Below are 279,467 nucleotides of genomic sequence, written 5' to 3'. Positions count from 1 at the left end.
GAGGAGAGGCAGGGGTCACACCTCAGCCACCACTGCTTGGAGCAAAGCTTTCCCTCCTGGTGCCGCTGGAAAACGCACGGGAACATGAGTCTTTGGCTGGGGGCTCGTCTGCCAGCCCGTGAGGCCAGCCTTCCTATCCCCATGTCCAGTGACCTACTTTAGGTATTTCGCCTTGTCCTCTGCCGCACAAAAGCCGGCTGAGAGCCGCAGGAAGGGGAGGCACAGGTCAGGCCTCATTCAAGGTCCTGCGTAGCCCAGAGGAAGCATAACCTAATTTTCACAGTCAGCCCTCAGTCTGCTGGGGAGAGAGGCTTCTCTGGCAGCTTTCAATCTATTTTAAAACAAATGGGAAATCACAAGAAGGGCAGCCTCCTCCTGTTGTTTGTCTTGGTAGCGGAGTTCTGCTGTTGTGCTGTTCAGATTTTCTAATTTCCTCCCAGGTTTTGCAGTGAAAGCAAGCCTTGCCGCCAGGGGACAGAGGGTTTGGCAGGGGGACAGGGAGCCGCTGGCCCTAATAGCACTCTGCAAAGCAACAGGAGTGAGGGTTTGTTGCTTGGAGAAAAGTATATTCACGGGACAGAAAATGAGCAGCAGTGGAAGTGGTGCACTGAGCTCACCAGGTCACCCCTGAAAACGCCTGCTTCAGGCCACTTGCAGCTCCAGGACTCAAAACTCCTGCTCAGCCAGCCCCAGGAAAACTCAGAATAACTTGAAAGCCTGGCACCCTGTCCCAGTTCTCCTCGCAGAGATGTGGAGTTTGTTCCTTCGTGGCCCCGCACAGGAGGAGCCACAGCTGGGCTGGTGAAGTCCCCGCTGCCCAGAGGGACGAGCCCTCACTTTGTCTAGGTGGCAGGGCTCCACAGAGAGCAGCTGGGACCAGACCCAGCATTAACTAGCAACACTGCAGGAAAGCGCCGTCCTTCTTGGTAGGAGCATCACACCTTCCACGAAATGACAAAGAAACGTTGACTTTGCCTAGGTTAAAAATGCCAGGGCATGAATGCAGGCGCCCAGGGGGCAGCTGGCAGGCGGGTTTCCACCCTGCGCTGGGGCGAGCACCCGGCGGCCCAGCAGGACCAGCAGCAGCTGCCTCTCGGCCTGGGGGCCGTGCCTGGCTGGTTTTCAATTAACAACCCGTAGAAGCAAAATAACAGTGGGAAGTGCAAGGTGAAGCAAACTGGGCTGTAAAACATGAAGATGGAAAATCCGTGCTCCACAGAGGAGGCTGCAGACTTGTGGGACTGGAATCGGCAGTGGCGGCGCTCAAGATGGCAGCACGGCTCCACCAGGCCCAGTGCGGCCTGCTCGTACTGCCAGGGGGCACGCTCATCTGCCCAGTGCCTGCCACCTGCATTGTCTGCACTGGAAGCTGTAAGCACTGGCCCAACAACGCAAAAAGGTGATTTACATTTATTTGAATGAATTACTGTCCAGGAGAGCCAAATCACTGAGACCTGCTCTGCTCTACAAGGGAGCAAAATAGGCATTGAAAGAGTCATTTTTCTAACAATGGCTTTTTGATTGCAGTGAAACATTAACAAGGAGACTGTCAGGAGAGTCATGAAGTGTACATTTAAAGTGTGCCAAAGGTGGAAAATGTCTGAAATCCTTCACAGCCTTGACCAAGAAATGCTGAGTGCTGCGAGCCAACTGCACTGGTCAGTGTAACGCATCCGATAGGGTCTCACCTTTTTCTTCCTGACTACAATGTCTACAGAGATACCCGCTATGATCATACACCAATCTTCCTGACTACAATGTCTACAGAGATACCCGCTATGATCATACACCAATGGCACCGTGACCAGGAGGTGAACACAACAGCGTTCCTGGCAGTACTCTCACGTGAAGCTGAACTTCGCTGCAACATTTCTCTCAGCTCTTTGGATGTTTTTTCTTCAGCACTACTCCAAGAGCGTGTCAAAAATAATTTCAGACCTATCATCCAGACTATTTTTTTAAATTGTTATGTACACCAAAAAGCTAATTTTATGGTTAAATCCCATTTGTCATGAACAAAATCCGTTTATACACAAGATTACAATCAGGAATTGAAACATGGCTAATCTGGGGCTGGCAATTCACAGAGTTGATTCCAAATTCTCCTTTATTCTCCTTCAGAAACAACAATAACAACACCAAAACACATATATGCACACATCATCACTCAGCAGCAAAGAGATGGGTACATTCTGAAATTCCTGCTCCATTTTTTACTTTTTACCCTGTTTCATTTCAGGGTGAGAAAATAAGGCGATGCGGTCAGCCCTGCCTGCCCTGCACATCCTGCCAGGTGAGAGGAGCACGTCGGTGGGCAGCAGTGCGGGGTCACCCCCCACCCACAGGACCACCCCACCCTCGTGCCCAGCTTTCTCCAGCCAGACATGGTCTCACCTGCAGCCCCGTGAGCGAGGGTGCTGCTGAAGCCACCAGAGGGCTGCTCCTCTGCTGCTGCTGGACCTGGAACAGCAGCCGCCACACCGCTGGAAATCAGGAGCATGACTGGGGTTTTGCTTCTCTTCTTGTGTCCAGGTACCTGGAGGAGTCCAGAAGAAACCCAAGGTCAGGCACAAGGAGCAACACTGGGCATTGAAACTTTCCTGGCTCTGCTTGGTTGGGGTTTGAGAAAGCTGCAGGCAGCGACCCGGAAGCCAGGAGGAACAAAAGCCTGCCAATGACAGGGCTTTATTTTCTTGCCCCTAACATAGATCAACAAAATGAGGAACTTTCAGAAGAGACCAAACAGAAGTTCAGGTGAAAAGCCCCGGTGCAACATGAGTAATGGGCCTGAACAATGTTTGCTTTGATTCCGCCCTTACACCTTGGCCCTTCAAAATGCTCTGAGCATCAAAAAAGAACTTACTTTTCCAGAAACCAGAAGTCTAGGAAAAAATATATTTCTTACATATGGTAGGCCTAAATGCCTTTCGTATCTGTACAAATCCATGAAGTAAGTGCCTTCATGAAAATGTGTATGTTCAGGGAAGCCGCAGCCACTTTTTTACAAGCTTTTTTACAGAAGCCTAAGCTTATTTTTTTTTTCTGTATTTTGTGTTTGCATTGCAACATCAGGCCTCAGTGTTGACCCCTACAGAAGTAACTTGATTTTCTGTTTACAAGTCAGCAGTGTCAGTGTTTGCTATTTCACTATTTTTACCTTTTCTTATTTTAGAGGTGTTCCAGCAGGCTCAAGTATTCAAATAGAATTTTTGTGCATGTTTCGGTGCCATCTCCATTATCAGACACATCCATTGTTACGCTGAACTAACCATAATTCTCCCAGAAACCTAACCATGGAATGACTCTGCTAATCTCTTTTTCTCTTAGTTAAATTAAATACATTTCCACTATTTTCATGAAGAAATTAAAAAAAAAAAAAAAAAAAAAAGGCCATCCCAGACCCTACAGTGTTCCCAGCAGCTGTCCCTGGTCCCCAGCCACTGGCCAAGAACCAAACCTGCCCGAGCAGCTGTGTGCTGGGGATGGCACAGCTCAGGCCAGGGTGGCTCCAGGCACCAAGATCTCCATCCAGTGCTCACCTGGAGTTGTTCAAACTGGAGAAGAGAAGGCTCCGGAGAAACCTCAGCACCGCCTGCCAGTATATAGAGGGAGCCATAAGGAAGAGGGGGAGAGAGTTTTCACAAGGGCATGTAGCAATAGGGGCAATGGTTTTAAACTGGAAGAGGGTGGATTTAGAATAGATACAAGGATGACATTTTTCGCTATCAGCATGGTGACACATATTTGAATATGTCACTCAAACAAGCTGTGGAAGCCCCATCCCTGTAAGTGTTCAAGGCCAGGCTGGGTGTGGCTTTGGGCGTCTAGCGGAAGGTGTCACTGGAAAGGGATTGGAACTAAATGGTATTTAAGGTCCCTTCCAACCCAAACCATTCTGTGTACACTGAATCCCAACTGATATGGTCCAAGGTACAGCAGCATCCGAATGCTGCAGGAGTCAGACCACACCTTGCTAGTTCAGCAAAGGACTGGATTCAGTTCCTAATAGCTGTCCATGGTTCATGTGGATATTCTGTAGGGTTTACCTGGTAAAGAGAGCTGGATATCACACATTTCATGGCAACAGCACTGGCCTTTGGCCACCACAGGGTTTTGTGTGTCCTGAGCAGAAGGGAAACCTCATATCCAGCCCAAGCAGCAAGCAAGTTAACCTGTGTGGAAATGTAGGGCATAGTCCATTGGCTTGTGCTCTAAAATACACCATTTAGCTTTTGATAAAGCAGAAACACTCCAAAAGGCCTGCAACAAAGCAGCCAATAACCCCTGACTAGATTCTGCTAAATTCTGCCTGGTTATTTCACAAGTGACTCCCTCTATTCTAGACTCAAACACCAAGCCAGCCAGTTGGTCCCATGGTCCTTCAGGAGACTCAAAAACTGCAATTGCATCCCTCATTCTATGTATTAGATATTAACTCTACATTGCATCTTTATGAATGCTTTTTGTATGTAAAATCTAAATGAAAGAAGGCTGGACTGTGAAGTTATCGTATCACAAATAAGTTGAAGCAATGAAAAGGTCAACCACAAACTGAGAAAGAAAACATTTCTTGCACAGCTGAACACCTCGTTAATACAGGACCTAAAACAAAGCATTAAGAAATGCAGAGTTACAAAGCCGCCTTGTAACAGACTTTCCCCTTTCACAGCAAATTGTACAAACCAAAATATGTTTTCCATAATAATAATAAAAAAATGGACAAAAGACTCTCTGCCACTTCTCCATGAACTAAACTTTTGAACTTTGTCTTATTGCATTGTTTTGCTATAATTCTTTCATACTTTCGTATGTATGATACATGTATTTCATTGCAAAAAAGTATTTAAAATACAGCTGTTTAAGCAGAACACTCTTTCTCTGCTCTTCCTAGAATGAAATATTCAGGGAACATTATGGATTTCATCAGGTGGTGTCTCCTGGTGGGACAGCATTGCACAGGAACATGGCTGGTCACTTCTAGCAGAGAGGCTCTGGGGGGGGTCTCAGAATCACAGAGGTTGGGAAAGACCTTCAGGATCACTAAGTCTAATGGTCAACCTATGGAGTCTCAGCACTAAACTGTGTCCTTTAGCACCCCATAGACATGTCTGTTAAATAGATCAAGGGATTTCAGCACTTCCCTGGGCAGCCTGTTCCAACACTTGACCACCATCTCCATAAAGAAATTGTTCGTAATGCTCAACCTAATCCTCCCGTGATGTGATCTGAGACCATTTCCTTGTGTCCTATCCCTTCTCACCTGAGAAAAGAGACTGACACCCTCCTTGCTGCAACCTCCCTGCAGGTAGTTGTAGACAGCAATTTTCACAACAGTTACTGTTTCAGTACCACTTTCTTTAAATGAATCTGTAAACATCAAGTTTCCTTTGGTGAGCTTGTAGAGCATTTTATAGAGTAATAACCCCTATATTTTAGCTGCCACTTGATTAAATTGCTGCTACATCATTTTTCACTTCTCCTATCTGCAGCACAATCACTTGCTTTCGAATCCCTGCAAGGATAAGAACAGCAGCTGTGCCAGGTCTCTGATACAGATGCACACGCACACAAACTGGTTTCACACCTCTACCCCAAACCTGGAGAACAGACTCTTCCCTGCTCACAAGGCTTTAGGGAAGTTCCCTAACTTCTTTCCTTAATAACAGGCCCACACAGCTGGGATAACACTTCCTCAGTGTTTCATTTGCATTTATTTACATATTTAAAAAGATTGAATGTGAAAATGCTGCAAGCTGAAATCCCCTTGGATGCAGAGCATGTCTCCCACCACCAGAACCACTCACCCAGTTACCTTCACACGGGTGCAGAGTTCTCCTCCTTCCTGGGCTCTGCCATCATTTGATGAAGCAGCACCCTGCAGTGTGCTCACAGCAGAGCATCAAGAGTACATCCTGTGATGCTTGACTTGAACTTGAAGTGACCTGAGATCACAGAGGGAAAAAGATTGGGCCACAATCCCAATTCGCTTCGGTACTTCTTTGTAGCGTACTGCAATGTCTCGTTACGCTTCTTGCCACGTAGAGTCAGTGATGTAGATATCAGAGGAGCTTCGCTGCTGTTATAAAATTGACTCTACTAGTAACTGTAATAGTTTGTTGAACATCTTAGAAAAATCTCCAGGGTGAACATTCACTCATCAGAGCTTGCTCTTAAAATATTTTCAGCAATCTCCTAAAACTTCTTTCTAGCAAGAGAACAAGTTTCTGAACAAATATTGTTCCTGTAAATAAACACTTTCCCAAAAGATCAAGTTTTTTACTGTATCTACTGGAGTTAGTCTGACATCCCTAAACGCTCTCAGTGCTTGTAAATCACAAATTTAATCATTAGCAGGTTTCTGTGTTCTCTAATCCTGTGTGCAACCTCAGCAGCAAGAAGTGACTGCCACAACTTCGAGCAGTATCCTTCCTCTCAGTGAGCTTTCAAGTTTTTCAGCAGCTGAACACAGTTAAATCTACCTCTCTCGAGGTATGGTGGCAGATACTGTGTCAGATCAGTCTGTCTCTGGAGAAGGGAGAGAGCACTCAAGAAGTCCGGGCACAAATCTCCTAATCTGTACCAGCGTAACTCCAGAGATATCCATGATTTCAACAGCCAGTTTTCTTTTATCATCTGAAAGACTGATAAGGTCAGAGAGAACACTGTGTTATGAGATTTCTCGAAGTGACTTGCCAAGAATTGCTGACAACAACACACCTGAAGAACAATAGTGCAGATTACCAACCTTCACTCACCGGCATTACCTGACCCGGAACCCAGCTGAATTTACATCACTGTTTATGCCTGAGTAAATCTAAATAAAGGTCCTGGAAAGTCTTTCATACTTCATTTGTTTGTGGTTACACTGTGGCCCCAACACAAGCAGACTGAGCAGGGAACAGCTGGGGAAGCTCTGAATGGCTTCCAGGGCTGATGCAACACCTGAAGAGCAAGGCGGGCACTGCAGAGGTGTCCCTCCTTGTGTTGGTGAGACAACCCAAGCAGGCTCTGTGTGTAAGGCCGGCACTTGAAAGTACACAAGTAAGTAAAAGCACAGGATGTTTTGTATGAAAAGAAATGAACAATAAGAAGATGAGATGACATGGCAGAAGTGTTGCATCTGCAAGATCTTTATTGAGGTGGAGCAACATTTTCCCAGTATTTTACACAGCTTTGTGTAAAAATCAAGGCTCTATGAAGCCTGTGTTAAGAAGTCAACCAAGAAAGGCTGCATCATCTTTAGCTACAGGTGCATGTAGCTCTGTACCTCAGCCCTAGCAGGGACCTCTGGAGATAACCAGTACGTTTGGAAAAACAGGGCCAGCACATGGTGGTATCTTGTTGCTTCCCCACAGCTTTCAGCCAAGAGTTTACCTCACCCAGAAGCTGCATTTTTGTGCTTGAATTGGTACGTGGGTACCATATGGTCTCACGAACTCCTGACAACTTATTTTCTTAGGTCAATGAGTTTGACTTCACTTACAGGAGAAATTATAAAGCTATGGACAAAGGAAAAACAAACAAACAAACAAAAAACCTATTTGTATTTTCGAGGAACTACAACAAGCTCCCCAGTGTGTGTCACCAATGAGAGCTTCTCACTTGAGCTGTGTGCTGAAGCACATGGTATTCAGGGGTTTATAAAGCAAAAAGGACTTAAAAATGCAACTGTGATTACAAAGATTTAGGAGTGCCAGGCATAACAAGATTCCCACCCAGCACTGCTCAGGTCCAAACACCAACCCCAACACATCCCTGAGCCAATACCCGTCTTATGCTTCCTGGCAATGAACAGCGTTCTGCTGGCACACCCAAGACTTATCTGCTAAAAAGCACAGAGCAAAATAAAATATTGAAGACATTTATGAAGTATCACTGATAAATTGTACACCTAAAATTCAGGTTTTCCAATTCCCAGACTCCCTGGTGCCTGCAAATAACAGTTTCTGAAAGAAGCCTATACCCCTTGCCATGAAACACTAATACTATCTTCAGGCTTCACTTTGAGGTGTATGGCTTAGCAGAGAAACGTAAGTGCAATGAAGGGTTTAGGGATATTTGGAAGTAGACCATGAGCAGAATGTTTTATTTTCTTAAAGATAAGCATCATCTTGAGTCAAGGTGAACATGAAAATTTTATCCTTCCAAAACCAGCTGGATATTCTCTGCACTCCAGGAATCTAGTTTCTTGCACAACTCAAAAAACGCAGCTGATTGATAGGTACTCTCTCTGCTTTTATATGGGCAAAATAGGACTTTCATCAGCTCTCCTAGGGAAAAGACCACTGAAAACAATATAATTTACATACAGTGTACTTGTCCTGTTGATGACCTATATATATTTATATATACAAAGCCACGAGGGGGAACTGGTGCAAAGCTTATGAGTAAGGGAGGAAGATTGCATATTGCTCTTAATGCCTGAAAAAGAAATCGCAGGCAATTTAAATAAAACAGCAACAAACAGGTGCATTTCCAAGACAGAACATATACTATTCTGTGCTAAAAGAGAATATCTGAAGCAAACTTCAGCTCAGCTCCAAATTATTTTTTCAAATGGGCACCTAAAGTCCTATTAAACTGTATCATGTGCAGATACAGATGTGAAGAGCAGGCACAAGATTAAAGAAATGCCTGGAAACAGCCTCACTAGCAGAAGTATATTTTATTAACACACCTTACATAGTAGTGCACATCATTATGTTAGGTTTAGCAACTTATGGCTTACCAGAGGCATTCTTAGCTTTCTAAATGTGAAATAAAAACCTAGCATTGGGATGAGAAAAAATGAGCATATGGGAAGGATATTCACTGTCTGCAGTGCGTGCAAACATTTCTACCAAGGAAGAAGACGTGGGGTGAATGGTCAAGGTCAGAGACCCCCAAAACTATGTACATCACCCTTCTGGAGGAAGATGACAAAAAATTCCACTCCATCACCATGACAACTCGTGCTACATCATTGCCATGGTAACCAGATGAATATCATTAGTTTTTAACCACACGCATGGCGAGCAGGTGTCCAGTGCACCAATGAGGAGGAGCCACTACTGCAGCCACCACTGCCACCGTGGCCACCACCACAGCGAGCACTTGGCTCTGCCAGTCGTGCTCAACACATCTTTGTGCTTTCACCTGACCTCTTCTGCACTTCCCAGCCACTGTCCAAGCTCCCCACCACTCACTTCCAGCTCTCAAAGCTAAGTTCATCTTGTTGCTGGAGTGCTAGAGTGCTTTTATTTTTTTATATATATATATTTTTTTCCTCCCCAGTGATTTATCAGGCTAAAATTAAATGCCACTAGAAAATTTTCATCTTCATGATGAGTCATTCAAAATCTGCTCTATTAAACCAGCGCACCATGGGGTAGCTTTACACTCTGCATTTGCGTCCCACACACACAGTTGCAATATCAGTTCAAAGGCACTGTCCTGTCCCCTGAAGAGCTGCGATTTCAACACAGTCATGACGAAAGAATGTGTTTACTGCACACCACCAAAATCCACATTATCATCTTCTAGTGCTGGTTCAGCCAGGGCCGCAGCCTCCCCGGCAGGGTTGTCATCGTGTGTGGTGATGTACGACAGCAGCAGGAGAAACACAAACTGACACTCTTCAGATGACATCAAAGCCCAATAATTCGCTGCTGGGTAGTGTTTTTCATCCAGCTATCTTCCAGCATGGAAAAAAAAGGAAGAATAAGTACAACTGCTAATGGGTTTTGACTCAGACTGGGGATGGGAGGTGAAACATGGGTGATGGATGAGTTTGGCCATCAGCACAGACTTCTGTAGCAGGTCTGGGAGGGCTTTGTGGCAGGGCTTCACTTCCCATGGACACAGCTCTGTGCAAGGTAGACTACCAAAACATTCCAATGTTCATTGCGCTTAATCCCTAGCCTGATGCTGCCTTTGCCTCCCAGCATGGCCTCCTTGAATGCCTTTCCCTCACAAAACAAATCCTGCTTGGGGAGCACACACTGACAAAGACGAGAAGTGATTGAGAGAAGCCTCCTTGGGAGCCTTTGCATGGAAAGCTGGCACATGCTCACCTTTGATAGACAACTAGTCAAATTGAAAAGAAACAGATAATACCCCCTCCCACCCCCCCCACCCCCCCCACCCCCCCCCAAGGGAAAAAAAAAAATCTTCCTAGAAGCATATGTCAAAAGATGTAGGTTTGAATAGATTTGCCTCACTCCAGGATCACATCTTCACATCCTGACCAGCTCTGGAGCTGAGCTTGGAGCAAGAGAGCTGACAAAGAGACATTATCAAACTCCCTAAATGGACTTCAACAGTCATTAGATCATATTGCACTGTCTTGGCAAAAGATAATTTTGTTCTTCTGTTGTGTAGGAAGAAGAATGAGGAAAAGAAATATTCTAGACAAAGCAATGCAATTTTAAGTGAATGGGTAGTTTCCAACAGAAAACCATAAAAGCCTTTTTACATTTTTCTTTCAATTCATTGAAAAAGTCCCTCACAAAGAAGATGAAACAAAATAATTTTAGCATTCATATATATATTAAGGTATGAAACTAGATACTTGTTATTGCTGTTTACAGTTGAAATAGAGCTGCATAAATAACTCGATAGGAAAAAAAGCCAACGATACTAAAACAAACCTGACTAGAGCAGTAAAATCTACTGCATGTTTATAAACGTGCAGGAGAGTTTAAATTATTTTATCCTGGATACAGATTTATTCCAAAAATACTTTTTTTTTTTTTTTTTTTTGTCTTAACACTACCCTCTAGTGGCAGATTTTGTTTCACTGAAGCAAAAATTGCAAACAGATATTTGCTTACCTGAGTTGAATTTAACACCTACACTCTGCAGTCTTGAAGAAAGGTCAGCTTTGAAAAAAAAGCTGTATCTGGATTGTCTCTAAATATAACTTATAAAAGAAGTGTCTAAGAAAATCCCATCATGAAAAGCACAAAATAATTAAATCTATATAAAGCATGGCTGCAGAATAACCTTCCAGATGGATAAGTTCTTTAGTGCTTGGTGAGCAAATTATACTCTGAAGCATGAAGCTTATGTTTTTAATATACTATTACCTTATCAACTCCCTGAAGACATTTCAGCTGACAGCTCTGAAGATGAGTACAGCAAGAACTTGAAACCATTCAGTTTCGGACTTTGCACCTTTTTCTTGACTAGTTGGATATACTATAAGATCAGTGGTAAGCGTATTTTTGTTTGTTTGTTTCTTTGTTTTAAATGCTCTCTTCCCTGGGAACTACTTAGCAGTGTTCCCTAAGAATCTGCTCTAGAGCATTTAGAGGTCCATGAAAGCTGGTTGTTTTTCAAGAACCACCTTTAAAAGCCTGGGAGCAGGCAATCCTGCAAGTCTAGCAAACAGGACATAAGACTCGCCTGGCTGAACAGGGATGTCCTCCTGGAACTAGCATGGAAAAAGAAAATCTGAGACCTCTGGAAGCAAGCTCTAGCTTCATAGGCAGATTACAGAGCTGCAGTTCTCATCTACAGGGAGAAAACAAGAAAAGCCAAAGACCAACTTGAGTTGTCACTGGCCACTGTGGTGTCAGACAACAAAAAAAGTTTTTTTTAAGTATGAATACAGCAAGATGTCAAAAGAAACCACTGAAATGATACTGGGAGTGGATGGCCACCTAAAAATAAGGAGAAAAAGGTGGAGGCCTTCATAGACAGCACCACCCCACCACCTTGTCTGCCCTGCCTGTCCCTCCTGAGGAGCTTGTAACCATCTATTGCAGCACACCAGCCACAGGACACATCCCACCGGGTTTCACTTACGCCAATGATGTCGTAGCTCTGGGACTGGGCCAAGACTTCTACCTCGTCCGTTTTATTCCTCATACTGCGTGCGTTTGCATAGAAGCACTTCAAATGTGCCTCATTGTACACAGCACCTGATGGAGCACACCGAAGGACCTCACTAGCACACCACGCCTCTGATTCTAGTACACCACCCCTTAACTTATCACTGGTGGGTCTGGTTTTATCCCTTTCCCACTTTGGCTCTAGTTTAAAGCCCTATCTATCAGCTCTGCTAATTCCTGGGCAAAAATCCTTTTCTCCCTCTGAGAGAGGCACATCCCATCTGGTGCCAGCAGGCCTGGCGTCATGTAGACCTTCCTATGATCAACAAACCCAAAGTTTTGCTGGCTGCACCAGTCTCGAAGCCATGTATTGATGAGCTGAGTCTAATGGTCAACATTGATCCCTCCTGTCGGAAGGACAGAGGCAAACACAGCCTGTGCCCCTGAATCTTTAACCAGTCGCCCCAAAGCCCTAAAGTCCCTTTTGATTGCTCTTGGACTTCTCCTTGCTACTTCATCATTACCAGCCAGAAAAACCAGTAGCAGGTAGTAGTCGGTGGGCCGTACCAGGTGAGTGCCTTTCCTGGCAATGTCTCTCACCCGAGCCCCAGGGAGGCAGCAGACTTCCCTGGGGGTTGGGTCCTGTCAGCATATCGGGCCCTCTGTCCCTTTCAGAAGGGACATATATATGACAATAACCCTTCTCTCTTTCTTGGCAGAAGATGTGGGAATGCGGGGGATAGGTTGTTATTAATACTGCTAGTAGGGGAGTGGTTGGACCAGATGGTAGTAACATCCAGATTAACAGTAGCAGCACATTGACTTGCAGAAAACGGGCTGCACAGTCAGTCAGATTGTACCGTAGGTCTGTTTATTCAGCGCTGGGCAGCACGGGGGGATGGTCCCACCAACGTCGTGCGCACCTGACGCAGCAACTTGCCTTGGTTTTCTGCCTTGCTTGGTTTTCTGCCTTGGCTCTTGTCCATCCACAGGAGCAGTTTCTACCAGTTTCTTGAGATAGGCTCACCCTCTTTTTAGGAGACTGACCTTGGTAAGGGGCCCAAGGCTTCTTGCTTTAGTTAATTTGCACAATGCAGCATAGTTAGCAAAGACACGAAGTAGCATCCTAATTTAATGCTGCCAGCGCTCTCTCGCTACTTGGTAAGATTCTCCTAACTCCCTCTCTCAACATCTTGGGCTGCCTGGACCTCCGAGTTGGGGGACCATGACAAGGGAGCAATGACTTCCTTTCTGTGGTCACCAAAATTGTAAGGGAACAGCTGTATCAGCTCAGCATTCATAGGTCCATGGGGCCAGGCAGGATTCACCCCAGAGTGCTGAAGGAATAAGCAGGTGTTACAGCTGGACCCCTCTCAACAATTTACCAAAGGTCATGGGAGTCTGGGGAGGTCCCTGCTTGATTGGTGCAGAACGTCCTGTGCTCCATTTTGTGGCCATTGCCCCTTGTCCTGTCCCCACAAACCACTGAAAAGAGGTTGGCCGAATCCCACTGTCTCCCACACTTAAGGTATTTGTAAACGTTGATCAGATTCCTTCTCGGTCTTCTCTTTTCCAGGCTGAACAGAACCAGGTCTCTCAGAGGTTGAACAAGAGGTTGAAGAGGTTGAACAAGACCGGACCCAGCACCAGCCCCTGGGGAACACTACTAGTCACGGGTCTCCAGCTAGACTCTACACCACCGATCACCACCCTCTCAGCTCGGCCAGTCAGCCACTTCTCAACCCACCTTACTGTCCACTCGTCTATCCCACACTTTCTCAGCTTTGCTAGCAGGATGTGGTGGGAGGCAGTATCCTGCTAAAGTCAAGTATCCTTGCTAAAGTCCAGGTAGATGACATCCGCTGCTCTCCCCCCGTCTACCCAGCTGGTGATGCCACAGAAGGCTACACGGTTGGTCGAACAAGATTTCCCCTTGGTGAATCCATGCTGACTACTCCTCATAACCTTCTTCTCTTCCAATTGCTTGGAGATGGTATCCAGAACAAGCTGTTCCAACACCTTTCCAGGGACGGAGGTGAGACTGACTGGCCTGTAGTTTCCCGGATCCTCCTTCTTGAAGACTGGAGTGACATTGGCTATCCTCAAGTCTTCAGGCACCTCTCCTGTTCTCCAAGACCTTTCAAAGATGATAGAGAGCAGTTTGGCAATCACTTCTGCTAACTCCCTCAGCACACGGGGATGCATCCCATCGGGGCCCCTGGATCTGTGTGCGTTGAGCCCACTCAGACGCTCCCAAACCACCAAGAGAATGACCCTGTGTGTGTGTCCTGGTGTTTAGTATAAACCCCTGCTGTCCAGCTGAGGCTGTGGCACCCTCCAGCCCAACTCGGAAGTCACGGGACCAAAGGAAGAAAGCTTAATGCTCAGCTCAGATGGCAAGGGAGCACCTAGAGCCTCTGCTTCAAGGAGCCAAGCCACTCTGTGAACACCAAGCCACTTTCAAGAATTGACCAGCAGTCCTGGCTAACTGGGGAGGTCCTAGTTGACTGGAGGTTAACAAATGCGACTTCAGTCTACAAAAAGGGCAGGAAGGAAGATTCAGGGAATTAGAGGCCTGTCAGTTTGGCTGTGGTACCAGGGGAAGTCACATAGCAGATCATCCCGATTACATCCCAAGGCATGTACGGGACAACCGAGTGGTCAGAAGCAGCCAGCATAGGTTTACAAAGGGCAGGGTCTTTTGACACTCTCACCCACAGCATTCTCCTAGAGAAATTGGCAGCACTGAGGAGAAGGACCTGGGACCGTCCTTCCGGAAGAACTTCCCTACCAATGGGGCTTCGTAGGTTGGATTGACCAGGGCACTTGATGGTCTTGCAAGTCTTTTCCAAACTTAGTGAATCTGACCGTGTATGACGACAAAGACGCAGACTAGCTGGCAAAGTTTATTGAACAGCAAGGTGGAGCAGCACGTGTGGAACAAAATGCCGGGGGGGAGCTGCACGAGGTGGAGTCAGAGTTTTCCAGGCTCGTGTCTTCAGATCTGCTCTTTGCTTTCTGGAATTGGCTCTTCCTTGGCTCCAGCATCATCTCATCACTGCCGACTGACAGTTTGGCGGTGACTGGGGAGGGGCAGGGAAAGAAAACGCTGTTAGTTTTACAGTGGCCTGGACCACAGAAATCCCTGGGAAGAACATGGCGGTAACCAAACCGAGCTTAAAAGAGATTTGAAAACTATGGGAAATGACGCATAAACACATCCTTTCTATTGTGCCAGACCGATGAACAAGAGGAATGAACGTGCGGTGTTTTTTCTTTCTTTTTCTACTCTCCCCCTTCAAACGTGCTTTATTCCTAAAGGTGTGTTTACTCCAAACTTCACCCAGGTCCCCTTCTCTCCTGCTACTCATCGAGACAGGCTGACAGAAAAGGGCAGGGAGGAAGGGAATGAAGTCAAGGTGCGGTCACAAGTGGTTACGTGCGGTTGCCTAGACAGGGCATGCCTGTGGCAGATAAGGGAATTTGCCTTTACCAAAGAGGTCCTGAAAGCAGCATGGACTTTCGGACCACCCCTAGCAATGAGTGATGCAGAGCAGCTACACTTGGTCAGAGAGCGTGAGCTCTCAGCCTCACGACCGGCCTAAAGCACAAAGGGCTTGAGCCAGCATGTTACTGTCAGGGCCTTGCCTAAGAGGGCGTTAAGAAGCACTTGCTGTGGTATTGTGGGACGGCTCTCATAACCAGAAAGCTGGGGAAGGGCAGGATTTCCCCATGTGATTATGTAACTAGGCTCAAGAGCTCACGAAGAGGGAAGTCTGTGGCTAGCTTACTGAGGCAGAGGCTTGCAGCTCTTTCTGGAGGGCCTCGATGATCATGGCTTGTTGCTGGGCCGTGGCTTCCAGTCTGGCATTTTGAGCTTCGAGCCTAAGAAAGACATACAAGCAATTACAGTCGTGTGGATACAGCAGGCCTCAAGAGTATTAAGCCGGGAAGAAGAGCGTGAAGTAGCAGAGCCCCAAGCAAAAGCATCTTTCAGAAGCCTGCACGAACTTGCTGTGCGGCAAGAAGGCAACCCTCTGGCTTTCACACAGTCCCCGAAAGTGAAGCCTTGCTCCCCCTCTCGTACTCCCTTACCGTTGCACGCGCTCCTCCAGATGTTTGATAACCGCAGCTGCAGCAGATGCTACCAGAACGCTTTGCTGTTTCACACAAGAAGCTGTTACTTCCCTCTCCATCTTCTCTATAGCAATCTGCAGGCCAACTCCGTAATTCAAGCGCTCGATATACTGTTGTTGCGATCGCAGCAGCTGTCAAGTCGCAACAGGGATTCACACAAGTGAGCTTAGGCTTGACAAAAAGGAGTCGACAGATTCGACTCTCCAGGCACCTCTCAAAAGCCACGTTACATGTACTTCAGCATCTTTTGTACTGGCCCCTCTCCAACGTCTACCTTCGTTCCCTACCAGCCGGGCTTACACAAAACCCCGCGACAGGAGCAGATCCCTATTTGGGTTTGCCACGAAAAAGGCCTGGGCCCCTGCAGAGGCGGCAGCAGACTGCCTTGCCATACCTTGGCTTTATACTTGTACAATTCCTTCTGCAAACGCCTCTTCTCTTCCTTCAGGCGCCCGTGGTGGTGCATCGGGTCTTCAAGAGGAGCTTTGGATTTGGGCTGCTCTTCAGGAGCACCGGGAAGCTCCTGCGGCAGCTGTCTGACCACACCCTGAAGAAACGGCATTACACGAGAATGCACAAGTCAGTAAGGACGCGACAAGACGAGAGACGCGTTTACTCATTCGATGCTGTCAGTAGATCGGTCTGCTGCTGCAGTTTGAACCTAAGAAATCGTGCCCGCCACCAGCAGGCATCTGCACAACTGATCTGCGTCACTCAGTCACCTGTGTATTGTCCCGAAAATGCAGCCGAGTTTCAGGATCCTGTCGTTGTGGAAGGTTTTCTTCCTCCTTCGCAGACCCCTGAGTGAGCAAGAACACAGACAGTCAGGCAGCGTGGAAGGGTTGCCCAGAAAGAACGCACCACTGTCAGTAGATCGGTCTGCTGCTGCAGTTTGAACCTAAGAAATCGTGCCCGCCACCAGCAGGCATCTGCACAACTGATCTGCGTCACTCAGTCACCTGTGTATTGTCCCGAAAATGCAGCCGAGTTTCAGGATCCTGTCGTTGTGGAAGGTTTTCTTCCTCCTTCGCAGACCCCTGAGTGAGCAAGAACACAGACAGTCAGGCAGCGTGGAAGGGTTGCCCAGAAAGAACGCACCACTGTCAGTAGATCGGTCTGCTGCTGCAGTTTGAACCTAAGAAATCGTGCCCGCCACCAGCAGGCATCTGCACAACTGATCTGCGTCACTCAGTCACCTGTGTATTGTCCCGAAAATGCAGCCGAGTTTCAGGATCCTGTCGTTGTGGAAGGTTTTCTTCCTCCTTCGCAGACCCCTGAGTGAGCAAGAACACAGACAGTCAGGCAGCGTGGAAGGGTTGCCCAGAAAGAACGCACCACTGCCCCGTCTTTCAGCACTTGGGATGCAGAAGCACAACGTCTGCCACAGCTTCGTCATCCTCAGAATCATACCTCAGCATTGAAACCTCCATCTTCACCTTCATCTCCAAATTCATCGTACTCTGTTGACAGCAGCAGCATGTAATCTGCAAAGGAAGTCAGAAACGAGGCGCTCTGAGTGTCCGTTGCTCTCTGCTTTTCCCCAGCCCTCAAGCCCTGCATCAAGTGCCACAGAGCGGTTCAACTCCGCAGTACAAATGCAGGTAGGAAGTGTTTTCCCGGGGTGCCTTCGCACCCAGCCGCAGCACGGTATTCTCTTGGCTTCACCACCTCTTGCTGCCTCCTTTCCAGCAGGAGGTGCCTAAGCATGACAGCGCACGTGGCTCTCAGCAGCACCCCACAAGTGGCTGGGGGCATCGAGGAAGAGACTCTGGCGAGCAGGATTCGCGGAGCATGGACAGTTTGGGCCGTCTGGTCTCTGGACAACACCTCCAGACCCTGGTGTTTCGGGGCACGTTGCACTGGCCAGGAGGCATTCTAGAAGCACTGTGCAAAGGAAGCATCCTCGTGCTGACGGGAAGTCGACAAGAAAGAGCGCTCTTTCCGTAGCGCTAGCAGAAAAGATCGCCCTTCTCTCAGATGCACTGCCCAAAACCTTCCCAGGAGCCAGACCCCTAGGTGTTGCCACTTAGTGATTGGTGAGAAACCAATCACTGTGTTTCCTTCACTCTCTTTCTCCCCATCACTCCAGCCCTGCGTCCCAGAAGTGGGTTATTACTCTGCTACAGGCCAGATTGATGCTTTCCGCATCATCTCGTCCACTTTTAAGGATCCCGCCTACTCCGCTCAGCGCGAGTGTGCCTAATCGGTACCCACCAGTTGTCACCGGGCAGGAGCCTTCGGGCACTGCTGTGCCTTTTGCAGCATCTGCAGGAGACTCTCCCGGGATTACTGAGCTTGCGGCTTCCTCCAGTATCTCATTCAAACTACAGACAGAAAGAAAGGGAATTCATTTGGGGAATAGTAACCACAGCCTCGGCTACAGTCCTCGCTAGAAAAGCAGCAGCCGTTCATTGTCCAGCCCGTACAGCTTCAGAGCCAGCCGATAAAGGGTTACACACACACTGCTGCTTGCGCTCCTCTTGCAGATTTCCTACTCATTCCAGGCACCTTCAGTCAGTCCCTAGATGCCTCTTCCCCTCTCTAGGGTAACTCCCCGCTGCTGGGCAGCTGTTACATCCTCTGTCCAGCCTGGCAGAGGGGAACTTGGGGCTCTGGAAGAGACCACTTGCAGGTTTGCTTCTTAGCTAAACCTTGGAAGATAAATAAATACAAAGTTGCTGCAGACCCGGGCTACTATTGAAAAGGATGCAGGAAGGAGATGCATCCGCAGATGCCACTGAGCCCAGCTGACACAAAGGTCTCAACGCCTCCTTAAACTCCGGTGCCTCTGCAAGCGGTCCATAAGACAGCACGGACATTTGGACAACCCCCTGCAATGAGCGACGCACAACATAGAATCATAGAATCATAGAATATCCTGAGTTGGAAGGGACCCTTAAGGATCATCAAGTCCAACTCTTGACACCGCACAGGTCTACCCAAGTTCAGACCATGTGACTAAGTGCACAGTCCAATCTCTTCTTAAATTCAGTCAGGCTCGGTGCAGTGACCACTTCCCTGGGGAGCCTGTTCCAGTGTGCAACCACTCTCTCTGTGAAGAACCCCCTCCTGATGTCCAGCCTAAACTTCCCCTGCCTCAGCTTAACTCCGTTCCCGCGGGTCCTGTCGCTGGTGTTAATGGAGAAAAGGTCTCCTGCCTCTTACGAGGAAGTTGTAGACTGCGATGAGGTCTCCCCTCAGCCTCCTCTTCTCCAGGCTGAACAGGCCCAGTGCCCTCAGCCGTTCCTCGTATGTCTTCCCCTCCAGGCCTTTCACCATCTTCGTAGCCCTCCTCTGGACACTCTCCAACAGTTTCATGTCCTTTTTATACTGTGGTGCCCAGAACTGCACACAGTACTCGAGGTGAGGCCGCACCAGCGCAGAGTAGAGCGGGACAATCACCTCCCTCGACCTACTAGCGATGCCGTGCTTGATGCACCCCAGGACACGGTTGGCCCTCCTGGCTGCCAGGGCACACTGCTGGCTCATATTCAACTTGTTGTCTACCACGACCCCCAGATCCCTCTCTTCTAGGCTGCTCTCCAGCGTCTCATCGCCCAGTCTGTACGTGCAGCCAGGGTTTCCCCGTCCCAGGTGCACTTACTCTTTGAAGTAATCCTTGGCTGACTTGCCGGAGAAGTCTTTCTGAAAAGGATCGGCACCATGCCGAAGAAGAAGTCGAATCATGTCCGTATCCCCCGCAACAGCAGCAATCGCAGCAATCGCACAAATACTCCTAGAGCATCCAAAACCAGGTGGAAAAGACATCAGCTTCGCCTTGCTGTTGTTTTAGTCCCCTCCCCGTTTGCCTGCCAGGCAACTGATTCCCCCCTTTCCTACAGGGACAGCGAAAGCAAAGGCAAAGCGCGAGCGACCTCCTGTTGGCCGGGACCTCAGGAGGTCTCCAGGCAGGTCTCCAGCTATCAGGTCAGACTGGGCTGCTCGGGGCTTCTCCCATTCTGCCCTTCAAAGCCTCCTTCAGAGGCTGGAGGCTGCACAAACTTGTGTGCTGGGAGCACCGCAGACAATGCTTTCCTGCAGCCCTCAGAGTGGAAAACTGCCCCTGCAGGAAGACCGCAGTCACCGCAGATCTGCTTTCACAAGGCATGCAGAAGGAACGCCTCCTGTGCGGCTCCAGCTTCTTTTGCAAAGCTCGTTCCTGTGCCTCTGATCAATTTCACTTGAGCAATGCTAAGGAAACCCAGGCAAACTTTTGAAAAACCCTTCACCTTCCAGAGCAATCTCTCGCATTCACGTTGGCTCCTTTTTCCAGAAGGAACTCTACCATCTCTTTGCGACTGAAGGAGACTGCGAGAGCAAGCGGCGTGTATCCCATCTGCAAGGAGAGAGAATCTGCCTTAGCATAGGAGAGAAAAGTGACGTCGCTTGTTTTTTTTGTAAGGACAGCCTTGCCCGAGCTACCAGGTTACCTTATTCTGAGCATCAATCCGGGCGTTGTGCTGGAGTAAGATCCCCGCCACAGACACGCTAGCAGCGTGGACAGCGAGGTGAAGGGCGGTGTTGCCACTATGATTTGCGACGTTTGGGTCAGCGCCGTGCTCTAGCAGAAGAGCCACGCAGCCTTCTTGCTTGCGCACTGCCGCCTGGAGAGCAGAGACAGGAAGGGAATGACTCGCAAGGCCTATGCTGCTCTCCGCCAGAGAGAGCTCCCCAACGCGCGAGGGTCTCCAACGGGCAGGGAACACGTGCCCGTCCTGCGCTGACCGCAGCGCCCCTACGTCAAGAATGCCGCCGGGAAGCCGTCGTCCCTCCGAGCGGAGCCGACAAGCCCCATCTACAGCAACGGCGTCGTGTTTTCACATACCTTCATCAGGGGCGTGTTCTTCAGGTTGTCCCGTGGGTTCAGCTTGCACTTCTTCCTCAGCAGAAACTGAACGACATCCACGTGGCCATTGGCGCAAGCAAAATGCAGAGGAGTCCTGCAAATTCCAGATACGCCATGAAGGCAGACAGCCCACGACGGGCCGGCCCAGGGCCCAGAGCGCTTCCGCCTGGGCTGGGCGTTTCCAGGCAGGGCCAGGGCCTGGCTGTGGGCACTGGCTGCCCCTTACCGCCCCTCCGCATCCCCCCAGTTGATGCACAGCTTCCTCAGCCACCGGCGCCGCTGCAGCAGGGCCAGGTCGCCGCAGGCGGCCGCGACATGCAGCACAAGACCCCCTGCATGCTGCATCGCGGACGAGGCCATGGCCCACCTCAGGGCAGTGGCACCAGGAGGCACAGGGAGACGGGAGTCGGGACGGCTGGGAGCCCCGCAGCAGGGCAGAGGCACCACGCGAGGGCAGAGCCGCAGCCACGCTCCCGGCCACACACGCGCTGTCGCTTCCCCAGTGGCGGCGACAGCACTGAGCTCTGCCTGCTGCAGGCAGCACTCGGCTTTGCTGCCAGGACACGGGCAGGGGGTCACAAAGGGTGTCACAAAGGGTGTCACCAGGGGCGTCCAGCCTGGGGGCACCGCCCTCCGGGGGCAGGGGGCGCCTGCCCAGTGCTGTGGAGGAATGGTTGAGTGAAGTAGGACATGTGGATGTTGAGCAGTTAGGAGGCAATGGGCTGGTGAAGCACCATACTCAACTCACATGAGCCTGGGCACGCACGCAGCTGGCTGAGAGCCAATCAGGCTCAAGGACACGATGCCCTTGGGCGATCGGGAAAGTCCCTAAGGTGGGACAGGGAGCTAAAAGAAGGAGAAACTGACTGAAAAGCCTGGGAAGTGTTAGCCAATCCTGAGCTTAGTTTCTGCAATATGTATGAGTTGATTATGTTCGAACTCGATAAAAGGCGACTGAGCTATCCATTAAAGTTGAAGTCCACTGTTCACTCATATTGAGCGTCTGGGTCTTCCTTCCGTCGACAACACAGTGCCTCCACTGCAGGGTGGCCTCGCGGGCGTGAGGCACAGGGCGGCCCGGGTCTTCGCGTGCCAGTGGGTGCCGGCCTGTGAAACTCTCTCCGGTGAGGAGGGACAGCACGTGAGGAGGTGTTGCGCCGTGGGAGGTTTGGGTTGGCCATTAGGAGCTCATGTTGCTTTTCAGTCCTTAAAAACGGCGACGGTCTGTGCATTGTGCAGACATTGCAGCCACTTTCCTGGCAATGGGGCTCGGGGGCTCAGCTTGACCAGTGCGCTTGATGGTCTTGAAGGTCTTTTTCATCCTCAAGAATTCTGTCCTTCTACAACAGGCTAGATGCCAAGTTTATTGAATAGCAAGGTGGAGCAGCACGTGTGGAACGAAATGCCGGGGGGGAGCTGCATGAGGTGGGAGCCAGAGTTTTCCAGGCTTCCCTCATGTCTTCAGATCTGCTCTTTGCTTTCTGGAATTGGCTCTTCCTTGGCTCCAGCATCATCTCATCACTGCTGACTTTGACAGTTCAGCGGTGAGTGGGGAAGGACAGGAAGAGAAAATGCTGCATGTTAATTTTGTAGAAGCCTGGGCCACAGAAATACCCGGAAAGAACCAAAGTGAGCTTCAGAGGGCAGAACCTAGATGATTCTGTGATTCTGTAAAGTGGCCTGTGGTCAAATAAAAAACAAAATACCTGTTTTGGCACCAGCCTCTGCGCCATGTGTTTATCAGGTGGGCTTTTCATGTCCTCTCTGTACCCCTTCCTGCCACTGCAGGGATGGAGGAAAGCACGATCTGTACTCCCCCATCCATCTACTCGTCGTCCCGGTCCCCTAAAGCCCCGTTTGATACCCTTCAGGCCTCTCTCTTCAATCTCATCACTGCCAGCCTGGACTATCAACAGAGGGTATTATTAATCAGAGGGGCGAAGCAGGCTGGGAAGCTTCCTGGCAATGTCCCTGACCCTGGCCCCAGGGAGGCAGCAGACTTCCCCACAGGTAGGGTCAGGCTGACACATAATAGGGCCCTCTGTTCCCCTGAGAAGGGAGTCACCCACAACGATCACCGATCACCTTTCTGTCCTGGTGGAGGCAGTCCTGAGGTGTGGAGTCGACTTCCTCGCCCTAGGCATCCTCCTGGGTAGACTTTTCACCTCACCCTCACCCACCGGTCTCTCAAGCTCCAGGGCCTCAAACCTGTTGTGTAAGGGCACCAGGGCCGGTGGGGGGGTGTTGCCTGCGATGCCAAGCAGGGACCTGCTTCCATTCCTCTGCATCTCCTAGGTCCCCTCGCTCTGCCCCACAGGGCAGGGGGCCCACCACTGTTTGGGGTGTCTCACCCCGGTGCCTTTCCTTCAGGCGCGGCAGCGAGTTGCCCCACAGGTCTATCTCCCGCTCACACTCCCTGGTAGCCCTCAACCTCTCCACCTCCTCCTTGAGCTCCACCACCAGGCTGCCCAGGCCATCCACCCGCCCACACCTCACACACGATGCCTCTGCCGCCCTCAGAGGGCAGCAACAGGGGAGGGGGCGCCGCTGCCCTCTGTAAATTAACTCATTCACAAAGAGTATTTCCTACTGCATTTTTTTTTAAACATAGCCAGACCAAAGCACAACCTGAAATAGCTGCGCTGCTATTCCCATGGCACTTCTTCATGGTTCCTTCTAAAATACCTGCTCAACCTCAGCTTATCTCCTTGAGTTTAAATCTGAATTACGACTGATACCGTACACACAATGTCACAACACTCCAGTGGAATCTACTTCCCACCCAGACTTCAGCTTCATTTGCACAAGCGTGCATTCTGAAACAACGTCTGTTCAGAACAGAGACAGCTCTTTAATGCTTTATGTCAGAGACCTCCATTCTAAGCCATTTGAAAACTCAGAGTTCAGAGTATTTTTAAGATGCACGTATTTTTATTTAGAATGTGTTCTTGCAGGTTCACACATTTTAACATTCCCTTCTACCAGCGTGCAGTTCCCCGAAATAATTCCTGCCAGGCAACACGGTTTTCTGAAGATAGTATTTTCCACCTTCATAGCATTTTCAATAAATTCTATAGATCAGATTACAATAAAGTGCACATATTCCTCTGTGATACAGGCAACAAAGCTGTGGACTGAAAAAATAAGTCACACTGCAAGTTGAAAACCACACACACACACGAAAAAAAAACTTGCTGTGGCCATTTAGCACCCCACAATTAAGTTGTCCCACTAAGTACAACCAGAAATATATTTTCTTTAATGTCTGTTAGCTTAAAAAAAAAAAACAAAAAAAAACATATATTTAAAAATAATGGTTCCTTTTTAATTAGACTCCGAAAAAAAAAAAAAATCATTAATTCATGTAAGTCTTGAAGCCTACAGCTTTCCCCAAGGCTGGCAGTCTGCCTTGACAACTTGTATTACGTATTTTACCCTTTGGATCCAGGCTTCAAGCTTGCAAAAGCTTTGGAGTTCTTCAGGGAATGTGAAATTTCATTGAGAAAAGAAATAAAATGAGAGTCCCTTTCTGACTTCTTAGACTCAAAAATGACTACGATGGTAAAATGAGGTTCGGGGCGAGTCAGAAAGTATGTGCTTTGGACTTTGTCGTCGTAGAAGTGAACAACCTTCTCCAAGCTGTTGAGGTCAGAGGTTCTGTCAGTCATAATCATGATTACGTTGGGCCAGTGCATCACAGGCCTGTCGCTGGGCAGAGACACCACTGCGGGGTACTGATCCACTCCTTTGGGGGCTTCCCTGTAAGAATGGGGGTGATGATAACCGTGTCCCTGAAAACTCTCCGATCCACGATTGTCAAAAATCAAGGAAACGTTGACAGCATCGTATTTCCGAATGAAACTGGAAATTTTCCCAAAGTAATCAGGATTTGTCTTTGCAGTCAACGTTTTCATTTCAGATGCTGTTGTTTGTCGACTAAGGGCCTCGTGAAAGTAAAAGCTAAACTTGGCAAGGAGAATGTTTTTGAGTTTCATCAGCCAGAGGAAGAGGTGTGGAGGTTGTACTGCTTTTTGAGACTGCCCTCCAAACAGATGCTTCTTGGTCTCTCGCTGTTTCTCAAAAATTTGGCCCCATGTCTGTAGTTTTGTGTGAGCGCTGTGCAAGTTGACCAGGGATGGCAGGAACTTCCACTCTGAGATCTGAGCCTGAGCCTTTAAGAGATGTGCAAGCACATCTACTTCCAGCTGGAAACTGCTTTCAAGAGGACTGAGGATTGGATGATGAAATCTAGAAAACACAACGGTATTCAAAACATGAGAACTGCTGTAAAATTAGCAGTGAAATTACCAGCTAATGTTTGTCAATTCACATACAGAACACCACACAATGGAGGCTACAGTGTAACACACAAAAAAAATCACCTTGTAAGTTTAAAGACTCCTCTTTTAATCAACTAGGACAAACATTTTAATGAACAGACAGCACTTCATATTTAACAAAAGCACCCATCAGGCCTTTATCAACGCAAGGGAATCCTCTTTGACCAGCCCAAGAAAAGGCACCGGTTATCTTGATCCACAAGCTACCATAGTGCCACTCCTCTTTAAATTCAGATCTAAGAATTTCTTAAGAAAGAATTCAGATATTATTTTTTTTAATTTTTCTTCCAATTTGAAATCCCTTCTAGTGGCAGTATGTCTTGATAGTCATAGAATAGTGCTGAGATATTAAGTTAAAACAAAAAGCTATCTCACGTTATAAATTCCATGTGTATGTAGAGAAGCTATGAGGAAACCAAACTGACTTTTATTCTTTTCTTTTTAATTCACAATAAAAATGTGATGGGAAATTAGTCCATAGAATCACAATTGACTGTGTTTACCAATGAACCCGGTCCCAAATTTTGAATGTTAGTGTGCTAAGAGCAATAAAGGGGAAAAAACATGTGGCAGGACTTCGTAATATCACAACAAAGATGCTCTACCAATCATTTTTTTCCTCTCTAAAATCCAGGACAAGATCAGCTCTGAATTTCACAGAAAAAAATCTCATCTACAAGGTAGAAGTGTCACTGCACATCTTGTTCACTGGAGTGACCCTACCATTCGAACAAGTCTCAGTGGAATTTGAATAGATCCATTCTGTAGCTTTCTTTCCCACCTTGTTTTCTTCACATTTTATCCAAAAACAGTGTGATCTTAAAAATATTTTCAAGTGTCCCTTTTTTTCTCAACAGTCACAACACATATGTTGAAAGGATTTGCTTTTAAGATGCAAGTCCAGGTTTATTGGAAGGAAGTGAAATGCTGGATGTGGTGGAACAACTGACACAGCGTGTTCTGCAAAAAGGCTCGGCTGGGGGACCTGCCACCTTCTGTACACAATGTATGTCAGCAGCCAACACGTCCTTCTGCTGTAGCAGTGATCCAGTGTTTACCAACTACTTTGGTGGGTTGAAAAGTCCAGAGCATGTTTGAATTTCTTTAAACAAATAAGGGCCAATTAGAAATAATATTCCCGTAATAGCCAACACTATATTTTTTTCAATGGTTTAGGTATTCAGCAGGAAAAAAAAAAAAAAAGTTTTGTCATGTATTAGAAGGGAGGAGAAGCACTATGCAACATTATTTATTCCAGATATTCCCACAGTCAGACTAAGCTTATTCTTCAACCTTAAAAGCAATTAAAAAACTCGCTGCCATGTCTCCTGGATTAATGTTTTGATGTACGGCTTCCCACTTCCACTTTCCTTCATGGCTCATTGCTATTTCCATGTTTCGCTGCATGGCAGGAGTTGCTAAACTGTTTTAATCCAAAAATATGCTTCTCAGCCACAGCTGAGAAGCCTGATATGGTTGCAGTGAAACAGGAAAGTTAACTACAGCAGATAGTCTGAGTACATAACCTAATACAGAAGCACCTGACTGAGCTCGGTATCACTTATAACAGACAGGCTTTTGCGCTATTTCGGTAAGCCAGAGTGTTAAGAACTTAACTGCACATTGGAAATTTGATTCTTCCCCCAATGGTTCTTGAAAGCGGAGGGATGATAGATTTGTTTTGCAGACCATAAACAAGTCACATCATTCTTCATTTCCTTCTAGAGAACACTGATACATACAGATCTGCAAAAAGCTGACTAGATGAAGAGCATTTAACACTTCAGAATAATTACATCAAGATAATTTACTATTTACTTACTCACTCCACACTAGGCGTTTAAAGGATCCTGCTTCTGATGCTGTTTTAGTTACTGCAGTTAAATTATCCCTTTCTTTCAGAAATACTCTGTACATTATTGGGGAGAGCCAAATGACTGAAATAGCTCTAGCAGCCTCTTAGGGTATCTTTATCTTAAAGATTGCTCCTTATCCCCAAGCAAGATCATCACTATTTCCCAAGGAGACATTTCTTATTTCCTATTATTTCTTCCTTATTTCTTATTATTAATAGTGCATTAGAAGCACAAACTCATCTCTGAGACTCAAGTTTTTCCAGATTTTTAAACAGTGCTGTTGACTAAGCACACGCTCAGAACAAATGATAATAACCAGCGTACATTGTAAAGCAACTTTGCAACAAGCATACCTTCCTTTACTCTTCTACTGTCTGTCTTACCAAGGAAAAAAAATGCAGTTTCATTTTTTCTTGGATGGACTGCTCTGATATTGTGAATGCTTACAAGCTGAGAATCACCAAAAAGGACTAGTAAGATGACAGACTAGCTCTGACTTTCACATAGCAAAACTACACTACAATTCCCTTAAATTATTCCTAAAATTAAGGGAGCCAGCCGCAGTGCTTAGATTTTGAATGTCAGAAAACAGCATCAAGTTATCTTTATTTTTTTACACTTACTTTAAAAATCCTAGCTGTAAAAATAAAACCTCAGAACATTCCCCTGAAACATCCTCTTCGATATTATTTCACTAACAGACATTTAAAACAATCCAGCTCCATTTGGAAACTGTTTTCTAACCACAGATACCTTGTTTTACTTTTAAAATCAAGAATTGGCCTTTTAGTCTGTTGTTGGGTCATTCAAGACTTCTCTTGTTTTTAAACTGAATCACTTGCAAGGATCACAATTTAGATCTGCTCATTAGAGTTCAGATCACATTTAGATCTACTCATTTACTCATCCCAGTGATTTAAAGACATCCTGGGGTTCTTGTAAAAGGAAGTATTAAATCTTCAAGAAACCACGAATGCAGGGACCAAAGACTCAAAAGTGCTCTTTCTGCTAGCTCCAATAGCTCAAGAGAAGGGATAACAGAATGCCATCTAACTCTTCCATCTAGGCCAAAAAAAATAATCTGTGGAATTAATTTGAAAATTTCCTAGAGACAGGCATATGGAGTCTAATACATGGCTTTTAGAATAAAACAGACGTATTCACGACTAAAACTGGCACAGAAATATCTGTTATATTTCTACACTAATTTTGCTGAAGCCCATATGAAATTAAGTCTTGTTTCCCCTCCACACACTCCTAATAAAAAAAAAAAGAATTCTTGTACTTTTTCCATGCGGAAAATGATTCTCCCTTTCTGCTGAGCGTGAATTAGGAATTGGTAAGATCATTTCTATAACATGCTGCATAGATTAGGGTTTGGGGCATCTAATTGTCTTATTTTAAGCCCTCAGCTCATGTTTGGACACCGCTCCCCAACTGCTCAGCAATCAAAGGAGAGCAAAACCTTCAGGCTTGCTTTGAACCTCAACACCATTTATTACAAAACATGGCTGAGTACTTACTGTCAGCAAACAAGCACTGACCTTGAGCTGTATTTCTTTAAGATGGATTCCAAAATGTTTACCAGTTCCTCAGAGTTAATGAACTTTTGGGTGCTGAGCGTGTACATTTTTTCATAGAAGTCAGCAATTTCCATCCGAGCCTGAACAAAAAAACAGAGCTGTTCAGACAGGTGAGAAAGCAGCTCTTCCAAGTGAGGAGCTGTTCCTCCTAGTGCATTGCGACCCGTCGCCACCACCTTCTTCAGCTCATTGTGCAGGGATGTGTAGATGGTTCGGATGGAGTCCTTTCGGCTGAAGAATGACTGACCACCTGTTCAGATAAATAGGGAGGTATTACCAAAATCCAGGGACAGCAGAGATAGACAGCAGTACTGGAAAAAATAAAACCATGCTTGTTTTTCCCCAGGTGTTCCCAAGCCTTATTTGATCACACCATTTTTCATCAAGAAATAAATTTCAGCGTGTTGTTTTGCGAGTGACTGAGCTGCATGTAGCAGAAAGTCAGAAGCACTCTACCTGATTTGATGCAAGTCACGCTTGTCCTTACTCCTTATTTCAGCAGCCAGCGACTGCTGCAAGATTTCTTTAACCCCTTCACATTGGCCGTAACTACGGTGTGACCTTTTTGATAACAAGGGGTTCGGTAATTTTGGTCCTATGCTACATAACCTGGAATTGGTGTTACCTGTGCAAGTAAGGAGAATCAAGTCATTGAGAAACGTTAATAGGCTCCACTGCTGTTAACAGCTCTAGATCTCTTGAAGAGAATTCCCCCAACGATACCACTTGAAACGTCAAACACTCAGACTTACAAAACCAGACGTTTCCAGTCCCTACACCATCTAATATAAGCCAGAATTCACAGGCAAAACAATCATAGCTTATCTCAGCAGGACCACAGCACAGGTTAATGCGTAACTAAAACTGAGAAAAAAAAAGGTCAGGGCTTCTTTCTACCTGCTCAATGCTATGAGGAATTAAAAAATAAAAAATAAAAGTGGCCATCATGCTCATGGTTTTTATAACTGTCTGCAATTCTTTTCACATATACTGTTCAAAAGTAACCTTAGCAACTTGAGGCAGAAAAGCACGGGATTGGTTCTGGTGGATAAACAGCTGTCTTTCCAAGGCAAGAACTGCCCCCAGGTCACAGCAGAGCAGCAATCACCCATTGCTGTTGTCTGGGAAGTTTGTAAGTGTTATATATGGAGTGGTAATTCGTGTCGAGAAAATGGTTGATATTAATAAAGAAGGGGGAGATGTGGGAGTGTGGCCATGGGGGTCAGAAAGTCCAGGGGTTGATGGTAACATCAAACTCTTAACAATGAGGCCATCGGGAATATAAAAGAGTTTAGAGGGAACAAAGAAGGGTGATTGAGGAGACTCCATGCAGTCTCGGCTTTCTTGTTCTCCAGCTGTTAAGGCATGGAAGTTTCTGGATGTTTGCTGTTGCCGTTATTTGCAAAGTTGTTTGACCAATGGAAAGTTGTTTTGAAAAGAACTGCTGTGGGGAGAAGGGTGTAAGAGGGGAACCTGCCCTCAAGATAAAAAAAGGCAACATGATGAAGTTACATCAATAAAGAAGCAGGAAAAAGGAGTGAGCAGGCTGGCAGAACGGAGGCCAGGACGGGAACAGGCACACTGATTGCCTCATGAAGATAGGCTCGGCCAGACTCAGCAAACTGCTCAGAGAAGCTCGTACAGAAAGTCGCTGGAAACAGGCGCACCAGAGCTGGGAAGAAGCTGGAGCTGAGAGAAGCGGCCCCATGCACACAGCTGCCCCTCGCTGGTCAGCAGTTGCACATTGTGGGGAACCATACGTCCTTAGGAACAAAGACTGTCCTGGTAACCTTACAGCCTATTCTCCTTATTAACGATTGGACAGTTTATGGTCCTGAAATATGGGACCAAACAAGTCAAGGTGTGGGACTCTGCAACTAAAAACGACAAGGCTGCGGTGGGATTGCTCAGCATCTGGCGAGCAGTCTCTGAGGCCTTACAGAGCCGTGTGGGACCGCAGTCAGACACGTGTGGTTTGCCAGACAGTGAGGGAGCTGCGGGCTCCTTTACTGACCCGACTGCTACACCATGGGCCCCTCTGCTGCTACGGCCATCGCAGGCCTTTGCTGTTCTGCCCTTGCTGACCTGGACGTGCCTTTTGACCCATTCCTACTGGCCTTGAAAAGGAGCTGGATACGCTTTTCTGCGATCCGGGAAGAACGGGATACATAAGGCCCGAAGACCGAGTTGCTTGACAACTTAAAGCGAGACATATTGTTCAAAGGGAATGGAAAATGGAGACTGTTAAGTCATGGAACTTAAAGGATTGTTTGTTACCTCTCCTGATTGTATAGGCACATTTGAGTTTAGTATGTAAAGCCACGTTCTGTATATTTAGGATGTTTGATGTTCGTGTGTGCGTGTTGGTGGAGCACAGACTCCCTACACACCCAGCGCTGTTTACTTGCCTTTTATACCTTTTATAGGTATAAATATTACAAAATTCAGATTGAGTTGAGACTTCATTTATAACACTTTTATAAATATTACTAAATTCAGATTGCGACGAGACTTCATTTATAACATAAACGAGCAGCTCTTGTCGTATTATCATTTTTTTCCCTTCCTGCTAGCACCAAATTCGCTTTTTAAAGCCAGCTGTGCGGATTTTCTTTGCCTGTAAGGTTCTCTTAAAGCAGGTTCACGTTGGCCACCCCTTCGCTACCAACACCGAGGCTGAACTTCACAGCCGGGCAGGCTCCCCTCCCCCGGCCAGCGCTGCGGGACCCCCGGCTTTCAGTGCCCACGCACAAACCCGTGTCCGCTGCCGAACTGCCCAGCAGCTTTGCAGCCCGCCCCCAACACAGGAGCTGTGGGGAGCCCCCCGCTCGCCACCCCCCGCGGGCGGTACCTAGCTTCTGCCCGAGGAAGGCCATGCTGTGGTACGCCTTCTCGGCCGCCGCCAGGTGCCCCAGCGCCGCCAGCAGGGCCAGCCAGCTGCCGCCCGCGCTCCTGTTGCCCTCGCGCTCCTTCTCCACGTTGTCCTTGGCCTTGTCGTACGAGAAGATGCCGAGGTGCGAGAAGAAAGTCTCCAGCACCGCCTGCTCCACCGGCACCGGCGCGCCCAGCGCGATCGCCTCCCCCATCCCGCACCCGCACCCCCGCCGCTCACGGCCCCGGCCGCTTCCTCCCGCCCGCCCCTTCCGCATCCCCCGCTCCGCCCCGCGCCCGGCCTGTCGGGCACTGCAGCTCCCCGAGCAGGCGCTGGGTGGGCTCGGTGAGCGGGGAGGGCTCTTCCAACACAGCCGATTCTGTCGTGCCCACCCCCTTCCACCGCATTAACCCCACGTGAAGGTAACAGGCAGCTCTTCCCCACCTCCAGCTGCACCCCCGCCACCCCCACAACAGCAACGCCCTCCCTTTCTCCTAGCCCCCCTTCCCCTTGTGCTCTGCTGGCAGCTTGTAGGAAACAGAAGGAAAGGGGCTCCGGGGAAGGAAGGGAAAAAAAAAAAAAAACACTGGAGTTTTTCCAAAGAAAACCAGGAGTCAGAGGTTCAAATCTGTCTTTATTACAACATGGAGCCAACAGCACGTTTTTGCATTTAGAAAAATGTGTTTGGTCTCTTGGTGGTGAAACGGGGCTTGTGCTGCTGACGCAGAACTCTGTGCGGCAGAGGGAACCTGATCTTGGAATCCTGCAAAAAAAATATTTGTGTTAGTTGAGAAGTTAGATGAACACCAAAAACAGTTTGCAACAAATAACTGGGTTGTAATTCAGCAGGTCATTTATGTAATGCATCCATAGGTTAGATACACTGCATAGGAGGTAATGGATGCGATTGTTTTATTGTTCTTTTTGAACAAAAAGCCCATTTAAGGCAATTTCCCTGTAACATAATATGCATTTATTTGGACTACTCTGTAAGGCCTGATCACAGCATACGGTAACTGCAAAGCTATGCCTGCCAGTTCGGTCCCCTGCCCACATTTCCCCACAAAACAAACCCGTACCAGACAAGAAAGCCCCCCCAGCCCGATATTGAATTGGGCCAGTTTCACTTCACTCACATGGAACTGCTTGACTGCCGGCCTACGGCACTTGCTCGCAGCGATTTCCTCCACCTTCATGATCTGAATAGAGTGAGCACGGGCACGGTGACGGGCTCCCATATCACGGTCTGTAACGAGAGAACTCATTAAAATAAATCTTCACACATTCTCAGTTCAGATCTTACCAGCATCCTTCCAAGAAATACGAATGTCACCCACAACCTCTAAAATGCCTGGTTAACTCTGCTTCATCACTTTATTTCCACCATCTAGAGCAATGGCAGAACTGTTCTGAGAACCAAAGTGCAGCAGCCAATTCCACCTGGAAGTTGTAACAGAACATCTCTCTCCAAGAGAATGCCATCTTACTGCTCTTGCCTGATTTCAAGGAGTTATGAACTTACAGAAAAATCTATATGGGACTTCCCCCCACACAGAAGAAACATATAATTCAGAATCAACAATGAAACGCAATTATTGGGAAAATGTTTTTTTTCTAATAATTCTGAAGTGATACAGTCAGGGATTGTTACTTACCCCACATGATTTACCTTACAGAACAGGAGGGCCTGTACATAAGCTGCCTGAAAACTCCTCCCTGTGGCAGTCACACTGCCTTGAGATCGTGATGTCCACAGCTCATTTTACAAGACAGGCCTATTGCAATACTGTGCTTACAGTGTCGCCCATGAAGAACTAACCTACTAAACCTTCATCTGCTACAACATTCTTGAGCATGCAGCTTTCAAAGTCATTGTGCTATGACAAATCAAGCTCTCAGATTGCTTAAGCAAGCTTTTGGGATGTTCGTTAACTTGCAAGGTAATGTAGGACCTTAAGTTTCACTTCCAAGAGCACCTCAGCACTTGAAAGGCGACAAGATACATATACTATCTGCACACATTGCAAGAACATCATTACCAAGAACAACGCTCTTTGGGTTTTTGTGTGCAGTTTGTGGCATTTTGAACACTTCCAGATTCAACTGTCAATAGCATCGGCTATACAAATAGTCTGTCCCTCAAATACTTCATATAGCAGGAACCTGGAGAACCTGACAGAAATTATCTCCCCACATGAACTAGGAAGATAAACTCAACCATTTCAAAACACTATATATAGTAAAATAAATTTCTATAGCACCTTAAAGGTTATGAAACCGTTGCCCTGTGCAGCAAAATTTTTTACTGGAATTACAGAAAGTCACACTAAGGGGAAATATTTTCAAGTTAGAGAAAACGTATCATCAGTAAGGGAGCACAAACATCTGCAGACTTCTCCAGTCACTTCACAATCTGGATTCCGAGTGTTTTGGTTACAGTGGATGAAGACAGCCCTCTTACCTAGCCTTCACACCCAATTCAAGATCTGATCTTGTGTTACGTACAGGTCCTACCATTTTGTACCTCCAGCAGCTACACATACTTACAGCACTGAGTGACAGCACCCGCAGTGGTCAGATCCCTGTACTCCCTGTACATGTTGTGAGTTCCACTGCGGGAGTCATAGCGCAACCAAATGCCGAAGTTCTTTACTCGCAGGGGGGACTTCTCATACACCTGGGATTAGACAAGAGCATAAAAGAAGTTAAAAAAACAATATCATTTGTGTTTCACCATTTAATTATGTTAAAGCTCTTATGAGAGCACTGTAGAAAGTTCTTCTGTCAAAGAACATTTGGTCTCTTTTCCCACACCAGCATGGTGGCAGTCACACCTTAACGATTCAGTGTGAAATTACTAGACTTCAGCTCTACATCACAGCAAAAATAAGTAAAAAAGAACATCCTTTAAACACCAAAATAGATATGCCCAGGTTCGATTTTTGCAAGGATTGTGAACATCCACATAACTCTTAAAAGGCACACGCTACAATGAAATGAGTGTGAAACCTGGGGAACAGCAGTGAATGGTATAATTCATCATATGTTTAAAATATTAAGTTAATGGTATTTTGTTTTAAGCTCCCTGGATACGAATTACCACTTTGAAAAAGTGAATTTGTTGCTCATCTTCACAATAAACTGAAGATGAATTTTAACTTTGTGTCCCGTCCCCCCCCAGCGCTTCATATAAATTCCTTCTCTGTATACCAGCTGGCACTCCCCAAAAGCCTCCCAGATTATCAGGACTTCCAGCGCGCACCTGTCCGCAGTACACGATCTCTCCCGAAGACTTTTTCATCTTCTTCAGCTGGGACACGAAGTACCAGAACCGGGACTTGGCAACCACGTGGTTGGGGGCGAAGATCCGCATGCGGTACAGCGGAGGAGTGGCGCATTTCGGCGTCGGCAGGCACCGCCCGACCACCTTGTACTCCCGCAGCTGGGGGCAGACGCAGGGTGAGCCGTGAGGGTCCCGCTGCCCGCCCGCCGCCCGTCCGCCCCGTCCCCGTGCCCGGGCCCGTCCCCGCCGCGGCCTCCTCGGGCGCCGCCGCCATCTTGGCCGCTCGCCTCCCTGCAGGGCCGCGCGCGGAGCGCCCCAACCCGCGGCACGGCGCTGCCAAAGGCCGCCTCGACCCCAGATCTTGATCCCAATTCCGATCCCAGTCCTAATCCCGACCCCGATCCTAACCCTAACCCCGCCGCGGCCGCACTCACGGTGCCCGACGCCTTCATGGTGCCGCCGCCCGCCGGAAAGGAAGGGGCCGCGCGCGGCGCCTCCTCACCTCAGCCGCCGGCCCCGCCCCCCGCCGCGCCGCGCCGCGCGATTGGCCCAGGCAGCCGTCAATCACCGCCGTGCGCCGGGAGCCCGCGTGGCCGCCCGGGGCCTTCCTTACGCTATTCACAGAACGCGTTACGCCGGCGGTAACCGCGGCAACCGCCTAACCGCTGGGGAGGGAGGGGGTTGCGGGCCCTGTCCTTGGCCTCGGGGGGGTGCGGGTGTCCGGGCTTGATGCCGGTGGCTGCCCGGCGCCGTGCGGCCGTGCCCGGCTCCCCGCCTCACGGCGGTAACCTGCCATGTAACACGTACCCCACTGCGCGGCGGGACTACCTCTCCCAGGGTGCTTGGCGGCGGGACTACAGCTCCCAGCGTGCCCCGCGGCACATCAGGCTGTGCCTGCCGGCCGGTTCGCCGCGGGGCACGCTGGGAGTTGTAGTCCCGCCGCACCGCCGAGGGGCGGGGGCACCTCTTCCCGGACGCGTGAGGGCCGCGGCGCCTCCCCTTGGGCGTCTTCCTCCTCCTCCTCCTCCTCCTCCTCCTCCTCCTCCTCCTCCTCCTCCTGCAGCCGCCGCCAGCCGAGGCGGCGCGGCCCGGCCCGGCCCTGCCCGCTCCCTATGCTCGTGGCGGCCCCGGAGCTGCGGGGCGGGAGCGGCCGCGGCCATGGCGCAGTGACCGGGAAGGTAACGGCGGGGGGGGGGGGGGGGGGCAGGAGCGGGGCCTCGCCGCAACCCGTGAGGGGCCGCCGGGCTCGGGGGGGGACCGGGGGGAACCGAGGGGGACCGGGGGGGACCGGGGCCCCGCTCGCAGCCCGGTACCGGCTGTGCACCTGCTGCCAGCCCCCGGGCAGCAGTGGGGGCCTGCCCGCAGGCAGCAGCAGCGAGGCGAAGCTCCGCCGTGTTGTGGTAACTTCCCAGGGCAGCGGCGAGCACTGTTCGCAGGCAAAGCTGCCGTTAACAGCGTGCCTGGCGTTACGGCAGGCTGTATGGTTCAATGGATCTGGTGAATTATCTCAGAATTGCAGCCAGGCCCTGCTTTCCAAGCGTAACTCCTCAGTGAAATGCCTCTGTGCAGAAGCGGCTTGCTGAGCTAAACCCAGGTGCCACGGGAGGCTGTGCTGTTGGGCTGTCTGACCGGGCCTGTTCGGAAAGCTGCCCCATTAATTGGCCTCAGGAGCGGGCTAGTCCATCCAGAACCTTCAGGAAAGGCTGTTTGGTACAGGATCACATTTTAAACGTGCCCACGGAGCATATGCGAGGCTAGCAGAACCGCCTGGCCTCGCTGTTAGCTGGGCACGTGAGGAGAACGCGTTTTGAGCCAGGTTATTTGTAATAGCAGAGCCTGTCACCTGTGTGTGGAAGATTCCTGTCTTTCAGGCAAAGGATCCAGTGATATCAGCGGGAAAATATGCCAGAAATATGCTGGTGTTAGTTGAAACAGCTCCACTTGTGTAACCGTGTGTGGACCAGGCCCCATCTGAAAGATGCTGTCCAAAAAAGCATTTTTTCCTACAGCGTTTTACTTTTTTTCTCCCCCCCTCGTCTGGCTGTTCTGGTGCTTGGTTATGGGGAAAACAAGCTGGGGACGCAGAGGGAGAAGCCTCAGCAGAGCAGCGTTAATCCCTAAAGGTTTTGACCCCGCGCAGGATTGCTGTGTGTCGTAAGGCAGCGTGCAGAGCTCGTTTTGCCACGAGTCACTGCTTTGTTCCAGACTTTCTGGTTTCTGTGCTGCCACAACCTGCATTTTTGTGTGCGCGCCCGCTTAATTTGGGGTGTTCAATTGCCTTTCGTGATGCATTTAGTTATCATAGGTTCTGCAATGGCTTTCATAGGAATGTCTGTCCGATGTCACAGCAAATGCTGGGCTTTCCCTCCCAGGCGAGCTCGCTGTCACCGTGCCACTTTCTTCAGGGGGGAGGGCGCAGAGAGCACGCACCGGGCACGTCACGCTAAGAAATCGGAAATCCTACCTATAGGCATGGAGGCAGTTTCAGACCACAGTTACTTTGTGTTTCCTCTCTTCCTCTCGTCTGTCTTCCTTTCCCCTGCCTCCTACGTGCTTACATAACGAGGCCTTGTTTCAGGCCTGATTAATGATGTTACCACGTGGGAATTTTTTTTGATGGCTAGGTGGATTTTTGTCCCCTCTTGCTGTCTGACAGCATCTGCGTATTTGACGGAGACTTTTTTTTTAATCCACTGTGTTTTATCCAGAGCATTACAGAACAGCTTATAGAGACACAATCTCTGGAATATATTTGTCCAGCTTGCTTGTTAGTTTTACACCAACATTTCTAAATAAAAATCATCACTAGTAAATCAGCACCCATTAGCAGGAGTAGGCAGCTTTGTTAACAGCTCAGTATGATGTATTTTGTGGTTAACATCTATGACACTTCTGCAGCGTGCCCTTGCTTTAGAAGAAAGACCTCCTAATGGGTTTGTTCCCCAGGGGAAATACTTTACAAATGGTTTTATGAAGCATCTTAACAATATTTTAGAGATGAGTAGAGAAGCTTATTTTTGCAGTTGCTAAGCTTGTGGGGTAAAAAATACTGTTGTGTATCATTGAAGTAGATGATTTATGCTTATGTCATATCATGCTGAGTCTTCACGTGCTTGAAATTTAAGTTCCAGCCTTTCAGTTAAGTGCTTCACCTTATGGCCCTTCTCTGTTATCGAAGGGTGGTTGAAGGAGTTTGAATTTTGTTTTCTGTATCAGAAAAATGCATGCTCGTGCTGGGTGTCTGCGACTTGTGTGCAAACGTCTGCAGTTGCTGCTGTCCTGCGTTTAATTTTTATTGCCGTGCTGAGCAAATAAAATCTCTTTCTCTGTTTTCAGATGATCGTAGGCTCTCCTCTAGAAGAAGCGGGCAAACCTGTTAGTAGGAGTAGGAAACACATCGTATAGCAGTAGAGATGGATGAACAAGCCCTTTTGGGGCTAAACCCAAATGCTGATGCAGACTTCAGACAAAGAGTATGTAATTAACTCGCGTATCTCTCTAATAATTTGGGATGTTGCTTCACTGAAAAGTCTAATACTTTCTTGATTGTTATCTGGTTAACCAGCACAAAGGGTTTGTGGTGGCATGTGCAAACTGTCATGTTGCAGGCATGCATGTAAGCTGAAGGAGTTGTTTCCAACTCTGTGAAGTTACAGTTATTGTGCACAGAATTTATTTCTCTGGGCTCTGGCTTTTCCAGTCCTTTCAATTACCTGTACTTGTTGCTCAGTGCCTTGTGCAGGTTCCCACAGAATGAAAAGCAGCCACTGGAAACAGAGTTGCTTAAAATTGCCCTTTAATTCTTAGGTGGGGATTGTTTTTTTGTGTGGTTTTATTATTATTATTGTTGTTGTTGTTGTTTGAATGGATTGTCTACCTTCAGAGTCTTGTAATGAAACATCAGTTTTTGAACTGTGGTGAAGCTTAGAGTAACTTAAGAAAATAATCATGGTAAGTGGTAACAGTTACGTGATATGAGAGATGCTGATGTGGCAAGGCATTACTGTAACTATTTAATGAGTAAAGGGTTCTGCTTACTCATTGCTGCATACAGGATGACATTCAGTAAAATCCTTCAGAAATGTGGATACGCCATATCTTTTGGTGTTCACGAAACAAATCCCAGAACCTGTAAGGCAGTTACAAACGTAGTTTGCTGCGTCCTGGTATTGCTAAGCAGCTCGGTAAATGTTTATTGTGGGTGTTTGTCCTTCCTGAAAAGAGGGATGTAGCCAAACTTTAAAGTTTTGTTAACAGAATGTCGCTATAAAATTTGAAGCTTACAAATTCATTGACATTTTAACCATGCAATCTGCATAGTTCTGAAATATTTTATACTAAAAGGTGACATTTTTTTGCTATTCATGCAAAAAGGGACTTTACATAAAGTGCATCTCAAACATCAGCTATTAAAACTGTTCAGTAGAAGGATATTGCCAGTGCTGTCTACAATGAACTCTTGTTTTAAGATATTCAACTCCCTGAATAATCACTTTGTTGAATGTAAACAGTTATGTTAGTGAAAAAGTAAGCTTGAAAGACAAGCCTTCATAGGCTTAAAATAATGTGTCAATCAAATCTCTGTTTCAAAAATTATTTCACTGTTTTGTATAGCAAGGCACACTAAATCTTAAAGCAATTGGATTGAGTTAACTGTTTTCAGGAGGTTCTTAGATCTGATTAACAATTTGGGTGTCTACAACTTGGCTGAAGTAGACAGTTCTTTCCAGTCTCTTTAATAGGTTCACACACTGATGTTTGTCAGGTGGTCAGTGAATGACTGTGTTTGAATGCTGCTTGAGATGCAGAATGCAACCAAAGCTGTGCAACAAAAATAGTGAGATTTTTCAGTGAATTTTTTCAGTGAAAAACCTGAATTTTTAACTTGGACTTGAACTTCCACACTTGGAAGCTGTATTTGAAACCCAAGTGGACAAGGCCCTGAGCAGCTTCTCCTAGCTGACCCTGCTTTCAGCAGGCAGTTTGGACTGGACTATCACCAGAAATCCCATTTAACCTCACCAGTTCTGTGAATCTGACCTTTTTAAATAGAAGTAACTGAAACCTTTGTATTGAATGTACAGTGGAGGTGGGTACCCTGTAGGGTTACCATTTGGAGAAGCACTTGTGTTGTGGTAATGAGGAAGCCACATAAAAGCCTCTTTCCAAATACCGTTTGTGGTTTTTTTTTGAAGGAGAGGTGTTTAAATGTGTGTCCAAGTGTGAATAAGATGTCTTGCTGTGGGTTTTTTGTTTGTTTGTTTTTGTATTTTTTTGGCTTTCTCATTGGTTCTTACTTGAATATTTGCAGGCGCTAGCCTACTTTGAGCAGCTCAAGATATCTCAGGATGCTTGGCAAGTCTGCGCAGAAGCATTAGCTCAGAGTATATACAGGTAACGTGGATAAGAATCATTGCTTATTTTGGTCTTTGGGGTGTTATTTTTTTTTTTTTTTTTTTTAATCTTTACAGCATAATTAGCAAACTGTAAATGCTGAAAGTTAATACAGTCTTCATGCCATTCTTAGTATCACTGTTAATCTGTGATTTTCATATAATGTCTTTCAAGGAAGAATAATGTATAAATAAAACTCAATATTAATTTGGTAGCTTAAAGACTGCTGCGTTATGAAATCCAGGACAAAAAAAAAAAGCATTCAGGCTCACTGAATGCATCCCCATTCAGTTCTGAGGAGGGGAGGAGTGCTGAAGCTGTTGAGTTGTGAGAATATACGCTTTATATGCACTAAGCTTAGGAACAGTGCCTCAGCCCCTATTTTTCAAAATGCAAAGTGTCGTCATCCCTATTTTTGTACCAAGTTGTGTATTTGGATCTCAAATAATAGGGTGTTGCTGTGTCATACAATAACACAAGTTGGAAGGAAACTCAGGGATGTATCTCTCCCAAATAATATCAGCGATTTATAGTGAACACTTATTTTCAAAAGATTCTTTAAAACTTCTCAGACTCCAGCAGATTATGCAGTGACTAATAAAACCATGCAACATTTGTAAATCAGCATTTTGTAGTCTCTGTTTACCAAAATACAGTGATTCATACAATTGTTAGTTTTTTTAAAGGCAGGATGCAATACATATTGCAGTTGATGTTCAATACCAAACTCATAGCATGATACTGGTGAATATAGAACAAAAATATTATAAGAGGGAATATCAATATTGCACATATTTTTAACAAACGAATTGCTGGAGTATTTGCTGGTTTTGCATAGACTTTTTCTTTAGTGCACAGTAGTTCTTGAATTGCCAAAGGCACCACCTGGTTGTAATATATGAGGCATTTTGTTCTTCACAGAGAAGTGTACCATACTGCCACATCTAACAGAATTTTGTCTTCTTTTCTAGTGATGATCACATCAAGTTCTTTTGCTTTCAAGTTCTGGAACATCAAATTAAGTTCAAGTTAGTAATCTTTCTTGATAGCAACCATATAACGCTCTTTTGATTTTCTTTTTATTCTGCTTGCAAATAGACTTAAAATGGGATATTGTTCCTGAATAAAAGCTTTCAGAACCTTTATTCTGCAAACCATTACCTCAGTGTGGTTGATGAGCTTAATTCATCGCCCAGGACTACTACTTGTATTCCTTCAGCTTTTCCTGGGAGAGTAGTAGCTGGTGTCTTAGCAGCATGCTCTGCCTAGCTAGTCTAATGCCTGCCTCATGACTGCCCAACACCGACCTGATCACCCAGTGTGGAATGAAACTTACTTAGCATTGCCCTTTAAGCCTTACTCCACACTCTCGTTGATTTTTTGGAAAAAAAAAAAAAAAGTTTAAGTCCTGCAAACAGCAGCCTTACTCAGTACAGAATTCTGGACTCCAGACAAAGCCTTATTCATGCAGTAAGCATGGCAGAGATGTGAGGAAGTAGTGCTTTCACTGTGTAGTGTTTCTGTAGCTTCATGATGTTAGAACAAAATAATTTGAAATAGCAAAAGTTTAGTTGTGTGGAGCTATATTTATTTCATACTTTGGGCTCCTTTGGTGTATGGGCTTCAGCATCATGGCAGAGGTGTCTGCCTCTGGGATATCAGTGTGGCTGGCTGCAATATACTGAACATGTGGGACAGGCTTCAGATAGAAATAAGATGTATAGTGCAACTGAGGCTCACAATTACGTATCAGAGCAAGAATTAAAGCCTTATCTTTTTGAGATTTTATTAACTTGGTCTTACCTCATTGTCCGCCTTCGTCTGCATGTGTCACTTCTGTCATCTGCTTCTTATAGTGTGTTTTCTCGTTTTCCTGCGTCTTGTTTTCAGTGGGGTTGCTTTTTTCTTCTCCTCAATGACTAGATACTTTGACAGGAACACTGAGATCGCATTCAGCAGTCATTTCTGTCAGGGGGTGTTCCAGAGCTATAGCACGCTGGAGAAGGAATGGCAGGAAGAGTCTTCTCAACTTGCCTAGTCCTCAGAAGGAGTATGTGTGGGTAGTATTTGAGTTGGGCTGGTGATAACATAGAATTCTGCCAAGACTTGTGCATGATGCAAAGCAGAATTCCATGTTTGCTTTGCTTTTCTTGTTTTGACATACATGTGGTAATAAATGCCTTGTAGGGTCAGATCAGTGAAGGACTTCCTTGTGATCACTATTGTCAGAGTCTTCAAATAGCGTAGTAATCAAATTTGAGCATATACAAATGTTATTCGTTCTCCCCATGGCTTACAGTCAAAGGTGTGTTTATGTCAGGGTCATAAGTCCTGTCCCTTGTAAAAGGGCAGTCTTCCTGCAAAATTTCAAGCTCCTACTCTGATAAAGGAGGTATTAAAGAATTATATATCCAGGCATTAATACGAGCAAAATGTTTTTCCTTATTTTAATGCATCTTTTATTCAGAATTTTGATATGCTAATAGCTGTGTAAATTCCTTTTTCTAGGAATCTTTCATTTACACTAATGTGTAGCATAGTTATTAAACTTGTTTTTGTTTTACTGAATGTTGCACTTTCCATGAAGCAGTCATAGTTTGATCTCATGCTTTGTTTCAGATACTCTGAACTTACTGAAGTCCAGCAGCAGCTAATTAGGGAAACGCTTATAACATGGCTGCAAGCCCAGGTAGGTGTGTTACTTTACACCAGTTTTGCACGGTAGACTAACATAGTGCATTCAGTGCAGGCTAAATGGCTAATCTGTCATTTGAATTTAAAAATATATTCCTGAAGATATGCAGTATGAGACGGTAAAAAACTGTTAAGATGCTTATATTTTTTAGATTTTTTTAAATTATATGTTGTAAGAAAGTCTGTGCTTGAACTTAACACTAAATATAATATTCTTATGTCAGATAATGATTGCGGTTTAACTACTGTGTGCGAAGTAAGGAGCATTTAAAGTTTCCCTTTAGAGAGGTATAATCTAGATTCCTGATGTCCTTGAGTGTCTAGAACAGGAGTGGTAATTGCGTTTTCACAATACTCCTGGCCTGTGTCCTGTCTGCTTAGAATGCTGGCAGGTGTTTGTAAATGAAAGGATGAGACTGCTCGCATTACCTGCTCTGGTAGTGCTGTGGTAGTGCATTGGCTACTCTTTTTATGGACTGAGTTACTGCAGCTGAAGTTACAGTATCAGTTGGACCCAAGAGTTTGGAATCTGCAGAACTGTGCAGTGAGCTGATGCAAGTCTTTGCCTACACCTGCTGTTATCTGGCTCTCGTTCCAATATCATTCCAATTCCAAATTGACATTTATTTTTTGAATAGTACGCTTAATATTTTTGTACTGAATGAAAACCTTAGGACTGCATCACCAAGAATGTTTTCCCTGCTTCATTATAACTTAGCTAAGTTTTTTTTCAAAATCATTAGAAAGTAAGGCTTTTTATAAATCTCAGCTGATAAAAGGAGGAAAGCAGTACCTTAATCACTGTATGGAGATCAACAAGCATATCTGATTTTTCTCAAATTTAGTAAAAATTTGCAAATAAAGTATGTTTTTTCTACCAGATGCTGAATCCCCAGCCTGAGAAGACTTTTATTCGCAACAAAGCTGCACAAGTCTTTGCATTGCTTTTTGTTACTGAATATCTCACAAAATGGCCCAAGTTTTTTTTTGATATTCTATCAGTAGTTGATCTTAATCCACGAGGTGTGGATATGTACCTCAGAATCCTGATGGCTGTTGACGCTGAGCTGGTAGACCGGGATGTTGTTCATACATCAGAGGCAAGTTATTACTGCACGTTAATATTTGTTTTGAAGTTCCAAAAAATTCTCTAATTGCAGCAGAAGACAGAAGTAGTTTTCTTTTTTTTTTTTTTTTCCTATGGCAACTCTGCCTTGGAGACATGAGGTGGTTTAGATCCAAAGCCATATGTTGTTTAATGCTTTTTTTGATTTCATACTTCTCAGTTAATGCATTTTTTGCTTGAAGAGCAAGCAAACAAAAAGTAAGGAGCTGAGTTAGCCAACATGATGTTAGACCGACTCATTTTATAACATTAATGTCTACTACTGTGTTTTTGAAGGAGTCCTAACATCAAAAGTCCATTTAATCATCTAGAAGACTTCTTTCTCCGTTGCCTTTCTTCAGTGTTTGGGCATTGTGGTAGAAAAAAAAAGGGGGGGGGGGAGGGGGGAGAAAACTAGAGCATTTTTCTTTTCTTACAAGAAAAAAAATGCTCTTTTTGGGCTTTTGATTTAAGTTGTTTATATAGTTATGACATGGAGTTTCTGGTATAGGATGCAAAAATGGTGCTAGTTTGAAAAAATGCTGCTGACCTGTGACACGACTGATTTATTCTGTTTCCTGTGTTGATAGGAGGCTCGTAGGAACACTTTATTAAAAGATACTATGAGGGAACAGTGCATTCCAAGTTTGGTGGAATCGTGGTACCAAATCTTACAAAACTATCAGTATAATAACTCGGAGTTGACATGCCAGTGCCTTGAAGTAGTTGGAGCTTATGTATCCTGGATAGATTTGAGCCTGATAGCTAATGAAAGGTAAGGATTTTTTGATGGGATATCTTTGGCGGGAGAGGAAATAGCACAGGACTTGCTAGTATGTTGTCTGTATTTCTATGGAACTACATTAAAACTTGTCTTTGAATAGAGATTTTAATTGCATATAAATGTTTGGGTCTTCTGTTTCTGAAGAGCAATTGACTTGGCAAGCCAAACTGATATAACGGTAAAAATAGACACCGCAGAGTTTGCTGAGTTGTCCTTAAAATGTGTAATGTGCTGGGTTTAATCAGTACAAAAGACTTTGTAATTGTTTTTTTTTAATAAGACATTTTTAAATATTCACACAAATAATACAAAGCTTCTGTATGATGCTCCTGTGTACTTTTAAATATAAACTTTTTTTTTTTTTTTTCCAAAGGTTTATAAATATGCTGCTAGGTCACATGTCTGTGGAAGTTCTCCGGGAAGAAGCTTGTGATTGTTTGTTTGAAATTGTAAATAAGGGAATGGACCCAATTGATAAAACAAAATTGGTTGAATCTTTATGTCAAGTGTTACAGTCTGCTGGCCTCTTCAGTATTGATCAGGTTTGTAAATTGCTTTTACAATAGGAATGAGGTTTCAGACAGTTCTTAAATAAGCAGCTTAACAGAAAACTGTCAAACCAAGTCCACAAATATCGAGAGAATTAGCTGTGCTTCTCTGTCAATGTTAAACGCTTCTTGCCCTTTTCTCATACTTAAACTAACAGCTCTTATTAATGTACCTTACTCATTTAAAGTACAGTTACTGCGTTTTGTTTGTCTTCAGCGTGAGGTGTTTGGGTTTTTTTTTGGTTCTAGAAGGTGTTCTGTAACTCCTATTCCTCTCCTGAAGCGTGGCGTGCATACTGTTTATATCACTTCTATGACTTATTGCCTTGTATCCTCCATTGTGATTGACTCTGTAATGGATATTTTAGCCAAGGTGTTTTAAGAATATAGCCAAGGCAGAAGCTTTTAGTGCGAGATGTTAGTCTAACTTTTTCAGGTCATGTGTGCTGTTATGCATGGCTGCACTGTCAGACATGAGGCTTGAAATTCTTATCTGGGAGCTGGAAAAATACATCCACCAACCAAACACATATTCCCCATGAGGTTGTAGTACTTCAGGAATGACTGTTTGCTATGTGCTATGGAGATAGAGGAACCACTCCTTAGTTCTTGGATTGCAAGGCAGTTTTCTCTTTATTGAGAAGTCTGCATCCAATATGTGTTCCTTCTAGAAAGCAAAAAATGTGCATTCATCCATTCAGGAGTCATTTCTCTAAAAACCTCTGAAGATCTCAGTCTTTCAGAGAGACTTGGTATTGCTCTGCTTTTGTACGGCTCTGACAGGGATTTAAGCATCCATTTGGGATGACTGATCTAGCAGTGTTTCTCAATTCTGATTAATGTATTTCTGCAAAGGAAAGCCATAAATATTAACTGATCACTCGCTTTTACGGCCAGTACTGACTGTTGCTTGTTATCCGTATTTCTAAGTAAGGCACAGCTGTTGATTCTTTGAAGTTTTCCCATAAAGTTTTTCCTCTTACACAGACTAAAATTTATGGTAGCTATGTGCTTCCTCTTTTATTTTGAACCTGCTAGCCAGCTTCTTGCTGTAAAGCAGAAAGTGAAACAAGCTAATCTGAAGAGATGAGCAAACTACTTTTGCATAACAGAGAGCAGGCAGCTCTCTAGCATTGCTTTTCCTTTTCTCTCTAATCTCCAGAGAACACAAACCAGATAATTATACTTTCCATCTGGGAGTCAAATGTTGGTTTTACTTCTACTGCATGCTAAATGTGGGTAGTACCGTCAGTAAGCTCATGCCATTTAAACCTGAGCTCTGCTAGTATTTTTAATCGGATGTCTTTTCTTACAGGAAGATGATGTGGATTTTCTGGCCAGATTTTCGAAGCTGGTCAATGGAATGGGGCAAGCTTTAATAGCTAGTTGGACTAAACTGATAAAAAATGGTGATATGAAGAGTGCTCAAGACACTCTGCAAGCTATTGAAGCAAAAGTGTCCCTAATGTTGCAGCTGCTCATTCATGAAGATGATGACATCTCATCTAATATCATCGGCTTTTGTTACGACTACCTTCACATCTTGAAACAAGTAAGTATGTCTGGGTTCAATTTAACATCATTTTTGATGTGTTATTTACTTTGATTTTGTGGGAATATATGAAGCTAATATTTTTTTTAAGCTGATTTATAACCTCTTGAGTAACTAGTATTCAGCACGTTCAGTTTTATTTAGAAATCTGTAGGACCTGTGTTAAATCTTGCAATAATGGACGGGAGGGTTGCAGTTCATATGGCTGTTTAAAAAAAATGCAAAAAGCAAACCTGTCTTTTGCTACTGGAAAGTAGCAAAGGAGTTACTTTTTGTATTGTAACACTTGAAATTTCTTTTATAGCTTTCTGCACTTTCAGACCAACAAAAAGCTAATGTAGAGGTAAGTGTTGACTTTCTTTTTACAAAGGCTTCTTATTGCAAAAACACGTTTTGTGTCAGAACTTTTTGTTGAAACAAATGATGTATTATTTGTATGCCTTAAAATGTCCAGGCTGACCGTGAGTCAGCAATGTGCCTTTGTGGCCAAGAAGGCCAACAGTATCCTGGGCTGCATTTGGAAGAGTGTTGCCAGCAGGAAAAGAGGAGACTGAGGGGAGACCTCATCAATGTGTATAAATATCTGAGGGGAGGCTGTCAAGAGGAGGCAGCTGGTCTCTCTTCAGTCATGCCCAGCAACAGAATGAGAGGCAGCGGGCACAAACTGAAGCACAGCAGGTTCTGGCTGAATATGAGGGGGCACTTCTTTAGTGTGAGGGTGACAGCACGGGCACAGGTTGCCCACAGGGGTTGTGGAATCTCCTTCTCTGGATATATTCAAAACCCGCCTGGATGCCATCCTGTGCAACGTGTTCTAGGTGATTGTGCCTGTCGGGGGGTTGGACTATAGATGAATTCCAGAGGTACCTTCCAACCCTGTCCGTTCTGTGATTCACATGACAATAATTAAAAGTAAGGACAATATATTCCATCTTCCACTCAATACCTGCAGTTGTTTCTTTAATTAGTAAGCCTCTGTTGAGTTGTACATAAAGATGAAAGCTGTTTAAGTGCTGGTCTTCCCAAGGGCCCTCAGTACCTTAAGCCTGTCTTGGTAGGATTAGATAGAAGACTAAGATAGAAGACATTTTCTCCTGAGGCTTTGTATTTTTTATTAAAACCTGCCATAATCCCAAAGAAATGGAAGAAATATGGGAAGAGTTGTCATTAAATTCAACCCTTGATGGTATCAGAAGTTAAACTTATGAAAAGCTGCTGTTCAAATATAACGCTTGTCCTTATGATGAGCAGCTACATGCTAAGCATTGCATTAAGCTTCAGTTTATACATTAGTCACTAAAATCAATAAATAACTGTGTGTCCAGTTTTGGAAGTAGTAAACTTACCTGTTTGTTTTTTCAGCAGTTTTTACATTTTTTCTTCCCTATGACATTTCTGCACCAATGCGGATGTACCAATTTAAATATTATTGGCTTGGTTGGTGCAGGCTCTGCAAGCTCATGTAGCTGACTGCTGATTCCTTTTCCTTTACTGAAAAGAAAACTGAGCTGTTCTAACATTAACATTTGAGTTTGGATAATGTCCAGATCATGTGGATCTGGTTTTGTTTAATGTTTGTTTAAAGTGGATGAGGTAACCGAAGTTTGATAGTGTTCCTGAGTCTTTTATTTTTGATACTTTCTCTCTCCTGTTCAAACCAAATTACTACTGCAGCACACGTTAAGGCACTTAAAATTTGAAGGTGTTGCTGTCCAGAACTCTGATTATGTTGAAGTTGCTTTTGTACTGAAGAACTTCCTGTTATAATTATTTCGTAAGTTTACGGAGCACTTCTTGAGGGTTTGTGTTTAACTGAGAAGCAATCGTACCAGTCTTTCTTCTTTCATCCAATTCATAATTAGAAAATTTTGAAACAGTCTAAGTCTTTTGGCTGACTTTCTTACCAAGCTTTAAATCATATGCTTAACAACATTCCTTTAAAATTTTGCACCTAAGAAGTTATCACTTTTAACTTGTGCATTATTTGAATGGGAGGAAAGGAAATCGTGTTTATTGTGCCTTTTGAAGTTGCAAAGGTTTTTCTCATCTGCAGGATTACATCTTTAATTCTTAAAATGACAGCTGTTTCTAGGCATTTCTGGCTACAAGCATATCACATTGATATTTTGTAATTCTTTTAATTCTTTAATTTTACTTCTTGCAGAGAAGCAGAGAATGCTTACATACGATGCAGACACTTGGTGTCAATAGAAAGCCTGACCACATTCTTGCCATATGACCACGTTCTTCCTCAAACTATTGCAAATGCCTGCTTATGCAAGATCACCAAGAATTTCATTTCACTGACTCAAGTTTAATTTACCAGCCTGTTTTGGTATTAAAGAACATAAGGTTTTTGCACTTAAAAAGAAAAACATCATGATGAATTCATCAGAAGTTTATTATTATTTTATTTACCCCTTTTTCTTCTTGATTGCTTACCTGACTTTAATGGGTACCTACATTTAGAAACTCCAGTAGTGGAAGAGGATAGCAAAATACTAATTAAGTTGTTGCAGATATGATCGCAGATCTCATTTTCTGTAGTTGAAATAAAAACAAAAAACTGTCAGCTACAGAACTTAACAAATGGTGGGGCAAGTTCTTTTAATCTGGTATTAGGAACAGGGATCAGGTGCTCTGTAACATTGATCAAATAGCTGTTATAATTCTGCTGAGTCTTCTCTAACACTTAGTGAGTCCACTCCACGTGTAAGGAGCATGGAAATGCCCTGCCCAGTTACCTGGTGCTATTGAATATTCTCTCAGCTTTCTAACACTTTGTTGTTGTAATAAACATAAGGAAAAGGCTGCCTCTGACTCAGTTTTAGTTATCTGGGATAGCTTTCTGTTCGTTTGGAATGTTTAGATCAAGTACATATTTTTGTAGGCTCCCCAGAACAAACTCTTAAACTAAAGTGAAAATTAAAGTATAACAGATTTTTAAACATCTGTTTTAGCTAGCTGTGTCGGTCTGTTGTCCAGTTTTTCTCCATCCTGGAAAATGTGAATGGAGTTGAGTACTCTATATATTTTAAACATTATATCAAAGTTCTAAAACATAAAAATAATAAATGCTTTGTAACACCAAAGTGATACGTTTAGCATTTGAGACTTCAGTAGAGACCAGATCTAGTCTTTATTCCTGTTTTAGGACTTACAGGCAGTCCCTGATAAAGTGAAATTACACATTAGTGCTTGGACAGATCTAACTTGCTGCTGTGGAAAAGGGAAGGTTTTGCTGTTCTTATTCTTGTTCGCTGGTCCTGGCTGTTGTTCTTGAACCCTTTGCTGAACCAATTCAGATTATTTATTTATTTATTGCCAGGTTAACAACCACCTTTTGGAGGTGGTGAGGTATTAGAGAATGTGATGTGATGGCTGAGCTGACCTACCTCTTTAAAATATGATCTCAGACATCCTGTTTAGCTTCCTCTGCCTAGTTCAGTCACCTCTAATTGTTGTTTTCAGTGTGAACTGAACAGCGCGGATTACAAGCAGGAAATATAGCCAGATAATACTGTTAGACAGAGCTCAAAGTCATGCATACCGTTCATCTGGAATGGCATCTGTGTATTTTCTGGATAGAGCCTGTTCTAATATGGGCTGTTAATACTGTTAAACCTCAGAAAATAATAATTCAAATGGGATTTAAATGCTTAAAATATTTTAACGTTTGCCTTAATGTTTTTCTTTGCTGTAGGATTTTAACTGTTGCTTCTTACCACTTTTCTGCTTCTACCCTTAGTTCTGTCTTCTTTATCTTAGGCAATCATGTTGGCTGTTATGAAGAAGTTGACATATGATGAAGAATATAACTTTGAAAATGAGGTATTGTGTGAATAAACAGGCAAATGCAACTTAAATTACATGTAGTAAAACTTTCTCATGTTTTAAAAAACATATTTTTTGTATGCTAAGGCTATAAAAGTAGAAAGCTAAGGTCTGTAGACTGATTTTTTTTTCCTGTGTAGAAAGCTTATTTTTTAACCTGAGATCTGCATAAGATAAAACAACGTAGTAAAAGGATATCCAAGCCAGTTTAGTTAAGAGTAATTCTGGCTGCATTTGTACAGAACTATTCCTAAGTAAATATGACTGTGCTGTTAGCTAAACATAGCTGTTGAGCTGGCTTGTTCACTGCTGGCATGTTTTTCAGAGTTTGCACGTTTCTGCTGTCACGCAAAAAGATTTGAGAAGCGTTGTGTAATGAAACACTTCAGAGATACTACTTGACCTACTTTGAGTGGAGGAGGCCAAACCCCTGCAAAAATAGCCTAAAAGAGGAGGAATTTCTTTTGATTTCACTTTCTGCCCATGCCAGCCAGCAGTAATGATTGAATGTGTTAGGCATTTTGCTCTGGGCTGTTGAGGGCAATGGTTTTAGAGATTAACATGGACTACGTGTAGTCCAGGTTCACTGTTTCTGTCAGATTCGTTTTAAAACTAAGATGCTGAGGAAGAACATCTTCATGAGGAATGAGTCAATTTTCAAGAAATAGGTCAATAATGCTTTGCCAGGAGCATTTTCTTTCTTATACTTTTTGGCTAGCTTTCAGTTTGGAAAGCCTTTTTAGCATGTTTCTGGACTGAATGCAATGAATCTCAACATATTGCAACCAGACAATAAAGGAGCCAGCTGTTATGTTGCAAGAGCATTATTGAATTTTCAGAGCATGATGTGATGTTTGTATATGTACACATTTTTGGTTTAGGTGCAATTGTCTAAAACAGTTCTGGATGTATTTAGACGTGCAAATATGTACTTAACTGATGTGAATGTTTTGTAGGGTGAAGATGAAGCAATGTTTGTGGAGTACAGAAAGCAGCTGAAACTATTGCTGGACAGACTTGCTCAGGTCTCACCAGAGTTACTGTTGGCATCTGTCCGCAGAGTCTTTAACACTACACTTCAGTAAGATTTTTGTTTTTTAACTTCTTTACATGAATACAATTCTGTTAGCTTTCTTGCCTTTCTTACTCTCAGGGTTTGCACTAAACATAAGCATGGTGTAGCAAGGCAAAGCCTATTGGCAGAATAAGCTAGTTGCAACTCTCTGAGTGTGACTTTGTGTAACTTCATGATAAAAAACCTTTTACTCGGCTTCTTAGAAAGAAGAAGCTTTCTTTGGAAGCCTTAAATGGTAGCTGTTTTTTGTTCTTCTCGGGGTGTCTGTTCATTTTTGTCATTTAGACCCACACGACATCCGTTTGGACAAGTGTTCACTTTACACTGCCAGGAAATTCTTGTGAGATATGGAAAATTGTTTTTCTGCTAGCAATAGTATTCAAAAATAAAGTTGGATACAGAAGAGAAACAACAGTGAAGTTTTTTATAATTCTTACAAAAAGAACAGAACCAATCCTGAGACCTATGCATGTAAATAAGCTAGGTGCCTGGCTAGGTGGATGGCTGTGTGTATACAAGTCAAAATGTAGTGTCACCAGTGCCTTCCTTGTGCCTTGCTTTTCAGTGAGCACTCTCTTTAAGTGAAGGTGAATGCCTTGTTGACACATCAAAGTAGGCTTTTGTGCCTAAAGAAACACTTGGAAAAATCTGTAGCTTTTAAGTTGAAACTGGTCAAAGAAAACTGCTAACATCCAGATGGAGAGGTGTTACAGCTGTGGATAAGGTCTTCAGAAGCATCCTGAAATACTGTGTTAGGTCTTACAGTATTTATTTTCTTAGCTGAAATCTACTCTTTTTAAGCTATGTGTCTGAATATTCAAAAGAATATTTTAGTGTGGTAGAACTGTGATTATTTCATGATCTTTGTTGACTAATGTGATTTTATTGTTGTTTCTCTAGAAATTGGCAGACTACGCGATTTATGGAAGTAGAGGTAGCGATACGGCTGTTGTATATGTTGGCTGAGGCTCTTCCTGTATCTCATGGTGCTCACTTCTCTGGTGATGTTACAAAAGCTACGGCTTTGCAAGATATGATGAGAACGGTAAGCATGTGTGATGTGGGAGCTATTTAAAAACGATGATAAAGACTGAAACCTTTCAGTTCAAATGATTTATATTAATTACCAGCATTTCAACTACATTGTACTGTTTTGATGCTATAAATGGGTAAAGTACTAACTTGCTAATGCTTCTATTTGTAGCTAGTGACTTCTGGCGTTAGTGCCTATCAGCATACATCAGTGACTCTGGAATTCTTTGAAACAGTGGTTAGATATGAAAAATTCTTTGCTGTTGAACCTCAGCACATTCCAACTGTTCTAGTAAGTTTCTCCTAATTTACATATTCAACTAGTAACTGTAGATAACTTTTCTTATATTTAAGAACTTTTCTTCTTTTCTGGACATCACTAAAGATGCTGGCTTTCTTAAATGTTTGAATGAATAGTTTTCCCCACCTTGTTCAGGGATTGTAAGCTGAAGTACTTTTCTTGATTGCAGATGGCATTTTTAGATCACCGTGGTCTTCGCCATACAAGTCCAAAAGTACGAAGTCGAACAGCTTACCTTTTTTCCAGATTTGTCAAGTCTCTTAAGTGAGTAAAGCTGCTATAGATGTATTCAAATCCTGCAGAAGACTTATGTGTGGTAAAATAGGTGCATCACAGCTGTCACGGAAACAGGCAGGGCTTTAAATGGACTGCTGTGAAGTAATATGACAAAACAGTGCTCTAACAGAGTAGTCCTACTTTGTAATACCAACGTAGCAGTGGACAAATTTGTCATAGAATGAAGAATTTGAATACATATATTTAGTTGATTTTGATTAGATGTTGAAACTGATCAACGATATAGATGTCTACCTGTTTTTTCTCTCTGTAAGCACAGATGAGAGAGATTTGAATGTTTACAAAATTTATACTTGGAGTTTACTCAGGCCATTAGAGCCCTTCAGATAGCCCTGTCCTGTTGGTCTTACTTCACAAACATGGCAGGAGAAGCTCCAAGATGGAACAGATTTCAGGATTCTTTTTTTTTTTTTTTTTTAACTGTTAATGAAAATAGTTACTCTGAGTGATGCTGTTTATGCATATTTTTAAAGAATGAGAGAAAGAAATAAATGCTTATTTTTGTACCACGTATTATTTGGCCCACCACAAGCACCATATCCATAACCCAGGTTTTTCTAAAACTGTGCTCTAATACTTAAAGGGATGTTCTGTATTAGGAAGGTAGTTTAATGTCAAGCTTTACACCTTATGGAAAATGGCAGCAATTTTGTAAAAATGCACACACTTCTAAATAGTGTCATGTACTTTTGTTTTACTTTAGTAAACAAATGAATCCCTTTATTGAAGATGTTCTGAATAGAATACAAGACCTTCTGGAACTTTCTCCTCCTGTGAGTATTTACAGCATTTTTTGTAATAAATAGGGCTTGTGGTTATTCATCAGTGTGCCCAAATACATACTGAATTGTGAGTTTAGTACACAAGCATTTAAGCACAAATGTCTTGGATTTGGGGGGGAGAATCACTTGCATGTTTACATTTGAACCTAACTTTAAGAATCTTGCTTTTTTGGATTTCTGTGTGTAAAGGCAAAAGAAAAGTATCAAGAAGGCCATTTAAATTGTATAAAAATTATTGTTCCTTCAAACTGTGTTTTACCTGTGCTTTACACTTCTGCCTAGGTAGTAAGAGAATAAGTATTGTGACTGTACTGTAGAAATTAAACAGAAGTGTGATTAAAGAAAAAGTGACTTTGATAGAGGACACTTAGTGAATTGTCTGTTATCTTCCATTTTAGGAAAATGGTTACCAAGCTCTGTTAAGCAGCGATGATCAACTTTTCATTTATGAAACAGCTGGAGTATTAATAGTTAACAGTGAATACTCTGCAGAAAGAAAGCAGGCTCTAATGAGGAATTTGTTGACTCCACTGATGGAGAAGTTCAAGGTATTGTTAGAAAAGCTGATGATGGCACAAGATGAGGACAGACAGATGGCACTGGCTGACTGCCTCAATCATGCTGTTGGGTTTGCTAGGTAGGTACTGCACAATATCTGCATGTGTTTCTGATTTGAGTAAAAGTTTATTTATTTTTAAGTAATTTAAATGAAAAAATTCATTGGAAGGAGGGTCTGAGTTTCTACCTGTGTTGTATCGATCTAGAAAATCCCTAGTGGCTGTAGAATTTCTTATAGTAGCCCAGAAAATGGGTTAAGTCCCCTTAAAAAAGGCTGTTAAGGATGTATATCGAGAATATTGAGCAACTTGATAATGAACCAGCAGCATCTATTCCCTTCCTTATGAAATACTTTCCTCAAGTAATTGTCTGGAGCTGTTCTAATCATATGTTGATTGTGACTTGTTAGAATTTAATTCTCTAAAAGCTTCCAAAGCATAGCCACTTCATATCAAGTATTTTTCTTCTGGTGTTTGGCTCCCATTTCACAAGATGTAATATTTTAGTCCAGTCTATGGATTTTAAAGCATACGTTGTTTTCAGTGTTACTACTTCTCTGTTATATAGAACGTGAGCTTATATAAAACTTGGTGTGTTGCTTTTACAGCCGAACCAGCAAGGCTTTCAGCAATAAGCAAACTGTAAAACAGTGTGGCTGCTCTGAGGTATATCTGGACTGCTTACAAACGTTTTTGCCGGCTCTCAGTTGTCCATTACAAAAGGAAGTTCTGAGAAGCGGTGTCCGCACTTTCCTCCACCGCATGATTATTTGCCTAGAGGAAGAAGTTCTTCCATTCATTCCTTCTGCCTCTGAACACATGCTTAAAGATTGTGAAGCAAAAGATCTTCAGGAATTCATTCCTCTTATAAACCAAATAACAGCGAAATTTAAGGTATGATGTTGTATAAGCTTTCTGGAGTCAAATTACTGATGAATAGATATTTTTATGGAACCAGCAAAAAGGTGATGTGTGTCAGAACCTTGCCTCACATTTATTAATAATGTATATTTCTGTGACTCTTCGTAGTGAACAGTCTTCAACTACTTCAACTAGTGGCATGCATTGCTAGACTCACAGTAATTAATTGTTTTTCTTTGATTAATCTCAATATTTTATGTTGTTTCTGAACTTTTGTGTTTAATATTTAAAAATAAAGTATTACTTGCAGCACAATTTTTTATAGACACAATTAACTTTTTATGATTTACAAGATCTCAGCGCAGTGCTGTTGCCCAAAATGTACACTGAGGCTTGCATTATTTGAAACTGATCAACAAATACACATGGAGGTTGAGGCATGAGATGTGCATTGAGACTGGGACCATCAACTTATCTAGCAACAGTTCTTCAAGTTGCAGCCTTTTGGGGGTTACCTAGTCCTAATTTCAACAGTTCAAATGCAAAGCTAATAAAACACATTAACTAACCCGTTACTTAAATAGGTTTAAATAAGTCTTTCAGCAGAACGCAAAATTTAAACTCATAAACAGAAGAATAAATGTGTTTTGTGAGGAGTAAACAAAGCCATAATACACCTGTGTAAATCTGTTATGTGGGCCTTTCTTTGGAGTATACATCTACAGAGGAAGGAAAGAAGGAATTTTTGAAAAATAAAGTATTTGGGAGATTAGAGAAGAAGACTTCAATTACTCTAGTCATTTCAACAAGTTGTGCTTAAATCATATCAAGATATTTAATGGTAGTCTAAGGTGAAGAAGGTATAAAAAATTTGCAGGAGCAAGACTGGATGAATACCAAGTTCAGGTGTAATGCTTAACTTTTTATGGTACTGTAACATTTTTTATCACATTATGTTAAAATAAAGATTCTAGCTTCATTAGGTCCACCTTGGTTTTAAGGTCTTCACCCTCCTCTACTGTAATTCATTCAAATACTAGGAAATAAACATTTGAGTTGTGCCTTTAGGGAACTCTGAGGTATGGCTTAATAGCAACCCCAAGGAATTCTTCAGTTTTTCAAGTCGTTAGTGTTCAACTACTGTAGTGCCCATGTGTATTTCTGACTGCAGGTAGGACATAAATGACAAGCTTGTTCTGTAATGGCAGTAGATTTTCAGATCAGGTGAACTTTCTTTAAGTATTGAAAAAGGTGACCTGCTGTTGGTTTTAACATCTTAGAGGTATGCTTTTCTGTAACTGCAGTGACTTTATAATAGCCCACCTTTATATTTTGGGGACTCAGAAATAGTCTGCCTGAACAGAAGGATGAGAAATGTGGCAAAAGCTTCTGTTCCTACTCTGAATGAGACTCATTGAGACTATATATTTTTGTACAAAAGACTTGAAGTAGGTGGCACATAAGTCAAGATGCAATAATGTTCATGGTGACCCTGATGTGACTTTCTTTGCTGTATGTACTTGGTATATGAAAATATTGACTTTGAAAGTGAATCAAAGCTGAGAATTGTAACAAGCCCTGAAGTTTTAATTTCCAAGTGTCAGTTTCTATAACTGCTTGAGCTCATATTTTCTTCCAATCTCCCCAGACACAGGTTTCACCTTTTCTGCAACAGATGTTTATGCCACTACTTCATGCTATTTTTGAAGTGTTGCTCCTTCCAGCAGAAGAAAATGACCAGTCTGCTGCTTTAGAAAAGCAAATGTTACGGAGGAGTTACTTTGCTTTTCTGCAGACAGTAACTGGCAGTGGAATGAGTGAAGTCATAGCTAATCAAGGTAAGTAGCTCAGTTTCTTGAGGATGGCACTACGGTGGTTCTCCTCTAAGTTTTGTCTGCTAAAATCACAAGCCTAGTTCCTGCCAAGTACTATGAACTATGTTAGATAGAATGGACTGATGCAAATATGGTATTACACACTTACCTGTTTAAGCAAGAATTCGGGTCTGTAAAATCCAGCTATAGTAGGCATATTCTTCCTATTCATTTTTTTCGTTTTGAGTAGGATGACTGTGTTTATAAGAATGCTTTGTGTATCATCATGCATTATTGTATTTGATTGGTGAATCAGAGATTAAACAATATTTTCCCCTAGAAAATAATTTAAAAACAGATCGCAGTGTTGAAGCTGCTTGGGAAGGACATTCACAACTCCCAGTTTTCATTCTGTGTTGCTCATTTTCAAAAATACACATCAGTGACTTCTGTAAATTTTATTACTATCACCTGATCTTAACAACTATGCTAAAATGTATTGTGACTTATTAAATACGTATTTAACAAACTTTCTGAAATGCAAATTAATTCCTTACTTGTAACAGGAATTCAAAGCCAAGTGTCCAGTGTCTTGATTCTTTATTAAGTAATTCTCTTGGTCTGGATTCCATCAAAAAGGGAAGGGATTTAAAAAGCTTTAAAGAAACTCATCTAGTAGTTGGAGCTCCAACTTCCTGCCCCCATCCTAAACTGCTTGTAATACCAATGGAAAAGGAAAGGATGGTGTTAAGAAGTAGTAAAAGCTTTCTTGAAAGAGGCATTTTGGTAGTTGTAATAGGCCAATATATTTTACAGGAATCAAATAGAAATAAGCATAAAAGCATCACAGAAGTTTGAAGTATGATTTAAAAAATCACCTTTCCCTGTATTGGAAGATAAGTGAATTATTTGGGTGCTGCCTAGTTTTAATTAACTGTCATGTTTGGGTCAAGAGGAGAAAACTTATTTCTAAGCAGATCAAGGTCCCCCCCCCCCATCTTTACGTGTGTTAAAGGCCAGAATAGGGGGGAAAAAGCATCTCCAAACTTTGAAAATAAATAAGTAAATAACCTAAATAAGAGTTGTCTTGCATCGTAGGGGAAACTTTCCAAAAATATTTGAAATTTGTGCAAAAAAAGGCTATTTTGAAGTTGAAACATATCTTCCAGGTCAGTATTCTTTAAAAAAAAAAAATAAAAAATTGTGCAATAGTACAGAAACTCCTAGGTTGCAGGTTTAAATAACAAGCTCCCTTTGATGTGTTTAAGGTGCAGAGAATGTGGAGCGTGTGTTGTTCACTGTCATTCAAGGAGCAGTGGATTACCCAGATCCTATTGCACAGAAGACTTGTTTTATTATTCTTTCGAAGTTGGTGGAGCTTTGGGGTAAGATTCTTTCCATAATTCCTTTGCAGCTGCTTCTGTCTGCAAAGCACCAGTAGGACATGGAATGTTATCTCTCTTTTCAGGAGGTAAAGATGGACCAGTAGGTTTTGCAGACTTTGTCTACAAGCACATTGTACCTGCGTGTTTCTTAGCACCTTTGAAGCAAACGTTTGACTTAGCAGATGCCCAGACAGTATTGGTATGTATCACAGTTTTTTTTTCTTTTACTCTCATTGCCATGTGGCAGACTGAAGGGAAAAAGAATAATGGCCACGTTGTATTAATGGTTGACTTGTCTTACAAAGAAAATACCTTATTTTTTCTTAATGGGGTACTCATATGGTTACTTTTTACATGTTGTGGCACTGTATTCTGTAGTTCACCTATGCTCAAAATCAAGCTAGAGAATTATAGGTTTGAGAATTTAACATTGATCTGTATTACGTGCGAACTAACACTCAGTGAAAGTGAACAAACAGGTAGCTCTCCCTTAGGTTGTTTAGGGTTCAGCTGTGACAGATAACTTTTTGGTTAGAGAGGAACAAAAACTGGAAGTAAAGTTTGAGGCTCAGTTAGTCTTGGGTGAGGGAAAAGAAGGCAACAATGGCATAAACTAGCCCTTGTTTTGGGATTGACTTTAGGATCCTTGGATGTAAATACTTATCCAGCAAACTAATTGAACATTCTAACGTTATGCATTACATTACAGGCTTTATCAGAATGTGCAGTGACGTTAAAGACGATTCATCTCAAAAGGGTAAGCTACAGAATACTTTACAAGGAGTAACTCTTGCAGGTTTCTTTCGAATGTTTTCATTAATTTCTAGAAATCAGATACTTATTTAGATTCATTTATATTCTACTCCTATATAAATTAATAGGGTGAATATAATGCTGTGTAGGAATAGAGAATCCAGTACTTCTACGTCTTGATAATATACTGCAAAATATTGACTCCTTAATTAAGGGAGAAAAATCCAACCGCTTGATTGTTGCTGTGTTTAAGTGATCAATAGGCCTTATACTTTTCAATGTAGTACTTCAGCTAACATGAAAGAGCAATCAGAGATGGGAAACCAAGCAGTTTCTGTGTCCATGTTACTGCTACGCCCTTTAACTTGCTGGCTACCTTCTCTCTGTCTAATTTAAGTTAAGATCACTACTACACTAAAATTATGAGGAGTTATTAACAAACTTGCAGAGAGGAGATTGTGTTGAGAAGAACTTAGGGTCTGTGTTCCTTTTTCTCCAGCTAGGACCTTCTTATTGAACTGACTTTTACAATTGATATGTTGCAAATTGACTCTATTGTAAATTTATTTCAGTACAATTTTCAGTGCATTCTGTTGTGTAACAAAAGATACCAAAATGCAGTTGAATTCTTAATGCCAACATTAGGATAATTCTTTTTATTTCCTGACATCTGAGACATCTGTGAACGCTTGGTGTTTGATACACATAGCTTCTCTGTAAAATAGACACATCTGTTTTAAAACTCTTCTGTACTGTGCAGGATAGGGCTGTGACTTTCCATAAGTATATAGAAAAATATACTTGAACAAATTGTGTGCTGCTTTTCTTTAGGGTCCTGAATGCATTCAATATCTTCAGCAAGAGTATTTGCCTTCTTTGCAAGTAGCTCCCGAGATAATTCAGGTAGGAATTCCCAAAAGAACATTTGGAAAACTGTTAATGTGCAGAAATTTTTTATGGGAATAAAATGTATACTGACAAAGCTAACCTCCTACTATCCCTCAGTAAAAATTCTTCTGATACTGCCTATTGGAATAGGATTAATTTAGCGTAAGGAGTGAAATTACTGCAAGAGTACCTTGCAAAAAAGTCATCTTCCTACTTCAATACAAATAAATTCGTACTTGAATATCAGGAAACTTATAATAACTCAAAAGTAAAATGACGAAGAATGTTGAATGTACACCAAGTGTGGTAATAAAGGCTGTATTCAATGCTAAGCGACAGCACTGGATTTACTGCCAAAATATCGTACTACACCAAAGCAGGTGTGGATTTTTTGTGTTTATTTTGAAGTAGTAGATAGTATAAGAGGATTCTCAAAAGTGAGACTTTACACTTGTCCATTGTCTCAACATTAAGCATTGTTAGCCATATGGTAAGCATTGCTGTGAAGAAAGCGCTAGCTGTAGCCTAAGAATTTAAAATTGCAATTAATTTGGGTGCTGTAGTAATGAAGCTTGCTTTAAGTTTTTTAATAAGTACGAATGTCTCCTAAACTGTAGAATTTTCAAGTGGTGTTAAATATATATATATAAGGATCAAGTATTACCTACTGCTTGCCCCAGTGTTGTTTTCTGGTCTAAGACTGCAACTTTCAGAAGTGGCAGACATGTTCTGCTGTAATCTAGAGTCACTTCATGTATGTGTGAGAAATACCACTGAAGTGCAAATGTTTGCCTGAAGTATTCATTTCAAAGCCACCAAAAGTTACTAGAAAAGTTAAACATTCAGAATCTCCTTGACTGCAGTCCTTGCTTCTGTCTATTCCTCTAGTAGTGAACTTCATATTCTATATTTGACTATACAGTTTTTCCTCATCCCAGAATGCAGCTCTTTTACAACTTTCTTTTTATCCATAACATGCTTTTATTTGGTTACACATTAAGAAAAATACAAACTAAGATCAATGGCTATACATACAAGGTATTTTATATGCTCCTGATATATGTCAGGTTGTCTTGTGCTTCATTTACTTATTTAGTATTTCATTCTTCTCTCTTACAGGAATTCTGTCAAGCACTTCAGCAGCCTGATGCTAAAGTTTTTAAAAACTACTTAAAGGTAAAAGTTTTGTGTTTTTTTATTTTTCATTAGATCATTTTTAATTCCATTTGAACATTGACACATAATTCATTCATGGCACGGACCTGAAGTAAAATGGAAATATAGAATGTCCTAACATGAGAGTAAAATTGTATATAAGCTTTTAGTTATAGTGAAACTTTGAGCAGCAGAAGCATTTGTATAATCTTTAAGCAGTTACATGAAAGAAGGAGCAGTAACAACAAACTACATCTGTAAAATTGCACTTATGCTTTGCACCTTGCCATTTCCTCAATAGTTTGGTATTCTTGTGGCTTGTGTTACTTAATAGTTGAAATAACAACAATAACAAAAAAAGTTATCCTGTAATTATAGAGAATGTGTCATTTCTGGGGTTGTAAATGTAATCAAATAGCACAAGTCACATCCTTGTAACTCATGGTTCATTATGTTAAAGTAGAAAATGAGCTCTATCAAATTATCTTATGTGTCAAACATGTCATGTCTTAAATTTGTATTCCTTTTCCTCATTTTTTTAATAAATTTTGACAGGTATTCTTCCAGAGAGCAAAGCCCTGAGGAAAGGCCTGGAATCTCATGTATCTGTTTCCATAATCAAGAACTCTGGCTGTTAATTTATAAAAATGCTAACTCTTGTGCCATTAAAACTGGTTTTGTTCTTAAAAACTGTTGCTTTGTGCTCACATCAGTACATATTTTAGCCTTTGCTTAAAAAAGAAAGGAAAAATGCAAATGCCCTACTTCCGTGTCTTGAAAATGAAGGTATGTGACAACATGAAAAATTGCCCGTATATCTACACAACACTTTTATTATGTATAGGATGATTTAAGCTTAAGCTGTAACATGTACGGCAATAAAATGACACTTATTTTTGAAATTAAATGTAAAAATCCCTTCAGACCATAGAAATGGTTATTAAAATGTGTACATTTTTGATACTGAGTAAAATGTTTTCATAAGACATAAAAATCCATCTGTTCATGTATGGTGACATGAAAATAAAACAATCAAAGTCATTTTTGTAGATAGTCATTTCATTGAAGTTGTCTTAATGATAAAATATATATATATACCTCCTATAAAACAGATTGGTTTAATAAATGATTTCATTTAAAAGTAGCCTCTGGTTCTATCTTTTTTTATAAAAAAAAAATAAAGTTTTATCCAATTAAATGTTAAGTCTCTTTCAATCATTTTGATGAATGCTTGGATAACAAGTTGGATTGCAGTCTTAGACGTGGAAGATCGTGGCAGAAAGAAAGAATTGCATTCATGAAATACTTCAGCAGGGTCATACAGAGCCTATACAGAGTTTTTAGCAGAGTGTGCTGATATTTCTCTTTCAATTTGTTGATCAATCTATGCATTTCTGGTTTTTTTTCTTTCTTTCCTATGACATAAGATCATTCATAGCTATTTTAAAGGTACGGAGGGAGGTAGGTTAGGATTCTTGCTATGCACAGGTTTTAATACTTTGTTCAAGAACTTATTTGCATAGTAAACAGCTTGCTTAACTCTAGCGTAATTAGAAGCACATTTTTCTAGACTTTACGGTGCTAGGTTCTTCATCCTATTAAAGCAGAAAGTAAATGAAAGTAAATGAGGAGGTGAGTTAGGAACAGCAGCCAGGAGTGCAATGTGGTAGCATTGTGAGGGTACTCATTGCACTTCCCTCCCTTTTCACTGGGGGTATGAAGCAGAGGGTGTTTACTACTCTTTGATAGGACAGTATCACTTCTATATTTTTTTTTCTTTTTTTTTTTATGCATTTAATTGAAAGTTTCCTGTTTACTTATTTTCTCAGACTATTTTTCTTTTCTCTGGTGGTGCTTTCTATGCCTCTTAGTTCTACATTTCCTTCCGTCTTGCCGTACCACTGCTAGAGGTTCCCCGGGCCGCGTATCAGTTCTGTTTTCTCCTGTAGCAGTACAAGCCTTGCAGCCTCCATGTTTTGCATATGCAGCCCTGCTCTTGCACCTCGTGGCTGCCCTTCCACGAACAGCTCGAGGGGCCACCGGGCTATTGCTGAGTGTTTATCACCCTCTGCTCTGTGTTTAGCTTGGTCTCCTACCCCTGCACTTACAGCAGCTTTATCACAGAGAGGGAAGAGCTTTCACTAGGCAGATTACAAGGCAAACAATAAGGTTCTTAGGACTTTAAATTTAAAACAAGCAAACAAAAGCCCATACTAGAGTGTCACTGTAATGGAGTTACTGTTTGGCATACATGATTTAGACTTCCATATTCTGAAGGAAGGGTAGTGCTGCTGCTTTCAATATTTGGTAAAAGCATGGAAAAGCCTTCAGTCAGTAATTCTGTTAGTACGTGTAACCACTCCATTTGTCTAACAGAGCAGATTCAGCTATCCTTAAATTACGGCTGCAGGAGAAGAGTATCAAGACCAGCCCCTGCCCAAGGAGAGCACACTCCTTCCTCAGCCCCCCTTTCCCCTGTAGCTTCCTTTGTGCTAAATGTGATGTTCAGCTTAGCAAACATCTGAGCTATTCAGGGAGATGAAAAGGCAGCAGCACTTCCCCTCAAAGCACATCAATTTAGTGTCCTGCCGGGGCAGTGCCAGGCAAGGGTGGGTATGAAGCAAAGGGAACTCATACGGCAGCCCTCAGCCCGGCTATCATAAAGCTGTACCCTGACCTTTCATCCATGACAAAAAATATCCTGTAGGATGAGTGGTTTGGTAGCGCGGATCTTCAGAGAAGCTTTGCTTCAGCTTGAAGATTTAAAACATTGTTTACTTTTGTTTTCTTTGACCTAGTTGGCGCAGAATACTGTACTGCGAGGGATCATGTGAAGTGTGAGCCACAAAACAGGATCTGTGTGCTGTGCTGGATGTGGGTTTCTGTATTTAGACAACACACAGAGACCGATCCTGACTGCGAGCGTTATTTTTCTGTGACTTTCTTCAGCTGTGCAGAGACCGGAGGTCTGCAGCTGCTTACAGTGGGGCTGCATGGTGTGCACGTGGCTGTGCGGTGCCTCCTTACCGTCTCTGCACAGAACCTAGAAAGGCGGCCGATGAGTTTCTGCATCATGACTTTGAACAGATGAAGTCTTGCCTTTTTATTTTTATTTTTATTTTTTTAACCTACTGGGAAAAAAAAATACACTATAGATACTCTATCTCCAAAGTCTCTGTACCTTTTATTTACAAGCTGGTGTAGTTATTAAAGGCAGGTAAGTTTTCAGGTTTGTAAGTCCTTTTCCAGGCGCAAAACAGAGGCAATGAATTTCATGCCAGCAGGGTGAGAGACAATTTTTCTCAGGGAATGGCTCGTCAGTTTAGGTAAGACATGTTGTTACCAACTAGTTGCTGCCCAGAGAGGCAATGCATCCCCACCCCCTTGTCAGCTTGTCAGCTTCCATAACAAGATGATGTAGAGTGGAAAGCTGATCCTACAAAATAAGTGAATGGCTTTTTTAAAGCTATTTAGAAAACTCCTGACCCTTTGAGAATAGTTTCCCAGTTGGAACTATCCTGCTACTGTGTGCGACTGTGGACTCGAGGAAAGCAGCTGTACTGTGTGGGCAGGGTCTCCCTCCCTTCCCCACCCCTTCCAGCAGCAGTTGGACATTTTGCCCAGTAACCACTCAGTTACTGAACTTCAATTGACACCATTTCAGTAAATTCAGCCAACAGGAAACCAAAGAAAGAAGAGCGTAGGAGAATAACCAACAGGTCTCAACTGACTGAGTACACCGAAACCACCGTGCGGGGCTGGGAAATGCCAGCAGAAGTGAAAGAAAGAGGGGAGGGGTGAGGGGAACGAGTAACAGAGGTTGGATGGGGTGAGAAAGAGAGGAAGGTTGTGAAACATGCTGGTGGTAGCACAAGGTGCCACATCAGAAAGAAATGGGATGTGCTGGTGTCCTGGTTTCAGCTAGGACAGAGTTAGTTTTCCTCCTAGTAACTGGTAGAGTGTTATGTTTTGGCTTAGGATGAGAAGAGTGCTGATAACATGCTGATGGTTTAGTTGTTGCGGAGCAGTGCTTACACCAAGCCAAGGACCTTTCAACTTCTCACTCTGTCCTGCCAGTGGGCAGGTGAGGGGTGCAGCAAGAGCTGGGAGGGGACAGACCCAGGACAGCTGACCCAAACTAGCCGAAGGGATATTCCATGCCGTATGGGGTCATGCTGAACAATATATAGGGGTGGCTAGCCGGGGGAGGGGGGCCGGCTGCTTGGGGTTAGGCTGGGCATTGGTCAGCGGGTGGTGAGGAATTGCATTGTGCATCACTTGTTTGTACACATTCTTATTAGTAGTACTATTATCATTATTTTTATTATTGTTATTATTATTTTCCTGTCTTAATAAACTGTCTTTATCTCAACTCACAGGCTTCACTTTCCCATTTCTCTCCCCCATCCCAGAGAGGGAGGGGGGAGGGTGAGCGAACGGCTGTGTGGTGTTTAGCTGCCAGCCGGGTTAAACCACAACAGCTGGGAAATACTTTTATTCTAAGGCCAAGCTTGATGCAGTTCCTGGTGATACTAGAAGTGAAAAGTCAGAGGTAGAGTAATGGTTCAGTGAAAAATGATTTTGTACTCTCAGTGGGTCTTTCTTCTGTTGGTTGCTCACGTTCAATCCAACAGGTACGTGGGTGTCTATTTGTCCACGGCACATGGCAGGAGGATGCTGTGATGGCATGTTGGAAAAAAGTGATTATTGTTTTTGTTAAAATTTGTGTGGTAAGATTCAATTTTTCACTCAGAATTTTAAAAAGTCAAATAATTTCTTTTTTTTTTTTCCTGGCACATGTCTACTGTGGTTGATTTCCCCACTCCCCTGTTCTTATCTCATTCTTGCTAGGTTGCCCAGAGAGTCCCAAGATTAAGATTAAAAGTAGAGACTGTTTTGCCCATTTTATTGTTCTCAGTTCAGTTTGAACAAAGCTTCACGTTTACTGTTTTCATGTTTGGAAATGGGGCCTTGGAAATCTGGAAGAAGAGATCATGCTGGTGACTGTTATATTTTTCATGAGCTCCTTCAACCAAACGTGGCTTACTGTGAATCATTCCCCACAGTTTTAGTCTGTGTGTGTTCAGTAAAAACTCCTATCAAAACTATATTACAGTGTCCAGCAGTCACCCAGATACATACCCACCAGAGGTACACATCCTAGAAAATCTAGCTGCCACTTTCCTTCTTGATGAAGGTCATGGTTAAGCTTTAGTATCCATTCTCTCTCCCAGCTGCCTTGCTTTCTTCCTGACCTTTTTTTTTTTTTTTTTTTTTTTTGTCTGACTGCAAGTACTGACATTGAGTAATTTGATAATGCATCCACAAAAAAGTATTCGTCCCTCAGAAGGTGTTTCAGAAGGTGTGCTCTAATTTAAGTCTCCTCATAGCTTCTTGATTCGTACTTCAGGATGTGCTAATTAACATTCTTCGAGAGCAGAGTTCCAAAACGATGCTCGGTTTGACTTCTTTCCCAGCCTCTTTTTCTTCTCTGAGTTCTGGCTCTCACATCCATCCGTACATGTCAGAAGGCTGTACGAACCATGCCAGCTTCAGCTGCCGTTTGTATAACTGTATCGTTAGGAAGAAGAGATGTAATGGTATACAACTACAGACTGCTGAATTTGTGAACATGAATGAGAATCCGCCTACAAAATATGCGAGGAATACCAAAAGTTTAACTAATACATTGAAAAGAAGTCGAAGGAAGCCAAGGAAAAATAATCTAGAGCGAAGCTGTAATGACATTTTCCATTTTGGTGTCTGTTTTTTTCCTGTTCCTATATTCAAAGTACCGCTTTCCTATGACTCATGCTGTGAAACATTTAAAGGCTAGAGAAGATGCTCCTTGCATAAGGATCACGGAGTATGTTACAAATATACCCCAAGAAAATGGACATTTTGATTCATACGAGCCACGTGAATCACCTTTGTAGGTGCAAGACCCGGGGAAAGCAGGTGGGCTGGTAACTGCAGTGAGGGTGGCCAGCAGCCAGACCAGGGGCAGGGTGGCACTGGAGGAGAGCTGTCTGGGTGCACAAAGCCCTGGGGAACCTGAAGTCGGCATTGACTCTGCTTTGAGCAGGAGGTTGGACCAGAGACCTCCCAAAGTCGTGGGGATTGAGTGATTGTGTGACTTAAAATGGCTGGTTCCAAAAATATGAACGTACTGAGACAGCAGCCAGCCTGGCTGTAATCAGCAGCAGAAGCAGTCTTCATGCTCAAGATGTTACACAAGCAGGAGAAGTTCACTGGTGCTCTCCAGATTTGGAGAGGGCTTTGCTGAGATCCATATGGATGATCCGAGGGATATTTCTGAAGAAGGCAGCGCTGACTCACAGGCACCGAGCTGGTGAATTAAAAAAATAAAAAATAAATAAAAAAAACAGGCTTGGAAAGCTGGGTGCAGGGGAGGGAGTGCTGGGAATAAACCCTGCAACTTCTGAGGAGCATTGCAATGGCTTGCGAGATGTGAGGACAGCATGGCAACGTGGCTGGGGGCTATTTGTGATTAATGCACAATTCATGTTGGTGGCCACAGGAGACACAGCCTGTGGTCAAAAGGTGGCTGTCCGGGAAGGGAAGGGAAGGGAAGGGAAGGGAAGGGAAGGGAAGGGAAGGGAAGGGAAGGGAAGGGAAGGGGCCGGGTCCCGAGGCGGCGCTGCTGTCACGCAGGCCCGCTCCGCCTCCCGGCACGGCGGAGGAAGGCGGAAGGGAAGGGGCCGCGGCGCTGGGCAGGCGGGGGAGCGGCGGCTCGGTGCGTGCGGCCGGGGCCGGGCAGGGCTCGGGGGGGCCGGGCAGGGCCGGGCCGGGCCGGGCCGAGCCCGGGGGGGCGGCGGCGGCGCGCTGGGAGCCGCTTGCCCCGGGCGGCGGCGGGGCGAGCGCGGGGAGCGGGGCCGGGCCTGCGGCCTAAAGGGGGAAAAAACACATAAAAAATAAAAATAAAAGGGTCCCGTGCAGCCGCTGCCGTGCCCACGGCGCCGGGCTGGAAACCCCCGAGACTGGGGGTGCCGGGGGCTTTCCGCTGCAGGCCGCTGAGAAGGGAGGGGTAGGCAGAAAGGGAAGGGTGAAGGCACCGAGAAGTGCTTGAGGTGGTGGTGAGGAGCACAGAGCAGCGCTGGGGAGGAGAGCTGGGACGGGAGGAACTGGGACGCCCCGCAGATAAGGGTTTATGGCCCTAAGGAGCAAAGAGTGGGGCGTCCGGGCTGGAAACGGGACGGGGGCTGAGGGAATTGGTGTAGGAAGGTAATGGAAAGGGTGACAAGGAAACTTAACGAGTGCTGGGTGTTGAGAGACTCTGCGTCAGTCAAAGAAAGCAAAAGTATTAGATCAAAGGAGTTCTAGCGGTTGTGTAAGTTATTAAACCACTGTTATTACAACTTGATTAAAGTCAGAGCTTCTTGAGCCGCTGTGCCTTTGGACTGAAGGCTGTGCTGAGACAGCACCAGCTTTGTTTTTACTATAAAAATACTTCTTTGGACAAAAAAAAAGCCCAATAATGCAACGCTGACTGTTTTGGTACATACCTGGGGTTAATACCGGCGTGGTTAGATCTTTAGTTTTGCAAATTAAAAACAAAAAACAGACCTTGAAAGCCCATTTCACACTTACTTCTGAATTAAATTCAAGCTTATCTATTGCAGACTTGGCCTTCTGTGGTGTTTTTACCCAAAGACTTTGATGCAAATTTTATTAGAAACTAAGGACGTAATGGCAGAGAGCTGATCTCATACATAAGCTGCCTCATCTCTGTCACTTTGGGCAGCGTGATGATCCAGGCTCTAGCAGGCTGCTAAAATATTTAGTATGTGAGTAGACATCAGTGAAGAAGCTGTGCTTGTTTGATCCATCTGCACGCTTTTGGTTTGCTTGGAAAGGATTCGTTATGTTTGAGCCTCAGTACAGGGTTGTGAATGTTGGTTTGAAATAGATGATGACGTGTATTTACAGTGGGCTTGATTTAATTGTGATTATTTTTGTAAGAGTTCCAGAGGTTTTAAAAATGATCTACAGAGTGAGATGTATTATTTTGTTGCAGACCCCTTCCTTCTGTCTCTGCATCACAGATAGCTCTCTGCCATCTACAGTAACTGCCAGCAGGGAGAACTTGGTACTCCACCACTGCCAGTTGTCTTAGCAGAGTTGACTGACAATTTCCATTTGCCTTTTTTTTTTTTTTTTGGTTCAGATTTGAGAGCTTCTCATTAAGATTTGAGATGAAACCTTTCTTTGCTTCTCCGCGCACAAAGAACTTTGTCTAGATGTTAAAAATGCTGTTGCTGAATGACTCCAAATTTATTTTGGAGTACTGGCAAGCCTTTGCATTTCACTGTCGTGTTCTGTGTGCTCTGTGAACACCCGGATGTTTTGGGTACGGCCTTACAAGAAGCCCTACATCTTGTGTGAGCCAGTAGCTAAAGGAAAGCAGGAAATCAGCAGGCACTCGGTGCAGAGAAATGTGTTTGAAGCCGTGGGAGCGCTGCTGTCTCTACCCACGGCAGCGGCTGGCACCCAGCCCCCTGCGCGCCGTGCCACCACCCAGCCAGCCCCTCTCTCTTCTCCCAGGAGGTGCAGCAAAGGCTTTTCCAGTTACTTGCTTTACATCTCAGCGAGCTGTTCCTGCTAACTGTGTTTCAGTCCTTGCCACTAGGACAGGTGGATGCAGAGCTGTCTGCCCGGCACTGAGGGAAGACAGCTGCTGGAGGACCTGCCCCTGCCCGGGTCCGTGTCACGCCCTTAAGGTTCTTTAGATCTGGGAAGGTACATCTTTATCTCAGGTCCTTTTGCTAGATCTGATGGCAAAATTAGTGCTTTGGTTAAACCAGGAAGGTAGAGGTATTCAACTGCAGCTCCTGCTGTTTTTGCGGAGGCTGGCAGGTCTGTTTTTTTCTTATAGCTTTTATTTAATCAAACATTTTTTTTTCTTCTTTCTTTTGAATCTGTGAATAATTGTTTGACAGTTTATCCTCGAGGAAGGGTGGGTAAGCTGGGCTGTCTCTAAAATTGATGTGACATACCGAATGTGAAATTTTAAAAGTGAGGGAACTGTAGAATCACAGAATGGTTTGGGTTGGCAGGGACCTTAAAGCCCACCCAGCTCCAACCCCCTGCCATGGGCAGGGACACCTCCCACCAGCCCAGGTTGCCCAAAGCCCCATCCAGCCTGGCCTTGAGCACCTCCAGGGATGGGGCACCCACAGCTGCTCTGGGCAGCCTGTGCCAGGGCCTCACCACCCTCACAGTAAAGAATTCCTTCCAAATATCCAATCTAAACTGACCCTCTTAGTTTGAAGCCGTCCCCTCCTTGCCCTGTCTCTGCACTCCCTGACAAAGAGTCTCTCCCCAGCTTTCCTGTAGACAACTGAGAGAAATGTCCTTTAATTTCTTCCAGAGGAAATCACTGGTTCTAACAAGTAGCTGAAAACGCTTGTGTTATTCGTGGCTGTTACCTAGCTCAGAACAGCTCTTTGTAGGTCCTTAGCCCAGTTTCTTTACAGCTGTACTAAAGTGTGAGGCCCCAACTTTTTCTCCTGAAACAGTTGATCTGAAATATCCATTTATCAGCTGTCCTCTCTTGTGTGTTCTTTGGCATTGCAAAGTGAATAATGGACTCGGTTGCTTGTCCTGCTGGGCCTGTGCGTGTGGTTTTGACTCTTTTCTATAGTTTCTGTTACTGTGTTAAAGACTTATGTACAATAGAGCAATGTTTATATGGATTTCACTGTTGCAGATGATTTTCCAAACAAAGTTTGGGTAATAAGGATCTCAGATGCAGAGGAGTGTTGTGTCAAAGGCATTGGTTTTGATTTCTGGTACTGTTCAGCTTGGTTTTGTTTCTCTGTTTCTCCTCTTATTCCTCTGCCTGGCTCTTTTTAATTATTTCTGTATGTGTTTGGAATTGTCTCTTTTTTATGCCTTTTTTAATTGAAAAGTTTCCATTGTGCATCTTAGTAAAATACATTTTGGTATATTCTACCTTTTGTTTTTAAGGTCGAAACCAAAGCTGTCTAATTGAGAGCAAAGATGCAGAGCACTTCAAATTACCTCTGGCTGTTGTCTGACATTCTAGGACAAGGAGCTACTGCAAATGTTTTCCGGGGGCGACATAAGGTTTGTGAGGATTTACTAACCCAAGTAAAATATAAAACTGAAAACTTTTTTGTATGTGAGTAATGTCATGGAATTGATGATCAACTGTTCAAGATTTAGCAAATGCATTTTTGTAACTATTTATAAGGAATTTTATTTTTTTTATCTGTTCATCCACAGAATTAGAGTTCTATACAGTTACCTGTGAGGGTTTCTTTATGATATTATTTGTCTTTGTAAAATACTAATGTTTAAAGTTGATTCTTCATTTTTTCACTCTTCAGTTATGTGAAAAAAATACTCCTTGCTTAAGAATTTAAATAAAAATGTCTGTTATTGCATGATGTATGTCCTTGTGAAACGTTATTTTCATAGCTGTCCCCTGTTCTTCTAAAACCTGTTTGTTGTGATTTTTATAATCTTGTACTCTAAGTGAAATATTCTTAACATATTATCATATCTGAAGAAGTTGCTGGAATCTTTGCCTTTAAGTCAATGCTTCATACATATGTTGAACACTATCGTTTTGGATGACATGCTTTGGATAATCGCTATAAAACAGCACGGATCTGTGTATGCTGTAACCCAAGGAGCTAAAATGACCTTATCTGCCTAGTCATTCCATTCCAATGAGTCCCATGGTTTGTCTCACAGAATGAAGAACACCCTAGCTGTGGAAGTAATGTTCCCTTATAGTAACAACACAGTGTCAAATCAATATGAAGTTATGTGTAATCTACAAGTTTTCTACATTCCACATCTGTGTGAAGCAACATTGAGCAATTATTCAGCCAATGTTAAGCTAAACCAATACATACATAATATATATGTTTAGGAGAATCTTAATTTTCACCATGACACAAAATACTATTTTGAAGTTTTTCTAATCTGTGTATGCGCATACAGACAACAAAAGATCTCAGAATGCTTGGATAATGGGTATGTGCACGTTTACAATCTTAGGCTTCTGTTTTATTAACAATTTGTATTTTTTTTTTAACAGAAAACTGGGGATTTATATGCTGTCAAAGTATTTAACAGTATAAGTTTCCTTCGTCCTGTGGATGTTCAGATGCGGGAGTTTGAAGTATTGAAGAAACTGAATCATAAAAACATAGTCAAATTGTTTGCTATTGAAGAAGAGGTAATAAATTGTTGTAGTTATAATCTGAGATTGCTTTACTTCAATTATAAAGGATAAAATTACATTTTTAAGAATGGTAACTTATGTGGACCCAGCCACCCCTTTTTTGCTTCCTTTTTGTTATTGTTGTTGAAAGAATTTGCTTGGTTTCGGTGTTTAGGCACAGGTTATGATTCTTCAAAGCCATCTCAAAAAGCTATTGTCCTAAGCTTTATTTTGAAATAGGATTTTTAAGTTATCTTAAGTATCAGTATGTATTACATATTCATATGATACAGAAGCATCAAGCAAGGTGAATACAGTTAATTTACAGCAAACACTTGAAAATTGGAGGTGTTTCAGTAATTATGACTTTTTTTTGCTTTTGCTTTGTAACCGACTAAAATAATGACATAGTACCTGTAGAATTTTAGTAAACACGAATTACAGTGCTGAAGCTTGAGACTGATCAATTGAAATGACCCAGATGCTGAGACAGCTAATGAAGAAAGAAGTGCTCTTTCTGCTCTCCTGTGCTGTAGTTTCTTGTTTGCCCACCTATTGATACTGCTGACTACCTTGCAAGGGCCTAGAACTTGAGGCTTTCTTCATCTCCAAGTTAAAATAAGTGAAATAATGCAAAAATTGATCTGTGCTTGTTTTGAAGATCACCAGAATGGTATTTGTGGTCTAGCTACTGATTGTTTTTATTTATTTATTTATTTATTTATTTTAAGTAAGCTGCTGTGCTATATGTAATTTCTGACATTGTTTTCACAGTAATCGCAGACTTATCTTTTGGAATTGTTTTTCAGACAACAAGTAGGCACAAAGTACTAGTGATGGAATTCTGTCCATGTGGGAGTTTATATACAGTTTTAGAGGAGCCATCCAACGCCTTCGGTTTACCAGAGTCTGAGTTCTTAATTGTTTTGAGAGATGTAGGTATGTAGACTTTGCTCTTTTTGTTGGCTGAAACTCATACTTGTTCTGTTTATCTTGAAATAGCAGGAGACAAGGAGTTTGAATCTGTCAAATCAACAAGTTAAGATAGCTATGTGGAGTTGTATCTTTTATTCGTGTCTATATTGGTGTAGATAGCTGAATTAAGATGTAAAGCTTTGAATATTTTTGTCTGAATCATTGCCATAAATCTTGATTGTTTGTTTAAGATTATTTATCATGCATTTGACTGATTTATAGTGATAATTAATCTCAGAAGAGTAAATTAGAAAAATTATGAGTTTTACCTGTACCAGCCTTTTGTTAGAAAAATATCCACCAGTACTTTATGGGAAAGATGTTTTTGAGAGCAAGAAATAGTGTAAGTTAGCTGTTTAAAAGAAGAAAAGGAAAAAAATGCGCAGAACGTTACCTCGTCTTTCTGTTAATTGGATGTCTCTGCTCATTCCCATTTCCCAATGAGAAAGTGGACACAAATGTATTCTTAATAATGGGTCAGTGCTTGTGCAGTGAGTGTCAAGTTGCATATGTAAACTCTGCCTTATTTTTTATTGCAGTGGCTGGGATGAATCATCTCCGGGAAAACGGAATAGTGCACCGTGACATCAAGCCGGGCAATATAATGCGTGTCATAGGTGAAGATGGTCAGTCTGTTTACAAGCTGACAGACTTCGGTGCTGCGAGAGAACTCGAAGATGATGAACAGTTTGTTTCTCTCTATGGCACAGAAGAGTATTTAGTAAGCCCGTATGATTTTACTTTCTGTTGAAAAAATACTTAAAGCCTGGCACCCTTTGTGATGAGAGTTGAATAGGTGAAGTTGAGACTGCTGGAAATTAATAATGAAATCCTTGTGTTGTACTTGTTTTTATAACTTTCCACCTTTTTCACCTTGGGTCACGTCAGTTCTGCTGATCTGAGCACAGTAGCCTTGAAATAATATCCAGGTCTAATTTCTGTAGTTTCCTAGAGTGAAAGGAACAACACCAGTATTCTAGTTGTGAATGTCTTTATTCCTTTAGATATTTTTCAGCTTGTATTGAATAAGTGGATGATGTTAAATGTAGTTAAGACTCGCTTGATATCATTGTTAGCCAGAGGGAGGCAGGCAGAGAAGCATCAGTACAAGCACCTTAGATGTTATTGTCTTCCTGCCATTGCCTAAAAATGTTTTCCCACAAGTAATACCATAACTGATGCTCCTCTGCTATGGACCCTTTTCCAATTTAGTTTGTTGTTTCACAGTCACCTGGAGGAGTACTGGCTTTATTCTTTTCTTTTGTGCTATTTTATCCTAGTGGCCTATTTTTCACAAAACTTTATTAAAAGAAGCTATCGTAGACCTAGGAGCACTTTTGTTGTAATTTGTAGGAATAACTTAAACAATTTCATAATATAATCTAATTTCATTTTTTTATGGGAAAAAAACTGCTCTGAAATGATAAATTGTGGTTTTGTTCTTTATGTCGTCCATAAAACAGTTCTAAGTTCTTTTTATCTATTTTATCTTTTTTTTTTTTTTTTTTTTTTTCTACATCAGCATCCAGATATGTATGAGCGAGCAGTTTTGAGGAAGGAGCATCAGAAAAAGTACGGAGCCACAGTTGATTTGTGGAGTATAGGGGTGACTTTTTACCATGCTGCAACAGGGAGTTTGCCTTTCCGACCTTTTGAAGGACCTCGTAGAAACAAGGAAGTGATGTAGGTAATTTAGAAGGAGAATTTTATCTGTTCATAAATTTAAAGTCGGTCCATTAAATATTTTCTTTTTTTCCCAGAAGTCCTATATACATATTTTAAACAGTAAGATAATGAAATATATTTAAGGCATAACATTCTTTAAAATTCTATTTTAACAAGGATTTTACTGTGTGGGACCTTCAGACCTGAAAGAAGTGTCAGATTTTCCCCCAAATACTGATGTTTTTCCACACATTTCCTTCACCATTGCCTGTTGCAGTGCAGTATATGTAATTTGGATACTCAGATGATGTTGTTGGATTCTGAACTGTGTTCTTCAGCGCTGCAAATTTTTCTTATCCTTTAAATGATTGTCTCTGCAGACAGTCTTGAAGTGCATGTGCTACCCCTGAGACTGACATTTATTTTTTTAGTAGCAGAGACATGGCTTTGCTTATTTCACACAATCAGGTACTGTAGCTAGCAACATCAGGTAACTCCTAAATGTGAAACAGAAGTTCTGTCTGTGATGTGCTGGTTGGAATTGATCCCTTTTTCATCTTAGTCTAGTTCTATTTTGTTGTTCTTCTGTGTATTGCATTTAAAAACTAAAGCAAGATGGTACTTGGGGACACTGATGTGCCAGTAACTCCTTTGTCTGTTCCTTCTCGAGGCTGAATCCAGTTTCCTTAGCTTAAGGAACTGCCCATGCTTTGATTCTCCCACAGGCATTCTTGTCTGCTTGATGCTTGTCTGCCTGAGAGAGAAGCAAGGAACAGGAGTATGTTTTGTATGTACCTCGTCCTCTGGGAAGAGAAATCACAGCTGAACTTTTACATTTCAAAGACAATTGCTCCTGATTCATTTCCTGAGAAGTTTGAGAAGTACTAGCCTGCTAGGTACAAAGTTGGACAGTGCTAAATTGTATCTGAATTGCTGGATGTTTCCAAGTTGTAATTTCGCAAAACCCACCTCCTGTTCCTTCATCCCCAAGTGACTTTGTGGTAGCTAAATGTTATCTCTTGCCATGGAAAGTACTAGAAGTTAGTCAAGTAAATCCCCAAGTTAAAGTTCCTTGGCAACCTGATTTTGATTAATTAATACTTGTGAACAAACTTCAGCTTCTCACAGTAATGCTAGAGATCTCTTCTTAAATTTTCTCTAACGTAGACAAAATTGCTTCTCCAACATAGTCCAGAGTATTTCTACTTCATTATTTATTATTTTAGTACCACTCTGTGTCAGCTTATAAGGGAAGCTCCCTAATTATTCCACCACCTCTAAACAACAGGATGGCCTAATGTTCTCTCTGGCTTCAGAATTTATATTACTGATTCTATTTTGAGGATTAGTTTACTAGACCTGTCTGTTAGAGGTTGCAGTTAAGTCTGTATTATTTTTATAATGTGTCACAGGTATAAAATAATCACCGGGAAGCCTTCTGGTGCTATTTCTGGAATACAGAAAGCAGAAAATGGACCAATTGAGTGGAGCTGGGAGATGCCTGTTTCTTGTAGCCTTTCAAAGTAAGTTTTAGCTTCTCACAAAATGTTTCAATGTTGCTTGATGGTGCTTTTGCAATTATCTCTCAGGATTGGGCCTCTGGAATGGAGGTCTGATTGTTGAGTTGCTGATGTGTTTTTTCTTCCCATCTGTCTGAATAGTTTAAGTATTTCTAACTAAAGTATTGCTAGTTTATAGCTAACTAGTATAACTACTATTACAAATGAGCATCAGTGAATCAGAAGTGGTATGAGTGGAACAAAAATTATTACTGTTTTCTTCCACTCTCAGAAAGGAGCATGAAGATTTAATGAATCTTGAATTGATGCACCACTCCTTCCCTTTCTTGCAAGAATGTGAATTAAAGATTAAGCAGTAAGAAATGATAAGGAAAGACAGTTCAGAATTTTATATTTTTCCCAGAAAACAATTTGCATCGGCAGATGCAACATCTTCTTTTAGTATCTTCTGGTTTTTACCATTTATTTTTGGTTTTGCTTCGTATTTTGTAATACTCATTAGGAAGAGCCATGCAAGACTGATTTAGACAGAAAGAATAATTACTGCTGATATATTGAAAGGGGAGACTGAAGTGTTCAGTGCGGTGTAATTACCCCTCAACATTTTCAGGATGTTTTGCTTTTTAACAAATTTCCCTAGCAAACATAATGTGAAAGATCTGACCACAGTATGATCTTAAAAACACCTCCTATAGCCTATTTATTTCAGAGACTCATAGAATGTCCTGAGTTGGAAGGGACTCACAAGGATCATTGAGTCCAACTCCTGGCTCCACACAGGACCACACAAAAATCAAACCCTATGTCTGAGAGTGTTGTCCAAACACTTCTTGAACTGTGTCTTGGTTCTGTGGCCACTTCCCTCCAGGGAGCCTGTTCTCCTTTCAGTGAAGAGCCTTTTTTCAACATCCAGCCTGAACATTTCTGAGTCTTCTTCATAATGCACAACTACAGGTGTTCCTGAGTACCTTGCTGAACACTTACAAAGCTATTTTTCTCTTTCTTGGTGAAATGAGAATGAAATTATTCTGTGAACACGCTTTAAAAACCAATTTTGTGAAAGCCAAATATGTTGACCCATGAGGATTGTATAATGGAAGTCTGCTTTTTATCAGCTTATTAGTTTGTAAAAATAAATTTATTTATAGCATCCAAAACATGCAATTTATGTTTTTCATGGTATTGCGTAGTTGCTTCCTTCTGCTTATTCCGTATAATTCATGTATTTTAAATAATCTGGGAAGCAGATTTTTTTACTAGGTATCTGTTTAGAGTAATATTTTCAAATAACATTTAAACAGCATTTATTGTTGCAAGTAATAACTCACTGAGGTGAGTTATGAGCTTAGCATCCACTGACCTCCAGTGGGATCATCACTGAAGCTTTCTCCAAACTGTTTCCAGTTTTACCCACTGAGGTCAGATTGGGCACACACATGTTTTTAAAACTTCCAAGAAGTTGTCTGTGATAACACAGAAGTAGGATCCACAACATTCCTCACAAGTCAGGTTTTCAAAGTAGAAATACAAGACACTTCGGCTGGCTTTTTCCTAGAATAGTGATAGCTGTAAGGCAATTGTTGCATGTTTTCCTTTGCAGCAGTTGAGCTGCATGTATCAAATACCGCTTTAGACCCATCTCAATCAAGATGAGTTCTTGTGAGCTTGACAGTTCCCATAATGTCTTTGCTAACTGAGCTGATGCTTACTAAAAGCAACACACAAGCATCTCTGACAGCAGACTGTAAATGGCTGAAATCTCCTCCAAAGTGAGGAAGTGCGTTAGGTGTTAAGTGAGAGCTGGATAAAAGACTGTTGCCCAGCAGTGGTAGAACATGACCTTAGTTCTCTGATGCAGACTTCTTAAGTTGTCATTTCTTTTCAGTGTCTGTGAAGTTTATGAGATATCAAGGAAAAATATTTAATAGTCAAGGCTCAAAAGGAAAGAGATCAAGTGTGTGTTATAATTAATGAAAAACAATGGACATTATCACTGAACATTCTGTTATTTTGCAAAGGAAAAGAATAGTGCTGGAATATTCATCAAGGCATAATGCACAGACTTGTATTCTTGAGATAAGTAAAACTGTGAAAAGATCCAAGTAGACCCAAGCTGGTTTACGTCTTCCTGGTTCTCTAGGGGTCTGCAAGTACTGCTCACACCTGTCCTTGCAAATATTCTGGAAGCAGACCAGGAAAAATGCTGGGGATTTGACCAGTTCTTCGCAGAGACAAGTGACATCCTGCACCGAATAATAATCCACATCTTTTCGCTCCAGCTGATGACCTTGCACAAAGTTTATATTCACAGCTACAATACGTAAGTGTTGCTCACTTTATTTTCATTTGTTTTCATTTCTTTGCTCTTGCTCTGGCAAACAGTATCGTGACCTGAGACCACCAGCATTACATACTTGGTAGCGTTTCCTTGCCAGTTTATCTGGAAGTGTAAACTTGTAATTTCTCTCTGAATTCACAGGGCACTGAAGTATGTTGATGAATATATCTAATAAAAATAAAATTGTTGAAGGTCAAATCAGCATGTTTGGGCTTAATCAGTGGCAGAACATAGACTTAATCCTTAACATGTTTGTTACAGTGCTTTTGTGTTTGTAATGGTTACCAGATCAGCCCAGGTGCGTTTATGCTATGTTTTTAGTACCTGCTATTTACAAAATAGTTTTTCAGAGAATGCATTCAACTCCCACTGTACTTACCTTGTCATCAAGAATATAAAACATGTGTGTCATCTGTGTCTGACATAAAGCTCTCACAGGGCTTCTGACGTTGTAATTGATACAATTTAGGATCCTGAGTTATATGGCGTTCACTTCATGGTCATCAAGCCCTGATGTTAAAAGCTGTAAAATCTGATTTGTAGTTTGATAGAAAAACAAATGCATTTTCTCTGCCTTACTACAGATAATGCAAAGCACATACTATCCTCTAATATGAGAAAAAATACAGTTACTTCATCAAATGTGCAAATACAGTTCTGGCCTTTACCAGTTTTTCTTTTTTGTTCTGTTGTTTGTATTGCTGGAGTACCAGTTTTGCAGAAAAATCCTGCTTGTAGCTCTAATTACTATTTATACTTTGTTTTTTCCTTTATTATTTATTTTTATGATTATTTGAGTGCTGGCTGTCGTATTCAGAGGTAGCAGTGTGGTAGTGCTGCACAGGAGGCAAACTGGTCCTTTCTGTTGGTTTGTGTTGTAAGAATTCCTAACTTCAGACAACGTCTCATATTCATTGATAGCTTGAAATAAAATACCTAAGTATCCTTGGTTGTTCTGCTCACTGCTGTTTTGGAGGTGAATCTGGCCATCTGTTAGCTTCAAGGCTGGGTTTAGGGTCTATGCTTTTTGACATGTAAAACATCAGGCTTTTCTCTCGGAGAGACCATATACCTCTTTTTAAGAAATGGGAATGCCTGGGAAAGGTGAAGTACACTTCCTTCCTCTCATCTGATGTTGCCTGTTTCTACTGACCTTCAGACTGCAGGGCAAAGCAAGTTTGTTTACACAGACACTCACAAAAAGTGCTTTGGTGGAAAATCAGAGGTAGAGAGGGAAGTTTGGTATTTTCCAAGGAACAGCATTTCTTTCTATACCAGAACAAGCTGGAGCCTTAGGCAGCGCTGCTTTTTGGTGTTCTAAGACAGATGCTGTATGTATAAAAAGTGTTCTTAATTTAAAATAAGGAAAAAGGGATTTTATTATAAGTAATACAAAATCTGAGTTGTTGAACTCTTGTAGTGACTCTAACTAGTACTGTATATATTGTTTGTGTTGTAGAGCTGCTATATTTCATGAGCTGGTCTACAAACAGACAAAAATACCATCACAGAATCAAGAACTGATCTATGAAGGTCGGCGTTTAATACTGGAGCCTGGCAGATTGGCACAGCACTTCCCCAGAACTACAGAGGAGAATCCTATCTTCGTAGTGAGCAGGGAGCCTGTGAACATCGTCGGGTTAATCTACGAAGAAGGTATGCAGCAGTCATTTCTCCTTTCTCATAGCTATCCTTGTTAAATGGTGTTGCTTGTTTGCTTAACATCTTATGTCTGGATGACTGAAAGTCTTTCAAAAGCTTCTCTGTGAATATCTGAATTTCTAAGTAAGCAGTCAGATTTAAAATATGCTGATACTCAGCATATTTTTACTGTAACAGTAGCTACAGTGTACCTAGTGCTGTGAACCCAGGCATTTGTAGCTGTGGTGCTGCATCGGGGGTTCTGAAGCTTTTTGGAAGCACACACTTTTAAAACGTTGAGGAGAATGTTATAGAATGTTATTCAAAGCTGGTTCTTTTGTTATTTCTCACTAAGTGGAAATTCAGGCTTTGCTCTGTTTGTTTTATTCCTCATGAATGCGGTTGGTTTTTCTGTTAGCAGAGGAGATCTAAACGCCTTAGCTTTGCTTAGAAGATAAGGTAATGTCATAGCAGAAGAAAACAAAATTCAGTTTTTGCATTTATCACTGAGAGACTTGCAGAGGGCCCTGTGCCAGAGCCCTTTTTTTATGAGACGAGCTGGAGGACAAGCCTCCAGTTGAGCGATCAGCGTTGGCTTTTGTCAGTGTGTCTCACAGTGAGTGCCAGAGCCAGCTGGTGCTCATGCAGAGGTGCCGAAGAGTGTGGGTAGGTGTGCCGTCTGTAGACAGATCACCAGGGCCTTTTTATTGTCAGAGCTCTCCAGAGGAGTCCGTAAGTGTGAGAACAAAGGAGATTCATTCAGCTGATGGAGGCTACCTTAGATTTCAAAAGCTGTTCAGTGAAGTCCCACCCATAAGGCTCCGGATGAATCTGAGCAGCAATGAGATGAGAGGGACGGGTCTCCCACAGGGACAAACACAGGGTTGAAGAACAGAAATAAATGGCTGGCTTTTGGCAGGAGAGAGATCATGAGTGGTGATCTGTGTTAAATCTGCACTGTGCAGCATGTTCACAAGTAATCTGGAAAATGAAGTATATTTTGCTGAAAATACCACATGAAGGTGTTTAAGGTAAAGGCTGGTTATGAAGGTACGTGTGAGAACCACACAACATTAACAGGCTAAGCAGATTAGATGAAAATCCACGTAGATGCACATGAAAACAGTGTCCGGTGTGGGGAGGGGAAGCAGCCTGAACTTACGGAAGGACTCAGCTTTCCTGCTATTCTGCCTTGCCATTCAGGAAAAATATCATGGAGTTTTAATAGATGATTCTGGGCAAACATCCACTCGGTGCTTAGTAGCAGTCAAAACAGCCAGTGGAATATTAGGAATGTTCAACAGGGCTAAAAAAAAAAATGTTAGTCTCCCTGCATCCACTTACTTTGCCTTTACTTTGACCTTTGAGTTTCTGAACAGTTCCAGGCCCTTTTCCCTCCTCTTTCCAAGATGGTACAGAAGCACTAAAACATCTGAGAAGAGCAACAGGGATGGCTTAAGAATTGGTAGAATGGATGAATTTTCAGCTGAGAAAGAAGTGGGGGGGGAACAGAAGAAGAGGGCTGTGCTATATCCATAGGCATGTAGAAGCTGCATAAGGATTACTTTGCTTTCTCTTCTAATAGAACAACCACAAAATACCAAATCCAGTTGTCACATTTACTGCTTTGAACCTGTGCGAGAGATACTTGCATCACACAAAACATACTTAGGCTGCATTTTTTTTTCTGTAAGATTTGAGTGCTAAAGCTTTTAATGGGTTCAGGAAGGCTTCTGTTAAATTAATGGAAGAAAAGCAGTGCAACAGGGGCTTCGTTAAACTCAAATTTCATCAGATCTCAGGAAGTCCTTGAAACACAAATTGTTTGGAGCTGGGAGAATCTGAGAGTAAGTTAGATTTTGTCCTGTTCTTTTTTTTCTGTAAACTTTTGCTGTTGTTAGCTGTGGGAGACGACATACTGAGCTGGGTGATACATGATAGAATGGCTTGGGTTGGAAGGGACCTTAAAGATCATCTAATTCCAACCCCCCTGCCATAGGCAAGGATGCCACCTGGTTCCCAAAAGCCCCAGGTTCCCAAAGCCCCATCCAGCCTGGCCTTGAGCACCTCCAGGGATGGGGCACCCACAGCTTCTCTGGGGAGCCTGTGCCAGGGCCTCACCACCCTCACAGTAAAGTGTTTCCTCCTAACATCTTATCTAAATCTCCCCTCTTTTAGTTTAAAACCTTCTCCTCTTGTCCTATCATTATGTGACTGAGCATGAAGTTTTTCTCCATCTTTTTTAGAAGCCCCCTTTAAGTATTGAAAAGCTGCAATGAGGCCTCCCTGGAGCCTTCTCCAGTAATGCCTTTTAGTTTAGAGGTGTTCCATGTAACAAAACAAAATGGGGCACTTCTTACGTTCCTAGCTTCTGACTCAGTTGTGGTTTTGAATTCTAGTAATAAATATTTCTTCAACGTGTATTAGTGTATCTCTCATTTTGTTAAGACTTTTGAAGTCTCTTATGAAGCACAGGAAAATACAGATGTTTGTTTTATGTTTCAGTTTTACTTCCTAAAGTACATCAACGTTATGACTTGGATGGGGATGCCAGTATGGCTAAAGTGAGTAATTGTGATTTTAATTTATATAGCTGTCTCAGATAATGATACTGAGATGAGAGCTACTTAATTCTCAGATGAATAATGTTAATAAAGCTATTTTAATATGCTGGTAGGAATTCTGACCAACAGAAGTGTATTTGCTAACAAGGGCTCCAAAACTGTACTTTATTAAAGCCTGAGTTTGTATACAAAACATGTTTGTATTTAAAACCAAAAAAAAAACAGCCTTCTGAAATCCAAGTTCTTTGCTACTGCAAAAAGGCACTCCTGAAGGCTCCAAAGCTAGAAGGTTCATAACATCTGCAAGAGTGGAATTTCTGTTGCCTTTCTTGCAAGTTTACAGGATCTCTGTGGAAGACAAGTAGTGGATGTTTCACTTTTTTCTTGTCGTTACTCTAAAATTACCGATGGTGGGTGCATTGACATGCTTTGACTTTGTGACAGCTGTTTATGCTGTTTCTATAAAACGTTGTCTGCTGAGGAGCTTTGTGTTCAGGCAAGGTAGTCCTAAAAGCATATGTTTCTTTGGAAATCAAATGTCTTCCAGATTAATAAACCGAAAGTAAGCAGTTGATACTATTTAAAATATTTAAATTATTGTTTGTGAAGCTTTGTTCAGAATTCCAAGTGATACAGCAAACTTGTAAGGGGAAATCAGGTGAAAGAAGAGTGCCTAGCCCTAGAATTGTCAAATGTATCATTTTTACTAGTTTCTTTTAATGTATGTGTTTAATTCGTAAGCTACTGAGGAAACATACTTGTGACTTCCCAGAAGTTAAAGTAAATGCTGAGAGTAAGTGGTGTGATTTTTGCTTATAAAAGACTTATTTTCATCCCTAACAGATACTTCAGCATAATTGGAAAAACTCACTACCGTGTTTAGCTGTACCTCCGTAATTAATGTTTGGTTATTTCCCGACTAAAGTTTGGGCAAAGTTATGCATTTTGTACTACCATCTTCATGTTGCTCTTTGTTTTATTAATCGGAGTTGCTTTGTTATCATTAATTGACCTGAAACAGTTGTTAAAAGAATTGACAGTTCAGTACTAATGTGTTGTTTTGTTTTATTTTGTTTTTTACCCAGTCAGTAACAGGTATCGTATGTTACGCCTGTAGAGTTGCCAGTTCTTTGCTGCTTTACCAGGAGCTGATGCGAAAAGGCATACGATGGCTAATGTAAGTGGTTGATTGAATTGCAGTGAATGTGATTTTTTAAAAATTATTTGTATTGAGATATACCTTGGCTATCAATGTATAATTTCGTGATCCTGGGAAGGAGGTTTCTTTTACTGCCTGAATATGAATAGACTTCCTGATTTTTCCATCTTTTCACCATTAAGGAAACAAAGATTCTTTTTTCTGTCAATAAGTTTTAGGCATTTGCAGTTTCACTTTCTCCTGTGGATAGTCAAAGTATAACCTCTGGTAACATGCAGATAGAATTGAGCAGCTTGCACAGGATAGTTTTATTTTTTTTTTTAATGAGGATTATAGTAACACATCTCTACAGGAAAACAATTTTTACTAGCAGTTACTACTGTAGATGTATTATTGTATTACTGATTGCTGGTAAGGTGGCAGTTGAATGTTAGACTAATGCTTCACTATTTTTTAGTGAAATAATTAAGGATGATTACAATGAATTGGTTCATAAAAAGACTGAGGTCGTCATCAGGCTGGACTTCTGCAGCAGAAACATTGAAAAAGCTGAGAAAATGTGAGTAGAAGCACTACACCTAATGCATTTATTTTCGTTGTTGTCTTTAATGGCAGTGGTATTTTAGCCTATGTTTATTTACAGAATTTTTGCCTTTAAAAATTAAATGTGAATTAGTATGGCTTTACTGACAGCAGTGACTTCACTTAATCAGCTTTAGTAATATGCTCACATATGGTGGTTAATGCACACATGTAGAGCCATTGGGCTTTTAGAGTAACTCCAGCAGCCATGTATGTATACCACCAGTTTGCAGGTAGCAATTGTGGATACGAAAGGACTTGTCAGATGTGATGTGCACATGCCAAATATGTAAAAAGTGACCCATCTGGGCTTTAAGGTACTTGCTTTAGAACAAACAAACAAACAAAAAAGCAGCAACTAGCAAAACTGATTCCTGATGTAGCTGGGTAGCCTAACTGCAGATCATCAGGGCTGTACTCCAAACTTTCCTTCAAGCCAGTTCACACTAGGTAACGGGACCGTTTGGCCCAGATATCTTCCTGTGTTCTGCCAGGTCCTGCAGATGTATGCTACTTACACTGCTCAGAAGTCACTGTAGGGTCTATTTTGTGACTAGTACCTTCTGTCTATTCTGGCTGTCTCAGAGCAGCTGTTTGAACAAAAATTGTAGTAGTTCTTAGATGAACAGAAATTTTCTATGTGTTTGCATGTAGTTTTTCAGCCTCCTAGGAAGAGGCAGGAGTTTCAGTTTACTAGACTTTCACGGAGTTTGCGAAGGACACGTCCTCTTGTTTGTCCTCCTTTTTCAAGGCTCTGCTGTAAAGCAGGACAATGCAGAGCTTTTATTTGACAAGGCAACCAGCATATTTGCCTTGAGTGAAGTATGTATTGTTTGAAAGTAGCTGGGCTGGTTTTTCATGGTATTTTTAAAAATAAAATGTGTCTCAGACTCAGCAGGAAAAATACCCTCCTGGATGGTTTATTTGGCACTTGAACTATAGTCTTACGGAAAGTGTCAGTATGAACAGACAGTGCTACTAGCCCAGCCTTTAAGTTTTTGGTAACTCAGCCTTTCTAGTGAATTTCTGCAGAAAAAAACATCTTGTTGCAGTGGTTTGTTGTGTCATTGATTACTTGAAGAGTCATTAGTTCGGTAACCTATTAAAAATGAATTGATGAGAGGAAACAATTTTTTACTATCTGTCGAATACAAGTCACGAGAGTAGAATTTAAAAAAAAAAAAGTTAGAAATGGAACTTTCAGAGTTCTTTTTAACAGTTCAAATGTAGGAAAACATTCAAGGAAGATTTTTTTATTATTATTATTTTCATCACTAATGGCCACTTAGAGTTGTCTGTCTTTCGTGGTTGCTTGGCAGATAATGTATTTCATATAGAAGAAATGGTAGTTATTGTTCATCTTTAGATTCAAGGAATATTTGGAGTGCATTCGTTACTCTTTTATTTATTTTTTTTAATAAATGTGCTTTGCGTTCAGATATGAGAATTTGATGCAGATCAACTTGGAATCATCAGAAGTGGATGAAATTTCAGAGATAAACACAAAACTGTTGCGTGTAAGTATTTTACAAAACCCATGTCATTCTCAAAATGGTGTTCCTAGAGAAAGAATGAAAAAACAAACCAAACAAACAAAGAAACAGCAATACAGGGTTTTCTATGAATAACAACTCTAAATTTTCAAAGTCATTTCTGGACTGTCAAAGGCAGTTCAAATGCCTGTATCTAGATGTGGTTTTCTTTCTGCAAAGACACCAAATCCTGTTACTGGTCCAGTGCAGTGAAAATAATTGGTCATCCCTGAAAATACAGTTCCATTTACTTAAATAATCAAGTGAAAAATTAAAACCACAAGATGTATTTTACTTGGAGAATTTTTTTCCCTTTCCTTAAAGAATTTTAAGCTCCTTGGTTGGCTTTATAAAAATGATACATAGACAAGCATGCTTCAGAGTGATCTGCTTTGAAATTTGTATCAAGTTTCCAGACAGATGGAAAATAACTTCTCAGACTGGTATCCTGGGAAGATGCGTAAATTAGAAAGGAAAAGGTGATTACTGCATTTTTATTTTGGAGGTTGTATGACTTGCAGAGAAAGAAATGTATGAATTTAATGAATAGTTAGTCATTATGTGAACTTGTAACAAACTAAAAGAATGAGAGTAGAAGTAAATTGGGAATATATGAAAGGTAAAATCTTGTTGTTGAGGACTCTGAAAGAAAAATATTAACAAATAGAAACACCAGCTTCAGCGAAATTCTTTCTTGAATAATACTGTATTTTATCTGCTTTTAGCTAAGCTTCAGCAGATGATTGGGCATATTTCTTTAATGAAGGTCAGTTAAACACATGGGTCTGTGGTATTAATGTGCTCGGTCTGTTTTCAGCCTGAATTAATTTTTCACTTTACCCAGTAGTAAGATTGAATTTTCTTTCTCTTATGTAGCTCTCCGGCTCTCAGGGCACAATAGAAACTAGTCTTCAAGATATCAAAAACAAGCTTTCTCCTGGTGGTTTACTGGCTGATACCTGGGCAAATCAAGAAGGCATGCATCCAAGAGACAGAAAGTGGGTAATTGTATTAACTGTTTTAATATGTATTAGTTGTAGTTCATAAAAGCTCATTAATAGCTGCTTAAGTTTGTGTGTAGAATTCCTAATTTTATTCCTTTTGTTGCTCTAGTCCAGAAAGGCTGCAGGCACTGCTATGTTCCATCACGGATATTTATTATCAGTTCAAAAAAGACAAAGCAGAACGAAGTAAGTAACTTATTTGATTCACTTTTAACATAAACTCTAGTGTAAAGGGCGGTTCTATTGTTTTGTTAGGATATTTGTGATAGCAATGAGCAGTTGGTCAGCGTCAGTGAATATGTCTGTAGGCCTTTCCCAGTTAGCTACTGTCTTAAAGCCCGTGTGAATGAAACTATTAATCTCACAAATCTGAATTGCAATACTGGCAGAAAAAAAAATGCTACTTTTTCCTGCCAACTTAGAAGAACATACAAAAAATGGGTAAACTAAGTGGGGTTTTACATAAATACAACTAACAGAATTCAATTGGTAATGGCTGTCATCTGCTCTTATCCTAGGGCTTCCGTATAATGAAGAACAAATTCACAAGTTTGACAAGTAAGTTTTGAAGTTACGTTTGGGAAATACGGTGGTTGGTTTCATGTCCTACAGGCACTCTTGGCAATAACCTCTTCTGTTGATTATTGCTGTAACTTATAACCTCTTTAGGAGTTTTTTTAGGAGTATTTTTGTTTGTTGTTTTTTTTTTTTTTTTGTTTTAATGTCCTTTAAATATCATAAATACATAGGGTGCCAGCATTTTATAATGAGGTGTTTTCTGTTGCTGGAGTTCCTTCACAGATACACCTTTTAAAGGTAGATGTGAAATACCTGCTCCTAATCTGGGCATAATTGTCTAGACACCCATGAGGCTCCTCTGACTCTACAGACTTAACTCCTGAGCAACTCTAAACAGCTGCTCTGCTCATCCTGCAGCACTTGTCTCAGGATCCACTCAGGTACTCCTACACAGGTGCCTAATACTATCTGAGTCACCCTTAGGTACCTGAGATGTGGTCTGAGACTGGGAGGTGGGATGCGACTAATGGGAGACCTGCACCTTTCTGGATGAACAGCTGGAAGCAGCACAGGATACCCTTGTGCATCTCACATGATGCTAGATGCTTGAGTTCAAGTAACTAAGTTACTTTCCTAGAGGCTGGTCAGTTGAGTGGTTCCCTAGTGGTTCCCCTGTCTTTGCTTACTGGTGTATGAACGTAGACACTGCTTCTGGAACTTCCTAAGAATTCTTGTTGTTACTAGCACTATTGTGGTTCACTAACAGTTACAAATGGAGAACCAACATGAAGGTGGCTCTGACGGCTATTCTCTTGATCACAATTTTACCATAATGAGAGATAAATGGTGTAACAGCCAACTGGGGAGGGGAGATTGCTTTAATGTAAAATTTTCAACTCGATGGTCCTTATGGGTCCCTTCCAACTCAGGATATTCTATGATTCTAAAGGCCAGCAGGGACGAGAAACCTAACTAGTTATGAGATAGATCTTGATACACTGAAAGTGGCTTGGACACATCATTGCTCTGCAACAGCCAGAACTTAACGTAGGAGATACTGTGAGCAATAATTTCAAGTCCTACGTTCTAAAGAATATCCCCAGAAAACAGGTAAACATTGAGACTGAATCCACAGCATATTTTAAAGCTGCACTCCCTTTAGCAGACAAAATATTTTTTTTTCCTACTACTACTCAAATGGTGTCCTTGCGTTAATATGTGAATAACTTCAAATAAATAGGCTTCATTTTAATGGTCTTGAATACTATATATTTTCTACCGCAAGTGTTTCCTCAAGATTGTACAGGTGTATTTCAGATCCTAACTACGTCCTTTTTTATTCGATGCCTCCCAGAGAGAAATGGGAGTGGTTTGCCTTAAGTATTACACTGCTCTTCTGCAGTGCAATAGCTTGAGTTTCACTGATCTGAGAAACGAAACTGAAGAACTTTGTGCCTTTAGCAACAGTGATTGGCCTTTGTAATAGTTACTACTAGAGAGATAAGGGAGCAGCATTAAATTCATACTGTTTTGTGGCTGAATGACAGGTATGCATGCCTGACGACAAACCAACTACATTCCAATCAGCATTTGATTAACCAAAGGCTATCATGCAAAAGTTAATGATATACCAGAAGCAGTTGTTAGGCTGCAGCCCTCAGTGTCCTAGATTCCCTTAGTTTTGCTTCCTGGTGCAATGCATAGTATGGTATGGCAGCTCTACCGGGGCTGCTGTCTGCAATGCTAACAAGAATTGGACTTTGTTTTGTTTTCCCATCCTTATCTCTGTATCTGCCTTTTTTTTTTCCTCTTGTCATAAATTTAAGCTGACACAAAAATCCAATTTTTGTGTTGCATGGATATTATTCATCACAAAGGATTATTTATATATGCTGGAGGTTCCAAATATCTACCAAAGATAAATTAGAAATAATGAGTTTTTCCCTTTCCATTTAGAATCCTTTTCCCTTAAATACACGTGCTTGGATAAATGCTGACAGGGAAAATACATCTGGCCAATTATTCATACACTAATAATTGCAACTTATTTCATTCAGTTATTTTTTTTTTCTCCCTGCAAGGGAATATTTTTGAAACATAACCTATCCGCTCATGCAGTGTGTTGAATTCTCATCCATTACAACTGCACACATAAAATTGGCTGAAGAGATTTTAAGTCCAAATGCCTTTTCTCCAAGTTTCAGGAAGTGAGTTGGAGGAAAGGGTTGCGAAAGGAGTATAACACTGTTTTGTTTGTTTCTGTGTTTCAGGCAGAAGCTGTACTTGCATGCTACAAAAGCCATAGCTCTGTTCAAAGAAGAATGTGTCAGCAAGTATGAAGTATTTCTGGACAAGTCTGAGGACTGGACAAGGCAAGTTTATTGATTTCTTTAATATTCAGAAGAGTTCACTGCACCACATTTTTACAAGATTGTTAAAGGGTCTTGAAAGAAAACTTTTTCTTTTTTTTTCTTTTAGGAAAATGCTTCACGTAAGGAAGCAGTTATTGGCTCTCACCAACCAGTGCTTTGATATTGAAGAAGAGGTATCCAAATACCAGGATTATATAAATGAGGTAGAATTCTTCTAAATTGTTTAAAGTGTTGGCAAAAATAAAAGACTATATTTTTTTAATGTTAATACTACTGTTTATAGTGAGTCATGCTTAGGTTAATGCAGTCATATTAAAATATAGGGCTGTGTGGATATAGTGGCCTATAGTAGTTTCACTGATGATACAGGAGTTGCATAGAGGACAGCCTGGTTTACGAATCCTGACTTGTTTTTTATTTTATTTTCGATATCACTAGCAGTCCAAAAAACATCTATGCAAACAGATGTGAGTTTGCTGGGAGGTGTTCTGTGTAACTGCTGTCCCAGTAGTATCTAAATGCTTAGAGGATTATGTTAATACTCTTATGAAGTATCAGACACTTCTCCCATATTCAAGACTAGGGGGTACATGCTCAAGGATACATGCTAATGTAATGCTGCTGGTGGCTTGCAAGAAAACATTTTGTTAAAATTTGAACAGGACTCTTGCAGGATACAAACTTACCAGAACTACCTCAAAATTGAGAGAATGAGAATAGCTGTAACTCTTTTGGGTGTAATCCAGTTAATGAGACATATAAGGATCATAGTCAATGCACTGTCCCCAAGGCAAAAAGTAATCTAGAAGTGCATTTTCATTCAATAAAATTATTGTTCTTTATAAAGGAAGAAAATATGAAAGAAAAACACCCAAGAGATTAAAAAAACAAACAAACAAGGAACAGTGAAGAGCAGAGTATTACTTGTTATTTGTTTGTATTTTAGTAGCATGATAGAAGTCAGTTATTCATTAGAATCCTGTTGCCTTAGGATATCTACAAACATAACAAATAGATAATTCTTCCTTTTGAGAGTTTGTTAGAAAAATATAAGGCACTTAAGAAGACGGAAAAATCAGGGAACTACAGGTTATATCTATAAAGAAATTGCCCTGATGATCTCATGCCTTATTGTTGTAATGATTTTATGAGGCATCATAGCAACAGAGAATTTAAAGAAGGATTTTAGGTTGGACATTGAGATATGTATCACAGCTTGTATTTTAATTTGTACTTCCTTTCTGTCTATTGCAGTTACAAGATGCTCTGCCTCAGAAAATGTTTGCAGCTTCCAGTGGGATGAAACACACAATGAATACAGTTTACCCAAGTTCAAACACATTAGTGGAAATGACTCTTGGGTGAGAATTTATTAGCTGGGTATATGTAATATTCCATACCAGTTACACAGATGGATTGAAAACAATGTTTGCAGTTGACTTAGTGATTGTTGTTAAGACTGAAAATTTTATATTTATTGCAGGAAAAAAAAAACAACCAACCAAACAAACAAAAAACAACTTAATATTGCTAAAGCAGTCTTACAGATTTGTGAGTAAAGGATAACACTAATAAATATCCCTCACTTTTAGTAAATAACCAACCTGATACCTGTCTCTCATTTGGTAGGCAGTAGCAGGTAGCTGAAAGCTGTGTGGTGGTGAGTGGTTGTAGTAGATAACTGCCTCTGTAAAAATTGTAACCTTTCTTTTGCTTCTTATTACTACAGGATGAAGAAACTAAAGGAGGAAATGGAAGGGGTTGTTAAAGAACTGGCTGAGAACAACCACATTTTGGAAAGGCAAGCAATTATTTTCCCTTTTTGGGCTGATAGTAGGAGCAAACTTAATTTGGTACATTTTGTAGATTCAGAATGCAAACTAAGGGACAATTGTATAATCTCTTTAACTGTATATATTTTGAACTATCGATCTGAGGTGTAAGCATGAAAGCTTAATTTAAAACCCTGAAACATTACTGAAGAATTATTCTGGCACAACAGTCATGACATGTTTGTTCAGGTATTCAATACTGCTTAGGTATTGAACAAAATACCACTAATAGAAATATCTGTTGCACAGAGAGGTTAATTCTGAATTTCAACACAATATTTTTGCAGCAATCCAGTGGGCTCTTTTAACTCTTCACTTTTAGATATTTTTAACTGAAATTATGCCAATATCGTTGAATGATTTTACAGTTTTCGGATTGCTTAAATAAAATGGGGAGAAACAGTTTTCATTATTACATATGGAATACTTTTGCTTTTTTTCTTAATGATGATAAAATATAACGTCCTGATGATGATGATAATATATAATAAAAACAACAATCTCCTAAAAGCTTCAACGTAAATTGCTGATAGAGCTGAGCTGAGCTTCAAGACAAATTGGTTTGGTTTTGTTCCTCATGCCCAGTCTCATACAAGAAAAGATGCTATGCTCCAAGTACCTTGTTGTCACCTACAGAAGTTAGATACAAATGTGTGTGTCAGTATGTAGCTAGGGAAAGGAAAACTTCCATAAATAAATTATAATGAAAAAAGATTAATTGATTCTATGTTTAATTCCATCGCCTAAGAATACACTGTTTTCTCTTTTAGATTTGGTGCTTTGACTACAGATGGTGGCCTGCGGAATGTGGACTGTATCTAGCTTTCAAATGACTTGAAGAGGACTTGTAAATTTTTCAAAGGGAAAAAGTACAATTGGGACATGTAAAAACGAATGATAATTCTGTACCCAGTTTTTTTTCCTCTGCAACTGTAGTATTAAAAAATGTAAATATGTATAATATGTAAATATAGAAGATATATATATCTTTTTTGTCAACATTAGGATAGAACTACTCCTGACAGGGAATTTAACCCATGGAAGATCTATGACAGAGTCCTAAAGGCAGAAGTGTTGTTGATGAAGTTGATATGTATTTGTTTTTAATATTGCTCCTTTTTTTAGAGTGCAATTTACTCTTCCTTGCAAGAGAATTTGCGAAAAATTATGATTGGTCTTTAAAGGGTGTTTTGGTTTTCCTTTAACCACTGCTGTTGTTTTGGAGTCTACTTGAATGACTCTAGTATCACAAAACAGGAGGACTGTTAAATCAGGTCTCTTTAAGTAGGTGTGAATGGAGACTAAAAGCACAGACAGGACAGAGTGGAAATGCCTTTCTCTTTCCTCCACATCCAGACTGTTAGTTCACTACTACGAGATGATGAATTCACAGCTTTTTTTTAAGTCCTTGTCCGTATTTGGTGCCATGTTGTCTGCTCTGTATGTGGAAATTTTGCACTCCAGGTTGTCAGACTGAGTGTAGAAAGTCCTTTTGTAAAGTAATGTTTTCAGAATTTTTCATCTTGTTGCTCACCACAAGAGAAGTGGCTTCTTAAAGTAAGATAGCTTTTTGAGAATTCTGTTTGCAGACGTAGTTTTAAAAGGTTAAAAATTTTGTATTGTAAGAATTTTGGGGCTGTCAGTAGGCTAGATAGCATTATGCCTCAGTGGTAACTGAATACCAGAAAAATAACACCAGATCTTGAAAAAGGACCTCACCCACTGCTGACTTATGACTGAGATACTAAGTGAAAAATGTAGTAAGACTATGTGTATTTATTTTCTGGGATCAGTAGTCACTACTTTCCAGTACCACATGATTGGGTTGCAGAGATGCAGAGTGAAACTTCCTGCTCCAAAATATATAAAATGAGAGGAGGAAGAGAAGAGGAAAACAGACAAAATCCCTCAGAAAACAACTTCTACTTGCTTGGATACTACAGGTGTACTTGTTTCACGTGAAGAACATGTAAACGTTCCAGGTTTCACTCTTTCTGCGTAGAAACCTGTCTAAAGATGATCAGTAGTATCCAAATAGCTCTTCTAGTTGCCGTATTTAATCTGTAAGAAGAGCTGGATCCATGCTATTTAAAATTATTCATAATTAGTAGTGAAAGGTTTAGGTCTAAATTAAACAGTAGTAACCTGTGATAGCATCTGAGAGTTTTGTGTTTTTTATACCGTGCTTATCTGTCCAGGTCAGTATGCAACACATTTCCATTTTATTGAAAAAAAAAAAAAAAAGGTATGAAATTTATAAGTGATTATTTCATTGCTAAAAGAAGAGGAAATTCACTGCCTTGATATCTCTGAGACCTGTTTTCCAGTGTTCTTGATTAGAATCAAATATTAGAAGGAAAATCAAATAGTCTCTATCACATGGGTCTAAGAATATTCCTTTGCAAGCTTTGTGAAAGAAATCTAGCTATGCAAAACTAGTGCAGCAGTTTGTTACATGTTTTTCCTTGGTTAGTCATGGCATTCCTAACTGTTTGTTTTAATATACTGGAATCATGTTTAACTGGAATGTTTTAATGCCTGGTTGTGCATTCATTCATTCACATCCACGGTCTCACTGCATGTCAGTAAAGCACATGCCTAGGTGTTAAATAATCAGGCTCTCAAATTGCACATAAATTTTATATTTTTTTCAACATTATGTTGGTAACTGTTGTTTCAAAGGTTCTTAATTTTGAAAGAAATTGAATATTGGAATATATAATTTTTGACTTCCTTTATATTGAAAGTCTGAAAAGGAAAGTTAATTGTAGTAACAATATTGCCCATGTATTGAAGTATGTGCAGCGTTCTTTTATATGGTTGACAATGTTTTATGTTCTATTATTTCATTTTAAACATTGCTGGTTTTAGTGTTGCTAAATACATCAGTAATCGTAATCTTGTTAAAATTACTTTTTAAAAAAAGTAATTTTTATTTACTTTTTTTTTTAAAAAAAAGTAAATAAAAAAAAGTAATTTTAACTAAGCACTAGCTAAAGAACCTGAAATAATCAGTTCATAATCTACTGATTATGTTCTTATGAAGCGTGTATCTTTGTCATATTGAAGCATGGTGTATGATACCATGGAATTTTTGGCTCATACTAAGTGTCCTGATACTATCAGTTGCACTACTGATTTGCCAAAAGAAGTAATAGAAAGTAATATATGGTTCTTCCTCCTGAAGCTGGTGAACTGTTTTGGGGGGTTTAGCTTAGTATATTAATTATCTGTTACTTGAACAAATCTGTCTTCATACGAATTGTGAAAATGCATGAGTGAATGACTTAAATACATCATCAACCACTTACCGTAGGGTGTGTACTTCTTTGTGTTTCCATAATTTCACTTTTTGTCCATTTCAGTACTACCTTTATATTTTTTTAATTTCACTGTATGCTCATACAAAATAAGTCTCAAATCTGAAGTAGCAAAGTGCAGTCCAGCATGCATTAGTTGGCTGTCCAGAAAAAAGTATTCTGAATAACAGAATTACCACTATAAGTGCGATATGGAGAGTCACTAATCCCTTTTATTTTTAAACTACTCTGCTGTTCTGTGTTCTGATCAAAGTTAGTTCTCTGTAAGAGTGGCAAAATCCCTAGACTCTGAAACAGTCCACTGGTGGAGCTTGATCAGTGCTCATTTAGGTAGATCACCGTAAAAGTGGTAATCATAGAATAACGTTGCATGTAGTACTATGATAAGGATTCAAAAGGCTGAATGGAAGTTTTTTTTGTTTGGTTTGGTTTAAGTCTTAAATCCTAGAAGTGGGAGATGTGGAATAAACTGGAGTTGCATAGGTGTTTGGGAAAAATTAAACACGGAACTATAGCTAATAGTTCTAACTATAGTTGCATAGCCTTATATTAGGGTGAACTCCCCTCCAGGAAGGGCAGAGTAAGTGACTTGGTTACCCCCACATGGTCAGCTGAACTGGTGACAGCTGCTAGCAAGAGACCTGGAAGCCAGTGACAGAATCCCACCTTGGCCTGTGCAGAGGAAAGCATGGTTTACTGGTGACCAGCACAATGAAAAGTGTGTCTAAACTGGCTTATCGGTAACAATTTAAAAAGGTACAGGCTACTGAAGATCAGTTAGAGGAGAAAAAAGAAAATAGCTAAGGTCTGGAAAACTTGCCTGGGAAGTACAGGAAAAATGGAAGTCAGTTGGCTGAAAGGAGAGAAGATTGGACAAAGGGGGGAACAGAAGCCATCAGTCATCTAAAGGCTGTTAAAGTCTGTGGTGAAAGGATTGGAGACTACAAGTACAAACTGTAGTGCAAGAAAGAGGAAAACATCCAGACTGAGTTAGGTAACGTCTTTCTGAGAGTGAAGAGAGTCAAGTGGCTGAACAGACTGTTCTGGGAGTTGGGCAGTGTATGTTACATAGGGGAGTTAGGAATAGGTTAATTGTCAGGAGCTCCTGTGGCCAGTTCTGCCAGCAGCAAGGCAGAAGCTTTCCAGCTCTACTTTTTTCTGCCCTGTGAACTCTGTTGCATGCTTTTTGGTTATTTGTTCCATTGATTGCAAAGAAAAAAATATGTTAGGGGTGGTTATTCCTCAGTGGACTTTGCTCTTTTGATGCAAGTACCAGTGTGGCCAGCACCGACTGTGCTTGTGGATGTCCGTGCGGGCATCTTTTGGCGAACTTTACTTCATATTGACAAGGAAGGCTGACAGCAACAGGTAGAGCTGCTGGTGTGCTACAGCCATGGGCATGCTGCAGTTGTTCAGAGGTGTACTGCTGTCCTGAGGAGTTGCACTAGCGTTCACTGAGGTCTGGCATCTACTGACATACAACACCATCATTTCCCAGCTCCCCCTGTGCCACCATGAGGGCTGCTTCAGCATCCCTGTGTACTTGGGCCATGCGGTGGGGGTTTGTTAGCGATTCCAGAGCCAGCTGTGAGCAGCACACCGTGTCCCAGCTGGGCTCACAGCAGGCACCTCGCTAAGCAGCCGTCAGCTTTGCTTGCCAGGCACGTTTGCTAACTCATCGTGAAAGGAGCTGACGCTGGCGTGACCGCACTGCTGCTTCCCTGGTGACGGCTGTGGGAGCCTTACTGTGGTTTTAGGTAGAAGCGGATAGGAGCAGGTTACGATCTTTGTGTAAATCAGATGAAAGGATTCAGATTTGTATGGGCTTTCAATACACCTGGCTCTCGCTGCACGGTGGGTGAGGGGCTGTCCTGAGAAGCTCCCTGCAGACACCTCGTCACGAAAACCAACGTGCAGCCCTGTGTAAAGAGGACAGCGCAGGTAGGCCTGGAGTGCTGCAGAGCCCCAGGCAGCAGCTGTTCCTCCCAGAGGCATTTTCATGGACAGGTCTCAGGAAGGGACACGTGGGGCTGTGCTCAGGCTTTGTGGCGGTCACTGGGGCAGGTTGCAGGTGTGCCCAGCACTGCCATGAGGTGACCAAAGCCATGAGGTGACTGCAGGGCCTAGATCGCCCTGGCACCTCCCCACATGTGTTGTCAGCAGTGCTGGCGCCGTACCCCTCACCAGGCCCTGAGGAGAGCCTTGTTTTTTTCCCAAATATCGCGTGTGTGGGTGCTGTCAGCTGTGTTCCTCACAGGCACAGCACAACCCGGGTACCACCACTGTGCACCACAGGGCTCCCGTAGCTCCATAAAGCTGGTGCTGGTGTGCCCTATGTCCAACCTGCTGGATGCGAGGAGGCTGTGTCTGGAAATACCGAGCATCACAAGGTTGTATCACCTATACGCCAAGAAAACGTCTTTTGGGGGTACGTAGTAGACAAAGGTGGGTTTTTCTTTCCTCACACGGAAACAACTTCCCTGTTTTCCAGCCATTGAATTGTCACCAAAATACTCTCAAATGCAATGATTCAATTCACCTGCTTGCTTCTGTTCTCTCCTGTGCCAGAAGTCCTTTTGGTGGAGCTGCTGGAACGTTTTCATTACTGGGAAATTTCAGAAGAAAAAGCCAGCAGACTGCAGACAGAGCTTGCAAGAAGGGCAGCTGGCTCTGCCTGCTGAGCAGCTCTGCTGTGGCTGCCTTTACTTCACTTAAAAACATGATGTACCTAATTTTGTTTTCAGGGCTTTTATAAAGCATAGGGGAAAAAAATCTTCTCCCATTGAGTTCTCAATGGGACGCCTTCTTCATAGTTTCAGTTTCCCTCCCCCAAAAACCAAACCCATACCTTTTAGGTTAATCAAGCGCTGTCCTTAGAGGAGTGATGCATGAAGGTGTGTGATTTGCGTTTGATTTATCTAATCTCTGAAAAGAGATGAGATTTGAAACCCACAGCAGCACAGAAAGGTCAGTCTTTTCTTATGTTTTGTTGTGGCTTAAAGATGTGTTATAGCCTCATATTGTCCTCTGCTGAGTTATAAAATTCCTGTTATAAGGTTCCCATCAGTACACCTACCTTCTGTAGCTCTGTTTTTGCAGTTACTAACCTGAATGGAAACATGTCGATGTGAAAAAAAAATACATATCATTTAAGATAGTGCATCGTTTGTTCTGACAGGATGTATAAGTACAGTTATGTGAAAGTAGACCTTAAAAATCACTTTTTCCTTTTTTTTTTTTTTGTCCTTTTATGGTCAAGCATTCTGTGGCAAGAGCTTGAAGTGTCATGTTGGATTATGTGTCTTCCAGTAATGTTTTCTCAGAACAATTACAGCTTGCAATGTTTTTCCTTCTCCTCTATGACAAGCTCAATTTTTATCAGCCATAGTCCTTCAAGCTGCTCTCTTAAATCCCTGGCAAAGTAGCACAGGGAGCATTCAACATTTATAGCCTCGCATGAATATAGTATCTAAAAGCCGTACAGCGGTATGGAGATGAGAGGGAAGAAGAGCTAAATCACGCCCAGACTGCTGCGAGAAGCTCAGTGCCTGCCTGGCGTGCAGGCACGCTGGCGAGCTCGGCTGCTGGGCTGATCTGGCAGCCGCAGACACCTCCAGGGCTGCAGCGAGGTTTGTGGCCACCGTGGTAGCCTCCACTGGGAAAGCCGTGGTCTGCTTCGGGTATCCCTGTGAAGCAGAAGTTACGTCTGAATTTATGAAATACCTTTCTGAGGTTTCAGGCTGCCTGGCAAGGCGTAATAGAGCTGGAAGATTCCCAAATTGTTGTGCTTTCCAGAGGCTTCAAGTGTGGGGACCTTCGTTTTATGTCATCCAAAAAGGAGACACGACAGCATCTTCCAGACTGGCGGCTGCGGATGAAAAAGGAATTACACGCTAAATTGTCGTGAGGATTCTGAGTCACAAAGACACAGGTATTATTTTTATTTAAATCACCCTGTTTTGAGTATTGACTGAAGTTGTTTCTCGCTAGATGGTTGCCTCAGACAAGACCAGAGTCAGAGGTGCTGAGCTGGGTGGTAAGAATTAAAAGGCGTGAGAAATTCCCCCTGGGACAGGGAAGCACTCAAAGGGCACATCAAAGGGGGAATTTTCAAGTATTTAGGTCAGCGGACTCTTCCAGCCTCAGAAAAAATCCGCAGTGGTTATAGGAGTGGTGGCTCCCTGAGCACCCCTGGCCGGCCTGCCCGGGCTGTAGCACAGCTTTTTCAGGGGCTGGGCTTCGCCATCATCATTTCCCAAAGGGGCTGTGGTCGTCTTCATTTATTTTTATTTTTTTGTACGTTCCTTGGTACATGTGAAAAAGCAAGGTGAGATTGTGACATTGCTGGATTGAATGAAGAACTACCAAGAAAGGGGTCTTTCTGCTTCTGTGTGAGTTTCGTTTGCAATTCGCACATAGGTTTTCAGGCTTCTGATAAAAATTGGAAAAATACTTTCATTTAACCCAGGGAAGAGAGAACAGAATGGGAAAAAAAGAGTTCAAGGAGATCAATGATCATCTGTTTAAATGCAGTGCACGAGGTGCGCATTATTCAAGCAATATATTTCTTGGAAAAAAAATAAGGCAATACTGATATTTCTGGACCTGAGCCCAGGAAGAAAGCCATTTGTAATGAAATACCTCTGAAAAAAAATAATAAAAAAAGATGCTTTGTAGTATCAGAGCTCTTCTGTTGTTTTGGATTACTTTTCAAGAGGGACTTAATCGGTTTAGCACTCCTGACTTGCTCAGCCATCCACCTTTTCACCTCTATTTTGGGGGGTAAAAACTGGTGATTTGTACAGATGCAGAATGGCACTGCCTGGCCTGACTGCTCCATACAGAGCAGTCTGAAACAGAAGAGTTTGGATTACTCTAGGTTAAAGTAATGAAATGATGTGCAGTAAAGAGTGCTTTTCTTTTCTGTTGTTCAGGTTTTCTTTCAATCTGAGAGTATTGTGAAGTGATAATTTTCAGTGCCAAATCATACTGCCAGTTTCATGGTGTTCAGTATTATGGTGCATAGCAGCCCTGGAATAGCTGTTTTGGCCTTAGGTTTGGCCTTATCATCTGACATTTGAAAAATGAGGCATTTCTAATGGTTTCAGATAAATATCTATCTCTGTGCTGCCTAGTTTTGGAATACTGTTTCCAGATGGTTTTACTTTCTCCAGAGTCTGGTCAGTGGGATGGGTTTACGTAGGTGGCAGGTGGCGTGAAAGGAATTACTCTGTGGACTGCTTACTCCAGGCCTCCTACTTCATTCCCATGACTTCTCTTTTACCTTGAATCCTGACACCTTCACCATGAAAACCCATTTTCATTGAGCCAAACAGAAATGCTGCTAGGCCCTTTGAGGAGCTTTGCTTTTCATTTACGAGAATATGGAGAGTTTGTAGAGCCTACATGACTTTCAGCTCAAGCTTTCTGGAGATCACAGAATCACAGAATTTCTAGGTTGGAAGAGACCTCAAGATCATCGAGTCCAACCTCTAACCTAACACTAACAGTCCCCACTAAACCATATCCCTAAGCTCTACATCTAAACGTCTTTTGAAGACTTCCAGGGATGGTGACTCCACCACCTCCCTGGGCAGCCTGTTCCAATGCCTCGCAACCCTTTCAGTAAAGAAGCTCTTCCTAACATCTAACCTAAAACTCCCCTGGCGCAACTTTAGCCCGTTCCCCCTCGTCCTGTCACCAGGCACGTGGGAGAACAGGCCAACCCCCACCTCTCTACAGCCTCCTTTAAGGTATCTGTAGAGAGCGATAAGGTTGCCCCTGAGCCTCCTCTTCTCCAGGCTGAACAAGCCCAGCTCCCTCAGCCGCTCCTCGTAGGACTTGTTCTCCAGGCCCCTCACCAGCTTCGTCGCCCTTCTCTGGACCCGCTCAAGCACCTCGATGTCCTTCTTGTAGCGAGGGGCCCAAAACTGAACACAGTACTCGAGGTGCGGCCTCACCAGAGCCGAGTACAGGGGGACGATCACCTCCCTAGCCCTGCTGGTCACGCTGTTTCTGATACAAGCCAGGATGCCGTTGGCCTTCTTGGCCACCTGAGCACACTGCTGGCTCATATTCAGCTGACTGTCCACCATCACTCCCAGGTCCTTCTCTGCCTGGCAGCTCTCCAACCATTCCTCTCCCAGCCTGTAGCTCTGCTTGGGGTTATTGCACCCCAGGTGCAGGACCCGGCACTTGGCCTTGTTAAACTTCATGCAGTTGACCTCAGCCCATCGGTGCAGCCTATCCAGATCCTCCTGCAGAACCTTCCTGCCCTCGAGCAGATCGACACACGAACCTAACTTGGTGTCATCTGCAAACTTACTGAGGGTGCACTCAATGCCCTCGTCCAGATCATTGATGAAGATGTTGAAGAGGACCGGCCCCAGCACCGAGCCCTGGGGGACGCCACTAGTGACTGGCCTCCAACTGGACTTGACTCCATTTACCACGACTCTTTGGGCCCGGCTATCCAGCCAGTTTTTAACCCAACGAAGCGTGCGCCAGTCCAAGCCAAGAGCAGCCAGTCCAAGCCAAGAGCAGCCAGATATTTAATCAGATGGTATTTTAGAGGTACCATGAAAAATAGGTTGTTCCTTTTCAACTTGAAGTGATGGGAAAGGCTTGGGAGTTCGCAGGTACTTTTGTTGAAAGCATGGCGTTGAACTGATACCTACTACTCTTAACACCTGTGTGGCACCCAAGTAGCAGCAGAGGTCGTCCTGTGTGTGTTGGGTTCGTGTGGCAAGGCTGGCGGTGACCTCTGCGAGACCAGTGTGGTGTAATGCTGCAGGAACACTGGGAAAGAAAACAGACTCACAAGTATTCATGCAGGTACCTGTAAAAAGTTGCTAGAAGGAAAAAACTGCAGCGTCTCTGTCAGATTTCTGATGGAAAGAGTCCTTTATGGATGAGGATTCAGGTCAGTGGGCATCCCTCAGGTCCCAGCCCGAAGCGAGGTGCAGCAGCCCCTGTGAGCAGGTAGGAGGGCAAGCTTCCCCCGCCTCCCACCCAGCTCAGCCTTGTTCAGCGAACCATCTTGACACCTTTCATCCATTTCTCAGACGTCGCTTTTTGAGCAACCTCCCCTTGTAAAGAATATAGCAGTTTCAGGGCCTGTCAGGGCCTTCAGATTATTCTTCTTATTATTATTCTTTCCAGTGGAAAAGGGGATTTTGCTAGGTGCAGGCTAGCCTTTAGTGAGGTGCCCCACTCCATTTGTAACATCTTTTGGCATTGAATATTCAGTAAATGACTGCTGCTTTAGTGCAAAGTGCAGGACAGAGGCTTTGCATTTAACGTGTGATATATCTCCCTTATTAAAATGCTTTTAAAGTATCTGTAAAAACAAAACAAAACAAGCCTCTTAGAAGAAGTTGGGGTGTGTTATCTAAATGCCTCCTAATTAGCTGCACCATTAAAGAAATAAATTCCCCCTTAAAGAAATGAAGGTAAAATGTGGAGAAAAGAGGTAAATGGAGGCATCACTGATTTCTTTTCCTTCAAAAAGATATATATATATTTGGTAAACAAATTTGTGGAACATACTTTCTAATGTTTTGAAAAAGAGGATAAACACTGTCAGCTAGCCAGCCAGTAGGAGTTTATTCATATTTAATCACATATAATGAGGGGGTTAAACTGCTGGAGCTACATCTAGAGTTACTATTTATATTACCAAACATGTTCTGGGGTCCTCTTAAAGTTTTATCTAATTTGTGAGAACGGTGGAGCAGAGAGGAAATAGTGGAGGTGGAGGCCTTCTTTCCATCCCAATCTTTCTATGGAGAGTTATTTAATGACATGCAGTTCTCAATTTTCTCCTCAATTTTGTTTCAAATGCAAACTTACCAGAATTTCTCAGTCTCCACAGGGGCAGGAGTAGCAGCACGGTGCAGCCCAGGGTTTGGGCTCCCAAGGGAGTAACTCCCCACCTGGTTCTGCGGTCACCATGGGCGCCGGCCTCTTTGCCTCTGGTGTTTTCTTCTTGTGTGGATTGTGGCCAGGTGCCACAAGGCTTGGTTTTGAGCAAACCCATCCTTGAGAGACGGTACTGGAGCAGAAAGGAGCCTGCTAATGAAAGTGATAAAACAGTGTTTTTTTCAGGAGTGCTTATAGCCTGGGATGTCTTCAGGATGTGTCATTAAACATTGCTCACCAGCCTGGTACCTCCTGATGCTCTGCTTGCTGAGGGAAGTGTCGGGCAACCAAGGAGAAACTTGGCCTTGTCCTGTAAGAGCCTTGGAGACCTTGCTGTGTCTGCTCAGAGTTCAACAGGCTGTTAGCCTGGGAAACTGGGTGTTTGGGGCACCAAGGGAATTAGTGATCCACCTGCCTTTTAAATTGCATTGTGTTACATCGCCTGCAGTGCAATTTATTGCTAATATCTATGCTTTCAGTTCACTGGGGAAAAAAAATGAAGTTTTTGCTTGTTAACATATTTTTGATAAATGGGTAACAGTTCATTGCAAAAATTTCTTCTGATATATTTATTTATTTATTTATTTATTTATTTATTTATTTTGCATTTGCTTTTAGCAGTAGAAGCTCTCAGCTGCACTGTGTTCTTAATAGCCAGGCTGCTTGCACAAGAAGCAGTCCCTGCTCTGAAGTGCTGCAAGTGGAGCAGACAGAGAGGAAAGCACCGAGAAGTGAAACGGCCATTTCAAGGTTATCCAGGAGGTCACTGACCAAGACCAAATTGGAGCTCAGCTCAGGTCCAGAAAGCACAGTCATTCCTGCCTTCTGCTGCTAAACAGCATTTAGCAGACCCCCCCCTGTGTGACTGGATGCATCCCTGTCGCCAGACAGCTAAATGCAGGTCAGCAGCCTGCACAGCAGAAAGGCAAGAACGCTGGTTTTGGCTGGATGGCTTTATGAGCTGCTAGACATGTCTGTTTTCTCCATGCTGTACTGAGTACTGACAAATGCCTTTCTGATTTTGCTCCGTAAAGGGAAAGCACTTCATGTATAGTAGCTTGGGCGCAGGAGGCTGACAGTCAGCACAGCTCAGAAGAAAATACAAAGGGCTGCAATGAAAGCTGAGCTCTGCAATATCTCTCTTTTGTATTTTTCTCTTAGATTCCAATTCTTATTACCTAATAGCTACCATGGCTAAAATAAAGAATAGGGGCTGAGAAACATCGCAATCTTCGAACAGAGACTGAAAGTACAAGGGGCACCCTTATTAATCTCAAGTGCAAACAGCATGTGACCCCTCGTACAACATGCAGAGATCTAATGAAGGGTGCTCATAGCTTTACTGTACCCTAAAAATTTATCAGGCTATGTTTGTCATAAGCAGACCAGATTAAGAAGAATGAACTGGTTCTTTTAGCAACATTGAATGCATATTTTTGTTTTCCTGCCTTGGTCTGATTTCGCTTAGAGATATTCCCTGCAAGCTCTCAGTGAGAAGTCTACTAATTTTGGCACAAAGTCACCCGAAGCCCACAGGCAAGTCAGTCTGTCATCCGCTGAGTCAAATCCTATGTGTCAAACTGAGTTATGAGGCAACTCAGCATCTTCTCTCCAGTTCTAGCCTTGAGTTTTATTTTCTTCATATCCTAAAGTGAAACCATGTGAGTACAAAAGCAGTTTTTCTAAGACTGTGCTGTCAGTTTCCTTAGTTCTACTACTACTAGCACAACATCTACCACATAGCTAATACTAAGACTGATCTGTTCCCACCTCATTTCTCTATTTTCTGCATTTAACTTTTAAAACTAGTATCCAGCTTTAATTCTGATGCACAAACCTACATACATGTAGTAAGCCTGTAACCAAGCCACATTAAAAATGCCAACACGCATCCCGTTGTACCTGCAGCAGTCTCTAAGAATTAGTGCATTCCCTTCCCGACACGCAGCCGTGCCAGCACAGCAGTGCCCTCTCTCACACTCACTTGCATCACAGTTCAGTGCCCGTCCTGTCTGCCTCAGCATCAAGAAAAGAGCATAAAGCAAATTAGGACAAATTTTACAGGTTGAAGTATTCAATATGAAACAGGGAACAATGGACAATACTAAAAAGAATGCAACAGAAATATTGCTGAAATGTACAAAGAGATGCTCTATTTCACATAACAATTTATTAAAATATTTCACAGTAGTGTTGCATGTTGTATAATGAAATAAGAACTAAATTAAGAAATGGAAAAATAAGAACTAAATTAAGAAATGAGTGAAATAGGAACTAAACCAGGGTGCACTTCATTGGAGTTACTGCTCAGACGAAACATTCCTATTCCTTGCTTCCTAAGGGCAGAAATCCAGTTGTTCCCCAACAGCCTGTGGAAGAAGTAGTCATTTCCCAGGGATTTTCAGCTGAGATGTTCTCAGAGTGCCACAGGAAGGCTTCTTGTCGCTGCACCTGCTCAGAGCCAGCTCCAGGAAGGACTCTCCCAACCCTCCATGTGCTTTCCGCAGTGGTGTCCTGGCTGCTTCAGAAACTTCAGCCTGCAGTTCATCTTGTGTGTTTGACAACTTTACTGCAGGATGGGAATAAGTATGCCCAAGAGGCTCTGCTCCTTCTCTGCTGACTGTAAAGGGAGCCATGACAACCAGCTCGGCAGCAGACATCTGGATTCAATTAGACGAATCCCAACTACCTGCTCGTCCAGAGAGATTCTCCTTAGGGCTGTCAAAAAGGGTTGAAACTGCTCCTGCTCGCTTGCTTTCTCTCCATTTTGGAGGGGGTTTATACAAATGTCATGCTGTTCTATTTAAAAAGGCATTCTCATCATAGGAATGTGTCTGGCCTAGAAGCATATTTTTTATTTATTCAGAATAATGAAAAACTGTTGGATGGGAATTTCTAATGGTATAAATTTGGTAGTTGTTCAGTTCGATGTGCGGCGATTGCCAGGTGACGTTTGGGGGTTTGGTTGCATGATTTTTTTAATTATATTTTTATCTGTTAGTGTGACTGTCATCTGTAGTGCATTGTGTAACGTTTTCAACATTTTTTCCCCTTCTCTTCTGTCAGTTTTCTTTATTTCCATATCACATGCATTACCTACAGGTGTATAAATGACTGGAAATCTTGATAAGAGAGGATTAGATGTGAAACACTTTTGATCTCACAGCTGAAAGGGTATCTATAAAATATATATTAACTTTATTCATTTATTTGCAAAGAAATAAATCCTTACTTCTGAAAACAAATGTGTTTTACATCAGTTTGAGTACTGCAGTTCTTCAATTTCCATCTTTCAAAGGGAAGCAGGATTTCGGAAGTTGCAGATTGCCAGTCACTGTTCATTTTTAATCCCTTCTTTTTGTGTATGTGCAGCTGCTGAGAATCAGAAGTTTTTTTAGAAAGCTCACAAATATAGCTGCTTATTTGGATTAGGGACGGATGAACAGCTGAGCTGGAAATCGGAAGTATTATGCTAGTTTTGCTGAGCGAAACTCAAATGCAGCAGATTTTTGTTTCTTTACTCTCAGGAATTGCATTGTGTTCTTTTTAAGCTTCCTAGCAACTGCACAGCTTTGTTACACATGATGATGTTATAATTATGTTTTAATATGAAATCTGTGATGCTGTCCTGACAGTGTCATGCAGACACAGTAGTGCAGAAGCATGGGACTCAGTAGGCAGGATCCCTTTCTGGCTACCTCGACAAAATTCACTCTGACACAGAGCTGAACAGGATTTAAGGAAAGTCAAAGCTTTAACTTATAATTTCTCATAATAATTTTCTTAAATGATAATTTCTTTTAATAATTTTCATATAGTTGCTATCAGTTCCACTTGTTCTGTCCAGTGCATAGATACGGTGTTTCTCTGCACAACCCGATCTGGATCAATAAAATCTTTCAGTCTGTTTCAGATCTGTCAGGCACAAAGTGGAAGGAAATAGTCCACAGAGCTGTGGAAATCCTCCTGGCAGTTCAAGCTCCATCAGCACAGAATACCCTTGTGAAGACTGCCTTGTGAATACTTCACACTGAGCTCTGCTTGTGGTGTGTATAGTGTAGTGTCACAGATCCACACTGTGATGGGTGAGAAAGAGAGGATCTTATTTTCCAGTCATAATATTGTCCTTGCAGAGTAGGGAGAATCTTGTTTTGAGCTCAGCTAACAGGTCATTTGCTACCCGAGAGCTGGGAGGAGTGAAGATGTCGGCAACTCCCCAGTGGAGAAGCTGCTCACCCCCTGAGCAGGAGGGTGCTGCCATCGCGCCCAGCCTGGCAGCCCTGTGCAGAGCTGGGCTCTGAGCCTCAGCATGGGAACTCGTGTTCATGGAGTTTCTCCACTGAATGCTTATTAGCAAAGAATTTGCTTTAAAACTACATGAGGGGTTTGTGTGGTTTTAGTTTTGTCAGCTCCAGCGGTACTCAAGGGAAGGGCTTTGGCGCAGCAGCTTGCGTAGCTCAGCTCAGAGCCCCCCAGCAGGGTGGGCAGAGACACAGGGAAGCCTCTGGAGGTTTCACCAGCTCCCTTTTGGGCCTAGGGGACCTGTTGGTCCTTGCCTCTTCCAGCAGGCCGGTGAGGTGAGCAGGGGCTGATGCCTGATGCAGGGAGAAGCCTCGTGCCACGCTGGGCCCAAAACTGAGGCAGCCATCAGGAGCGTGAGGCTGCCTGCTGCCAGGGCCGTGTAGTTAATCATGAATCCTGACCTATGCTCTCGTGTACAGCAGCTGGTTTGTCGCACGGTGCAAGTGCCACGTTTACTTCACTGAGGAGTTTATGTATAGCTTGAGTTCTGTATACGTTAAGGTAACACAAAATCAATGGCTTATGCTCTGGCCTATTGCTCCGGTAGGGCACCGAACACTGTAAGGCACAGATCTCCACAGGCTGGTAAGCCCATCAGTAATATCAGCTTGCCTCTTTCTGTTTTATACTCTGATGTGTTTTACTGAAAGGTTTTTATAACAAAAATACTGTAGTAGTGTTTTTTTAGGTGAAAAATACATTCCTGAGCCCTTCATATACTGCTAACAATAAGACAACTCTCTCTCTCTCTCTCTCTTTTTTTTTTTTTTTTTTTTAAAACAGTTTATGAATCTGTTAATGTATTTTCACTTCTAGTGGGAAATATTGAGAATTTTTATATAAGCCAATTTGATTTTCATTAAACTTTTGTATCCATATATTTCAGAAAAAAAGTCCTTACCACTTGATTCAGTATTTTTGCAGTTGCTGCTAAGCATTCAAAGCCATGCTGGTTCCTGAAAGAGGCAAGTTAGCTGTTGGGCCGTTACCTCTGCTCCTTGCATTTGCTGAGTTGGGTGCCAGACCTCCTACTTGTGCTAAAACTGTCACTTTGCTGCGAAATTCCTGCTGGTATGGCAGGGTGGAGCATGAACAGGGGACGAGTCTGGCAGCTCCAGCCCTGAATTGTGCTCTTTAGATGACGATGCCTGAAGAATTGTGGCAAATACAGCAGAAGTGGAAACGTTTGTTTGTTTTTGGAGACACTGTGACCAGAGGAAATGAAAACTATCTAGCTTGGTCCTGAGAAGTTAACAGTATGTTAAAAATGTCTGATGTATAAAATGGGGTTAAATACTTCACATATTTCAGCATGGAGAAATACATTGTGAATTCTAGAAGAGTTATTAACTGTGTGCTGTGAACATAGCTCGTGTAACAAAGCCCTTCCTTACTGTAGTTTAAAGGTTGATATAAAAGGATCTTTGTTGAGTAATGACATTAGTCTTGGTTTTCAGTGTTTTCTGCCATCCAGATTTAGCAGAAGAAAAAAGCAAATAAAATGTGAGAAGCTGAAGAGAAGCTTGTGACATAGCTGAGAAGATCATACTACATTTGGGAAATGGTTAAATATTCTTGCTGTTAAAAAAGAGTGTGCTAGAATTAAATAAATATATATTTAATTTATTTAAAAATGTTTACGGGGCATATATTAGTTCAGGGAATCTCTAGTTTTGCAATTTAATATGTATCTTACTTGAAACACGCAGTGTAAATACAGAAATTTGGGTAATTTCTCTGGATGACTGTGTTAACAGATGCTCAGTTCTTAAGTTAATTGTGGCAGTGAATGATCTGACTGTTGTATTTGTCTTAAAACCCATTATGAGTAAAAGTTGCTTTCTCAAAGCCTGTGCATCTACGGAAATGTGTTAAATTTATTGCTAAGAACATCCATAAGAAGGTTTTTGAGAAACTCTAGAGAAAATCTTGTAGATTTAAATAAAGGGATTTTGAAGGGGGATTTATGCTCAGTTTTGGAGTTTATTTGCTTACAGACTAGAAGAGGTAGCTGGAGATAAACAATGAGTCCTCCAAAACCTGAAGGAAAACGTGTCTTAACATCACTGAAAGCGCAGCACCAGGTTAAGGCTCTGAAGCATTAGTCTTTCTTTAGCCAGAGCATCTATTAATATAGCTCTGCTTGTCATAAAGAGGGAGGTCTCAAGGGCTCCAAGCCGGGTGGCTGGGAGGGAGGGAGGGGATTTAGGACTAACAGGTGGTCTCGAGACGAGCTGGCTGACGCTGAGCTCAGAGCCGGCGTGCTGTGTGCGGGCACTCGTGGGCTCTCCTCTCGCAGTCTGGTCGTGTGGGTCTGCTCTCCCTGATGTAGCTGGAGAGCCCTTTCAGACATGGCAATACGAAGTGACTTCAGCAAAACCATCAGGAGGATTGCTCGTTTTTTTTACTGGTTTCCTAAATCATGGAGCCGGTCAAGGAAAAGGACGGTAAAACTTCTTTGGAAGTCTGCTGGTAAGTCTGCTGCTCTGCTTCTTAAGACATTTTTTTCCTGCTAAAAAGAAATTCAAAGGGAAAAATAATTTATTTCCATTCAGCTCGTTAACTTTCCCAATCCAGCATTGTTTTGCGTTTTTCCATTCTCTGAGGCTCATTAGGCAAAACTGTAAAAATATTTTGTAGATGCAATGGAAGTTTCATTGCTCAGCTGAAGAATCCCCTTGCAGCCTTGTAATTTATTCCTATTAACGTTCATGTCAGTGATATTTGGTGTCCCACTTTTACAGAGCCTGTTTCTCCCTCAGGTATGTAAATAGGAGCTCTGATGTGACTCGAATACCTGCCAGATTTTTTTATTTATTTTTATTTTTTTTGGAATTTCCTTAGCCGTTCATTTATCTGCAAGGCTACGTGGAGTTAGAGTTGATTAAGACCTTAACTCAATGTATCAGCATTCACACAAAGCGATGGGCAGTTGAGAGAGGGCTGGTGTTTGGCAGTGTTATGCTACCCGTAATTCCCATTTAGTCATCTGAAATGACGTACCACTCGGCTCATCAGTTAGTAGAAGTCATTGCTTCTAAAGACGATTTGGTCTTTGATCCTTGTCCAGTCCTAGCGGAGAAGCATTTGCGTCTCCCAGATTAACATCCTTTCAAACAGCCTTAAAGCCCCAAAACTGTTGTATCCCTTTAGAATTGTGTAAAACCTGGCTTTGAGGCAGTTCTCAGGGAGTTTGGAGAAAACGTCCACTCCCCTAGGAAGCTGAATTCAGTCTGTTATTCTTAGAAGTGTCATTATGCAAGACAGAATTTCTTTTGATGAGGACTATTTTGTCTCAAGTGATGAACTTTTTGATTCTGTGAGTATTACAATATTAACACCAAATTTCAGTTTGTGTATGGTGGGATTTGGGTTAATTGTGCAGCTGAGAAGGTTTTATGAATCTGAGTCAGGAAGGACAAGTTGGACAATCTGAAGTCTGTCACAGAAATGTTGTTGGGCTACATGTCTAAGTGGCATGTGAAGGAGTGCATGGTTTTCAAGCATCCAGCGCTGGGAAAATCCCAGCTTGTTGAGGTCTGTGGCAAAACTTTCTTTGACTGAAACTCGAACCTCTGTTTGAACATTGATTATCTGAAGTCTTTTGATACATCAAGTTATCTTGAGTCCTCATTAGCACATCAGATCATTCATGTGTCTCTGTTCTTATTGTCAGAGCTTAAGTAGTTGAGAAAATGTCAATAAATGCTATCGAGAGCTCTAATTACTAACTGAATTACTTATATGTGAAAATCTTTATATGCTAGTTATCTTTTCCCTCTGTACTGCAAATTAATACTTTCATTAATACAAATTAATATTTTCACCCATGAATTGTAATAAGCAACGATGTGAACTTTGAGTTTTTTAAAAATAGTATTTTTTGTATTTTTTCTCCCATTTTCCTCTACATGTAGAGGTTTGAATAAAATTTGCCTTTTTACCCTCATTTTATTGTACGTATTAGCATCTCTTGAACTGAAATCGTAAGTAATGTCAGAAGTTCCCTCCATGTCATCTACCCATACAATGAGAAAATTATCACAAAAATTGTGGTTTTAGTGAAAACACTGCATTTTAGCACAAGGTGGCATTTGGAAAACAAACAAACAAACACAAAAAACAAACAAACAAACAAAAAAAAAAACTGTGTGAAAATCCACCTCAAACTCTATAGAAGCCAAACACTTCAAGCACTTAAAACCTGGAAGCTGAAGTCCTAGTGCCTGTGTCACAGAGGAGTGGATACCATTAGATTTTGCACCAACGATTCCTGTTTGGTCTTCGGGAAGCCAGCAAGTTGCATGAAACCCAAGCCACACCAAAGTCAAAGGACATTTCTGTCTTTTACTTGAGTGACCAGAATTTTGGTTGGATTCCTGAGTGATTACCAAATTACTCACATGCATGCTTAACTCTGAAACACCACATTTTAGTAGTCTTTTAACCAAGCTCCCTTCATGGGTCCTTTTGAGAGTTCCCTAATACATAAGCCTGGTCCAAGCAGTATTGACCATCTATTTACGTTCCTACAAAGGGACACTTACCCTCACAGAGTCCCAGGATGGCTGAGGCTGGCAGGGCCCTCTAAAGGCCACCGTGTCCAACCCTTGCCCAAGCAGGGTCACCCAGCGCAGGCTGCCCAGGACCACATCCAGGTGGCTTTTGAAGATCTCCAAAGAGGAGACTCCACAGCCTCTCTGGGCAGCCTGTGCCAGTGCTCAGTTGCCTGCACAGTAAAGTAAAAAAAAAAAAAAAAAAAAAAATGCTTCCTGACACAAATTCTAGATTTTTCAATTTTGTTATCTCCACCTCCGTGTCTTTCTGCCAATTTTTGTTCATGTAATGGTGTTAAGAGGATTTTCTGGTTAGGTCAGCCAGGATGAGCCAGCAGAATAAATCTGCATTGCTAGTCATGTTCCACGGCTCAAAACCCAGCTAATAATTAAAACTTGCAATAATGCTCACTGATAGCTTTTAGCCACTTACACTTTAACAAATATGCTGTTGTTGAAACAATAATTTAAGAGAAACTTTCATGTTTTGGATGTACTACAAATAATAGAGATGAATTCTGTAATACGCTTTGCCATAGAAGCAATATCATCAATCATCAGAATCAAGAGAGGCACTGTGCCTCTGTGCAGACACTTTGCTTTCCTTCTGCTCCCACCACTCCATGTCTCTCAGTATTCCTTGTCCTCCCCTTTCCTGATGAGAAACAAAATCTGCTGAAGCATAAAATCAGTTTTTAAGTATGAGAATGAATTTGGTACTGCTGTAGGTAATTATGTTCAGAAAGTTGCATTCAGTGCAATTTTAGAAAGATCTATCAAAGCATAATGAGGTTTCTGTTCCTAAAAATACATAGCTTTCCAGCCTCTCCTTCGATGGATGCTTTGGGATCACTGGCCACAGACTGTTGCTCACTGCTAAGATACCCCCTTCTGCACTCTAAAAGAAGAAAGAAAATTCTAGGGTGGTGCTCAGTAACTGGTTTTGATTACATTACTTATCAAAGGGCTAAAATAATACTTTAGATGTGGTTCAGAGTATGCGAAATGTAGCTGATAATGTTTTAAGTGCACTTAGTTTAATCATGGGTATATAACATTTTCTAAGAGGCTTGAGCTATGGGCTGTAGTATTTAATATTCTGTAGCCTTTATTTCTTTGAAATACATTTGGATTTTTTTCCTACAACATTCTCATAGAATTTGTGCTGACAAGTCATAGGACTAGAGGTCTTATGATAAAATATATAACCGTCAGTCATGAAGAGGTATTGAAACACAAAGGAATTAGAAATAGGAATCAGAGAGAACTTTGATAGGGCTATAGAAATCTATGATCAATAAAGACAAAACAGACAGGCATTTTCTCTGTTTTACAGCAGAGGATTAAGGCAAGGGGTGAAAAAATTAAAGCTAAAAGAAGCCCTTCTTTCCTTCTTTCTTTCTTTCTTTCTTTCTTTCTTTCTTTCTTTCTTTCTTTCTTTCTTTCTTTCTTTCTTTCTTTCTTTCTTTCTTTCTTTCTTTTCTTCAAAATATAATTAAATTGTAGAGCTCATTACTAGGGGACGCTGCTGAGGTCAGGAATGTAACAAGATTTAAAGAGGGTCTGGAAAAGTAAGAATATTCAATCTTATGACAATTGAAGCTGCAAGAAAGGCTTTGAAAGAAGCATAAATCATCTTGCTTCAGTATTTAAGCTAATTTTTAACAATTAGGGATTAGTCTGAGATAATTTTATGGCTCAGATCCCACAATTGTTGTTTCTTGCAGTTTCTTCTGAAGCAGCTAATGCTTATCCCTAGCAGAAACAACCTTAGGATCTGAATTGATTTAATCCTTCTTCAAATTTTTCAAGCTTATACAGAAAAAAAAACAAAAACCATGTTATTAAAACATGTTAAATATTTTTGACCTGTTCAGAAAAGCGTCCCATAACATCCTGTGGAAATGCAAATGAAAACATGAAAAGCACAACTCTTGCTATCATTTTTCTTACTTTGACAAAATTGCCCTGGTGCAAACCCTGCTTGCTTTGGAGCCTCCATAATAAGTAAGTAAGTAAATAAAGTCAGTCTGAGGTGGAAGTTTTTGTGCATCCATTTCTTGCCAAACCCTACTGACTCATTAAGACCTTCTTGCTCAGTTCTTGGCTACTGCGGGTTCTCAACAGTTTGAGCTACTGTCCCACTGGGTATGTAGGAAGGCTCCTTCAGAGGACAGAAAGAGGGAATTTATTGACAAAAACTTTAACCGGATTTCACACAGTCTGAAGCTGATGTTTACTCTTCACTGTTGGTTGTTTTTGTGTGTGTGTGTGATTTTTCTGCCCTAGTGCTTTAGCCTTTTAGCCCTATAACATTAAAGCCAGTAGATTATTTCTTATAGACTTTGAAGGGTTTTTTTGTTTGGAATGTGTCCAATATAAAATTATGTTTCTGCAAGAATATGTGTTTTGAAAAATAAATGGAAACGTATGGAAATGTAGTGCTGTCCCTTATATTGGCTACCTCCTAAACAAATTCACGTGTAATGATTTAAAATTTTCTGCAAACTGATCAGACAATTATATCCAAATTATATCCAGCTGACCAATTAAACCTATAACAGACATAGGAATAGAGAACATGAAATAATTTTAGTGTGGTACATCAATTTCAAGAGGCTTAGTTTAAAATATTTGTGAATTCATTTCTTATTTTTGTATTGGCCAACTAATGAATTGTGGTGTATGGTGTGAGTGCTGACGTCCTCATGTAACCTCTTTAATTGAGCCGTGCTGGAAATGCTTTGGTTATGTAGAGGAATCATGTGCTTACCCAGCATTTGTGAGACTATGAGGCTGGGAAATTAATGAGCAGCTGAAGTCACTGTATTTCTCTGTTCTTGTCAAAACATGGTTGGTTGAAAGAGATTGAAATACGTGTCTGTTCTGGGAAGGGGGAGGTATTTCCAGTTACATCCTGCTGTCTCAGCTCTGAGGAGATGGCCAGGTAGGGCACAGAGAGGTGACCATCAGTCTGCCTCACAGCGATACGGTCCCACTGCTCGTGCTTCGTTGGCATTTGGGTAGGTGTAACCACGTTCATATTTAAAAGCCCATTACAAAGCACTACGTGGATGAGAGTGGCTTGCTGTGTGTGCAAGCAATGGATCTTTTAATGGATATAGTAATTTCCTTTTCGAGTTTTGTTGTATGTGTTGCAGGGGTGGCTCTTGTTGATGGTGCTGGCAGGTTGCTCAGCTCCAGTTTTCCTGGCCGGTGTCAGGGCAAGCTCACTGCCCTGGGACAGTCCAGACCTTACCTACCCCTGTGCTGCAGCACAGGTTGCTCCACCCAAAATTTTGGAGCTAATTTACACTGTGTGTTGTCGAACAAAACCTTACAACGGATGAAGGTGAGAGAGGCATGAGAGAGAGATTCAAAGAGAGAGGTATGAGAGAGAGATTCAGAGAGGAATTCAAAGCCAGAGCCTCCCTCTCCTTGGTCTGATGGAGAGAGTTTTGGCCCAACGCAGATGATGAATGGGACATGTGGGAACTGCAGCTCTGGAGCATTCGTGCTCAAGTAGGTGGACAAGATGGTTGCATCCCAAGTGAGTACCATTTGAAGGATTAATTAGCTGTGTTTGGGAGAGGGGGCAGAAGGAGAAACCAGCTTGGTTGCAAATAATTTATATTGAAAAGTAACGTGGTATCAGACAAGGTGAACTTCTGGAGTGTGAATCCAGCAACTCAGGGTCATACCTCTTTGGAACCTACTGTGGTGGGAAACCAAAATTTGGATCCATCTTTTCTGGACTGCTATATCTGTTTGTTTCTTAAATGTCTGCTTTATGGCTATTATTCATGTAGTGGTAGAGCTGGGTATGGTACTGTAAGAGACTGGAAGCAGGTAGACAACAGCCTTTTACCACCAGGTCATACATACAGGTCTTCTGTCTGCATTAGGACTGGGAGCAGTCCTTTCAGTTCATCCGCTTTGAGCATTTCAGCCCATTTGGTTTGGATGTTCCTAATCACCATTTAATAGCCTGTGCCTGGTGTTCATTTAAGTATACATTGATTATTAATGAAAGTGTGCCGTTTAAAGACTATTTGTATTGTGAAGGCGTGAGTTTAGGTTCTGTTGTGCTTTTCAAAAACATCTCTATTTGTGCTTTTCCTTTTTATTTTAAGTATATGTATAATATTTTTGGGGCTATGATTTGCATAAGAGTTCACTTACCTAGTTCTGGAGGAAACTGTGCCAAGATCTGTGTTGTAGAAAATATTTAACACTTACTAGAAAAATGAAAAAGGAGATGTGTGCCGGATGTCAGTGTTTACAGGTCATCAGGGTGGTTTAGAGTTGACTGCAGAAAGCTGCAGAAGAAACACATCATATTGAGTGACAGGACAGTAAAACATGACTCAGGTTTAATAAATACATAACTAAAACCAGGGGAAAACACTACCTGCACATACAGAGCAATGGCTTCTAATTTAGATTTTGTCACTTGGAAAACAGAATTAATCACGTGGAAGGTTTCTGAAGAGACTCGTCTCAGTGTTCATGCTAGAAGGAAACTGAATATATAGAAGGGTTAGGAAAAGAATAGTGCAAAAACCCAGAAGACCATACTGTCCACTCATCATATAAAACAGCCTCGGTCTCTCCACACTATTAACAGCGTGAGGATGCAAGACAGGGGTTTGGGTTATCAAAGAGATTAGGAAACTCTTACACAACAGGGCTTTTCAGCTTGGAAAAGAGGCAACTGAAAGCAAATTTGCTGCTTGTACTGGTATGAGCAGCATGGAGAGTTGGAAAAGGTGCAGTTATTTGCCATTCCTCATGGTGTAAGAAGTCAGGGCCGCACCATGCACTGGCCACACAAGAAGCTTAGGACAAATTATGCTTTCATATACACACATACATACACATAATTCAGCTGGGGAACTGACTGACCCAGGACGTTTGGGAGACTAGGAATATAAATGCATTCAAGAAGGGATTAGATAAATCCATGGAAGAAAGAGCCATGAAGGGATATTAAATAAACAGATGCCGATACAGGCTCTGGCTCACTTGTTTAAGTTGCAGATTGCTAGAGGCTAGAAGGGCATAAAGGGGGAATATCATTCAAAATTCACTTTTTTCCTCACGCATGTTCCCTCAACACCCGCTGGCAGCTTTTCCCAGGACAGGATACTGGCCTGGGTGGATCCTTGGTCTAACCTCATCTGTCCTTGTGTTTTTCAAGTGCAGTAACTGGTAAAGGCTGGGACATATGACAGCCTATTTCACTATTGTTGGTTTCCATGTGATTCTCCACCCATTAAATTTTTGTCTAGTTTTCCTCATATTCGGGAGCCTGTATTTTTCCAGGGGAGCTGCATGCTGTTAGTGTACAGATAATGCATGATATGTTTTTCTCTATAGTGGTCATCATCAGTCACACACAGCTCTCAACAGTCATGTGGCTTTTGCAAATTGCATCACGCATAGTTTTATTCCATTTCTCATATAATTAGGTGAGGTGAATGTTGCATCCCACTAAACTCCCTTTTCCTTAGCTCTAGCATTTTTACATGAAGCAAGACATAATAATTTCACTTTCTGTTTTTCTACTACCACTTTTCTTCTTTCCTCTGCCAATGTCAAACTTGGAAGATGCACTTGGAAGATGTTTTTTCTCCTTCCTTCCTTCCTTCCTTCCTTCCTTCCTTCCTTCCTTCCTTCCTTCCTTCCTTCCTTCCTTCCTTCCTTCCTTCCTTCCTTCCTTCCTTCCTTCCTTCCTTCCTTCCTTCCTTCCTTCCTTCCTTCCTTCCTTCCTTCCTTCCTTCCTTCCTTCCTTCCTTCCTTCCTTCCTTCCTTCCTTCCTTCCTTCCTTCCTTCCTTCCTTCCTTCCTTTCTTTCTTTCTTTCTTTCTTTCTTTCTTTCTTTCTTTCTTTCTTTCTTTCTTTCTTTCTTTCTTTCTTTCTTTCTTTCTTTCTTTCTTTCTTTCTTTCTTTCTTTCTTTCTTCCATGGGAGCTTGTTGAAGACAACAGGAAGAAAAAAGGATGACCAACTGCATGCATTGAACTCCACACCTCCCTGAGATACATGCTTCAAGGTCCATTATCAGGCTCAGAATAGTGACTCATAACATCTGAAATAAAAGCTGTGGATTGGCCATTTATGCAGAGTAACAGTAATAAATTATTAGTGTGGAATTTCCTCTTTTAAAGAGATAACGTAACATTACAGCCTGATATATCAACACAGACTGCGCTGGGAGGCAGCATGCAGAAACACACCCAGGGCAGAGCTGTGCTCAGTGTTGGAGGTGACCACTGCAAAACACTCATTTTGCTGAACAAGCACAAACATTTTTTGCACTAAGCTTCACTTAGTCTGATAGGCTTGATTCAACTTTTCCCCTATTTCTCTCTGTGCCAGTTATACAAAGAAGAGTTAGTTAAATAACTCTGATCTGGTTGTGGGCTTGCAGCCCCTTGGCAGTGCAGGTAGCTAGACGTAAGCCATGCTTTTCATTCCAGTTCTTGTTTTTTGGTCAAGTTTCTTCCAAAGAAAAGGAAAAACAAAAGAGTATGCTAATTTGAAAGTTAATTTTATGCCAGTTGGTTTTGGTGTTCATCAATAGAGGGCACTAGAGTAAATGGTTTCAAAAAGAGTTACGTTTTTGTTGAATCTTGCATCAAGAATAGAGAGATGAGAGTGTTCATCTATTTATTTATTTATTTATTGTTGTGGAAGGTTTTTTTCTCCCCATTATCTTAGATTTTTAATGTTAGGAAGAGACTAGCTATTGCAGCAAGTGGAAATCCCCAAATACCAGCATGACACATAGTGGAACTGCATAAATACTTTGAACCCTTTTTTTTGCCTTTTTAAACAGTAAATCTTCAACTATTTTCCATCACGTTTTCAGCTCAGAGATGCAGGCAGCCACGTGTTCCTGGGCCAGGTGCTCACTGAATGTAAATTACTGCGATTTTCAGCATGTGCTCTGAGAGAGCCACAGGAGGAAACCCAGCTGCTCGGGGCTGGTGTGCCTCGCCAGCCCCTGTGTTCAGCAGGGAACTTCAGCAAGGGCTTTGCGCTTTGTGAACTTTGGGTTTTGTGAACTTCATACGCAAGCTCTGGCTCTTCAGGGCCATGGCATCTTCACTGCTGGTGCACCTTCTGCTGCAGCATGCATCAGCAGCACAAAAGCGCTCTCTGAAGTCCATCAGGAAAGGCTAGACAAGGTGATATATTGAGATGCCTGCTGAGTTTTGTCCATGATCCCTTGTTTGAAGTTACTGTGTGGAAGAATTTGGCCTCCCCACCCCTAGCTGCTTTGGCAGAGTCAGAAATGTCAGTCCTGTCTGCCAGCAAGTGGTTATCTCTGGGATCTCTGTTGGTGTCAGTAGGAGCTCATCACATTCCCTTCTCATCTGCTGCAAAGCATGGATAAAATTGGCTGTGAAGCCAATAATGAAGTCTTTCCATTAATTAACAGGTTGAGGCTTCACCACATCTCACAGTTTTCATGCGCAGAGCTTTGGAAAACAATAGGCATCACCATGCCACAGGGAGTTGAAAAAAGCTACTGAATGTTAAGGTGTTTTTTGGCAGTATAACACAGTCCCTAGAAGGGGGCCTCAGAAAACAAGCCAGCCAGGTACATGGGGAGGATCAAGTTATGGGGTTGAAATGCCCCATTCCCAATTTCCTCATTTCATGCTTGGTCCTCAAAGCTCACAGCAGAAGGAGTGTTATCTGCCCAAGGAGCTTGTTGCAAAAGGCTATTGCAAATTTCTGTTTTGACCCTTATCTTGATTGAAGGAAGTGAACATAATTCAGTCTTGTTTACGAACTTTTATTATTTTATTTTATTTTATTTTATTTTATTTTATTTTATTTTATTTTATTTTATTTTATTTTATTTTATTTTATTTTATTTTATTTTATTTTAATTTATTTTTCTGGGTGGTCTGGCAAGCATGGGATGTTCTGTTGCTGCAGGAGTGCACAAAGACCATTATCAACCCAAAGCAGGCACAGGAGTCCCCAGGAGCACAAGCCTTTTTATAGGCTGATAATATGGGATCCCACCTTTGTGAAAGAGTCTGCAGTGACAAGTCCCAGCTGGAGCCTGCTGGCAAGCACTGGAAGGAGGGAGAGAACATGAGACCGAGCTTGCCACGTTGATAAAAATAGAAATGTTTTTTGCATGCAGATGAAATTGACTTAATTCTTTGATAGCTCTAGAGTAAATCAATGGGATTTATATTCCTACATCGCTCACAGCCAGGTGCTCAAAGACATTTGAGCATCAAAGAGCCACTGTAGAATTTAGTAGCTCAAGATAGGTATTAGCCCTACCGCATGCACACTTTTTACATGTATGAGGAATGTGCAATCCTCTCTCAATGGTCAGGGACTTTCTCTGTGGCTGCTGCCAGCACACTCACCTGGCTAACAGGGGCCACTCCAAGATGCTTCATCCAGGCAAACTCCTCCATCCCAGTTCCTAAAGGGGCAGCTAGATGGCAATGTCTCCTGCCATTCCCTGGATGAGCTGCCCTGGCATGTCAGTCCTGGCTTCCCACCTGCCTGCCCCCTCCTGAAGGGATGCCCATACCCACACAGCTTATCTGGACTGGTGTTGGAAATCTTAAATCTGAATCTTAAGCTGGTGAGTAATACAGCATTTGTGTGTGTGTGTGTGCAGCAGCCAAACCCCAGCTTGGTAAAACACACTTTATGGACAAAAAGATGGTGAGCATTTGGGCTGGGTTCTGCACCATTCTGTCAGTTAAAGCACCCATCCTCTGCTGAGGTCCAAATATATGCAAATACACGATCTAGCAGGTCTGGGCCATGAGCAGGCTGCTAATTGTACCTCAGTCGCCATGAGAAGCTGCAAATAGAGCCGGTTGCAGGAGTTTATCCTGTTCCCAGGGCAGGTTTCCTCACCCCAATGGGGCTGTGATGGTTACAGATGGGGTGGCTGGCCTGACAGAGTCAGTTCTATCTGGTGCCTATGTAAATGCTTGGGTTTGCACAATGCTAGGATGTGGGGTGAAACACATTTGCAGCCACAAAGAAATGACAGCTGCTAGTATGGGGATCTTTGCAAAATTCATGTAAATGTGTGTCAAGCATTTCTTGTGAGCCAAAATCACAAGAACCTCCAGAGGTGCCCGTTTGGGCTTGGTGAGAGGGCAGGATGGGAACCAAACTTCAAGTACCTCTTAATAATTTCCTGTTAATATGATTCTCTGCTTAGGATCCAAAGAAATTACATATATATATATATATATATATATATATATATATTTTTTTTTTTCCCCTAAGAAATAAGGTTCTATTTCTAAGAAATAAGATCAATTTCTTGGTCCAAAGTAAGAAAGATGTAAATCAAAGAACAGTCTCAGATATGAATTTGAAGGAATACCTTTATTTTCAAATATTCATTAAACATTAGAAGCATCTTCTGTGTAGAATATAGATGTATCTTTTTTTTTTTCTTGTCATAGAAACCAATTAAACTGAGCATATTTTAAAGTGTCATGCCTGCATTTGATTTATACTGTAATATAAAACTTGTTCCTTGTAACCAGTACATCCTGTTTCATCCAGGATGATATCGGTACAGTCAGTAACTTGTCTCATTTTAGTTTTTCAGCGTGACTTTATCTGCTCAAGATGACTCTGTTCATTAAGTCAGCATTCGTCATAAAGACTGGTGTATTAGAGGATGAACTTTCATGGGCTAGTATTGACAAAGCTGCAATTCTTTAAAGTTACAGAGAGATCACTGCTTAACTCTCCTTGTTAAATCACTTATTTGCAATCACATTCCTTTGATTTTTAGCTTCAGTTTTAGGGTCTTACAACAAATAGCATTTTATAGACTATTATTTATCAGACATATTATTTAACTAGCAAAATGTGTGAATATATTAGATGCATTGATAGATGAGTGTTTGAGTAGCTTTTGTTTGTTTTTCACTGATGGAAGATTGTAATCCAAATGGTATTTGCCAGCTGTGTGAAAGAAAAAAAATAAAAAGGATTTTAGCAAAACTGAAGAAAAATGCATTATATAAATGATTGAAATTCTAAATCTTGAAGCCTAGCTTTAGCACCAGCACTTTGAAAGCCTTTTTCCTGTGTTGTTTATATTCATGCTCGCTTTCTAATACCATCAAGTGGGCTGCAACAGCTGTAGGAAGCAGGAATTGAATGAGAGAGGATGTCTGCTTTCCAGCAGCAGTGTTCATCTGCTTGAAGGAGGAGGCACATCTGGTTACATCTTCTGGCCTTAGTCAGCCCTCCTGGGCCACTCCAGTAACAAGACGGTTTCTCTGGCTTTCTAGAGGTTCTTGTAGTAGCAGGCTTCTTGGAGCATTGCCCTAGGAGGCCAGTCAAGTCTGCTTCATGGTCTTTCTGCGCCCAGGAATACGGCAGAGGATCCTCTCTGTGGGATGTGTGTATCCCACACAGGGCCTCATGGCCAGTAGCCACAGCCATGTACCTGTTGGAAGCGGAGTCTGCAGAGAAACAGTAGATTAGAAGAATTGACATGGCAAAGTGGTGCTTGTAGATGTGGGTGGATACAACTTGACATGAATTTGGGAGATGGGGCTTTTGTGTACTGCAGTCTGAGTTGAGCCTTGCCTAGCTCCAGGACTGGGAAATGTGCAGAGACCCCTCAGGAAAAAAGGTGGTCAGAAATTCCCTGTCTCGTCCGTAATGATCATGATCCCTCAAAAATCACCCATGTCTCATTAATTGGGAAATTGGGTTAAAATGAATTTTATTTTAATCTCAGACTGATATTGAGTGATAGTAATGAATAAACAATCAGAAATAAATGGAGTTGCATTGAGAGTATTACAGCGGATGTCTGCCGCCAAGAAGCTGTACTCAACTCTTTCTGAAGGTCAGTTATCCAAGCAGGTTTCTCGTTCCTTTACAGCTTCTAGAGAAACTGCTAAAAGACATGTTGGTTTGAGCTTTGGTATCAAACTAGAATGTAGGCTTTTGGCCATCAGTAAAAAGGAGAACAACACAACGTATATTAAGTGCAAACCAAAAAATGAGATGTTGATATCAGCACACTGGAGAAATACAGTGTAGTTCTGTCTTGCAAAAGAGATGCTGCTGAACTTCATTCTTCTTCCTTTTGTGACCCGATGGCTTAAATGGATTAAGAGTTAAGGCAGTAAACATCTTATGTAGTTTGAATATTTCTCCAAGAAGCTTTACAGGCATACTTTCTGTAGAGCAATCATGGTAGCAATCTCTTCTCTGATTGCTGGGAACAAAGCCATAGGCTATCAATTAAAGATGATTTCACTGGCCAATTTCCTAACACACACAGTAGCAACACCAAGCTGTATACCCTCCTCAAGCTTTCTAGTAAAGATGTCTTCAACTTAGTGCAGTTGATAAGTAATACAAACACAAACACAAATTTGGCTTTGAGCTTCCCATGTGTTGCTCAGGCACGGCATGCACTTTGCATATGCATTTGAAAGTTAAATTTGTCTGGGCCATCACAGAAACGAACATGCACACTTCCTGGGCAAGGAAGAAGACCACAGCAGGAGAGAGATGTTGCTGCTGAGCCTCTGCCTTCCTCAGTAATGCTCAGTTAGCAGGAGCTGCTGGTAGAGCATCTGTTGAGCTTGCTCGCTTTCTGCTGTGCAGCCCAGGCATGAGGCCCTGTCTGCCATGGGGACAGCTATTTATGAGCTATCAGGCAAAATCAAGTTTCAGGTAAAGAAATCCCAAACATCAGGTAGGGACCATGAACATAAATGAATGTGTTGATGTCTTACAGCTCACCCTTGTGAAGATGAGATATGAATAGTTTTGATTTCATGTAATTTTTTTTTTATTTTTTTTTTCTACGAGTCCAGAAGCAATACAAGAATAAATAATGGGTTACATTATGACTCAGTATTTGATAATGCAACTTTAAAAATATGTAATTTGTATGTTTAATAAACACACACTTTGCATTTACAAATTATACAGGATAATTACACATGTTCAATATGCATTGGGACATCACTTTCATAGATAACTTAAGCATACAGGACAGCCCAAGCATTAGGAAAATAAACCTGCTACCTTCTCTAAATGTCACTGGCTTTTATCAGCTGCACCCAGTTGAAGGTCCCAGATCTTTGAATTTAGAGGACAACATTTGTTTCAGACCACATCAGGAAAGGATACCTGGTTCTGAATGCTTTCCAAGCAGAAATAATATGGCAAGCCCCTGTCTGATGATTGAAACAGTCTTTTCAGAGTAGTAGCTGTTTCTTGAACTCAGTGTAATTTGGCAAGTGCTCAAGTGAAGGATTACCAAAACCAGAGGTTATTCTTTTTAATTTGATGCTACCTGGACCTTTGTGAAACATTGTATGCCATTAATGGAGTAAAATAATGCATTTAGAGCTAAAATATGTAGAAAAAGAAGGCTGTAAATATTACCATCCTAGAAACAAACATATTTTTTTCTTTTCTTGCTCATTAAACTTATGGTCAGTATATTCAAATCTAGTTGATGATCGAAAGAGTTTCAGAGATGAAGCTTTTACATCCTTTGCAATTATGCCTATAAGAGCCAGGAGAAAATTATGGGCTTGTCTTACAAATGATATTATGGACTCACAAATTAAAATGAATATAAATGACAAACAAAATAGCATTGAGAGATAATGTTTCCTAACTTAATTAGTAATCCTGGTTTTGACCACTGTTTAGGTAAGAGATTTTTTCCTAATACTATTTGTGAAAATGGGTTTTTAGAATAGGTGCACGTAGGTATATACACTTGCATGAAGCCTAGTTTCCTACAGATTTTTGCTCCATGCCCTGTGAGGGAATAGCCAAGAGGAGCTGTGTAGGAGCTGGTTGTCCAGACTCTCAGATACTTGCCTGGTTGCTGAGCTTGTCCTACTTTGCCCTGAGCCTGGACATTAGCTTGGGTCTCCCTCCTTTAGCCAAGAGATGATTTTCATGAATTCATATGAACTTGATCATCTTTTAGACTGCATTTGGTTGAAATCAGTCAGCTCTTTCAGAGTCAGTGGGAAAGGGTAGGAAGGTAGTCAAGAAATGCAATTTCATAAGTATTTTTTCTTTAGAAACTAAGCCAAGAAAATATTCACAGATAACTAAGCTTCCAAAGTAAAGAACTCAGAAATTAAGAAAAATTAGAAATGCAGCTACTGCTTCCGTGTGACCTCCCTTCACGTCTTCATTGCCATGCAGCGAAGCGATGCCTGCTGTGTTTGTCAGCCACCTGAAACATCCTCTATTTTTTTTTCCTTTGTAGTCTTCTACCTGTTCTGCTTCATGTTTTCCAAATTCTGCATAACATACAGTAATGGCTTTAGAGACTTAGAGCCTTTTCTTAGCATTTGGATTAACATTGCAACAAGGTCCTTCTTGCTCCATAATTAGCTGGAAGATATTTGCTGATATCCCAAGAAGGGTGTGACGAGACATGGTATAGCGATAGTCTGGTTTAAGTCTGCCAGATCAGAAATACTATAGTTATCTGATCCAGAGTGCTGATCCAGTAAGGACTGAGTCTGCTGACTCACTGGTGCTCAAGAAGCTTTGACAGGCTGACTTTGTATTAGCAAGCTTTGTGCCAGATAAAATACATTTAATCTTGTGTTAGTGTGGATATAGCACAAATTCTGTATCAGGCACAGGACTGTGATTGCATGTTTATGTGTATATATATATATATGTGTATATATATATATATATATATATAAATTTTGAATGATCTGTCCATGCAGGGACCTTATATTAGACACCCAGTCCATAGCCAATGGTTCAATGTTGTAGGAACCACTCTGCTGTCTTGCCCCATAACACTGCTGCTGAATACTGATTGTAAATGGGAACCTAAAATAACTTATTCTTCAGGAGTTGTAATGGGAATCTAACAAATCATACGGAAAACTGAGATTTTTGAAAGGCTGATAAGGGAACACCAAAAAAAAGCCCACCCAGAATTCACCTTATGCTATACATCAGAATGGTGCAAAGCTTTGTAACAAAAATATATTTGTAAGAGTAGTTTATTTTAGGAAAATCAAAGCATTTCCTCCAAAAGTCATTCTTGGAAATGGCTGAATTGTTTTAGCTAAAATGTTCTAAAACAAACAGCATGATGTTCCCCAGCATGGAAACTTTAAGTACAAGTGGTTTCTCTTTGGCAAAATTATAAACAATTTCAGACAGAATCTAAAAATAGAGAGTGACATTCAGTGCTAGACAAAGGTGGTATAATGAGCTCTGCCCAGTTTACATCGAAAAACAAATGCAGCAAGGCTTCAGGACCAAATGCATGTTGTTTGTGTAAATATTATTTAAGTGATTTTTGTTTGTGATAGCGAGGCAGTATGAATGGGCTGATTTCTTGCTGGAGATGGGGCCACCTGCCTCTGTGATGAATTTGCATTGCTGGTAGCCATCCATGTTGACTCTGGTAGCCAGCAAGTGACATTTTTGAATTGTTCCTGAGGGAAACTTTGTGATTTAGCAGGTTAACTGCAACTTCATATACACTCCTCATTCAGTTTTCAATACTCCTGTGCGTATTCTCGAGAGAACCTCAAATTTAAAATGCACATACACACATAATGGTTGTTGTACTTAAATAGAAATTTTTATCTGAAATGTTGTGTCTTTCCTGAAAGCACTTCCTCTTGTGCTTATATTATAATTGCTAATAACTACTAGATGGCCCAAACTTCTTGCAAAACTGTACTACCAAGCAGCCCTGATATATCTAGAGACCTGCGTCTCTGCAACTGTGTCAGGGTGACACAGAGGCTGTGACAGGGTGGCGCTGGGCTGTCACCTTTGCTTCGGTGAATTCACATCTTCTCCAATTTGTAACTATTTTTACCCATGTGCACAGAGATGGAGGTTCAGCGGAGAGGTAGCTCATCAGGATGTGCCTCTCTTCCAGCTTCTGCCTGCAGCAACTTCGTTTCTAAACGCTTCTTCTATTTTTTTCCTTTTTGTCCACGTGCGTGTCCCAGACTGCAGGTACACATGCCACGCTCACTGCCGAGACCTGGTGCACCTGGGCTGCCGGCGGAATGGGAAATTAATGGCCTGCCTCGCTACACATGGCACCTTAGACGGATCTGACAACAGTCAGGTAATAGATCTCATGTTTGTGTAATTACTGCCGTCTCCTGCCCGTTCTGTAATGAAGTGTGGTCTGCCTGCTTCACCCAGCTGCTTGGCAATGACGTCTCACTTAGGCACAGCTGGCAACGCTGAATTTCCCACCCAAGGCTGTGATTTTGCAGAGTGGCTGTTGCCAGGTGGGTCACTGCTGCTCCAATTAGTCTGCAGCTGAAGTAGCTGAGAAGGCATCCCACAAAAAGGTCTTTTTCCTGTTGGTTTGGCTGCCTGAGGTGGGTGACTGGCACAGAGCTGCTGAACGTAGTGCCGTTGGGCGGCGAGTGAGGCTAGGGGCTTGGCCACTTGTGACCATTAAAGAAGCTTCTGGGTCTGTCTGGATTTGGTGTCCCTCAGCTCTCGTCAGACCCCTCTCTGGGTAACTTCAAGTTTCCTTGCCTGGATTGCCCAGCAGCTTCAATTGGTTGTGATGTACCTCCTCATCTCCTGCTTTACACCACCACAGAGTTTCAATCCTTGCATTTCACTCTAGACATCAGGGCCTTTCTCCCTGCCCTTCCTTGCTCGGGGGACATCAAAGCAGCACCCAAAGAGAGGTGGGAGTCCTCCAAGAAGGAGGTTCACACACTGATAATGAACCCTGTAGATCTTCAGTGCTCTGATAAAGGTTGCGTTGTGCTAATTAGCTCTTGCCTTTTTGCATTTTCAAATCCATTTACCTTCTGTCATCCACAGAGGTCCATCCACACTTAACCTCTGGACATTCACATCTCACCAGCAGAAACTTCTGAGAGGGCACCAACATTTCTCCATGTCCTTGCTAAGCTTTCTGAGAGTGCTGCAGGACAGCACAGAATTTTCTCTGCAAGAGCAGCACGTGTTTGTTAAACAAATTTTAAAAATGTAAAACAAATTGTTAAAGGTGCTTGCTCCAGCTGCCCAAACCGCAGCTGCGGACACAATGCGTCCCGTGTGCTCCTCATGACTTGCTTTTGGGAAGAGTGAAGGGGCATAAATCAGGTGCTGAGAGGAGTAGCAGGGGTGAGGAAAGGGAAAGGCATGGCAGCATGAGTTTTGGAACTGTGGGTGAATGTCAGCATGAAATACCACGGGAACAGAAAGGGAAGACTGTGAAAAGCTATTTGTACTCAAAAAGACATGGATAGCTTGTCCATGCAAGACAGCCAAGAAAGAGCTAGTGTTGTCTTGGGCAGAGCAGCTATGAATAACGAGCAAGGAAACTGTGTCTTGTGGTTTGACCCTTGCAGCACGCAGGGAAGCAGTCCTGTGTGCATTGTATGCAACAAGCTGGCATCAAAGTACTGCTTTTTTTTTTTTTTTTCCTATTGATTCCTTTTCAGTTTTTCATTTCTATTGAAATTTTGTATCTCCCTCCCCATTTTATACATGCAACTGTGGTGTTCACTATAAGGCAAGGCATTGGATGATAGGAAAAAAGCCAAATTTATTCCGTTTGGAAAATTACTCTTGCATTCTTATTCTGTGAATAGAGTTCAGTCTGTAGAGTTTTAGTCAGACTCAGCGTACTTTGGAAGCAAATCTTCCAGTTGTCCTCACTTCCCTTGTTTTGGTTCATATCAGCAGGCAGCCTCAGAGCACACAAACGTGGTGCCCTTTCAGATGATGCTAAGCTGTTTCCTGGAGCCCCGCGAAGAGGCACTCTGGGAGCATATCTACCGTGCTCCAACCACTGATGGGCATTCAGCCCACAGCACCAAAACAGAGACTGTCTAAAGCAAAACCTCTGAAGTATTTATACAGAGGGCTTTGGGCTCTCATCACCGATTGCTTTGCTTTGTAGAGCTGCTCCTGTTGCACCACAGGATTTGCTAACGTAGGCGTAAGCTATTTGGCACAGAGCAGTCCCCAGCGAGCAGCAGCCTGATAAGTGTTCCAGCGAAGCCTGCTTTTGCTTTATCTGCATCATGACTTTGAAAACCACATGGTATGCAAAACCAGTTAATTTTGAACCAAGCTATGCTAGTAAAATGCAGAGCTGCAAAGACCATGCATGCATCTGAGGATATCCCAGCCATGCAGCGGGTGTCAGCTGAAAATGTGAAGGGATTACAGAGAACTGCTGGGACTCTATAGTATTTATGGAGAGGAATGCCTTGCTAACAACCTGTGCAGTCCTGCCAGGCATGGAGTACTTTGGTGCACCCACAAGTGGTCAGATAGGTTCACGATCTGGAACACAGACACACTGCTTGGCTTTGCTAATAAGCCATTAGAGCTCAAAAGCCTGAAGAAGCCTGAAGTTTGAGGTTCTTCCTGTATATATGCATACATTTATGTACACGTATATTTCATTGTTAAAAAGTTTAGGATGTTCAATTGTATAGCTATTTAGAGAGATCAGTAAGGCTGTGGGGTTAAATACTTGTAAGTGAAGCTCCCAATTCCACACATGCTGCAAGGACCTGATGACAGAAATGATGGCTCAGGTGAAAAGGGGACATTGTTTTGCTAATTCTCTGGCCTTTAATGTTTCCCTCCTGAAGAGGCTTCCTATAGAGATTAAAGAGGAAACAAAGGATGGAAGCTCTCTGTGATCTTGCAAGGGCATTCTCAGGAAAAGCAGCGGGCAGAGCTGCCGGTGTCCTCCAGAAGTGAGCAGGGGGATGAGCAGAGCCCCCTTCCAGCTCGCCTCTCCTCCGCTGCCTTGGCACAACAGCAGCACCTTCTGCCTGGCACTGCCAAGGGCATCTGAAAGTCTCAGAAGTATGAAGCTGTTACGTGGGCTTTCACTGTTTTCCCTGTTTTTCCACCCTAGATAGATAAAAATATATATATATATTATTATTATTCAGTGTGAGGCACAGATACAATTTCTTTTCTCCTTCAGGAAGGCCTGCCTTCCCACAGAGGCTCCACTGCACTCAGATTTCCCCAAAGACAGAGGGTGGTCATGTTTGATGTTTGTCCAAGACTGTAGGGACTTTGTAAGGTATAGAAAAAGATAGAGGATATCCCAAATGACTTGGATAATAACATCCCCAGAATCACTTCAAATTGCATGAACCCTCTGTGAGAATAGGGATAGTGCAAGAATGGAAAATACTGGGTCTGGGTCGGTACTGAGGTTACCACTAATGAAACTTCCACCTCAGAGGTGAGGCAGTTTGACATCTATTTTCAAAAATATCCTCTTTGGGAAGAAAATGGACAATACAGCACAAAATATCACCATGGATATGTGCAGCTCTTGATTAATAACAAAAGCTACCATAGAGCTACTGATTTCTCTCCCATACTCACTGCTGGTAGTGGCTTGTGCACTGTAGAGTGTGCACGTTTTTTATGGCTTATATATTTCAGATCTCTATTAAACCTGATTATGCTTGGTAGAAGTTGAAAGGAAAGAAGGAAAACTGGATGACGTTCATTTTGGCAGGCTGAGCATAGTTTCATTTTTGCCAGTGACTTGGAGTGATTTCAAGCCTGGAGCTGATTTCAGTTCCAATTGTGTGTATTGCTCAGGCTGCCTTTAGAGAAATCCATTTCACATAATTAAAAGCCTTGATAAATTATATAGGCTAGAAATTAGTCCCAAATTAAAAAATAAATAAATAAAAAATTAAGATGTATCCACAGAAATTCTATTAGTGCCATCTGCAGCCTTCCTTCACAGGAGTGTTACTAATATGGCTTTGCACAGAGCCGACTTAAGAACTTCAAATTATAACATATATATTTATAGGTATACAGAAAACATAAATTGCAACTTTTTAAGAAGTCTAATTTACTATATCATATACTTGAATTTCTTTATTACTCTCTGGAAAAAAAAAAAAAAAAAGTGGCAGAAAGCACGTTATTGCATGTAGATAAGTAATTCTGACCATCTCTTTCCATCCTGTGGATCAGAAGTTTTCCATCCCTTGCCAGAAAGGGGATCTTTTGCTGGAATTCTTTTTTTTTTCTTTCTTTCTTTCTTTTTGGAAATATCTTCCTTTCCCATATGGAATTTTTATTTTGTCAGAATTTGAGACTTTTTTTATATAGTTGTCTGTGATTTCCAGACGCCTGGCAGCTCAGACAGTTCTGCTTTACCTAGCTCTCCAGGCATCCAGAAATCTTGGACATCCTATGCACAATCTTTACAAACTCACTTGGATTTACTTCAAGTCCAGTCAGTAAAGACTGCATGAGGCACGTGATGAGTGGACCTGCATCACCATACCACCCAATGGAATATTACAGGAATTCATACGTTTAACAGGACACACTTCAGCCTGCTGGCACCTGATGGGAATTTACAACCCACAGAAGCAATCACAGTTGTGTTGTTACACCACTATGGTTTTAAAAAAGTATTAAAAAAAACACACATATATTTATCAGTAAATCTATCCTTAAACTTTTTTTTCAGAAGTATTTGATTTCCATTTAAAGTCCTCGGAAAATAATGTACAGGCCTAACCTTTCAGACAGAAAGGTTCTCTGCTTAAAGGATGCATTGCTAAAATCCAGAGAAGATCAATTATTGGTTGTTTAGCAACCAGATCAACTCCAGTCAAACAGCTCTGACTTTCTAGCTACATAAAAGAAGAAGACAAGGCTTCAAATTACAGGAAAAATCTGATATTAGACCAGGGGAACATGGCAAACACACTTTGGATTTCTGCATGGTTGTGTGTTGTCATATTTAAGACATTTGTACAGTCTCCCTAGAAAACGATCCACAGTGCTTTCCCCATAATGTGTCCACCTTCAGCGTGCAATTTTGTCAGCTGTCATTATAAGATCAATGTAATTCTTCTAACATTTATTTGTATACAAACCATCCTTACCACAAATATTTTTCCACAGTCCTTTCCAATTTGCACTATCGTGGCATATATATCTGATGTAAAATACTAATTACATGTTTTTATTGCAGCAGTCTTCTTCCTAATTCAAGGATATTAATATCGTCATGGTACCTTAGCAGGCTTAGCAGAGCACAGATGATCGCACTACAAACTTAATATAAGTAATATAGGCTTGCATGTCCCATATGTTCAGGTGGTTTGCTGATTGTCAATTCAAATAACATTGCCTAATCTTGCTGGAGAAAAAGCTGAAGGAGAACCAGGCATGGGAAATGTTGTTTTCTGTGTTGTATTTGTCATATTATATGATAGACACTGAGGTGAGGTGTGGCCAGGCTGTGCCTGAGCAAGCAGGTGGAGTTGTCAATAAGCCAGGGTCCCCAGGGTTGTACCTGTGATGGTTTGCAGCAAAGAGATCAGAGCACAGTTTTTTTGGCATTTTTGGGTAGATTTTCACCATGCAAATCAGGCCAGTGATCACTAGAATGATTGGTTTTGATGGGGTATGTGTAGGCAAATGTTTTTTGGCTGACTGCATTGAAATGCGCTTGAAGAGAGGCACCTGGGGAGGAACAACCTCAGGCACCAGGACATGCTGGGGTCCACCCAGCTGGAAAGCAACATGGTAGAAAAGGAGCTGGGGGTCCTGGTGGACACCAAGTTGCTACAAAGGCTCGTGGTATTCTTGGCTGCATTAGGCAGATCACTGATGAAGCCGCACCTGCAGTGCTGGTCCACTTCTGGGCCCCCCGGTACAAGAGAGACCTGGACATACTGGAGAGAGTCCAACGCAGGCCACCAAGATGGTGAAGGGCCTGGAGCACCTCCCTGTGAGGAGAGGCTGAGAGCTGGGCCTGTTCGGCCTGGAGAAGAGGAGGCTCAGGGGACACCTTGTCAATGTGTGTGATTGTACATGTAAGATGCCCATTTCCTTGGTGATAAAACACTAGCGATAATACTGCCCAGTGCCTTACTCAGCCCTCACAACATGCAAAGAAAATGAGTGCTTGTTGGGCAACTGGTGAGTGGGGGGGTCAGTGGCAGCCCCGCAATTCTCTGCCCCTGTGCAGGCCTGCACTGACACTTCTCAAATGCTGATGAGCCATAGATGACAGACAGACAACCAGTCTTCCCCTTCTGCTGGAGATCAGCTGGCAAACGTGGTGACAGACACTTCCGTCTCTCCCTTCACAAGCTGCCTATTTATTTCATATCCATAAAGATGTATGGATATATATTCATATACCTCATCCCAAATGGAGTTATCGGCAGCCCAGCAGCTGTGTCAAAGCTATCTTACTCTATTAATCCACTGGGGTGACTGGTTTCCAAACAGGGCCCAAAGAAATATTTAATATCACACACATTCTAGTCTGCTTATTCACTGGGCTGATTTTATTTTGCATTTGAGAGTTCAGGAAGGAAGCTGGGATGGAATAATGATTGCAGGCTACTTAATTCAGCCTACATAGACCTGCCCTAAGCAAATAACCAGGTAGCAGCAGGGCTGATTAGAAGAAAAAGTCAGAAACGTTGTGAGACTTGCATCCCGTTTTCTCATCCAAATTGGCTTAAATATTCTTGGAGCTTCTCTGTCTCTTTTTTTAAACAGTATCAGGCTTCTTTTGTTTACTTACAGTGTTAGCAGCTGTTGGAAACATACAGAGAAGAGATTGCTGCTGCCTATTGACTCAGTGCAGGAAAGGCATGATGCAAAACCTTCCCTGGTGGGGAAGGAAGGTGGGGAGCAGTTTTTGATTATTTTTAGTGATAACATTGCTGGGTGAAGATATGAAAATATTTGTTCCCAGTCTTTGATCCATGTGGTTTGCCAACCAGCAGCCCCACAGACAGCTGTTAGGAAAACACGTAGAGAATAGGGCACTATGTCGTGCTGATGCAGTCGTGTTTATCTTAGAAGAACTTAAATCATTTTTTCCCTACAAGCAGGAAATCAAACAACAGCAGGTAAAGTTTTTCCTTACTGATTCAAGGCTTCCTCTATCTGCGGATGCTGCTAAAAGCTGCTACTGGGGCATTTACTTGGTAGTCAGCTCCCAGCCTTTGTCCTGATGGTCTGTCCAGAGTCCTCCTTGCCTTGCTTTCCCCACCAAGCAGTGGTCAGAGGAGCCCTCCTGTCTTCATAAGCTCAGTTTCTCTGCTGCTTGGCATGTGTTCTCAGTGGTGGTTCCTGTTCTTCCAAAGATCTTGTTGTACAGTGAAGCTTCATTCTCATCTGTGTTGTCTCACATCAGTCTGCTCCACAGGAAATGTGGATAAGAGCATACATATTCCCTGTTTGCTCTGCAAAAAATAAATAAATAAATAAATGTGTATGAGCGTGTGAAAATTCAACAATGTAGTAATGTTAATGCTTCAATGTATTTACTGGGGGAGAGGAAATTGTCCCCAGTTACTTTGTCATTTAAAAGCAATGGCAATTAAGTCATATTATTTAAATTTGTGGGGAGTACTCCTCTTGTTCCTAGACAAACCATAAAGAAGTAATTGGCTTTCCTAGGGTCAGAACATACTGGGTTCCCATCACAAATGTAGGAGACCTCAAGTAATGACTTTGTCATGTCTCCTTCTCTGTTTTTATTTAACCTATTTAACCGAAGCCTCCATTTGTGCAGCTTAAGCTCTAGTGGGGGTCTTACACCTCTGGTGCCTGTGACCTGGTCCTCTGCTGCCATGCAAAAGAAGCTGCCCAGATATGAAAGGCTGTTGTGTTTCTTCTGAACACAGAGACAAAGATAAAAAATACAGATTCCTACATGGTTTTTAGATCTGTTTTATTCAAAAAAGAATATGCTGGTGATCAGCTATTCATTTTTTATTTCCTTAAATGTTTATTTCACAAGTGGTATAACAACCCTTTCAAAAATGAGGAAAAGTCCTATCATCACTTCATTCAAGATAAACACTTTATATTGTGGTTGTGACATTCTGACTCAATCTTTCAGATTTTTGATCCAGAGATCTCTTTGCATCTTGATTGCCTATCAAGTGGACAGTGCCCTGAGAAGATAAACCTCTGCATGCCTGCCCTGGATGGATGATCTAACAAAGATAATGGAGAAAATCTTATTTGCCCTTTAACTTTGAGAGGAACACTTTGATCATGAGTCCCCAGGAGTTCTTCAGACACATACGCCACAACCAATACCATGATCAACGGAGAGTGACAGATGCCCATTTAAAGCATTTTTCCGACTGATGTGCTGCAGTCAGCTGGATAACTGGATAAAATTATTTGCTTTGCCTCAATCATATCCTAATCTTCTCTACCTCTTTCTCTGCCAGTGCTTGCAGGCTTGTATGAAGCCAGGGTCAATCCCCTTTTAAGGTTCTCTCTTGTCTGGCAGAGTATTTGTTTACAGCTAGATAAGTATGATCATTGATTATTTTGCTTTACAATCCTCAGTGAGAACAAAGCCACGGTGATAGTTGCCATGGGGCAGCAGGATGAGGTCAGCATCCTGTCTAGGGCTGACCTCACCTAGCTGACGTCAGGATAAAATTATGCTATCTTGATTTCACTACACTTTTGTGTCACAGCAACCTTATCAAACTATTCTGCAACATTTGTTCAGGGGAAGGAAGACCTGTGTACAGCAAGGCAGGCCACTACTTCTACATTTCCTGTCACTCCTGAGCTCATGTTTAGAGGAATATTGCTCTCAGTACACACTGCATTTTCTCTTTGTACTGCACTCTCCCTGCAACCTTCCTTTTGCCATCCTGACTGGTATTTTCCTTTACAGTAACCTTGGAGAGATTCTTTATCTGCATATATGACTAATCAGTAAGGTCTTATGATTATTATAAAGCAATTTGTTGGAGGTAGGAATTAGAGCATGAAACTGGGACTGAGGAAACCAGATTTGCAGTCCTTGCTCTCCTAATGACTGATTAGATATGGCCTTCAGCAAGTCAATTTGGCCTCAGTTTTTAGATGCACTGATTTAATTTTTAGTCCCTCGCCTCCAGCTTTCTTTTCTTCCTTCTTCTAGGAGGAGGGAGGTGTTCACGGTATGCAAACCTCATATTTCGTTCTATCTCAAAAACATCTCAGTCTGGGGAGTCAGAATTGAAAAAGTCTTTGGAAATGGTGATGTTGTGATTAATGGTCCTTGCCTATCTGCTGCTCTCAGTCATGTTGAGGACACACTCTTTGATCTGCAGCATTGTGGGCACATAAATGCAGTTTGTGGCATGGCTGTTTGTCAGCGGCAAGCAGAGCTCTCTTCTGAGAACTTGACTGTTTCTGAATTTGTTTCTGCTTTACCCATAGTTCTGTGAAATCACATACTGCTGAGTGATTTATCACAGAATATTCCTGAATTTGTTAAAGAAATTGTAATCTGAAGAAGGAAGGCAAAGATTAATTCTTAACGCTGAGGGTTCTACATAGGATAAGCTCAGAGGTAACAGTACAAGAGGGGAAGGAGTAAGATCACAGGCAGCCACATTTGTAATCTATGATTTTACTGAGTACTTTATATTTTTCCCCACAATTATCAGACATAGCTAGGGACTGGAACAATTTGTTGGTGTGAAGAAATACAAGAAATAAGTTCACCTAGAATCCATATTTTCATCTCTTAACTAGTCAGCTGCTGTTTGTCCTCCTCCTCCCCCTGCTCCTCCTCCTCCTCAATCCTCTTTCTCCTCCTACTGCTCCTTCTCCCCTCATTCCTCCCTTCATCCCCTCCTTCTCCTTCTCCTTGCTCTCCTCCTCTCCATCCAACCCCAGCACTGCAGCCCGCAGCCCTCCCTTTGCCCCTACCACATCCTCCTCCCAAGATATTTTGTGCAGTGTATGCTCAAGCAAAGCCAGCACGTGTTTGGCTGAACCATCTTTCTGAGATCCTCCATCTCCCAGCAGGTGACCTGCCCCTGAGCCTGGTCCACAGCTCCCCAGAGCTTCCCTTGGAGCAGCCCCACATTTCCCCACCTGCTGGGCTTCACCCTCTTGCTGCCAGGTCCATCCGCCCCACCTAGGAGTTGCTCATCCCATTTTTTTCCTCTTCTCTCCAGCTCCCATCACACAGCATGGACCTCTCAGGGCAACCCCACTCTTGGGTGTGAGAATCATTGCATTAGAGTAGACAGTGAAAAAGGGGATGTGGGGTCCAACGGAGTCAGTGAGACCAGCGTTTTGCTACAACAGATCCAGTTTCAATAACAATTTGTAAACATCTATTAACCGTATTTTATTTTTTTTCAAAGTGTCTCCAGCTCACATTTTTTTTTGAGCCTTCTTTAGCCTGAGGTTGCCTGCTGGAGGGTGAGCACAGCGTGCCCCAGACCTCTCCTGCTGCTGGGACCAGGAGCCACCTTGCATCCTGAGCCAGAAAAAGAGGTTAATAGAGATGGGGCCTCCGAGGCTTGGGAAATGGGCCTGCCTCGATCCCACCCATCCCCAGACTACCCTAATCAGAAGATGATTTGGCAGTTGTCCCTAATGCTGGGGGCTGAGGCAGCATTTCATAGGCAAGTCCTCCAGACTGTACTGAAACAAAGTGCGTAAGGGCAGTATTTCCTGGTCATTCCACACTCTTCCTCACACTTTCATTTCTTTTGAGTCACCTGTGGTTTTTGGCTGCAATTAATAAGGAAAAAAAATAAAAATCAGGCAGTTCTGCTGTAGTTAGATTTGGCAGTTTCGCCCGTTACTTCCAGGAATTATCTTTGTGTCGCAGATACGCCCTCAGTGCCAGCTTTAGGAAAACCTTCCACCTTTCTGGCGCTTTAATGAGGAAACAGATTCCTTAGGAAATTGCTTTCCTCCAAGAACAGCCCCTTCTTTACAAACGCTCTTGCCACAGTCTTCTGGAAATGTCTGCATTGGAAATTCACAATATGCTGACCTGAAAACCATGTCAGAGGCCGCCCCCCAGAACCTGCTGGCCGGGGTGCTGGGGCAGCTCGCTCTGCTCCATTCTGGCAGCCCCACAAACTCTGGCAGTGCCTCTGTGTTTCAAACGCTCACTGCCACAAGCCTCCTTTGAAAAGCTTTGCAGAGTTTTCCTGAGTTAACTTAAAAGCAGGTATTTGAAAGAGACACATAGTTTTTTAAAAAGCTTCCAGATCCCAATAAAAAGAAGGTGGATGCCCTAATGCCTGCAGCAAAGAGCTCTTTAGAGTTGGTGTTATGTGGTGTTTCTGACTTATTTTGAGGTCTTCAAATAGAGCACATACTCACTGCTTGCTTTCTGAGCTTGCAGTGCAACCCATTTTTCAATGCCCCCTGGCCTCTTAGGGTCTGGCCCTGCAACTGCAGGCTGAGGAGGTGGTGAAGGAGGCAGCATGCTGCTGACAGGAGCGAGCACTGATCAGTGCAACTCAAAGACAAGGTGTAAGAAACAAAGGCCATCCCTTCTAAAACAAAAACCACGTGTTGCTTTTGCTGGGTGCAGTGTTTTAACATCCAGCCTTGGCAGGATTGCCCGTGCCACCAGAGCAGATCCGCGGTGCGGGTGGCACCTGGCAGTAGGCAGTGCTGGCAGCTCCCCCGAGCACTTTGTGTTCCTCTCCTCCAGGGAGGTTTCCAGCTCCCGACCAGTGACATCCACCTTGGTAGGGCTGCAGCAGTACCAAGCCTGTTTTCCTCCTGGGGAGCTCCATTTCGCCCCGAGGGATGGCTCAGCGTGTCAAGCAGCTGCTCTGCTGTGGCAGATTTCAGCCTGGTGCTATTAAAAAAAAAAAAAAAAAAAGTATCAAAATTGGTTCCAGTTTATCCTAACAATCTAAGCCTTAAACTGAGGCAGTTCAGCAGCTGCTTTGTGAACAGCTGAGCTGTCTGCAGGGGGGACGAGGAACCTCTGGGAGAGGGGCAGATTGGATCGATGGCCGAGGACGAGGATGACTGCTTGTATCCAACCTACATCCCCAGCCGGTTGTGGGACAGATCTCGGTGTGGTAAAGAAAATCAGAGCTGTGGGCAGTGTCCTCGTGAATTTGTACAGAGCATTTTTATGTCAGCAGCAGAAGAGAAAACATGTTGAAACAAAATGTTCAAATGTTGGTGGAAAACAGCTATATTTAGCAGCTCTAAAAATTGCCCAGTGCAAGACATAAAGGAAATGTCTGTGGCAACCTACACTCCTCTGGTTTCACCTGTTGTGGTGTCTCCTAAGCCTAGAAATATCCGTAAAATAAGTAACAAAGCTGCTAAAGCTTCCCCAGAAGAAGCCCAAGCAGACTAAACCCACTTGCCGAAGCAGCTCTTGCTGAACTACGAACTGACCTTGAGCTGTGTTGATGTGCTGTAATCCAAACCATCTGCGCTCTGAAACAATTAAAGCCTTCAGATCTCCGAGGAGTTTCCTTCCTCTGATTATAACTTATGTGCTGCGGTAGGAGGCAGAGGTAAACAGCCAGTTAGCGCCGGCCTCTGCGCCTGGGTGATTTGGCGGCACCATTCCCATCTGAGGCGCCTCTCAAGGAGGGAGCACGGCACAAGCTCTGCGCCCAGCGCCGGAGTCATAGGTTGCAAACCAGCCCAGGCTGGACGCATCTGCTTCACCTCCGCCGCCTCCCTCCCCCCAGCTTCTCCTTTGGAGATGAGGGTGTCTGTGGTTTTCGAGGCGATTCTGTGAAATAGGGGTCAGGCTGTGGAGGAGGTACGCGATGTCCTTCTTCAAAGCCTTGTCCGTGTGTCCCGCTGGCCCCCTCCTCACGTCTCAAACCAGTGAGACTTCTGCTAGCGAGCCTGTGGCTGCGTTGGAAGAAGAAGGACTGGGTAAAAATTACAAACTCGCTTCTGAGTTTGGTTCCTTTACCACAAGGATTTTATATCAGTTTCCAGAAGCTCAGCGTTTGCACCTCTCTAAAGCCTTAAAAAATCAATCTATGGCCATGACATCAGGGCTTGGACATCGCTGTGGTGGGAAAATACCAGACGCTCGCTCTGTAGGATCTCTCTGCAGTTTGTTATATCCTGCAACCGGCGACATTTCACATTAAAAGCACGGCAGTGTAAAACTTATTTTTACATCTTAGGCCACTATTTCTCCCTATCCAAATGCTGACAACATCAAAATTTTGGATCCTCAGTGATCCACAGTGAAGAATAATCGCTCAGACCTAATAAAATAGGAAAAGACTTTTATTTTGTAAGAATAATGTTGTTGTTTTCCTGATGTTGGAAAACAAGTTTAAAAATATAAACATAAGCATTGACCATAACATTTAATTAATTAAATATTTCAATTTTAAAGGTGAGACTGAACAGTAATTAGTAGATGTAGCACAGCCTCCAAGCCAGATGTGACTCTGTCTGTGCTGCTGGAGGCCTCCAGCCCAGGCGGTGATCCCTGGCTTCCAAGCAGGCAGAGCAAAGCAGCTCTGGTCCTCTCTTCTCAGAGCTGTCTCCCTCACGAGCAGGCTGTGTGCCCACATACCTATACCTGTAGATGCCAAATGTGACGCCTGTGGTTTGACAGTTCAGAGGGGAGGCTGTGGGGCAATATTTGCTGAGATGGGGTGAGGGGATGATGAAGAGCAGAGGAAAGCTGGGGTGTCCACGCTGCCACGACAGGGTGATTTCTGGAGCTAACGGGAAGCATATGTGGGTTTGCTTGGAAGGGAATGCATGGATTCACTGTAAAAGAGGTCCCAGAAATAACTAATGTCTAAAACACGTTATCAGAGCACCAGACTAGAGACCGAATGGGAAAGCTGAATTATTCAACTGTGTAGGTCCAGCTCCTATAAATTCAACATGATATTATGCATATTATATATAAAAGACTACCAACAAATAGGCAGAAGTATATCAAATGTCAGATTTATGGTTTCCTTTGTGACCTTAATACTGACCTGTGGCCAGCTGGTGATAGAGACCAGAGAAGTAACGAGGTCTTGGTCAGGTCCTGCACGCAGGGCAGAGGGGCTGTGGTCAGCCCCCTGAGGCATTTCCCAGCTGAGAAGCACTTCTCTTTGAGACCAAAACATGTCCCATTTGTATTTTGTTGTTTATACTATCATGTCTTCTTGTTAATGAACAAGCTAACAGTAAGCAACGCCAGCTTGTCCCACCTCAGCCCAGGGCTCAGGCTTTGACCTCTTCACCCGCAGCCTGATGAGATGGCAGCAGGGGAAGGCATCAAGAGCTTCTTCCCCTCGGGGTGGGAAGGTGCTCCTGCTTCATCTAACTGCAAATGTGCTTTCTTTCCCCTGGTCATCTTTTGTTTCCCCCCCCAAACTGCTGTTGCTACATTTGAGGTAGGGGAAAGCAAGAGCTGCACAAAAGCCTCTCACCGCTGCGTGGCCCCATGCAGCCCATGGCTCTGCTGGGCTTCTCATGGATATGAGGCACCTACCACATCTTCTTCCCTCCATACATGAAGCCAGGAGGCTGACTTTAAATCAGCTGAATTATGGATTCAAGATGCTGAGCATATCATTCCACTGTTTTGATATAAAAAAGGAGCACCATATTTTCATTTTTTTTTCTCTTTTCTAGCAATATCTTCTCAGCCCTGATACATATGCTTTTCTTAGCTGTCCTTTCATCTAGTGTACTTCTCCCTTAACTTTCTTTCTTTTTTTTAAAAAAAAAAAAAAAAAAAAGTATATTTTTTCTCTAAATCTTGCCTCAAAATTAGAAACATACATCCCAGCTTTCCTAGACATGTGTTCTTTTTCTACCCAGAAATGCATCTGGCCATTTGTTCTGTGATTTTTCAGAAATTCTGGATAAAAAAATCTGTCTGATTCTTACTCAAAATGCTACCTTTTTCTTTGCTTTCGATTCTGGCCAACTTGCCTGTTTCTCACTTCTCTTTCTTAATGGTCCCTGAACTCCTTCCTGTCTCTTGCATGAGGGGAGGAAGAATATGACAGCAGCGGTGGGAATCAGGAAGCTCCTAGGCTGGAGAATGGGACATGAACCAAATGTGAAAGGCCAGATTTGGCTCAAAGAGAGCCCTGTCTAGGGTATGTTTTTCAAAGGTGGTCACATCCTCCTGGAAGTGTGAAAAAATGTTAATCATGTGCAGCACCACAGAAGTATAAGGGGAAAAATAATAATTACCTTGCATTAGCAGCTGGCAGCTCCTCTGCTGCCTGCTGGGCTGGTGGCTGGGGGGCAAGCACGGGGGAGCCCCGATGTGTCCCCAGTGCTCTGGCTGGCTGGGCACACATGGGGCCCTGTGCTGAGGCTGAATTTGACCAGCATTTCAGCAGCAAGCTTCCAGATCTGTTGTCCTGTCAAGCAGCACTGGGATATTTGTCCCAGTGGATGGTTGTCAGGAAGATCTAGAAAGTCCTCAACTTGGGGGGACAGCTTCGAGGGGGTCTTTACTATCTGTCACATCCAGACGTGCTATTAAACAGAGTAAAATGACATTTCTAGACAGGATGACAGGCCAACTTGTTGTTCTTTGTCTAGGAAATGAGAATGTGGTCTCGATTCCCTGATCAGAAGGCCCCTTCCCCCAGCGACTTACCCGTTCGGGGACAGATGCGGGGAGTCGGGTTGCAGCTACAGTGCATTAGGCCTCACATTTTCGTGGTATTCACAAACATGTTGAGCTTCCACAGTTGTGGTTTCTATACTTAAAACAGAAGGTCCTAGTTAATTTTACTGCCCCGAGTATTTTTACATACTGCTAACAATTAGGAAGAAAATTAAAAGTCGGAGAATGCCCGTTTTCCGTGCTCTTTATTATAGAATATTTCCTTAATGCTCTATTTTCTCATACAGCAGCTCCGCCGCTCACCCTGGCAAGGCCTCGGTGCTTACAGGGAATTAGATGGCAGTGCTCCCAGGCCTCTAAGCTTCCTTTATGCCAGCCTTTACTTATACTTGTGTCTGACTACTCACACCAATGGGCTGTGCGAGCGAGGATGAATTCTTCACCTGCTTATTGAGCCAGGGCTTTTGGACCTGGATGCTGACAGACTTGTGGCCTGGCGCTGCTAGGGCTGGCTATATCTGAAGATAAAAAGCCCATTGCTGCAGGCAACAGGCTGCCAGATGTAATAGCACTGCTCTCAGCTCTCAGCTTTCCCTGGTATTGGCACATCTACTGATCTGTCCGTGCCACAGAAATCTGGTCTTGGGAAGGAGATGAGGGGGATGGCGAGACTCACTCCCTGACATTCACACAGCTCTTTGAAACCCTCTGGTTGAACATGTGACAGACATATGAAATATTTGTTCTTCATTTGTAGTGTGAGATCTACCCTTTTATATCTGCAACAAGAAAGTGTCTGCATGATAATGCATTTTATAGTCAACAGAAAGGAAAATTGCTAGCAAATGTCTCTGTTTCGGAGAGCACGTCTGCCTGACAGGGTCACGTGTACCCTGTAAGTAAAATGCACACAAGTACGGTTGAGAATCGCTTTATGAGCCCCATCCAAATCCTCTCAAAGGCAATGTGAAACTTTCAGTGGGTACCCACAGCAGTGTCTTCATGTGGCAGAAATACCCCCCTGGTGAAGGCTGTACTTCTAGTCTGGTGCTGGACCATCCTTCGTCATCTCGCCAAGCTGGATCAGAGACATTCACATCTCTCTGGGATGAAAAGGGTTATTTCTTGAATATTCTGGGAAACTGTCAAACTCTAACCAGGGGATGATGGTAATCCCAAAACTGTCAGGAAGGGAGCAGGTTTATCTCTATAGCTTTACATTGCCATCAAAAGTCTCCAATCCTCCAATTTAAAATGTCCACGTTTAAAATCGCGAGTAGCTCCATTGCTTTCAGTAAGACTGTGCATGTGGGTAGGTGGCCACATGTTTGCAGCATCGTAAAAAAAGAAGACAAGCACAATCTCCTCTTTCCGTTCCCTTTTTATCTCCCTTCAAAAGAGCGTGAAGTCTGACTGCTCCCAGCACAACGCCAAGATGGGATGGCTGGGAGCCTCCTCTGGGCTCTGTTATCTCGTGACTGATTTAAGCTAGAGAAATCAAGACCAAGATCTGGGGCATGACTGTAAGTGTGTGAACATGTGAGCACGGAAGAGATCACATGGGTTATTTTTAGTTTCCAGGTATCCCTTCATTTCGAGGATTTTGATGAAAGAGTTGCACTAAGGGGCTGAACAAAACTAAGCATTTTAGGAGCTGGAAAAGGATTCCTGGTAACACTGCCCAAAGGTTGTATCTGTCCATGGCAGACGCACATCCCCACCACATTTCTTCACAAGGCAGCGGAGGGAGGCTGCTGAACTGGTTCCTGCTTGTTTTCAGCCTGCACTCGTGCGCCTGTGAGGCTGGAATGCCCTTGTTTGAATTAGCAAGTCACCAAGTATGAATCAAAGTGTAATTGTCATTGCTGCCTGTGGTACTAAACAGACCTGAGCTATTAATTCAAGACAAATGGGAGAAATGAGTAAACAGAAAGTTTACTGGTCTGTGGAAACTACAGGCCTGAGTGGATGCTCTGTGCTGGTTATATTTCAACTTTATTGCTTTGCTTTGATCATTTGAAATTACCACTGTTTTCAGCTGGAATTTAGGCAAACTAAAAACACATGATTTCTGAATTAATTATTCTGATTTTAAAAGGGTATTCTGTTACAAACTGTACTTCTTCCTCTGCGACTTGTCTTTGCATTGTTTTTGCTATACAAACAATTTGCTTAATGAATATCATGGAATAATTATATTTTGCTACAAAAATGTTACAGATAAGCCAAATTCAAAACATTGTTAGGCAGGAACTCTTTGATTTCAGTCCTAAAGCATATTTGAAGCTTTAGTATGTCCCACAGGGACTAATCATAGGTAAAGCTATGTGCGTGGTCAAGCCTTTACAGGATCATGACCAGCACTTGCAAAGACATGTGAAAACAGAAAATGAGAGGGGGAGAGAGAACCACAGGACTCCAGATGTGACCAAAATGGTTCCTGTAGCAGCCAGGAGCTAGAGGCATCTTGCAAATTCATAGCAATTATAATTAGAAATACCGCGCAGGTCATTAATGGAAATCTTCCTGGAAAACACTGGTGAAAACAGGAAAGGTGAAAATAATGCAATCTGCAATCTTTCTGCAATCTGCAGAAAGCAGAAAAGGAGGCAATCTGGCTCCTCCCTTGCCACTGAAGTTGAATCCAGCCTGGCCATGAGAATTGCCAAGCCATCAGCTTTTTCGCTGAGGTCACATATTAGTACTTTAAAGGCTAATAGATTTTGAAAATATTTGAAATTTGGCATATTCTTAGTTCCTTATTGTCCTCTGGCCAAGAAAAAACAAATGAGAAGCTCTTGAGATCTCTGCACTACTGTTTGTATTTTAATAGAAAAGCAGCGTGAAATGTTACAGGGCTCTCCAAGTCCATGCCCTATCTTGCTTTTAGCTTTCCTGCTGCTTTAACACGCTGCCTTTTGAAACAGCCTGGCCAAAATCTGGTGAAAAGACCAAGGCTTGTGTACAGACCGGATCATTTTGGGCCTTGGCAGCCACAGCAGCCATAGCGGTGGAGCGAGTGTTTGCTCAATTTCCCATTTTAATGAGCTCTCCGAGTTTCTAAGTCAGAGGGCTGAGGGGATGTTTTAGAAACATGTAAACACCATGCAGTCACTGATGGAGTTAATGTAAACTCTATAGCATGTTTTATCAGTTATCCTCTTGTTTAGTCTGGGAGAGAGGAGAATGGGGGAACAATGAGACCTCAAATACCCAAAAGGTTGCTATAAAAACAGTGATGGATAGCTCTCTCTTTGTTAATGATTTAAATAAGATGTTGAGATAGTCTTTCTAACTCCAATAGGTAGCTAAAAAACTCTGGGACAGATGACCTACAAGGGAGATGTTACGCTACCACATGTGTTTGAAGAATGGCTTAGCCAAGGTCTGCAGGGATGCTGCAAAGACCTTGCTTCTTTCTTAGAGCAGGGGTTGAATTTCCTGAACTTCCCCTTGTAATCCCGTTCAACCATACATCCCTATGGTATTGTGATCACTCTCATAAAGTGACATTTTAATGAAAATAAACAAAAGAAGCTGCAAAACCTTGTGACGCAGTCCACCTTTATGAAATTCAGTATCTATTTCTAAGGGTTATTTCAGCTGTGGTGGTGGAAAGTCCTAATCCTTGCCAAATTAATAAAATTATTCACACCCCTTTTGCCATTTAGGAAGCTTAGCTTTAATTTCCAATTTCTGAAAGCTATACCCGATGTTTCATTTCTCTAAACTGACTCCCCAAAACTACAAAGTATCTTAAAGCTGAATTTTATCCTTGAATGTAGTAGTGATACTAAATATTGTTTTTCCTCTTACATAACAAATAATTGTTTATCACTCAGGTTATAGTCACCTGTGATTGCTTTTTGTTAATACTTTTTCCACATGAATTGTGTTTTGGAACACAGAGTGCCCATTACTATTTTTGATTGTATTACTTGAGTCACCACTTTCAAGTGGCTTGAATGGGCTAGAGTTTAAAAACATTCTGACATTCAACCTGCGTCACCAAGCTTCGTTAAATAAACAAAAAACATTTTGTCTTGTTTTCTTCACAGGTGCATCTGTAGCACTGCTTGCTACTTGAACTTCATTGTTCATTTCAATAAAAAGCATCTTCATCCTCTTGCCAGCTGTCTTTGTGATCATATGGTAGCTGATTGCCAGCTTAATTTCTCACTCAATTTAATTATTTCTTGGAATGAGCGATCGAAAGCTTCATAGTGCTTGTCTGTGTTTTAAATCTCTCTCCTGTGCCACATTTTGTGGCTTCTAACTTCATTATTTTTACCTAATGCTTCATTAATTCTCCTTAAGAACAAGCATGCATTCAAAAACCTTCTTACTAACTTTATCTTGAGACCTGGCTGTCGTTGTTTACAACATGCAGCATTATTTCTTTGGTTGACTATTTAAGAGGCCTGTCAGAGGGGGCTGAAAATAATCCAAGGCTGGTAGCCTACGGGTTTCTGTGCAGCACCTAATAAGCAAATAAAGAGCCTTGGAAGAGTCATACCTATGTAAGATCAAGAAATCCTTTTGAGAAAGTGGAAAAGTGGGAGAGACCTTAAAAAATGGACTGAGTAGCTTGGGAACAGTAAAATCCATGGGGGAAGTGTAACCATGCATCAGGGTGTTGCCTGGCCTTCGAGTCCCACCAGCAGAAGACAGAGCCCCCTCCAGCTCCCAGTTAGAAAGCCTTGATGCTTAACATCCACCCAGTCCATACTGCAATGTAAAAGGACAGTAACCTTGGAGAGATGGAAGCTGAAAGTAGATGCCTAAGGAGGACTTATTTCTCATTTTAAATCTTCTGGAAGTTTTAGTGGGTATATGGCATTAATTATAATGCAGGTGGTGTTTAAAGTGGCCCAGGCAGTAGTATATCAAGTGACAACATATTGTTGTGCTTTAGGAGGACAATCTGTGATTGTTGGTGCTGTTCTAAATAAAACATAGGCCTGATAAATTAGCAGATTTTATCTGAGCTTCATTAAGCTGAATTACTGTCCTAATAATGCAGTCTGTGGGGTGATATTTATGCTTCTGTATGTTGAGTCTTTTAGCTATGACTAGAAAGCACTATACTGAAATGACAGTTCTGCAAACTGAGATCACCTGGATTAGTTTAAAATTCATTACAAGAAATATACCTGTAAAGTAGAATAGGGAAACCAATTAATTTTTAAGTAGCAGTCTTGCAAAATACTTGATAGGATTTGCATACATTATTGCAAGCACCAAGCAACTCAAATTTGAAAGGCATCACTTCTGTTTGGACTGTCATATGAATTTTTTGATTCAGTGTCACATCTGAAAAAAAAAAAAAGAGGACACTGTCAAAATTAGTAGGCTTAAAAACTGAGCTCTATTTGAGGAGTGAATTCATATACGAAGATATATCAAAAAAGAACTTATATGTATTTCCCCCCACAGTTTTCACTGCAGCTGGAGAAAACTGCACTGTAAATCTTCCAGTGTCATCAACAGAAACAATGCTTCACAGACAAGGTGAATGTCACGCCCTGCTGCCCAAGAGCATATAAATTGGAGCCCAGGACTTGCAACTGATACTGCACAGATGGACTGAAGCTCCCTTGTGGCAGATTATTGTCTCAGCAGTCCGTTTAGCGAGCTCGACGGTCCACCCACACACGATGGGTTTTGAGGCTGTGGCTAAGCAAACAGGCTATGCACACAATGCCTTTTGTTGCTGGGGTGTCGGTCAAGTGTGCCAGTGGATAACATTTAAAAACACCTTTGTAGATGGAAAACAGAAATCCCGTCCTGCAGTGCACCCAACTCACTTAAAACCTTCACCGTGATCATGATCATAGTTAGGGGCCTTACACCCCAAAGGTCCAAAAGCTGGGGTCAGTGGGTTTTGGACAGGTTCAGAGGCAAGTCCAGCAGATCCCTAGTGGGACTGCCTTTTGGCCTGGGTCTGGTCTCAGCAAGCCAGATAGCACAAAGCTCATTTGTTTCAAGCAAGCATTTTAATACCAGTTGCATTCAAGTAACTTGGCATTCAACTCAAAGCTATCTTGAATACCGTGGAGCTTTCCAGTGCCAACAAGCAGGCTCAAGATCTGACACATTCACATCTACACTCTTAAACTTAATTAGTTGTTTTTAAAAGCTGTGCTATATTCCAATATGCCAGATGCCAAGCTCAATACAAAGACCAATCTGAGTTGATGAGATAGTAAGGATTCAGTACCCCTGGCCAGACTAACTGCTTTTAGCGCTAGGCATGAGTTGTTTTGCTGGTGCTGAGGTGATTTGATAGATGTGTATGGCATAACAGTGTGGGAAGAGCACCCAACTGACCCCACTGGAGCATGGGGACTACTGGATCAGCCGCACGCAGCTGGCGAGGAGTTTGAGAAGGGCCAGCACGATGGGGACAGGGGAAGAGGGAAAGGAGCCGTCAGCCGATGGCATCCCAGCCGCATCCATGGCCAAGTGCCAAGGCCATGGGAGCCGAAGCGCTGGAGCAGACCAGGGCTTGGCAAAAACACACTTTCACACCCATTTAAACTAACCCAAGGCCGTGCTGCTGCCAAGAGGTGCAGCCAGCCCTGCCTCGGCTGCAGACCCCACTCCAGGCCATGCTTGTGACTCACGTCTGTTCCCCTATGGGATCACCAGCACGGGGCAGGTGCTGGGACTGCAGGGCTGAGGGCCTGCAGGAAAGGCAAGCCTGCTTTTTCGGGCAGCTGTGTGGGCTTAGGAAGCCGTACCTTAAAGCCAGTATCCTGTCTCTGACAGCGACCAGCGCTAGATAAATTAATGGAAGATATGAGAAGCCCTGAAACAGGTAATTACGGAGCGACGTGGCCTTCGGGCATTGTCTGCCACTTCCCCCGCCAGTAACCGAGCTTGATTTATGCCCTGCGCCGTCCCAGAACTCCCATGTTTTTAAAACACGTTTTCCAGCCGCGGTTCTGGATATTCCTGCCATCCCTGCGCTTATCTCATCTCTGCCAAGTCCTCACAGGCATCGCTGCGCATCGCGTCCCGGGGCCATGCATTCCTCCTGCCCGAGGTCTGCGCGCCCATCCCCGCCGGGTTACTGCTGCTCAAGCACTGCCTGCAAAGTCTGAACTCAAATGTCACCGGGGGAATAAAGCAAGAAAGGCAATCATTTGTTACAATTATTTATTAGCTGTGTTTATTACACTGTGATCAACACGCTGAGGGGGCCGAGAAGCGCTTGGGCGACCTTATCGCTCTTTATAAGTACCTTAAAGGAGGCTGTAGTGAGGTGGGGGTTGGTCTGTTCTCCCATGTAAAGGTGACAGGACGAGGGGGAATGGGCTAAAGTTGCGCCAGGGGTGTTTTAGGTTGGATATTAGGAAGAATTTCTTTACTGAGAGGGTTGTGAGGCATTGGAACAGGCTGCCCAGGGAAGTGGTGGAGTCCCCATCCCTGGAGGTCTTCAGAAGATGTTTAGATGTAGAGCTTAGGGATATGGGTTAGTGGGTACTGTTAGTGTTAGGTCAGAGGTTGGACTCGATGATCTTGAGGTCTCTTCCAACCTAGAAATTCTGTGATTCTGTGACGGTGACGGGGCTTCAGCCACCTCCAGCCCGCTCCTGGGCTCTCGCCTCACTCCGGCCTCGCTGCTTTGAGCCCCAGCCCCCGGCCCCGAGCCCCGACCCCCGAGGGATGCCCCCGGGGCCGGGCGGATCCCCCACGTCCCTCAGGGCCGGCCGGGAGGAGGCGTCGGCGGCTGTTGGGGCTTGGAGCGGCGCTGCCCCGCGGAAACTTGTGCTGCAGGAAGGGAGGGAGAGGCCTCCACAGCGGCTCCTCCTCCTCCTCCTCCTCCTCGGCTGCTGCTCCCCGGGCCCGGCGGCGCTGGGAGAGGAGCGGCAGCGGCGGGGCCCCATGCGGCGGCCGGTACGGCGCTCTCCGCCGCCGGGCCCCAGCAGCACCACCAGCACCACCAGCACCGGCGGCAGCCGCCGATGACCTGGAGCAGCAGCATGAGCAGCGGCTACAGCAGCCTGGAGGAGGAGGAGTCCGAGGAGTTCTTCTTCACCGCCCGCACCTCCTTCTTCAGGAGGCCGCCGGGCAAGACCCGCGCCGCCCCGCAAGTAAGTGCCGGGCTCCACGTGGCGCCCCACGGCCCCTGCCCGCGCCTCGGGGCTGCCCTTGGCTGCCCTCCCCTTCGTGTCCCCGGCGCTTTCTGGAGGCTGGCAGCCTCTCCTGCTGGCGGGGAAGGGCCCCCGCCGCCTTACAGCGACTTGGTTTTAGTGTCCGGGCTCCGCGGATGGGCTGCGAGGGGTGTTTGGGGTGAAGAAGTGATTAAAAGCTGAACAACAACAAAAAACAAACTCCCAGGCTTTTCCGTGGTCGGTGTTGGAGCTGTAGGGCTGCAGGCGGGGTGAGCAGTGCTGGTGCGCTGGGCAGGAGCAGAACTGGCTTCAGGAGCACAAAATGGGTCGGGCTCCTGTCAGGGAGCGGGAGCGAAAGCAGCGGGGGTGAACCTGGTGCCTCTGTAGCTGAAACAGCCCGGGCCCTCTCGCTTTTCCCTTCCCCGAGCACAGGATCCCATTCTGGAGATGGGTTTGGTGTTCAGAAGCTGTAGGCTACCGAGCTTGTGCTCCGTGTGCTGGCTCCTTCCCCTGCTGTGACCTGTATCTGATCGGCGTTTATTTCCCTGTACAAACTCCGTGTTTGTTTTCCTCGCTGCATTGGTCTACAACCATGGAGACTACGTTATAAACTTGGCTAAGCCTCCAGACTCATTGTTGCCCCCAGCCCTTCCTCTAGGTTATGTTGTGCTGCGGAAAGCCGACCTTAGTTTTTGTTTCTCCGAGGTTCTCCGACTTACTCCCCGTCTGTGATTTGCTTAAAACTTCAGCCCTCTGGCCACCCCCCAGGAAACTCCTGCTCCCATTCAAGGAAGTGCACGGAGCTTTCTTGAGCTTTGCTTCCCTTTGCAGAGTTTGGCAGAGAGCCTGGGCGCACCCTGTGCCTACACCTGAGCCGGGCGCCTTGTGCAAACAGACCCGGGGCCAGCGCCTCACCAGGTCGGTGCTGCCTCCCCAGGACGCTTCTCGCTGCACCCTTCCTCAAGGCCGTCGCTTTCTCACTCATTTTGATTTTCAGCTTCCTGTGAATCCCGGTGACTGAAAGCTGGCAAGTCCTGCCAAGCATCCTTGACCTCCGTCTTCTGATCTGGTTGGCCATGGTCGGCCCCCACCTGGCCCATGTAGAGAATCACAGAATGGTTTGGGTTGGAAGGGACCTTAAAGCCCACCCAGCTCCAACCCCCTGCCATGGGCAGGGACACCTCCCACCAGCCCAGGCTGCCCAAAGCCCCATCCAGCCTGGCCTTGAGCACCTCCAGGGATGGGGCATCCACCACTCTCTGAGTAAAGAATTTCCCCATAACATAGAATCTAAATCTCCCCTCTTTTATTTTAAAACCATTAGCCCTTGTCCTATCGCTACAAGCCCTTGTAAAAAGTCTTTCTCCATCCTTCTTATAAGTCCCCACTAATTATTAGAAGACTACAGTAAAGTTTCTTCTGCTTGCTGAGGAAGACTGCGGTGTCTCAGTACTGTGTGAACAGATAGCTGGCTGCTGCCGTATTTTGTGTGGTTGTTGTACTATGGAATGTGATGGGGCCCAGGTCTTGGTTCAGATCCTAAAATACACTCGTGTCTTTGCTTTGTAAAGCTGTGACGTGAGTTGTCTTACTAAACACGAGTTAGGTAACATGTAAATCCCTGTGTGTGATGTTAAAGATCCCAGTCGAGGAGGATGGAAAAAAATAAAATTTGATATTCTGCTCTAGTAATGTTTCCCAAAAGAATAGTGTGGTAAGATGCTGCAGGGTATGTGCTTAAGTACATATTGGGTAGCCTGGAACAAATTCATCCGTATTGCTGACTCCGCAGCGTCAGAAACGCTCAGCTAAATGTTTCGAGTTGTAAAGTTATTGCCGGTTGCACTGCGCTGCCGAGTTACAGAAGAAAGAAAAAATCCCCCAAACAATGCTGAATGTAGATTTCAACAGTCATGTGGCCAGTAAGAGTGAGTTTCCCCTTCCAGCAATAACAATCATAATAAGGCTCTTTGTATGCATGAGGATGTTACTCTTGGTTTGTATTTGAGGTTTAGTCAAAAAATGCATACTATGTCCCCTTGAGCAAAGAGGAAAGAGGGGAGCTATTAGTTATTGTTTCTGTGTCTTTCTCAACCATACAGATACCAAGTTTTGCAGGCTGTTTTTTTTTTTCTTTTTCTTTTTTTCCTGCAGAAGACAAAGTAGTGGCAATTACTTTATCCTTCTCTGTCTTAAATCCCTCTTTCCCCTTTTCTAAAAGGGGAAAAAAGTGGTTACAACTTACATCTTGCGGCTGTGCCTGTGGAAAAAAACATGCTGGTAGCTTTTGGACTTGTTCTGTAAAGATTTCCAAAGAAAAGAAGAGAAGTAGCTCTATGAAATCTCGGCTCCTGTTTAATGGGGCGGGCTGGTCTTACTTACGTATTGCAGTTTCTACAGCTGAGACAGGATGAGTGGATTGATACCAATTCTGATGTAAATATCTTGTAATAGTGCCTCTGGGCCTTGCCAAAGAAGCCTAATCGTCTGCAGGGTGTTGAAAGATTTGTCTCTTCCTCTCTCTCCACCACTTCTAAAAAGAGGGAAGCATGAAAATCATTGTGGTGTATGACAGGCAGCGTGGTGTTTTGGGGCTGAGGTGTGCTGTTTGCTGTCCTCTCCTGCTGAACTCTGTTTTATTGGCAGTTCAGTGGGTCCAGTGGACTCACACACCTCCTCAAATCTTTTTTTTTTTTCTCTTTGTTTCCGGGACAAATTAGGGTTAGCAATCCAATGTTTGTAGCCTCACGCAGTTAAAGACACAGGCTTGAAACAGATAGATCTCAAACTTGAATTACCATGCCTGTATCACCTCAAATACAAGTGACTTTTTCCCCTTCCCAGTAAAAATCTCCTTTGAATGTGTAACCCTGACAATAGGTGACTTGTACCTACTCCATCCTTGCCCTTTTTTCTACAGTAAAACATGGGGGAGGAAAGAAGTAAATGCAATCAGGGGTTCATCAGGCAAGAGACTCAATGCTAATTTTCTAACACAAATGATGAGGTCGGTGCAAGAAGATCTTGTGAAAGGAAAATTAATCAAGCAGTGCTTTAATCTGAGGGCAAAGTGCCTAAAGCGCGGGTTGCTTTGTGGCATCCCTGGGAGTTCAGTTTTATTTAAGGTTTGTTGTGCCTTCTGTGGCTGTTGTAAATGCAAGCATTGGGGCTGGATTAGCTCCATGTGGCCCTGTTTCGTGTTTGCAGTGACTCATTTACTAAATGAGAAAGGAGGAACTGCAAATGTTTTTGACCTGCTAGGCACTGTTCGTGTGCGGTGAAGCTGGCCGTGCGCATGGGCTGCAGCAAGATCAGACCCGTGCTGCTGTACGAGCAGGCCTTTGGAAATGGTCCATTCCCTCTAGAGAAAATACCAAAAGATGTTTTGCAAACTTTTGAAAGCTGACCCCTCTCCCTCCTCCCGCCCACCCCCATCCTTTCAGGAAAAGTGAAAACAGCCCTGCCTGCCCCTGCAAGCCCTGCCGGGTGCTGCAGGGAAGCGCGTCTTCCTGCCCGCCTCTTCGCCACTTCCCTTCCACATGCCAGTTCCCCGTGCTCTCCCACTTTGAGTAGTGTTGATGTAAGTCCTGGAGATACTTCTCCTTTCTTACGCAGCTTGGGGGCTTTTCAGGTGCTGCCCTGGGCATCTGGGTCAGTCCCAGCCATGCTGAGCTCCTGTCTTCCACCCAGGTCACTGAAACACCCGGGGACACCCCAGGTGAGAGCTCTGTGCCCTTACTCATGAGGGGCCTGTGAGAGAGGACACGGTGGTGCTTGGGGAAACTCTGCTTCAGCAGCAGGCAGTGCTGTGAGGGTCGTGTTTTTCACCATTTTGCACAGGACTCTAGAGGTGTTTGCAAGAAAAGTGTCCCCGCTTCTCATGGCGGTTTCCAGAACTGCACACTTCCCTCCTGCTCCTCAGACCATGCTGCTTGCCTTGTGTTCAGCGCTGGTCCTTCCCCTTTTGAAGCCCAATTTCTCCTCTCTCTTCCCCTTTCTGCACTGGGTCTTTACAGTTTATATACCTTCTTTTTGGGCCCTTCCCCTGCACCCACATCTGCTGCCGCACATTTTAATGCGCTGCCCCTGCCTTGCCAGAGTTGCCTGCGTTTCAGTGGGATTTGCAGGTGTGGTGATGAGGGTGGGACAGGAAATTAATAAAAAAGCTGGAGACGGAAGCTGGATAGAAACGAGCAGAGGGAATGTGAAGGGAGAGCAAGAGGCAGTGGGTGAAAGTCCTGTCCCTGCGAGCCCAGCAAGGCGACTCCGCTGTCAGATGAGGAGGTTTGCGTTTTGCTCTGGGTGAGCTGGTGTCTGTGTGAAAAAACAGGCCAACTTCTGGGTCCAGAAACCCTTTTTTTAGGTCTGTCCAGTGTGAAGTTGCACAATGGCTTGAGGCATTTCATTTAGAAGAATAGAGGGAAAAGCATGCCATTTTGGAAGAAATCGGGTAAATGCTGTTTGTAGCCACTCAAGTGCAGTTAGCATAGTTTTTTGTTACCAATGTCCATTATTAATAAGTTTCATCTTGTTTGGCCGTTACGACTCTTTCTGGGTTTCCTTTCCGTGGCATTCCCCAGGGAAAATGTCTCTCCTGACGACCAGAACAAACGAGCTTTCTAATTATAGGCTTTGTTCGGAGCCAAAAAGGTTGGGGTTGTGTTTGACGCGTAGTCACGAAGCTTATTTAAAAAATAAAGCTAAAAATACCCAGTAATGTGTTTCATTCTTTCTATTTTTTTTTTTAATCCATTTGGCAGTCGGTGAATATTATGGGATAAACATTGTCGCAGCTAAAATACTTGAAAGTTGAGGCTCAGAGCAATGAGCCGGGTAGAGATCGTGTCTGCTTTAAGGCTGCGTCACTGCCAGAGTAAACCCGCAGCCCTTGTTTTGCTCCTGCGAACTACTAACACACAAATTAAGACACAAGTTCAGGAGAGATGGCTTAACGTGCAGTACTGTCCCCGGAGGAGGTAATGTCACTGAGACATCTCACGAGTTGAGCAATTTGTGTCCCCTGTACAGCAGCACCGGCAGGTATTATCCAGGCTAGGTGACCCTTTTCACTTTTTTCTTCAGTCTGTTGTATTAACACTGTATTAGGCACGCCTCAAGCAGTTTCTTCTCTGCCAACATAAGGTTTTAGAGCACCAGGAATGTGCTGCCGGCTTAGTTGCTGACATTCTTTTGAAAATCACCAGATAAAAACTAAGATTATTTTTTTTGGTCATTGTCCTTGGGGAAAAAAAGGCTGTGATTCACCTGAGTTTGGCAGGGCAGCAGCTATGTGTGGCTGCTTGGAGATCCAGGTTTCAGAAATGTAATCGAGTGTGGGTTAAAACTGAGGTTTTATTTAAGAGCAGAACTGCTGGAGCTTTGAACTTCTACTGACATCAGGAAGCATCGGGACCTGTGTACCTCCTGGTCCGGAATATTTAGACTTCAGCTTGTTTAGACATCTGAATGGATGTGCAAGATGCAAGGAATTTTGTTTAAGTTGGGGAGTCTGGTGAATTCAGGGAAATGCTCCGCAGAGCAACTGAGCTCAGGATCATCTGAATACAGTAAGTAGATTAAAACCAAAACAACCAGCAGTTATTTAAGGAAGGAAAGGGAAGATTTGGTACCTTGTTTCTGTAAGTTTTTAGTTCAGCTGTAGACCTGTGTATAAGAAAAACAGCAGAAAAACCAAAGAGGTTCTTAATGGCTAATATTTAGCCATGGCAAGAGCAGAAATATGAAGAATAAATGAAGTAAAACTGGATGGTGCCCATTGTCCCTTGTGTGAAATGGCAGTGGCACCAGTGTTGGATTAACAGCTCTGAGTAAACCGATTAACAGAGGATTTCAGATGAAGCAATGGATCTGTAATGCAGCATTTGCCAGTGACAATATACTTGTGAACCAAGCCAAGCAACGTAAGTGTCAGGAAGAGATAAATCAGAGTGACAAATCTCCCCAGTTAAACTCTCCCCTTACTGACAGGCGGCTGAGTCTCCGCTGACTTCAGCAGGATGTGCCCGTCAGGCCAGGACTGTGCAATGCATGCTCTGTTTTTCCTCCCAGGTAGACATAATGGTGCTTTAAAATACATATAGGTGTATTTACATACAAACAGCATCTATTATTTAATATATTCATTATAAAATATGTAATATTATATATAAAATTTATTTTATATATATATAAAAATAAATTTATATATATATTATATATATAAATATATATATATATTTATATATATATAAAATTTATATGTATATATATAAAATATGTAATATATATATATATAATATTTCTACACAGAGACGGTTCTGTACCTTTTGAGCCCAACCTTCAGGAAAGGTCACAAAACCAGCATATCCCACGGACTTGAGGGGAACGCCCTGGTGTGACTAAAGCTAGCCCAGCGTGCTTTCATCCAGTCCAGTCTCAGCCCAGCACTTGCCTAACTGCGCCATTGTCACGGCTTTGTATTTGCTTGGGTGCCTGTAATAAAGCACGCATGCTTCTGTAGGCAGGTATGAATTGACTCGGGATGAGTAATTGCTCCTTTCATTTGTTTTTTTTTTTGGTGTACTCGCTCTTCTGCAAGGTTGACAAAATACTTCAGACAGTTTTGAGGAGAGTACTTCCTATGTGGCCATACATTTGGCTGTGTAAAGTAGCCACATGTGATTTATGTAGCAATTAAGATCGTTTTCTAGTTATTCATCCGTGTGTGTGCTGGGGAGGAGTTTGTGTTCCCTTGCACAGAGGAATGTGTGCTGTGCTGAAAACCATGGTAAAAGCAGTGGTTCCTCTGCCTCTCGGAGGAAGCCTCGGGTGGCAGCGCTGCCTGCCTGGGAGTGCTGACCATGGTGTTATTCACTGCTTCGTCTCGCTCTTCACCTGCCAAATACATGCTGACGACTTCACACTAGGTAATTGTGGAAAATGGTGTTTGCAAGTGCATTTCTTTCAGAAATTATATACAATAATAGAGTAGAAAATCATGGGCTCTCTGTTCGGGGGCAAATTACAAAGTACGTTTATTGTCTGTGATCTTTTATAGTCATCCCTGTTGTCCATAGTTAGGGTTGCTTTTCTTGTGCTCCATCCTAGGTGTGTTCAAGTGCTTGGCCGTACGGTCTGACCGTGCTGTACGTTTCCCCATAACGCAGCCCCCCCGGTTTCTATTTGCAGTACCCGATCTCTTTAAAGCCAGATTAGTAACGACAAAAACTGAAGATCAAATTCTGCTCTGGCTGAGGATGATACGTTGCTTAATAACTAAGCAAGTGCTTAATCTTATTTCCACTGAAGCAGAGGGTGTCACAATTTGGCTTGTCCCTTTTGAAGACAAGTTTGGGACAGATGGCATTTGTTAATGCTGCAAAAGTAGCTTAACACCTTTACTGACGGATCATAACCTTTATTGTAGAGACCTTCCTCTCAGTCACTTCCTATAGATGTGCATAGGGTCACACTAGCCTGCCAGCTTGGAAGAGTTTAGTTTAGAAGTTTTATTTTTTATTATTGTTATTTTTTTTTCTGGCTTCCTCTCTGCTGAAGAATTCTGCTCACCAAGAGCAAAACGTGCTGACCTTGCTGTTTGGTCCACCGGGGGCTTGATTTAGTGGGTTCGCTTATAGATGCAGCAGCTGAGATTGTGAAGTCTTTTTGTTCTGAGCTAATCACTTAATTGCAAAGTATCTTTGCGGTTGGTTCATCTGAGGAGCATCTGGGAAAGCTGTGTGAACTCGAGCAACTGCGCTGGGGATTTCAGCGCGACCCAGCGCTTATATATTCAGAAACTGCCATGTTCTTTGGCACGGCTTGAAAGACTAAAGAGGTGGTGGTTGACTGTTGTGAGATGGGAGAACTGACCTGCGTTGTTTGTCCAGTGCCTGAAACGAGGAAGTTCAAAGCCCAGTGCTGTTGAGATTGGCATAAGTCAGCCAGCTTTGTGACAGATGTAGTTTGAACTATTATATTACGATTTTTAATAGGTTATTACTGATGTGTGCAAAGATTCCGTAACATAGGCATAGACAGGTATGTCTCTTGTTACACTTCTTGAAGTAAAGGATTTTTCTTTCGTGATACAGCACAGGGACAACATGTCAAAATGGGTGGTGCTCCCCAAAACTGCTGAAATCCTTAGCACTCCATGCATGGACCTGGCAGTTTTGCCCTAGCAGCTGAAGGCTGGAGATGGGCATTGCATTCATATTTGATGGTTAAGGAGTGGGGGAGGAAGGAGACTTCTGCCTGAAAGATTTGCTCTGTTTGTTGCAGGATGATAAATAGAAATGCTTACCTGCTGCTGAAAGAAAATCGGGACAAATGGACAATTTAATCAAAAGTTCCTGCTTGGAGAGATTGCTGCATCATGCATGCAAAGGCTGGCACAGGAAGAACACCAAATGCACGGCCATGGGGGCATCGTTTGTGCAGGCAGCCTCGTGTGAGCAGTGGTCAGACTGCCATGTAATCCACAGAAGGGAACTTAGAAATGAGAACTGAATCTTTCATTAAAGAAATCTTCCTCTTGTCATGATGCTCCCAGCTTGCGCGGAGTCTAACTTAGCACTGCATTGCTTTTTCCTACATAAACTGTACCCGTGTAACTCAAACCTTGTTTTCTGTGTTTAAAAATATAAGGCTTTGTGATTGGTGAGTGGATTTGGACGTGAAATATAATGGAAAGGACAGTTTGTAGCACTTGCATGAGTTAGCAGGCCAGGTTAAAATATATTCCAAATATTTAACTTGGAATTCAGGGGCCCTCCATTTCTTAACTTCAGAGCACACCTTTTTTCCATTCGAAGAATATGCAGTGTGGAGTGATGACTAATGACAGGAGTCTTAATCAACTCTTTATGTAATGAAAACTGTTTAACTGCTGTAAGAGATCCTGATAAGTGGATCTCAGGGCAGGAGAGGGTGGATTCACAGTAGCTAGAAAAGGTATTCCCATGGAGCTGGACCATTGCAGAGTTCAAAGACTGGAACACCTTTTTATGTTTCCTAATATGATTTAGTTATTTCCATGGGAAAGTGGTTTTTAGAATACCATTGTATTGCTTTAGCTATCATTTGATTCAGCAAAGTGGTAAGAGACTTAACTTATGTACATATGGCAGTGTGAGGAGATATCACAACTGCGTTTTTCTATCCCCATTGACTCTGAAGTTGAATGGATTACATAAAGAAAGAATTGCCATCCCTAAGTTTCTTTCTTAGGGCTTCATGACTGACAGTATAAAAAGAATTATTCCTCTGCATAATGCTCTGATCTTTATTTTTTTTTCCTTCTTCAAGGTTCTGGCCATGTGAAAACCTGTTTTATTCTTCTGGGTACAACTTACTTTCCCTTTTCCCTTTAGTGTGAGACTTACTTGCACTGCAGTGGTTTGTACCAGCATTGCTGACAAATCTAAATACCTTCTCTCAACATTCCCTATCTCAGCTGTAAAATATTGCTTTGGGTCTGATTAGGCCTTCATGGGAACAAGTTTGTTTTCATAGAATTTGAAAAACGGTATTAGTGTTCAGCTGACCATGTCATCCACTCTCCTGAACGTTTGCTGGTCCATGATTTGTGTAGGAGGTGTGTTACAGCTTTTCAAATAGAATACTATTGGCAAAATAAAATACAACTTATCTGAAACCACCGTGTTTTAATTAAAGTGGACTAAAGAAAATATTTTCTACAAGATTTTAAATTCTGTGCTGTAGTTGCATTTTTTTTTCTTGAGAAAAGAGTGTGTTGTTAAAAAATAGACAAATCTGGAGAATGTCCTCATCACTAGCTCAAGCCTGTGCGCAGGGGGACTTCCTGAGGTGGATTTGGCTGTGGGATCTCAGTTTTTTTGTCACCCTGGTTCTGAATTCTTGATTTTCTGTGAAATGAAGCAGAGAGCTGATGTACTTAGCATGGTGAGACCTTAAATCCTGGATTACACTTGGCGTTAATTAGGCAGCACATGGTATAGGCAGTTTCCCCCATCTTAAGCCTGATCACAGCATGCACGTTATCCTAAGTAAACTCCAGACATTTAGGCACAGAGGAAAACCACTGACACTTCTGAAGTCAATGGATGTCAAATACAAAGTGGCTTGGACGCTCGAAGAGCACGTTGCATCAGGATTTTCTCTTTAGTTTATTAAATCGTGGGGCATTTTTAGTTGCCTTGATATTGTGACAGCAGGTTTGTTATAACATACAGAGAAAATAATGCCTGCTATACACCTTTCTCAAGTTCTGATTGGGAATTAAGTTGTCTGTTAAACAATGACCACATCGAAATGCCCAGCTGTCAGAAAATCTGGCAAGTTCTTGTGAAACGTAGCAGGTGGTGCAATGCAGATCAGTTTGACTTCTCTTTGATCACAGAATCACAATGAGCTTCCTTGGGAGGCTAATCCCGTGCTTTGTCACGAAACACTTTGTGCTCACCTGTGCCCAGGATGAATTTGGGAGCTGGGTTTTCAGTCAATGAAGTTGTTGGCAGCACCCCGTTGTTCTGGCTCACTCGCATCAGGAGTCTTTGGTTTGTTCTCCAGCTGCCATGGCTGGGTGTCCTAATGGCAACCGTGGGCATGAAAGCCTCTGCTCAGCAGCATTGCTCCCGCTGAGTTGAATTCTAGGGAAGACTTAATTTTCTCCCCTTAATGGGTTACTCTGAAATGGGTCATTCCCCTTGCCGGGCTTTAGGGACTGTTCTGGCAAAGACCTCTAACGTGGTGATCGCAGGAAGAGTTCTGGCATTTCAGATACCCAGTTTGTTGTTCCACTGCTTCTCCCAAGACCGGGAGGTGTTAAGGTGTGCCTTGGTAGGAGCAGCAAGGGATTTAAGTAAGTCACAAGTCACTGCAATGGAGCAGAAATTACAAAATGCCTTTAGTAGTTTAGTAGCTTTCCAGTTGCCCTCTGCTTATAGCGTGTGTCTGCCTAGTTATGGAAATATTTTTATTACAGTATAATTAGATATGATTAATTATGTCACGGCTTATTTTGTTTTATGGAGAGACTTGGTGGGTTTGTCTGAGTTGACAGCTGCTTTTGATTCGGTTGCGTGTTCACATGATACCAAGCTTATCTCAAGATGGGCGAACATGATTGTTTATGCTGTGCTAAAAGGTGGATATTATGTGCAGCCAAACTTCAAAGCAGTTTCTGCTGCTCTGAACTTTAAAACTCACAGCTGATTTAATTAAAAAAAAAATATCAAAAGCAACATCTTTCCCCACCCACTAAAACAGACCCCAAGCATTCTTCAAAGCATATTTGATTTTAATGATTTGGTGATTTCTTCCCCGAGGCATTTTGAAGTTCCGGTTACCGCTGGAAGATGGAGATGCGGCTTTGAGCTGTGAAGATAATAGACCTTTAGTGAAGTAGGCGTTTGATAAAAGATGATAAAATGACGTGTTCTGTGAAAATAGAAATAGCCTGGTATTTCTAATATATATTACATATAATAAAGTCATACACCCGGTGATTTTTCCTGTAAGAGCTGAAGTTGATGTCAAACTCCTTTGTTATTCATAATTGGAAATAGCTCCTGAAGCAGCTTGGTGAAGCACATGCTTAGAGATGCTAGTATGCCACCCTTGCTTTCCCCCTTCTCAAAATTTAATTAGGGATCAGTGTTAAAATGAGCTTTTATGGCTAATGGCAGAAGAATCTTGTAATGGTGTCACACAGCTTTTAGTGCACAATCCAGTTGTGAAAACATTACAGGAGGAACTTGGGACAGGTGCTCCATGAGGTATGTCTGGGTTTAACATCTCGCTCATACAGGTAATAACCAATATGTTTTCATCTTGAGAGAGAGATGTGGAAGATACAGGAGAAAAACAAACAAACATCTTCTGCAGGTGTTTCATATTTGGTGGTAACTGTGGCAGAAACAAAAGGCAGCAGAGTGACATTAATTATTTTGAGGATAATTACAGTAGTAGTGTTGGTACTAGCACTGGCATTTCATTATCTTGTGGGCATGAAGCATTACAACATGGTGAGAGCAGTCAATAGAAATGCAGTGCCTTTCCCTGGATTTGGGAAATAACTTTTGGGAATGACTTTGGGCAGTAACTGCTCGTTTGGGTATTTTTGGAGATCCTTTCTCAATCTTCCCCATCCCGTCAGTATATGCTGCTAAAAGAACCTTGATACCACCTTCCTAGGGAAATCCAAATGTTGACCTGACTGTTCCCAATACTTGAAAGGTAAGCAAAAAAAAATTGAAATAGTGTGGCAAAGCCCTACTGAAACTTTGAGCTGGAGTGAGATCCCATTTTCTTTCAAACACGTGCCAAGACATCCCTGGGTAGCACTTGTTCTGTTCTCTCTTTGTTCTTCACACAGTCTGTGTAGGGTTTTCTGGCTCATTATGCAATCACACAAAGAAGTCTTCCAACCCTGAATTCTGGTCAGCACAGGTTATCTGTAATTCGCTATATAGTATTTTCTTTCTAGTATATCAGCTCTACTTTTGTTGAAACGTACATATACAAAATGTTTCAGTAGAACATGGTACTCTTCTTTTTTGGGGCATTTTGTAAAGGGTGCTGCCAGTTCTCTGGTCTCCAAGATTCACCCTGTGAACCAAGAAGAACAAGTGATGTCTCACAGGACAGGATGTGGAGTATTGTCATGGAGCAGCTCATCCTTCTGCTGATTGCGTCCTGTAACATCTCAACAACACACCCAAAATGTGGCAGGTCCAGGGTTGTCTCGGAGCATGGCTGCCATCACTCAGCTGGAGGGTGTGGTTTCACTGCACCTTTAGGTTAATTAAGTTCATTTTAAGCCAAATGCCTTCCTCGAACCAGCTCTCTGTGTGGTTGCATGAGGAGCAGCGCTGGTGCAAGAGGGGGTGCAGGAATGTGCAGGTGGGGAGGCTGGCAGTGAGGGTGGGACCTCGGGAAGCCCTGTCTGGGCTTGGCTTGCCCCATGGAGCTGTGCTTTGGGATCCCCCAGAGGAAGAGCCTCAGCAGAAGGCACAGGCAAGGCGTGCCTTGGAGCGTTGGGACGGATTTCTTAACTGGATGCTCGGTAGAAATGCTTCAGGTAAGCAGCAGGTAGAAAAGTCTGTTTGTTTGTTTTAAATGAATAGGAGATACTGCAAGGGGGTAAGCCAGGAGAAGGCAGTAGAATTTACTGAATGGGAAAAATAGGTTCTACTTTAGTCTGTGATGAAGCTGGGCACCAAATAGGATTGCAATGTAAAGCATGGATTGCCTTGCAGGTGTCTGATTTCAGAAATAAATATATTTGGGTATTTCTAGCTCTTCATATTTTCTGTGGCTTTGGAATCCTCTCCTAATTGTTCCCTATAACAGGTTTTACAGGCCAGTTCATCCATTTAAGGAGTAAAGTTGAGGGCACTGTTTTAAGTGCACTAAAATACATTTTAAATGTTATGCAACACCAAAAGGTGGATTTTTATTGCCTAGCACCCTTCTGTACCTTGAATAACTTCAGTATCAAGCAATTATTTTTTTTCCACACTGCAAGCACAAAACTATTAGTGAAAATTGAGTCTCCTAGTCTTTTTTTTTTTGCCTTTGAAAACTTCAGGTAGGTTCCCTTGCTTGTCAGTTTGAGGAGAAGTTGGCAGGGCTTTATTAATCTGCTTGACAAAAGTATCATCACTGTCTGTTTTCATGCCAATTCATAAAAAGTTGTACAGCTGAAACTGTCTGCCTGCGGTAATTATTACAGTAATCAACTTTGTGCCATGATTTTACTTTCTTATTCTGGACTTTTATTGGTTATGGCAAGACAATTAGTGGTGTTTTCACAAGCATAAATATAGCTTTTTGGCAGCTTTTTGGCACATCACTACTGCTCCAGGAAAAAAGAAGCATCTTTTCCTGAATGAAAGATGCAAGAGAAATGTGAATGAAAAAGAAGCTACAGTGAGAGAAGAGGAAGCTCCTCGGAACCAGAGGTCCTGTGCTCCTGTTGGACCACTGTTAGGGGAGAAAACAGGCTGTGTAATCCTCTGCCTTTCTCTAGTGAAAGAGATGTGAGCCTGTTGACCCCAACTGTTTAATCATTTATTTTGCTCATTTTAAAAGGGACAGCATCACTTGATGAGCTTCTGGTCAAGCTGTAAGGCAATATTGCCGTCTTTTTTTTTTTTTTTTCTCATTATTTTTTTCCTGGAAGACTGAAGATGGAAACTAGGACAGGACTCAGATGAGTGAGGCATGAGTATTGTCAGGATCAGGGGGAATATTGTAGCTGTATATGCTATCAGTGTAAGAATAATACCAAGTTTAACAAAACACACCAAGCGATAGCACATTATTTTCACAGATTAGATCTAGTTTCTTACTTTGCTTGTTTTTATTGTAGGAGACATGAGATGTTCCCTCCCTTCCTTGTTCCCTTAGATCTCCCTTTGACAACTGCGTGAGTCTGCCCCAGGTACTTTGTTAAAACAAGCAGGGAGCAAGTACGGGCTGCTACCAGCAGGCTGGGTGACACGGGCAGGAACAGAGGGACCCAGCCCTGGCTGACACCTCTGAGACCTGGGAACGTTTGGCAGATTGAAGGCAGTCTCTTTCTTAATCGTCCCTGAGCTCAGCCCCATAGATGAGTTTAATTGTGAAGGCCCTGGTGTTTTATTGAGAGCTGAGAAATGGGGCAAGGAGCTATCAGGCTGGAAGAGCACGTGTGTGTCTCGCCTGTGGGGACAGATGGCCTGTCCCAGTCAGGGCAGGGACACTGGGGGAAATGGCCTGGCCGAGCAGGCAGGACACGGGGCCCTGTCCGTGTGGTGAGAGCAGGCCTAGGAGCTGAGCAGCACCCAGAAGGGTGGCTTTGGGAGCTCCTGCTAGCAACTGGAGCAAAGATTTGCCTGGAAATTGGGTGCTGTGGGCCATCAGCCTCATCCAGGCTGGTGGTGGTGGTGGCTTGGTGAGCGCTGAAGGGGTGCAGGGAAGTCAAATGGTGACCTGATGTGGTGGGAGCCCTGAGCCTGTGCTACACAGACAGCGACGTGTACGAGAGCACCTTATGTATAGGGAAAGGTGTGGTGGTGGTGTGGTTTTGGTTTTTGTCATCTTTTCCTCCACTGCCTGGTTTGTTTTCTTTCCCTCTCAGGACTGGCTGGACTGGCTTTGAGCTGATACCATCAATGCAACCTTTATTATTTTGTTCTTTGAAATCTGTCTTCATGGCTGTGATGCCTAAAGAGGTCACAAAAAATCCCTCATTGCACACAAATGCTTTTCAGATGGTATTTACTAATACCGCTTACCAGACGTTTACTAAGCAGGCCTATTCATAAACAACGATGTGGTGGGTAATGATTAACTGTAAGTCCCTCAGTTCTGACTGCTTGTCCATGATGCTTGAAGACTGTTGCTGATAATGGACAAGTTGTTAAAATATTTGTCCTTGCTGAAGTGTAGCAAGCCCTGTCTGACACTAGTCCCTTGGCTATATTTGAAGGATGTGAGGAATATTCTTCAGAGCTTAGATGGAGTTTCAGGCAGACTTTGGAGTGCCTGTTATCAGAGTGCAGCTAGGCAGGAGCCCAGCTGCTTTTCTCCAACAGGCTTCAGGGTGCTTTGGCTGTCCTCTGCAGAGCTTGTTGGAAAGTAAGTGTAGAAAGCAGGACTTCTTTTCCTCTGAGTTAACCCAGCAGAGTACCTTATGGATAGCAGTATTTAAAGCTTGGATGTTGACATCCAATGATACTGTGCGAAAGTGAGTGAGAGAAATTTGTAAAGCTGCTGTCCACTGACTGCACTTTTGTATTGCCTGTTTGCCAGTTAAAAAAAGAAAAATAAAGTGCATCGTTTAACTTCTGGCTAGACAGGCAAACACAGACCAGTTGCATGAAGTGTTTGCTCTGGCACCCTCCGTTGCTTATGAGAGTCTTTGCTTATGACCTGAATTCTGGGAAGGTGTCCAAGCCTTAGGCAGGCTGAAGTGCTTATCTCTTGAGCTTTTTTTTTTTTATTATTCTGCGCAACTGAATACACAGACCTACTTAGCAAGTGCCCGTGCAATCATAGCTCTCGTTTCAAATTCTCTCCCCTTCTGTGCTGCAAAAGATATGCAATTAAAATTAAAGCTCTCCTTTCAAGGAGGTCTTGTTCTTCAGTTCCTGTTTGTTCTTTTGCCCCAAGCCTTGATGGTGTCTTTCTTTTTCTTCTGTTTCAAAAGTGTTCTATGTTAATGATATGACTTACTCATTTTTGAGGTGACCTGTCATCTTATATTGGTCTCTGGGAGGGGAAAGTTAATTCACTTAAGCAAAATAAATTGTTTTCTGTTTTTATTTGAATACTTGCACAATTTGCAACGGTGCATGAGGTGCATTTGTTCTTTTGTGTCCATGCTACTGATGTAACAATAGTCTTTTACAATAAGCTGCTAAGAGTTTCTGACTGTCTGAAACTCACTTTTTCTAGCAGTAGCAAAGTCATTTTATCTGTCGTGTATTTGGAGAGTCCTTGGTTAGTACTGGGGGAAGCTGAAAGCTGTTTGGGGATGGAGCGAGTACAAGCATGGATGGCAGAAATACAGCTGGTTTTGTGCTGTCTCTGTGTGACAGGCAGAGCTTTGACTGTGGTGTGCAGCTGTTTCGAAGTCAGTTGTTGCTTGGGTGAAGAACACAAAAAGTGTCCCAATTTGCTGCTGGTGGTAGCATCTCCAAACAAGACTGTCCATGTTTAGATCTATTTTTTTTCTTTTTTAACAAAAGCAAGACTTTTGCAGTCCTTCCCTTCCTTCTCCTAAGCTTAGAACATCTTCACCATCATCAGTGTCAGGGAATCCACTTTGTATGGGCTTCCTAGCCCATACAAAGGGAAAGAATTTCAGCCCTGACTTGCCCCTTTGTAGCCATCCATGTGAACGTCCCGTCCCGTGCAGTTTATGACAAGGTCACATGTGAGACCATAGGAAACCAGGCTTCAGCAGTTCATTATCCTGCAAACCGCTTGCGTTTTTTGTTGCCCTTTAACGGATACTGGAGGACTTTCCAGTGTTAAATGGGGCTGATGCTATCACTGACCTTGGGTCGCTTGAGTCAGAAAATGGTATGAGAACAGCCTTGCCTGCTTAGAACAAAGGAGGACCTGAAAGTTTTGAAAAGTTCAGTAAATAACCCAGCATTTCTGTGGCCAGCAGCAGCCCAGGCTGTTCATGGAAGGGACCACAGCAGGAGCACCAGCTGAAATTTGTGCTCCGGTGGCATCTCCAGGCCCCTGCCTCTGCTTCCCGCTGGTGCTGGATGCTGGTGCGCCCTGCAGGTGCTGGTGGCCTTGCTGCTGCCCCTGAGGCTGTGCTGCTTTGGGTTTGTTGGTCATCGAGGGAAGAGCCAGCATCCCACACGTGCTGAGGTACTGTGCAGCACAGTCGTTTGGCACGCTTCTAGATGCCCCAGACAGTCCAGAGCCTGCCCAGCTAGAGAAGGCAGCCTGCCTTTGAACTCAATATTGGAGAACTCCTGGTGAATGAGTCTTGACGTTACGTTTTCCCCCAGGCTTGTGCATTTGTGCAGTGCAGAGGTCACCCCATTCCCCCTCTGCCCTGCACCGAAGTGCTGCAGGACCCTGCGCTGGGCTGCTTTGGCCGGGGAGCTTGTGGGTTAGCTGTCCTCAGCAGCACGCTGCGTCTGGCAGGAGTACATGTATGAATGCTTGCTTTCCACTGACCGTTCAGATCATAAGGCAGAGATAAAAATGGACTGATACATCTTTAATGAGTTTATAAACCTCAAAGGGTCCTGCTTTCTTTTAGAGCAGGCAGCTGGCTCTTGATTCCATGCTTTGGCTTTCCTTCGTTGAGTACTCCCTGGCTCTTTTATGTGATATTGGAGAGGATTTCCAATAAGGAGTGGGATTTAGGAATGGTTTTTGGAAGCAAGGTGGTTTCTTTCTACAGAAGTAATTCTCTGGAACGGCTCAGACTGGCAGTCCTCGTGCTTCGAATAACCCATGAGTACCTTTTGTGAAAAACCTGTGTGCAGGCCTTTTCTCTATGTTATTGCAGAGACCAAAGGACTCTTCAGCAGACCACTTACCTCCAGGTGAAGCAAACCTCAGAAAGTCCTGTGTTAGGAAAAACAGATCAAATCCATCTTCCTCCTAATCACACCAGTCTTTTCTAGGCTAAAGCGAAAGGAGTGAAATGTCTTGGTCATTGCAAATATCTGACCTGAGGAAACTTCATTGTTATTTTCTTTTTCACCCAGCAGTTATGTAAGAGTGACGAGACTGAGAACTTTGTGGTTTATAAGCAAACATACAAAATGTTCTTCTGTTTAGTGTAATCTTTTGTGTTTTAAAAGGAAAAAAATGATTTTAAAGTTCACGGATAACCTAGAGTTCAGCTGTAAGCAACAGCCAGTGTCAGAGCAAAGGATGCTATTTTTTTCCTCCTCTTCGCTGCTTTTACCACTTCCATCTTTGGCAAACAGGATTCCTTTCGAGTTCTTTGTTATTGTAAGAGGCTGGTTACATGTCTTAGCTGGATCATGCAAATGACAATGTTTGTTCTTCGCAGCGAGATGATAGGAAGCAAGTTGGATTCCTACCTTTTAATTGTACTCCGGGGTAGCAGTAAACTGAGAAGCTGTTAAGGAAAGCTGCTGGGTTTATAGTATCAGTAAAAGTACCTCAAAACAGGAAGGCAGTTTTGAATAAAATAACAGAATATTCAAGCTTGTCATCCAGCTGAGTTTCAGTATCTTCTGCATGCCTTCCCTGTATAGCCGTGCTTCCTTTCCCAGCGAGGATGTGTGGCTTTATTGTCACATCCAGTCAGCTGCATGACTTTGATCCTTTACAGCAATGTGCTTCATACTGCAGGGTGGCTCTTAAACACACCACTTACAGGCAAATGCATGAAGCAGTGCAGAAAATGTTAAACATTAAGTCTGATGAGGAAGATTAATAAAGGCAATACTTGTGAGTGCAGAAGCACAGTATGGCACTCGCAGTTCTGTAATTTTAAAATACTCACTGGATAAGCATCTCCCTTGACATATGAAAGCGTATGAAAGTTTTGGAATGCAGGGACCTTTGTGGCTTGGTAATACCATGAAGGCACGTGGTCATCCATGTCATTTCAAGCAGGGGTTTTCCCATACTGCTGTTCTTCACTGCGGGCTCCGAGTCAAAATTCGGCTGGTGCTTATCTCATAGAAACCACAGCTGTCCCTCACCAGAGAGCCGGCGGTTTGTTGTGTTAGCTGGCTCTGGTTGCAGGGGAGATGTCCTCTGACTGCAGAAGCGTTATGGACTAGAGTTGGCAGAAGCATGCACGCTTGGCTCCACTCTGGTGCAGAGCTAACCTGTGCAGGTTGTCAGCTCAGGGTGAAAAAAAATCGTGTGTGTGTCCAAGTGCATGTTGAATTTCTGAGGCTGTTAGATGTCCTCTTCCAAAACCCACATAACTGTGTTTGAGATCTGGATTCCTTTCTGGAGCCGACCCTTATATTCAAACTTCTATATACTGGGTTTTTGCCTTACTAATTTTCTCAGAGAGCACTTAAAAATCTTCTCTAGGTGAGTACAGACTCTTCTCATACCGCACAGTAATGTAAAGGATTCCAACAGGAACTAGGGTGTGTTGTCTTTCCAGTTCTGTGTGGAAATGCCTTTAACTTCTTGTTTTTATGAAGCAGCCAACCCAGAATCCATAAGCCTTGCTGTAGGATACTTGGCTCACACTGCGTGAGTGGGTCAGGAAGTCAGTGGTTGGGGAGAGCAACTTGAAGCTGCTTAAACATCTTACACACTGACTGTGAACCAGTTCCTGTGCTGCTTGGACCTTGTTTTGCTAACTTCGTGGGAAGCTGTGCTCATTTTTCTCTTCCTCCAGAATTAATTTCCAAACAGGTTCGTGAGCCGAGTTTCCCTCACCAAGGGACTGAGTAGATGTGGGGAGCTGGGTGAGAGGTGAGACCTCATACAGTATCTCGCTCCCCTTCCCTTTAACCATTTTTCCTTAAGAGCAGCAAGTTGTGGGGTTATGTCACACCGCCTAGGAAAACTTTACCCTCTTGTTTGACCAAGTCTGGGTGATAACGCTGTAGTGCTTGCTCCACAAAGCAAATAAGAGCTGTTAAGAGCATGGTGTGATGTGAGTCAGGGGCTGTGTGTGTAAAACCGGTTCCTTCAACCCCTCACTTGGATCAGTACGGCTTTTCGGGAGGCTGCAAGATCAGGGAACCTCAAGTCTGCAGGCATCCTCTTTCTTCTGAGAAGTCCCAGTGGAGAGTGAGTCCTTCCAGAAGTGACTTTCAGTGCTATTCAGTTGACACTCTAATGCCTACACCAAAGGGATCCAACGAAGCACTTGTCATCTCCCCATGTCAGACGGAGGAGACCTCGTAGTAAAATTAACCTAGCAATTGGTAACATACTGAAAATAACAAGAAATCTGTCTTTTTATTTTAAAGCACAAACAAGCACAAATTGAGGTAAAGCTACCACGCGGTGTTTTCCATGCATTCAGATTCACTTTTGCCCCTGCAAATGGCAGCTAATCAGAGAGAAATCGTGTTTCCTTGTCGAAATCTAACCACTCACTGCTCAGTGCCCAGGAAATGTGTATTAGCAGGTAATCTACGCTGTGCAGAAGTCACTCCTAGGCACACAGAATTTGTCTGCCAAAGCTAGCTTAAGTATGTTTTGTGAAGTGTGAAATACACCCCAGTATCAAACTAATGGAGGTTTTGTTTCAGCATTGTTGCAGGCACACCATGTCATTAAACACAGCAGCCAGATTTTAAGGATTAACTTTTAAATTCAGGGTTCTTTTAGACTTTGCTGTGCAAATAATGTGCAGTTGTTACTGGTTTGTCTTTTATAGAAGGGATTAAAGGATTTTTTTCTTTAGTGTAACTGACAGCTCTCTGTGGTCTTGTGCCTTCCGAGGAAGTTCATGACAATGCAAGCACTTGACACCTAGGAAAATCAGGCTCCATGTCCTGATTCTGAACATATCAGTTCAGAAAAGTCTTTTCATATTCTGACCTGTTGAAGGTGATATTAGAATAAAAGGTTATTTGAAAAAAGTGTTTGAGGTCTGTAAGCCTCAAATTTATCACTCTGTGTAGCTTACTCTTTTAAAAACGCTTCCTAAAATGGCCCAGCTATTGCGACAGGTACTTTCAAACAAAATAGACTTGACAGCAGTGCTTTCCTCTAAACATGTTTCACACATAGCAATAGAAACAACCTCACTTTTGACTTGTCCTTTAATCTGAAGTTCCTCAGTGACACCTGATGGCTTCCTCGAGGCATTTAGCAGGCACAGTATGTGCAGTCCAGAAGTGGCAGCTGCCTCCAGATATGTGAGGATATTGGGTGAATTAAAGCACACCTTTGTAGGGAAAGGGTCTGCTTTCCACTCCCTTCTTACCATGCATTTCAAATCACTCCAGATTTTTAACTACAGAAGAGTGAAGTGCTTCTTTATTCCTTGGCTTTCACCAAGTGGGGAGAGACACATTCGGCTCTGTCTTTGTTAGTTAGCAGCAACCAACTTTGCTGTTCTGCTGGTACCCAAGTCACCAAGCTTTACTGCCTCTGGTTTTCTTTTGGCTTGGACTATTGTATGACCAAGAAAGCTCTACAGCTTGACCTGCCAGTCTGCTGACTTGTTGCAGGCAGCTTTTATTTTATCTCTATTTCCTCTTTTGCTCCTTATGTAGTGTGAATGGTATCTCTAAGGAACGGAGGGTTGAAGTGCTGTTTTTGCAGGCTGCTGTAGCTCACCTGCTCTCAGCGTGCCCCATGAAGGGGCAGGAAGGCAGCAGCTGCTGGAGGGAGATCAAAGGATCTGAACCAGACGGTGGGGCGAGCTGCAAGCAAAGGCAGAGCCCTCCCTGCGATGGGGCTGGGCTCTGGAGAGCTGCAGCTCAGAGGTGTAGTGCTCCGTTTCTTTGCCTTCAGCTGCGGGACTCCTTTTTCCAGCGGGGTTCCCCCGGGCTCGGTGCTGGTGCCCTGACTCAGCCTGGGCTGGGTGCCTGTCTGCAGCTCCCCCTTTCATCTCCTCCCTGCTTGCTTACTGCCTCTCCGTGATCTCCGGCACCTCCCGCAGCCACTCCTTTCCCCTGGCAGATAACAGCAGCTTGGGCAGGTAGTCGCTGCCCGGGGTACTCCCTGTAGCTGCTTCCTTCCCCCCAAACACCATTGTTTGCACCTCGCTCCCCATGGGGCAGGTCAGATGATCATCTGCACTTTCTAACCCAAGGTATTTTGGGGACAGCCGGCCAGTTTACGGGCAGGGAGCCTGCATAGGAGGCCGCTGGTTTTGGCAGCCGGGGGAATTGCAGGACCCTCCGCTCATGTCCTGTGCTGGTGCAGCCACACTGCAGGCTGAGCACCTGCACTTGGGCTTCCCACCTGCCCCAGATCTGCCCCGAGGAGGCGGGTGAAGAGCCGACTGATTGCTCTGTGGGTGGCTGGGAGATGGCCTTCACAGCCCTGCTGGTAAAGCAAAATGTGCCGGGAGAAGCCTCTCCCGTGGGATCAGGCTGTCTCCTGCTCTAGGAGGAGGAGATGTGTAGAAACTCCCCGTGTCATTCCTCAGGTGCTGTCCCTTGGGTGGTGGCAGGGTTTTGCTTTGTGCCAGCGGGATGCCCTGCCTCTCTGACCCGCTGGCAGCTGCCCCGGGGCTGCGATATCCTCGTGCACGGTCCCCTTTTTACTTCACTGCAGTTCAGGAAAAGTCAGTGTTCCCTCCTCTCCCCGCGCGTGCCTCAGCCCAAGGGTTTTCTGTGGGGAAATGGCAACATCAGGGCAATGGCAGAATTTGCAAAATGCTGAGAAACGCTTGCTGGCTCTGCAAGATAGATGAGGACACGTTTCTTCCATTGTATCTAATTCCCCGGGATGTGGCTGTGTTCGTGCTGCTCAAGGCAGAATTCTCTGAATCGTACAAGAGAGGCCAGCGAGAGGAGTAGCAGCGTGCCTTGGGGGATCGTATGGTTTAAAATACATCTCGGCTATAAATTGCAACAGATGGCAGTGGGACGCTTTGAGGTGGAATTTTATTCCAATAGGCCTTTCAAACAACTTTTTTTTTTTTTTTTTCCCCTCCAGCTTCCTCATCAATGCAAGCTTCTGGAAAAAATGTGAAAATGACAAAGGAAGCTGAACTTTTTTTTTGTTGGGTTGGTTTGCAGCTTCAAGTGAAAGGTCATAGGAACTTCAGCTCCATGGTGCCAGATGTAGGGTTTGCCTCTGCCAGTACTGCTCTGTTTTGTTAGCCAGGCTAGGGAAGTGTTGTAAATGGCGAGTGTGCAAGTGGGGCTTTTACGGAGTCTGTGTGTTTTTAGCTTGTGCAATGCATGTTGTAGGATCTGCATTCCCTTCTCTCAGTAGTGTTCATTTCAGTGAGGAAGAGATCTGTATTGCAAGGGGTCTAACTCTGCTGGTTAGCTGCAGGCTGTATGTTTGAGGAATTGTCTGAGGGTTGCCCCACAAGCCAGGTTTGGGTCCTCCCGGTGCCCAGGAGCACAGAAGCTGTCCTGTGGGTTTCCAGCCAGTGATCTTTCATCTGCTCAGGAAGGGCGTCCTGCGCCGCTGGGTTCCCTGCAGTATCTCCTTACTCCATGAAACTTGAATGCGGTCTTGAACTCTTGACCAGACACCTTATCTGCTCGTGCTTTTATTATCCTTTTAAGTGGTGGTGTTTCTTGTTTGTTTGTTTTTGAATATCCCTTGCAGCAAGATGGATGGCAGTTCAACCAATTTTTCTTTGAGGTCACTCTTTATTTGGTCTCTCTTCTTGGATAAGGTCATACATTATCATAGACTTAACTTCCTACGTTTCTCTTTGTTCTGTTCTGTGTGTTCAGACAGAAACGATGCCTTTAATTATTTTTTGTTCTTTACAGAAGGCTGCTAATGCTTGCTGCAGTTGAATGGCAGGTTTTAGGAAATACAAATTTGTCCTTCTTGAAGGCTGTGAACAGAAGTGGTGATTCTTGCTTTTCATTTTGCCCTGGCCAGATAGATTCATCCTCATGTTCCACAAGCGTGTAGGATTTGCAGATCTCTCTTGACCTGTCAGAATGAAAGCCAGCTGTAATAATTTCATATCTGCCTCTTGGGTTGAAACGAGATCTGGCTTCTGTGAAGGTTGTCATGTTACTCGGAGTGCCCGGCTTTCTTTGAGACAGTCACGGTCTCGTTGGCCATTTTTTTTGTGTGTGTCTCAAACTAAGACCTCTGAGCTGTTACTCTAAAATGTCTTCCACAGGCGTGGTGGATTTGCCCAACTTTCCCCAGACAGGGCCTGAGAAAACTTGTGCTGCTGCCTTCCCTGCAGCCCTTCTAGCAGAGCTCTGAAACAAGCTGGGGGGCTTTTTCACAGTAAAATACAACGACTTCAGATTCAGGGCTTGTACCTGAAAGTCATTGATGAAGCTTGAACAGGAGAGGGGAGAGTGGCCAAGTCTAGCTAAACTTGGGGCATCTCCCATCGTGTCTGCTGGCTGAAGGATGGCGTGCTGAAAAACAGAGGAAAGCATCAGCAAGGATAAGGAAGTGATTACTAAATGTTTCATCAGAAATAACTGCGTGAGTAATAACCAAGACGTATATTGCAAAGCAAGAAAATGTTTCAAGATATTTTGTGAGGAAAAGCTAAATAAACTCCTTCTCCCAAGAGAGGCGCTCTCGAAAGAATTGTTTAAAACAGTTTGGTCTGCTGCAGTCTATTTTAGAGGGGGGGGGGCAAGAAAACATGATCTCTGTGTGCAATGTTTCATCTGTTCCTGCGGTTATTTTTTCATTCAAGCCCAAACTCCCACGTCTTTTAGTTTATCATAGATCTTTAGAGAATAAATAGTCATTTAGAGGAATTCTTGGTGAGGTATGAGATATATATATATATGCCAGGGCTTAGTCATGTACAGTCAAGTACAACTGTTCTCAGTGTCCTTAAGTGCACAGTTTCATCATAGTCTTCATAGTTTTTTGACAAATTCTAGCTCTGTGGCACTCTTACCCTGGATTGGACATTCTAGGTAATAAAACTTAGCATAAATGACCACATTAAAGCATGTTTGTTTATTTTTAAAAACACGGGGTAACTAAGTCAAGTTGTCACTGGCTTGGAAAAGCCAGAGTTATTCCTCCTCCTTGTCTCTTTGAGTTAGGTTACAGTTCTTAATTACGTTACTGCTTGCCAGCATCCCTCCCACAGGCTCCTTCCCTCATCCAGGACGCAGGGTGTGTGGTGCTGATCTTGATGAGCCTTTCCCCTTCTCCTTATTGTGGAAAAGGTGGCATACGGCCATAAATTTCCTGCAAAGCACTCAAAGCTTGCTTTAAAAGAATCAATCATTTCAACATGGATTTTTTTTATTATTTTGGTATTTCACAAACGTTTGTCAACATGCCTTCCAATAATAATACATTAACAGTTCCTTCCCATCTGCAAATGCACTGCCACTTGTGGTTCTGGCTTTAGGATGTCCATTTGGTGGTAGGGTTGAAGTGTGTGATTCCTGGCTTTTCCTCCCAGCTCGGTGCAGATCTGTCTGGTCAGCCTGGCCGCGGTTCAGGACCCACTGTGCCTGATGCAGCGATGGGTTTCCCTTCCTATCTTGGGAGGTGAAGCATAGGGAACGTGTGAGTATCCGTGCAAAGCCAAAAGCAAGGTCTGCCTAGACCAGCATCATGTCTGGCAACTGCTAACAGTAGATGCCAGGGGAAGAGTAGAAAATAGGACACATACATGGTAATGGTTTGCCAGAACATTAGTCCAGCTTGTGGTGATCCGCAGTCTAGCTTATCTTCTGTGAGTTACCCACTTGCTTCTGAACCTGTGCAAACTTGCAGCACCCCCAGCGTTCTGTGCCATGGGATCCCACAGGTTAACTGCGTTACACACTAAAAGCACCCCATCTCTCTGTGCTTTTTGTCTGCCTCTTGCTAACGTCACTGGGTAGGATTCAGCTCGGAGCTGAAACACCTACAGGCAGGTGTGTGAGTGCATCTTAGCAGCACTGCTGCCAGAGGAGCTTGGAGAAAGGCAGCTCAGCACCAAGTCAACTTGGGTGAGAGATGGCTCCTCCTGCCCACTGCAGCAGCTCAAATGGAAATGAAACATTTTGGGTGTTTGGATACAGGTCTGTGCACTCCCCCCATTTTGTTCCCTCCTCTGTATAGGGAAAAATGTCTTCTATTTCTGATCTGGTCCTTTCTGACTCAGGTCATAAGTCAGCTCCCCTAAAAGGAGAGAACCTGCCATTAGCAATCATCTGTGAGTATTTTTCTGCTTAAAACTCCATTTCTGGCCAGAGATGGGATCCCCTTCTGCTGAGCAGTATTTATCTGAGAGGTTCCTGCCTCCTTCACTGGACTGCTTCCAGTTTCTGCAGTAAGGGACCTTGCAGACCGGGCTTTATTCCCAACCTCACAGTCACAGTTGCTTAATGAAAATACTGCCACAAAATGCTTAAAATGCCTGTGTTCGCAAGTGCGTGAGGAAAACAGCATTATGTGGAGCGTGAAGAAAAACAATGCTGTTTTGCTCAATACCGTAAATGAATAAGCTTATTCTGAGGTTTTGTGTGGCTGTTAATGAAAACAAGCATAGCAGTGCTGCTCAGAAAGATCTGTGCATTTACTGAATTATTTAAACAGTAGGAGGTCCTCGAATTAAGCAACCCTTACAAACCACTGCCGTACACATCTCCGTTAGGATACAGCCCGGAGTTTTGTGCCTGCGCTACCTTTCCCCACTGGTTCCCTGTCATCCTTCTGGACTCTGTAGCTCTCCCCTGTTGGTCACAGCTGCTCCAGAGACACTCAGCTGAATTTATGTTGTGGACAAAACAGCCTTTTCCTGCAGCTTTCCCCTCTGCTGTGACTGAGCAGCCTTGGCTGGAGTTTTGAGAGGGAGAAAACATATTAATATGCAGTATCGTGAACCTTGGCTCAGGCATTTAGCATTGATCGAAGTTACAATCAATTGAGAAATGTCTGCTACAATTCTAGTCAACGTGTGTTGGTGCACTTGGCTTCATTCATAGAGGTAGCGGTTTGTGATTTTTAAATAATCTCTTCTCAAATCACTGTTACAGCTCACATCCAAGTGTCAAATTTGCATCTGTCCACAGAAAGCATCTTTTGTAGCTTTCCGTAGCCCTATTTATAATGCAGCGTACCTAAACCCATCACTTAGTGGTCATGTTCAAATTCGTGGTAAAGGTGATAGCCTGCTCTTGCTCAGCACTTCACTCTCCAAGCATGTAATTAAAGACTGCCAGATTAGACGCTGCTCCTCGTGCCTACGTGTGTGTTCATGGCAAAAACTGAAATGGTCTTCATTCCTGATTTGAGTGCAGGAGTGAAAAAGACTGACTTTCCCCATCATCCAGCTGCAGAGAAAGTAAATTAGAGGCCTCTGAAGGGGCCAGGTGTCCCTTGGCAGCATTTCGATGGCTCTTGTTTCTAATAAGCAAGCTGCAGTTTCTAAGTCCGTCTGGGTGGGGGGAGGAGAGTTGTGTTCTGCTGTTTGTAAACCTAAATGAGGATGGTCGTGCTCTCTCAGCTCCTCTTTCTGATGTTACTTTATAGTATTCAATCTTTCTACAGCGGATTTTTTCAGTGCTTTTTGTGCTCCAGAGCTACCAGGATCACGCAGTGATTTCAGCTGCTTGGATGAAGACGCAGCTAACAGCGAGGTGCTGGACGTGGTCAGACATCACGTTTTGCAAACAGCTGTTGTGGTGGAAGGCAGCCGTGGCCCTTCTGCAGGAGCAGTTTTTCCGCCCTGAAGCAGGCAGATCTGGAAGATCTCACGATGGTAGAAAAGTTGATGTGAAAATCTGGAATCCTATCGCCAGCATTCCTGATAATTCGGTGTTTCAAAACATCCTCCTAAGCAGATATGTGGCACTTCTTGCAAACCAAAGCGCAGGAATGCTGAGATTACGGTTGCAGAGATAGTGTTTCTGTGCTGCGTGTAACGTTTCAGAAGGGGTTTGCTAAGCCTGCTATGTACAGCTGATTTGCGAAACATTCCCAGGAATCTCCAGTTGTGCTGACATTACCCTCAGCCAGCAGGGACTTGCAGAAAGGTTGCAGGGAGGGTAGGAGCACTGGCTGGGAGGAATCCTGATAAGCATTTGATGACCGCAGCCCGTGGCCAGGAGGGCTGGTACGCCAGCACCTGTGGGAGGACAGCCTCTGCCCCACCCTGGAGGTTGCAGAGCACATCTCCGCTCGGAGCTGGCAGCTGGCCGCTTACCTATCACCAATATTATGTATTATTAGCATGTAATAAAAGAATCCACTTCTGCGGTGACAAGCAGTCTGTTACCAATGCGATTGCAAAGTCTGAGCTAACAAAAATGACAGCGTGACTCCTTCCCCTGCTCACACGCACAGGAATTCCCCTCAAAGCATTTTAAACTCAGCTGGGGTGTGGGTGCCCTGCATGGGCAGGGAGAGCAAAGAGCCATCGTCAGTGGACGCCTGGGATGTCCTGAGCAGGCAAGGAGTGTAGCTCCATGGCCGGCTTGAGTCTGTAGGGAAAGGTGAGCCTCTTGTCTAGACATGTCCTTCGTGGCTCCGGGTGCTCTGGGAGGCCATGGCCCTGGAGCAGGCCCTGCTGGGCATCACCACAACCACCCACGGCACCGTGAGTCCGTGGGAGGGCGGCTGGGAGCAGGTGTGCTTCATTTCGAGTATAATTATGTGGCTGTGTAAAGCTGCTTGGGAGTACGAGTCTCCTTGTAGCACCAGCAGTGTCAGGATGGAGCTTGTGTTGAGCAATGTCTTTCCTTAGGATGGGAGTGAGCTTCTTATGGCTTACTAGAAATGTGACATTTCCTGGTCTGGTAAAACCTGTAGTATGTTTGGGGCTCCTGTTGATTTTCCAATAAGTTAAATTACCAAGATGTACTGCACTGAGAAATGGCATACAAAATGTGGCTTACTGAAGCAAAACCAGGAGGTGTGGTGGCACTGTGAGTTGTACTCCCCACAGCGTTATCTTTCCTTAGGATCACTTGCATCCTTTGTAGTTCACTTGTTTATATTACCTCTGCTCTTTTTCTGAAATGCTGATTTTATAATAGTACAGCCAGCTGCGGCTGGCTTCTTCCCACTTTGCTTCATAATAAACATTTGATTAAAAGCACGTAATAAACTCCCTTTAAAGTCCCACTGTTTCCACACTTTGATGTTGGCATGTTATTTTTTTTTTAAAAAACAACAAAACACAAACATGTCTTTCCTGTGTGCACACATGTGCTTCTGTGTGTGTCACCTTGGGATGTTTATGGAGCCTGTGTAAGTGACTACACTTATTTCATTACTAACAAATAATCCTAATAAAGTACGATTGCATGAAAATCTACTGATTTCATTAGCGTTTAAGAATGAATGCTCCTAATAGTCAAGGAACGGGTTCTGCCATATTGAGAGAACTTTCTTAGGCCCAAGGATGCCTTGTAATTTATGTGTAAATGGGTGACTTTTTGCTATGTTACTGTAACTTACAGCATTCGTAATACAGCTCACTGAGATGGAAATCATCGTTTGGATGCTAAATGAATGCCTTTTTAAAGCAAAACCAAAATAAAACAACAACAAAAAAAGAGCAGCCAATGCTACCTGAATTTGCTAATTTGAAGAGTTTCTGTAGTCAGGTTACACAAGGGAGCTGCTGGTAGAAACCTGATGAATTTCAGTCTTCTGGCCAAACTGAACAAGTTTGGAACAGCAGAAAAAAATAAATATATTTCTTAAAATTGTTACCGGTTTGGTTTGGGTGCGTAAGGCTGATGTCCCTCACACATGGCAGGCCTGCAGTTATAGGGGCCTTGTTACCAGGCCTGTGTTGCACAGTCCCTGTAGGAGAATCAGTACGAACTGACTGGTCTGATCACAGGCCCAACGCTTCTGTCTGTGTCAGGAGTTACAGATATGTTCTGTTTTTTTTTTTTTTTTTCCAACTTTGAAGAGATTCCCCTTGACTGTTTGTTTTTGATATACCCGTGTATATTGATTAAGTAAGAATGTCACTAAGAAAGGCATTATTTGGTTACTTAAGAAAGATTCTTAGGCTAGGACTATATTTTTTGTTAGAGTACAGGAAATGTTAATGGCAATGTTTCAGGGACTTTTAATAAAAATTCATTTGTGGTTTTGCTTTGTAGAATTTGCTGTTTATCTAAATGATCTTTGATTCTACTGTCCTCAGCTTATCCTGTGCCTGCCTGTGAGGTGGTGACCTGTGTTTTTCAGTGTGCTCTGCCTTCTGAGGGTGTTTGTTGGGGTTGTGGTGGGTCCCGACTCTCCCTGTTCTCTTTAACATTAACAAGTATGTTTTTTTATGGAAAAAAAAATCTAGTAGACTCTCTTCTCCCTCCACCTGAAATGGGTATCAATGCTAACAGATCTCACGTCTTCATGAGCTTCGTGATTACATTTCCTGAAACAGCAGTTGAGGCTAAGGAAAGGTGGAGTAACAGCAGCGTTTCCTTGTGCCTGTAACATCCTGCCCATAAAAGCAGGGAAATAGCTGTTTGGAAAGAAAAAAAGAACAACTTCTGAACTTTGTTGTAAAATCAACACATTCTCCCGTTTGCTGCTTAAGAACAAAGCCTGTAAGTTTTTTCCCCTTCTCTTGTTTCCTGGTGGCCATTCTCCAGCATGGCAAAATAACTTGCGTTTGGAGTCAGGCCATGCAGTCAGGTTGTAAGCCAGCAAGCCCTTTTCTCCAGGGCAGGCTTAGTGCAGTTCTCCTGACCTTTCCTCAGAAGAACAGTTTTGTTTATCCAGCTTTTCCAGTGGGATACTCATTAACCATATTTTAAGGCCTTCTGTTCACACCTCCCATGAAAGCCTACTCGTTGTGACCTCCTACTCCCTACTTCTTCTTGCCCTGTGATTCTCTTTGCTGCAGACCTGAGCAGTGGTTGTTTGCATAGACTGTAACCTTTTCCTTACCTTGCTACAAGAACCAAGATTACAAAACCACTTTCCCATACTAATTCTTTTTAGATTGTCCCAGCGTGGATTTCTAAAAATTGAGGCATCCGGGTTCATTTGTGAGAAATAAATGCGTGTGTATTGTGGAGAAACAAGTTCATACTGACACTAGGCAGTTGGCTACTATTCTGCAAGTGTATTTTTGCAAAAAGGGCTGAGTCAGATAAGGTTGTGGCAGGTTTCCATTTTTGTAATGGTAGTAGTGTTTTTTGTCTTTCTCCTTAGAGAACATATGAGTTGTGAAGAAATGTGTCCTTTTTTCAGTCCCACTCTGCTCACAACTGAAGTGTTGGGTAGCCTGTTTAAATGTGCATATGAGTAATAAAAATAGGGTGTAAAAACGTGGGATTAAATCCCCTCAGAAAGCAGATTATCATTACCATACTGATGAGGTTATTCAAGGCATAATCTCACTGCATAAATTGCTGTTTCCTCACAGTGCAGCAATCTGAGGATCGGGTACCACCTTAGCAATGTGAGCTTGAGATCACTGGGACACTGTGACATTCGTGGTGTGGGGTGGAATGGCTGGGGTCCAGACACCTCCTGCCTTTACCTACTTCTCAGCTGAGCCCTGTGACTGCATTCATCTGCAAGATGAAAATAAGTTAAACCAGGGAGCTGCAGCAGTGTAAAAGACTGCCTCGAGCCCTTCCTTTCTTTTCCTTCTTGTTGGAACTGCAGTCGAACCTGAGCTCTGAAGCTTCAGTGAGTTCAAGCTGGAACTTGAGTCAAATTGAACCCAGGTGGGGAAAAGAACCAAAAACAATCTTTTTGTTGCTGCCTTGAGATAGATAGATCATTGACTAAAGGGATGTTTTTATTTTTGCTTCCTCCCAGCATTTGATATCTTAAGGCTGGAGATGTTAAGGAGGTAAAATCCTATCATTAAGGTTAATGTAAGTTGTAGCATAGCAGTACATGGTGGTGGTGTTGAGATGGTCGCCTGCTTTACCTCACCCCCTTTTTTTTCTTGAAATACTGAATTGAATTTTTGCCAGATGGTACCCGGCAGCAGTAGGTGAAGCTAATGGTTGTGCTGTGCTTCTTCAGAAATGTCTTTTGGCTACTACCCTATTTTTAATAAAACAAGAGGCTGTACAGAAGGTTGCAGTCGCTACACCATTAGTGGTTAATGAAGTATGCCAGGTGATCTAAATTTTCTGGAGTGTAAAGTAAGAAAAATCCTTCACACAGGCTAGTCTGCAGAGATGTCGCCTTTGGTTTGCTTTTTGTGAAATACCTCATTTGGATGCCTCTTTGAAGAGACTAGTAGCTTCTTTGAAGAGACTCCCTTTTAATATTTCTGTGGAAGTTGTGTAGACAGTTAATCACACAAGGTACAGTGAGAAAGCTACTATTGGAGTAAAGATATTTCCCATGTGCTATTTAATGAAAACCTCTCTCTTTCTGTTAAAACAAAGAGCTGCAGTCACTGAAAACTTTATCAGGCGTGGGGTTAGTTTTTGTCTCTTACCATCTGATGTGCAGATATAAAGCACCAGTTACGTAGGATGACTGTAAATGCATATGAAGGCCTTGTCGTAATCATATTCAACATACTAAGAAGATGCTTTAGCTTTTTGGTGGCGTAGTGGATGTATACTTTATTAAAGACAACAGTGATTGCTTGCCCCTAGATTATTGTGGGCTTTTGAGGCCTTTAGAATGAGGACTTTAGTTGTGCTTCCTGAGTTTTGTGGGGTTTCTTAAGAAGCGCATGTGGTAGGAGAGGGCTTTTTCTGTTCAGAAAAGCTTCAAATATGAGGTCAGCAGCAGATGAGTCAAGAGAGACCCAGTAGCTTCCTCAGTTTTTTAGGGAGCTGTACTCAGCGAGGAGCTCACCCTCACGGTCAGCGTGTGCCTGAGAAGACCACGGGTCTGTTTGGACAGCACTGTTTTCACTGCAGCGGCCTTGGTCAGGGAAAGCCGTCTGTCAGGGTTGTGCTGTATCAGAAGAGGCAATGTATTGCATCATGCTTCCTAGGTCAGAGTGACTACCGTGCCCTTTATAAGAGCTTGTGTTATTTTTCTTTCAAGTAGGAGAAATCCAAACAGAAGTGATGGGCTTGTTGGGAACATGGCCATGTGCAGACTCTCCATTTCTAACCCGAGCCCTGAAGCTGGGCCTAAGTAGGAAGCTGTTACCTTTTCTTGATGCAGGCAAGCTTTGTTAGATGGCTTAAAAAATAATTTGATGACCCAGTCTGTGAACTACCCAGCCAAACCTGGGAGGGGATCGCTGCTCTGAAGCTAAAATGGCACAAAAGCCTGGCCCAGCACCCAGCTCCTGCTCAGAGGAGGCTGAAAGCCCAGCGGGCCTCATGCTGGAGAGTGGGCACGGGGAGAAGATGGCAGATCTCAGTCAGGCTGAATCTTCCCCCACAGTAGTTCCCCAGGAGCTGCTGGTTGTTCTCCAGTGCCAGTTTTGATGTACAATGTAGATAGCTGCATTTGAAAACCGGGGGGTGTCATTGCAAACCTCTTCCTGCCTCCTGTTGGATGGATCCTGCTGGACTTCCTTTTGGGTTCACATGCAGATGCTGTGGGGTAATGACCCAGGGTCCTAACTTACCTCATTGCCTGATTGCTAGCTGGATGAATAGCTCAGCTTTCAGACAATACTTAACCTTCTTTTCAAGATACACTAATTAGACTTCTATGCAGTATCTTGTATAAGCTCGTTTCCTAACTGCCTGCTGAAAGCTAGATTTTGTTGTACAGGTCTCAGAGAGGCTGGCAATCCATTTTACTTCATTAAACTCCTTATCTGCTTAAATAGTCAGCAATCAACTCGCACACTTTCTGTAGAGAAGACCCTAAGGAAGGGGGTTATTTGATGTTTCTTGCATCTAATTTTAATAGATGCAATTTGCAGAATTGAAGCAGCTGTGAAATGTTACTTAACTCATGTAATGTATTGCTTTTAAAATGTGTCATAATATGAGAAAAAGAGTGCAAATCTGCATAAAACCTGCTGTGTCTTTGTGGATAGACTGTAATGCCAGCCGTTGGAGACTATTCTTCATACAGTTGGTTCTCACTCTAAACAAATGACCGCCTTTTAAAAACTGGGTTGCGTGCCAGTAGTTAAAGTACAGCCATATAGGGTATGGCAGGCTTTGTAACTAGGGGTTTTCAGAGGTGAGGTCATGATAAACTTAAATGAAACTTCAGTAATGTTAAAGTCACCAACAAATAGATTTCTTTCACAATGCCTGAATGTTAACTGTGTTTATATTGCCCCTGTTTAAAGGAAAATAATTTGTTAAAATGAATAAAAGGAAGTTAGTTAAAGTTCTTGTTTTCTTTCTCTGCTGATTAAGTGTTCGCCATATAAACATATAAATGTTTACATCAGAGAGGTCAGGCAGGAAAGATAATGCTTTGCTTTACCCTTTCATTAGCATGCCAACCCACATAGTGTGGTGGTACTTGGGGAAAAACTGGAAGCAGTGGGAAAGTAACAAGCATTTATTGAGCGGAATGCCTGTACTTTGTAAAATTATGCCAAAACTGTGGTAGTTGCCAGTGGCTCTCTTTGAACATGGTGAAAGTGCCTTGGCAGAGGCACCAAGCTGCATCACAGGTATCTTAGTTAAGGATTTCTGGCAGATCTGTAGCGTTCAGGTTATTAAATAAAGATCACCTATGCTTTGGTGCACCTGTCATGAGTTCTGCTTGCAGCTCTGCTCACTGCAGCTCTGCTCACCACATCTCAGGAGAGGCATGCTGGAGCTAGCTGCCCTGCTTAAATGACCGAGAAGTTGAAGCAGCTTATCAGGAGAGAAGGCTAAGGAGTCTGGGGCACCTCATTTTTGGAGAGGGGGGAAAAAAGTGTATGATTACAGTTTACAAAGTCACAAAAATGATGGATAAGCTGATGCGAAACTTGGGTTCACCAGGTCCTATAGTACTAGGATTAAAGGGTACCCAGTGTACATAACAGAAGTTTCCTTTTATCTCAACAGAAGATCGGTTTAAAGCAGATGACAGTCCTTCACACTACAGTTGTGAATTTCTGGAGGTGCAGAGATGGGCAGCATCGGCAGGTTCACAGAGGGTTTGTGCTCTTGCATAGGCAGCAGGTCCATAAATGGAGACTAAAAGCACTCAGAAGGGAGGTACCCTCTGCATTCCTGCTGCAGCAGTTCTGGATGCCAGCAGAGAGGCTGCAGGAAAGGCTCATGTGCTCTCTCGAAATAGCCTTCATTTCTGCTGCCATCGCAGGCGGAATACCAGGCTGGATGGACCCTACACCTGACCCAGGCGGGCGTTTCTGCTGTTGCTGCCTCAGGAAGGCATGGTGCAGGTTGTTCTTACTTGCTCTGTTAGGATAAATTATTTAAGACTCAGGTCAGCAAAGCCTGTGCAAAAAAAACAAAAAGTGTTTTGGACTGCTTCCCTGCCCGGTGTGCCACTGAATGGAGGGTGGGAACTGGGTCACACTGAGTGCGGAAAGAAAAAGACACTGAACAGGATACAGAGGTTATTCTGCCTACATCATCCATCCTGACAGAAAATGCTCCGTTCCCTGCCCCAGAGAACAGTGTCAGCCTGTTCAGGAGGACACAAGCGTTTCAAGGTGCAACTGCGTGAGAAGGTGCTGAGCTTAGAGCTCTGTCTGCTTTTCGTTTGTTTTTTAGTTTGGGGCGGGGTGTTTTGTTTTAATTTGGCTGTTTCCTCCATGCTTTTCTGGCTGTTGGTGTGTCTGACCATTTGTGAACGGAGAAGACCAGCATCCACCTTGATTCTCAGGCTTCCTCATGAAAGAAGGGCACATCTTCTGAGTATGAATAAGAGAAATTGCTGTTGCTGGCAAAGTTGCTTCGCTCTCAGGAGAGTTAAGATGGGGAAAAAACGCAATGTTTGTTTCTAAACCATGTAATTGCAAGGTTTATTTTCTGTGGGAGTGCTGGCAGGTTGTAGGAAAAGGAGCATTTTTTTCTTGCGAAAGCAGCTATTGAGATAAAAGTAATTTCAGTGTTTTCTTCCCTGTATTCTCTACTAGGCTTTTGTTGTATGATATATGTTAGTTAAATCATTTCTTAAATGCAAACAGGATGTAAATACTATGCATTAGTTTCATTCTTTTATTACTAAAGGAGATGTAAATATACCTTTTCTTTTTAATGTAGATTTGGCTGCATTTCTCATTTGACAAAAAGCTATTGTGCTTTAATTCAGAAATGATTCCTAGCCATGACTTAAAGCAAGATCAGTGCATCTTCATCCATTTGGCTGAATCATAGCTCACTGTATGTATGGGATTAATATGATGTGTGAGGACAGGGGATAGGGACTGCTATTGCTTAAAAGTTGGCTTGAGCTGCTGCAGGTGTTCAGTTGTTTAGATTTGTGACAAAACTATTGTGATGTTCCCAGGATAGGTTTACCTTTTGTTCATTCTATTTTCCTTTGTCTATCAGGCCAAAAAGTTAAGAGGAACTTGGTTTCCAATTCCTCAGAGGTACTAAACTTCTAGAAATTTTGTAGAAATAGGAGGTTACAGGAGAGGCAGCTTCTTGTATCACCCTATAAATAAATGTCTATAGCAGCAGTTTGGTGAAGCTGTGCATCTGTCTCAAGACAAGGATCCTGAGGAAAAAGGCTTCAGGGTTTGGGGTATTTTTTTGTTTGTAGAACTGTATCGTAGCCTAATTCCATAGCAGCTTTCTAGCTGCTGAGGTTAGAGCTTTCTCTAGGCTTTGGCAGTAACCGTGGGACTTGGACTTTATGAAAGTCCCAGATGTGATGTGATTCTTTCCTGGGACAACAACTTGATTTGCAGTTCATTTTAATTGTAATCTGTGCACTTTTAGTTGTGCTCCTTGAGGATTCGTGCAGAACTGGTCTCTGTAGGCTTTGTGTTGGGCGTAAGTGTAAGAAAGGGAGTGATTCTTCTCCAAACTTCTGTCATGCAATAAATGAGATGTGTGGGGGGTGTGGAGGGGACAAAGAAAAAAACATTTTCTGCCATTTTTGTTGAGAGGAAGCTCAACTGTGAAGAGGCATTGCCTCATGAGTTTTAATGAAAGACCAGCTATTTCCCTTGGGAAAACGAGAGCACTTGCCTCATTTCCCTCTTGCTGGCAGCTGTTGCTTAGGAATTTCATTCGCGAATGAACTGCTGCTTTGGTGACCTGAGGAATGGTCTTAATACGAATGTCCATCAGTGTTGTGTGCTGTAAGGATTGGGAAGTACAGTGTGATTTTCCCAGGAAGTTAGCAGCTTGGACTGGTAGTGGTGTTTTGGACCCAAAGACACCATCCATACAGATTCTGATGTATTTAGCTGTCTTCTTGAGATCAGATTTTTATCTTTCACATCTGTGCTGGGCTGAGGAAATACCTGGTAGCCTGAGAAGCAGGGAATGAAAGGGGACCAGGAGCTCTGATGAGGAAAACACACTTCATCGGGCTGGGAGGAGGAAGCACTGATGACATGGCAGCCATTGCTGAGAGTATCATCTGGCTAAGTGATGCAGGAGCTGCACCTAACTCAGGTTTGGTTTTCGATTTTGACCAGAATAACACGGAAATGTTTGTGCATTGTTTTGTACGGAAGATCCATTTTTTTTTTTTTCACACATAAACTGCTCTGCTGATTGCGCTTCCGCAGTGATTGATACGTACACAGATCTGTGGCTAGGAAACTCATTGCCAGGCCTAACTTTTGCAGAAAGGCAGATTTGCAATTCACAACATTCAGATTTTGCAAGGTGTGCGGACTGGGTGTTTTACAGGGGCCTGGGATGCCCCAGGAGCCGTGTCGGGGCTGGCAGAGCGTGCCTGCGGGGCACGGGCTGTGGAGGAAATGGCGGCTGTGGCCTGGGCTGGGTGAGCCAGCCCAGGCAGAACAAGACCAGGTCACACATACTTATCTGCAACATCTAAATCTCACCTCTGAAATGCCTTCTCTCCCCTGAGCTTCATTTGAAATGCTTGAGGTCGAAAGAATTGCTTTCACAGCAGTCCCACACAGAGTGGGTGTGACTTGAGCCACTTTGCGGCCATTTGGGAACAGCGCGACATGAGTGTGTTGCGAAGCCTGGTGGAGATTAATTTATTACTGCTGTTGCTCTGCTGTTGTTGGATGCCTCAAGGTCTTCTGCAGGTGGTAGGTTTATCTGCTGAGATAGCAAGGTGGAATTTGATCTGCTGAACCTATGCAGAGATATAAGAGGAGGTTTCCTTGTGGTGCGTCTTGTTATGGTGTGACACGTAAGTGAGGAAGTAAGAGTGCTTGAGTTTGCCAAGTCCTTCCCCACCCACCTGTAGGCACACTGGTAAAGGATTTGTTTGTTTTAACTCAAGACGTGGCTAGACAGCTGTGTGGCAACAGCGAAGTGCCACAGAGCCTCTGGGAAAAACTGCATACCATCTCACCAACATGCTTTACTGGCATGTTGGTTATGTGTAATTAGGAAAAATTAAAATACACAGGTGCCTCAGATCTGTGTGTGGTATTGAATGATAACCACTGCGCACAGCTGACCCTGTGAATCATAGCGGTCCAAGGCTTTGTGTCCGTGACGGGCTCGGTGAGGTGTGCCTCTGTGGGCTTTCTCCTGATGTGCTTACTGATGTGCTTACCCTATGGTGCTTACTGTCGCTCAGTCTGTGTGACAGCAGGGTGATTCTTCGTGTGTCTGGCAGGCGAGGAGGTCTCTTTGCTCAGTTCAAGCACATCCACCCCCCTCATGCACAGCTGGAGCACCAGAGCTTTTGTTTGGGAGTGGGATCCTATCTCGAGGCTCATTCATGAAGACCTTGGGCTTAGGTTTCCTGTTGCAATTAAAGGCGTGTTTCCTTTTCTGGGACTGATGTCCTCACTGCTCACACTCTCTGGCCTTGATCAAGGATGGTGGATTGGGGTGAAAGTGATTACTGAAGTAAACAGGGTCTCTGTTTCTTGCGTGTAATGTTTTTTCTTGAAAGGATTTGAGTCTATTCTTTAATGTTTTAATCCCCAGTAGTCTCTTTCTTTTTTTTTTTGTATTCAGTCCATAGTTTTGCGTAATGTACATGCTGTTAGGATTAGTTGAGGCACAGACTCTGGTGGCTCAGGAAAATGAGTTACAGTGATGTTTGTTGCCAGTGTACTACAGAGTGAAGTTCTCTCAACTTTTGCGTAAACAGGGCTCTATATTTTCTGTGTGCTGAATTAAACTTTGCCAAAATCGCCTGGACTTCAGTGTCGATGCAAGGAGCCAGGAACTGCAGTGGCACGTTCAACCAGGGACTGGTAATGCAGCTCCGTGAGGGTACCATGCATCCCCCAGTGCCGCCAGGCACTGTGCGGCCCTGTAAGGAGCCACCCCTGGGGAGACGGGCCCCTCTTTCTCTCCCTGTGTTCCTGTCTGTTTTTATCTATTTTTTTTATTTTCCCCCTCCATCTCTCTTCTACTTTTGCAATGTAGACAGGTCGTTTACTTGCTGTGAGCCTTGGGAGCTTCTCCTGTCTCCATTAAAGGCAATACCTTCTTTGTGTCATTTCCATTTGTAAGTCCTTGCTGACAGATTCAGCCTTTGAAGTTGCCCAGAAATTAATGTGATGATGTTACTGAAACAAAGGTTGAGCTTTAAGCAAAGGAGAGGTGAGGAGCGGTCTGTTTCCTGGTTAGTGTTTTCTCATGATGGTGCTGCTGTGGGTGACTGCAGTAATCACAGTCACAGCTCTGACAGGGTGGAGGAGAGATACCTGCTTGAACAATCACCAGTGAAACAATGACAAATACTAAAGATGAGGTGTCCATTATTGGAAACTCAATATCAAAAGTGTTAGGAGATTGAAGAGGTGTGAACTCCACAACATGCTCATCTGACAGAAAAAGTAGCCTTGGCTGGCATCTATGGTTAGGGGCTCGTCTGCAGCTTCAGAGGCTGGAAACTTTCTGAGTTAATCTTTGGGTTTGTGAAAGCAGTCAGACAGATGGTAAAAGCTCTGTTGAGTTTGTGTGGCCAGTCCTGGCCCATTCTTAAAACAGTGTTTGAAGACAGCATTCAGAACACCTACACGTCCAGACTCTGACTATGGGTCATTGCTTTTGGTATTCATTTTGAGCATTAAAAAAACAAAAATGTGTACGTTGATGTCAGAGGAAAAAAAACTGACAACAACGAAAACCACACTCACATACAGTTTTGTTTTTTATCTGCTCATTTGCTCCCAAATTGAGCACTACAAAGCTGTAAGAGCCCCTGAGGAGATGAAGAGAGAAGTTGAGATGAAGTTGTATTTGTAATAATTATGGCAGTTTGGGGGAAGGGGAAAGATGACAAATAGAAGGGTAAGAGAGATTAATTTCTCTAGTGGGACTGAAGACTTGGATTCTGAAACCACTTAGTAATTTGCTGTTTTGTAATAGATTAGGTGGGGTTTGGCGACTGTGCAAGATGCTACACATGCTTAGTAAGAGCAGTGCTTAAGGAGGGCTGTCTGGCTGTGTTCCTTTTTGCCTCGGTGTCCTGATCTGTGAAGTAAAGGTGTGTTCTCCGTGTTTCACAGGAAGTCAGCATTTGAGTCCAGATCAGAATTCAAGGTTTCTGGCTCCCGGCTCTGCACTCAGGCCACGCCTTTCTTTTTATAGCTATGGGAAAAAAGTCAGCTCCAGCATGTCATTTAGTAAAACACCATATAGGAAAAGCAACCCTAAGCCCACAGGAGCTAAAACTAGCTGCTTTTAAATTAGGAGATGGAAAGATGTCTTGCACAGTCTTTCCGGGAAACAGCAGCCTTCAGCTCCCCACCAGCTGTGGTCATGGCTGGGGTGGCTCCCATGCGAGTTGTCCTAAAGACGTGGTATGGGGCTGGGCACGGCAGGCAGGGACCTCCTCTCCTAGGGTGAGCTCCGGGAGGATGCGCTGCTGAGGACAGACCACATCGCTGCTGCTTGGCCCCTTGTTGGTGCCGTGAATGCGTATCGCTGTGTTCGGCCCTGCCCTGAAAGCTTCGAGCCGCTGCTTCCCCCTGTCCGAGTGATGTCTTAGGTCGTTAAAGCTGGGAGCTGAACCTCTTCCATACTATATATGGCCGTGGTGCTCATGGTGGAAATCGGAGTGTATTTATAACGCTGGTTTGCTGCGGCGACGTGGATTGGGAACAAATGTTTGTTTGGATAAAATCCAGCTCCAGGGACTGGTTTTACTGCTGCATGTAAAATCCGTAGCAAGCTCATAAAAGCAGCAGTCGAAAATCGAGTGGGGCCTTCCCCATGGAAAAACCATGAATTTGGTGTAACGTGATACAGCTAGAGAGTTACTCACGATGGCTCACGTAGTAGTCAGCGGCCCTGTGTGTAGCGTGCGGTCTGTCAGGCTGGAATGCGGGGATGCTCCTGCATTGTTGGCACACTTGGGGATTGCTGGTGTTACTTGTCAGTACGTGCTGCTATTTTTGTATGTATTCTTCTGTTTGCTTAGAAATACCCGTCTGTGCCCTGAGTAATATCTGGTGAAAAATTGCAACTGTTTTCTTAACAATATTGCATAGCATTGACATGAGCAAATCAGGCCATAAAGTGAGCTGAGCTGTTTTACATACTGCTGATAAATATTTGAATGAGAATAGTTGGCAAAAAAAATGACCCAAGTGTCTTTGGGTGTGTTGATTTAACTGTCTCTATTCAGTTCAAGTGCCTAACTCAATTTGCCTAACTTGTTAATACTTTCTTTTGCTGTACAGATAATTAATATCCATTGAGCCTCTGTGAAGTAATTATTACTTCACAGCAATAAGACTGAGAATGCTCTTATCCAAAGTCATAAAAGAATTGTTCTTTGCTTTGTTTTCTAAAACTGCTCTTTCTCTTCTTGTTGCAGGATGTTCAGAAGGAGAGAGAACCTCATGTTTATCTCAGTAAAGAAGAAGTTAAAGAGAAGATACAAACCTATAATTCATCTGTCACTGATAAATTAAAGATGACCTTGGTAAGTTTTGCATATGATGACTGTAACTTATGTTAGGAGCAAGTGTGTGGTAACTTTGTAGTGAATTATGAATCACTTTATTCTTAGCATCTTACATATGAAACTGTCTCTGGTTTAATGACTTTGTAGTAGGCCCTTTCTTAAATCTGGAAATTAAATCTTCCATCTGGAATATTTTTATCCACATAGTTTTTTTGTATGGATTGAAACAAATACAGGTTTTATTTAAAATGTTTTAAAGATAAATTCTAATTCAACACTAAGATGTCCGTTTGTCAGATGAAAACACTTCAGCTGGTAAACATGAAGGTATTCATCCTGTTTGGGTTCATAAATGTTTGTCAAGTATCTCTTTGATAAAGATGCTTCAACAGTGAGAAAAGTTAAAACATGCCATGTTTATTATAGGAGATTTAATATTCAGAGCAGTTACATGGGTTTTCAGCATTTGGAGACTTTCTTCCACAATCCCCTCCATACACACAATGCAGACAATAAAAATCTATATGGATTTTAATTTCCAAGGACTGTGGACCAGGTCTGAGACTGTCTGACCTACTCCAGACCATACTAATATTCTAGGCATCTACCTGCCTGTCTAGATTTTTCTGATATATTATGTATTCCTCTGGGTGTACAGTACATGCGAGCTTAGAAATTGTACTATATCCCAAACCATATAGGCATGAGTATCTACTAAAAGGCTTTTATGTATTTCCATGTGCCTAAAACCAGGTTGGTTGCAGTTCTCTAGCACAGTAATGTTTGATCAATTTCAATATTTTCTTACAGAAGCAATCAATAAATAATTTGTAATGTTGATTAGAATAATGTTTATTCTAATTGTTTTTGAATTGAAAGAGGATTTGAGTATCTAAATACTGTAGGCTAATTTGCAGCTGAAATGTGGGGAGATAATTTCTGCATTTGTGCATAAAATGTATAGTTAGTTAGTTATAGAGGCATGTTACTGGTCTCGTTTCACTTCATAGTTCTTTCCTAATGTGAAAACTCACCACTAGTTCATAGCACCTTTTCCTTGGTGAGATCCTGATAGCCTTAGCGTTTGGTTGTTATTATTAAGGCAGGAGTTGTTATTCAGCAGAAATACCAGAAAGAGTAAATATCTGAAATACTGAACCAATGTCTTTCCTAGGAGATGTCAAATATTATTACAATGGCATTTAAATTCTGTTCTCTGTAACCACTTCTGCCTGCCTTCTCCAGTAGTATGCCACAGTTGGTCATTACTAATTTTAACTTCACAATGCTTTCTTCCTGTTGCAGAACTCAAATGGGATTTACACTGGCTTCATCAAAGTTCAGATGGAACTATGCAGACCGATCACTGTGCAGTCTTCCCCCAGCCAGGGGAGGTGTGCTCACAGCAATAACGAAACTGCTTTTTGCTTGCCGAACGACTGTGTGAATACACTTCACATCAGCAGCACCAATACTGTTCGTGAAGTTATTGAGGCCTTGCTCAAAAAGTTTTTCGTGACCGACAACCCCGCGAAATTTGCACTTTACAAACGCTGTCACAAGGAAGACCAAGGTACAAATTAGACTTGTGGTATTTCGGTGGCAAAGTGGTTTGGGGGGCAGCTGTGTTACAGGAATACTTGAAATGAGCAGGGTGGAAGAAAGATGACAGGAGGTGACAGCCTTGCTCTCTCTTATCTTTTCTTGTGAAAAGTAGCATGCATAAGAGCATAAATGATTTGGGGATAGTTCACAAAAGACAGGAGAGCCCACTGAACCATCTACACAGATCCCCTCTGCTATTCAGTCTGTTATATTTCATTTAAGATGCCCCTTATCAGGCCTTAAATTTCAGTTGGACTGAAACATTGCAGATTCGTGAGATTAAATTATAGGACAGATTTTTTTAAAGAGAAACCATGGTGTCAGCAATACCTGCAGTCCCTGTGTTAGCAGACAGCTGTTGGGGTGATGACCATCATGGGCTGTGTATTATTTTCAGATGTGGTTCTTGGTTCATGTGGCTCTGTCTGTGCGTGACTACTGCTAAAGTTTGGTGTTTATTGTGCTTGGAAATACCAGAATATGCTAAAGGTATCTTTAGTGAAAAGGGTGTTTTGCCAACATTGTGTTTGTGCACTTAGGAATCTGCCTCCTTCTGCGTACATTGACAGTTTTGCAGGAGCTCAGATGTTTCTGGCTGTCTGAAAAGAAGTTTCAGAATGGTGACACCACAGCTGTGATGTTTTCAGTATTTATTTATAGCAACAGAGCTGTGTTGGATTTTTCTTTTCCTTCTCCCAACCCCCACATGTATTCAGCTACTTTGTTGACTGGAAGCCACTTCATTCATATTCAAACCTAGTCCTGCACATTTAGCATCCCTAAAACTCGTTTGTTCAAAACCAGTTTGTAAAATGTGGAGATTGATGGCTACATATGCGTATCGCTGAAAATTTCTAACATTGGCTAGTATTAACCATTCAAAACACTTCATTACTTCTAAAAATGACTAATGTTCATCATTTCTTCTCTTGCAGTTTATACATGCAAGCTGTCAGACCGAGAACATCCCCTCTACCTGCGTTTGGTGGCAGGCCCCAGGACGGAAATGCTTAGTTTTGTTCTACGTGAGCATGAAACTGGAGAAGTTATGGTATGTTACACTCATGCTTTTGTTTGTTTGTTTAACTTCACAAGTGAAGTTAAAGCTCCTCTTTGATCTGTGTTGACATGTTGATCCATTTTTTTTTGGAAGCATTTTTTTTCTTGTGATACTTATTTTGTGCTTTTTGTAAACATTTAGTCTGCAGTCAGCTTGACCTCCTGTTACTTGCAGAACAAAGAAAAAGTTTAAAAGAGTAAAATGTCTTCAGAATTTGTAGGACTTGCAAGAAGGGTGCCTGATGCTGTTTCAGTGTTGAAACGGTTTTGAGAGTCTGAGGTTTTGTTTAAAAATGCTGTATATATAAATGGTTTGTGTATTTCCTGTTCATCTCATCTGTTTTTTTCTCTTCTCTTTGTACAGTGGGAAGCTTTTAGTCTTCCTGAACTACAAAACTTCTTGCGTATACTGGACAAAGAGGAAAACGAGCAACTTCAGATCCTGAAGAAACGTTATGCAGCTTACAGAGACAAACTTGAAGAAGCCCTTGGTGGGGTGTGGAAACCTGGTTAAAAGGGGGCCAAAGAACACTCAGGAAAAACGCACGCTACCAAATGTCAGTATAGCATGCCAAACCCAATGTACAAAAGAGCAGCAAGGAGTAGTTTTCTTTATTCGGAAGACTGTTTTGTGATGCCAGGGTACCTGAACTTTGCTATAGACTTAGTTCCATAAGCCAGGTCACTTAAGATCTTGCACCCACAAGTGTAAGGGATTCTGCATGTTTGTACATCAGTTTGCAACCCTCTGTGTGCCTAGAGAGTTTTCCAAGTTATCTTGGTGCAAGCTGTGAAACTGTAATCAATTTTCTAGGATGCTATGAAATAAGATTATTTTTTTTTCTTCTTTGCTTTAATGGTAGCTTTTCAAGTAAGGAGGTGCAAATTAATTGGTAAAAAAAAGGAATGAAACTGTCTGGAAAAGAATTAGTTGGAGCACTATCTTTGAGATGAAATTGATTTGCACTACCTTTCTGTTTTCAAATAGTTACTGTATAATTTGTGAGGAAACTGTTAGAGATGGAGGGCATATGAGATCTTTTGTTTTGTTCTGTGAATTTGTGGAAGGCTTTAAATTAGTCTTCCTGGAGAAGGTAAAGAGAATGTTGAAAAGAGGGTAAGAGTTGAGGAAGGAACAGTGTAGTAGCTGATGGAGGAGGACCGGTTTTAAATAGAAATAGTATTTATACAGAGGAAAGTTAAAATGCTAATTCTACAAGAATAAAGTTTTAGGATGTTATAATATTGTGAATAAGTTTTAGGATTTTTTAATTACATAAATCCACACTGGAAAAGAAATAAAGATAATAGAATTACTGGGAAGGAATGAGAGGCGAAAGCTGAATAAGAATAGAAATGGAGCTGCACATACAGGTCACTAGTGGAGAAGCTGCTTCCATAAATGTATAATGGGGGGTTGAAAAGTGCAGCAAAGCTAAGAAGTGGCAGCTTACTTGAATTCTAAAACGTGGACAACGTCTCTGATAACTCTGTGAGAATTGCCCAGCTAGTGAGCATTCAGATCCAAGCTGTAACTGCAGATGCATTTGGTCTTACTGTAAGTCAGATCTTTCCTCTGGCTCAGCAATCCCTTTTTAGGCTGGATACTTTTAAATTGTCATATCTGAAAGACAAAAATAGCTTCCTCTGCTTCCTTGTTTGTTAAAGGCTCGGTCGGGCAAAGAAAGTAGAATTTCTTATTCATGTTTCCAGCATAAAATGAAATTAAAATTTATCATCCGTGTTGGTGACTGAGCATGGTAACTCCTGCTTTTAGTAATTCAGAAAGTTTTTTCCTAAGTTTTTAAAATTCTTAATTGAACAATTGATTACCAAATTCTGTAGACTGCTGATTTACTTGATTTAAAAGTAGGAAAAATGTAGCAAGAAAACATTTTAATGTAAATAAAATTGTTTTTCTTTCAGAGTTATTTATCTAAAAAGCACGTTCGAAAGAAACCAAAGAAGTGGGTGTGCAATAGGAGCATGAGGCAGGTTTGAGTAACCAGTACTTTAGTCATTACCAAGCCGAGAGGAAATGAGTTATATATTGGGGGTTGGGGTGGGAGGGAAGTGCTAAAGATTTAAGAGCAGCAGAAGTTGGTGGTGTGTTTTTTTTTTTTTTTCCTCCACTCTTAGGATGTTCATTTTAAATTCCCAAGGAATTGTTAAAACTTTGGTGACATCTAATGGATACTATGTGAAACTCCAAGCTTCTGTTCACCACCTTAATTTGATGTAATTGTGCCTTTGTTTCCTTTCCTTAGACTTTTTTAAAACTCTTCACAGGTTGATTTTTTTGGTTAAAAAAATAAAATTAGAAAAAAAAAAATGCAAGCTTAATGAGACAATCATAATGTTTTAAAGTGTTAAGAGAAATTACAAGTAGGACTAACTATAAAGTATATGTAAGGCATATCTTGTTTGTTTTTTAATTTCACATGTAACATTGTAGTGCATGTGTGACTTAGTAACATTATCCTCAAGTGAGACACTTTATAATGGTTCAGGGAATGCTTTTATGTTTTGTTACCTTTTTTTTTTTTTAAATTTTATTTTTCTGTGAATGCAGCATGTTGATGGGTATTCTGTTAACATCTACTTATTTATATGCCTGCCCATAGCTATGTAATCATTACATAATCGCTGTTAATGTTGAACCATTTGTTGCTTAGATTTAAACACTGTTTGAGTCTAAAAGTGGAGTATAAAAATATGTGAATTTTGTTTTTACTTGAACTATCAGTCTTTTAAGTAGGCACATCTGCATTTACTTTAGCCAAAAACCTCAATCAGTGTTGTATGCACTACAAGTTTCAAATTGGGGGAAGAGAGGCAGGAACCAAAACGAACTTACTATATTTTAATTTTGTCTTAGTCCATGGTTAATTATTGTAAGATGTCGTGTGTGGGGTTAATTATTATTATTTTTTTTTTACACACTGGCAATTACAGCAGCTTTAATTTAAAAGAAACGGTCATGCCTGGCCAGTTTTTCTCTTTTTAATTTTAGCATCAAATTAAACTGTCAAAACTTGTGTTGCAGAACTGTTTTCATTTCAGTATATGATGGTACCAGAATGATTAGATGATGGGGGAAAGGAGGGGGGCGTATTTGGGGGGGGGGGGGGCAAAGGGGGATTGCAGGGAAACATTAAAATGTATGTCTTTAAAAACAAGCAAACGTTATTTATAATTTTGACAAGCTTAGTTTTATTTTTATAGGGAAGTTTTTATTCCCCTAAAATTTATTACTGAAATGGCAATTGATGGTTCCATTATTAAAGTTGAAGTTGGCAATACTTAGCTACGTGGTATGTGTTTATTTTCCCATTACCTGGAGTTCATGGTGTGATACCTGAAGTCTGGATGAGACTCCTTTGTTGCTGGCAATCATGCTAAAGAGACGCAGCTCACTGCAAGCATCAATTAAGTTTGTCTGGAACAACAGGTAAATTTCAGTGTCTGTGTATGCACGTGTCCCAGTCATACTTGTGCATGGAGGTACGTGGCTGTGTTTTCATTTTGGCTTCTGTTTTTGGTAAAGAATACGGGAAAAACTAAATGAACAGATTTTTTTCCAAGTACAACAAGAAAAAGTAAGTAGACTCCCACAATGGCTGCCTCATGTTAGCCTTCTCAAGAGTAGGTGTCTGGTGGTTGTTAAGAACCTACTATTTAAATTCCTGTCAGTCAGTAAAGAATACATGGAACTGGCACACACCTTGAAATTCAGCTTTTTTTTTTTTTCTACTGAAGAACTGACTCAACATGAATAATAGAAATATTTCCACCTCCATTTTCTTAAAAATCTGTAGGAGATGCTAATTCTAATGAGATGCTTCTCTGCCATTTTTACAGTTTGTCTTCCTAGTCAGGAAATTGCAGTGCTTGTCAGACTTAGTTTTGTTAGCCAGGCTTTTTTGATAAGTCTGTGAGGAATTTGTGTGTCTGAGATGCTATTTTTAATATCTGGCTAAAACTCGAGTGTCAGTCTTAAAGCCCCAAATAAACTGAATGATAAGTGAGTGTATTTGTAAGAGGCTCTGCCTTGGAGGATCTGTGGGTGGGTGGGCATTTAGTGCGATACTGTCCCTCTCCTGACACATTCTTTGGGCAGATGCCTGGGAGTCGGAAGTGGCAACCAACCTATATCCTGCCTTGTCCTTTGGAGGAGGTGTTTGGGGAGTCAAAAGACCTCTCACACATCAGGAGGCCCGTGAGACTGTGGGCCATAGCAGATCGATATTGGTGGAAGAGGTGAAGGCCTGCAACAAACAGGAAAGCCCATCCTCAGGAGCAGAGACCATCCCAGAGCTCCCCAGCCGGAGCCAGGGGCAGTGTCAGTAAGAAATGGGCTGTGGAGATGGTCAAAGAGGTGCCAGTGTCTCCATGTCTCTGTCTCCTGTGCCATGCCTGCAGTGGAAGCTCAAGGACTTTTGTTCATTAGGTAATCTGTGGGTATTCATCTTGTGCACAACATCACATGCTTGGAAAGGCTCCAGGCACGATGCTCCATCAGGAAGGAGCTGCCACTCATCAGCCATCCGTGTGTGTGCAACAAAAGGGCAGTGTTGGTGTCCTCTCCCTGATTTACTGTTTCTGCCCCCAGTATCTGCCATCAGGAGGAGCTGTGTCCTCTTGCTTCTCCATCTGTGACTAGTCAGCATGGTACGTGTGCTGTGGAAAGTAGGAGGATCACACAAGTACGTGAGCCTGATGGCACTGCTGTGGGATGGCAGGTGCACTGTGATGCTCATCTGGCTCCTCCAGAGTTTTTGTTAGTGCCCAAGGCAAAAACAGCTCCCCTTTGACCATGGTGTGAATCCAAAATAGATGAAGATCAGACCATGTTCCTGGCTGCCTGGAGAACCTGTGGTGCAGAGTGTAGGAGCCGGAGAGAGGGGGGTTGCAGGGTGAGCGTGTATGTGCTATACCCGCAGTGGTTAAGGTGCTCCCAAGGGTACAGAGCTTGTGAAGCTGCCTCAGCACTCCGAGTTGGCTGACAAGAAAGCCAGGGTGAATTAAAGCAGTGTTGGAGGTGCTGTCACTGTCAGAAATAAAAACAAATCACCATCTGGCCGGCTCTTACCCTTCTTCAGGGATGTTCCAGTAATAGATTTCTGGAAGACCAGCTAGATTTGCTGATTACCTCACTGTTTTTTTAACCTCCATTAACAGGCTCCCTCTGCTGTTCATGACGCCTTGGTGCTGTGGCATCACCATCCTTGACAAAGGCCTCTTCGGCCAGGGACAAGGATGCTCGCAGCCCCCCAGTCCCTTTCACACAATGAAGTGTGTTGGCAACATCACCTTGTGGGCCTTGGTGCTCTCTGTGTGAATTTTGGGCTTGCTCCAGCTTACTGACAGTTCTCATGGTGGGCTGGATGTGGTCTCAGCATGGTCATGTGGCGGAGACTAATCTGCTCTGGCTTTGCTGTTACATACTTTTTGTAACCATGGAAGTCCCCAAACGCTCAGAGGCCATCAGCCACCTCTCACACACAGGGTGACACAGGGTGCATGGCGCAAGCCTTGTCTAGACCAGCAGTGCCCAAGGCCAACCCGGGCTCTTCCACAGCCCAATAATTTCCAACCTGCTTGGCCACGACAGCGCCCATGTGGCATGCTCATGGCGCTCGGTGACACTGCATAACCGTGTCATGCCTTGGCCTTGGTGGTGATGGAGCTCTCCAGGGGCTCTTTCTGGCAGGCACAGTTACAGGCATGCAGTTTGAGAAATGAGTAGGCCTTTCTGTGGTGCTGTGGTCAAACTGTGGCACAGGGCCTCCATCTACAGTCACAGCATCAGCCTGACCAACCCACATCCAGGTTCCTGGCTGGGACTACTGGCACGTGAGGTTGGTGTGGGTGGTCAGGCTCTTTCTACCCCACTGCTGGGTTTGGGACGTGTTGGGTCTCATGTGTTCATGTTAAGGTTTGAGGTTACCAACTTCTGTGGGTTCACCTCATTACTGCAAAGCACATAAACATCTGGGTCGGTGTGCCAGATTTCCCAGTGCAAGGGTTACCGTTGTCTTGCAAGTTGCTGGTACTGAATTCTCACCCGATCTCCTATGTGCCACACCAGGGTGCTCAAATTGGCCTGCTGGTGTTGGTTCATCACAGGTGATGGTTCAGAACCTCTGTCTAGTGGGTTACCAGTAGGAGCCTGACATGGGTTCAGCATTTGTATGGCCTCCCACAAGATCCTTCCCCAGTGAGCATTATAGTTTTGCCACATGAGTTGTTGTTTAGCATTCCATCTTTCTACTATGCTGTTACTCTGATGTCACTAGGGTAAGTGGAAAGTCCACTTAACTCCATGGTTAACACTGTTCCTATACTGTTTATTTAAAAAAAAAAAAAAAAGTGACCCGTTATCTGACTACCTCCTGTGGCCCTGGGTGCATTGCAAACCATGGGATTAATTCTGCTGTAGATGCCAATCCAGATGTGGTACACATTGGGTAAACATTACCCAAACCACTCACTATTTCAACTCCAATCATAAGGAATCTGTTCTTCAGAGGTATGTGTCACGGGCCCAATACTGAGTACATCAAAGGACTTTCCCTTCCCTAAGGTTTGCTTGTGGTTGACTTTTGACAAGATAATCCTTCATTTTCATTACAAAATCCACAAGTGGTCACCAGTTGGACTGCCTGTCGTTTAGTAATTGGCCTGCCTCCTCCTGCTGCACGCTGATACAGGGCACATGTGCTAGTGTGTCCCAACCCTCCATACAGTCATTTGCCTAATTATTGCCTCCCTCTGCAACAACTTCTAGGGGAGATACCGAGCTGTAGAAAGGAGATAACAAACTAACCCCTCCGGGCAGACAGAGCCAATGAGCTCCACCTCACCCTACTTGATCGTTAACATCGGGTCCAAGGATATTGTTTGGTAACACGGGGACAAATATCACCAGTCCCTTGTGGACTTGTGCATTGTGCTGGGGTGCACCATGCATCCTGTTCCTGGGGTGAGAAATGATCGAACATCTCTGGGTTGTTGCAGCTGCTCACTCTACTACTGCTCAGGCTGTGACTAACACACCCCATCTTGAGCGGTGTTCTGCAGAGCTAAGAGGTCATCCTCTGAATCAGTGTTTGCCATTATGCAAGCTGGAATTAGAGGTGTTTTCAGTTGTTGTAACATAGGATGGGAGGGGACATAGCTCAGTGCTTCTCATTGAAGCAACCATTCCTGGCACATCTTCTCAAAGCTGGTCCTTCACACTTTTCTCAAAGGTGTTGCTTTAATTAGTCTTTGTATTGCACTTTTTGTTCTCCACTGCTTTCTCTACAGCTTTCGGAAAGCGTAGTGTTTGTGACTGGAGTTTTGCATTGCGGATGCCCCCTCCCTGGAAGTGTTCAAGGCCAGGCTGGATGGGGCCTTGAGCAGCCTGACCTAGAGGTCCCTTCCAACCCAAGCCATTCTATCTTTCGATATTTTAAATATGAGGACTAATCCTGCAAATGCTCCGTGTTGCCAAATCTAACCTCTTTCATGGTGCTGTATAAAATGCTGCTTTGGTTATATTTGTGTGTGTTAATACTACCATGGATCTTCCCTGAGTTTTGGGATGGTTTTGGATTCAGTCAGGTGAAATCTTACAGTATAGCCAAGATTGTAGTGATATCGCCTGATTTAGGTAAATGCTGCTTTCCTTATGAACAAGATAGGATGCTATGGGTAACTGGGTAACTAGAGTGTTCTGTTTTGCCTTGAGTTTGCTACGAGTACCCATGAGACAAATCTAGTGCAAAGCTCACTTGCACTAGCTATATAAACCTAAATATAACATCATAGCCTAGCGTGTAGCATGATAGAAAATAGCAGTACCAGGCTAGGATTTCTCTCCTTAAATACAGAATCTGGTATGTGATCAGAGATATCAGCTGTTTCCAACATGCCCAGGGAGGCATTAGTGCACCAGTAGATTTGATGACAGAGAAGTTCAGCCTTTTTTTTTTTTTTTTTCCCATGCAAAATTATTGTATTGAACAGTGGCTCTCTCCATTGGGATAAACAGGTGCTTTCTGTATGCCAGTAATCCTAGACAATTCTTTTAATCTAGCTCTGACAGCCGATACCTTGAGAATCTCTCCTCTCTGCTCATAACATTTTTCTGTATCTGTGAGCGAGCAGATGCCAGACATTTTTGCATCTGTTTATATCCTTTGGTATACGTGCTCATTGGACAAAGTTAGAGCTGGTGTTTTTTACTAATGTTGGGACAGGAAGGTAGCATAACTCTTATGGAGTATCTTTTAATGCCTGCTGCCAAGTAACAATGCACATTTTTAAACATGAACAAGGCTTGGCTGAAAAAGCAGGTCACGTTTAAAGAAAATAATGTCTACCTCAGTTCAGCCTGTGTGAATTAAGGAGAAATCAGAGGAATGTTCCCAGTGCTATTTCACAGCCTGGGCTCACCAGAAGGGAGCAGGATGCACCTGCGCTGTTTTTGGATGGAGTGGCCTCATCCCTGCTGGTGTTTCTCCTTTGATACTCTACAGCAGTCAGGTATCAAACAGAAGTTTTTGGAGTTACAATACAACATCATAAGATCTGCAGACTTTCTGCAATGTTTTTGCCTTGTTAATTTATAGACATTACAAGCAGAGGACAAAGCAGCTGCTAAGCAGTCGAAAGAGTGCCCAGTCCTTTAGTGCAAACTCACATGTTTTGGTATTTTTATGGTAGTTAAAAGGGGAAAAAGAAACAAACAAAAAAAAAAAAAGAAAAAAAAGAAAAAAAAGAAAAACATCACAATTTATTTTATTTATTTATTTGTTTGTTTGTTTATTTTCCTTAAGATTTTAATGTCCTAGGAGAAGGGTTATTTTCTTGTCTCAAATCAGTTGTTATGATGATTTTCTTTTATCTCCTGCCTATTCTGGCCAGCTGATAATGTTGCAGGATCCAAGGAGAAAAACAGTGATTGTGGGAGCTTTGCTAACGTTTTCACTGAATTTAATCAATAGCAGAAGAACATCTCTGTGGATGTGCAGTTCTGTCCTTGATGCCTTAGGTCACTGCTAACGCAGAAAAGTCTGAAGATAAGTTTTACATGTACCGTGTTTATTTAAAACAAACATGTGAGCAACTCGCATTTGTGCTAATCTCTCAATTTGTTATTGCTCTTTCTGCTTTGTTCAAATATAAAAATATATAAAAAGTAAGACGTATGTTTTATTTGCCTCAGTCCCTTTCAAAAATTTAAAGAATTCTCAAAGATTTCTCATTTTTATTTATTTTTTTAATCTTTTGAAAATGATTGGCCGTGTGGAAGTTAAAAGGCCCAAAATGAGACCAAAAAAATTGATCCATTCAGAATGAGACCAGGGCTCAGCTGTTAACTTCTGGCAGCTGCCAGACGGTCGGTCAGCTCGTGTTACTGATGTGCTGCTGTCCCCTGCTCAGCGAAGGGCCACGATGGGGGAAAATACGTGACGTGGGGCAGAGGGCATTGGGTCAGAAAAGTGCAGGGTGTCAAGCTTCACTAACTTCATTGCTCTCAGGGGAAAAAAAATGAAAAATCATTCACTACAAAAACAGTAAGCACCATGTGCCTGGCTTCTGTATTTCTAGCTGAGGACTGCTCTCATGGGATCTGGGGAACTGGGTCCCGCAGCTGAGGCAAAGCAGTTGGCTAAATCTTTCCTAAAAGCAGTTTTCTCCGATCTATTTCTTGGGGATATAAATGAAGCAGCAGGTAATCCTTATTGTTTTACTGAGTCAGTAGTCCTACCAGGTCCTCAGCCACCTTTAAAGTTGTTTGGAAATGGAGTAGTGCTGAATATTGCTGAAGGTTGGAAGCAAATTGTTTCCTATGGAACTGAAGGAACAGACATGACTGCACAGACACTATAGTGTCACTTCCATTGCAAGTCACTTTAAGAGACTATTTAGGGATGCTTTTCAGGATCTGATTTATTCAAGGTGAATAGTTTAGTGCTTTTCAGCCTTTGCATTTCAGGATCTGTGATTGCTCAATCTCCTGGTCTTACACGTCTTCCTACGTGTGTGTCAGGACCTCCAGACCATGAACCAACATGTGGCTGGCCCCATGGAGCCTGAATGGATTGGGACGGTAACGTGATTGTGGTGGATCCTTAATTTGGCCTGTACAAAGTCAGTCCAGGGACAGGAGACAAAACACTCCTGTTATCAAGGGAAAAAAGTTATGCAACAGTCAACAGGAAATAGATTGAGCTTGGGTTTGCTCTGCATGATTATATCTATACATAATATATTATCCTGTCCATTTTTGTGCCGGCAGCACCACGTGCCATGTTGCAGGGCAGACGAGCACCTTAACACGGCCTGGCGAGGTCCTGCGGCCTTGGGCTGAAGTGAGCTCAGGGTGTGACTGCCCAAAGAAACTGTTGTGTCTGGATCCTTACAACGTGGTGCTCTCTGTGTGGTATCGTCCTACCAGCGTGCTCTTGTGCTGCAGTAAGAGCATGGCAGCAAACTGCCGGTGTGCCTGGAGGCATCTTTGCTGTTTAGTCATGCCCTTTGAATAAAAGTTTATCTGGAACGGACTGGCTGTAAAGCTGAAATTCAGTGAAGTCCCAGGCATAAAGTGCACACTGAGTCTTCTTTACTTACAGAGATTTCTGGATGAAATTAAGCAAGAAAAGTCACATGAAGGGAAATAAATTTAATAAGGGGTGGGACTCAACATCCCGGTTAAAAAAGAGGGGGGAAAAGGACTAGCTGAAACCCCTCATGGACAGCTTTCTGCTTCTTAAAGCACTCAGACTTACATGTATGTTTGGGAGTGCCTCATGGCCACCTCATCCGCCATTTTGTCTCTCAGCCTGACAGGCGGGTGCCGCTACACATGGCAAACACAAAAGCCATTTCTTCCTCACGAGGCTTGTGTTCACGTAATTCAAAGCTGCCTGATCAAAAGTAAAACATCAGCTGGTTTCTTGCTTAACCAAACACTCGTGAGTGCTTCCCAGTTAGATTTGAAGAGGCTGTACTTGTTCACAGGCCTCAGCGCCCTGCTGGAGCAGGAGCTGCAGAACGACGCGTGTGGAGCTGAGGGCCTGGAGCCCCCATGTTCCTCCATCTGTGAGGGTGCTGTAGCTCACTGCTGTATGCTATGTACTCCTCCAGGTGCCCTGAGTTTACTGTTTTTACAAGGATGCCATCTGTGAGTCTGCTTTTAACTGATTTAGGTGAACACAACTTCCGAATAGTTCCTGTTCTAATTGAAACCTGGTGTTTTTGATAACCTCTTCTTTCAGAAAATATACAATGGAGGTAATAGAAAGAAACCATCTCGTCTTGGGCTACTAGCGATCCTCTAACAGGAACAGCAAGAACGGTGCTCAGTGGCTTGTACATCACAAACGGGATTGCACTGTCTCCTATGAAAACTACATATTAATAGCAGAAAATAGCATATGTAGAATCATACAGCATGCTAAACTTTATTATCCTCCTGGATACTAAGTACTATGTTAGTTTATACTATACATTTGTAATCAATTTGAAGATGTGTCTTATTTGTATTTCTCTATTTTCTTTCCTAAAATGTAAATGAAAGGTGTGCAGTTAACAGGGCTCCTGCTGGAAACTCAGACTAAAATACTTTTAGTTAAGTCTAGGTAGGGATGAACAGTTCTGTCTACTGCCAAATATTTTTATACCTATTTACTTATTTCAGAAGTATTTTTGATGCTGTATAGCATTAACTATGTGTCACCTGAAGTCACTTTTTTTTTTTTTTAAAGCATGAAAAGTATGAAAGAACTTGCTATTTTTTCATTTTGAAATGCAAGAGACATTGCTTGAACTTTATCGTTCAGCATGCCAGTATCCCAACACAAACTAACTTCAGTTTTTGTGGAATAGTTGAGGATTGGTTAATTTTTTATATATTGAAGCATAACAGCAGTTTTGCAGTAACACTGAGAACTCATTTCTAAAGCAGAAAAATCAGCACTAACAAAAATAGCCCACATTCACAAGCACTCATCCCTTTGTTTATAAAGACATTTTCAACGCAGGTGAAGAACCCTTTACACAAAATAAGGGGAATTTGCTATAGGAATCTAAATCTGCAAAGTCCTTCTTGCCAAGCAAGAGTCACACACCCTGTTGCGACTAAACACGTTACTTTTTTTTTTCTAGGAGCCCTGCTTTTCCCCAGAACTTGTACGGGAAAAACTGAGGTTGGTGATGCAGTTGTATTCCATCAAGTACCTCTTAGTCCTCTTGTTTTTGGTGTGTGTTTGTTTTGTTTCTAAGAAAAAGAGTTTCTTTTGGCAGCTCGACTAGGTTCAAGTACCATCCAAACCTTGAGCAACCTGGCACCAGCTCTATTTTAAGATTAATGAGCTATTACAGGACCGACAACTTCAGATGCAGTCCAGTGGATATCATCATATGATTAAATGACAGCTTAATCCGAAGAGAATAACATCTAAAAACTGTGTATTAGCATTACCATCCTTTTTTTCCTTGAATGAATGTGAGTCCTTTATCATTCTTCATTTTTCTTCATACACACGACTTGCTCTTAGAAAGCAATGACAAAAGGAGGCAGTGTGGAAAGCTTCCATGACCCACGTGGAAACGTCACTTGGGCTATCAGTTACATCTTTAAGCACAGTGAGATGCACCTAGGTAATAGAGATGCATTTTCTTGTGGTGCTACAATAAACTTTCAAGTTTTCATAACCTGAATCAAAAAAAAATCCTTCAAGTAGCTGTTTTCAGCTAACATTTTCCTTTACTTAACAAAATACTGCTACATCACTGAAGCAGAAATGAAGGTAAGTGCAGAAATACTTCTTTAGAAGCTTGGGAAATCTTCAGACTTAAATAGGTTCAACATACCTGCTGTTTAGTCTAGAAAATTGTTATGTGCATACTTTTAAAGCAGTTGCACAGAATCTTCTAAGGAATCAAATTCTGTAACAGGGATTTTGAGGTGAGGGCAGCACTTCAGCGAAACAGCACTTATTTAACTGTTGCACACAGTTCCCATTACTGGAAAAAGCCTTACACAGGATTGTATTTTTCCTCTTCCCCAGGGGTAGAGTGTACTGCTTTTAGTTACAAATAACAGTTTCTCCATTGTCTGTTGATGAAGTTTTCCATCTATTCAACTACATCAGTTTCCAAGGAAATATTGGAAAGTACAGCCTGCATTTAAATGAAGGCACTCAGCTCAGTGTTCCTACCTCCTGCAGTAGTCATGTGTAGTCTTGCAAGACTCTACATAAAGATCAACTGTGACTCTGTAGAAGGTCACTGATAGACTTCTTTTTTTGAAATGTAATAGGGCAGTAAGCACAGAACTAGCTTATCAGATGAGAAGTCCATCTTTAGAAAAGTGGCACAGCTTGATCCTTTGGAAAGCTTTAATTGAAGTTCAGTAACAAAGATAAGAAGTTTGATAGGCAGTTTATTTTTTCTTTTCCCAAAAGTGCAGCAGTGAACAGGGTCCTCTGGAAGGGCACTTTCTAAACAAATGTTCAAACAGCAGAAACTAAGTATGCTCACAACATGCTACAGCAAAGTATGCTCACATACAGAGAAAAGGAATACAAATAAGATTCACTTTAATTGAATCATAACAAAACTGACAGTTGTTTCATTATGAGGAAATGTATAATCAGTCTCAAACTTAAGTTGATTGCTTGAAGAGGTATTGCACCTGTGCTGTGTGTTTTCATGCATGTCCACGGTACAGCTTTGTTCCCCAAACAGAAGTCTAATTTACTGAACTTATGCTGGGTAAACACGTACTAGCTGTATTGATTTATGCTGAAGTGATGATACAGAATGTTTTTTGTTTCAGGGTAATGTCAAAGTTATTAACTATATTTCTCCCTGCATAATATCTGCTTTACCACATCAGATCATTAAAGTTCACAGCTCTGCTTTTGATAATAATGACAAAAAAATAAATCACATTTTACCTAAACAGATCTCTGCTCTGATAAGGCCCCTTCATTTAACAAAATGCCTTCAGTAACAAGGTACAGACACAGCTACGATCAAATAGCATATGAAATTGAATGTCCAGGAAGACCATTTAGCATTTAAATCCATTTGGCTGGGAATTAGATCTGGTTGCAAGTTAAAGTTTCTTCATAATATTTTTTTTTATTGCCACAGATAAGAATTAATACTGTTCATTTAGGGCTGTTAAAATACTCAGAATTAATAATTCCTGGAAATAAACACCAGACAAGTCACAAACTCCTCCAAAAGTAATGGAAGTCAGGCAGATGTTGGGTCCTGTTCTTCCTTCAATTCATTGTATGTTCTTAAGCCTCTATCAAAAGTGAGAGTGAAGTTATTTTCCTGAATTGCTAATTCTCTTCTTTTTGGTTAAGAAAGGAATAATTTCATTCTAAAAGTGAGTTTAGTATGGCATTTATTACCTACAACAGATTTCAGATATAGCATGGTTTTCTGAATGCAGAGCCTGGTTACAACGTTGTACCCAAATTAGCACTTGTACTACCTGCATAAACCTGTAAATAATTTGTCTCATCACCCACACTGAGTCTATAGCAATTCTACTGTCAACTTTCATGTCATTTGATAGCCAAAAAAGTAAAACCTTCAAAAGGAAAAATTTGCTTACTATGGCTTTAGATCACTTTAAGAGAAATGAGTGTGTGTTATGTATTTGTACACATAACAGAGATGTTTTTCTATTCAGAAGCATCATAAAGCACATTATTTGCACTGCAACTTAACAGAAGTATACACTTTACATACGATCTCCTAGATTTGATAGAGCTATTGAGGGTTTCATGTAAGTGGTGTATTTTGTACCAGCTTCCACACAGCTACCAATATACAGTTTAAACAAAGACCAAGTCTAACTTGCTAGAATTATGTGAGCAAAACACTATATAAATGAACTTTAGGTTTAGCTCAGGATACAAGAAAATACTTGAGCATGAAAAACTTTGGTTTTGGTTTTAAAGACAAAACAAGAGACTGAAGCAAACTGATGGGCAATACTAAGGCTTGAGAAATGAGGAGAGAAGGATAAAGCTACGATTGTAATGGAGGAAAAAAACATCCTGAGTATCCAAAAGCATGCAAATAGTTTGAGAGGATCCAAAAATCTCAGCATCGATACAGATGCTTCAGCTGAGAAATTACCTCTGCGGCAATTTTTCTCCAAGTATTTGGTCATGCTGAAGATCTGAAACAATGAGTTAAATTGGAAATAAAAGCTCTAAATAGAGCTTTTAAAAGCTCAAATAAAACCTTACCATCACAGAAGTTTGCAGCTAAGCTATATGAAAGGCAAATTCTGTGCTTCAGAATCAAAAGCAAGGAAAGCTCATAGGATTTTACTGTAGCATTGTTTTTGTCCAGTGTGTGGTCTGTATCAGGTTATGCATCTCCACAGTTGTCATACCAGTATCGTCATACTTGGTTGCCTGATCACTTTTCCCCTGTGGTAAAAGGTTTTGTGTGACAGAAACTGAAAACACCATGCTCTCTCTTTAGAAGACCTAAAATAGCTGGCTAAAAACGAGAGTTGCACCACAGTTTGTTTGACAATGGAAAGACCATCTTGCCTGATAATACAGTTGACTTGCACACAAGCAACATGAACTCTGAACTTGTGTTTCAAAATATACACTGTTTCTAGAAGTTTTTTTTTTTTTTTTAAAACTAACGAACCTATACAAAAGTTCCATACTAGCTCAAGTTCAGGTGTTTTTCAAGATTCAGAAAGATACTCAAGTTTGGGTACAAGTGACAGTTGCATTTCAGATGAGCCTAATCAGAAGGTTGAAAAGTCAACATCACCCTTCCAAAGGGAAACCAAGTGATAACGCACTACAGTTAGATGTCTGCTGTGCACTCCTTTGATGTGAAGGCCACTTACTGCAGATTGTGTAATGTCTCAATCAAAAAGCAGCTCTCTCTACAAAGAACTGAAACTGCCTAAAATAGCCCCCTTACCTTAACTTCTAGTGACCAGTGATTTTAGTTTTCTCTCAAAATAATTTACCTTCAAGAATCTAATGACTTGTTAGACAATTCAAGACATCTGGAGGTTAGAGACAGATCAACTCTGCTGTGGTGCCCTGTTCTGTGTGTTAGTATTACTTCTTTCCATGTACTGAAATAGATTTAACAGCTCAAAACACAGGCACACTTACTTGAATACTTGTTAGTCTCTGTTCTGATTAACACACTAGGAAGCCTATATTAAACCCTAAGTTTTTTCAGTAGTACATCTTAACCCAATCCAGCATTTCAAGCTAGGAGGCTGAAATTACATTCTTGTTTGCAAGCTACCAAAGCAGATCTACAAAATTCATTGGTCTCATTTAAAGTGGTCTTATTGAAAGAGGATATTTTGCATACTGATTTTAGTCTGCAAGAGACACTTGCTAGTCAGATCCTACAGTTTTGACTAATGCCTTCCCTATGCTATTTTGGGCTAGGTTGCTATTGTCATTAACAGCTTTGAGCTCAACACAGGAAACCTATCATTAAACATAGCCTTCAGGAAAGTGTGTGACACTGAATATAGGTGAGCATTACAGTGCAATAGCTCCTGCCTATCTAACCCAATTCAAATATGCATTTATTGACTTCTAGAACAAAATAAACTGTTCAGATTCATAGGCCATAGATTCATCTCTGTGCCTGTGATATGAAAAGGTACTTAAAAGACAAAGGTGGTAATCAAATATCTGAGCAAGACAGGTTAGCTGTGTCTAACGATTTAGAGTTACAGTTCAGCTGTAAAATATACATATTGCACAAGGCAACCAGCTAAAGACGACGGTTTTTCTTCCAAACAGGGTTTGAATAGCCCATCAGAAGTCTTCCAGCTGCGATCAGTGAGTTTCAGAGACAGACCTGCTGCAATCACTGGAGAAACTGGTCAGTGAGAGCTGATTGCAAGAGGCTCTTAAATGCTTCATAAGGACTGTGCAGAAAACCTCCGAGCCCGAACACCGTGATTGCTGAACATCAGCCGCGGGTCGAACCTGTACCTGTAGAAAGGAACAGCGTGAGCTAGTCTACAGTAGCAGTCATTTCTAGAAATAGCTGATCTCTAAAGTAGTTCCAATATAAGGCTACATGAATAGTTCCTTTCCTGATACCTAACAGGTAGAGAGATCGTCTCTACTGTGTGCTGAATTATAACAATGTGCAGTTAAGGAGTTGGTAATCTCTAGAGAAATAAATATAAGCTACAAGATACCAACAGCACGTTGGTATGTATAACATTAAGCATTCACAAGATGTATTTGCTGCCTCAAATTACAGATCTGTGTGGCACAACTGTAAGAAAATTTTAAATAGTGCTTAGAAAAGCTTCAGTCCAAATGAGTACTGACTGAATTTTGACATAAGCAGCAAGAATTACTTACCACAGCTGTCTAATACATATAGCTTAGGTCCTGCAATGAAGTATTTTTTTGCTAACAGCACCTCCAGGAATAATCAAAGCAGGTATTTGGAAAATTCCTGCCTATGGAAATATGCAGAGCTTTTCACTGCTTGCAGGCAAGTCTGAAGTCACTTGTGTCTGACTACCCAGAATAGCTGTAAGCTTACAGCTATGCTAAGTCAGTGGCTGACAAAATTAGAATAGTAGAATTAATACCATAAAGTTGTATTTTAATTTAACCTACAAAGTGTAAGTTAAGCATTTAAGAAATATAAGTATCAAGAAGCCATTTCTATTAAATAAAAGCATGTATGTTGGTGATATTCTTTCTTATAAGTACCTTCTATGAAGAATTTCATATATATATATATATATATATATATATATATATACACACACACACACACACACACATTGTTATACTTAAAGTATTAAGAGTGGACACAGTGTTTACCCAGGATCAAAGACTCCAGGTGTACGGCAAGTTGCTCCTGAACAGGACTGCAGCATCATTAATCGATAGTTCATCTTCTCTAGAATTTCTTGATCAATTGTTTTAGCAATGTTGTTGATCTGGTGCGGATCTGCAGTCAAGTTGTATACTTCCACAAACACCTGTTGACGACAAGAAAGTTCCCATATTGTATTAAGTCCTACACGTACATGCTAGTTAACAATCACATCATATCGCTGTAATGAAGCGTTCTTCCCAGATAATTTCAAATAGCATTTTCAGTTATATCGCAGCTTCCCCATACATAAGCTATCTGTAGCCTGGTGGCTAAATAGCCAAAGACAGGACAGCGTGTATGTAAAGATAAAGTTTTGTTATAGTGCAACATTACTGAAAAAGTATTTTAGATGGGTGCAAACACATCTGCTACAATATACATCTTTTTAACACCTAAAGGAGCCTGTCTTAAGCCTGTAACTCCAGAGGAAAAGACCATGGAGAAGGTGGCTGTTTTTTCATTAATGGATCTCAGAACCCAATTTGACAACAATCATATCACCACCGTACTTCACGTACTTCCAGCTGTCAGAACTCAGACACATCTTAACTACATGTACAAAAGATGCTGAATACAGATATGCTATAACCTTAATAAAGTTTTTGTTGTGTATATGTACTTTGAGAACTTGATTTGTCTAGACAATTTGGGGGTATATTTGTTTCTTGGTATATGAAATCTCTAAACTAGTCTGTGGGACAAACAGTAGTCAAACATATCAAAAAACGCAGCTGAGGTTTTGTCTGTGCTGCAGGAGGAGTTGTGATTGCAGATGATAACGATTAACACTGACTCCGTTGTGTCTAACTTAGATAAAGATGCATCAGGACAGGCTTTGGCTGCAAGCGTTCTTACAAGGTTCACTGCAAGGTCTGAAACACTGCATCTCTGCATCTTTCCAGTATTGCTAGCCTTAATTTAGCTGACCCAGGTAAGCTGAGTGACCCAGAAATTCAGCCACCAATCAAATGCAGCATCTGCTATCTCTATTTCCTATACAGTCTTTTTTGCTGTCTGCCTGCAAAAAAACAACACCTTGTGGGACTGGCTGTCCTGGTTTAAGTTGTTTACTGCAGATTACCACAGGTTTGTGTGTGGCAGCACGGTAATTGGGAGTACCTGTTTTACTGCACATCTGCTGCCAGTGCAGCTTATTGAATTTGTGACCCTAACACTTGCCTCAAACTCAACGTGCTCTCTGGAACAACTGCTTGCAAATGAGCACCAGGAACAATCAGCACTGAGACTCACCAGCTTTTGCACACACAGCTGGTGCTCTGCAAGTGAGGTGTGAGCAGTTTCTGAGCAGACAACTGCATCCCATACAACCAAACAACTTAAGCTAACAGCAGAGACTTTTCTCAGAGCTGTAACAGACTTTTGGCCGTAAGAGACAAACGAGTGAGCAACAGAAGAGGTGATTAGAGTGAGGCTTCTGTTCAAGGAAAAGAGTTGCAGTTGAACATAAGAACAGCAGAGTACAATGCAACAGAAAATGCAGTACAGAGCAATCTGTAACACGGAATTAGGGCAAAAATGGGAACTGAATCCAACCTCAAAACAGCTCCCCCATAGGCTGGTAAGGAAGCAGGAAGTAAAAGTGATAGTTAAGCTATTCCCATGCTGCCCTCCCACCTGCCTCCCCATCTCACCACAAAGTTTTGGTCAAACATTCTCATCAGCAGTTAAATACTTCACTGCTTGTCCTGCAAGCAGCGCTAATCTGCTTTTCAGATTACTTGATGCAAATGTTGAGAGCTGACAGGACTGAGGGCAATCACTCACACAGCTGAGAACAGCGAAGGTCTGTTAGAGACTCACCTCCCGGTCATCAAACTCGCAGTACTGCAGATCCCAGGAAGTTGACATCGTCCTTACACAAGCATACGTGTTGTTATAGGAGTCCTCACAGACGCAGTCTGGGAAGCAGTGCTGTGAAGTAAGCAGTTCACAAATACTTGAGATCAGGGAAAAATAAAGATGAACTAGCAATCCTCTCCCTAGTCTATACCAGCTCAAGCCAAATGCAGTTAATTAATGAACACCTGGATCTTAGCCTAGCGCACACAGGTGTCTGCTGGGATGTTAAGCAAAGGTCAGCTCTTCTAGAGAAACGTTGTTAATAACGTCACTGTGATTAAATGCATTTTGTCTGGGAAGCTTGTGTATGCACACTAGCACAAAACACACTACTAAATACACCACAAAAGGGATGCTTTCCTTAATGGACACTGATTCAGAAAGCAGGTAGTGACTTAAAAAGCTATAAGATTGTACTGTGTGACAAGGCCACTGGAACTTTAGAAGGAAGATGTCGCTGCCAGCCATTTTGCCCAGTCCACTCCTTTCTGGATATTTCTTCCGCCCACAGGCCCCATAGATTCCCACTAAAAGGGCAACTGTTCTGTTTGGTCATGTGCACATCACTTCTGCATGGCTGAATGTCTCCCTGGTTCTTAAATGCTGCACAGCACTTACAGAGCTAACCCCTACTTACCAAGACACTGGAAGCTTGCTTTTAGAACCAGGTTAGCTCACAGAACAATCAGAGCTTTAAGTCAGCTGCTGTTTGCTATTAACAACAAATCTTGTCCTACTCACTGTGACACCAGGTCCTAGGCCGGGACAGGTAGGATCACTGCCGTTATACCCTTCTCCTTGGTACTCTACCAGGAAGTCTGATCTCCAGGTCACATTTTTGTCTCCTCTCTAGGACAAGAGGTTAACATGACTTAATATTCACTGAACTGTGAAAGAGAAGAAATGCTCCATGCCTGGGAAAATAAATTCTATTCACTGCTTAAAAGGCAGTTGAGTCATGGTCCCTAGTTTGAGTCAGTCTTAAAATAATACTCGGTCTTAGGTTAAAATGCCTTGGGTAGCTAGAAGACAAGGATCCAATCAAAGAACCCTAAATCTTTATAAAGAGGGATACTAAAAGTACCATCTTCAAATTATAAGGAATCAATCATTCAGCAATACAAAACACGAGCCGCACGGCTAGAAACTACTGTATTACAGTCAAGCTCCCTGTAACAAAGCTGTTTCTCTTTCTCTTTGATTTATATCAGATGACCACAACAGATGGAAAAAGATAGCCTTGGCGTAAAAGATAAACAGCTTTACGAAGCAACTAAGTTTTAAGCTGCTCTATTTGTAGACACATTTTAAAAGATGGAGAAGGGGAAAGAATTGCAAGGTTAATGTACAGCACCATCATATGCAGTGAAACAATGAGTTTCACATTTTTGCTTGTCAGAGTTTAAACTAGATACCTTTTATCTGCTTCCACCTAATGAACAGCTTAAGGTTTGGATACAAGGTTTTAATAGCAAAGCACTGTTTTAAATCTAGATGATCTCCCACATTTCCAAGTAAGCCGTCTTCAATTTATAGACTAAATTTAATTAAAACTAAAAGGATCAACTACAAGCAGCTTTATTTAAGTAGGCTTCTGCTCACTTAGTGGAAAGGTCAGGTTTACTTTATGAAGCCACCTGCATTTTTGCAGAGTTTTTGGGGGACCCACTACTTCTGCTGAAAACTGAGGCAAACCAAAGATGTCAGTAAAAACAGGCTGCTTTTCTCTTACATCTATACTGAGAAATCCTAAGGAAAAGGCAAAGGATGGTGCAAACTGGAAATAACATACAGTCTTCGTAATAGGAGTTCTTTTATGTGCAGCAGGATTAGCCAAAGGATGACAAGTTTTGGTTACAAACCAACCACAAAGCCGTACTGTTTATCAAAATATACCTGCTTTTAAACAGCATACCAACACCCCCTCTCCCTCCCTGCAAGCTATGAACAATCTGTAAAAGTAAACAAGGGAAGAATATGAACTGCAAGTCCACCCAGTCTGTTGAAGGGAACGGCATGCACTCTGAATAACCCCTACAAGAATTACTGGTTACGATCCCTGTCCATCTACTTACCAACAGTGGCAATAGTGACATCCCATCCATCTGGGTCTTATTCAAGTCGTAGCCTGCAATATCCAGAATAGTGGGACCCAAATCAATATTTGCAACAAGCATCTGCAGGGTGAGGAAAACCGTTAGTTCAGAGGAACAGAACCTAACAGATAAAATAATGAGACTTCTCTATTTTAGTGTTTAGGCGCATCTAAAATCACAAGTAATTCATTTCATCTTAATTGTCTAATAGAACCTGTAACATGCACAAGCAATGCTAGGATCTTCAGAAAGTGATCTCCACACCTAATTTATTTCTATAGCCTGCAATTACTTAATATTACTGATTCAAGCAAGGTCATATAGCTTTTTTTTTTTTAAAATGAGGTCTTTGCATTTTCTACCACCCCATGTAGGCAGTAATTTCTAAATGATATAAAGTGGGTAACTGAAACAACAGAAGCAGAGCAGTATCATGTCTTCACTTCTTACCTACCTTGTTTGTCTGGTTTGGTTTTATTCCTGGTCCTCGAACTAGCAGTGGAACTTTGATATCAAACTCATACAGCTGCCGTTTGTCTATTGGCAAAGAAAACTGGCCTATACATTAGAAAAGAGAGAAAGTTAAATGGGTTCTTGTTTCATATTTATAAAGTCTTGTGTTACTCAGTTTCCAGCAACCAATTTTAACAAGTCAGGAGAGGTTCATAACATTAACTACATTGACAAAGTAGAGCATATTTTGAAGCTGTCAGTTCCTGTAAGACATATCTCAAGGATTAACAGCTTAGATACCACATATTCAGCTGTGCAACTTGATGTAGAGATAGGTTTTTGAGAAAGATATTTATTGGTCAACTCCACAGAGATCCTTCCTCCATTTCTATCTAATTTTAGTGGTAGACAGTAATGCTGAAAACCAACAAAGCAAACACTCAAACCACGAAATATCCCCAAACACTCCACACTGCAACTACAGAATGTTTTGCAATTCAGGCCAGTACTTCTCATGTCTACAGTTTTCCACAGCTGCTGTTCCCATTTTCTGGAGTGGCCACAAGAGCGACATGTTATTTGTGATTTCTGGATCTTCTACAAATGCTCAGTAAGCAGTGAACACCTTACCAGTATGGAAGCCATTGTCTGATGTGTAGAAGATGTATGTGTTATCCAGTTCTCCATGGAATTCCAATTTCTTCACTAGTTTCTCTACCAGGTCATCTACTGACAACAGAGTTTGCCACCTATACAGAAACAAAGCAATTGATGTGAAAATGAAAAATATAGAATAATTCTGATTAGTAGGGCATTCATGCTGCTCTAAATTAGCAGCGTATGCACTGTAATCTGATTATTTTATTTGCAAATTCTGAAAACAAGTTTCACAGATCACTATTCTGTACTTCTTGAGGCTGTGACTTAAGATAGAAACAGACTGTTTGCCTTCAGTTCTTGTTGATTTTATTCTGCAGTGTCTGAGAAAGACGTCAAAATGATGATTACTTCTTATCTTATCTAGAGGCAGCCAGGACCAACTTTGAAGCAACACAGTAACAGAGTCAGAGTTATCTCCTACAAGGTCATTTGTTATTAGTTCTTTATATCTAATTTTTAATACCAAAATGCAAGTCTTTCAGAACTTAATTTTCTCTAAGGGATCCTTTCTGCCTGGAAAGCACATCAGTTATTTTGTATTATGCAGTATCAGGGTCCGTTCTTCCAGGATATCTAAAAGCCTTGAACAGTCACAGGTTATTCTTCCCTTCATCATGGGGTCTGTCATTGAGAATGCTTCCAGTAGGTCAACAATAAAACTTTACAGACTAGCATTATGCTGAATTAACTGGAGTTATTTAATTCTTAGATTCTGTTGTCTCCAGGCTTAATTTAAGATTCCTGCATAATTTTGTCTTCACATTTTATAAAGCAAGAGTCAAAAAAAAAAAAAAAAAAAAAAGCCTGGTCTTCCACCTCCAAACCTCCAAAGCAACAAGCTAATACCTGATAGCTGCTCAAAATTAAGTTTAATATTTAAAGTTAAGCTAACATTTCTTTCAGAAACCTACAACGTAAACAAATATACCTTTCTTTATGGTAAGGGAACAAGCTTTATCTTCACATTCCCTCCCCACTTTCCCTAATCCCTTATAAAAAGGGAATCAAGCACTTGCCTTAGATAGTCAGAGTTATTACAGATATTCCTGTCTGAAAAGATGGGACTAAGAAACAAAGCCAACATTAGTGAGATTAGATGGTTGATAAATTGATATTTTATGTGCATCATGGAAGAATCTGAAATTCAAATGCTTTCAAAGTAGAAAATTATGTCTTTTTTATTATTATTTTTGAAAATGTATTGTGAACCGAAAGAAAAGCAGTGAAGACACCAAGCATGATGTCTTTATGATTTAGGAGAAAAATGTTTCCCAAGTCAATTACAATTTTCTCTGCAAAAAGTAAACTCAAAGTCAGATGTGTTGAGACAAATGACAGAACTATTACAGGTAACTCAACATGTATAGTCAGACTTACTACAACCCTTTAAATAAAACAATATGAAATCAAAAAAAAGATAAGTTTTGAGCAGAAATTTTAAGCAACAACAACAAAGAAATCTTACCTCTTTCTGTAAGCATCATCAAGGAACTGTATTGAAGAGTTAGTCATTGGAGTTTTTGCTTGTCGAATTAACCAGTGCTTGTTCTAAGGAAAGACAGATCAGGGTAGAAGAGAACAACAAGAAAAGGTTTGTGTCAGCTTTTAAACCTTTGTTAGGCTTATTACAAAATAAATCTTATTTAGGGTAAAACATCTGCACGATTCCTGTGAAATGGCTAGGTAATACTATCAAAATGACCTGACTCCAGATTTCCCTCTGGGTTTATGTAAGACCTAAGTTGCAAGACAGAACATGTTACAGCTCCATTGTGCTTGGTCCTTGGACAGAAAAATAGCTGTATTTGCAAAGCAGTCCAGGAAAGAATTCATGCGAATTTCTAGGGAAGGCTCTCCCAAACAAAGTTTCAATAGCTACCAAAATTCAGGAAGAAGCCTGATAAAGGTCTGATGTGAAAAAACTCCAAAGGATTGTGCAGAATTATAAAATTGGACATGGTTGTCAAAGCAAGGTTCTTTTGGGACTGATACTTGGGAGCATTCTAGCGTAAGTTGAGAAGTGGGGAGAAACATCTGGAATTAGGACTACCTAATTTATGGACAGGTGATAGAAAGATCGGCCACTATCAGATTCTCAGTAGCCTTATCAACTTAGGGCTGGAGACTATTGAGGGAAAAAACATCTCAGATTTAGTTGGATTTTTTTATTCCAGAAAGAGTGTTTCTTTTGCTGAAATGTTATTATTTTTCTAGATTTTTTCATCGCCAAGTTTCAGAAACAGCCCTTTTCCTTCTCCCCTTATCCCCCCTCTTCCCCAAGTAACAGAGATGATCAAACTCTTCATAAGAAAAGTTACAGCTGAACATCCTGAAGCACCAGTCTGAACTGGGTCAGGCGCTGTATAAGTACCTGGGAAGGGCTGTTGTGAACAAGCTGAAGGGTAGTATTAGTAGGGAGCAGAATAAAGGAGAAAGTCATGGCAATGCAACTTTACACTTTTTTGTTTACTAAGTCAGACACGATCCACTCCTCATCTCCAGCTTGAGCCTATATTTAGCTGGTCACTCCTCTCCAGAGCCTCTAGTTATGCAATCTCCCTCCTGTCACAAGTGAATGACTGAAAGGGTTCAGAAGGCTTTAAGGACTCACAACAAAGTGACTCATCTTCTGCAGCTTCCCTGTTCTATGTTCTGGAGACTGAAGAAAAGATTTTTGGCATGGAGAGATAATACCATGCCCAGTTTATTTTAACTCAGCTGTATCAGACCTTGCTCGTGGCAGTTGTACAGCAGTTCTCTGGATAGATGCTACATCCATCTTGGCAAGAAAATTGATGGCATCATCAAGACCAAACACCAAGGCCTTATGTGTTGGTCAGGAGTGCAAAAGGAAGGACAGACATCACAACCCGCATCCCCAGCTCAGCACAAGTTCTTCAGGAAATGAAGGATCCAGTAATGTCACCTGTGCAGACACCTTTCTCAGGAGGTGGACTTGGGAAAGGTCCTCCCCAGGGCACAGCCGTGCTTTGTTTCTCTTGCTGTGAAATAGCAAATCCCTCTTTTCTGGAGTATTCTGATATTCCTACCTTCCTCTTAAGTTTCAGAAAGTTCACAGAGCACCTTAACACCTTTGTGGATTTCAACAAACTTCGTACTGATGCACCGCCCTCAAGTTTGTTTCCCTGTTGAGTTTCTTTCACCAGATTATGCACGAAGCTGTCCACCTGTCCTGCTGCCTCTGTGTCCCATTCTGAAAGAAAGTTTACAAGACCTTGGGACAGAACACCCTATCTTGCCGGCAGAATCTGAACACAGCTGTGCTTCAGCTCACAGGGAAAACAATCCAGAAGGCAGAGTACACAGCACTGGCCAGTGCTGAGAACTCAAATCCTACTTTTTATGCAGAGATTCCACCTACACTGCTCCTTTTAGCACCTCTTGCCCACATACTACATAGAGAAGCTAGGCAACGCTGATTCAGGTATCAGGACTGTGAAATACAAGGCTACACAACGCGAGATTGCCCAGCAAACATTACAACATCAGCGACTTGAGGGTCTGAGCCAAAGTGTACATTTATTACTACAGCAGGAATTGCACTTGCCCTAGAGAACAGCGAAGCTCAAAAAAGAGCTAGGCTTGAAAATTATGACATTAGCACCTGAAGAAATGCACGCTGTTAATGATTGTAGCTATTTTATGTTCAGGAAGATAGGCAATGCCAGGCCATTCCTATTGCGAAACCGCTGCACCCACAGATATTAACTACCACACATTAAATCAGTCTGTCATTTTGCTCTGTATTATACAGGCACATGCAGAGCTTTCACTTCACAGAAGGGACCTCCCAAGCTGTATTTTCTGGCTAGGTGCTGACTTCACTGGTCAAGTTATTTCTAGCTCACACCTTTGAAAGCACTCAGTTATGACAGTAATGTAGACTAAGAAAGTTAAGGATATTTTTTTAATGGAAAAAAAGACTTCAAGATTAAGTCCAACCATCAACGAAAAAGACAGGAATTCATCCACTGCCTTCCCCTCTGCCCTCTTCCTCATACCCAGGTGTGTTCCCCATCTCCCCCCGCAGATAAGGAACGGGTGGCTGCAGCCAGTCCCTAACAGCACGTCTCTGCTGCTCCCTGATGCTTTTCCCTCCTCCTCCAGGGGCCATTCCTCAGGCTGCAGGGGAATTTCTGCTCTGGTGCCTGGAGCAGCACCTCCTCCTCCCCTCCTTCTTCAATGACCTTGCTGCTCACACTGCTGTTTCTCACACTTTGTTTCCTCCTTTCCTGCCTGGGAAGTGTTTTTTGCCCTTAATGTGCCTTTTCCAAGTGAAATCTTGACATAAGTTAAACGGTGAGGTGCAGTAAGGTCTGCATTTGAGACTAATTGGACCAGAAAAATACAAAACCCCACAAATTAAGTATCTCACCAGATTAACTTTGTGGCTTACTCTACCAATAAGAGAAAGCAAAAGCAGCAGATTAGTCTAAGCTAGACCATACATGGCTAAGTTTCCCAGCAGTGGAAGGTACTGGCCTGTCACAAACATGTCTGAGTTTGTAACGCTAGGCTGAGCAATTCTGGTTACAAGTTATTTCAACAGAGGAAAGCCAAATTCTCCAAGTCCTTTATGACCCTGGGCCCTGCAGCTCACAATTTCACAAAGCCCTCTGGTTGGCCTGATAAGCTTGTCAAGTTGGGGCAGCTTTCTATGAGCTCGAGCAGAGGGCCATCCCACCCACGTGAGCAGGCATGCACAGCCTGTTCTCATCCTTCCTCTGAGCCTTCATGTAGCACACCACCTCTGTGTTCTCCTGAACACGCTGAAGAGCAATGAAAGAACACAAAGTGCTTCAGGACAATCTGGAAACTGAACAAGGAATTAACTTCTTCCCCCACTTACCAATGTTAAACCATGTTATTTTTGCCGCTTTTTTAATTTACAAGGTATCAGTATGCAAAAACCTAAGTCACAACAGACATACCTTACACATAATGGGTGATTAAGATAACTAACAACCAGAAATCATTGTATTGGTCTATTCTTTTCCTTAAACTTAACATGCACGTCAGGGTCACTGCCTACTGCTCTCACGAACGAGTGGAATAACCTATGCAGATCCTTTCAAGGTAGCTTACCTTCCCATGAATGTTGAAATTGCTGTTTCTTGGCGCACTGACGTTCTGAAAGCTGTTCTTGTACTGCGGTGCGGCTGTCCAAGGTGAGTGTGGAGCTGGGGTTGAGATCATCATGAAGAAAGGTTCAAAATTAGATTTGTACTCCAAGAAGTCCAATGACATGTTGGCCTGCAAAGAGTTTTGTTGAAGAACGTAAGTCCATTCACTCCAAAAGTAAAAACCACTCAAAAAACTCCCGATAAAATAAAACCAAGTGCTAAATTCTTTGTCCCCCATCTCCAAACAGCATTCTGCTTTAGACATTTACACTATTTAGGCCTGGAAAGATGAAAAGGATGCCAAGGACGACTCTGTCTTCTCATGCCACCGCATCTATTCCACATTGCAACAAAAGCCACTTGAACCCTCCCATCACTGCGTAAAATTGCAACTTTAATATAATCTGAGTCTTTGAGGCTCTCAGAATGCCATCTTGTGCCTGACAGATCACAGTCTGTCAGATTCAGTTGTCTTATGAAGTAGACAAAATTCTGAAAAAGCTATTTTGCTCCCCTCTTTATAGTGTATGCTCACAATGCAGCCAGCTCCTAGTTTCTAAGGGGTGCCCCATCTGTGCTGGTGAAAGCAGAAGCTCTAAGGTAAAAAACAGTGCCAGATCCAACCACTCATGCCAAGTCATCGTACTTTCATTTTCACTTCAGTCTATGTCCAACTTCAAGTAGCCAGTTCGAGGAGATTGTGAGTTTCATTTTGGCTTTAATTTCAAAGATTGGCCAGGGGAAGGCTTCAAAATCTTTACATGCTGGTGAGTTCTTCGCTATTCAGATCCTGCAATATTTTCTTTTCCTGTCTGATTAGTGTATCCCTCAGATTTCCTTCTCATCCTCTAGAATAAAGGAAACACTAGGAACTCCCTGCTAATACAACCTCCTCTTCCTTCCTCTTAACTTCCACAGCTAAGCAACAGGGACTGAACTTCAAATATATAACTACAGACTTAAGGGAGGATAAGAACCGTGTGAAGGAGGCAAACTCAGAACTAGTCTGAGCTAGTTAGGAGCTTAAACTGTAGTAGACAGATCCAGGTGTTCAGATTCTTAATACTACACTTCATCACCTGGATGTCCTTAGGACAAGGAGATTGCTCATCCCATCAAGCAACACAGGAACTTCGCATAAGCCAGGTGAGGTTTTTCCTGGTGGTCTCTATTGCCACACACCTGGCAGCAGAGATACGGTGTGCAACACCCACACAGTGAATTGAACTCAAACACTAATTTGAAATGATGAGTATGGATTCGATAACTATAGGCAGAAGTTAGAATGCAACACACTGAAAATCATCGTATACTGCTGTATCAACAGGCAACCCACCACAACTAAGTTTCTGCAGCAATCTGTTGACTGAAATGCTTATGAGCTACTGAAAGATCGATAAGGCTGGTACAATGCCAGTAACAGAACAGTTAACTCACATCTGGCTTATCAATTCCGATCTAGCTTTAGCCACTGTAAATCTAAATTTAATCAGACAGCTGTTACATGCCCTAAGAAACATCAATCATTTCTGCCCCTAGTAAGCAGCTGTCTAGGTTAAAAAACTGGCAATGAACCTCCTTGGAGTCTCGACAGAAGACCCCAAACTTACTGCTTCGGGAGACTTCAGGGAAGAGTTTTCCTGAGCATGCAGGCTCTCAGGAATGCCGAATAACTTACTGCAACAGAACACTAAGACTCCAGCTTTTGCAGGGAGATGAGGAGGTGGAAGCAACAGAAAAACCCACACAGGATCCAAGGTACTTGCTAAACAGGGCCTCAAGAGGAGTAAGACTAACTCTTACAACTTTCCTTTAAGCATTTTATATCTCTGTTGACCTTCTTAATAACTTTTCTTTGTCTCAAAAGGATAAAAAGGCTAAAGACTTCCCTGGTCAGCAACACATTTTGGTAGATGTTGCCCTCACACTCCATGGTGTATTAATTAGCCTTTGATATGCCTAAGTTACCTATTTTATATTGTTAAGGGTGACAAGACATTGACACACTGTAATAGCTACCAAACAGAACAGCACAAAGTTACTTTTACATGCTTAATTTCCTACTGAAATTTGGGTGCAATTAATCTGTTACAGAAGTTGAGTACTATAATGAAATACATCCTTCTATGAAGTAATTTAAGACATGGCTTGTATCCACCACGTTCCTCACGTACCACAGCAGTCATTAGTAACCTCACACTGAAGTTACTGGAAGCAAACGGACAGTTGAAACCAATTTCCTTTTCACACCTCATGTGCACAAAGGTGTCATTTTTAAATTCACACAATCTTGTGTGAATCTTCTTGTGCTGGTTAACACCTGCCTATGACAAATCCTGCATGATTGTGCTGTCATTATGAACTAAAGAATTGCCATCCCAAGCCCCCAGCATGAGATATTATCTGGTCATAAGTCGCTTTTGTGACACGGACATTGTGAGGATTCTTACCAGCACATCTGTCAGATAATCTACGCTGTAGTTCTCACCATGCCTCCGTGCTTTACCATTTACTGAAAGCGTATAGTTGTAGTACTTGGAATTCTTCTCCTGTGAAAAAGAAAAGTTACACACATTTTTATACAAGGCAATGTGTACATTGATTGCTTGAAATAATCAGGAACTCTCAACAAACATTCATCAAATACGTTGCAAGCATTTGTCACAAGGACAGACTAAGAATTCTCAAAAATGGTCCCAAACAGCACATATTGCAGTGTTATCTTACACTGCTTTGGCTTTACAAGCCGGGGTTTTTCCCCAGGCATCTGAGTAGGAGCAGCCCTTGTGAAAGCCAATGGACTGACATGAAACAGAAAAAAATATTAATGTAAGATTTACATTAAGCTGCTAGATGCTCTGGTTGCTATTTCATGACCAGCAAAGTTAGAACATGAGTTGGATTACAAAGCTTCCAAAATTAAGTATATTGAAAACAAGTCACATACCAAAGCATACCAAAAACTCCATCCGGGAGGGACATGGCCAACTCCCCCTGCATCCTCTGCTCCATACTGAAAAAAGACAGACCATGACTCACTTTCTGTTATCAGAAATAAAACCTAGAAGTTATGTTTCATATTCATGTGCTTTATTCAACATTAGTCAGAAACCCCAATAATCCAAATTCAACTTCAGAAGAAATATATCTACTCGTACATAAGAGTGCATGTACAGCCTGTTAAAGAGACCAGGGTTAAAATAATTAACCTATTAGGGATTCACCAATAAAATTTAAAATTTAATCCCTCTTCTACTCTGCACATGGATGTATACAGAAATGTGTATACAGAACACATGATAAATCATCATGCAATAAGATATGATCAAAACACGCAACAAGACAGCCTTGGGTTCTGTGCTAACAGTTCAGAAGAGATTAAAGACAACTTCACACAAACCAACAGCCTCCATCACCCTGCCTGAAGAGCTGGTGTGAACTTAAAGCAGTGCTAGCTGCTGTCATCTTAGTGCCAAATGATCCACAACAACCAGCCCTGAAGCCAGCAAAAAGGAAACCAACGGCTGAACCAGTGCCAAATTCAAAACAGAGGATGCCTCAGAGCAACACAAGACATCTTCTCAGTGCTGTCCTCTGCCATCTACATGGCTTCCCTTACTGCAGGGACAGGAGATTCTGCTGAGTCAAGGGATGCTCAAAGGAAGCCAAATAAGCCTTCCTTCCTCTAGTCACATCAGTAACTTCAGTAGGGACAGACTTGTGCCTGGCGAAGAATATTCACGTTTCATTGTTTTATTATACCACCATTTTCTACCAAGAGATGCAAGGAAAATAGTGCTGGTAAGAACTCCAAGTCACCTGGATCCAAATACAGCTCCATCACACAAGAATCACACCTCATCTTAGATTATTAGTGATGAATTTTAAAGCTTACCATAAGCTACTGTGAACCACAGCTTAGCTGAAAATAGGGAAAAATACAAGAAGTGCACGCACACACAAGTAATTTAGTAAAGAGTAAGGAGTAACCTCTGCAGAGAGCTCCACTAATGCCTGCTCTCCCAGTGAGTTTACTTCAGTGAACTTCTACTATTTAAAATAGCACATTCACTGCTAAAAAGAAAGCAGTCCTGATTCGAGGAGATACATCAGGAGCAGTGAGATAGACCTATTTTTTTTTTCTTTAAGTAACACTGTTCTAACACCCATGGTGCTGGCCTGATGGCATTCTTCATAGATACTACACGCCAGTCATTTATTTCCTACAGTCATAAAATGAATCATCTCTAGCAATTAACACATCTGAACACACTGTAAAAAATCTTTGGATCCTTTCACAATCAACTTTTAAAAACATTCATGGAACTAAGAATCTGATTTTAACTAAGTTCTAGATTTGAACTTTGCATCTTATTTACCCCATGTCAGTAGAGAGAATTGTTTATCCAAGTATCTGTTTTAAATATTCGGGGAATACACCATTCATTACAAATATAAAATACTCATTACAAGTACAAAATCCATGGTTATTTCAGAAACACAGATGAACAGTAAAAACATAAGCACAAAATACCTCATTTAAATACTTTCCAGCGAAGAACGTTTGATAACCACACATAGATTTGAGCAGGGCTGGGAAGGTATTCGGCTCTTGAATCTTCTGCCATGACTTGCTGCTACAGTTTCCTTCCAGAGTGTTATTGACAACGTGATGATTATGAGGGTATTTTCCAGTTAAAATGCTAGCGCGACTGGGACAGCAAAGTGCACTGGGAACATACTGGAAAAGAGGCAGGATGAAGAGATACAAGATTGGTATTGTAGAATATTTTTTTCCTTAAAACTTAAGGTTTTGAAACATCAGAGAATAGGTTAACTAAGAAGTTCAATGGCTTTATAACTTCACAAGATATTATATTCTCATTTTCAGGGAGAAAGAATTACACCCCAACTATTTTCACTAGTGAAACCAGCTTTTTGTTTCTCCACCATATGGCCTCCACCCCCATCCCCTGTACCACAAGCACTGCTCACCAGTTGGCTCACTACGTTACGCTAGCCGTAAGACGATATATTAGAATACCAAATGTCTGAAGCAGGTTATCAACATGCAAAAAGCTAGAAGTTTTTAAGGTTTTCTTAGGTTATAATAGAAATACTTACTAGGCGTTTTTACTTCACTGGCTGAGGAAGTTTGCCTGAGTGCTTTTAGGAAGTGAAATTTTCCCCTATAAGACTTTGAGCGTGACTTGCTGTGATACGTATTTTGAGACTTAAAGAGTAGTTAGGCATTAAATTAAAGAAACCGGCTGCACACATACGGATTTGTAGGAGCTCCCAGGCTCCCAAATTTTGGGTTAGGCACCACCAGGCACACCTGGGCGGCCCGCAGAGGCACCGCCAGCACTCACCGCGTTCACGAAGGTGACTCCCATCTGAGCAATGAGCGCGTTGGTCTTCTTCAGGGGGGTCTGCGGGAGAGGGGAGGGCACCGTGAGGCCGAGGCCGGGCTCGCACACCCCGACAGGGCTGAGCCCCGCTCCCGCACCCATTTCCCCCCACACCTCACACGGGGGACCCCAGCCCACCGGGGAACGCCACACTTTGTGCCCCACAGGGTCCAACCCCGCTCCCCTCAGGGTTTATCCCAGGCCGTGCCGGGCTCACCATGCCGCCCAGAAACACGTCCTGGTCGTCGGTGAGGACGAGCACCACGTTGGGCCTCCGCGCCGCCTGCGCCGGGCTCAGCAGCAGCAGCAGCGCGGCCAGCACCAGCCCCGGGGCCGCTGCTGCGGGAGGAGCAGCAGCACCAGGAGGGGCCATGGCGGCGGCAGCGGGGTGCGGAGGAGCCGAGGGAGCCGAGGGGAGCGGAGCTGGAGGCGGCCGAGCCCCGGGGAGCACCGCGCGGCCCCGCCCCGGCCCGGCAGATGAGCGGCGGGGCGGGGGGCGGGGGGCGCAGGCCGGGCCCGCCCGCCCGCCATGGCCGCGCCCCCCCCCGGAACCCGGAACCCGCCACAAGATGGAGGCGGCGGAGCGCGGCCTGAGGGGGGGGGCGGGCAGCAGCGCCGACAGCCTGCCCGAGGAGGAGGAGGAGGAGGAAGATGAGGAGGATGAAGAGGATGAGGAAGGTCCTCGCAGCGGCCGCTCCAGCCGCACCTCGTCGCTGGTCAGCGGGCTGCTCACCGAGCTCTACAGCGCTGCTGAAGCAGGCAGCGCCCGTACCGGGGTGCTGAGGGAGCTGCAGCGGCAGCGGCGGCCGAGCCAGGACGGGTACCTGCGGCTCAAAGGTACGGGGCGGCCGCCACAGCCCTCATGGGGGGCTCCCGGCTGCGGGGCGAGGCGCTGAGGGGCCGGGAGCCGCGCTGGGGACGGCCGGGGCTCCCCGTGGGACCCCCAGAACAGCCCTTCTGGTTTGGGGGAGCTGCAGGAGGGGCTGCACCCCACGGGGAAACTGCACTGATCGCAGGGGAGCCGCTCTGCTCAGGTCGGTGCTGTTCTGGCAGGGTTAAGGTTTGGGGTTTTTAGGCTTTTTTGGTGTTTTTAGGCACCTGCAGGTCAAGTTCCAGGGGAAAGCAAAACGATGCAACACGTAAACGCAACTCTAAGCTACCCCAAATCGAACTGAAGCCATCAAACACCCCCAAACTCAAAGTGAAGCCGCCAACCAGCACTAAAATCAAAATGAAGCCACCAACCAGCACTAAAATCAAAATGAAGCCACCAAACACTGCTAAAATCATAATAAAGCCGTCAAACAGCACTAATGACAGCCAGGCAGCTGTGGCGGTGAATGCCTGTGAGAGGATGGGACTTGCAGCAGCGCCAGGCTGACCTGACAGAGAGGGCTCTGCAAAGGGCCCTGGTCTCCCGATCTTAAAACCTTCTTGGTTTTGGCAAGGAAAGAAGGGAGGTGAACAAGTGTGCGTGTTTTTCAGGCTGTGCAAACAGCTTTCTGCTTCCGTGTTTGGCTTCTTAACGTGGTGGTGTTACAGGATGTAGCTCACGGTCTGTGTGTCCTGTGGTGATCTGGGACTCGGCAAGGAATCAGCTTCCTTGGGAATACGTGTTAGAGGAAAAAAAAAACATGAATTTTGTTGTAAAACTGATTCGTTGTTTTTATAGGGACAGATAACTGGAATGAGCAAGAAAAAATAAAATTCAGCTCACTGCTTTTGTGGTAACTGTACAAGTCAACTGGAATACAGTTTAATTTTTTTTTTCCCCTTGAGGTTCATGAATGTGATTTGAAGTCACCTTGCCTGATGCCTGTGATTGGAGGCTCAAACTGAGCAGCAGGTGCCAAAATGGGTGGAGACTACAAAATACAGGATTGTACCCGTGGCTGCCCTGCCTTGCCTTCTACCTGCCTCTTTATCACCCCATGGCTAACATCTTAGTCTACTTTGCCCTTTTTTCTAGGCTCCCCAGAATTTTGGGGAAGGCTTTTCTCTATGAGTTGAACTGATCACCATCTCACTAACAGTAGGCTTTCCATGATTCATTAACTTTTTTCTCACTGGATCAGATTACCAGTGTATGGATTTTTTTATTTTTTTTTTTGATTGACTTTTCTTTCAGCATCAGGGAGGCATGATTGGATTGAAAGTGATGGAAGGGTTGATAACAGCCTCAGGAAGAAAAGCTATTCAGATACTAGGGGCAAACTTTACCAGGCTGTTACAGCAAAGACCTGAAGAGGTCAGTGTGCGATAGGCAAGACCCAAGCGTTCACTGATGGGATGTGGTGTTTTGGGGGCAGAGGAGAGAATTCCAGATTTTAATGGACTTAAGACATCTCCCACACAAATCCCTTTTCTCCTAGACCCAAAGCTCACCACATGGGGGCTAATAGGAATATTAGAATTAAGCAGAATGATTTGAGTGAGCTCAGGGGGTGTGGTGAAACATGCACTGACCAGTAAAAAGAAGTGGAAGCCATGTGGTTTGTCTCTTAGAGGAAAGAGTTTACCAATTACAGCTCACCCTGGACTTGCATTTCTGGCCTTGCAGGCAGCTTTTTGAACGTGTACCTTTGCCTATTATCATTTGCTTATTACCCATGCACATTTTCCACAGGCAGCTTTCAGTGTTTAAAATACACCCCCTGCTTTTGCTACTCTAGGTGTATTCTGTCTACATCTGTCATAAAATTTCCAATTTGTAGAAGTACAATTAGTAAATTTAATATATTGTGCAATAAGTTGAGGTACTTTAGTTCAAATGAAAAGTCTTTGGCTCGGATCCTGAAAATGTTTGTAACTGGGAATTGTGCCATTCAATAGAACTTGTCATTTATTGAAAGTTGGTATACGTAAATGCCTGTGGGGGAAAATCTCTTTGCATGTCACCTACAGTAAGCTGTTTATATGTGTTTCGTCCTGAACTGAAGCTAATTTCTATGCTTATTGGCAGGAGTTGATGAACTGACAACCATAAAACGGGAACTGAATTACAGGATTTCTGTCCAGTCGACAAAGCTGCTTCGTCTACTAAAGCAGAAAGACAGGCTTGTACATAAAGTCCAGAAGAACTGCGATATTGTCACAGCTTGTTTACAGGCAGTTTCCCAGAAACGATGTAAGTACTGTTCTGTGTATGCGTATGTTAGTGTAAGAAGTTTATTTCATTAATGTGGGCAGTATTTCAATTAAGCCCTTGCACTTAATTTAAAATCAAGAGGCAAGGCTGTATTATCCCTTAGATAGGACTGGCTTGCAGCGGCCTGTGGCACCTGGGAAAAGGCAAAGTACACTTTGATTTAAGCAATGACTGGGTAGGTTGTTGGAGCCTCAGCTTTGCATACTGGTGCGGCACCCTTACTGTAGATCGTTGGCCAGACATCTTCAGCTTTAGTTTACAAAAATTCTGAGATGAATTTTTGTTTGCGCATGCTGTGTTTGACCGTGTACCTTCATGTGGTTGTAAGGAAGATGCTGGAGTGGGAAATTCTGCTCGCTGGCAGCTATTGATGGCATATGTAATTGTCTTCCTAGAGCATTGCTAGTAGTGCATGTAGCTCCTTTCTATTGAGTTGCTTCACGATGAAGAGTATCGGTAAAAACAAACGTGCTTTCCTCAAACTGTTTTATCAGCACCTGTGTATTTTTTTTTTTAAAAGGGAATATGTGGGGAAGAGGGGAAATGCTGTTCTTTAATGCTTTAGCCTTTTCTTCTGAGACAGTGAAACCTTTTGCTTACCTTGGCGAAGTTGTCCTCTAAAGACATGCTCTACTGTTTTTGTTAGTTCTGCTAAAGTGAAACTGAATGTAATGTCACATGTAAAAATAAGTAGAAATTATACCTTTGTAGAACAGACATGTGAGAATAACCTATTTCCTGTCTTATTTTTTCATTAACATGCTGCGTGACAGGTACAGAAATGTTCAGGTACAGTAAATAAAGCATGGTCTCTTCACAAAAATGCCTGTAGGAGCTTTGAGGTGCATGTAAAAATATTATTAAAAGAATCTTACCATAGTGGCATGTGCTAATGTAATTTAGTTAATGGATGGTCTGTTAATTTCTTTTAAGTATTTGTAACTATTCCTTCGTTTGACTTAAAATGCAGCATGAAAGTTCTTGGCTGACATCCACTAATTAGGCATTTTTTTCTTCTCACCTATTATTTTTCTCCCTCAACATCATCTTGATAATTGAGTCCTCAGCATTAAGCATACACTGTGGTCTCCTTTTACATGAAACTACGTTACTTGAATTTTGCATGCATTTAAGTATTTAGAGGATTAACTTTAGATTCTGAAGGTCTGAACATCCTAACCTCATTGTTAGGTAAAATCTTGTTGACTCGAAGAGATATGGGATTTCACCCTAAATATGAATGTGTCTTTATAAACGTCAGATACCATTTTGCATTTACATTTTAAGCATAATGCCTCTTTCCATTAGTTTGCTAGAAACACCTGAAATAGCAGCTACTACCTCATTTTGAAATATTTAAAACATTGATTTGTAGATGATTTTATTAATCCAGATTCTTCTGATGAAGTTATACACTTGGAATATTATGTTACGTGCCATAAAACTCCAGAATATGCATTCACGTACAGCATTACCATTACAATATCCTGCAGTTCTAAAATCTTTCTCAAGTAACTAAGAAGTTGTTAAATATTTTTTCATTTTTAAAGAATATTTTTAGTGGCAAACAAAGAAAGAATCTTTTACCTGTGTTATCCTCAATTGATTTCTGTATAGTTTCACAGTGTGTCAATACCACTGCCACACAATTTTTTTCCTGACATAGTGAAATCTATGTGTAGAGGTAGAAAGCCAAGCAAGTTAACTTTAGGGTCACGTTCACATTTGAATGCTACCTTTAAGCAATCTGTACAGACCAAATTGCAAAGACTGTTCAATTCTGGATTTATATTAGACTCTTAATTGAACACTGTTGAATTCACTCCTCACGATAAATTCAGTTAAGTAGGGAATTACAAAGGATAAAATTTATCCTTTGTTTTATGATGAAATGTTTATCATGTATTAGTCTGCTTAAAAAAGGAAAACAAACAACATTTAAACAACTGCATGTTTAAAACTGTGTGTATTCGGTATCTGAAAGTTTTGAGGCTGTAAGAAACTCAGAAAGCTGTCCATGGATCAGTTTGTGACCTGTGCTGGTTCTCAGTCTCTGTTCAATGCATGGCCTTCTGTCAGCTTTGGAAGCCCATCTTGGGTTTGCTCGTGCTTCAGGACCACCAATACCTGGCACAGCACCTGCAGCATTGGAGCTGCCAGACAGATCGAGAAAATGCAGAGGAGCAGTCACCAGGGAAGGACTTGATAACCTACTGTGCTTTCCATGAAGCTATTGGCCCTTATCCCTGGAAGGTGATGTGTGTTTTGCATACAAATAAATATTACCATAGAAAATAAAATTCACAACAGTAAAATGCATTTTGGTTGGATGCAAGAATAGCTACGGCTCTGCTGGGTGGTGGATAAATTGCTCTGTTGGATATGTGCTGAAACCAGTGCTCTTACAGAATGTTTGTAAGATACATGCCAGACCAGTTTCATTTTAATAATGCATATTTCACCCCAAATTTAAAAACAAACAAAAACACTTCAGTGAAGGACATCGGTAAGAAAAAACTAACAGTGATGGCCTGATGCCAAATCTAGCTTCTAGGCAAACAGGTCTCTTACTTTTGCAATTTTGATTTATTTGGAATAACGAGAATTAAGTTTGGAGCATTGTGAACTATTTCAAATCCATGTTAGCAAGCACAGTGCTTCATGCGCTGAATTGTATCACTTGAGAAAAGCAGAGTACAGTAACAAAAAAAAAAGTAAATCAATTTTTTTTCAGCTTCATCTAAAGGACATGCAAAAGACACCCCATTCTTATCTTTCATCCTGTTTTTATATAGTAACAGCATGCTTATATTACTAAATGTATTTTGAGTAATAAAATTGCAAACCAGAAATTCTTAGAATCACAAATTTTGATTGCCTGTCGCTCTAATAAAAAAGCATGTATTGCCTACACATTTATAAGTAAAATTGCCCTGTTCCATTGTAACTCAGTCTTCCTGCTGGCAAGCAAGGATGGTTAAATCTGTTTCAGTATAAAATAAGCTGATGTTATGTTAACAGAAAGTTCATTAATATTCTCTTGTATTTTCAATTAAGTAATAGTAGAAGCTCTCATAGAAATTGTTTGGGTTTTGTTTCATTTTTCTCCTCCTGGTTTAATTTAACGCAGGGCCAGCAGAGGGAGACAGCATGTTTTACTTTGTGCTGCGGTTGAGGTTTGTCTCTGCTTGTCATAGGTTGGTGGCTTTCATGTACTTTCCTTAAACATGAAGGAAAGTGCTTTGCAAACATATTCAGGCAATAACTGGATGAAAAGGTTTGAAGTCAGGTGCAGCCTAGCAAATAAATGTTATTCCTAAGGAAAGTGTTAGGTTTCACGTGTGAAGTGGTTGGAAAAAATGGTGACAGATGGTTTCTTAATTAGAACCAAGATCATTAATTTCCACATGGCTGCCGAAGTTATTCCGGAAGCTCCTGATCATACAAGCTGAATGTTTTGGGGTCTATAGAAATTCTATAGAAAATTTGGGGTTTATATATATACTTTTTAGCAATACTTTTGATCTCTTTGAATGCATCTCACCTAGATAGCAAGCCAGCACAAACTGCTATTACCTGGCCACAAAGAGGTACCCTGTGAGTTCCCAGGGGATGGACAGAGTTCCCTTGGAAATGACCAGGCTGGGGACTGCTTGCCTGCGTCTTTGACTGCTGAGAACGTGTTACTGTCATTTAGCATCAATCCTCCTCACGGGTTATGGAGTTCCCTTGGGAGAAACTGTGAAAGCCCTATCTGAGGTTGTAGTAGTGTGAGGTGGTTAGAAGATGAATGAGCAAGATCATCTTCATCTGGTGTCTCTGGATAAGTGTAATCTAGATATGCAAAACTACTTGATTAAACTTTAACTTGATTAAGCAGATTGAACTTCTGCTTTCTCTCTTCTTTCCCTCCCTCCAAAGTTTGTCTCTTTAGCTTCTGTTGCCTCATCTGTGTGTCCTGTCTCATCTCCCACATTTTTCTTCCCTTCCTAATTCATTATTAGCTTTTCTCATTTGATCTTTGTCTTTAAATGTCAGCCTTGTTTTGTTTTTTATTTATTCCCCCCCCTTCCTACATCTTGTCAGCTCTGCAGTGTTGAGTTTTCTTCGTGTTGTTCCTCGGTCTTTTTCATATGTTCTTCCTTGTCTTTTTGCCTGTATGCACTAATTATCTGTTCACCTGTTTTCTCAGTCCCCCCTCTTCACTCAGTTGCTGTAAGACTGAGGCAGACTTTCACAAATTTTAGTTCACAGGGTGAAAATTTGATAAAATGTGAGAACAGCTTTAATGCAACATACTGTGTGCAGTTAACACAGCTAATGTAGATTGATTGTCACTCTGGATCAGATGTCTTTTCTTTCATTTTTTTTTTTTTTCTAAAAAAAAACACCAACTGGGGTATATGCTTGTGTGCTGGTGTAATAATTCATGCTGTTCAGTGTGCCTTACCTGTCTTTAAACTTCTCATAGCCCAGTAGTTTAGGGTGCTCTTGCAGTTGTATAAATGTCATTTAAGCTGGAACATGCCAATTGCTCTGGTTTAGTTTCTTTTCTTTCTCTATGACGATCTGAGCTATTCAGCAGGTGGTACTACTGTGGAAGTTTTGCTCCAAAAAACAGACAGACAAAACCCACTGACTCTCCATTATAAATGGGGACAAATTTCAAACTTGCATTTGCAATTCATGTTTGTCACTTTCGTGTCTGAAATGTTTAGTAAGGAAGAGGATTCTTTGTATTAAAAATATTGTCAGTGAGATTTCCATTTGCAATTAAAAGAGAAACTTTGCTGTGTTCATCTCCAACTCTTCTTTAGATTTCCAATTTTAATTGTCTCATTTTAAATAGCTCTGATTTTTGAAGCCAGATGGATTTGCTTTTACAACTTTTTTCTTATAGCAATAACTATTTAATTGATCTATCAAATACATGCCTGCTTTGCAGTTAAAATAGGAGGTTTGCTTCTCATGGAGTCTGATTTCATGTGAGTCATCCTCAAATGACTCAGTTGGCTGTATGCTTCAGTTCAGTAGCTTTCCTATTATCTCATCTGGTTTTGTGTACTTGTTTATATTACTAGCCTATCCTTCATGGCTGTTAATGAATTTGATGCTTGAAATTGATGCTGTGACTTCTTGAAATGCATATCTAAGAAATAGTGCCTGTGGCTGCTTCTTGTTTTTTTTTTTTTTTTTTTTTTTTTTTTTTTTCCTAGTGAATTGTTCTTAATTTATTCTACTTGATCTTTTGCCCTTAGGAAGACTCTGGGGTGGGGAAGGGGAAATGGAAAGAAACAGAATAATGAGTCTGAAAATGTGATGATGATTTTCAGTTCCTTTTTAAATGGTTGCCAGAGGCCAGAGGTATGCTGAATTACCTTTACAGTTGGTTGTCCACTTGTAGCAACGCATATTTGCTGCAACAAATAAATGGAATACTGCTATTGATTTTTAATTGTTGCTATTGTCAACAGACTGTTACCTATGCTACACAGAGCAAAGACTTTCTCTGGTGTTCATGACTCAGGATGTGGAGGTGGGCTGAGGGGTTGGTTAACAAGGATTTTATAATCTATTCTATGTCCTTTGCTGGTTTTTAGGTAGTGAATTAGTAGGAGAGGAAAGAAGAGAACTTGTTTCTAAGGGTGCTGGAGCTTGGCTCATTGTGGAAGGTAGCTGTGAGAACCCTTAGAGCCAACTGTAGTGGTGAATATGCTTCTACAAAACTAAATGACACTTCATTATCGTATTTAATTCAGCTATAGCCAGCCAAGATCCTGAGGAATCTGAAAGCCTAATCCAGTGCAACAGGAGCCTGGTCTGAGGGTTACTTGCATCGTTCATCACTGTGCAACAGGTCACAGAGAAGTGTTTCAATAAATAGTCATGTGCCATGATTAGTATTTGCAAATGAACATCAGACTGTGTATTCTTGGTATTTGCTAGTGAGTCTTTGAGACAGAAGAGTGAGTGTTCTCATACACAATACCAGCAGTGTGGAACAGTGAACAAGATGTTGATTGTTGAAAGGACAATAATAATTATATATTTTTTTAAACACTATTCAAAGTTTGTTGTTCTAGTATTTTATGCAGTTATGGAAGCTATTCACACAAAAAGTGCCAGTTGTGTCTCTAAGGCTGACAGTCGGTATCTGAATAATCCTGGGGACTGTTTAGGTAGTGAATTCCATGGTTGCTTCATTTTGATGAGACCAGGATCTTGTAACTGGTTGATGGGATGTGCACACAGAGTATGGATTCTATGTGTAATTGGGGTAGGTAACGAATGCTGACATCTTGGGTCATTTGGCAATCTGTAGTATTGGTAAGCACCATGGAGAATTCAGACCAGCCCACTGCATTGTCTCCAGATAGTTATTCACAATGACTTATGCTAGCCCCAGGAAGCTGGCTGGTGTGAGGCCAGAGGAGCCCTTGACTGCCTACTTCAAAACAGTTCAGCTGACTGCCATCTTCTCTTGCTGATATTCTCTACTGTAAAACCAAATCTGTAATATAAATTCTAGATTGAGAAACTGTCTGGTCAGTTTACTTAGAAACTTAGCAAATGGTTTGGTTGTACAGACTTGGTATCACTCAGGGCTAATTTCAGTTTGACTCCTGAAATGAAGTAAGAATTCTCTCCTTTTCTAAAGTAAAAAAGGAAGTAATCTTTTCTTTTTTCTCCTCTGAAATTGAGAGGCTGGATTTGCTGTCTAATTTGGTCATAGCCCATCTGAAAGGTTTCTGTTGACTGTGCACTTGCAGAATATCAAATTGAAAAGATGGCAAAAACTAGTGCTTAGAGCAGTGCAGAACCTGGAATCCTCACTTGGAGGGAAATTCTGATTTTAGAGTACAGCAACAAAAATATCTTGTTCCAGCATGAAATAAAAACACCTACTCACAAAATTCAATTGCTTATGAAGCAGAATTCTGAAAGCTTACATTTTGAGCTAAAATGCTTTGTTCAGATTTTGACACTCCTCGCCCTTTCTTATTTCATGTTATATAATGAGCCATTTTTAAGACATTAAATGTTTAATCCTAAAAAGAGTCAAAATTGAATTATGCTTTTGGCATTTAATTTTTTTTTTTTTGGTCAAATATAATACTTTGTTGTGAAGGACTTTGCTTTCCACAAGCTGATGTTTTATGATGGCGTTTTCCATTAAAGTTTTCCTGGGAATATGCAGCCATCCATCTCTGCAGTTCACTCCCTGGCAGTTCAACACTGGGGTTGCCAAGCTGATTTAGGGAGCTGCAGAGCTAACACTCATAATTAAGGCATATGTTTTCTTTCTGCCTCTTTGGGGATTATATGGATCCTTATTTTTCTGTGTCAGATATTCCCTACTATATATGCACATATACCTGACTGCTACTTTTGTTGTAGGTGTCATTCCATTGCTACTTTTATTGGGAAATCGGCTGCATTCAGGGTTGAAGATTGATGCTGATGGTGGGTAGCTTCCTGGGGACACTGGAGGCTGCTGACTAAGATTGCTACCTCCTTGGGGGACGTACTGCCTCCTGGCTCACTGCTGCTGCTCATTTTCTAGCTTGGTGAGAGCTGCTGTCTCTCAAGGAGTGGGATTTTCTTGGGGAAGGGAAACAGCAGGAGTTCAGAGCCAGGTGGTTGTTGAGCAAAGTGGGCAGGGGAACTCAGGCCTCTGAGAGGAGATAGCCTTCAGCTTCCTCTTCTCTTTTGCCTGATGAGCCTCACATATGTTACCACATGTGATAAAGGAGCTGGGGACCAGCTGATTGGTGGTATATTGTGTCAGGCATGGTTTGGGAGACACCAAGCCTTCACCTAAAGGAGTGTGGTGAGCCCTAGGAGCCCCTGGTCAACCAGCTGTGCTGTCCCACTTCTCCACAGACTGTGGGTCCTGCGAACTTGAGAACCATACACCTGCATGCTGCCTTCTCCCCACACTTTGAATCCTTGACTTGGAAATCGCAGACATCTGGGGTGAGGGTGGAGTGGGGCTGAATTTGTAAGCAATATCAAACAGACGTGGTCTGTTGTTGGTCTCTGACGCTGAGGTGGAAGGGGCGCTGCCATCTTGTAATGGTCGCCACCTCAGGTGGTGAAAGCCTCAGCCGCTGCTTATCGAACTGCAGTGTCCGCAGTGAAACAGCTCTACATTTATGTATTGTGCAGACACCTCATGGGACATTAACAGCTGAATATGGTATGGTATAAAATAAATTACTAAAATAAATACTTCGTTACTTATCAAGGATATGAATGGTGAATTCAGCAAATCTTTCTGTGATCAATAAACTTGCTGCTGAACCTAGGCCTAGTTTGCAATTGAAAATGCAGGCTTCTTAGTATATAACTGTGTGACAGGAACTTGGTAGCAATCCTGTAATCTGTACAGTGCTTGTTATAGCGTGTTTTGAATATTTTTTGTCAGTGTGCCAGCAGCTGTGACAACAGAGAAATGGTTGAGTTGGTGCTACACCCGAGATTGTGCTTGTTTTGTATACGCATACAACTTGGGTTGACTGACTGCTGCCTTTTCCATATTCTTCTGTGTAACGGTGGTCCTGTTTCTGCTACAAAGCGATTGCAGACCTCATGGGATTAGTTTTGTGATGCAGGTAGAATTTTGAATGCACTGAACTACGTTTTTCACAACAGCTGTGCCAGGAAAAGTTGATATATTGGATAGTACTTGTTACATAAAATGCTTGCTGAGTATTAGAAATGTGGATTAATCTGATAGATTATTGCATGTGGGTTTCCTTTTTGGATTCCTTTTCAAGTAATGCTCTAGTGGTTGTTATTTACTATTTTCCCTGAGCAAAGTGGTTCTCAAATAAGTGACATCTTATTTCTCTAGCCCTGCAGTAACTTTGAAAAGTGATATTCAATCAGCTTGAACTGAGGAGATGCCTTAGTCTCCTGAAGGAAGGATGCTGTTGTTTGATGATAACAACAGAAAAATCAGGACAGCCTGTTCTCTATCTGCAGTCCCTTGTCAGTCAGTCGTGACCTCAGAAACACCTCTCAGACAACAGTTGCCTCTTCACATGTGTAGTCATCAGGATGGAAACTGATCCGCAGTGAAGTTCAGTTAGCCTCGTATTTCCCTGAAGAACTGGAAAAGCCAGGCTTTGGCTGAAGTCATGCTGGGATTATTGTGGTGAAGGGAGTTGACATGCTGATTTTCTGCACAGGTTGAGGAGCAGCGTGAAACTGAGCTCATCCTGTTCCAGCCCAGTGGGTCTGCCCAGGGAGGAGCGGAGTGTGCAGCCTGGCCAAGCAAAGGGCTTGGGCTGCAGCTCTGCGACATGAGCAAAACCAGAATTAAAAGTAGTCCTGGGCTTTACTGTGGGACTTCAGTGTCCGGGATATCCAGGACGTTACCTAGGATTTCATTGCTTTAAATGAGAATATGAGAGGAAAGTGGCTGTACAGCCAGTGCCGCCAAAGGCCATACGTGGAGGAGTAGTGATGTGTGATGAGTACACATGATGGAGATTTCCAGCCTTCGTGCTTCCCAAAGCATTTAGATGCTTGTGAACCAATGGTAAATCCTGCTCTGACATTTGCAGGTACTAAAAACCCATGACGCTTACTGGAAATGTTGAACATTCAAGATGTAAGGGTTTGTTTGTGTGTATAAGCTCATAGGATGGTTGGCTGTATGAGCTCTGTAACCATAATACAATTGTTACAATCTTTAATCTTTCTCTTACAAGCTTTTGGATGTGGGAATAGCCGAAGAGAATAAAGCGTGCAATTAGATTGTATGCATAGTCTTTCACATTTGTCTAGACCTTCTTCTTTTTTTTTTTTTTCTAGATATTATACTTCAGTACAATTAACTTTACTGTTCGTTTTCCTAATTAAATACCATATTATTTTTTTTCCTTTTTGTTTTAAATCTTTGTAAGCTTGCAGGAGGGTAAATGGAGAAATGGAGCTTTGGTGAAAATGCCCTACAGAGTATGTGGCCTTTAAGTAATAGAGATGCATTTTATCTCTGAGTATGACATATAGAACATTCTTTGGTTGAGTGAGGCTTTGACGAAGAGATTTCCTGGATACTGAAGATCAAATGGAGGATAGCAGCTGCTTGGGATAATTAGTCCTAGGAATAGACTGATTTATGGAGCATCAGCTAGCAGCTACATTTCTGCAGCCTTCTGAAATAAGTTTGACATTTAAGCACAAGATACTAGAAAAGCGAGCTGTGAATTTAGTCTATTTGGATCGATACTCCTGCATATAATTCTGTGCTGAAGCAGCTCTGGAAATCTCCTCAGATTTTACAGTGTTTTGCTACTTGAAGTTAAAAATAACCTGAGTTTGACTTGCTGAGCAGTGGATGCTCCTCAGAAACACTTGAAATTTGCCAAGGAAGTGAAGTCCATGTTATATCATCTTACTAAAACACTTTTGTAAGAGAAAAGTGACACAAGCATATTATTTATGTCTTTCTTAGTAAAATTTGGAAACCTCTTGTTCTGTTTTAGTAGCAGTGAAATCTTTTTATAAAAGGGTGTACCTCCCTAAAAATTACAGCAACTTGTACCAATCATTATGTTCTTCCTGTCATCCATACAGTATGTATTGTCCAAATCCAAAGTATGAACAGTTTGTGGTTCTTGGGTTGCATTTCATCCAGTTGTCATTGTCAACAAACATTGGGCCTTAAATGCTGAAGGAAAAACAATTACTGAGTGAGGTTAAAGGAAGTTGGAATGGGGATGTAATCAGCGTGCATAGCTGGTCTTTTTTTTTTTTTAAATGGGAATCCTAATCTGAAGACTTAAATAATATTTGTGGTAATGCCTAGAGAGCTAGTAGCATCTGCAAACAGAGGCTGATGTATATGGGATCAAAGATCTTGAGTGCTGGTGGAGGGCTTCCATAGCGACAGATGAAGATTTTTGGTCCTAAAAGCTCCATTAACTTCTGTTAGAGCGAACACCGTTTTCCTCCACAACCCCAGAAAGGGTTTTGTTTCCATTCCTCTGCAATGAAGCTCTGTCCATGGAGGCCATGTGAACTGGGAAAGGGAGGATCTGTGCTGGAAGCAGGACTCCTATCCTTGGGCAGTGCAGGGATGATGTCTTCTTGCTACGTGTCTATAGAAAGCCTTGTACCTCTTGAACCTGGTCTTTGATGGAAGTTCTAAGTGTTACTGCAACTAAGTAGTAAAAGATATATAAAAACTTGTTTATAAACATGGTCTCACCCCTATAGTGCTTCCCAGCCCGAAACAAAGGCATTTTTTGGTTAGCTAATTTTTCAAACTGGTGGTTACTTTTCAGTCAAAACCATTTATAAGTGTTCTGTCTGTGGATAAATCTTGCCTTGAGGAACACAGTATTTTAGTTTTCATTAGTTATGTTAGGGGCATTAAAGCCTTGCTGTTTCTAAAATAGCAGTTCAAACCAAACAAGCTGGCAATCCACACTGTAACATTCAATTTCTATGCTAGATGCTAAGCAAATTAAATTCTAATAAGGGAAGAGCAGCTCTGTATGAGAGCTGGGAGCCTGCAATCAAGTGACCTTTCTTCTTCCACAAATATTATCTTAAACAGGACTACAAGCAATAGCTGTCAGAAGTTTAGTTCTTGTTACTCTTTTTTTTCATATGTTGCATTAGACTTTACTGCTGATACAGTGATTTGATTTTTAAAATGACCATGTAGCATCTAAGCAGGGTTCTGGTGTGTGAATGTTGGCCAAGACGTGCATTTACTTTCCATCATTAAGCAAGGTAAGGGAACATTTCTTAATTCTTACACATAATATTTTTATGTAGGCCTCTTCAGTGATTTTTCTTACCGTGTCCTTTACAAAAATAGTATATTTAATTCTGTATTTCAGTGGAGACAGGTAATTCCTCTGACAAAAAAAAAAGGTATTTGCTATTTGAGATCTCACTTCAATTAATGCGTGTTTTACTTAAAACACGCTCCTCTGTATATATTTTATTGATCATTAAAGCATTGCTGTGACTTCTGTTCCACCTGTTAACACTAGAATTTATGCAGTTTACTGTTTGGTTAAATACATTGTCACTATAGCAATGCTTTCGTGACACGTCTTACCTTGCTCACCAGATGCAAATATCTGCCTAATGTAACTGCACGTGATCCCCTTTACTGCTCTGATCAGTGCGTCAATGAGTGAAATAAATTGATATTCACTCCATGTATTCCACCCCCCCCACTGTATTTCTGTATTTCCTTCATCAAGGCAACACTGATCACTTTGCTCCTGAAATGGCAAGGAGGACTTTAGAATTAATTTATACAGTAGAACCTAATCAGAAAAATAAATAAATGAAAAGGAAACCTGGATGCTGTTGTTCAATACCAGCACCCTAATTTCACAACATGAGAAAAACCTTCCACTGATTTACCTGTCGCTTTTTTTCTGATTAAGATCTGGTTAGAAGCAGTTGGGACACACAACACTTCTCCAAGCTCTTTTCCTGCTGGCTCTAGTTGTGTCCTTTTAGGAGACAACATAGATGCTGTACAAAGAATTAACTGTAACAGTAAACTTCAGTTTGAGATTAACCCATCTACATTTGAGTATTCGTACATAGGTGTTTAAATGTGTGCGAGGTGCCTACGCTTCCCTTACGGTCTTCAGAGACCTTGCCAGTATCTTGCTTCCCTTGCGTTAGCATACAAAGCTCCTCACAACCTACTCTTCTCCGTTACCACATATTTGTCATTTCCTGTTTGGTGTTCAGGGTTATCTCCTGCCTTGTAGCTCCATCCCACACTTAGCATTTTAAAACAAGTACCTTCGTAATTTCTCCCTGTGCTGGTATTCGCTTGTGGGTGTCTCTCCGTATTGAAGTTCATTAAAACCTATTCCCTCAGCCTCTTACTGACCTCATGCTATGTCTCTGTCCTCCTTCAGGTGTGTCCCTTGGTACTCCTTTTTGCCATGAAGCCTGCAGAGATGCAATAGCAGCTCCTATATTAGGACAGCTTCCATTGTGCTTACCAATACAATCTTGCTGTTTCCATGTGCTCCTCCATATGCTAATATGTTTTCTTCTGTCTTATTTCTTCCTTTTATAGCAGGCAGTCTCTTTTGCTGTGCTTGTACAGCACCTACTACAATAATGCTGCAGCCCAGAATTAGAATTTATGGGCACTGTAGTGAACAGAAACAGCTTCAATAGAATATCAGGCTTATTTAGTTGTGCAAGCTTGTTGCCCTCTGTTAGTGGCATAATAAGGGGAATTAACTTACTTCTGTCCTGTAATCAAGTAATAGTATATTTAAAACCCTTTTTGTTTCCTACGTCGATGGTTCTGAGTTAAAAATCTTTGCCTTGCCCTTACAGTGCATTGTGTTAAGGTAAAGGCTTCCAAATCACATCTAGCTTGTAGCATTATTTTTTTTTCCTCTGAAAATATTTGAGGTGTCCTTGATTTGTGGCATGTGCTGTTTACAGAGCATGAGTTGGTTCCTGCTTCTCAGGAAATCTTTCAGTTCTCTCCTGTTATGCTCTGGGAGCAGTCATGTCCTGGAACGAAATAGGCTGCTCCTTGTACCTGGCCTGTTGGCACTGGCTGCTGTCACTTTTGTGCTCAGTGCTGCTGCCTTGTCAGCAAATTCAATTCTTCCGTCCTCAAACAGTTTGGCCTAGAAGCTGCAGATGCTGCAGAATACGCGCTTTTTAACGTAATTGTGAGAGATGGTTACATAGCGAGGAGAGTTAATAATTTGTGGCGTATAGCATTTGAGTGTTAACATATTCATAGCTTTCAGTGCGATAGCGTTGCAGGGACAAGCTCAAGAAAACCTTGCTGCTGTGTGGTTTCCTGAAGGGCTCAGGAAAGTAGGGTCTTGGTGCTTCACTGGGTTGTGCATGGGTCTGGGGAGACACGAGCGTGCAGTTCTGTTGTTGCTGGCCTTAGTGAGTCCTGGGACTGTTCAGATGTTTTCCTGCACATCCCCTGTTCATGAAAATAGCTACATCTTTATAAACGGAGATGGGTAAAGGCAGGTTCAAGGGGGTTACAGGCGTGTCAGTACTTTTGGTACTCTTTTTTTTTTTTTTTTTTTTTTTTAGCAATCTGTGATGCTTTTGAAAGCTTCTCACCCACATGACCGTATTGCATAAGCATCGCTTGTGCCACTTGGAGAACAAGATGTGAATGGAGGGGTTTGCAGCTGACCTTACCTGCACTGATTCACTGCCTGTGAATGTTGTACCTCCCTAAATGGAAAACTGGTTATCCTGGTGTGCTAGAAGTTCCTAGGAAGTGCTTTCACAACTGGTTTGCAAGTGCCTTCGTTACAGATAGGTGATGTTTCAGGTCTTTTCACTGATGATGGAAAAGTTTGGCATACTTCTCGGGCATACTTCACTGCCAAAAACTTACTGTGTTGGCTGTTGTTGAAGGGAAAAATGAGTAAGAATGGTGTGTGCAGTCTAAAGGAAAGGGTAGGACTGGAGTAGAATTGGATTAGTTTCTCAGTTCTGCTGCATGCTTCCTGAGACTCATCATTTAAATCCTGCTTTTCCATTTCTTGGAATCAGAGATGTTATTTCCTGCCCATGATGTAGTTTATATTTGCAGTGAATACCGTGGTAAGCAAATATCAGCTCTTGCTCTTTTTTCTGTAATGTCTAATAAGTGGGTTAAAAACTGGCTGGATAGCCGGGCCCAAAGAGTCGTGGTGAATGGAGTCAAATCCAGTTGGAGGCCGGTCACTCGTGGCATTCCCCAGGGCTCGGTGCTGGGGCCAGTCCTCTTTAATATCTTCATCAATGATCTGGACGAGGGGATCAAGTGCACCCTCAGTAAGTTTGCAGATGACACCAAGTTAGGTGCGTGTGTCGATCTGCTCGAGGGTAGGAAGGCTCTGCAGGAGGATCTGGATAGGCTGCACCGATGGGCTGAGGTCAACTGCATGAAGTTTAACAAGGCCAAGTGCCGGGTCCTGCACCTGGGGCGCAATAACCCCAAGCAGAGCTACAGGCTGGGAGATGAGTGGTTGCACAAAGCTGTGTCCTTTAATCACAAGGTTGCTCTGCAGCCCCAATTCTGCTGTTGTTCCTGTCACCACCCCATCTGCTGATGCATAGCCTTCCTTTCCTGCTGCACACCTTGAACCTCGTTGTTGCAGTGCAGATAGAATAGAAGTGGGCTGGTGAATGAGGAGGTGTAGGGTAAATAGAGTTGTTTTTTCTGTGTCGAAACCTGGTGGAGATCACAGGACCAATCACCAGGAGGCAGATTGTGACAACTACGCGAGTTATACTTGTCATTGAGGATTTCTTATAAAGTATGCTCAGGCCCTAAAAAGGCACAGTTAGCAGGTGGTGGTAAGGCTGCAGAGAGATACCAAATGAAGAAGAAAAGTTTTTCAGAAAGTGACTGTGTTGTGTGGGAGGGAAGAAATGAACTGCAGGGGAGAAAAGCAAAGTCTCAGGCTGATAATTATAAAATATCTGGAGGTTAAGTATCTGGGTTGCCCAAAACTCTTCTTTTTTTTTTTTTTAATGTATTTTCTAATAATTTTCCATCTGTCTTGCCAGTAATTATAGATAAGAGCTTGTGAATGTGGCCAGCCTTCTCTGCCTTGGTGGATCAAACTAGATGCATGAAGGCTGGTGACATCTTTGGGTTCAAATCGTTGCTTTTTCCTCAGCTTGAAACTGGTGATTTGTCTGTGAGCTGCAGCGCCTGCACTTCAAAATTTCCTCGTTGTTGAAGACTGTTCACAAATCAGTGGTAAATATGGCAAATTTATACAAGCTGCTGACATGCAGTGTCATGCTTAGATGTGTGCAAGTCCAGGGAGTGGGCCAACGCCTGCCTTGCCACTGGCAAGTTATAGATCTTGGCTGATGGGTGGTTAAAAACTGATGCGATCCATTTTTCTAGAAGCTAGGTTCTTGTTCTTAAGATATGCATATGTATATGTAATGGGAGACTTATCCATGTCTCCAAAATCCATTTGTGCTAATGATCCAGTGAGTCATCAAACCCATTAGTATGTCTTGGCTTGTTCATTTTGTGCACTAAAGTGCATTTTTGCATTTTTCTTACAAGAAACGTTGCATTAATTGGCTGGCACGTGGGCAATTGTCCTTAATGGCATGCTGGTCCTTGCAAGAATCCACGTCCTGAGTCACGGAGCGATTGTCCTGTTTGTTTCTGGTTTTCAAAGACTGACAGGATGACAAGCAGGAGAAACAGCAGTAATGAGGACACTGAATACATTGGTTGTACCAAAGCAGCTGGTTATCCTTGTCAGCTAAATATGGATGTCTTTCTTAGAGCTGATTTGTTTAACAATTGAAGGAAGGATACGGCTGCGTTGCTTTGGTGGGATGACCAAGTCACCGTTTGGATAACAAGTCCCACAAATTTGGCCATGGCTGCTGAGGCTTTGGCCAGCAGTGTGTAGTGTTGAGTTACCCACTCTTGAAATGACCAAAGACTGATGTGGGGCTGTTTGTGTACGGTGCCCAAGGAAGAGGAGAAAAATATTAGATGACATGGTTATTTCTGTAGTTAAATATTTCTGTCCCAGTCCCGTTGGTACAATCTGTCCACCAAGGGAGATTAATTTATTTCAGATTTGATGCTTTAACCACTAAACCATCATCTCCAGCTGGCACTGCAACAAAGTGATTTACATCATCTACATCAGCAGGGAAGTGTCACCTCTGTTAAAAAAAGAACCGCCGACACACGGGCTTCATTATCCACCCGGAGTGCAAGCTAGCAGCTCCAGCGCCGTGGCTTTCCTGCGGAACCGAACCAGATATTTAGAGGCATGATCAAAATCACACTTCTATGAAAAATTAACAGTAGATTCTAAATATAGATACAACTTGTGTGTGTGTGTGTTTTATATAATTGGCTGTGCTGCTTATCTGTTGCCAGCTTTCTCCTGCCCGTGTAATGACCACCTGTCAGGTTTATAAATGTAATAAAGGAGCGAGGGGCTGTGGCGCAGGGTGGGCTCGCTGACCAGCGTGAGGTGATGAATCCTGCTCGCCTTCTGCAGCAGCCCCGAGTGGTTTAGCCCCTCTGAGCCGTCCGTATGCCAAACATTTTCCTCGACGGTTTCTTTTGGAGCCCTTTTGGGGTGCTGTTAGGTCGAGCACCTCTCCGGCTGCTCGCCCCCCGGGCCGCAGGGCCCCCCGCCGCCCTTTGTTCCTGCAGCCCAGGTGCTGCTGGAGGAGGAGGAGGAGGAGGAGGAGGAGAGGCTGCCGGTTTTCACGCAGTGATGCTAGGGTTGTGGGCGGGAGCAACTCCCTTCTTTTTTTTTTTTTTTCTCCCTCATTTTCTCCTCTCCTCGCCCTCCCTCTTTCCCCTCAGCACACGGCCGCCGCCGCCCAGCCCTGCCGGGGGCTCCGCGCCCTGGCCATGGCCGCAGCCCCCCGCTGAGGGGCCGCGGGGAGCCTGAGGGGAGCGGGGCCGGGGGCAGCCATGCGGCAGGACCGGCTGCCGGGCTCGCTGCGGCGGGGCGGGCGATGCCTCAAGCGGCAGAGCTCGGGCGGCGGCGTGGGCACCATCCTCAGCAACGTCCTCAAGAAGCGCAGCTGCATCTCCCGCACGGCGCCGCGCCTGCTCTGCACCTTGGAGCCAGGTACCGAGACCTTAATCCCCGTAAAGCCGCTTAGCCCTGCCCTGCCCTGCCATGCTCGGCTCGACTCGGCGATGGGCGCCCCGGGTAGGAGCGGCGCGGAGCGGGGAGGCGGCAAATGGCCGCCCGCGGGGCGCCGCTGGCTGAGGGCGGCGGGCAGCGGGCAGCGGGCGGAGCGGCCTCAGGGACCGCCCGGCCCCGCTCCGCGTCCCGCAGCGGCCGCCTCTGCCCTCCCGCAGCCCCCCGGCCGCTCCCCGGCCCGCTGCGGAGCCGCTGGGCTGGTCCCCGCCTCATGGCGGAGCCCCCTCCTTTGTCTGCCGTGCGGGGCTGACGGGCTGTGAGGGGCAGGTGCCGGCCGGCGGCTGCGGTGGTGGCAGGGAGATGGGTTTTGGGCTCAAAAGGGAGGCTTTTCGGCTCGGGGGAGCCTCGCTGGGTGTCACAGCGTTGGATCCTTTGGTTGTCAGTGGAAATCCGGGTTTGTAATGTCAGAGCTGCCGCTCGCAGCTAACGCGTTGTCAGGTCTCGCCTAATCCTAGGCGTATGGAAAATCCGTGAGGCGGAGGTCTCAGAAACAAACCCAGAGCAGTGCACGGAGCTATATAGGGTTCGTTTGCCCCTTGTGCTAGCACTCGTGTCCAAGATGGCTTTTGGAATTGTGTCATGCTGACTGCTCCTGTGCTCGAGATTGGCTTGGGATGCTGTTATTAGTATGGTCTGAGGCTTATTCTGGTGTGGGTTTATAGCACTGCTGTTACTGAAGGGATTTCCTGACTTCTGATTCTCACAGACCCCTGTAGTAGCCTTCCAGTGTTCCAGGTAGTATGAGAATATCTGGGTATCGATATTCTCATATGCTCCTGTGAAGACCAGGAGAGGCGATAAGAGGCACAACCACGAATGCCAAAGCCCTAAAGCTAGGAAATCCCGCTGGGCTGGGGTTTCCACATTGTTCAGTGTGAGTTACTGGGATGACATAATTGGGGATACATGCTTTCACAGCGCTGGGAGAGGGAGCCTAACGAGCCCTTAAAAATGCAAGCTTAATGAATTGTTCTTCAGGTTTTCTTAGTGTCTGTGTCAGCGTATGTTTGCAGTGAGAAGTTTTCGTGGACTGCAGGTTTTGGATGTGCTTTGATATATCCCAGTGAGCTCCGGTGGCGGCTTTGGCTGCTATTTCTGGTTTTGCAGGTGAAAATATATATTTAGAAAAAAAAATACAGGGTGAGACTAGGAGTATTTCTGGTTCTAAAACAAGCAACAATAAGGTAGTAGTTCAAGTTGCCATTTTTGTCCCCAGGTTTGGACTCCCGCTGCACAGGAAGCCGCTCTAGGCCCTTTTCCTTTTTTGTTTTCAATAAAATATTTATTGGTTTTCCATGGGAGATGTTTCAACAGCTGCTTTTAAGTACTGATAACCTGCAGCGATGTGCTTTGTAAGTTTGAAACTCTGGCTCGTATACGTGCATCAGAACAGATCATCTCCCTGTGATTTTTCTGTTTTAGTATTTCAGAAAAAAAAATAATCCGAGACTTCAGCCCCATCCTTTTGTTTATCACAGCTGAGGATCAGGGACTTGATTCTTCATCCAGGTGCTTGGCTGGATGGTTTTCTCTGCTCTGGTGGCTTATTATGTGGTCCTGTGCCCAGTTTTGGTCATGCAATGGATGTCTGTTAGGGTTTGGGAGTCCTAGGGGTGTGATGTTCCTTCTTTTAGCCCTTTGTTGTCAGGCTTCATGGTGCGTTTTTCATGGGAAAGCTAACGGGCCTGGGTTTTGTTGTGTTTTGTGTGTGTTGGTTGTGGTTTTTTGTTTTTTAATTTCTCTCCAAATAGCTCTTCTGCAGTTGTTTCTGGTGACCTGGCTGCAAGGGCATTGAACAGGCCATATTTTGCCATTCTCCCACCCTTCAGAAATATTATCGTTGCCAAACAACTGTACCTTTGTGTGTGCTTGTGGAGCTAGTTAATTCATTCATGCTCCCAACACGTTCCTGCCTAGATGGGTTAATAATTTTTTTTAGGTATGAAGAATGAATTGAAAGTGCATGACCTGGAGGTGATGTGTAATATGTCGGATGACACCGTGGACTGTCTGGCTTGGTGGAAAAGGGCTGAGTGGTACTGACAGTGCTTACAGTCCACGAGAGTAGGATCTATCGCTGTGTGTATGGTACGTTTCTGCCATGTGCAGGAGCTGGAAAGAAAAGTTCTCACAAAGTCCCAAGGGGTCAGGAGTCTTCTCTGTGAAGAGTGCATGCTTATATAGTGGAGAGGGATTTGGGACAGATGGAGAGTGAACAAAATGGGCAAATCCAGTGAAAATGGGTGCAGAGGGTCTGTGGTGGGATTGGGTAGGTGTGGGGTGCTGAAGGAAGGAGAAGGTGTTGGGGAATCCAGGTTTGGGAAACCAGGAGAGCATGAAATAGGGATAGCCATTCATTTCCTTGGGGAAGCTCTGAAGTCCAGGGACAAATCCAGTGAAGAGTGCAGAAATTACACGTGGAAAGATTTCTCTTGTGTCAGAAACATGTAACAGGCAGTGGGGTTTGATTTGGGGAATATTTCTGACTAGCAACTGGGAACAAATAAGGGGCCACGGACTCCCTGGCTTTGTGGAGTTCGGTGGTTACAGTGCATGGCCTGACCAGGAGGTCTCTCATCGTATGGCAGAGAGACCTAGCCACGCAGACTAGTGTTACCATGTGATGTTAGCCTTATTTCTAGTAATTTTCACATCTGTCTTAATTGTCAGCAATGATTTGATAAACTTATATGGATGGAAATTCATCTCAGTCTGATTTAATCAAGAGAAAGCTTATCTGGTGCGCCGTGTGAGCTCCCTTCCCACGATGTTAATGTAAATGAGAGATGTGTCCACCTTACCGTGAGGGGGTATCTGACCATGCAGGCCTGACCTTTTGCAGATCGGGCTGTCTCTGCTTGCATCTTCCTTAAAAAGTTGGCAAGACAAAGAGAGAAATTGTTGCTGAGATCTTTAGATGTCTTAGAAAACTGCGAAGAGATTAATATTTGGCTGTTGAGTTGGAAACGAATACGTGATTGATGTGGAAGGCTCTTGCTCCTTCGCCACCAGGCAGTGTTAGATAACTGTTACCTTAACAGGAGGAGTTCCTGGTCCTGACACCGGTTTGTATGTACTGGAGATTTCCAGGACTTACCACTGAATTGCGTGGGAGCAAGAGTCGCTCTTTCACATTTACAGCAAGCGTGATATGATTGCTTCTTAGTAGGTTACCGGCATTGTTACACTGTTCTGAATTATTATGGAAAGATTTATGTATCAGAAGTCCCTGCTGAGTGCCGTGGATTTATGGGGTAGAATACTAATCAGCAGTTACTTCCAGGAATTACTGTTAACACTTGAATATTTTTCAAGACATTTCTATTGTGGTTTGAAGCTTTTATTTTTCTAAATCTGACAAGCGTGTCTTTAAATCTGAAGCAGGGCAATGACAGCACCCATCCCCAAGTCTCAGTGATGCAATACTAGAACTCGTAAAATTCAAAACAATACTTATTTTTGTGTGAATTTTCTTTCTTTTTCCTTCCCCATGCCAAAACAAAAGCAGCCTTGAAGGAGACAGCTTCAGCTTTGTATTTATCAGGCATTGGGGTTTCTACATTACTTATTCCTAGTTTTTAAATTACAGTGTACAAATCCTGAAAGACGTTTAATGTTCCAGAACAGTTTGGGTTTTCACAGACTCACAGGCTCCAAAGTACTGGGTATTACTGGTGGGTTGATTGGCGTGGATTCTGTATACTTAAATCTTGCAGGGTTCGAGTATTGTTGTGTGGGTTTTTGTTTGCTTTTTAATATGACTATTTAAATATCTATGCAAAAATGGTTAGGGTTGATGTTCTAGGAAAACCATCAGTTATGCACAACATAAATATGGAGCAATACATGATACTGAGTTACGGAGGGAGAGTACAGAAAGGCTTTTTTCTTTATGCCAGAAGCTGGGGGAGCAGCGGGATGCGCTGTTCAGAACCAGAGCTCTGGACAGCGGCAGCTGAACGACCGGAGGGTTGCGGAAGCAAAATGGGTGCTGTTAAGCAGCCTGACAAGTGCTGCTGTTCTTTGTGCTACAGCGTACCAGATGCCCTAGTCAGGATCCAGTGCAGGCCTTGAGATCCTTGTATTCATGTATTTTAAACCATATCCGCTAATTTTCTATATAAAAACTAACATAATCTGCTCTTACAGCCAAAAAAAAAAAAAAAAAAAGTAGGTTAAATATTTGACATCCCGAGCAATACAATAGTTTTAACACCCCAAAGATAGAAATTAATATCAAGTGTTTTAGTGTCCAGAAGTTGACACAGATGGAAAGCACCTCTTGGTATATCTTTCTTCAGTGGTAGTTTGCAGTATATCTTTTGTATATCTTTTTCTATGTCATTTCATATGGTAGTTTGCAGTGTCCTAATACGATTTTCAGAACAGTGAAATACCAGATCATTTTTTTTAGTTAAGTGAATTTTGCTGAACTACAGCATTAATTTGAAGAGGGCACAACTGCATTTTAAAAATGCTTTGTCTGTGTACCTTTTAAAACATGCCTAGAATCCACCGTGAAAACAAGGATTAACAGAAACAGGTGAAAATATAACTATTCAAACACATCTAGTTGAAGTCTCATGTTCTTATTCCAACTAGATTTTTTTCTCCTTCTGAACTAAATGAAAATAATGATCACGATTATTTTTCCTTTTTGTTTCTAGGGGTTGATACGAAATTGAAATTCACTCTTGAGCCATCTTTAGGTCAAAATGGTTTTCAGCAGGTAATTTGATTCATTTTTCTCCGTGCTTATGAAGGACTGGGCTCTCTTCAGTTGAGATACTTGCCCTAGTTCAAAAATGCATCTGTCATCATGTCAGCATATTATTTGCTATTGCATTAAGAGCTGTTCCATTAGTATTTGAAAAACACAATAGGTTTTAATTGTTTTCTTGGTTATCTCCTACATCTTTGTATTCTAGAGTATTATTGTTTTCTTATATCATTAAGCAATTAATGTGTATTTTCCCTGTAAGTGGATTAAGCAATTAAACTTCGAAATGCATACAGAAATGAATGTGCATGTTCTCAGTGTTACAGATGTTGCCACGGTTTTGCATTAAGCTAACGGTGGACTTTTACCCTTTTGGATGTTTTTGCTTAGTGGCACGATGCACTCAAAGCAGTGGCCAGGCTGCCGACAGGCATACCAAAAGAATGGCGCAGAAAGGTAGGTAGACCTGTACACGATGCAGAACTTATCAGCTGTGATTTCCCATGAAAGGGAGATGAATAACATCAATCTTATTTGTGTTTCAAGTATTTATTGATTTGTAACTTGTGCTGGGATTTTTCCAAGTTTCTGTTCTTCAGTGATAACCTCATTTAGCAGCTGGAGAGGCTGAGACAGGTAAACACAGCCTTCACACCTATTTAAAGGTTCCTTTTGTTTGAGGCTTAGGTAAATTATTCCATTTCAGTCGGTATTGCTTCAGTCTGCCAGTCCCAAAGAACTGTGCTGGCAAAGCCACACCAGCAGCTGAAGGTCAGCTAAAAGGAGAGGTGAAGTTGCCAAATGCTGGTGCTGGCAAGAAAGTTGATATAAAAATTTGGCAGGGTAAAGGCAGGTCATCTAAATGGGAGAGTTCAGAGTCAGCAGTGGTGTGGAACAGCAGAGTACACCATCACTGGGAAATTGCACATGGTTAGCGATGTAGGAAAGGGCCCAGTGGGATTATGCTAAATTTGCCTTACTGCTTTCTTTAGCAACATTTGAAGTTCCCTAGCCTAAAAAAAAAAGCCTCTGTATGTATTCATCTTTCTTAGCAACTAAGTGAGGCACATGATCTCAGCTTTAAAAATTTAGTTCTACTGAAACAAATATTTTTAAAGCTTTATAAAATATACATGGTTCCATATATTTTTGATGTATCAGGTAATTTTCTTCCCTGTTTTCTTCTTGTTTTATTTCCAAACTGAAATGTTCCTCTTTACCAAATGGGGAAGGAAAGGTAAGATGTAAGTGCCATTGCTTTTCTTACACCACTACCATTTTATTTTTGATCTACAACTCCAGTGAATTATTATGTCAATTTAGTTGCCTTTTTCTTTCCTGAAAAATTCTTTTCTCCCTCTTCAATTAGTCTCTTAGAACTGCTGTTTCAGCTTTTCTGTGGTGCATGAGTGGCAGAGGTGATAAAAATCACCAAAATGCTGAGGTAGGAAGGGCCCTCTGGAGGCCATCTGGTCCAGCCACCTCCTCAAGAAGGGTTACCTGGAGCAGGTTGTCCAGGACCATGTCCAGATGGCTTTTGGATAGCTCCACAGATGGAGACTTCGCAGCCTCTCTGGGCAACCTGTGCCAGTGGGCAGTCACCTGAACTGCAAAGGAAGGTTTTCTGATGTTCAGGTGTAACCTCCTGTGGTCCAGTTTGTGCCCAGTGCCTTTTGTCCTCTCACTGGGCACCACTGAAAAGAGCCTGCCTCCATCCTCTCTGCACCTTTCCTTCGGGTATTTCTATACAATCATGAGATTCCCCCTGAGCCTTTCCTTCTCTAGGCAGAACAGTTCCAGCTCTCTCAGCCTTTCCTCACAGGAGGGATGCTCAAGTCCCACTGTTGAGGCCCTTCACCAGACTCTCTCCAGTGTGTCCATGTCCATCTTGTACTGGGGAGCAGCGCCAAATGTTGCTGGGAGGCAGAGAGCAGCATCATTCCTCTGCATGGGTGGCTTTGCAAAAGTGGGATGGTGTGTTTAAATCGAGAAAAACTCAGATTCCGTGAGTTGCCTATAAATTCCTTCACCATGCCATTATCTAAGTGTTTATATTTGTGGGAAGTGTCTGAACTGCTTTTCTCACTTGGGGGACTTAACAGCTGGTATAAAACTTGACCCATTTGCTTTCATGCTTGCTTTCAGTTTCCTGAAGACAAAAATCCTTCGTTGTTAGTTGTTGGCCACTGTATGCTTTGTCACATGGATTTATGGTTCAGGAACTTTTCAGATGGCTAATAAAGGTCCACCTTTAGTCTTCAATACACATTCATAAATCCGTTTTGGTAATTACTAGGCTTTAAAAATAGGCAACATGTCTGTTTTCAGAACTCTGTGTTGTGCCAATAATTTAGGAAGTCCTTTTGGAAAATGAACTTACTCTGATCCAAGTAGTAGTTTTTCAGATGGGCCCCATATTCTTCATGCTCAATGCAGCTTTCCTGCAGAGTTGATCAGATGAGACCCCCTCTGCAGGAGAGAAACACTATTAGATTTCCCTTGTGGTGTTTGCAGGAGATGGATCCTTGGTGGAGTTTGAGGAAAGCCTGCAGCTGCTTTATCTTTTTATAAAGCTCCTTGCTGGTTACGAGGTCAGAAGGGCTGATCTGGCCAGGAGGGCTCTTGCAGTAGGTGGGCTTCTGTTGTGGAGAGTCCCTGTGAATTCAGTTTCTGACAATGGACGTGCCCCTTTGTGAGCACTTCACAGGTTTGGATGCTTAATGCCGTTTCCTTTCTTTCTGCTTTAGGGAGCAAGGGATTACATTAATTATGCAAAAGTTATTTTAAATATAATTCTCTTCTGCATATTTGAAGTGTAACAGCAGATCATCTATGGCTGAAGTTGGTGAGGATCATCTCATGGTGTTTATAAAAACTGCTCATATTTTATCTGAGAAATAACGCATTCTGTTGACTTTGCAGGTTTGGCTGACCCTAGCTGATCAGTACTTGCACAGTATAGCCATCGACTGGGATAAAACCATGCGTTTCACCTTCAATGAAAGAAGTAATCCTGATGATGATTCAATGGGCATCCAGATAGTAAAGGTAGTCAACTTATTGGTATTTAACTTTTCGTTAAAAGTGAAGACTTTTTTAAGATAGAGTTTGGATTTATTTTGTTGTCCGTAATAGCTTTGGGAAAAGATACACCTGAATTCCCTTTTGGCTCAGTAACAGAAAGAAAAATAATATTACTGAACCTTTTTTTTTCTCAATTTATATATATATAAGAAATAATGGAGTAATGGAGACAGTTATATGATTTTGTCCTCGTCTCTGTAAATAAAACCAAATATTTTCTGGGATTAAACAGTGTTATTTTTTAAAATAAAGCAATTGAATATCTTTTCAGTTATTTTACAGTAGTGAACCACCTTTGTATATATTTCTCAGCTGGTTGACACTGTATTTAAAGCAGAGAATAGTTTTGGGGAAGGGCGTAACAGATGTATGTTTCTGTGGTGACTTAGATGTTAGTCTATTTACCCAGGAAAGATTGCTTCTGCTCTATAGCCACCTTAATTACCGTACATGGAGCAAAGTACCTTATGTTCCTGGTTATTACAATAGTCGTCTGTACTTGGTAATTTAAGGTTATAGATATTACTCATGAAAAACTGTAGCATGCTTTGCCCTTCACAAATCATTTAAATTAAATTCTCAAGGACACTGTTTTTGTTTGTTTTTATGTTTTGAAAACGTAGCTTCCTGGCAGTTCTTTTATAGCTTGATTTAAAACAAACAAACAGTTCTTCATGTTTTATTTAGTCATTTAAAAAAATTGATTCTGTCTGAATTCATTTCCTTGTCTGTATTCCTTTCCTAGCACAAATTACCGCTTCACAAATTTGATGATAATGTCAAGCACATCCTGGTCAAAAACTCTAACAGATTCTGAAACAGAGGTCTTGAAGGGGAAGTCCTTGACAGATGCTTGCTAGAAATTTTGTATCTAGCTTCAAACCTTGAAATTGCTGCTGGCAATGTCAGTTTCACACAAGCATCTGCTCCAATCCTTTGCCCCATGTTGTGCAATAATAGCAGGTCATGATATTCTGCTGAGCCAACTCATGGTGTAATGGTTGCCCCATGCAATGAAAGCGATTCAGAAATAGAAAAATGTGGTATTTTTCCCTTAGGCTTCTGTTTAAGATACACAAAATGCATTCTTCTGAAGTCTTACTTTTTGGCAATCTTTAAAATTGAGAGAAATTGCCATTCTGTGAAGGGAGATTTTAAAATGAATGATGCAACTTCTATATTTTGCATATTTGAAATGTAGATGTCTTCTAATATCTTCTGTGACAACTTCAAACGAACATCTTCTGGATAACTTGTTAATGTAAGACCTTGCTCAACCTATTCCTCTTACATAAGCTAAAGGTTTACAGATTAAAAAACTCTCATCAACTTCAGGAGTATGCATCAGGAGGGTGGAGGTGGAAGGAAAACTTGGACAGGCAGGAGAACTAAAGGGGGAAGGAAAATTCACGCCTTTTCTGTCTATGCTTTTCTCCTTTTTTCTTCTTTAAAGGACCTTCACCGGACTGGTTGCAGTTCTTATTGTGGCCAGGAGGCAGAGCAAGATCGAGTGGTATTAAAGCGAGTTTTGCTGGCTTATGCCAGGTGGAATAAATCTGTTGGCTATTGTCAAGGTTTTAACATACTGGCTGCGCTCATTCTGGAAGTAATGGAGGGCAATGAAGGAGATGCCTTGAAAGTGAGTAGCATCTTTTGTTGCAGTGGTGAAGAATGTGTTTGCTTAATGAATGTCAGAATAAATGAATGTGCAAATGCTGTAGACAGCCAAAAAGAGGAGAACTCAGAGGGCTCAACTGATTTGTATCTGTGAATTGTTTGTTACCCTGTCTGAGCTGAAGGTGGACAGTTTGAATGTTATCCTTGTTAAAAAATTTGCAAGTAAACAAACGAGGGTTTGGCCATAACACAATGAAAGAGGACATTGCTACTGTCTTGGGAAGAGTTTAACCCCTAATCCCAAATCTGTTTCCAAACCCTGTATGTGGTTAACGCCTCCAGTTTCCACTACCAACCCCATACATAGCAGTTAAAAATTGACTGTATTTTAAAGCAAATTCTAGGAAGGCACAAAATAAATATTTAAAATGAAAATGAAAAGATTTGAAGCTACTGTCAGGGCCACGGTAGCCATGACAGTGTTTTATTTTTTAGACCTTTTCTATTCTAATTAAGACGCTTCTTGAAGATCGTAATAGATCATAAAAATGAAAATCCAGCTCACTGTGGTCATATGCAAATTTGAGTAAACTTGCTCATATGTGTCAAGGTCAAGATCGTAAAAGATTATTTTGACTCCTGAAATACTGAGCCATTCGTTTTGCCTTTGACAAAAATGTGGCAAATACTTAAGTCCGCTCAGAGCTCTAAAATATAAAGCTTTTGGAAATAAAGTCTAGCTAGTTGATGCTTCGTTCTACAGAGCTGCCTATAATATTAAGAAGATAATATAATATATTTGCTTTGTCAGTCAGTAAGCTTTCCTCTGAGTAGTTTGTGCTGAAAATGTATTCAGTACTTTCAACTATTATTTTTGTGTGATTTTTATACTGTCCAGAAGCTTCTAGGACATACGATGGAAAATATAAGTATAGGAAATACGATTCCCCAAGGATTTTATGAAGTCCAAATTGATTATTGGGAACTCTTGTGTTATTTTTGGGTTGTCTTTTATCATGAGCTTCATCAGGCTTCTTGTGCTAAGGAAGCAATGGAATGGCACCAGACCCCCCTGGAGAGGGGGGAAGCTTTTGTCACTTTTAATTGTGGGACAAGCTGAAGAGGAAAGATTTGCAAGGAAGCATGAGATACAAAGGGGCTCTGAGGGGGTTTGGGATTTAGCAAGGGCTGAGAACCTTCTCGTGTCGAGGTGGGGAGGCACGTGCAGGTATTTGTAGTTGCTCTGTGTTCTGTAAAATATGGAACAGAAAAAAATTATTGTCTGAGAAATCTTGCAGACAAGGATAAGTGGCAGCATGTGGTCACAGGCAGCTGGGAGAAAGCAAGGAACAAGTAAGACTGTGTAAGGCAGTACCCTCAGAAGTTCAGTATTTGACATCGTTTCTGTGGGCATCTTAAAAGAAAAGAGGGGTTTAAAGGAGGATTTTCTCCTGTGTATGGAGGTACCAAGTACCTCTCAAGCGTTAGACGCTGTATGAAATGAAGGATAAAGATGCTTGTTAGAAATTTGAACAAGTGAGTAATGGAGGGTTGAAGCAGACATTGTGACCACATTCAGGCTCTCTTAATAAAATCTACAGAGTAGGCATAGAGTTTGTCAAAAATCCTGAAATGAAGCCAGTGTCTTCTATTGGGCCGATGAACTAAATCGCCTTCTGTATACTTGTTTCATATGTTCATTCTCAGAAGTTTGGTGGTATCCAGTTAAAGCATTATTACCCATGCAGTTGAGACATTTTGAAACAGATGTCTGCTTCAACTGTCTCATGCTGCTTAATTTAGCACCTTTTGAAGTGACATGATGAAGTGCAGCACACAGTGACACGTCGCAGTAAAATGTGGGAGGAATGTTTTTAAAGAACAGTACCTTGCATTTTGGGGAGGAAAAAAGATCATTTGGAAGATAAGTCTTCTAGTTGTGGCAGTTAACAACCAGACAAGGGATAATGGAACTTTCCAACAATTTGGAGAATCTCATAAACACCTCTGGCATCAAAAGTGCAAGAAGTTGCCTTTGGTTCAAGTAATGCTTCCAATTTACTCATGGCTTACTGTGAAATTGATGCCAGCCATTCATGGTTTGTAAAATCTGACCAGCTTCAAGAGGCTGCCTTAGCCTTTGTGCCTTGATTGCTTGTGGTTACCTGGAGCACCTGTGGATACTTAAAATATTTCATTTTCTTACAGATCATGATTTACCTAATTGATAAGGTGCTTCCTGACAGTTACTTTGTCAACAATCTCCGTGCTCTCTCTGTGGATATGGCTGTTTTCCGAGATCTTCTAAGAATGAAACTTCCTGAACTGTCCCAGCACTTAGACACTCTGCAGAGGGCTGCTAACAGAGAAAGTGGAGGTAGGCTCAAAAGAAGATGCTGTGAAATTCCTTCTTGTTACTGTTTCATCGGAGCACAGATCTAAAACACAAGTGTTTACCTGAATATATTGTTCAGAATATATATATATATTTAAGTTGTTTGAAGTGAAAGATGACTGTTTCTATTACTGATATGCTTAATATACATATTGGTGGCTCTCTCAGGAAAAATAAATACCAAAATCATTTGGTCCCACAGTTAACTGCAAACATAACGATGTTGACAAGGTCGTAAAAGGCGTGGAGTGGCAACACCACTGCACTGCATAGTACAAAAGCTACCTTGGAAGGATTTTTTGCTCAAGATATCTGTCTAACCACATACTGCTTGTAGTTGCTAGAACTTAGCTGCTCTGAGAAGAATTACCATTTGTGAGCAGATGGCATTTGGTTAGTATTTCTTCCCCTGGATGCTTAGCAATACACAGGTGCAAAACTGAGATACTTCTTGGGTTACTACCTTGAAGACTGGCTTTGCACTGTGAATTTTTCTTGTATAGCATTCTCTCCAGACTTAAATTAAAAAAAAAACAAAACCAAAACAAACAAATTAAAAAAAAAAACATGCAGCTGTTTCATTGTGTGGGATTGTGTTGTCTTCTCCTCCCTTACCCCCAAGTCTGGAATCTAAGCAAGTTCCATCTTAGAAAAGATGTACTACCATGTTCTGTGTAAAAATCATGACTGTGCCCAGACTGTACAAAAACAAAGGGTATCAAGTAAGCATTTGCTGTTTGGAAGTGTTTTCGTAGACAGAAGCCTCTCTGGGTCATGGCCTTCAATGCATCAATTGATACTAGGATGCATGAAGTTTTCTCTAAGAATAACAAACAAATAAAACTTTTCAGGCTGAAATACTAAATGTTGTATGAAACTGTTAACAAGCCAAAAGGAAAACTGAATATGTTAGTGGCTGCTTCTGCTAGGCTGGAAGTGCATCAGGGCTTCAGTACAATAGATAAGATAGACTTTAACGAGAGTCACCTTCATGCAGCTGAAGACTTCTTGAGCCATTAGTTTCTGCAGAAGTACAACTACTTTTTATTAAAAAAAAATTCAAGCTCATGTCACTTTGGTGGAGGACAAACATTTTTTTTCTGATACTAAAAACAAAATAAAATAAAAAACCACAACAACAAATGTTTAATGGTGCTTTCAAAAGTTTATTCAAGCACCAGTGCTGTTGCTTAGAGCTTTTGGCAGTGCAGAAGAATGAAGGAAGACAAAGTATGTCATTTTTCATTGTTCTTTTTCTCAGCTTCTCTTCAGACAGCTGCGGGCTAAGAAAGTTTTGAGCATTATAAGAAGTTACTGGAATGACTGGTGGATTTCTGTATGTTTGATACTCCTTGTCATTTACTGTTATTTTACAAAATTACTTGAAGCATTTATATTTTTTATTTCAGGAGGCTATGAACCCCCACTCACAAATGTCTTCACGATGCAGTGGTTTCTGACTCTCTTTGCCACTTGCCTGCCTAACCACACAGTTCTGAAGATCTGGGATTCAGTATTCTTTGAAGGCTCTGAAATTATTCTGAGAGTTGCATTGGCTATCTGGGCAAAGTTAGGAGAGTAAGTGGTCATTTTAATCTGATCTTTCTTTCGGTTTGAACAATGTAAATAATTTATATGCTGTTCTGAAGAGCATGTTCTCAGTTCTAAGCAAGATGTGACCTTTCAGGAGAATGTGCAGCTTTTTTGAAGCAGAAGCAACGCATCTCTGTCTTCCCACAAAAAACATGGGCTGGAAAATATCATCATGATGTCTGAAGAATGGGCATGATGATGAATCAATCCTTCTTGTCTCTTGTTATTTGCATTGTCTGTGTATAATGTCTTTATGGCATGCTAAGATATTGTTTGGACTTTACAGAGCATAAACCTCTGAGGGAGTTAGTTAGTAAGTACGGGGGTGATGGCTACACAAAGAGGCTTGAGGGTGACTACTTAATTCAGTCGTAATTTGCCTGAAGCTGAAGATTTTAATTCTCATATTTTTGCTTAAGGATTTGAGCCCATTGGCTGTACCTGAGAAGGAGTTGAGGGTTATTAAGAGAATGATTTAGAACTACATGGTTCCTTCTGTTAAAGCCTGCAAACACGTTTTCTTGAAATTCTCTGCTTTTAAACACGTTCTAGCAAAATTGCCACTACTAATAATTTCTATTTCCATTATTATTATGGACTATTAATTTCTGTTATTATTAACCCACTGCACAGGGCAAAATGCAAGAGAAGGTTAGTTCTTCTGAACTCTGTTGTCATGGCAAATATTTGCATCCCGAAGAGTGTACAGTCCTCCTGGAGAAACAAAGGTTTTGTCACCCACTCCAGTGGGAGGCGTGAACTCTTACAGGACAAGCAGATACTAGTTTAGCTGGAAACTTTTTCATCAGCTGCATCAATTTTATCTTGTGATGGCTAGCCACACTTTCATTTTTCCCCCATCACGCTGGACCACTGGGATTTACATTCAGCTCTGTCCTTGGATGTTTCATTTCTATTCTTTTTCTTTTCTGAGTGAATTAGCACTTCAGTTCAGTAGCACCGCAGGAGACTGTTTAGTATATCATATTTTTAATCTGAATAACAGTAAGAATAAGCTATTCAAATTTCACATCCTAAAACTATTATTTGCGGGGAATGAGGAGGAGCGTGGCCAGGTTTTGGGGCACTTAACAGAAAAGGACCACCGGTGTGATAACCAGAGATGCAGAATATAGTGGGTCACAAAAACTGTACAAGCATGAAAATTCAGTAAGCATGTGATTATTTATTACCAAACAAGATAAGGAAGTAAAGTGGGGGTGCTGTGTTCTTGATGGGAGAAGACTGATTTTTTTTTCCTCTTCTCTGCTGAAAGTAAAATGGGGAATTGAAAGAAGTCAGACCGGAGACAATGGTAGTCTCGAAGTCTTCATGCTTTTTATGACTATTTTTCTAGAAAAAAAAAAGGGGGGGGGGAGGTGAGAAGTGCTTCTCTTGAAATGCTAGAGGTTCAATCATGCTTTGGTTTTGATGGAAAGAGACTTAAAGAACGAACAGTTCAAAAATAGTGGTAATAGAGAAGATGTAGAGGTCACGAGAGACTGAAATTATTAGGGAAGACAGGCAGTAAGTTTGTGGTAATTGGCTATATACCCCTTATTTCTTTCCTTTGTCAATATTTTAGCTAAAGTCAGGGAAGCTTCCTCTTCTAATCCTTAAGAAAAAAGCCTACTTTTTTTTGGGGGGGGAGATGAGGGATCATCCCAGCAGATAGTGGCCGAAGTACAGAGGAAGCTACAGTATGCTCAGTTCTTTGAGTTTTCCAAGTCAAATATAGGCAACAATTTTGGATTGTTTAAAAAAAAAAACCAAAAGGCTGTTTGGGTTTTAGGACATTGCCATAATTGATATGTGCATTAACATGTGAAGTAAAAATAGTGAGGGTGAAAACAGTAAAGATTCTTGTAATCAAAAGCAGATACCTGAGCAGTGCTTGCATAAACAAACAAAAGCAGCCTGGAGCTAACTGCTTGTTGAGGGAGTAGTAGGAAGAGAGCTTTACTGTTCTGAAAGATCAAAGGGATGCCTCTAAAGCAGAAGGTATGCTGAGGAAACTCAGCTGGTGCAGAGACTGACCCAATCCCTCACCTGGAATGGGAGGTGAATTGGCAAATGTTCAGTGGTCATATTATCCAGGTGAGGGTTTTCTCAAGTTGGTCCATTTGGGATCTAGCCACAATAGAGAAATATGTTCCGCCCCAAGCAGTGATTCAACAGAAAATTATGGCCATCTTTTTGTAGTTAGATGGTCTCGTGATGCTCTCCTATTTCTCCCAACCTGCTAAGAGCAACAGGAAAAACATCAATAGTGGAACATACTGATGGCTGGAAGTAGCTCTGTGTGCCGGATGCATCCTTGTTTGTACTTGAATTTTTTTCATCAGTATTTGCAGACACTTCCACTTCAGCAGGATGAGATTGATGGCTTGGACAATTGGATACTTGAAATCCAGAACTTCAAGATGCAGTGTGCAGAAGGCCGGTGTGTGTGTGTTTGTCTGTGTGTGCAAATCTATCTTTACCTTTATGCATTTTTTGATTTGTTGTTTTGAATTTGTTTTTCTTCATCACAGCTACGTGGAAAGAATCACAGCTCTTAGTCAACAAAGAACAATTTTAGAGCTCCTGTTTGACAAAGCCGATGATATATTGCTTCTCTGTTCTGGTGAAGTCCAGAGAAGAAACACAATTTACTTTTCCAGCCTATATTTTTTCATCTCTTCAAATTCCTGGTGTAAGCTTGGATGAATAATAGACCATTCAATCTGTTTTCTCAGAATAATGATTTCAGCCAAAGTGATTTTAGAACTATGATTTTTTCCAATGAAATATCCATCCTGGATGGATCAAAGATCCATTCTATTTCTAGAGCTATTACAGCTAGATTTACTGGCAGTTTCTTTCCCTTCAGGGTATTTTTAGGAAGGAAAAATTGACTTGTGTATACATCTCAGACAAACAACCTTCAGAGTGTGTATTACTTCTGTTTTCTTCCAGGTTTATTGTAGGATTTCACACAAGTCTTTCTAACCCGTAAGCTTCTCATTCACGGGGTGAAGATAATATTTATTTGCCCCTTGAAGGTGATGTGAAGTTAAACTAATCTTTGCAAAACATGTTGGTATCTTTGAATGGAAATTGTTGCAAGTGCGAAGAAATGATTGTGTTCAGCTATCTCATCGCTGGTTCGTTATGCTGCCTTGCTTCCCTGTGTCTGTCTTTAATGAGTTTGCTGTTTGGAGGTCAGACAAAGGTTCTTCGAAAAAACTGTTGGGAACAAGGTTAATTTTTATTCTTGGAGGCCTGAAGAAGGGCCTTGAAAGTCTGGAAGCTTTTCTAATTGAATCAAGCCAGTGTAACCCTTAATCAAGCTATTATACAGTGGCTTTATAGTACGTTCGGCTAAACTGACCAACTCATAGGTGTGTATGCAGGAGAGAACATCCCACTCTTGTGTTTTTTTTTTTTGTTTTGTTTTGTTTTTTGTTTGTTTGTTTTTTAAAGCAAATACGCAGAACGTTACAAGATGAATTTAGCAAGAGACACTCTGTTTTTGAGCTGAGGGGTAAGCTCCCTTGTGTTAGCAGGGGGACAGGATTTATTGATCCTTGTGTTGTAGAAGTGAAAGGAGCAGAGCGAATAACCTGTCGGTATGTGCATGAATCCTTTATCTTAGGTAGTCACGATAATGTGATGTGCACTGTCTTATTATTTGGAAGTGTAAGGGGGGTTGCAATAAACGTAAGAATTACAGTGACTAATGGAAGCGCATATTTTATGCTTACAGAAAGTTCCGTTTTGGTTTAGGGGCATGTGATCACGTGTAAAAGTAAAATAAGAAAAAACATTTGTTTTGATGTAGGCAAATAGAGTGTTGTGAAACTGCAGATGAATTTTACAGTACCATGGGCAAGCTGACGCAGGAGATGCTGGAAGACAGCCTGATTGACAGCAATGAACTCATGCAGGTGAGTAATTGTGATATAATTATTGTTTGTGTTTTCTGTTCATCCTTCTGGTGCTGATTTCTGAAGAATTACACTTCTATTCAGATGCTGCAGAAACCTAAACTCTCCCAGGAATAAAAATTTAAGATAAATGCAGATGGCTTGCAGTTAAAGCTAAAATATTATACAATAAAAATAGAAAACCAGTAGGCTCCATTTGATAAAATAGTGTGTATGTTGACAGCTGAAAGTTGGGAGTGATACAATACCCAATTGGTTTTACGCAAGCAAGATGTATAATCTCTTCGTAGTCATAATTTTTAGGGTTTTATTTTCTATTTGTTTTTGTTTTGGCCAGTTATTTATTACACTGTGTCCTTTTCATTCTGTAGACACACTAGGAGATACAAATTTATCAAGTAAGAAGGGGGAAAATCCTTGATTATTAAAAAATGATTAAAAAAAATCCATCAGTGGTGTCAGTGAACTATAAACAGAGACATTTTTAGATAACTGCGCTCATTGAGTTCTTAGGCTTACATCATTGTGTAAGAACAAAGATCTACGTTCTGGAGAAGGAAAGGGCTTTGAGTATTGCAGATAAAACTTTATTGATTTGCACTTGTATTTTTATTTATTTATTTGCTAATATCCATTTGGTATTTTTCTTTTTAGGTGTTTTATAAAGATTTCAAGCTGCAGTTCTCAGGTCAACTTTTGTTGAGTCAGAAAATGGTGGTTAAGTAGCACAGAGCACATCATTCACCTGATTTTTTTTACTTAGGGGAGGAAAAAAAGTCTGAAGCATATGAAGTTGGATAGATATATTAATGTAGCTTACAGGTGACTTTTTTTTACACATTATTGGAAGCCAAATTTGTTGACTGGGATTCAGTGACTTGGATTTCTTTCTTTGCTGTTGTGTGTAATGAAGATAAGGCATAGGTAAATTTCTGGAGGGTCGGAAGGATATTTCTTTTCACTGCTGTAATTATTATGAATACATTAAAGTCATTTTGTGCTTCAGCAAAAAATAAGCTCTTGGTACGGTGGCAGGAGTGTTGGGGAAAGATATCACTGCCATTGATACGAGAATGTGGTTGTTCTCAGTTTTCTGCAAAGAGAAGCAGCACGCCTGTTTTCTGGGTGTTCTCTCAGCTGAGGAAACCGTGCTACAGCTCAGGTAGCATTCATCAAGCCAAAGGCAGGCGTTGGCAGTCGAGCCATCCCCATCTGAGGTGTTCACTTCTTTACCCTAGGTGAGAGAAGTAGGCGCTGTAAATGTTTGCTCTTAAGGGATATGAATCCCACCATGTGCCTGGCCACTTCATTTGAATGTGTTTTGTTTTTTTTTTTCCTCTGTTTTGGGGAAGAAAATAGAGAAATGTGAACCAGTGTGTTAAAGAAAGGATCCAGGCTGCTTGACAACATTTTTATAAGTTGCTTTAACTTTTTCCAGAAAAGTTAGCCAGAGGTGAGTGTTTAGACTGCTTTGTTTTCATATTTTTTTTTCTGTAATCAGAATCAGAGCAATGATTTTACTCTGATACTTTTTCAGGGTGACTCAAAGATTAGTATTTAAAAGACGTTTAGATATAGAGTTTAGGGATATGGTTTAGTGGGGACTGTTAGTGTTAGGTCAGAGGTTGGACTCGATGATCTTGAGGTCTCTTCCAACCTAGAAATTCTGTGATTCTGTGTGATTCTGTGATTGTACAATGGGAAAGGGTTAATATCCTACTCTGCCTTCTCTGTACTTCTCTCTTCATTCTGTTGCTGATGATCATCTCAATTTTTATTATTTTTTTTTAAGCTTGTGTGATGCTTCCATTTGTATCTGAGCTACCTGCCCAGGCTCGCTTAAGCCAGTGAAGAGTAACTGGCACTTCTAGGCCACCGGGAAACAAAGCCCCATTGCCTTTAGGAGCTAGAGGAGGGAGGTGTGGCTGATGCTTCAGGGGCAAGTGTTGACAGGGCAGATACCTAAGTTATATCAGAGGCCTCCTGTCCTTATTCAGTCCACCAGCATGTGTAGTTGGTGCAAGTACAGCATTTAAAAACCCTTCCCTCCCTCCCTCCCTTCCTCCCATGTAGACAGTAAATAATATACTCTGGACTGAAGACTTGCAGCTTTTGTGGATTTGGCCCTTAAACAGTAAGACTTCTTCTCATGTTATGCTGAGGAGAGCTTGGAGCCATCAGAGGAGCAGGCAAGACTACAGCCTCCTCCTTTTTTCATTGTGAACAGTTTAAGTAAATAAAGGGTAAGTGCTGCACGCTTCAGATGCTAGACTGCATATGTATTTAGGACTAGAAGCTAAACAAATAGGGTATTCAGTAAGGTCACCTTATTGGCCTATTAATAAGCTTCATTTCTCGCGTGGAGACAGGAGGCTTTTTGCCAGGTGTCTGCAAGTTCTCTAAGCAGCGCGTGCTGGCTGGGTTGAGGAGCCGCTTTGATCCCTTCTCAGAAAGCGAGCGTTTTTACAAGCAGCTAAATTAATTCGGCTTGTAGGCTTAGAAACATTCCAGTGTAGAGGAGATGAGAAGCAAACAGGAAAAGGAGAGGCATCCCTGTGTGTTTACTGTGTTGGAGGGAAATAGGGGTTAATCCCTCTCTGTTATCCCAGTTTTAGATGAAGTCTGTAGTCAGTTACCTGGATGTGGTGGTATTCTCTTTCTGCTGAAGTAGCACTTAGTCTGTTTTCTTTTGGGGTTGTTTTTGCTTTTGCTTTTTGTTTAGTCTTTCTAATGAAAAGAGAAAAGCCTTAACCCGTTGTGGGACAGCTTGAGCGAAGCATTTGTGAGCTATCTGCCAAAGCAAAACCACTTGCTCTCTTTTGGAAGTCACAGTCAGGGCCTTTTGTATGGCTTTCTGCTGAGGGTGTAGGTGGCTTTGCATTTTTAGAGAGGCACTGGACTGAGAAAGCACTACTGATTTGAGCTGAGAAGGGAGGGTATTTTTCTAGCCTTTTAGTGTTCCCAGAATCTGTCCCTCACAGCCATAACTAAGATAATGAGCTTGGCTGCATTGTGTTTCTTATTTGTAGGTTGTTTCCCACTGGCACAGTTTCACCAGAATCAATCAAAAAGCATCCAGAGCTGTGTGCAAACTAGGAACAAGATCCTTTGCCTCTGAAGCATTGCTGTGAGATCACAGGTGCTGATTGACACGTCCAGGGGAATTTTGAATGTCCAGGGGAATTTGCACCAGCATAAGATCTGCTTGTGAATCTCTTAGATAGCAAGTGAGGCTCCTAGTTACAATCTGATAACAAGTAATTAAGTTAAAAATGTGGACAAATGAAAGAGATTGCCCAGGATCTGGAAAAGATGCAGATTAGAGATGCGCAAAACCTGGAAGCATAATCTAAACCAGTAGGTGCGAGGAGTAAATGGAGGACTCAAGCTGACTGCTTCGCATAAAGCGTAACGGGCATATGGAAAAAGTTACCTGAAAAGGCTGTTGACATAAAAACTAGAAATAAATTCCAGACGCACCTCCTTCTCTGTGAAGGGAGGGAGTGGAGACATATGGGGAAAAACACAGGAAAGCGCGATGGAGATCAAACAAACAGCCAGGCACGTTGGGCCGGAGGTAGGGCTTTCTCCAGATCATAAAATTCCTTCGTCTGGTAGACTGCCGGCGTATCACTGTTTGGGCCCTAGAGGATATTTATCTTTCACAGTAGCAGTGCAGTTGTGTGGAGTGGCAAAGCCTCTCAGTTCCTGCTCGGGGTTTTGGAAGGTGCTCTCCTTGCCTTCGTTTTTTCAGAGCTCAAACCAAAAAATTCTTTTCATGCAGAAGCCTGTTGAGCTGCACCATTGCCCTGTGCCTGATCCGGCCAGGAGTACTCTTCCTGCCCCTAATTGCTTACATCATTGCCACTGGAGAAACGTATATATGTATTTTTTTTTCCTATCAGGAAAGGTCCAGCCCTGAATCTCACTGGATTTAGCACAAAGCACTGTTCACGAATGAATTAAATAGAAATTGTTCTAAATTTCCTTTCATCTTAATTGAAGCTATTTGCCTTCACATGAAAATGTCACTGACTTTATGGGACAGAAAAAGAAACGAAGCTGTCCTTTCATAGATAATGAGATTTTTTTTTTTACGCTTCTGCCTTTCAGAAGACCTTTAATTTTCAAAAAAGCTTGGTTTTTCAAAGCAGCTCTGAGTAATGATGTTTCAGATTTTTTTTTTTTTTCAGTGCAAAAGTAGGGGGAAAAAGGACTACTAAAATAGGTAAGAACAAATCAGCAGTGATTCTGCAATGAATATTACATATTTTTATGCCAGGTTGGCTGGTGACACACATTCTTTTATTGCAGAATGAATTAAAGCAAAACTAATATGGAAAGCAAGTAAATTTGCTACCATTTATCTTGTTAACTCTGGGTATTGAAATAAATAAAATAGTATTAGGGCTTCTTATTTGAAGTTATAGTACTGCAATGTTGCATTCAGAGAGTTGCAGAGACTTTTTTTTTGGTCCATGGTAGGACAAGTCTCTTCTCTCACAATTAAAAAAATAAATAAAAACTGTCTGTTAGCTGCATAATTTTGGGACCTTCCTGTTTGACTGTGACTCAGGTGATGTAAGGGATCTGTTAACAATTCCCAAACGATGAGGATTGTCAATGCCTGTTGAATACTTGAGCAGAAATGCAGGAAGATGCCTAAAGCCTCAGCGATGCATATGTGCTGGCAAGGAGAGGACTGGTAATGATTATTAAATAGGTACAGTAGCTGGAAAGGGTGCTACCTCTCATATTATCTTACATACTTTTAAAACTATGAACCTTGTATTTTTCTATTGAGCCAGTCTTTATTTTTCTTACAGGAAGCATCGACTGAATCACAGAACTAGACCGTTTACATTTTCTTATGGCAAGACTGAAAGTCTGTTCAGGGAGAAATCTTTTGTGGGACTGTTGGTTAGAGGGACAATTTTAAAACCTGCTTTTTTTTTCTTTTTTTTTTCCCACTAGACTGTTTATACCATGGCTCAGTTTCCCTTTCCACAACTGGCAGAATTAAGGGAGAAATACACGTACAACATTACTCCTTTCCCTGCAGCAGTAAAGTCAACTTCACTTTCAGGGTGAGTTTCAAATGCTTCTTACTGCATATAGGATCATTGTTTACCCTACAGGATAGCGATATGACAGGTAGTGTCTTCCCTTATATGCACCTGAAGAAGATAAAGATGTTTTGTAGAGATGTTTCATGTGTAAGAATGCCTCTTTATTTTTTCCCTTATGTTCTCATTTGACAGAAGGCTAGGCAGAACCAGAGACAGCGACGAGGAGAATGACCTAGATGATGAAGACTCAATTGTCAATGCAATTGGCTGTCTTGGACCATTAAGTGGGTTTTTGGCACCAGAGCTCCAAAAGTACCAGAAACAGATGAAAGGTAAAAGTATTTCAGTTACTTTTGAAAAATGTAGTTACATCTGTGTGACCTTGAGGAATCATTTGTACGTTCAACTATGAAAGCTGCTATGCAAATTGGATTTTGAATTCACGTAGGGATTACAGCAGATATTGGCTCTGCAGTCCTTGAAGAAGTCTGAGTCGATTTTGAAGGCAGCATGCATGCTATTAATAATAGCATGGGGTATGAATTTTGCTACAATAATGTTTAAAAACAAAAACCACCATGGTGTTGCCTACACACACAAAAAAAAGAAGTGAATATGTGAAAAGGAAGTCTACCCTAAATCTGTGCTTATTTCCTAGAGAGTTATTAGATAATCAGCATCTTCTGAAGACTATACTTTCATAAATAATCTTGACCTGTATTAGCATGTATAGTATTGGAACATTTCAGTGAGGAGTAAATTCTGCGGATAGTTTCACTAACCTATTGGGAAAACCTTCAAACTATTGTATATTTCAGGTATATTCACATTAAAAAAAAAAAAAAAAAAAAAGGGCGGGGGTATGGTGTAGGGTGTTCTGACAAAATGTTACTACCATTTCTTCAAATCCTTCCGTTGAAATTAAACTTCTGACAGAATGACATGTTCAACTGTGCAAATGCTCACAGGAGAAAAAATTCTGATGCATATGAGAAGAGCAGAGCATCTCGCAGTGGCCTTTATGAAGTGATGATCAGTGTTGATTTTAGGATGCCCTGGGAGAGGCTATAGCAGTTGTTTTATTATTTCCGTTTGTTTGTTTTTTAAAAGTGGATGAGTAGAAGGGGAAGCAGACTGATGTAGCAGTCACTGTTACCTGATTACACATCATTGTTCATGTGGCTTGGTTTTGTTGAGACCTTTATGCTGGGATCGTCCTCCTGATTTTTGTTTTTTCCTTCCTGAGGGACTGTAAGCCTCTGCCTGCTGCTTCAAGCTAGCACTTAGTCAGAACATCACATTTCTATTGCAAACTAAGCCCAAGACAAACATCCCTCGGAAAAGAATTATCCCCTTGACCCTGGAGTGCCAGTTTAGTGATGCATCAGCAACAGCTGTGAAAATAAATTGCACTGCTTCTGTTGCTCTGTGGCTGTTAATCAGAAAGGCTCTGAAGTTGCCTGACTGCTCTGCTGCTCTGTATCTATCCCTTCTCTTGCTACTGGCAGCTTATTCCCTGGGGCACTGTAACTGTTTCTTGATGCCTGTTGCTACTATCCCTTAGGTCAGTTGATTAACCTCCTGCCTTCTTGCCTGTGATGTGTTTTATAACTTGCATTGCTAGCCTCATCTTTGATCAACAGAGCGTTTTTAATAACCATTTTTTGAATTACTTCACTGAAGGTTTGGTGTACTTTAGGGTAATTAAAAAACTGATGATAGCTTTCCATTGCTGTGTTAATTGATGTACTCTTGAAATGTGCACCCTCTCTCTCCCCCCTCCAACCTTTTCTATTTTTAAGCAGCAGTTCTGGAAATGTAATACTTAGAAATACTGAAGCTTTGTGAAAAAACTATATTATCCTAGCTTTAATTAAAGACTACAGTTAAATAAGACAATAGGAACCAGACATAGTCTTGCCTTGCAGATAATCTGCAGTATTCTTCAGGATGCCAATTAACTCCTCGTCTTTGCTTTATTCCCGCTCTGTGCAGACCAGAATGAAGAACAAAGCCTGGGCTCCAGCAACATCGCAGAGCTCAGTCCAGGAGCAATAGACTCTTGCCGCAGCGAGTATCACGCTGCCTTTAACAGCATGATGATGGAGCGCATGACCACTGATATTAATGCACTAAAAAAGCAATACTCCAGGATAAAGAAGAAGCAGCAACAGCAGGCTCACCATGTGTATATTAGAGCAGGTAACATATCAAGACATGTTTCATCTGCTGATTTATTGCAAACCTCATCAGGAGACAAGGCAAATACGCTTATTTTACTTTAAACCAAACAGAAAATGAGAGGTTGATGCAATGTGTAACACCGTACTAGTAGAGGGGGTACAACTTTGTGGACATAAATTGTAAATGAAACGGTGATGTTGTTTTTTCTCTTGTCAGGATCTGAAGATGATGACCCTGGGATATTTTTAGGTCCCAGGGACCAGCTGAGCAATGGTATTTAATAGTGTCTTTGCTATCTGGGTGCCTTGTCTTGCTCTCTCTGCTTCACAAGTTTAAAACTTTTTGGCATTCTTGGAGTTGACATACTGATGCGCTGAAAAAAGTGAAATGAAGAAATGAGTACGCTTTGGATCAAGGGGCAGGCAGATTCCTAACTGATACGTATCATCCAACCTCCCCCGAGTTCATCAGGGCATGGCAGGTTGCACAGCTGAGGAACTGGCCCAAGTGTTCCGCTGTGGCTGACAGTGTACCTAGCCCTAACGATGCTGCTCTGGAAATTGGACCAGACATCAGTCTGTTACATAGCCATCTGTGTTCTGAGTCTGCTTCCCCAGTTGGTACTCAAGGACGTGGAGGTTAGCCTGAGCAGAGCAGCTGAAGGTTTTTAATGGGTGTGCAATCGTTCGTAAGAAGTTTATTTTTATTTATTTATTTTTTTCAATAGTGGCAAGGTTCTTGCTTTGAACAAAGGCAGCAGCCATGCAGAAACAGTGCAAACAGTAAGATGTTGATTCCCAAGGACTGCCAAAAAAATAATAATTCAAAAACCATTCTAATTTTACTAATCATGATTCAGGGCTGGTTTTGTGGTTTAATCAAACTCTCACCTAATTACCTAATCCTGGATTTACTGCAGTGGTTTAATTAGAGAACCTAATAGAAATAAGTTGGTGTGGTTTTATCTATTAACAATATCCTATTTCATTCTCCAGTCACACAAGCCTCACACACAAGGAGGGGCTTATGTGCCTGACTTCGTGCAGGGACTGAATTGCCTCTTACAGCTGGAAGAGAAATGAAGGAGGGGGACAGACATCAGAAGCCAATATTAATGTTAAACTTCCAGCTACAGTGCAATTCCAAAAATGGAGGAGCTGCATTTGTTACAGTCTATTTATTTATTTTTCTGGCTCAGGACTCAGCCATAGTGTAGAAGCAGGGAGGGAAGATGGGAAATCTTTACCACAGCACTTTTAGCTTTGTGTTCAACTCCAAGATGTAAGAGGAATTCAGTGATTTTACTAGAAGTCAGTCCTACAAATCTCTGCTATAACTCAAGAAAGGTTTCGAATTCTTTGCTGGCAGATCCTTTGAACATTAATTTGTTCTGATGTTAACAATACTGTGTTTCTTTTAAACTCTTTCTTTCAGACAAAGGGCCAGTTACCAGCCTCCTCCCTTCTCAGGTAAACCACTCCCCGGTGATAAACCACCTCCTCTTAGGAAAGAAGATGAAATCAAATAACAGGTCTCTCAAGAATGCTGTTATCCACATCCCAAGCCATGCTCCAGGGAAGATGTCTCCCATTCCCCAAGAAGATATTAAATCAAAACTGAACTCTCCGTGGCGCACTCACATACGAGTTCATCGAAAGAATATTGCCAGAGCTAAAGACCAGCAGGGGCATGGGGATACCGTAGGACTAATAGATGAGCAGAGCGAGAGCTGTAAAACAAACAGTCGTGGTGCCAAGGAGGAGACTTCCAAACACTCTGATTTTGGAGAAGAAGGAGGTGGTTTGGATGACAGGACTACGCGAAAAGCTGACCAGCAGCAGCCTGCTGACCCCGTCTCTACAGACAGCACTACAGATGTGTCAGTGGTTCAGCTAAAATTGGAAGCACTGGAACTCGTCTCAGATAACAAAACTGATGCTGAGTCAACACCCAGTCAGTCCTGCCAGCAACGTTTATCTGAGTCGAGTAGTTTGTCCAGTGACAGTGGGCACCTGGCGAAATCCCCCCAGCCTGGGATCCCAAAGCCACAAGTCTTCAATCCTTTCCCCAGTGTCAAGCCTCTTCGGAAGTCAGCTACAGCCAGGAATTTAGGGCTGTACGGCCCCACCGAGAGAACGCCAACCGTACACTTCCCACAGATGAGTAGAAGTTTCAGTAAGTCAGCAGCGAGTGGCAACAGTGGGACCAAGAAACGATGATGTACCACATGGCACTTTCCATTTCTGACAGGGAAAAATGTATTTTTATTTTATTTTATTTTATTATGTTTGTGTGTATGTGAGTCCCAAAGAGTTTCTGATCTTTAATTAAGTAACAAGGACAAAAGTGGTTACCAGATGTATAAATATGTGTCTTTGAAAGTTGTGCTCCCGTGTTGCCATGGGATAGATTAGTGAAGATGCACTTTGGTGCCCTATTGTCGATTCTGATGGTTCTGTGGTAAAATAAACCTTGATTTGCAGTGTGAAGCATACTATTTCTTTAAATCTAATCCAGGCATGAAATCACCAGCTGCCTTTAACCCCGTAGGCCCCCGTGGCTGCCTCCTGTCTCTTTCAAGGCTGTAAGGACAAATTGTCTGCCTGGTGCAGCAAAACCATAAAGCAGTTTTTATGACTGTTACGCAGCCTCCCTGTTAGACCTCGTTGTTATGCTCCATGAGTAGCTGGAGAAGCCACAACTAACAAAAGCACAAGCAGCCCTAGCAATCTACAGTATCACTTTCGGTGTCAAGCATTGCCACTTATTTATACGGGGCCATCTGGCTTCAGGCATCCTCCAACAGCATGTCACGCTTCTCTTCCCGTGGCAGTCCTCTGCTGATAGTGTTTTTCATATAAATGTGATCAGTGAGTGTGAGAATAACAGGCATGAGCCCATCTACAACACTGGTTTGCTCCTTTTCTGTTACATACAACTGCTGGGGCATTGCAGCACTGCAAAATTAGGCATAAGGAACAATTAACTAGACATACAGTTGTGTTGAATATTGTATACATTTTGGCTTTAATGTATGTTAAAAATACTACCTAGTTTGCAACCAGTTTTGTAATTAAAATGTATTTGCCTGCTTAGCAGTAGGTAAAATATACGAATGTTCCAAAGTAGTTTAGGAGTTTAAATTCTATAAATAGAGCGATTAGATACTTAGGGTGCCACTTCTCATTAAAACCCAGCACATCAGCCACGATGTTAGTGGATTGGACACATTGGGCTGTCATGGGGTTCCTTGGCATGCTTCTGGTTCGTTGTGAAACAAAAACGGCTAAATTATAAGCTGAGTATTTACTTCCAAGTCAATCCCTTTTGCCAGTTTCTTACAACGTTTCCTCAGAAGCCTAGATTTTGGATGTGTCCCCCACTAAAGTCTTGTAAAGCTGGTGAACACTGCGAGACAAATGACAGATACATATGTATTAAGCAGGCAGAGAAGCTAACTGTGGATAATTCAGCTTCAGGGTTGCAAAATCAAGCATTCTGACTCCAAAAAAAAAAGAAAAACCAGGTTGCTCTTAAAATACTACAGCTCTGCCATGCTGTATGCATTAACTGTGATTCACGACCTTTTTACTTCTGAGTTTCTCGTGACTTGAAGCTGCCCTGACTTGAAACTGGTGTAAAGGCAGTCATGATGAATCGACCCCATTGTATGTAATATCTTCCTCAGTTAAAATTGTTTGTTAAATTTGCAAATTAATATATCACTGTCTATTTATTAATGTATCCCATGATCTCTAGGATGTGCTACCGGTTTTAGCTGTACAATATACCCTGTTTATTGTTGTGCGGATGATTTTATTTCACTGTTGTATTTTATACAGGTGTATGCATATGAAGTAATATACAAGTATGAACACTATAAATTTAAAACAGTTGTAGATCAGATTTTGCCCCTGCCTTATTTTCAGGTTAAGTAGTATTGTTGCTAATGATTATTTGTAGCACTAAGTCAATTTAAAATAATGTAGAATTTAGTCACTGACCATGGACTGTATGAGAATTGTTTCTGCCTTGATTTAAAAGAAATGCACTTCTTTTCAAAATTTTACTGTGAATCATTTTCCCAATTTTTACCTAGCTTTAGCATATCATGCAGCTGTACGTGGGACTAGTAAAAATAAAAGGATTGTCATGCTGAAAAAATTGCTGAAATGTCACAAGTACATGCATGGATTTTCAGCACATTAAGATGTGATTAGGTAATGGAAAACTAGCAAGCTTCGCACAGATAATGATTGGGTGAGAAGAAATGCCAATAAAGTATTGACTCAGATCTAATCAATAATTGATGAGTGTGCTCTGAGGGGCCTGTACTGTACTTGGACTGTTAGGATTGAGGCGAAGGAATCGCAGCAACGCTGTGCATTAGTTTGGTGCTGTTTGCAGCAGGAAATTTTCTCTGAAATGGCTTTCAATTTTCTTGTTTCCCATCACTAGCACTACTGAGTTGCTTGGAACTGCAAAGGAGGTTTAATCTACCTGAAATATATCTGCTGAACAGACAGCAAAATCATTTTAGTTGCTTGGTACTGAGGAGAAACATGAAGGATAGGTCCAGAGAGCCAGCAACCTACAGAGAAATTTCCAATTATTTTTCTCTAAAGATTCCCTTCATCAAGTGGGGTCTGTGGCTACAGATGTAAGGGTGGCTTTGCAGCATCAAGGACATTGGGAACACAGTAGTGGCAGTCTCTACCACATAAAGCTCTGGGTTTTGTTTTCCTTGAGGCAGTTTCCCTCAATGAAGCCTCATTGCTTTCTTCCATGCAACTGAAACACCTTTTTCTTTTCTTTTTTTTTTTTTTTAAACTTACTGAGT

The 279,467-nt window shown here is 42.4% G+C and overlaps 9 protein-coding genes and 1 non-coding gene across 20 annotated transcripts; 4 read left to right on the top strand and 6 right to left on the bottom strand.

Moving 5' to 3' along the window:
• Nucleotides 1–14,689: 14,689 nt before the first annotated feature.
• LOC137845800 (ankyrin repeat domain-containing protein 26-like) lies at nucleotides 14,690–19,637 on the bottom strand. Its single transcript, XM_068663649.1, has 10 exons — nucleotides 19,555–19,637; nucleotides 18,165–18,274; nucleotides 17,361–17,434; nucleotides 17,147–17,224; nucleotides 16,910–16,987; nucleotides 16,673–16,750; nucleotides 16,345–16,497; nucleotides 15,909–16,081; nucleotides 15,605–15,698; nucleotides 14,690–14,896 (listed from the first exon to the last, which is right to left on the bottom strand). Exons 1-10 carry the CDS (start codon nucleotides 19,635–19,637, stop codon nucleotides 14,861–14,863), a joined length of 957 nt encoding a protein of 318 aa, XP_068519750.1. The 3' UTR covers nucleotides 14,690–14,860.
• LOC137845151 (ankyrin repeat domain-containing protein 7-like) lies at nucleotides 19,560–21,018 on the bottom strand (the record flags this gene model as incomplete). Its single annotated transcript, XM_068662471.1, has 3 exons — nucleotides 19,560–20,286; nucleotides 20,381–20,719; nucleotides 20,776–21,018. Coding segments are annotated over 3 exons (693 nt in total), but the record flags the coding sequence as incomplete, so codon positions are not given.
• Nucleotides 21,019–23,705: 2,687 nt separating this feature from the next.
• KICS2 (KICSTOR subunit 2) lies at nucleotides 23,706–31,703 on the bottom strand. Of its 2 annotated transcripts, XM_068669318.1 has the most exons (4): nucleotides 31,427–31,703; nucleotides 28,752–28,825; nucleotides 28,537–28,673; nucleotides 23,706–25,044 (listed from the first exon to the last, which is right to left on the bottom strand). In XM_068669318.1, exons 1-4 carry the CDS (start codon nucleotides 31,659–31,661, stop codon nucleotides 24,228–24,230), a joined length of 1,263 nt encoding a protein of 420 aa, XP_068525419.1. In that variant the 5' UTR covers nucleotides 31,662–31,703; the 3' UTR covers nucleotides 23,706–24,227. The 2 variants fall into 2 exon arrangements, with proteins under 2 accessions (XP_068525419.1, XP_068525418.1); XM_068669317.1 differs by having other exon boundaries at nucleotides 28,537–28,825.
• A 358-nt stretch (nucleotides 31,704–32,061) lies between these two features.
• On the bottom strand, nucleotides 32,062–35,324 carry RPL18A (ribosomal protein L18a). The gene is made up of 5 exons (XM_068669316.1): nucleotides 35,165–35,324; nucleotides 34,710–34,889; nucleotides 33,995–34,124; nucleotides 32,584–32,693; nucleotides 32,062–32,210 (listed from the first exon to the last, which is right to left on the bottom strand). The coding sequence occupies exons 1-5, from the start codon at nucleotides 35,180–35,182 to the stop codon at nucleotides 32,118–32,120; spliced, it is 531 nt and encodes a 176-aa protein (XP_068525417.1). The 5' UTR covers nucleotides 35,183–35,324; the 3' UTR covers nucleotides 32,062–32,117.
• On the bottom strand, nucleotides 33,389–33,520 carry LOC137850368 (small nucleolar RNA SNORA68). Its single transcript, XR_011092513.1, has one exon. It is a non-coding gene; the product is annotated as a small nucleolar RNA SNORA68 (small nucleolar RNA).
• Nucleotides 35,325–35,694: 370 nt separating the features above from the next.
• Nucleotides 35,695–62,685, top strand: XPOT (exportin for tRNA). The gene is made up of 25 exons (XM_068669315.1): nucleotides 35,695–35,908; nucleotides 38,067–38,203; nucleotides 40,042–40,124; nucleotides 41,096–41,152; nucleotides 42,744–42,813; nucleotides 43,700–43,918; nucleotides 44,514–44,698; nucleotides 45,081–45,249; nucleotides 46,571–46,807; nucleotides 47,112–47,150; nucleotides 50,576–50,638; nucleotides 51,598–51,722; nucleotides 52,617–52,761; nucleotides 52,921–53,040; nucleotides 53,219–53,313; nucleotides 54,050–54,119; nucleotides 54,527–54,765; nucleotides 55,294–55,579; nucleotides 57,195–57,384; nucleotides 58,629–58,745; nucleotides 58,829–58,944; nucleotides 59,455–59,502; nucleotides 60,330–60,401; nucleotides 61,506–61,562; nucleotides 62,097–62,685. Exons 2-25 carry the CDS (start codon nucleotides 38,144–38,146, stop codon nucleotides 62,121–62,123), a joined length of 2,889 nt encoding a protein of 962 aa, XP_068525416.1. The 5' UTR covers nucleotides 35,695–35,908; nucleotides 38,067–38,143; the 3' UTR covers nucleotides 62,124–62,685.
• Nucleotides 62,686–68,143: 5,458 nt separating this feature from the next.
• TBK1 (TANK binding kinase 1) lies at nucleotides 68,144–95,773 on the top strand. 3 transcript variants are annotated; one of them, XM_068669305.1, is made up of 21 exons: nucleotides 68,144–68,298; nucleotides 71,532–71,651; nucleotides 72,634–72,774; nucleotides 73,569–73,698; nucleotides 74,274–74,455; nucleotides 75,257–75,417; nucleotides 76,812–76,922; nucleotides 79,060–79,239; nucleotides 80,717–80,913; nucleotides 83,404–83,462; nucleotides 84,548–84,639; nucleotides 85,079–85,180; nucleotides 86,642–86,720; nucleotides 87,612–87,733; nucleotides 87,849–87,925; nucleotides 88,258–88,297; nucleotides 90,529–90,630; nucleotides 90,737–90,833; nucleotides 91,885–91,991; nucleotides 92,360–92,431; nucleotides 93,233–95,773. In XM_068669305.1, the coding sequence occupies exons 2-21, from the start codon at nucleotides 71,565–71,567 to the stop codon at nucleotides 93,282–93,284; spliced, it is 2,190 nt and encodes a 729-aa protein (XP_068525406.1). In that variant the 5' UTR covers nucleotides 68,144–68,298; nucleotides 71,532–71,564; the 3' UTR covers nucleotides 93,285–95,773. The 3 variants fall into 3 exon arrangements, with proteins under 3 accessions (XP_068525406.1, XP_068525407.1, XP_068525408.1); XM_068669306.1 differs by lacking the exon at nucleotides 68,144–68,298 and adding an exon at nucleotides 70,163–70,301; XM_068669307.1 differs by lacking the exon at nucleotides 68,144–68,298 and adding an exon at nucleotides 70,241–70,262.
• Nucleotides 95,774–110,340: 14,567 nt separating this feature from the next.
• RASSF3 (Ras association domain family member 3) lies at nucleotides 110,341–198,675 on the top strand. 5 transcript variants are annotated; one of them, XM_068669309.1, is made up of 6 exons: nucleotides 110,341–110,476; nucleotides 127,573–127,694; nucleotides 192,884–192,991; nucleotides 194,279–194,546; nucleotides 195,514–195,629; nucleotides 196,002–198,675. In XM_068669309.1, the coding sequence occupies exons 1-6, from the start codon at nucleotides 110,356–110,358 to the stop codon at nucleotides 196,149–196,151; spliced, it is 885 nt and encodes a 294-aa protein (XP_068525410.1). In that variant the 5' UTR covers nucleotides 110,341–110,355; the 3' UTR covers nucleotides 196,152–198,675. The 5 variants fall into 5 exon arrangements, with proteins under 5 accessions (XP_068525410.1, XP_068525412.1, XP_068525415.1 ...); XM_068669311.1 differs by lacking the exons at nucleotides 110,341–110,476; nucleotides 127,573–127,694 and adding an exon at nucleotides 150,760–151,048; XM_068669314.1 differs by lacking the exons at nucleotides 110,341–110,476; nucleotides 127,573–127,694 and adding an exon at nucleotides 186,348–186,371.
• A 10,383-nt stretch (nucleotides 198,676–209,058) lies between these two features.
• GNS (glucosamine (N-acetyl)-6-sulfatase) lies at nucleotides 209,059–229,686 on the bottom strand. Its single transcript, XM_068669308.1, has 14 exons — nucleotides 229,413–229,686; nucleotides 229,157–229,216; nucleotides 228,319–228,525; nucleotides 226,732–226,797; nucleotides 226,235–226,333; nucleotides 223,747–223,914; nucleotides 220,106–220,188; nucleotides 218,611–218,729; nucleotides 217,982–218,085; nucleotides 217,507–217,608; nucleotides 216,173–216,280; nucleotides 215,393–215,503; nucleotides 213,514–213,674; nucleotides 209,059–212,658 (listed from the first exon to the last, which is right to left on the bottom strand). The coding sequence occupies exons 1-14, from the start codon at nucleotides 229,566–229,568 to the stop codon at nucleotides 212,583–212,585; spliced, it is 1,620 nt and encodes a 539-aa protein (XP_068525409.1). The 5' UTR covers nucleotides 229,569–229,686; the 3' UTR covers nucleotides 209,059–212,582.
• A 78-nt stretch (nucleotides 229,687–229,764) lies between these two features.
• TBC1D30 (TBC1 domain family member 30) lies at nucleotides 229,765–278,933 on the top strand. 4 transcript variants are annotated; one of them, XM_068669301.1, is made up of 14 exons: nucleotides 229,765–230,032; nucleotides 232,158–232,322; nucleotides 254,704–254,765; nucleotides 255,147–255,212; nucleotides 257,679–257,804; nucleotides 259,294–259,479; nucleotides 261,666–261,834; nucleotides 263,262–263,430; nucleotides 267,269–267,374; nucleotides 272,349–272,461; nucleotides 272,636–272,775; nucleotides 274,439–274,645; nucleotides 274,844–274,900; nucleotides 276,062–278,933. In XM_068669301.1, the coding sequence occupies exons 1-14, from the start codon at nucleotides 229,765–229,767 to the stop codon at nucleotides 276,844–276,846; spliced, it is 2,619 nt and encodes an 872-aa protein (XP_068525402.1). In that variant the 3' UTR covers nucleotides 276,847–278,933. The 4 variants fall into 4 exon arrangements, with proteins under 4 accessions (XP_068525402.1, XP_068525403.1, XP_068525404.1 ...); XM_068669302.1 differs by lacking the exon at nucleotides 274,844–274,900; XM_068669303.1 differs by lacking the exons at nucleotides 229,765–230,032; nucleotides 232,158–232,322 and adding an exon at nucleotides 249,692–249,958.
• Nucleotides 278,934–279,467: the final 534 nt, after the last annotated feature.

This window comes from Anas acuta, chromosome 1 (assembly GCF_963932015.1).
Source record: "Anas acuta chromosome 1, bAnaAcu1.1, whole genome shotgun sequence".
Lineage (NCBI taxonomy): Eukaryota > Metazoa > Chordata > Aves > Anseriformes > Anatidae > Anas > Anas acuta.
Note: the sequence above shows the minus strand (reverse complement) of the source record. Positions and strands in the feature narration are given on the sequence as shown.

What these genes read in the sequence shown, in the direction of transcription:
- TBK1 (XM_068669305.1), top strand. Translation starts at nt 71,565, where the DNA reads ATGCAGAGCACTTCAAATTACCTCTGGCTGTTGTCTGACATTCTAGGA. An exon ending in CGGGTTAATCTACGAAGAAG is followed by an intron (nt 80,914 to 83,403) that starts GTATGCAGCAGT and finishes TTTATGTTTCAG; the next exon opens with TTTTACTTCCTAAAGTACAT. An exon ending in TTAGTGGAAATGACTCTTGG is followed by an intron (nt 91,992 to 92,359) that starts GTGAGAATTTAT and finishes TTATTACTACAG; the next exon opens with GATGAAGAAACTAAAGGAGG.
- RPL18A (XM_068669316.1), bottom strand. An exon ending in GGGTGCTGTCACTCAGTGCT is followed by an intron (nt 32,694 to 33,994) that starts GTAAGTATGTGT and finishes CTCTCGTTACAG; the next exon opens with ACCGTGATATGGGAGCCCGT. An exon ending in CGGCAGTCAAGCAGTTCCAT is followed by an intron (nt 32,211 to 32,583) that starts GTGAGTGAAGTG and finishes TTTTTTTTGCAG; the next exon opens with GATTCCAAGATCAGGTTCCC.
- TBC1D30 (XM_068669301.1), top strand. Translation starts at nt 229,765, where the DNA reads ATGGAGGCGGCGGAGCGCGGCCTGAGGGGGGGGGCGGGCAGCAGCGCC. An exon ending in ATCTGGGCAAAGTTAGGAGA is followed by an intron (nt 263,431 to 267,268) that starts GTAAGTGGTCAT and finishes GTTTTGATGTAG; the next exon opens with GCAAATAGAGTGTTGTGAAA. An exon ending in AAGTCAACTTCACTTTCAGG is followed by an intron (nt 272,462 to 272,635) that starts GTGAGTTTCAAA and finishes CTCATTTGACAG; the next exon opens with AAGGCTAGGCAGAACCAGAG.
- GNS (XM_068669308.1), bottom strand. Translation starts at nt 229,568, where the DNA reads ATGGCCCCTCCTGGTGCTGCTGCTCCTCCCGCAGCAGCGGCCCCGGGG. An exon ending in ACGTGTTTCTGGGCGGCATG is followed by an intron (nt 229,217 to 229,412) that starts GTGAGCCCGGCA and finishes CCTCTCCCGCAG; the next exon opens with ACCCCCCTGAAGAAGACCAA. An exon ending in GATGATGCTTACAGAAAGAG is followed by an intron (nt 218,730 to 220,105) that starts GTAAGATTTCTT and finishes GTTTCTGTATAG; the next exon opens with GTGGCAAACTCTGTTGTCAG.
- KICS2 (XM_068669317.1), bottom strand. Translation starts at nt 31,661, where the DNA reads ATGGGGGAGGCGATCGCGCTGGGCGCGCCGGTGCCGGTGGAGCAGGCG. An exon ending in CTTCCTCGGGCAGAAGCTAG is followed by an intron (nt 28,826 to 31,426) that starts GTACCGCCCGCG and finishes TTATCTGAACAG; the next exon opens with GTGGTCAGTCATTCTTCAGC. An exon ending in TTAAAGAAATACAGCTCAAG is followed by an intron (nt 25,045 to 28,536) that starts GTCAGTGCTTGT and finishes TGTGTTTTCTAG; the next exon opens with ATTTCATCATCCAATCCTCA.
- LOC137845800 (XM_068663649.1), bottom strand. Translation starts at nt 19,637, where the DNA reads ATGATTCGACTTCTTCTTCGGCATGGTGCCGATCCTTTTCAGAAAGAC. An exon ending in ATGGAGGTTTCAATGCTGAG is followed by an intron (nt 17,225 to 17,360) that starts GTATGATTCTGA and finishes TTGCTCACTCAG; the next exon opens with GGGTCTGCGAAGGAGGAAGA. An exon ending in AGCTGCAAGCCTCTGCCTCA is followed by an intron (nt 14,897 to 15,604) that starts GTAAGCTAGCCA and finishes GCCCCTCCCCAG; the next exon opens with TCACCGCCAAACTGTCAGTC.
- XPOT (XM_068669315.1), top strand. Translation starts at nt 38,144, where the DNA reads ATGGATGAACAAGCCCTTTTGGGGCTAAACCCAAATGCTGATGCAGAC. An exon ending in TGCAAGATATGATGAGAACG is followed by an intron (nt 52,762 to 52,920) that starts GTAAGCATGTGT and finishes TTCTATTTGTAG; the next exon opens with CTAGTGACTTCTGGCGTTAG. An exon ending in CAGATGCCCAGACAGTATTG is followed by an intron (nt 58,945 to 59,454) that starts GTATGTATCACA and finishes ATTACATTACAG; the next exon opens with GCTTTATCAGAATGTGCAGT.
- RASSF3 (XM_068669309.1), top strand. Translation starts at nt 110,356, where the DNA reads ATGGCAATACGAAGTGACTTCAGCAAAACCATCAGGAGGATTGCTCGT. An exon ending in ACTTCTTTGGAAGTCTGCTG is followed by an intron (nt 110,477 to 127,572) that starts GTAAGTCTGCTG and finishes TGCGTGTCCCAG; the next exon opens with ACTGCAGGTACACATGCCAC. An exon ending in ATGAAACTGGAGAAGTTATG is followed by an intron (nt 195,630 to 196,001) that starts GTATGTTACACT and finishes CTCTTTGTACAG; the next exon opens with TGGGAAGCTTTTAGTCTTCC.